This window comes from Oenanthe melanoleuca, chromosome 27 (assembly GCF_029582105.1).
Source record: "Oenanthe melanoleuca isolate GR-GAL-2019-014 chromosome 27, OMel1.0, whole genome shotgun sequence".
Taxonomy (NCBI): domain Eukaryota; kingdom Metazoa; phylum Chordata; class Aves; order Passeriformes; family Muscicapidae; genus Oenanthe; species Oenanthe melanoleuca.
Window position 1 is genome coordinate 1,259,100 of NC_079360.1, and position 274,351 is coordinate 1,533,450.

At 55.1% G+C, this 274,351-nt stretch overlaps 16 protein-coding genes and 1 long non-coding RNA gene across 37 annotated transcripts in view; 9 read left to right on the plus strand and 8 right to left on the minus strand.

Annotated features, from left to right (window-relative positions):
- The window catches only part of MYO1D (myosin ID), a 159,751-nt gene extending 117,679 nt beyond the window's left edge, over positions 1–42,072 (minus strand). Inside the window, exons 1-6 of the mRNA XM_056512053.1 lie at positions 41,853–42,072; positions 5,885–6,093; positions 4,627–4,720; positions 3,651–3,816; positions 1,913–1,966; positions 964–1,059 (exon numbers count right to left, since the gene is read on the minus strand). Of these exons, the coding sequence (XP_056368028.1) occupies positions 964–1,059; positions 1,913–1,966; positions 3,651–3,816; positions 4,627–4,720; positions 5,885–6,093; positions 41,853–41,947 (714 nt within the window). The 5' untranslated portion in view covers positions 41,948–42,072. The remainder of the gene's footprint in view (positions 1–963; positions 1,060–1,912; positions 1,967–3,650; positions 3,817–4,626; positions 4,721–5,884; positions 6,094–41,852) is intronic.
- Positions 42,073–56,618: 14,546 nt separating this feature from the next.
- Positions 56,619–69,112, minus strand: LOC130264257 (uncharacterized). Of its 4 annotated transcripts, XR_008842446.1 has the most exons (4): positions 68,748–69,020; positions 66,890–67,095; positions 59,419–59,617; positions 56,619–56,944 (listed from the first exon to the last, which is right to left on the minus strand). It is a non-coding gene; the product is annotated as an uncharacterized LOC130264257 (long non-coding RNA). The 4 variants fall into 4 exon arrangements; XR_008842444.1 differs by lacking the exon at positions 66,890–67,095 and having other exon boundaries at positions 68,850–69,112; XR_008842445.1 differs by lacking the exon at positions 66,890–67,095 and having other exon boundaries at positions 59,411–59,617; positions 68,850–69,075.
- Positions 69,113–69,258: 146 nt separating this feature from the next.
- Positions 69,259–96,374, plus strand: MAP3K14 (mitogen-activated protein kinase kinase kinase 14). Of its 3 annotated transcripts, none has more exons than XM_056512144.1 (16): positions 69,259–69,391; positions 77,137–77,415; positions 77,956–78,025; positions 80,175–80,385; positions 80,499–81,095; positions 82,070–82,207; positions 84,331–84,460; positions 85,590–85,721; positions 86,142–86,246; positions 87,347–87,510; positions 87,853–88,003; positions 88,562–88,912; positions 90,130–90,236; positions 91,513–91,657; positions 92,187–92,287; positions 93,352–96,374. In XM_056512144.1, exons 2-16 carry the CDS (start codon positions 77,157–77,159, stop codon positions 93,514–93,516), a joined length of 2,826 nt encoding a protein of 941 aa, XP_056368119.1. In that variant the 5' UTR covers positions 69,259–69,391; positions 77,137–77,156; the 3' UTR covers positions 93,517–96,374. The 3 variants fall into 3 exon arrangements, with proteins under 3 accessions (XP_056368119.1, XP_056368121.1, XP_056368118.1); XM_056512146.1 differs by having other exon boundaries at positions 69,284–69,391; positions 80,178–80,385; XM_056512143.1 differs by having other exon boundaries at positions 69,291–69,395.
- A 1,042-nt stretch (positions 96,375–97,416) lies between these two features.
- FMNL1 (formin like 1) lies at positions 97,417–114,920 on the minus strand. Of its 2 annotated transcripts, XM_056512218.1 has the most exons (27): positions 114,677–114,920; positions 109,080–109,163; positions 108,747–108,830; positions 108,585–108,658; positions 107,949–108,032; positions 107,606–107,737; positions 106,689–106,814; positions 106,337–106,445; positions 106,059–106,135; positions 105,874–105,967; positions 105,483–105,557; positions 104,842–104,952; positions 104,619–104,768; positions 104,421–104,522; positions 104,097–104,334; positions 103,587–103,901; positions 103,355–103,476; positions 102,707–102,909; positions 101,935–102,169; positions 101,772–101,840; positions 101,591–101,671; positions 100,878–101,007; positions 100,627–100,790; positions 100,306–100,407; positions 99,962–100,054; positions 99,669–99,792; positions 97,417–98,816 (listed from the first exon to the last, which is right to left on the minus strand). In XM_056512218.1, exons 1-27 carry the CDS (start codon positions 114,839–114,841, stop codon positions 98,713–98,715), a joined length of 3,447 nt encoding a protein of 1,148 aa, XP_056368193.1. In that variant the 5' UTR covers positions 114,842–114,920; the 3' UTR covers positions 97,417–98,712. The 2 variants fall into 2 exon arrangements, with proteins under 2 accessions (XP_056368193.1, XP_056368194.1); XM_056512219.1 differs by lacking the exon at positions 106,689–106,814.
- Positions 114,921–122,828: 7,908 nt separating this feature from the next.
- On the minus strand, positions 122,829–128,581 carry LOC130264180 (myosin light chain kinase, smooth muscle-like). 5 transcript variants are annotated; one of them, XM_056512203.1, is made up of 11 exons: positions 127,635–128,581; positions 126,718–126,797; positions 126,202–126,357; positions 125,758–125,848; positions 125,445–125,648; positions 124,492–124,709; positions 124,083–124,206; positions 123,853–124,005; positions 123,591–123,711; positions 123,429–123,519; positions 122,829–123,117 (listed from the first exon to the last, which is right to left on the minus strand). In XM_056512203.1, exons 3-11 carry the CDS (start codon positions 126,215–126,217, stop codon positions 123,014–123,016), a joined length of 1,122 nt encoding a protein of 373 aa, XP_056368178.1. In that variant the 5' UTR covers positions 126,218–126,357; positions 126,718–126,797; positions 127,635–128,581; the 3' UTR covers positions 122,829–123,013. The 5 variants fall into 5 exon arrangements, with proteins under 5 accessions (XP_056368178.1, XP_056368177.1, XP_056368179.1 ...); XM_056512202.1 differs by having other exon boundaries at positions 126,202–126,361; XM_056512204.1 differs by lacking the exon at positions 127,635–128,581 and adding an exon at positions 127,275–127,293 and having other exon boundaries at positions 126,202–126,361.
- Positions 128,582–137,872: 9,291 nt separating this feature from the next.
- On the minus strand, positions 137,873–139,284 carry HEXIM1 (HEXIM P-TEFb complex subunit 1). Its single transcript, XM_056512207.1, has one exon. It carries the CDS (start codon positions 139,114–139,116, stop codon positions 138,190–138,192), a length of 927 nt encoding a protein of 308 aa, XP_056368182.1. The 5' UTR covers positions 139,117–139,284; the 3' UTR covers positions 137,873–138,189.
- Positions 139,285–140,995: 1,711 nt separating this feature from the next.
- Positions 140,996–147,563, minus strand: ACBD4 (acyl-CoA binding domain containing 4). Of its 3 annotated transcripts, none has more exons than XM_056512018.1 (10): positions 147,430–147,560; positions 147,229–147,349; positions 147,067–147,151; positions 146,876–146,996; positions 144,889–144,993; positions 143,908–144,005; positions 143,186–143,336; positions 141,947–142,104; positions 141,393–141,437; positions 140,996–141,155 (listed from the first exon to the last, which is right to left on the minus strand). In XM_056512018.1, exons 1-10 carry the CDS (start codon positions 147,497–147,499, stop codon positions 141,045–141,047), a joined length of 1,065 nt encoding a protein of 354 aa, XP_056367993.1. In that variant the 5' UTR covers positions 147,500–147,560; the 3' UTR covers positions 140,996–141,044. The 3 variants fall into 3 exon arrangements, with proteins under 3 accessions (XP_056367993.1, XP_056367995.1, XP_056367994.1); XM_056512019.1 differs by having other exon boundaries at positions 141,046–141,155; positions 141,947–142,163; positions 147,430–147,563; XM_056512020.1 differs by lacking the exon at positions 147,229–147,349 and having other exon boundaries at positions 147,430–147,509.
- Positions 147,564–152,743: 5,180 nt separating this feature from the next.
- On the plus strand, positions 152,744–165,386 carry PLCD3 (phospholipase C delta 3). Of its 4 annotated transcripts, none has more exons than XM_056512014.1 (16): positions 152,744–153,334; positions 155,752–155,913; positions 156,924–157,152; positions 157,230–157,359; positions 157,777–158,002; positions 158,761–158,962; positions 159,069–159,213; positions 159,570–159,722; positions 159,798–159,953; positions 160,172–160,207; positions 160,725–160,884; positions 161,720–161,804; positions 161,884–162,032; positions 163,048–163,183; positions 164,562–164,711; positions 164,785–165,386. In XM_056512014.1, the coding sequence occupies exons 1-16, from the start codon at positions 153,232–153,234 to the stop codon at positions 165,089–165,091; spliced, it is 2,529 nt and encodes an 842-aa protein (XP_056367989.1). In that variant the 5' UTR covers positions 152,744–153,231; the 3' UTR covers positions 165,092–165,386. The 4 variants fall into 4 exon arrangements, with proteins under 4 accessions (XP_056367989.1, XP_056367990.1, XP_056367991.1 ...); XM_056512015.1 differs by having other exon boundaries at positions 153,025–153,334; positions 159,801–159,953; positions 161,688–161,804; XM_056512013.1 differs by having other exon boundaries at positions 153,158–153,334; positions 159,801–159,953.
- A 1,207-nt stretch (positions 165,387–166,593) lies between these two features.
- On the minus strand, positions 166,594–184,035 carry NMT1 (N-myristoyltransferase 1). Its single transcript, XM_056512017.1, has 12 exons — positions 183,747–184,035; positions 177,670–177,784; positions 176,300–176,444; positions 174,083–174,201; positions 173,494–173,585; positions 172,786–172,902; positions 171,882–172,052; positions 171,407–171,515; positions 170,228–170,398; positions 169,348–169,515; positions 168,461–168,598; positions 166,594–166,864 (listed from the first exon to the last, which is right to left on the minus strand). Exons 1-12 carry the CDS (start codon positions 183,974–183,976, stop codon positions 166,844–166,846), a joined length of 1,596 nt encoding a protein of 531 aa, XP_056367992.1. The 5' UTR covers positions 183,977–184,035; the 3' UTR covers positions 166,594–166,843.
- Position 184,036: 1 nt separating this feature from the next.
- Positions 184,037–193,049, plus strand: DCAKD (dephospho-CoA kinase domain containing). 4 transcript variants are annotated; one of them, XM_056512021.1, is made up of 6 exons: positions 184,037–184,268; positions 185,646–185,738; positions 187,410–187,527; positions 189,493–189,696; positions 191,502–191,589; positions 192,031–193,049. In XM_056512021.1, the coding sequence occupies exons 1-6, from the start codon at positions 184,173–184,175 to the stop codon at positions 192,314–192,316; spliced, it is 885 nt and encodes a 294-aa protein (XP_056367996.1). In that variant the 5' UTR covers positions 184,037–184,172; the 3' UTR covers positions 192,317–193,049. The 4 variants fall into 4 exon arrangements, with proteins under 4 accessions (XP_056367996.1, XP_056367998.1, XP_056367997.1 ...); XM_056512023.1 differs by lacking the exon at positions 185,646–185,738; XM_056512022.1 differs by lacking the exon at positions 185,646–185,738 and having other exon boundaries at positions 184,071–184,268; positions 191,953–193,049.
- A 6,265-nt stretch (positions 193,050–199,314) lies between these two features.
- Positions 199,315–205,831, plus strand: C1QL1 (complement C1q like 1). Its single transcript, XM_056512025.1, has 2 exons — positions 199,315–200,100; positions 205,074–205,831. The coding sequence occupies exons 1-2, from the start codon at positions 199,540–199,542 to the stop codon at positions 205,251–205,253; spliced, it is 741 nt and encodes a 246-aa protein (XP_056368000.1). The 5' UTR covers positions 199,315–199,539; the 3' UTR covers positions 205,254–205,831.
- Positions 205,832–209,736: 3,905 nt separating this feature from the next.
- On the plus strand, positions 209,737–216,884 carry KIF18B (kinesin family member 18B). Its single transcript, XM_056511748.1, is given in 16 exon segments — positions 209,737–209,897; positions 210,371–210,645; positions 211,613–211,659; positions 211,661–211,712; positions 211,715–211,767; positions 212,237–212,270; positions 212,273–212,435; positions 212,978–213,079; positions 213,849–213,855; positions 214,454–214,507; positions 214,865–215,046; positions 215,201–215,282; positions 215,407–215,488; positions 215,701–215,886; positions 215,889–215,946; positions 216,800–216,884. Coding segments are annotated over 16 exon segments (1,623 nt in total).
- On the plus strand, positions 216,199–218,451 carry FAM187A (family with sequence similarity 187 member A). The gene has a single exon (XM_056512029.1). The coding sequence runs from the start codon at positions 217,053–217,055 to the stop codon at positions 218,289–218,291; it is 1,239 nt and encodes a 412-aa protein (XP_056368004.1). The 5' UTR covers positions 216,199–217,052; the 3' UTR covers positions 218,292–218,451.
- Positions 218,452–222,268: 3,817 nt separating this feature from the next.
- Positions 222,269–226,146, plus strand: GFAP (glial fibrillary acidic protein). The gene is made up of 9 exons (XM_056512032.1): positions 222,269–222,717; positions 223,208–223,268; positions 223,643–223,738; positions 223,811–223,972; positions 224,258–224,383; positions 224,585–224,805; positions 224,985–225,028; positions 225,658–225,743; positions 226,060–226,146. Exons 1-9 carry the CDS (start codon positions 222,269–222,271, stop codon positions 226,099–226,101), a joined length of 1,287 nt encoding a protein of 428 aa, XP_056368007.1. The 3' UTR covers positions 226,102–226,146.
- Positions 226,147–228,250: 2,104 nt separating this feature from the next.
- On the minus strand, positions 228,251–232,844 carry CCDC103 (coiled-coil domain containing 103). The gene is made up of 3 exons (XM_056512031.1): positions 232,233–232,844; positions 231,326–231,458; positions 228,251–230,056 (listed from the first exon to the last, which is right to left on the minus strand). Exons 1-3 carry the CDS (start codon positions 232,403–232,405, stop codon positions 229,589–229,591), a joined length of 774 nt encoding a protein of 257 aa, XP_056368006.1. The 5' UTR covers positions 232,406–232,844; the 3' UTR covers positions 228,251–229,588.
- Positions 232,845–232,915: 71 nt separating this feature from the next.
- On the plus strand, positions 232,916–254,086 carry EFTUD2 (elongation factor Tu GTP binding domain containing 2). The gene is made up of 28 exons (XM_056512030.1): positions 232,916–233,040; positions 233,209–233,314; positions 233,919–234,084; positions 234,516–234,594; positions 236,669–236,744; positions 237,243–237,308; positions 237,557–237,592; positions 238,387–238,477; positions 239,307–239,389; positions 239,867–240,033; positions 241,014–241,138; positions 242,697–242,760; positions 243,129–243,219; positions 244,029–244,164; positions 244,441–244,568; positions 245,607–245,800; positions 245,948–246,059; positions 246,313–246,453; positions 246,900–247,001; positions 247,472–247,554; positions 249,178–249,264; positions 249,516–249,642; positions 250,091–250,178; positions 250,517–250,635; positions 250,970–251,064; positions 251,812–251,965; positions 252,881–252,988; positions 253,520–254,086. The coding sequence occupies exons 2-28, from the start codon at positions 233,210–233,212 to the stop codon at positions 253,613–253,615; spliced, it is 2,919 nt and encodes a 972-aa protein (XP_056368005.1). The 5' UTR covers positions 232,916–233,040; position 233,209; the 3' UTR covers positions 253,616–254,086.
- Positions 254,087–258,871: 4,785 nt separating this feature from the next.
- The window catches only part of GJC1 (gap junction protein gamma 1), a 25,833-nt gene continuing 10,353 nt past the window's right edge, over positions 258,872–274,351 (plus strand). The window contains exon 1 of one of the 3 annotated variants that reach the window (XM_056512210.1): positions 258,872–258,928. The gene's annotated coding sequence lies outside the window, so the exon portion shown is untranslated. Of the gene's footprint in view, positions 258,929–261,275; positions 261,382–274,351 lie in introns of those variants that run through there. The other 2 variants (XM_056512212.1, XM_056512211.1) reach the window with 2 other exon arrangements.

The window sequence follows — 274,351 nt, forward strand, 5'->3', positions numbered from 1 at the left end:
GTTCTCAGAGGCAAGACACAGTCATGAGGTTTCCCAGCTTATTCCAATGCCATCTTGTGTACTTGGACACTGAACCCTGCATTGCACACATGTATTCTGGCAGCAGGAGACACAGAAATCCACCACAGCACAATAAATTGCCCAGTGGAATTTGCTGAGAAAGAGTTCATAAAAAATCCCAGAAGAACAGGGACAATTTGTGCAGTCACAGACCCTCTGAGCAGAGGCTGTAGAGCACCAGCAGGAAATCTCTGTTCTCCACCAGTTCTCTGTTCAAGATCAGCCTCTCTCTCCCTCCCTGCAGCCTCCTGGGTTTGCTTTCAATGCACATTTTTAGAGAGAAGCATCTGGTATGGGAGAAGTCTCTGGGTTTCTGTACCAAAGTGCATCTCACAAAAGCACCTAGGAAATCAGAGAACCTTGGTCTGGACCCTGCTTCAAAGTGTAACACTAGGGACAACTCCAGATGTATCTGAAGTGCTCAACATCTTGTTGTCTAAAAAGCTTATGTTCCCTTCTTTCCTGCTAAGAGTTCCCCCTTGAGGACAAGTCAGACACAAAGACTCAGTGCTTCAGTAAGTCAAAGATCCTGCTGCAAAAAAATGAGTCCTATTGGCTTTTTGCTCCAGAAGGCAGTTTAAGGTACCCATTATGGAGCATGGAATGTCTGCCACTGGTAATGGGTCAAATATCCACACCTGCATTTATTAATAAATCATTTTATTGCTGTTTAAAAGCAGACACATGCAGCATGCAGGTATATTTGTATATTTTGTTTATCTTTCCTATGGTTCTAAGTACACTCGTGCTTTATCTTGTAGTGCCAGAAACTTCATTACAAACAGCACACCAGTGTCACCTTTCCATATTCATCACCATTGATCTCAACTTCTGCTAGCTCAGCAGTGCTTTGAGCATTTCCAGCAACACTTGCAATGTTAAGCTGCCCCTCAGAGCCCTCACCTTGAGCTGTGCCCCAGGGCAGATGTAGCTGTAGGCTGATGCATCCTTCTGGAGGTGCAGAGAACGCAGGAGCTGCTCAGAACCTCCCTGCAGGAGCTGCATGAAGAGAGTTTTAAGAAATGTTGAATGAAAAATAGAAAATCCTTCTTTTTCTATCTCTTATTCATCTGCTTGACAAGAAAGATCATGAAAATATTAATTACTGCTGCAATATCTGGAGCACAATGTGCAAGACGCAGGGGCTGCAGTGGTGCAGGGCTCTGCCATCACAAATCACTGTCCTTTAGAGTCACAACTGTATAAAAACCAGCCTGAAGCCCTCACAGACCTTTCACACCTGTGCCATGCCACAGCTGTGCCTTGGCAAGCACATTGCCTACACAGGGACTTTTCCTTCTGGAAATGACACATCTGTAGGGGAAGTGCTAACATATCATCGTGGAGTACTGAAAAAGTGGGAAAAAAAATAAAGAAACAAACCTCCCCTTCCCTCAGTGCAGAATCAAGGTTATACTAATAGGCTGACCATATCCTCCAAAGGACACACAGGGAACCACCACACAATGTGGAAGACATTAAAGAACATCCAAAAAACTAAAAAAAGTCAACGTGGTGTCATAAAACTACTTCCATATGAACTAAAGGCCTCAGGAGAAAATAGAAGGATTAGGCTTAGTGCAAATAAAACAGTGAGTCAAAGTCCAATATCCTACCATATTTGTTTAGTCAGCCTCCTTTAAAGTTTAGAAATGTGTTAATATGGGACTGGAGGATAGAAACAATCCATCTTCCCAGGCTCCCTCCCAGCCCAGACTCCCGCAGAGAACTGAAGAGTCCAAGATCACCCAAGATGCTGCAAAACACATGAGAGGGTGAAAGCCCTGAGTGCTCTGCCCAAAGTGTCTGGGAAACTGGGGACAAGCCACTGCTCCAGCAAAGGAACACAAACCTGGTAGAAGGAGTGGAAGCTTCGCTCCCCGGGCTGCTGCACGATCACACGGGACTGGGGGAACAAAGCACAGAGCTGGATGTTAGTGGGGACCTCCCTTCAGACACCACATCACCAGGACACCCCAAATCCACCCCATCTCACACTTGGGCTCTTGGGAATACCATCCCACACGTGTGACCATGGAGCTTGAGGTGAGTCAAAAGCAGCAGCTTGTGTAACTGCTGCAGGGTCCTGCTTCCACCCAGGAATGCCATGTGGGAACCACAGGGTTGCTTTCACGGAAGAGTCAAATAAAACATCACTTTAGTTTCAGAATTATTTAATCACTGGAAATGAAAACCAGGGGTCTGTGACTACAAATGAATGCTCAGGCCCTAGTGGTCACCACTCCTACACCCCCAGGACAGGCTGCCCACAGCACCCAGCTGTACAGGGGAATGCTCTGCTCTGACACAAGGGCCTTGTTTTAGGCAGCCATAGCTCCATTCCAGAATCCTCGTTCCAGACCAGAGGAAAACAGCCCAAACAAGGGTTAAATGCAGCAGACATTCAGCCAACAAGCAACGTGTCCTTATTTCATGCTACAAGTTTGAACTATGAAGAGTGATGAGGAACAAAGCTGTGCAGGGGAGGTTTAGGTTGGGTATCAGGGAAAGGTTCTTCCCTCAACCAGAGGATGCTGAGCACTGCAGAGGCTCCCCAGGGAATGGTCCCAGCCTCGAGGCTGCCAGAGCTCCGGATGCACAGGGTGGGATTGCTGGGGTGTCTGTGCAGGGCCAGGAGCTGCACTGGATGATCCTGGTGGGTCCCTTCCAATCCAAGATATTCCATGATTTGGTGTGTCCTGCTGCAAAGCCACTGTCTGTTACTGCTTGTATTTGGGCCAGAGCCTCCACTGCTTTCAAATGGAAACAAATGTAACTTGGGAGAAGTTAAGAATATGAAATTAACAATCAGGATAAATAAATCATCAGGATTTAAGTCACTGCAGCTGCAGTCCCAGCCCTGTTTTTACATCAAAGTATCCCAAGTTAAATGTTTGGGTTTGTTGTTTTGTTTTTTAAAATAAAGTGTTTATTCTGAAAATAGACTTCAGGGAAATAAGGGGATAAGTAAAAAAACACAAACAAAAAAGGGTGTTGGCAGATGCGGTCAAACACATAATCAAAGCCAGACGTGTCTCACACAGCAAGAGCTGTTAATGGCTCACGCCTGAGCTCTGCAGTTTTGCATATTCCAATGTTTTCAGACACCACTTAATGACACAAAAAAATAATTGTGCTCAGGATCACTTAGAATATATAAAAACAACGCTACCAACAGCTCACCCAAGGCTGTGGTGTTATTCCAAAATAACACTTCTCAAGCACATTTGCTCCCTCCAGCCCTGGAGATCTCCTTCTCCAGGGAGAGCTCAGTGCAGGAATTACAAAGCAGGAGCTGTGCAAATGGTAAATTGTATCCAAAATAAAAACTGAGATTAACCTTCACACACCCACACACACAAAATCCTCTGGGTAACACAGCCCTGTTGCAGGTGAGCTCTGGCAGTCATGGTGCACCAGGAGCTGCCAGGACTGCAGTCGCTTTCCTGACTCCTGAGCCCTGGATTTGTTTTTCCATGCCCTCATACCTCACCTGCTGCACGTTTGAATGGAAAACTTTCTATGGCAAAACCCAGATTGCAAAAGGAACTCCAGCAAAGGCTGTAACCCTGGAAGGGAGGGAGCCTTACCTTTTCTAGCAGGTAATTATTGATGTGCCCACCGATGGGGTCTCCCTTGAAATCAAAGTTGATGTCCATGTATTTTCCAAAGCGGCTGGAATTGTCGTTGCGGTTTGTTTTGGCATTGCCAAAGGCCTCCAACACACAGTTGGATTTCAGCAGGATGTTCTTCACTCTGCAGCAGGGATGGATGGATGGAAAAGAGAACAGGGTAAGACTTCAACACTCACACCATGGGATTTTTTTTCCCAACCATTTCTCCAGAAGAATTCAATGACAGCAGTGATGCTCTTTGATGACGATTTGGGCAGATGTGGAAGACATCAGCAATCCCACGGGAAATCAGCTGGGAGCTGTCAGCAACCAAATGCTTTCTGGTTCAAAGACCAGACCCCCACCCTGAAATCAGCACCAGAAATTCAGCTTCCATACACATTTGAGTTCTGAAACCAATTTTCTGAACTCTTTTTCAAGTCATTTTCCTGAGTTCATTCAGGGTAGGTTTAAGTCAGTTTCTGCAGAGAACCACATTCTTTGCTCCAAAACTTTTACTCCAGGACAGAGAGGGACATTTTGCAATTCAGAATCATGTGAGCCTGGAAGGTCATGGAATACACTCCATGACTCCACATGGTGTTCTAGCCCACCCAAATTTCAGGCAATTTGCCCCAGGAAAAGAGATTTAGAATCATTTAGGTTGGCAAAGACCTCTAAGATCACTGAGTCCTGTCATTAGATGGTTGATATTGGCTGGATGGTATTTCTGATGCTGTTTTGATTTTGAAAGCTTGAACTTTCAAAATAAACTTCTCAATGTGATTTTAGCAATTAATACTGCAAAATTCCCAGAGTAAAAGCAGTACCTGAAAAAGTTAAGTATAAATCACCATGTACAAGAGACCATCTGATAATGTGATGCTACACAGCACACAGAAAGAGATCCACAAGCAGGAGAATTTCCCTGTTTTTCCAGCCCAGGCCTTACCTCTCCACCTCAGCCCTCTGCCCGGGGTTGGTGATGGCTGCTATGTACTGCATTATGTATTTACTGGCCTCAGTTTTCCCAGCCCCGCTTTCACCTGGGGGCAGAAACACCACGGTGACCAAACAGATGAAAAAAAGCAAAATAAATCATTGGATAGAAGACCTCAATTCTATTTCAACAGTGCCTGGGCAGTTTGATATTTTCTTTTTCAAGCAATCTTTCTTTGCACTTGGGACGTTTTCTAAACACAGCCATAACCCTGCCTGGCTGCTGCTGCTGCTGGGCTGACTTTGAGCAATTGTGCTGTGAGATTCCACAGGTCGGGAAAAGCGCTGGCACACAGAGGATCAAAGGAATATTGTTAGAGGAGAAAGCCTGGCCTGCAGCAGCACAAGGGGCCACTGTTCAGCACCCCAGCCCGGGGCTCTCTCCTTTCAGAGATGCCCAAGCACGGGAACATCAAGAAAACCAAGTGCCAGGATCCAGCCAGGGATCACTCTGGTACCAGCCCTGCTCCCATTGCTGGAGCCACGGCCTTTCCAACAGAGCAGGGAACAAACAGTGGCCAGTCAAGGCAGCAACAGAAATCAGAAGCTCCTGAGAAGAGACAGGCTGAGTTCTGCTGATCCCAGCTCTCCTAATCCCAGGTCACTCCTGATCCCAGGCCACTCCTGATCCCAGGCCACTCCTGATCCCAGGTCACTCCTGACCCCAGCTCTCCTGATCCCAGGTCATTCCTGATCCCAGGTCACTCCTTATCCCAGCTCTCCTGATCCCAGGTCACTCCTGACCCCAGCTCTCCTGATCCCAGGCCACTCCTGATCCCAGGTCACTTCTGATCCCAGGCCACTCCTGATCCCAGGCCACTCCTGATCCCAGGCCACTCCTGATCCCAGGCCACTCCTGACCCCAGCTCTCCTGATCCCAGGTCACTCCTGATCCCAGGTCACTCCTGACCCCAGCTCTCCTGATCTCAGGTCACTCCTGATCCCAGGTCACTCTCTGGAGCAGACACAAGGCTCCTGCTCACATTATCTGTCTGCAGGCACAGATCCAGCTCCTGGCTGGCACCAGCTCTTGAATGAGATAAGAAATAATTGTGCCGGTCTCCACACACGGATTCAAATGCAAATGAGCAGCTTTAAGATTAATGAAGTTTCTTTTATAAAACGCTGTCATTAGCCAAACCATTATTCTCCTTCCGCCTGGAATTTCACACAGATCAAGTGCTCATCACCATGCAGAGCTCGCAGCCTACCTGAGATGACAATGCAGGTGTCTTTGGATCGTCTCTTCATGGCTTTGTAGGCAGCATCGGCGATAGCGAAGAGGTGGGGAGGCCTCTCATAGAGCTCCCTGCCCTTGTACTGCTCGATCATGTCCCGCCCGTAGATGTTCAGGTTCTTGTAAGGATTCATGGAAACAACCACCTCTCCGATAAAGGTGTAAATCCGGCCCTTCTCGAACCTGGAGCAGACAAAAGGCACAAATCAGACACATGAGAGGTTCAAGCTGCCCGGGCCATCGGGGGAGCTCTTCCACCCATCACCCTGTGAAAACACGACAATGAAACCCTGGCTCTGGACATTCCCGGAGCAGGGACGGCACAGCAGCAGAGACCCGAGGGTACAAGGACAACAACCCAGGGCTGGCCTGGAGTTCCACCACCTACAAAGGACATTTCTACCTCTGTTTCATTTCCACATACATGATATGGCATTTACAGCTTCTACAACTGTCAATAAGTGAACATGAGCCTGAGGAGCAAAGCTAATCTGCTTCATAAAAAGGATTTACAGGCAAATTCTTTTTCACATTCCATAGTTCTCCACGGCCCAGCTCAGGCCAGAGGAGCAGGAGCTCCAAAGCCCTCACTGAGAGGTCTGATCACACTTGGAAGTAAACAAAGCCAGAAGTCCAGGAGGGAATTGCAGCCTCTCAGCTCTAGCTGTGAGTCCGTTTTGCTGGAAGGCTTTTCGGTGTCATCACTGCTGCTACACCACAGAGGAAACATTTCTAAGAATGTGTGCAAACAATCCTAAATTACACCATTCCTATCCCTACCTGGCTCTTTGATTCTTTCTGCAAACAAGACAGAAAATAACTTGATGTTAGTTTAAAAAAAATCTTTGAATTATGAGATGCTCCCAAACAAACTCCCATTTTATTAAAAGTTACCTATGGAGAGAGCTCAGAATAATTCCAGATGAACAGCTGAGGAATTCACACAGCACTTGTTTCTCAGGAGGAGGAAGGACAACAGGTTTAGGGATGAAGACACAAACCCTGGATTTCCAGTGCCCATCCCTGTCTGCAGCTGCATTTAAACCTCGGGACATTAGATGGCACCAGAACCCCTCCACAGAGCCCGGGAGCCTCGAATCCTGATGGACTCCGGCACAAATTCCAACATTACTTTATTGAATTTATTACCACCCCCATGTGGTGACAGCCCTGACATTTTCTATTGTTCATTTGAGAATTTTCTGCAGCATCTTGGCAGCGTCAGTTTTTAGCAGGTGTAATAAAACTCAAGAAATATCATCCAGCAACCAGCATTGCACTTTCCAGAAGTGTTGGTGCCTCCCACTCCAGCTTCCTCCTGGAATACTGCACTGGGAAGACACGAGAATTGCAAAACATCCTCTTGTTCCTCCATAATTTTTAACTGAAAGTGTCCTGATAGGCATTTCCCAAAACAACAATGAGCTTAAAATGCAAACATATTTTACATTTTTTGAAATAGATGCTGTTTGAAAGGTACCAGTAATGTTTTAGAAAAGATAAAGTCAACATAATTAGCAATACCAGTACCCCTAATTTTAATTTTCTGGAAGATCCTGAACAGGTAGAAGTGCAAAGGGATTAGATACCAGGCTAGGAGCCCATGAGGGACTCTGCATACACAGAGGAGAGCTTGAAAAACCAAACCCACACAACACTGTTGGTATTAAAAAGATCAAGTCACACTAGGACATCAATATGTAATGGAAACCACAAGAACACCACAATGAGCAGAATCATTCCCACCCTCTGGAGATGGACACCTGGAAAAGGTGAGTTGCCCAATGGAGAACACTGAGCCTGCTCTCCCAAGTCCCTGCCCAGCAGTACAGAACTGCTGCTAAAGCACTGCTGATGCTGAAAACAAAGATCCAGCAGATTATGGATGAGGTTTGAAGCCCCATAAGCAGCTGCAGGGTTCATGGCCACAGAGAAGGTGAGGGGGGTTGCTTTAGCTGAGGAGAAATAAAGAAATAAAAGCCATTCCTGCTGCAGTGTCATGCCAAGCCACCATCACAGCACCCAATACTCTGACCTCTTCCTTAAGTAATGAATTATGTAAACTTGCATTGCCAGAGCCCAGTTTAAGTTTCCTCCTGTGACCCTTCATTGTCCCTGGGTGAATCATAGAACCAGGGGATGTCCTGAGTGGGAGGAGACCCCCAAGGACCATCCAGTCCCACCCCTGTTCCTGCACAGACACCCCCAAATCCCACCCTGTGCATCCCTGGCAGTGCTGTCCAAACTCTCCTGGAGCCCTGGCAGCCTCGGGGCTGGGACCATTCCCTGGGCAGTGCCAGCACCCTGTGCCTCTAAGCAGAAGCTCCAGATCTGGTGCTGCCAGCCTGGCCCTGCAGAGCTCCTGCTCCAGAGGGATTCCAGCTGGGATGCTGGCACAGGCACCAGGCTCACATCCTGCCTGCCATTCCCCACAGCTCAGCTCAGATGACAGCCCACACTGGGCCTCCAAGCCAAGTTCTAAAAGGTTTTACTGGGCTCTAGTGAGTTGTGTCTTCAGCTCTGTGGTAAAGCAGATGGAGATGATGGGGAAGAAGGATCTGTCTCCAGGCTTGACAAAAAGGCATCTCTCCAGCCTGGCTTTGGGGATAACAGAGTTGGTGAACAAGTGACACCCCCATTTACATCTCAATTCATTTATTTTTCATTTTCTTTTATTCCTAGCACCAGAGTTAAAATTGCAGAGCTGTACTGAGATGTTCCCATCAGGAGCTCCTGCTCCTTGCCCCTGGTTGCTGATAAAGCCCCTTTTCATCCCTGAGCATGGCTCAGCACAGCAGCAGGCCAAGAACAGCAGGGCCTCTTTTCCTGCAAGGCTCCAGGGGGAGAGCTGGGCTTGCCTTGCCCGTGGAGAACTCAGGAAAGCTTAAGAAAACAACCCAGAAGGGCAGTGCAAATGGGGAGCTTTGAGCCACTATTCCTCTGCAGGGCAAGGTCATAAAACAAGACCACAAATCCATTTGGTGCTTTTCACAGCCAGCACAAGCATTTTAGTGCTGAGGTGTAACACATAGAACTGGGGTTTCATTACTCATCATAGCAACAACAGTGCAATTTCTTGATTAAAAAAAATAAAGTTCCTTAATAAAAGAAACCCCAGGATCCACTCCTGGGGTAACACCTCCAGGGTCAGACCTTCTTTTGTATCTCATGAATATCTCATCAGCTCGTGTTACAACAAAACATTTCCCTGCAATAGTTCCATTTGAATAATTTCTGTATCAATGTCACAGAACCATGGAATATCCTGAGTGGGAAGGGACCCCCAAGGATGATCCAGTCTCAACCCTGTTCCTGCACAGAAACCCCCAAATTCCACCCTGTCCATCCCTGGCAGTGCTGTCCAAACTCTCCTGGAGCTCTGGCAGCCTCGGGGCTGGGACCGTTCCCTGGGCAGCCTGGGCAGTGCCCAAACCCTCTGGGGAAAGAACCTTTCCCTGATCCCATCCCAACCCCCTGACACAGCTCCAGCCATTGCCTGGGTCCTGTCCCTGGGAGCAGAGATCAGAGCTGCAGCCCCAGTGAGTCTCCCCTCAGTCCCTTCTCTCCAGTAGCTCAGCAGCCAAAAAGCAATTCACAGTATTTAATCCTTGTGGGTTATTTTGAGGAGGAACATCAACTCTTTCATGAGAAGTTTTTATTACCTCATTAAAACATCAATTGATAATGAGAAAATAAAAACCAGTGAGTCACAGAATATAAATCATTTTAAGGGAGAGAAATTCTTCTCTAGGAAAGAAGTCTACTAAGGAAAGAAAAAAGTTTTTACTTTGTTTTGTTTGCTTTTATTTTTAGGGAAAGGAGTAGAAGAAAAAAAAGGATCTTTAGGTCCAGACAAGGTATATTCACATGTATTTGCTCCTGGAAAATACACTGCAGAAATGGGAACACTGAAGCAGAAATCTCCACCACCAGAGAGCACTCACATTTAGGATTTCCCCCACCTGACAAACACTCCAGTCAAAAATAAAACTGTTCTTACCGAGGAAATGATGCAATTTCAAATGCACTCAGTACAAATAAAGAAAAGTTAGTTGACAAGACTTGGAAGCCACACTCCCAAACAACATCTGCAGGACTGCACCGTTACAGACAGACGCCCCACAGGCCACCCCCTCAGCATCCCCATCAGACAGGAATTCCTAATTAACCCCTGACACCAAGGAGCCCTTGGGGAGCCCTGCCAGCCCTGAGCACTGGGTAAACAGCTCCTCACTAACCCACTCTGCCACTCCACGTCCATCTGTCCGACATCCCAGGGACAGAGCAAAGCTGGACAAACACGGCAGGTCACGGCTCTGCTGTTCCTTTGGAGAGCTAAGTGCAGGGATTGGGATTCTGGAGCATCTGCTACTGGAAACAGCCCTTCTCTGGCCCTGAGCTGCTCTGTTCTCAGCACTGCTCACAGCCTGGCAGCACACTCTGCTTCACAGGCACACCAAAGCTTTACCCACTAGCAGGTGCTCCCTGAAGCTCCTTGGGCTTAACCCTTCCTGATGCTCCAGGTCCCCAGGATTCTGCTCAGTCAGTCACAGCACAGACACCCACTGAGATGGGCTTTCAGCTTGGCTGTGCAGCAGTGCCTTCAAGGAAAGGAAATGCTAAGGAAAAGCAAATAATTCAGGGAGTGCTGCAGCTGCCTCAGCTGTGCTAGTCAGCAGCAAACCTAGTCCCACTGAAGAATAAGAGAATCTTAAAAGAGAATCTTTTGAAACTGGTGGGTTTCAAAGTATTTTCTATTTCCATCTTATTTGTGAACTCCAAAGCACAAAGTTAAATACTGAGTATGAGTACACAGCTTTTTCTTCCTCCTCTGTGCATGGGAAGAATGATCCAGGATCTGCACACCTTTACTATGTGGAGCAGGGACAATTCCTTTCCCTGTTGTAAACACCCCACATGGTTTGGGTTACTCTCCCAAATAGGGTAACAAGCCTCAGGTTTTTTGGTTTTTTTTCCCCATGAAATATATACATTAAAAGTCCATGACTGGCGGCTTTGAGACCATTCTCTTTGCAAACCTGCATGGAGACATTTAATTAAAACTTGTGTTCGTGAAGAGATGTTCATGGACAGCCAAGGATGGGCCTTTAGGATGTGTTCACTAAGGAAGAGAATTTAAGCAGACTTCTAGCAGTGAAACCATATTTACCTGGTTTGTAACTGCAAGAATGAGTAGCCTGCACTCACCCCATGGGGAACAGCCCCATTCTCCACGTGCTTTGGGACATCAGTGGCTTTCCTAAAGCAAAGTTCACTCTGTGCTCAGATACTTGGGTATTTTCTATGTGATACCAAGTCTCTCTACTGAGAGTTCAATGCTGCTTAAAAATTTTATTTAATGTAAATCTCAAAATAAACTCAGTCGTCAAGCAGGACTTCAAGTCTTTCAGTAAATTATTCATAAACTGTCTCACAGCAAATCAGCCTCTCACAAGAACACTCAGATAAACAGGATTTGCCTTGGCAGAACTATGGCTAAAATATTCCTGCTGCTCTTGGAAAAACAGACCAAAAAACTGTCCAGTCAGTATAACCTCCCTGCACCAGGAAAACTATCCAAGTCTGTCCTGATCATGAATATGCATGTCTACAATATTCAAAATATGCATGTCTGCAAGGTTCTGGCCTGAGGGCCAGAAAAACTGCAATGAAATTCATATTGGGTGCAGGTGAGACTCCTGCTTGCAGCTGGCCTGCATGGACTCAGTGTTCAGATGCTGCCAGTTGAACAGAATAGGAAATGCCATTTGGAGCATGTTCTGCACCACTCCTTTCCTGTATGGAGGGAGCAGACAGGGCAGGGTGAGGAATACTCCATTCATCTGCAGCCTCCAGCCAGCTTGGAAATTAGGTTAAAAGAGTTCTTTGTAATGATTTTTTTTTCTAAATAAAATTAGCAAACTACAAGTGACCACTGCCACATCTTCCTCAACAAACCAAGGTTTAAGCAAATTGTCTGTAATTTGATGGGGCTGATTCAGCTCCAACTCAGCTGACCCTTGAGTCATCCACCAGCTCTGCAAACCCACTGGGTTAAGGTCAGGGCAAGGAAAATGGGAGATAGATGCTAAGCCAGCTCTAACGAACACTGAATAAAGTCTAAAACTGGGAGATGTAGGAACAGGAATATTAAAATCCCTCTCCTTTAATGTAAAGTGCTAACCTTGCACTGAAAAAATGCCAAACCACTAAACACAGGAGACACTGAACTTTCATTTCTATTTGCGTCAGCTGGCCGAGCTCTGGCTGCAGCAGGGAGCCCTGCATGCTCCTTTTCCAGCTCTGGAGCACTGCAGAAGGCAGGAGCAGACTACAGACACATAAGGAGTCAAAGGGAAGCTCTTTGAAAAGCCTCCACACAAAGCTTTGTGCTTTATTCCAACCTGCATGGGAGGAAGTCGCTGCCAGCACAGGTAGTGGGAAGCAGTTTGCTCCCTGTGTGTCAAGCAGTAAAACATCCCCAGTTTCCACGTGAAAATCTTCCTGGGACATGACAAAATCCAAGTGCAGTGACCACACTGCTGTGCTCTGGGTGAGACAGTGCCCTGAGTGCTGTCCTGAGGGGGAATTACCCTGGGATCCCAGACCTAACCAGGAAAGAGCAGAGCAGGACGGGGATAGTAGCAAACAGTGGCATTCAGGCATTCCAGGGGACAAAACTGCAAAAACACGTGCCCAAAAGGCCAAGAGCAGGGCATTGCCTGGTGGATGGAGAGACCTGCACCATGAGGAAGATCCTGCCTGATTCCTTCGCCTTGGTTCAGTGGGGTGTGAATTCTGCAGCTGTGGCTTTGTCCCAGCAGTGTCCAGGCAAGCTGATGCTTCTAAATAACCTTCTTGTGAGGGATGCTGGAAGGGCTATAAAATCCTTCAACCCAGCAGAAAGATCCAGAAACATGCAGAAAAACAAAGCCCATGACTGAGCCCCTGTTCCTTGCTCCCAACTCTCCAGTAACTCAGGAAACAACCACCACTCACAAATTACATCACCTGAAACTGCATCAGCCCCTGCACTGATGGTTTGCAGCTTTATTTTCTAAGCCATGTTCTACACACACCTGGTGTGACACTTTCCCAGCTCTGTCCACACTCTGGCTGAACTGGAGAAGGAGTGCTTGGTTTTAAATTATCTGGTTTAGGGGGCATGAAGGGGAAACCCTGACAAGTCTTCAGGTGTGGAAAGGACCAAGCTGTGGAGAAAGGGTGAGACAAGCCATTGTGGCAGGTGGAGGAAGAATGGATTTGGGTGGTGAGGAGGGCACTGCATAAAGCCCTGGACAGATTCAGCCTCCTTTGCTCCTGCTGTCCCTTGAGCCCTTGGAGTGTTGCTCAATTAACAGAACCTTGTGATAATTACACCTCTTCTCACTCCACATGCCCAAGTGCCAAGGTACAGTCCCAGGATTCCACAGGTTTTTTTGGAAATGCCTGGAGACTCCTTTAGCAGTCAGCTGCTGGGAGCTGCTGATGTTCAGCTGCTTCATTGTTCTGCTAGGGAGGAATAGTCTGATTTGTTAAGCTCGTGGCCACTGCTGATCCGTGGATGCTACTGGAGCCCCTGAATGCAGCATTGTTTGGGACAGGGCTCAGAAAACCAAAGAATCATCTTGCAGCATTAAGATACAGAAGCCATCTGCCAGCACTCCAAAAGAATGGCTCCATGCTCTGGTAATGTTACATCTCTAATAAAATTAGGTGCTTTATTTATGCAAATATAGGCCACGCAAACCAGGCAAAAATAGCAATGCAAAAGATACAAATAATGACTTGTGTTTCTGCATCATTAGGGCTTCCTCTGGAGCTGCTGCAGCATGCAGCCATGGCACCCCAAACCAAGCAGTGACAGTCTGTCTAAGTTTAGGACAAACTGGGGGGAAGCTTTTAAAGGAGCCCCCCAGAGAATAAGCTCTCTTTACAACTCCTCCCTTCCACTGGGCTCGGAAAGAATTTTACTCGGGGGGAAAAGTGGAAAAAACCTATTTATTAACAAACACAAGAAAAACACTTCCCAGCAACAGGAAAGTACAATCCTAGATGACAAAAACGTTTTTACTAGTGTGAGAGACGGTCGCTGCTGGGAAGGGCGAGAAGCTTCTTGGGCAGGCTCCGGAGGCAGTCTCTGATGCTCAGGTCCCGTCCGGAGCCGGTACAGGTCTTGGAGCTGAAGGAGAGAAGGGGAGGGGAAGGCAGCAGCCGGAGCAGCAGCAGCAGCAGCAGCAGCAGGGCAAGCCAAGCAGCACAGCCCCGGGACACCACCCCCCGGGGGGGAAGAAGGGCACCGGCGGCAGCTCCATGCAGACAGAGAGGTGTGGGAGCGGGAGAGCAGCAGACACAACACCAACCCAGGACACAGTCCTTACACAGGCCTGTGTGTTGTCTGGCTGTGACATCAGGATGTGACACTGGGCTGTGACACTGGGCAGTGACATTGGGATGGACACTGGGCTGTGAGTGACACTGGGCAGTGACATTGGGATGTGACACTGGGCAGTGACATTGGGATGTGACACTGGGCTGTGACACTGGGATGTGACACTGGGCTGTGACACTGGGCTGTGACACTGCTGCTCCAGGCACTAGTTTTGCAGCACGTGGTGGTGACTCAGCTCGTGGTTTGGCCCACAAGTTGGCCCAGCCCTCCCCATGCCAGCCAAGGGCTCTGCTGGACAAACCACTGAGTCCCCAAGCAGCAGATGAGGACATTCCACCTCCAGCTGCCCATCCTGCCCCTCAGTCAAAGATTCCCTTCTGCCACGTCTGCTGTGGGGACAATGAGGGACAGCTGCCACCTCAGCCACCCCCAGACTGCCACCCAGTCCTTTCAGACACCAACGGCCTCAGCCAGAGCTCGTGGACAAAGAACCACAAGCACTGGAGGGGAAAATTAAGTTTGCAAATCACAAAGCAAATATGCTCAACAATATGTCCATGAACTGCTCAGGCTGAAAGGACTTTTTCTTGTGCTCCCTTGACAGCATGGCTAGTCTGGAAAAGCTTCCCAGTTTGAATAGAGATTTGGCTCATGTTTGTCCTGGGGCTTTCTTTCAAGTATTTTCTGTTTTGCACTGGAAAAGCTACATGTCCCTAATGGAGATCTGAACAGAACTGCACCAAAACCCCTCTTCTCCATCTCCCAGTCTCTCCCTTCACCAAGAATAGAGCATGAGGTGCCCTGGAAGACAAACCTCAGGCTCTGTGAAGGACCAGACCATGTCAGTGTGAAAAGGCTCAGTAAACACACGAGGTTTGTTCTTCCAATTAAAGAGCAACTAATATTTCACAGAAAGTTTGGGTGGGAAACATAGGGATTTTTAATTACAACCACTGCAGTGGGTTCACTTAAATTCATGAGTGTGACTGAGCTGGCAGATTCAGTAGCAAGGTATTTCTCTCACTGAAAGTCAACTTCAAAAAGGGAAAAAGAGAAGGAACAACACAGGGAATGCTTCAAACACCCTTGTGGGTATGGAAGTGCAGGGTAGAACTGGCAAGATAAGCAAATGAATTTGCACAGGGGCCTGAAGTACCTCACTTTACATTCTTTGAATGGAAAAGCAGCTGAGCAACAGGAGAGCTGCCATTTATGCAATCATCATCCACTGCAAAAGGAGTGAATTCCTAAATGATAAGGGCTCACAGATAACCCAGGGGAACATTAGCAAGATGGAAAAGGACTTAAAAGTTTGATTAGTAAAACAGATTACTTGATTTACATGCTTCTTGGTTTATTGGTTCAAATTATCACCGGAAAGATTGGGTTCATTTACTTCCCTTACATTTGACATATTTTTTTCTGTCAAAGACAGCTCCCACTCAGAACCTGAAAGAACCTTAAAGTAATAACAACGTGAGCAGCACAAATGTCACACAAATCAGAATAAACATATAGATAAGCTGAAAAGTATATTCAATTTATCTGTCACAAGCCAAGCTGGCTTTGACCACACAATCAAAATTTTAATCTTAGACCAGTGGAATTCAGAGCCCTTTGAAATTATTTAAACCAGGATGTTCTGAAGGACAAATCAGCCCGAGGATTCAAGGCAGGCTTCTACTTCTGTGATCTATGCCAGGTAATGAGCATCAGTTAGTGACAATCTCCAGAAGTCAGATCAGTGCTGCAGTTTATCTGAAAGCTCAGGCCAGGGGCGCTGGAGACTCCAACAGCCCCTGACAGCTGGGACACACATGGGCAGCTTCAGGTGACAGCTCAACACAACTGTGATCTCAGCAAGAACAGCACAGGTTTTCCAATGAATTTTTTTTTTTTTTTTTTAAATTTTTATTTTTAAGAAATTAGTTCAATTAACAGTTCAGAGCTGACACACCCTCCTCCAAACACAGCTAGCTTCCTCTCTGCTCCCCTCCCCTGAGCAGTCAGCTGCTGAGCCCTCACAGAACAGCATGAAACGCAAAAAACCACTTGGAATCAACAAGTCTGGCAGTCACAAACTGGGAATCTCTTTACACCTTTCACAAAGGTGTAAGAGAAAATAATCTATTAGGTGGAAAACTTATTTTCTATGTTATTTTTCTTTAGGTTAAGTGGTTTGTGTTACCCTTCTCACACTCATCTGTGCTGCACAAAAAATGAATATCTCACCCATACTCCTGACATTGGAATAATCAAGATCTGCTTGAATTACCAAGAAGTATAAACACAGGAGTGGCCACTATCAGCTCCTCACAAACTTGGTGCTCAGCCTCCAGCAGGCAATAGCAAATGGGGGCAATAGCTCTACTGACAGTTTTCCAAGGACTTCTGGAAACAGTGGAGTGCTTCAGGATTCTCAGAATATTTCACTGCATCAGTGGGAAAGCACTGACATCAATACATTTAGGTGGCAATTCACAGTGGAATACACTGCCAATCATTACATATCATCACATACATCATGAAATCAGCTCATCCATGACTATCCATGAGCAGCAAAGCTGCCACCCTCACCTCAAAGAAGCCTTTGGTGAACTTAAGAAATTCTGCTTTGAATGCAAGAATTTGAACTCCCAATATACACAATTCCTATTACTTGCATTTTAGATACTGTATAAGATGTAATGCAACTGTCACTAATACATGGTTCTCTCACACATCCCAGTCCTCAAGGACTATACTATTTTCATGTTCTATTTATTTAATGTAGCCATGGCTGTAAGGTAAAGAAAGGCAGGGTTAGATGGGATATCAGGAGGAAATTCCTCTCTGTGAGGCTGGTGAGGCCCTGGCACAGGGTGCCCAGAGCAGCAGTCCCTGGATCCCTGGCAGTGTCCCAGGCCAGGCTGGACAGGGCTGGGAGCAGCTGGGACAGTGGGAGGTGTCCCTGCCATGGCAGGGGTGGCACTGGATGGGCTTTAAGGTCCCTTCCAGCCCAAACCATCCTGTGATTCCATGATGCTTTATTTTTTATATATGCATGTAAAACTAACTTTAAAGGTTTACATTTACACAAGGCTCCTCCTAACAAACACTGCCCACACTCTTCTGACTGAATGTGATGAATAAAATGGTCACTCAGACAATCCAGGCAGAAAATGCATCTATAGCTCTGGATCCAATGGATGGCCTGATGGATTTGCAGATAAAAAGAGGTTCAAGTGTTTCAGTCACGGCGCTTTCATGCAGTGCCAATAAAATTACTACAAATCCTGGTTTTGTCAAAAGGAGAGTGGAATGTTATTTATGAAATGACTCTTTTCCTCCTAAATATATTCAAGAGTGACTTACAGGAAAAGAAAGCAAGCTCAGTTATTTCCTGTTCATCTTTGTCCTTTGAGCAGGAGAACAAAGGAATTTGACACTTCATATCTACATTCATCTTAAACACCATTCTTTGGCCTTTAGCTGGGTACAGAGTGGCACTGACACTTAAGGAAATGCTCCTACATATAGAAATTCAGCAGCTTTGATAAGCTGCACAGCTCATTATGCTTATAAAGACAGCTACTATCACCTTATCTACACTTCTTTCAAAGTCCCAGGTCAGAAGAGGTAAAACCCAGCTAATTGTCCCTCCTCCTTCTCTCTCATGCAAGCAGGAATCATCTTTTGAAGGTATTTGCTTGAGGAGTGAAATGTCTGTCTCAGTCCTAAAATAATCGCAGTTCAGCAGTGGAAATGCCAACAGTTCCAGGAAATGGGCCATGCAAAAACACTCCTAAACTGTCCAGTAACCTGAGACAAGAAAAATCCTTCCCTTAGTCCAGATCTGTTGATGTAACCTCAAGCAAGACAGACCAGGGATCCAAAACAGTTTAACACCACTCGAAGAGGACTCTGGAAATATCTCATCTGGGCTGTGGCTCCTGCAGCTCTGGAGAAGAGAACAGCAGACCCTCACTAGCCAAGGCTGAAGGAACCCTGTGTGGCTTCTGCAAGCACTGAGTGGAAGCCCCAGGACACAGGGTCAGTCTGTCCAAACAGACAACCCACCTGTGCAGCAGCCAGCAAGGAGAGCTCACCTCTCCCACCCAGTGCTGCTGCACCTGTGCTAGGCCTTAAATTCTTTCTCCTTCCCTTTTTTTTTTTTTTTTTTTTTTTTTTTTTTTTTTTTTTTTTTGGTGGGGATATGGGGAAGGAGCAGAAGCAGGGAAAGAAAGAAGGCTAGGGGAGAGGAGATAACAGACACAGTGTCATTCCATCAGCTCCAGTTTGGGGGTTTACTTCCACTTTTAGTTTATTAATTCAGACTTGATTTACTGTCCTCCACAAACCACTTGTAACTGTACACCCCATTAACCATCTCCATTTCTTCTCATTTATCCTGAATTAAATACAGGGACACAAGCCTGTTTATAGCTATTATAACAAAACCTGCTTGTAACTTATGAAGTCATATCCACCTTTCCCCCACTTTTTTGACTGCATCTCCTCCCACAGCATCGGGCACCTCACGCAGCTCCCTGAGCTGTGCCTGGTGTCACACAGTTCCTGCCGTGTCCTCTCCTCACCCTCTGTGCTGATCCTGACCCTGCCATTCACAGCCCATTACTCAGCTGGAAATGAATGGCTCAGCGTTCTGGATAATTGGGTTGCATGCACTGGGATCCAGCATCTTCGGCAGGGGCACCACCTCTCCCACGGGCACTGCTGATGTTGTAAACCTTGTTTTTACAAAAGCTACCTCAGCTTTGTGATGGCTGCAGGAGGTTCCTGTTACCCCCACAACCCCAGTGTCCTCACCAGCCCCTGGGCTGGTTTCAGCACCAGAGAGATTCCAGCAGCACTGCCCAGCACCTGCAGCAGCCCTGGACAGGATTTGTTGGAGAGCTCTGCTCACAGTCCCAGAGCTCTCCACACCCACCCTGTGCTCCCAAGGGTACCTGTGTAGGCCAGGTTACATCTCTTCCATCTGAGCAGCCCTGCAGGCCAAAGCTGGTTACCAAACCACGGTCAAGTCCCTGCATTCCCAGCTGCCAGCCCTGCCCCTGGCTCACCAGCCACAAACCTTCCCTGGGGTACCTGCATCCAGGCAGCTGAACTTTTGGGATTGATTCATCAGCTGCACTGAGCAGCTTTCCACTGACTGGATAAAGAGGTTTTAACAGCAGTAACTCCTGTAACTCCTGCCCACACTGCACAAGTGGGGATCACCTCCTGCCAGATCCCTGCACTTCTTCCCCAGGGTTCCTGCTCAGGCCAAAACCTCTCTGTATGAGCCCCCTGAGCTCTGCAGCCTCTCGAGCTGGAGCTCACAGGCTGAGGAAGCAGCTCCCCACCAGGAAGCAGCACGGGCACGTTCTCCCAGCTTCACACCTGGGCTGCTGTGCCCTGCCAGGACCCAGCTGCCTCTGAATGGAGCTCACATGCACCTTTATCAGCACTGTGGTTAATCTGCAACCAGATCACCCACTCTGGGGCAGCTGAAGATTAAATGTACAGGAAATAAACCAGATATTACTACAACTAAACATTAACTCACTGCTGCTGTACTATCTTGCTTTAAGTTCATCTTTCTCAGTAAGTCAGGAAAGAAGAGTGTGCTGGCAGCCAGGTATTACTGAGAATGTAAAGCACTGTTCAGTTTCAAACAGTGTAAGGACACACACAACATAAACTGTCACCTCCATGAACCAGGGGGACTTGCAGAAATCTGGGATCCTTTTTGATCAATTATTGCCTCTTCACATACTAGTCTTTGCCCAAATGAGGGCAGGACTCATATTCCTGGTTTAACTGGGTGGGTTCAGATTGTTTTGCTCCTGAAGTCTCTCCTGTTTGAAGCCTGTTTCCAAAGAGACCTGGGAGAACAGGTACCTAAGATGCTCTGGTATGAGCAGCAAGGTGAGACTGCCCTGGCTGTGCAACATTTTTATCTCCAAAGGTGTCAGACAGTCCTTCCTTCTGTACCCAGCAGTTTCTGTAGGGAAACCCCCCAGTGCTGGGACAGCACTTCATAAAACACTCACCAGCTGCTGCTACACAAGCCAGCACAGAACACACAGCATATGGCACATGCAGAAACTGCACTGAGTGCAGGACTGCTTATTTAAACACAGCCTGCTGCTGCACTTTCCCCACAGCATCGATTGTTTGTAAATGTGCAATTACCAGGCAAAGGGCACGTGGGAGGTTTTCAGCACAGCCTCATCAGATATAAGCAGCGTATAACAAAACAAAGGGAACAGTATTTTAAAAGCTTCCAACTACAGCACCACATTGGCCCATTTCAAGCAGTGGGGCCTATTTTCAAATTACAACTTGTTGGGTAATAATTACATCAACACCACAGCAATTACAGAGGCCACGATTGTCCCAGTTTGATCAGGAACAGCAGCGTGCTCTGCAGCTCAGTGTTATTACGCAGGTCTGCAACTGGAAAAGTGACCTGGAGAAATAATCCAAAATTCACAAGGGACCAATCCCTCACAGTCAAGCTGAGAGCACTGTCAAAACATCTAACCAGAGCAGAGAACCGTTAATAAAGCAATGGTATCAACCCAGTAACCTACATTAGCAGATTGGAGCCCTTTACAAGCCATTGCTCATTGATAATAGCACTTTCATTGCTGCTTCTTCAACCCTGCATTGGTTCGTGGCCTCCCCCATATTCCTGCCTCTCCCTCGCATTCTACCCAAGCTTAATTAAAAGGAAAAAAAAAAAAAAAAAAGAGGGAAAATTATTGGAGCCAACTCTCTTCACAGCACAGCTGACAGCAATGAAGAAAGAAGTCCAGCTAGGCCATGATTTTAGGCACAGTCTGCCAGAATTTGGGCAGCTGTCTGTGCCATTGTTGCCACCATGAAGCCATGGCTTGTACCCAGCCCCGCAGAGGGAACCACCTCTGCTGGCCCTCTGAAGGCACGGGAAGGGCAGTTTGGGAGCTCCAGGACAGGTTATTTATTAGCTGTGACACAGGGCCAGCCAGCCCAGCAAGAGCCCTCTCTGGCAGCACCACTGGCTCTGGGATCAAGGTATTATTTCAGCTATTGACAGATCATTCAGGGAGGCATCCAAACAGGGCCTGTTTCAAACAGAGAGGTCTGACATGGCAGCAGGACACAAGGTGCTGGCACTCCCAGGCAGAGCTGTAATTACAGCAGTGCCTCCCTCACAGCTGGCACTCAAGAATCATAGCAAACACTAGGACGTTAAGAGCACAAGCATCCTGTATAGATCTGAAGGAAATGAAGACAATAAAAATAGCTGTAATAGCTGTAAAAATAGCTGTAATAGCAGTGACTTGTGACCACAAAACTCTCCAGCAGAAAGATGTGCATCTTTCTTCACCACAAAAAAAGTGTCAGACTGGTACCTTCAGTAAAGGGATGCGACTTTGAAAATTAACCCCTCAGCCACTTTGGCCAAAGTGGTCTGTCAGCAGCCACTGGCTGAAGTCCCTTCAGTACTTGATAAATCATTAGTAAATACACGACAAGCATTTAGACCACATAATACTAATCTGAGCTTTCCCAAGATGAGAGCTGATGCCACCTCCCAGAGTCATAAAAGCTTTAGACAGGAAAATCACCTTAAAGCAAGTTAATTCCTTCACTGCTGGTAATATTCCCTGCTTTGTCTTAGGACTGAGAAGCTTCAAACATTCACCCAGGTACTGAAGTGGAACACAGATCTTAGCTGTTAGGACAGAGGGATCCTTGAGCCAGAGCATCCCCCAGGACTGCTCCTCCATGGAGAGCCAGGGAGGAAGGTGCAGGAGCAGGAGGGGCTGTCTGAGAGGAGCAGCGAGAGCAGCACTGAGCCCCAGGACATCCCTGCTCACTGCTATGGATGTGAACGCTGGAGAACTCAGAGGAAACCACAGTTTATGCTCAACACAGTAGTGAAACATCAGAAGAACAGTGCATCTAAATAATAAAACAGCACAAGAGGAGGAAAAGGAAGTAAGTTTCCAAAACAGGATTAGACACTAAAGTGAAACTCAGAGTCGCACTGACAGGCATCGGCCAAAGCTCCTGATAAAATCAAGCTCCTGCCAAGCTCTGCTGTCCCAGAATTCCATGTTTGAGGGAGAGGGACAAAATGACCCAACAGGGACCTGCCCCCTCCAAAGCCTGAGCAGGCACCTCTCCTGTGTCCCCTGTCACTGTGCTAGGGTGTGCCTGCTCTGCCCCACACAGCTCCTCAGCCCAAGAGCTGCTGCTGCTGCTGCCTCTGAGAGCAGCCCAGTTTGGAGTATTGGTTGTGTGAACTCTTGGATTACATGCAAGGCAATTTACTATCAGAAAACAAACACTGAAAATTCTGATTCTATCTCAGCCTTCCCCTCCACAATAATATCTAATAGCTCAAGGATTCCCTAAATGGAAATGCTAATACAAGCCTTAAAGGTCATCTCAAAGGAAAGCTGAGTGTGACAGAACATGGCCTGTCGATTCCACACACGTTATTCCAGACTGCCTCAACTGATTCCATCTAGGGCAAAGGAAAAAAAACCCACGGAAAAGTGAAGTAGCTGGTTAAAGGGAATTTAAGGAGGTTCCTAACAATTCTTTTCAATATCAGGAAAACAGATTTAAAAACACCTCAGCTGTGGCTACAGTGCCAGCAGAACCAGAGCACTTGACTCTCTGCACACAGCTCTGGTCAGAGCCAGACATTCAGGGTGGCAAAGCCACCAAGGCATTCCCCAGGGGCTGCTCTGGAGTCTGCCCTGGCTGCGGCTCCTCTTGAAGCACGAGAAGAAGAGTGGCATGGGAGTTACCAGCTGCAGCCACAAAGCCCTCCAGGAAACATGAACAGAGAAGGTTTTCCTGGTTGTTTGCACTGAGGACACAGAACAGGACACAGGCACCAAGGAGCCAGAGCCTTTATGGCCACACCTCACCTGTGGCACTTGGAATGGTGCTGCCAACACAGCCCACAGCCAGCCCTACACTGTTCCCTTGCTGAAATCACTACTTTGAGGCCAAATACTTATATCTTACATAATGTGGCCACCAGCCAAACTAACAAAAGCTTTCTGAGGAAATCAACATGCCTGAAATTAGACTTCCCTTAAGATTTTAAGTAAACGGAATGAACTCTTAAGCCATGGCAGTCTCTGGGCTGTGTCAGATGTGTGCTGTGCCTTCATACACTATTAAAAACCAAGGAACAGTGTCTGCCAGCTGGTCCTCTGCACTAGGAGCTGCAGCCACCATGTGCAGCCATAAAATGTGACTTGGAAAATTATGTACAGATGGGCCTAGAAGTCTAGCATTTATAAGTTCTCTTGATACTCTGCATTTGCTATAGATAAAAGCAAATCACAATCTTTTCACAAATCTCCTTTGCTTGAATTACTCAGAAAACTACCTTAGAGTCAACATCAATTCAGCACAAGAGCAGTGACGAGCTGAAGCACAGACAGGCCAAAAGGAAATCAAACTACTAGGAAAATGGAATTACATCCTGCCAGACTAACAGCTTGTGTCTATGCAGGGAAATTGACTGTCTCAAATCCGTGCTGTTGGGTTTTTTAAAGGCAAACACCAGCTCAGGGTTTTTGGTAGTGTGCAGTTCCTGCCTGCTGATGCCTTTGCTTTAGCACAGGGTTGGAAGCAAACAATACCTGGTACCACCCCTGCTGGTAGAGAATTAGTTTAAGAATTAAGAACACCCCCATAACCACAGCCAGTGCAGGCCACAGACATCTTGAGCAATAGCAACATGATAGAAATAGCCATTTTTAGTCATACCTAACCATTGCAATCTGAAAGTTTTCTAGAGCATATAAAATTTAGGTTTAGGTTTGTACTTTCTGCTCTGAATAGAGCCTCAGTAAAATAAACAAACTTCCATTAAATTTATGGGTACACCAACAAAACTCATGTTGGCCAACAAGGAGATTAAAAACGAAAAATTCCAGCAAACTATTAGTCAAGTCAAAACTAAATTCCAATTCAAAATATAAAAAAAAATGCTGAGAATTTGAAGCTTTTGAATAAAAAATAATTCACATATTGAATGTTATAAAAATTTTCAGAGTGATCAATTATCCCTTATCATTGGCTTACCGATAATCTTTTAAAGGTGGGTTATTGTCTCACTAAATCTAAAACCCAATCTTGATCCAGGGCACTCCTAAAGAAGTCTCTCAGATGAACTCAGTTATTTATTCACCTTCAGAAAGATTATAACAAGAATATTTGAAATATTTGGTCTGGCAGGCCGGTACATGACTTCACCGTGCCCAGTCTCCAGAGGACATCCGGGATTATCTGCAGCGCCGTTCCCAAGGCTTGGAAAGGCCAAGCTGAGCACACAGCTGTGCTGTCACACGTCACTGCAGGGGACACCTCAGCCCTGCCCCGCAGGTACGGGCACTGCACTCTCTGGGGCAAGAATCAATGGCACTTGTGCTGTTCAGTGAGCATCTGAAAAATGTCACCCCATGTTCTGACCTGGGTGGGAATCATGGCACAAAGATGAGTAAAAAGGAGATTTCAGCGCAGTGGGGAAAGTTTGAGCCCAGAGAAAGTGTTAGGGCAAACAAAATGTGATCCGAGCGCTCAGAGCAACACTCCCCCCGTGGCAGCAGGGACTTTCTGAGTCTCCACCTGCCAAAAGAAACTTGCTGCCATTTAAGGTTGTTAGATGTTTCCCCGATTAATCACTGCGGCAGAGCTGTCCCGGAGCCGGTTCTCCGGCAGGACGTTACACAAGGAGGCAGCGCCGGGGAAGGGCAGCGGCGGCGGCCGCAGCTTCCAGGGGCGGAGCGGAGCTGAACCAGAGCCAGCCCTGCAGAGCCCCGCCCGCCCCGGGACTCCACCACGCAATCCAGGGAAGCCCAGCACCGCCGGGCAGGTGGGATCCCGCTAGCAACGTTTTCCTATCCAAGGAATGATTCCTGTTTCGACAGAAGGAATTTAAATTGGGAGGGATGAACCCAGTTATGTCACCCTGTTGCTGCAGCCCTGAGGGGGCACTAAAGCATTGATAACAATCTCCTTTTAGGAAGTAATATCAGGAAATATTAGGAAGTAAATCTGTAAATTGGGGAGGGGAGAAAAAGAAGCACCGTAACCAGGGCAATTTCATCCTCGGAAATGCATAGCTTGCACTTCGTTTAGATCCAAGTGTTTAACTTCACCCACAGAATCCATAAGTGGAGTCAACTGTCTTCCATTTAACCTTTCATTTATTTCAAAAGGAATTCTGTAAACTACCTGTGATACAGACGGCAAAGCAACTGCTCCTGGCTCTACAGTGTTTCAAAAGGACCAGAGGCCAGTGGACAAAGATGTCAGCAACAAAATGCTGGAGAATAGAAAAGAATGGAAAAGAGTGTCTTGAGCTTAAAAAAAAAAAAAAAAATTGCAGCTACAAATCTTTTGAACTTCTACTCCAGCTGTGTGAAGTTCATCACAGCAGTATTTGACAGCTGCCACCCCAGGACCAGCTGCAGATGCTGCTGCCGGTGAGGAGGTTTGTGCAGGAAGATCTTGCTTTGGATCTGGCATGAGGAGCTTTGCCCCCTGCCTCTGGATGCTTCAAGAGATGCTGCTCTCAGAGGAGCTGGCAGTGCCCATCAGCTGGGGACAGCCCTCTGTCCCTGACCAGCCCAGTTCTCACTCTCAGAGGAGCTGGCAGTGCCCATCAGCTGGGACAGCCCTCTGTCCCTGACCAGCCCAGTTCTCACTCTCAGAGGAGCTGGCAGTGCCCACCAGCTGGGACAGCCCTCTGTCCCTGACCAGCCCAGTTCTCACTCTCAGAGGAGGGGCAGTGCCCACCAGCTGGGGACAGCCCTCTGTCCCTGACCAGCCCAGTTCTCACTCTCAGAGGAGGGGCAGTGCCCACCAGCTGGGGACAGCCCTCTGTCCCTGACCAGCCCAGTTCTCACTCTCAGAGGAGGGGCAGTGCCCACCAGCTGGGGACAGCCCTCTGTCCCTGACCAGCCCAGTTCTCACTCTCAGAGGAGCTGGCAGTGCCCACCAGCTGGGGACAGCCCTCTGTCCCTGACCAGCCCAGTTCTCACTCTCAGAGGAGGGGCAGTGCCCACCAGCTGGGGACAGCCCTCTGTCCCTCTCGCTCTCTGAAGTATCCACACCCAGATTCCAGACTGAGAGCGTTTCCCCCGTTCTCTCAGGCCCATCCCATCAGCTCCACAGCTCCTGTGAAGTGCAGCTCCCACCAGTTCACCACCCACAACCAGCTCCTTGCTGCAGCTGAGGTTTTGCAAGGTGAAACTCCCGCTGAAATGGAGATAACCCGGCACTATCTAGGAAATTAGCGCTCATTAACCACCAGGACTCCCACAGGCTGCTGTGAGCAGGAATCCGAGGTCTACAGAAACCAGCCACGAGGCAGAGCAATAACAATCTTGCTTTCTCAAGGGTAACCTTGGGCAATTTTCACTCCCAGTTACAAAACCAAATCAGACTGGAAGACAAGAACAGCAAAACCCTGCATGGAGACACCCTCCTGCCTCCCACTGGGGTTTTGTGGCCCTTTGGTGGACAACTGGGGAAGAAAAGCAAACTAACCCATAGAAGCTCCCAGGGAAAGTTCACTGACTACTGGATAAAATATTCAGTAGCCTAAATAATACACACTGTAATGGTTTGGCTTATTTTTGCTGTAGGTGGATCTGGCAAACATGAGTCACCTTTGGAGGAAACCCCAAAGTGCTCCCCCCTACCACAGTCATATCTGCACACAGAAAAGAAGGAACTAAGTCCATAACAAAATTAAAAGAGCCACCTTCACGTTGCCACTTGTGTTGGCCAAATTTGCACAGAGTTAATTTCCAGCAGGAAAATTTTAAAGCAAATGTTGGTTAAGATCATAGGATAGTTATATGTGGAATTAGAGGAACTAAGATCCTAAAGTATCTTCACAAGTGTGACCGAACAAATGAGTTTTATAAGATCCCACAATACACTTGGTAAGAAAGCAAGTCATAGCAAGACAAGACAGTATCCACTTAATAGGAAGTGGTTTTTATTACTATTTCAACTTCATAATGCAATTCAAGGCAAAGCTAATAAGAAAAATCCAAGGTACATTTAAGAGTGGCCAGTTACACTCTGCAAGTGTGAAACCCCCGAAGCACATGAGTGAAAACACTGCAGTGGCATCCAGAAGCACCAGAAACTGATTGATCCTGAGCATAATGACAGAATGGAACAGCACAGCAAGGAGTGGCACTGGGGTAGGACTGCTGGGTGTCTGTGGCTCCCAGAGGAGCAGTGGCTGGCTGAGAGCAGGGCCCTTCAGCCTCCAAGGCTGAACCAAGAGAATCATGCTGCAAAGGAAACTTTAACACAATAAACATTAACACAGCTTGGGGAAGGGAAGCTTGTGTGGAGACCTCACACCTTTCAGTGTCTAAAGGGGCTACTAGTCTGTCAGGAACTGCAGTCACAGGACAAGGCAGGATGGGTACAAATTGAAAAAAGAGAAATTCAGGTTAGATATTAGGAAGAAATTTTTTATTTGAGGATAATGAGACACTGGAACAGGTTGCCCAGGGAGGCTGTGGATGCCCCAGCTCGAAATGGTCAAGGCCAGGCTGGGTGAGGCCTTGAGCAACCTGGTCTAGTGGGAGGTCCCTGTCCATCATGGGACTAAATGATCCCTTCCAACCCCTTAACATCCTGTGATAAAACAGATCAGAAAAGAAGGTGTCCATTGAGACTTCTCTGAGCTCTCTAATGGGACAGGTAGGAGAAGGGAAGGGACAGTGGGAATTGAATGCTGAGGAAGGTCTGTCACCCCACATCAACAGGATCTCCAGCATCACCCTGTGCCACCAGTTCCAACGCTGGAAGGCACTTGGGGATCCTAAGAAGAGAAGCAAGAGATCCTTTTTCAGCCAAATCAGTTCCCAGGCATTAACACCAGCACCTGAAAGCACCTAAGGGCAGGGACATCACTCCTGAAACCCCTCAGCTCTTGTGTGACAATACAGTTCCTGTGAAAGGTAATTCTGACATTCCCCACGCCAGAAAGATCCATCTGCTGCCATTACTTTCTCAGTGTTCATTCAAAATTTCGCTGAGACTGAAAACTATTCCACTTTTCCCATTTGAGTAAAAGATGCAATTTCAAAGTCAAAATCCTTGGGGTGAAAATTCCATGGCAGCAGAAGTTAATCCCAGACAACCCAGGGGACAGGGGCAGTAACACTGAGCAGGAAGGGAAAAACAAGCCTGAGAAATAAATTTTACCACTTGTGATTTATTCCATGATAACTGTTGTTTTTTCTTAAAATACACCCTGTTAGAGTAAAAAGAAAACAACCACCTCACCCTAATTAAGGCGTTTTCAGCTTTCATCACTGTGAAGTTGGAAATAACCATGGAATATCTGAAAGGTTTAAACATCAGAGAGCAGAACAAAATCAGAGAATGCTTGCACTTGCCAGTGCTGCTCCCTCACACTGCTCCTCCCCTGTCCTCATGGATAAATGGATGGTTTGTAGCTGATATGAGATAGGATGTTTGTTCAAGTTGCTTTCTACCCCGATGAAAAAAAAAAAGAAACTATTTGGCACTCTTAGCAGTAGAGGGTAAAAGAGTATCAAAACCCAGGTCAAAACAAAGAAATCTCTGTCTTCAGTGATAGAAACTTTCAGTTTGCAAATTCTCAGTTGCACTCCTGTACTCCGGGAACGAATCAAAGGCTCCGACTCTCCATGTGACACCCAGGGATGACCCCATGGGTGGGCACAACTGGGCAATTTTCCTACCCAGCAAATTATTTGGAATCTGGCCATCAGTACTCTCAGTTTCACGTCAAGTACCTCATTAGGACAAACATAGGCTGCCCGTTTGTCTCAAACAAGGCCAGCCAGTACATCTACATATGAAAGGTAGGAGGTGGGGATATCTTCCCCTGAAAGCTTTCCCAGATTGGTTCTGGGGCTTACCCTGCTCATCAAGACACGAGAGGATTTGGCACTTGTGAAACATCCTTTGCCACGGCACAAAGGATGGGAAGGCACTGTAGAAATTACTGTCAACACAAGATTTATGTCGCCTAACCAGGGACAGGTGAAGAAGAGCCTTCCAAAAAGGCAGCAAAGGTGTCTTGATAAAAAACCCCCAACAAATACTGATCTGCCTACTTAACTGTTGGAGCTTCCCACATCCCTTAACAACACAAACCTGACACTGACCAAGCCAGTGTTTCTGTAAGGACCTGCTCACTTATCCCTCCTGTGATTTGTGGCTTAAGTGCACATTAATAAATGGAACCCTAGCAAATTATTCCTTTCATTTGGTCAAGAATGTCTTCAGAATTCACCAAGTTTACTGCATTGAACTTCTGTTATTTTTTTCTTGGGTACAAGGACAATACGGGAAAGGCAGAAGGTTAAAATGTACGAGATAGAGTTTTGAAATATTATGTCCCAATTCTACAGTTTCCATAATTCAGCTATAAAGTTTTCAACACAACACATTTTTGTTTGTCCAGTAGAACAAGTGATCTGTCCATGTGCACTGGGCCTGCTCACTAACTTTAATTAACAGCCTCTCAGGAAAGCAGCTGAGCAGCCAATTACTCATCAGTCAGGGACAGAACTCCGGGGAGCAGACCAAGACTGACACAAGTTTTCTCCCTAAATTGAGTAGCAGTACATCTGAAGTCAATCACAGCCTGTGGTGAGAGCAGAGCCCCAAACACACAGGATCCCCTGGGAGCAGCCCTGGGAGCAGTGAACACCTTCCTGCTCCAATGGCTCATCCTGCAGGTCCCACCTTGGCTCCTCCATGAGAGCATCCAACACCCAGAAACCCAGCAGAAAAGCAGGACAGAAACAATCTGGCACTCTTCAGGTTTATGGAAGATTTGAGATTTCCTGCATGGCAGGGCATGATGCACGTGGCATCTTTCAGGAGATGGTGTCCCCCATCACTCTCTCCTGGCTTTCCCATTCCTGCCAGCTGGAGGCTGGCACTGCTCCTCAGGGCACAAGCACTCGAATCCAAACCCCACAGCAGCCATGATTCCAGCATTCCAGGTGACAGCCTGGCACCATCTCCCCCACTGCCTGCAGGAATGCAGGGACAGCACCAAAAATCAAACCAGGCAGCCAAGATATTTGGTGAAAAACAAGACTTGTTTTCACAATAAGCAACCCCCACTTTAAGTCTCCAGAAATGGAAAAACATGTTTAATAGAAAACATGTTTTCTATCGACTGATTGGGAAAATGAAGCCAAATATTCCCAATAATTTCAAAACTGCTTAGGTTTCCTTCAGTTTCCTACCAAGCCCAGCTCTCAGGGTTTCATACCAGGTTTAAAAGCATTACACTTCACACAGATCTGCTTTTCCCTGGTGTTTCCTCAGAGCAGTTTAAGTTCTGTAACCAGCTGCCAGACACTGGAGATGTCTAGCTCAGGAATGTCTGCATCCTTGAAAGCCAGGATGCAGCACGGCCCAAAAAACAAGAACAAAGACAAGATTCCCATTGTTTGTTTTGCTGGAGACACAAATGCTACATTTATCAGGAGAACAGGGGACAGGGATAGTTCTGTTTCTATCCCAGTAGTGCAGCACAGGCGTTGCTGATGTTCTCCTCACCTGGAACAGGTCAGAAACCACACAAAGCAAAGTTCCTTTCTGACTGCGACACAGCAAACTCAAAAAAGGAAACGCTGATTATCAAGCAGCACTGTCCACAAAGTCAAACATCCAACCTCGGGCTTATTTTAGAAAGGCTCCCTGGTAATTTGCCTGTGCTTTTGAAAAGCAAGGAATATGTTTTGAATTATAAGAGGTTACAGGGACATTTTTGTGGTAAATTTGGACTTTCATTTGCAAAAAAACCCCTCAGTGCTACAGAGATCCTTTCGGAAATAACATTTTTTTGTCATTGCTAAGCACTTTTCAACAAAGTTTAACAGCTACTGTTCCAAGGAGGTGTTTACACCCAGCTTTAAAAGAATCTGGGGGTTCTTCTGTCCCTGGAAGCAGGAGGAAAAGCAGTACGGTGTCCTTCTGACAGGCTGAGAAGCAAACAAGGGAGGACATTCTCTGCAGGATTCAGGGACAGCAATTTTTCTAAGCAAGTTCACTTGAAGGCTCCGGTGCTCCAGGTCTGGTGTTTTGGGATTCTTCTGGGGCCTGAAATGTATTTACAGCTCTTGGAGCCTGTTTTCATTCGCTGCCCTGGTCTTCACACCTGGGATGGAGAAGCAATAACACACAAAGAAGTTGGTATTAAGGAGCAGTGGAAGGCACCATTTCCCTCCTCAGAGGTTTATAAACTTCATATCCAGTTCCTTTATAAACAGTGCAGGGGAGGCCTTCAAAGAGCCATAGTTGAAGTTTTCTTTTGAAGATGAAATTTACTTTATCGTTCATTCTTATAAACAAAATAACCTTTTTAGCTGCAGCGTAGCAATCTGAATAACAGCAAAAGTTTTCGTGTAAACATCTCAGCGATGTGATGTGGAGAATGAAAGCTTCATTGTGCCCTTGATGGCCGTGGTGTGAAGGCTTTCACAGCCACCGGGGTTTTTACCCCTCCAAATGCCATGGAAGAGCTCTCCCCAAAGAAAGCCATGCTGTTGCTACAGTAGGAAAGGGGATTTTTTGTTTCAGTTTGTTTCTCTTTTCTATTCATGGTGAGACAGCCTTTGCTGCCATCCAGTAGCTGTTAAACGATGAGTTCTCATTCCTGCCCGGCTGATGAGCTCTCTGGGCAGGATGTGCAGTGAAGGGAATGGGGTTCATTCCTTGAAATGCTGCAGTGAAGGGAATGGGGTTCATTCCTTGAAATGCTGCAGTGAAGGGAATGGGGTTCATTCCTTGAAATGCTGCAGTGAAGCGCTGGAGTCCCCTCCAGTTCCCCTGCCGGGAGTTTGTCCTGGGCACCACAAACAAACCCCAGGGCAATGATGAAGGCACTGATGCTGTAGTGGGAGGCAGACATTGAAAGGGAGCCTTTCCTGAAAGTTTCAGCTGGTGCCACAAAGCGTAATTCATTTGAAGAGTAGCCATGCACACCTGCTCTCCATCAGAACGGGACAGAAAACCTTCTTGTTAGGGGCCTCAGTAAAAAGGGATTTGTTCCAAGGCTGTCAGAACTTCCAGTGCAACACAGCTTGAGTTGGCTTGATGTGAATAAAGATGCAGGGCAAGGGCAAAAATCCTTTGTGTCTGGAGATGGAGCTAAGCCTCCCACCCCAAACAGCACATCCAGCCCCAGCAGCACATCACACCCCACATATTGCAGAGTCCTGCCACAAATCTCCAGTTTTCATTTTCCAGGAAGATGCAATAAGCCTTCAGGCTTCCCAAGTTAAGTTACATTAACCTTAACAGGAACACACGAAGATACCCTGATCAGATAATTTTCTACCTGAACAACCTCAGGCAGGATAACATCAGGGCAGGCTCTGTCCAGAACCACGAGAAAAAGAACTGCAATGGGCTGGGATCCAGCATGGAGCCAGGAAACAACTTGAGTAGATGAACATGATAATCACTGATTGCAGCACTCCAAACCTCCTGCCATGGCACACTTTGTGTGGGCTCTGTAAATTACACACGGAAGGAGGAGGCAGTGTCTTTGCTGGAAGTTACATGGTGTTTCTTGCATGCCAAAACGAGCAACTGAGGCAAAAGCACAGGAATGCTGGTCAGAAAGTTCTAAGAAGACATGGCACAGATCAGTCCTGCAGGACTGATGGAGAGGAGATAAGCTGTGTTTGAGATGGAACAGGAGGGAAGCAAGGAGATAAGTGAAGGAGATAGAACTGAGAGCAAAAGCAATCTGTACATAACTCTGAACAAGCTCTGCGGGAAAGGAGGCTTGTCAAGGCCCGAGAGAAGGAATGAGCACAAAAATCAGTGTGAGGGGACTCTGGGCAAGACTAGGCTCTGTGTAAGGCTCAGGTTTGGGCCTGACACACCACAGGGGAATACCAACAGCTGGCTTGGGGTGCAAAGGGCTAGAAAGGACTGAGTCCATCAGTGCAGCTGGAACAAGGGAGCTGCTGTCCAGAGGAGCTCACTCACCCCAGTCCCAGGGAATTCCAGCTGATGGACAGGGCAAGGCTGGGAACATCAGCCCAAGATCAGAGACGGCACTGGGGAGCTGAAGGGACATCAACAGCAAGGGGGAAGCTAGGCAGAAGTTTCCAGCTGCACACAGAAGGTACTGAAAGAGGAGTCAACCCAGGTGAGCAGGATGACACTGCAGTTACAGAAATATGGGAAGTCAAGAGGAGAAAGGAAGGTCAGGTGGGACAACACTTCATGGAGGGACAGTGGAGTCAATGCCTGACACACCAGAGTAGAACAAGAAACATGAAAGGTTGAGAAATGACCATGACAGGTAAGCACTGCCCAGGGACACAGATCTGGTTTAAAGCCATATTTTCACCCAATGGTACATTTTTTGGGAAATAAAGCTCTGGACCAGACCAGCCCAACAGCCACACAGAAACTGTTCTCTGAAGTGTCACTGGGCAAGTGGCAGCCATAGGGCAGGTCACTGCCAACTTTTAAACCCAGAAGGGAAGGTCAGCAGCATCCCAGCAGCCAGGAAACGTGGGCTGCAAAACGCTTCAGCAGAACAGCACAGAACTGATGAACAAATAGTCCAGCACTGTTCAAGGAGAAATTTTGTAGTCTGCACAGAAAAATGCTCAGAAACTCTTGAGGGCAGAATGGAAAATACCATCACCACCACGAGTTAGAGCAAGCAGGCTGGTTATGCCCCAGTCAGTTCTGCTGCTGAGCCTGAGAGGCTGAGCACTGCAAGACCATCAGTGATGATAGGGTTGGGTCCTCTGGCTTATCATTAACAACTATTTTATTTAAAAGGTCTTTCCAAGATATCCCCCTCCTCCTACCTCAGCAGGCCCTGACAGGACAGTATCTGCTGTCCATCTGAACCACCACCCAGAGGAACTGCTCTGGGTGTTGCTGCCACACACAAAGCAGAGACCAGAAAAACCTCCTAGCCAAAGCCAGAGGTTATCTCAGGAACAGTTTAATGGCTTAGATTTGAAGAAAAAGTAGATATTTTCAAAAAAAGTTAAGTCTACCTAATGCCCCTTTTTCACTCCCAAAGACAGAACAGCCTCACAGCCAGGCTGCTCTTTCAGAACTTGAAAACTCCACAACTGAACACTTTTACATCTGGTCTAATACAGGAAAATCAGCATGTGACAGAAGCACTGGGAGCTGAGATCTCAACACATCTCACCAAAAAAAACCCTTAAAGAAACAGAAATCTTTACAAATTGTGGTTTTGCTTCAGAGAACTGGAAATGAGCATTTGTCAGTGGGGGACACACAGCTCCCCTATTTCACACTTACAGGCAAAACTATGTGCAGATATCTGTTTCTTTCTTCCCCCCCCCCACAGAATTCCTTCACTCCATAAAAAGATGCAATCATGACCCAGGGATGCAGAGAGAGATGATGTAACTCCAAATACCTTGTGAGATTTGCATCTTTAAAGGAATTTGAGTAAATATCACTAAGTTCAGGTGGTGTTAAAACCTGCTCAGTCAGAAGAAATGCAAAGAGTCAAAGAAATGCAAGGGCTTGGTGAGTGTTAGATCAGTAAAGGCACCTGGAGAGGCAGATTTTTGAACAGAAGTCAATGCAAAGGACCCTTGACTAAAGGAGGCCATGGGACTCATTGGAAGTATTAGCAAATATTTACTGTAGGAGTTTAGCAGATCTTGGAGCCAACCTTTAGCTGGTGAAACTCAGCAGGTGATGACCAATCACTTCAATTAAGATGATGCAGGTTACACAAGCCACCTTAAACATGGGGCAGTCAAAAACCAGAACAGGATTCCATTTGACAGCATCCCAAATAGATGCACTGCAACTCTGAGGAGCTTCAGGACCCACAGCACTTCATCACAATCTACAAAACTATTGCAGAGTAAGGATGAAAGCTAAAAGGCTTCTGAGGAATTCCTAAATAACCAGCTGATTTTTGTAGATATTCTTTGTGTAAACAGGAGAAAAAAAGACTAAAAAATGCAAGAACAAGCTTTTCCTATTGAGCTAATTCCCCATAGTTCTGGTTACTTCACTGATTCTGTCAGGTTTTTGTTTCACACCTTGTGATGCCATGGATGTCACTCCCCAAGTTGCTGCCCCCTACCCCAATCAAATGTTGTTACCTGTGCTCTGGCAAGGACCAGAAGCAGCTGGAGGCAGGACCAGCAGGTCTGGGGCACAGCATCAGCAGCCTCAGAGTTTGGAAGTACAAGGCACCCTGAAAGACTGATCTCATTCATAAATCTGACTTTGTATATTATTCACACCCACATGCTAAAATTATTAAACACTCCCCCACCCAGCTGCTATTTTCCCTCTAAGGAGGCTTTCATCAGGCAGGGAGAGCAGACGTGCCAAGGAAGGTCCAGTGAAACCAGATAAACTCAGCACATATGGAGGCAAAACAAACTCCAGGCTGACATCAGCTCCTTCAAAGCCTGGTTGGTGGGATTTCCAGTCAGGAATCCCAGAGCACACCTACAGCAGCTCCAGGTGTCCATGGGCTGAAGGGCCCCTGTGGAGTCAGGAAGCTGGTCTGGATTCTCCCTTTGCTACTCTGGTTGGGATTTGCTCTCTAAGTGAGATTGATGGCCTTTTCCATCTCTGAAGATTAGGCTGGCCCCAGGCCAAGCTAATAAGTCAAATTTTGATGGACTAAGGGGAATTTTCATTCCAATCATTCCAAACTGTGACACGAGATGGCTTCTGCAAGTTGAGCAACTCTGAGGAAGCCAAGAAGGGCTGATGAGACTCTGCTGCTGGCCTGAGTAGAGCAAAGAGTGTACTGCAGCACCTGGAGGCAGGTGCCCCTCTCCAGGGAGAAAGCAGCCTCTTCCCAGCAGCTCTTTAATCCAACACCACATGAACAATTCAAATATTCATGACTATTTAGAATGAGGAAATTAAAATAGCTTAAAGGCATGAAAAGCTTGTTTATGAAGCATGAATATTTCATTAGCAAAAGCACAAATGAAACCAAGCATTCACATAATATTTCCTCTGCTGGGATTAAATACAGTTTATCACCTCATGGGAAGTCAAACTTCTCCCACCACAATTTCAACCCCAAATATGAATGTTTAAGATGGTCCTCAGAAGATAAGGAAATCAGTGTAAAAACAGTGTAATACAGACAGCACCCTTCACTCCAGAACTGCAACCCTCATCAAGGGAAGAGGCGTGGTACCAAGCACGAACAAATGGGACCCACAGCTGGGCTAAGAATTGCTCCTAACGGATCATAGGGACACCCATTGCCTGAAGATGGGGACAAATCAAAGCATTTGCTCCACCCCAGAACCCCAGAACTTGTGCTTGCTTTTCCAGATCTGAAAAAAGTAAAAAAACCAACCCAGTGTGCAGATCTAGGGGCACTGAATGGCAGAACAGGACTTTGGCCTTCCAGAACTTCAAGTTCTTCCCTGGAAGTGTCCTAGGCCAGGGGCTTGAAGCAACCTGTCCCAGTGGAAGGGACATGGGAGTGGAACTGGATGAACTTTAGAGTCCCTTCCAACCCAAACTATTCTGTGATTTTAGGATTCTAAAGAATGGCCTCAACTCACTGCATCATCCAGAAAAACAACAGGAATTTTTCTGACAGAGGCCCAAAAGGTACAAGCTCCACACAACTACCTCAGGAAAACCCCTTGGAGATATCCCTCTGCAGCATTTAAAGCCCAATTCCCCATTCAGCTTGCTGCAACCTTTTTCTAGGACTCCAGCCCATGCCTCAGCCCTGCCTGCACAGCAAACACTCCCCTCAGCACCAAATACTTTCAGCACATTCTCAGGAGAACCAGATTTTCAGTATAGATTCTTGATGCCAAAACTATTGATAATCATAGCAAATATTATCTATGTTTCAAATGGACCTGCAATAAACACAGATCTAGAATTGTTGCCTTAATCTGAAAAAGCTGGGGTTTGAGAGATAGTTGAGAGACATTAGCAAAACCACTTTTATGTGTTTTTAAGTGAACACAGAACTGTGTTTTTATGAAATGCTGCTTTAGAAGGCCAGAAGTCACCACATGCACAGGGACTACGTGCACTATTGACCCACAGTTCTTTGCACCACTCCAGGTTCAGGTTGGCTGGGATGATCAGGAACTGAGTAGCAAGTGCAGCCTTCCCCAGCTGGTTTCATGCTGGAAGTACTTAAAAGAAGAGGAAAACAACCCCTAATTCATTTTGCAATCATTACACATCACCAGGTGCTCTCACTGTCTTCCTTTCACACATCCTTGAATTCTTTAATAACAGTAACACAGATCTACTGTGTTCCCAGGGGGATTTGCACATTGCTCATGAAAAATGAGCAACTCACTAGGAATCAGTAGAGGATGAGTCAGGTAGCACCTGCTCACAATGCAGATGTGGGAACACAAACACCACGAGCACACAGCTCACATCAGACCACCCCAAATGCTGCCCTGATGCTGCCCTGTGTAATTACCTTCTTTTCCCTGCATTTCCATGTAGTTTCCCACTCCCAGTGGTTCAAGGGTGCTGGGTTTGCCCCCAGCTGGGCCCCCACAGGATCCAATTGCCTGGCACAGAGAGGATGGGTCACATCTGACTGTCCTGGCACACACCTGAGACCCTGGGAAGAGTAACTGCTCTACAGTGACTCCCAAAGGCATTGCTAAGGCTGCACAACAGAAAATCCAACAACTCCCCAGTTGCATTCCACAGATCCCATTTTTAATTCTCTGAGGTTTGATCTCTTTGTCAAGACAAATGCAAGCTGTACAGAACAGTGACTGGTCTTTGCAGTGTAATACGAGAAATCACCTGATAAACCAGAACATTTCATACTTCTGAAAAATAAGTTTCCTTACAAGAAAGTAAATTAAAAATGGTAACATTTACTACTTGAAATTTTCACTGTGGTATGAAGAAAATGAGGTGGTGCAGTTTCCTGCTTCTCTTACTCAATCATTTCATCTGCACCACAATTTCTGCAAAAGCTGGGCAGCTCTGGCCAGACCAACACTCCCTTTTCACAAGTACCATCTCACTCCACCATCTCACTCCACCTGCCATGGGAGACTCATGATCATGTCAAGTCAAAAGCAGCGAAATAAAGAGTTTTACAAAGTCCAGAGCACTCTCCCATCACTTACAGCAGGTAACACTTGATTACAGATAAATACCTGCCTGCCAGTGGCAGGACCTGAGGGTTGCTAGACACAAAAAGATTCCCTATTTTAAGGAGTCCTTCAGTTAATCTGATGTCCTGGGATTGGAATTGCCAATTATTCCTGCAGCAGTACAGAGATGTGCAGGCACTCGCTGAAGGAATGATGGGCAATTGCTGACACACAAACCACTCAAAGACAGCTGTTTAATAATTCTGATTTATGAGCATCCCAGAAACAATTGTCTGTTACAGCTTTGGAGGTTACTATAAAGAAAAAAAGCTACTGAGTCCACACAGACCATTCCCATAATCCTGCTTTTCTTTTTTTTTTAAATTATTTTGATGACTAAGAATCACAACCAGACACTGGGACGAAGTGCACTCAGGACTAAGGAATTCAAGGACAGGATGACTTTTATTTACAATAAAGTGTAACACGCAGTGACTGCTGAGAGTCCAAAGAAACATTCATTAAGTAGCTGTAAGACACAGCCACAAAAAGATACTGAGACAGTGTTATCCCTGCTGAATCCCACTCACACCTACAAACAACTGGGCCTGAGCACTGGGGCTGGGAGATGAGGCAGTAAATTCACACTGCATCCACCCACCCACCCACCCAGGCACACTCTTCCAGCCCATGTCAATACCACTAAATTCAAACACTACACTAATGAAAAGTGCAGCTTCACCATTCCCCTTTTTCCCACTAGAGACATCCTTGGGGAAATATCCTTGCATGCACTGAAGCTGGTATGATTTCAATTCCACAATTCCACCCACATCTGGGCTCACTTGGGAACGAAACCCAGCACAGCCCGTCTCGGGTCAGCCAGTGACCCCAAACAAAAATAGCTCTGGTAGAAAGCTGGATTTATGGAATAGGGTGGAACCCATCCAAGTGTAAACTGAACAAACCTGCCACGGGCACCCAGTGATGGAGGAGCAGCAGCTCCTTCCCTCTGCTCTGCACAGGAGCTGCACAAAGGGGACTCTGCCATGGCACAGTGACACAACCAGCCCTGAGCAGGGTCTCACACAGTTCCCATGTCAGCACCAAGAGCCAACGGCTCTCTGCAGAGCAGTAAAATGGGAGCAGCAGGTGTTGCCTGTGCTGTAAAACACCAGCAGTGGTGCCAGGGTGGCAGCCCAGGGCCCCCACACAGCACCCAACACCCAGCAGAGCTCAGCAGCTTTACTCAAAGGCCACACTTTTAGGAATTTCACACCAGCTTTCCCAAATGTTCCAGTGCAGACACGGCACAGTGCCCCCAGGCCTAGAGGCAGGGGATGGATGACAGCACTGAGGTTAGAAAAATTAACAGTATCAGTTAGCTTTTGACAAAAGCTTGTTCTGCACACAGCACAGACACCAGGTGACCTTGAAGCTCAGGCAGAGCACACAGCCAGGTGAGAACTCGAGTGTGCACTGTTGTCAGAGGATAAGCCTGGGTTTGTGTAGGTTTGAGTGCCAGTGACCAAGGCACTGCAGTTAAACGGGGCCTCCAGGTGTGTCAGACACAGCAGGGATGTCCTGATAACACCCTCAGGCACCGTCAGCAACAGCACAGAGAAAAAAAGAAACTTAGTTCCACATTTATTGTAATGATCCAGGACTGGATCATCTTCATCTTCTCATCCCTTCATACAAAATTAGCAAAGTCTGCCCCTGCAAGGCATCTCTCAATGGATTCCTAACAGCAACCAACATGCCACATTGATTTTTAAAATATCAGTCCATTTCCAATACTTCATTTATATTTCTAGGACACATTAACCAAAGAATAAACCCCCAAGAATAACCATGACACACAAGTTTCCTGTCAATTACAAAGATACTTCATGCAAGCCCTTTCTAATACAATTACAGTGTAACAGAGTGTACAAAGAAGTAAATTTAAACTTTTAGAAGCACTGCAAAATTCATTTAAATCTGAAATCATGTTCAAAGCTCAACCATCCTCCTTATGATTTTCTCACATAATGCTCTTTCTGCCCAAACAGAAATCCAAAATATAAAAGGAAAAAAGCATAAAGTATGCTGGTTGTCCTTACACCCCACAGGATCTGAGCTCTCACCCTGCAGCATCTCAGGGCACAGGGACACCCTGTAGCTGTGTAGCACAGAAATTCCCCAGCACTCAGTGGCTGAAGCAGCCAGATGTCAAAATCTACAGATATCATCCAGAGGAGGCAACACAACTGTCTGAAAAAGCTTAATATTCTCCTTCCTCAGTAGTTTGAAGCCTGCTGAGGGAGCTTCTCCCATCTATTGCTAGAGCCACTCTCAGGTGCATCCAACAACAGCAGGGGTCTGACAAGTGACTGATTCCAGCACCCACCAGAACACAAGTGGCAGGAAGGAACAGGCAGGAAAGCCTCAGCAGAACGGGTGGGACACAGCCAACAAGTCATTTTTATCCAAAGCCTTCCCTTTGGCAATTATCAAATCCTTGCACAAGCAGGGGCATAAGAGTTTATCAGAAGGAGCTCCCATTAATGTTTTATAATGGAAAGTGAAAAGCAGCTGCAGACTTAGGGTCCCCTGGCTGTCCTCTATCAGAGCTGCCCAGGATTTAATTGTGCTTGAGAGAGAACAGGCAGGGAAATGTGGATCTTCCCAGCACCCATCACATCTCCAAGGGAAATAAAACCATAAAGATCATGAAATGTTAACACAGCAAATCCACACCAGCGAGTGGCTGCAATGCCCCCACGGGATGGAGCAACCTTGGACTTGGTGACTTTTATTGCTTTTTTTTTTTTTTTCCTCCAAAGCAACTTTGCAGAATGTCAGCATAGGTGAGAAACCTGGCAGAGGGAGTGGCACAGGGTGCCCAGAGCAGCCGTGGCTGTCCCTGGATCCCTGGCAGTGTCCCAGGCCAGGCTGGAGAGCCCTGCACCAGTGCAGGTGTCCCTGCCATGGCAGGGGTGGCACCGGGTGGGATTTAAGGTCCCTTCCCAACCCAACCCACCCTGTGTTTCTGTAACATAGGGGAAGGTCAACAACTGTTTAAAAGTAAAGTCCTTAAAGTCCCTTCAGTCCTAAAGCACTGTGTGATCCTTGAGGGAGGTGGGCACTGGGGCAGGTGACTCCGAGGGGACAGAGGGGGACTGAGAGCTCCCGCAGCCCCCCGGGTTTGGCGCACCCTGAGCACCCTCATCTTTACCCGGCTCTTCCATTGCATCGAAAAATCCACATTTCTGTGCGGGTTAGCTCGGTCAGGGAGAGGCAGCAGGCGGAGGAGGCTCAGGGGGGGCTCGGTTCCCTCAGCCCTCACACTCCATCCCAGTGTGTGAGGGAAGACCCGCCGAGCCCGGGCAGGGGGGCCGCGCCTCCCGCCCCTCACTCACCGCAGCCGGAGGTTCGCCATGAACTCGGGCATGGTGACGGCGTCCATCAGCACGAAGTCGGCTTTGCCGAACTCCAAACTCTCCTGCTCCGCCATGACGGCCACTGGGACGGCCGGGACCGGGATGGGGGCCGGGCTAGGAGCGGGATCGGGACGGGACGGGGACAGGAGCGGGACCGGGACGGGATCGCTCCCGCCGCTCGGGCGCGGGGGGTGCGGGTGTGGGGGTGTCACCTGCGGCGGGGCGGGGCCGGGCCCTGAGGCGGCCCCCGCACAGCGCCCCCTGGCGGCCGCGGCGCGCACCGCGCCCCCTGAGCCGGGCGGGCCCGGAGCGCCCCCTGGCGGCGGGAGCCGCGCGCTGCAGGCGGGGATCGCGGCACGGCCGGGGCGGGAGAGCGGGATAACCGGGAATGCGGGATAACCGGGACGGGAGAGAGGGACAACAGGGAATGCGGGATAACCGGGAATGCGGGATAACCGGGACGGGAGAGGGGGATAACAGGGAATGCGGGATAACCGGGAATGCGGGATAACCGGGACGGGAGAGAGGGATAACAGGGAATGCGGGATAACCGGGAATGCGGGATAACCGGGACGGGAGATGGGGATAACAGGGAATGCGGGATAACCGGGAATGCGGGATAACCGGGACGGGAGAGAGGGATACCAGGGATGGGAGAGAGGGATAACCGGGATGGGAGAGAGGGATAACCGGGAATGCGGGATAACAGGGAATGCGGGATAACCGGGACGGGAGAGCGGGATGGGAGAGAGGGATAACCGGGATGGGAGAGAGGGATAATCGGGATGGGAGAGAGGGATAATCGGGATGGGAGAGAGGAATAACCGAGATGGGAGAGCAGGGATAACCGGGACGGGAGAGCGGGATCCCGGGAATACGGGATCGGGATCCCCGAGATGGGGGATGTGTGCCTGGAGCAGGGGATCCCCGGGATGGAAGATGTGTGCCTTGGAGCAGGGGATCCCGGGAATACGGGATCGGGATCCCCGGGATGGGGGATGTGTGCCTGGAGCAGGGGATCCCCGGAAAGCGGGATGGGGATCTCAGGGATGAGGGATGTGTTCTCTGGAGCAGGGGATCCCCGGGAATGCGGGAGTGGGATCCCCAGGAATGCGGGATCAGGATCCCCGGGAATGCGGGATCGGGATCCCCGGGAATGCGGGATCGGGATCCCTGGAACGGGAGATGTGTTCTCTGGAGCAGGGCTGTGCTGCCTGGGGTGTGTCCCGCACCCAGAGGAGCAGGACATCCCAAACAGAGGGTGCTTTTTACCCCCTGCCAGGACAGAGGGGAGAAGACAAATCCTGCACCCAAGGGAAACCCCACACACCGTGACTCCCACCCCTGCGTGCTCCCCCAGACCCTGCTCACTCTATCTTAACCCCCACCCCAGAGCCCACCCGGCAGGGTCAGCTCCTGCCCCCAGACCCTGCTCATTCTGCTGCTTGGTGAAACCCTGGAGCCCCCTCAAATTAACACAGAATCAACCACACAAAAAGCTCCCCCAGATCCAGCATCGCTGGCGAATCACATTAATTATACTAATTAGAGCAGTGGGGCTGGAGGGGATCTGGGAGAAAATGCAGCCTCACCTAAAAGAATTTGGGATAAGGATGGCTGGTTTGAGTGTAGGAGACAGGTGCAGGTGTCAGGTGCTGTGGCCACCCCTGTCCTTGTCTCCACCCCTGTGTCCATCTCCCTCCCCAGCCCCGCAGCTGCGGGGGTCCCTCCCCTCCCGGCTGAACGCAACGATACCCTGGCTGTGGGCAGCAGGTCCCGGCTCCCTCTCTGCTCCTGGAGGAGGAGGGGACTGGAGCTGCTCTCAGGGAAGAAAGAAAGGAGGAAAAAAAAATCTAAAATGCTTTCTTTGCACTTTGCTTTTCTGGTGTGTTTAGCTTCTGGCCTGTGTGAATGTGCTGGATGCCTTTGGTGTTATTGTAAATGCCTAATTTGCCTGATGCTAATTAATGCCCCTGGTAATTTTATTTGCTCTTTTTTCCTCTTTATCTTCTTCTTCCTTCCCCACACAACCCCTACTTCTCCCCTTTATTTTGTCCTGATTTTGGAATGGAGAATTCTTGTGTAAGAAATGTCCTGTTCCCAGGGCAGAGGGTGAGTCCCCATCCTTGGAAGGATTTGAAAGTCCTGTGGATGTGGCACTTGGGGACATGGGTCAACAGTGGCCTTGGCAATGTCACGGGCAATGGTTGGACCTGATGATCTCAGGGGGCTTTTGCAATCTAAATGTTACTAAATAGGGATCTGAAGCACAAGTGACTTCCCAAAAGATTTTCTAGAGTCCAGCTTGGGGGAAGAGGGAAATCTGCTGCCCTGGGGTGAGTGGAGCACGAATTCCTTATGAATGGACAGCCCCTGGCACACCCAGGGATGGGCAGGGGCCCTTGTGCCAGACCCCCATAAAAGTCTTTATTTATTGGTTTTTCAGCACTTGCACTCTCTGTTCACAATTTCAACCTCCTCCTCCAGCCTATGAGAAACACCTGGATGTATATCCTGGGTTAAAAAACTGAAAGTGATGATTTATTCCCAGAGGGGAAGTGCCTGTTGAGGCTGCACACACCATTTGGATACCCCTCAAAAACCTGCTTTCATTTGTCACCCCAAAAGGCAGCTTTGGCAGAAGCAGGAGGATGAACCCACAAGCAGCTGGGCCTAAAAGGGCTTTTCAGGATGACTTTTTTTTCTGTTCATTTCTTCTATAATCTTCTTCAGCTCTGATGGTAATAGAAGACAGAAGCCCACTCAGGCTGAGGAAGTGGAAGGGTTAAACACAAACATATCAGTCTGTGGATCCAGAATCAACCAACAAAGACTTCTGTCCTTTGGGAGCTCTGGAGGAGCACCAGGGCTCTCAGTTTGCTGTCCTCAAGGTTGGACTTGTGCCATTCCTGTTGCCTGTGCTCAGCTTGGTGTTGGCCTTTCCAAAACCCAGATCTGAACCCAAACCAGCTCTCTCATCTGCAGGACACAGGTGTGGGATTCACAGCTCTGGCTGGAGAGTTTGTAGCACACAATCCTAAAAGCTTTTGGAAAATAAGGAGTGGAGCTGATTTGTGCAAAATGGAGGAAAATCACACTGAGGCTTGCACACACATCTCTGGGATGGAGCTTATGTCTGGGATAGGAGGATGGAAATGAGGACAAAACAGATAAACACAGAGATTTCTATGAAACATGCTCTGAGGGCTGGAGCTCCTCTGCTCTGGAGACAGCCTGGGAGAGCTGAGGGTGTTCAGCCTGCCCAGAGCAGCTGTGCCTGCCTCTGGATCCCTGGAAATGTCCAAGGCCACTTTGAACAAGGCTTGGGGCACCCTGGGACAGTGGAAGGTGTCCCTGCCCACAGCAGGGGTGGCACTGAATGGGCTTGAAGGTCCCAAACCATTCTGGGATTTTATCAGGTTGTTCTGGAATGCTTTAACTGCTCATCTGCCTGGTCTCTCTTTAAAACCACGAATTTTGCTTTCAATCTTTTATATTGATTCTTCATTTCTTCTTTCTTAGCACCCTCTGGTATTTTTACTATTTGATGAGGCAGGGCCTCTTCCTCCTTTCCACAATTCCCCTGCTGGTAAATGGCTCTGTGGGCTGCCCCAGCAGTAACTGTTTGTGAGGGAGTAACTGTCCTTCCCTCTTTTCTATTTTTTCAGAAAGGGAAGTAATAAAGAAAATTAGACAACACATCAAAATTTCCATCCCAACACACACACATTGCTTTTATGGTCCTGAGCCAAGGAGGAGGATGCTACACTGTAAACAAACTAAATATTCACTTCCCAGGCTCTCTCTAATTAAAGTGGATGCACTGTTTTCTTTTATGGAGTTTTCCAGGAAGTTTTATGAAGACTGAAATGAGACTTCCCAAGACTGCACTGTGACTGTTGTACAAATATATGAACATTTCTAGCAGGAGAACATCAACATCCCCTCTAAGGTCAGTGTGTGCAGAGCCAGACACCCAGCAGAAGAACCCAGATGAAGCAGAGTCCTTTTGCTTCTCATAAGGGGAAATTTTTCCTGAAGCTGTTCCTGAGAATCCTCTTGAGATGTTTGTCTTCCTGGGAGCAGAGGGTGGAGGAGCCTGAGGCAGCCTGAGGGATTTGGGGCTGCCTGTCCCTCAGTGGCATCCAGCAGCTTTATTTCCTCTCCAGGCAGGAGCTGCCCCATGGCAAAGCTTCACTATAAACCACTTCTATTTGCATCCAGCTCTGTGATTCCCCAGGCTGATGAGGGCTGGGAATCCAGCCAAAACAACCAGACTCAGCTGAACAGAAGGGAAACATCTTGAGATGTTCACCAGGTCTGACTGCAGCTGATTCTGCAGCTTCCTGGGTAAAAATCCATCCTCTCTCTCCTGGAGATGTGGCACTGAGCCATTGCCAGCCCAAACCAGCACAAATCAGGCTGTTCAAGAGAAAAGGGCTGCAGGGAGACCTTAAAAACCCCTTCCAGTGCCTAAGGGGGCTCCAACAAAACAGGAGAGGGACTTCAGAAAAGGGATGGTGTGCCAGGAGAGGGGCTTCCCGCTGCCAGAGGGCAGGGCTAGATGGGATATTGGGATAAATTGTTCCCTGGGAGGGTGGTGAGGCCCTGGCACAGGGTGCCCAGAGCAGCTGTGTCTGCCCCTGGATCCCTGGGAGTGTCCAGGGCCAGGTTGGATGGGGCTTGGAGCAACCTGGGACAGTGGGAGGTGTCCCTGTCCATGACAGGGGTGGCACTGGATCTTTCACCCCACACCATACTGGGATTCTGTGACAAGGGATGGAAGCCCAGCTGGCCACTGAAATCTCAGGCTCCTGCACTCTGCCTTCACAGCCCAGTGTTGAGGATTTGTTACCCTGTTACCCCAGTGCATAACAACCATTAAAACTCCTTAAAGAAACAACAAGGACGTTTATAGAGTGTGAGGATCTTTGACAACACTCACCCAGCTCCATGGTCCCTCCTCACTGTGCCCAGCATGGTTCTTCCTCCTTCCCCACCTGCCTGAGGCAGCCCAGCAGTGCTGCTCCTGCATCCAAGCAGCTGGAAAGTCACAGGGTGGGAGCAAACTCCTTCTCCAAACATCCACTCTTGGAGAGGAGGACCTGGTTCCAGGCCAAGGGCAGATTTCACCTGCCTGGAGCCACGAGACTGTTGGGAACAGAAGCAGAGCAAGCAGAGCTGGAGGGGTGCCTGGAGCAATTGCTGCTCACCCTGATGCAATGCAGGGTAAGTGCAGTTAAACCCCTCATGATGGATGTTTGTTTAATTTGTGCTCTTCCCTCCTAAAACTGACACAGCCGCTGTCCTGGCCCAGAGCTGTGTTTACCCTCAGCCAGCCCCAGTGTCTGACTAAAGCTCCCACTCTGTGATTCCTCATCATCTCCAGGCAGACACAGAGCAGTTTATTCCCTTCTTTTCCATGGCAGCCTTTTATTTATTGGAGGAGGGTTGTCCCAGCAGGGCAGGAAGTGCAGCTGCAAAGGGGAGGCTGGAGGTCAGCTCATCCCCAGCTGTCCCAGCTCTGCTCCTCTGCACCAAACCACCCAATTCTTTCACTCTTCCCTCAGAGATCACATTTTCTAGATCTCCTCTAATCCTCACTGCTAGCAAAACACAAGAGGTTTTTCAGGATGTGTTGTAAGAATGAAGGAGCAAGTTTCCATCCCAGTCCTTGGAAGTGGGGTCTGCTGTGGGATTACTGAGGAGTTCCAGACTCACCTGGCATTGTGTGAGGGTTGCCAAAGCACAGAATGGGAAGCAAAGGCAGCAAAGCAGCTCTGGAAGGACCAACCACCTTTATCCAAGCTTCAGAAACCAAGAGTGTTGCATCATATACATATCCAGCTCCATCAGAATTCCTCATCCCTGCTGAGTGACCTAAAGGATCCTGAACTTGGTGGTTTTCATGAAGTAGGTGATTTATTGGGTCTTCCTTGTCCTTTAGCTCTCTTGCTTCTGCAGATGCCTCATCAATAACACAGAGCACCTTCACCTGCAGCAGCCCCTACATTCTCTGCCCTCCCCTGGGCCAAGGGAGGAGGTGCCAGACCACACCATGGCCCTTGGATGTGATGCTGCTTATCCTGACCATAAAAAAATCAGCTCCTAATTCACCTATCAGAAAAAAGTCTTTGAAGAATAATTACAGTCTCCCTGTATTGCTTTTTTCCCCCCAGAAGTTATTCTATTCTATTCTATTCTATTCTATTCTATTCTATTCTATTCTATTCTATTCTATTCTATTCTATTCTATTCTATTCTATTCTATTCTATTCTATTCTATTCTATTCTATTCTATTCTATTCTATTCTATTCCATTCCATTCCATTCCATTCCATTCCATATTTTACTCTTCTCTATTTTCCTTCTATTTTATTCTGTTCTATTCCATCCCAGGTTAGGGCAGCTGCAATGATGTGCCATTCCAAGTGGCATGGTTAATTTAAGGGGCATGTTTCCAACTGTGTAAGATGCAGTGAAATGTTTGGGAAGATCCCTCCCAGACACCTGGGCTCCCAATGCCAAAAGAATGTCAAAAATCTACATAGGCATTTCCTTTATCTCAAAATCTTCAAAGTCCCTGGATCTAACACAAACTGGCACCCTGAGCTCAGCTGTGTGGTATCAGCAGAACTCAGTGTGCCACTCATCCATTCATCATCCAACACCGTGTTATCCAAGCAAAAGGACTCCTGAGGGCATGAACTTTCTGATCAGTTAATAAAAAATGTGTTGCTAATGTTAAAAAGCTCCCTCCCAACCACCTCAGTGCAACATCCAGAGCCTGAGGCTCTCTTGGCTGTGAGAACAGTCCCAGACAGGAGCTGAACATGGCCAAGTGCACCAGAGACTGTGAGCAACAACCTTCAGTTCCTCTGAGCTCCAGTTCCTGGGAAAACTGTCAATGGCTGTGCAGAAGAGCCAAGAAAAACCCCTAAAATCAAGGGGGGTGAGGCCTGGCACAGGTGCTCAGAGCAGCTGTGGCTGCCCCATCCCTGGAAGTGTCCAAGGCCAGGTTGGACAGGGTGTGACTGATCTGGTCTAGTGGAAAGTGTCCCTGCCCATGGCAGGGGGTGGAACTGGGCATCCTCAAGGTCTCTTCCAGCTCAGACCATGTTGGGATTCTGCTTCAGCAGAGATTCTAAAGAAACAGAACAGCCAGGACAGGTCCTGGGTATCCACTTGAGAGGTTTCCAACCAGCTTGGCAGGAAATAGTTTTGTCATGGACCCTGGAGTACAGAACCTGTCTGACTTTACTTCTGGCTACTAGAATTTATGAACAGCAAATATTTGTTGGGCTCAGGCAGAGAAGTTTTGTGGATTTAAAGTGAAGTGATTGAGGGCAGCTGCTTGAGAGGGAGCTGGGCTCAGCCTCCCCAGGTCTCTGTGTGCATGAGGCAGCCAAAGCTTGCTGAAGTAGGATAAAGCAAGGACAGTGTGACACAGAAAAGACACGAGGACGGTGAGTCTGAGCTAGAAGAACCCAAGGGCCAGAGGAAAAGAAGAGACTTTGAACTGCACGAAGTTCCTGCCAGCTCATTTCCTCTTGTCCCTCTGGATGGCAGCACAGCCCTCTGCTCCACGGGCAGCTCAGCCGGGTTTGTGTCAGCTGCAAATGCTGTGTCTCATCTCCAGGTCATTAGTGAAGAGAGATTCCCAGCAGGAAGCACAGGGGGAAGAGCAGCAGGTAAATGTTTAAGGTGGAAGGAGTCAAAAAGCAGATACTGACTTGCTGGGCTCCAAACAAAGGCAGAGCCATTGCAGTGTTTGGTGGGTGACTCCTACCCTGGCTCAGCCAGCAGCTCCTGCAGCCTCCCTGGGACTCCCACGGGTGTTTGGGGTCACGGGGTTGGGATCTGAGGAGCTGTGGTGGCAGGATGGACAGCATGGGCAGCTGACACTACAGTGTCCTGCCACCAGGGACTTCCTCCTGGTGTCCCCATCCCTGCTCACTGCCCTTGTCCTACAGGCTTGCTCTGGTCGGTGCAAGGCCACCCAGAGAGCTCAGGAAGTCACTAACTCCCTGTACAAACACACAGGAAGTTTCTCCTCAGGTTATTTCCTCCTCCTGCCCCCTTTCTCCTGGTGCCACCAGGCAGCAATGACCAGAAAAGGTTCAGACCCCACACTTTACACAGCCTCTGGTCTCCCCTTCCTACATCCTTCCATGCCCAGGGAGGCCTGGAGAGCACCAGCATGGCTGGTGGCCTTCACCCTCACTGAAAGAGTCAGGAGAGGCTTGTGCAGCCTCTTCCTTGGCACCAGCTCCCTCTGACAGGGACAGGAATCATGAACAGTGGCACCTTCTGAGGGGATGAGCTGCTAAATGTGTCCTGGCCTGACCCAGGTCCTTGGCTTGGCCACCCCACCCTGATACCAGCACAGGGGCAGGGCTGGTTCATGCTGTCCCCCCTGGCTAAGGATGGCACAAGATGGAGCTGCTCCATCAGTGAATGGGGCTGGGGTGTTACCCTGCCACAGAGAGGGGCTCAGCCCAGGGCAGGATGGGCAGTGGGATGGGGATGCCAGGGGATATGTTTGGATCCATGCTGGGAGGCAGCCAGAGGCTGTACATGAGAGCAGTGCCACCACTGTCCCTGTGGGAGCTGGATGGGAATGAAGAAAGTGCTTGAGAGGGTCACACAAATGTTCATGTAGCTCAGAAAAGAAGGTGGGATGGGATGGGATGGGATGGGATGGGATGGGATGGGATGGGATGGGATGGGATGGGATGGGATGGGATGGGATGGGATGGGATGGGATGGGATGGGATGGGATGGGATGGGACAGTTTGAAGGGACATACAGTGACCATCTTCTCCAACTGCCTGACCACTCCAGGGATGACCAGAAGTTACAGTACATTGTTAAGGGTGTTGTCCAAACACCTCTTCAACACTGACAGGTTTGGGGCATTGACCACCTGTCCAGGAAGCCCATCCCAGTGCCTGACCACCCTCTTGGCAGAGATGCTTCCCAATGTCCAGTCTAACTGTGCAACTTTGAGCCATTCCCAGGCATCCTGTCCCTGGATCCCAAGAAGAGCTCAGCACCTCCATCTCCCCATCCTCTCTTCAGGAGGCTGCACAGAGCCACAAGGTCACTCCTGAACCCCCTTCTCTCCATGTCTCCCAGCCCATCACCATCTTGGTTCTCCTCCTCTGGACACATTCCAGGGCTTTCCCATCCTTCTCAAATATTGGGACCAGAACTGCACACAGTTCCTATGTATAGGATCAAAGTGACTGTAGAAATTTGACTTAGGATGGGAAAATCAGGATCTAGAAATGGGATGAGGGATCACAGCCAGCCTGGGAGCTGGGAGCAGGTTGGAAAACCTGGAGTAAAGCTGGGATCCCACACCTGTGGTGCCACCCACGGCTCAGGAAAGACTGGAGCCCTGGCAGTTCCCATGGGGAGCAGGAGTTTGACAGAGAAGGGTTCTTCCATCTGGCAAGGAATAGGAAGAACACATGCCAGAGCCAACAGAGATGTGTGGAACTGGGAAATAGCACATTCTTTACAGGGGAGGTAATTAATTGTTGGAGCTGCTCATTAAGGCATTGGCAGGCTCAGTACTGACACTCAGAACTGGGGCTCCAGGCCTTTGCCAGAAGAGCTTTTCCTTCAAATAGGAGCAATTTCAGTGCTGTCCTGCATCACTCAATGTTTTCTTCAGAGTCAGTCCTGCCTTGGAATACTGGGTTGAAGTGTGGGCTTAGGAGCTGGTGAGTTGGAGCTGAGCATGATGGTCCTGCAGGTGTCACACCTGGGAGGGCAGGGCTCCAGTGGCAGCTTCTGGGCAAACAGGTCACTCAGGTCTTTACTCCATCTCTAAGTGCTTTAATGATAATTTAAATTTATTTATTTAAATTTGGCACAGGAGGAGCAAGTAGCACCACTGTGATCCACCCACTGATCTTGGGTGCTCTTTCTCTAAAAGGTCTCCTGCAACTGGAATAGATCTGGACCAAAAAAATAACATTCCATAAGTACAGAAGGAGAAATTTAAAGTTCAAGGTTGTGGTTGTGCCCTCAAGGAAGAACTGTGGGGGGAAGGATGGGCTCCAGGTGTCCCTGGGCTGGGTTGGTCAGGGTTTGGAGCAACCTGGTCCAGTGGAAGGGTGGGAACAGAGCTCTTGCTTAACCCCATGTGGTTGCAACCAAATCCCTACCCAGTAACAGGCTGGGAGAGCTGGGGGTGTCCAGCCTGGAAAAGAGAAGGATCCAGGAAATACTTAGAACCCCTTCCAGTGCTTAAAGGGGTTCCAATAGAGCTGGAGAAGGACCTGAAATGGAGGGACAGGACACAGGGAATGGCTTCCCACTGCCAGAGGGCAGGGATGGATGGGATATCAGGAAGGAATTGTTCCCTGGGAGGGTGGGGAGGGGCTGGCACAGGGTGCCCACAGCAGCTGGAAGTGTCCAAGTGTCAAAGGCCAAGCTGGACTTGGAGCAGCCTGGGATAGTGGAAGGAGTCCCTGCCATGGCAGGGGTGGCACTGGATGTGCTTTAAGGCCCCTTCCCACCCCAACTGCTCTGGGATCCCATGACAGGTTAGGTCTTCTCTCACCTCACTCTCCTGCTCCCACACAGGCTGAGCAGTTCCCAGTGCCACAGCAGGAACTCTTGGCCATTCAGGCCTGGATTGACCCTTGATCATACATTAGTTTCTACTGTGATCTTTCACATTTCTTACACCTGGCACCAACAAACTTTGTCTTTACACTGGCAGCCATGGTGTACTTGGAATTCACAGGTGTGGGAACAGCATCTCCCAGCTGACCCTTCACTCCTCCTTGGTAAGAAAGGTGAGAAAACCAGAATACTGGTGTTATTTGAGGGATGCAGGTGGAAGCTGTGCTGGCCCTGGCCGGGCTGTTTGCAGTTAACAGCTCCTCTGTGAGTGTGAACACCCAAGTGCCACAGGAGGTGACCTGCGCTCCCCCCGCGCCCAGCGGGTGCCAAAGGCTGCACCTCGCCAAGGGTTTACAGTAATCCTTGGCAGGGGCCCAGGGCTCCAACAAAGACATCTGCTAATCTGCAGAGAGGAGCTTTCAGGAAAGAGAAGCTTGAGGATTTCAGGGAAACTCTGCTGCCAGCCAGGTTCTGCAAGTCACAAACTCGCTGTGGTGGCTGGAGAAGCACACCTGAATCTCCCGAGACTGGGATTTGTCTCAGACTGCAGCTCCCAGTAGGTTCCCTCTCTTGGAGTAATTATTCTGCAGTGCTTGTGGCCTCTGTCCTCGTTCCTGGAGCTTCCTGGCTGTGCTGGGATCAAAAGGGATCCTTGTGAGACATCCACGTGGGACCTGAGCCGGGCCAGGAGCTCAGTGACCGAGCAGAGCTGCTCCCCCCTTCCCTCCCCGAATCACGAGGCTGAGGGAAAATGGAACAGGAATGAGGTGCTGGCGACAACCTGGCAGCAGAACAAAGCCTGATCCTGCTGCCATGGAGCTCAGCTACACTGTCTGTCCCCATCACAGCCAGGTGCCAGGTGCTGTATGGAGTCTGGGGCTCACCAAGGGGAGATTTCTCACTTTCCCTCACCTCAAGGTGCCAAACCAGGTAGGTGCAGCCCCTCTGCCCCAATTCAAACTCCATCTTTGAAATATCCATCCATATTTTTACAGCTCTGAGAGAAATAAGCCAATTTCTTAGGAAATGAGCTCAAAATCCAGGCAGATCTGAAGCTTTAAGGTGCTCAAAATTCAGACAGATTTGAAGTTTTAAGGGCTTTCCTTCTCTGAAGGGTGCAGTCTGCTTCCTGCATGGTGCCTTGGCAGTGGCATCTCCTGGGCAGAGTCCTGCTCAGACACCATGTCCTTGGAGAGAGGATAAAGCCTTTCCTGCTGAACCCTGGCTGGCTCGGCACAGCTCCTCTCCCTCTGGAGGAGGGAGGCTCCCAGTGTCAGGCTGGGAAATCACATGCTCGATGGCTTCAACATGAGGTCATTGTTTTTGGAAGAGCCCTGGGCGCTGGTTGGGTTTGCTGGTTTGTCAGGCACACACAGATGTGGGGCAGGGGTATGAGTGACCAGGACCAGCCAGGTCTCCCAAGGCACTGCTGGGTGCAAATATCCAAATGCTCATCTGCAGCATCAGTAACTCCTGCAGGAATGGCTGAGAGGGGCTGGTGGGTGCAGTGCACTGGGGGATCCCCCCGTGGGGGTCTCAGGGACCTTTGAATCCCCGCTGGGCACTTGTCCCCAAACCAGGAGCTACCATGGGGGCAGGGACAGCAGCCACAGGGAGCCTTCAGCTCCAGAAAGTTCTGCTGGGGAGTCCTTGATCTGATGCCAGTTGGTGCCAAGGTGCTTTGCCAGATGATCTTTGATCTACGCCATTAATGGATCTGATTCAAGCTGCCTCATTAATGAGCATTTTAATGTCAAAGAACATGAACTGGGCACAGCCCCCCATCCATCTCTGCCCACAGCTTCCAGGGTGTTGGATGGGTTTGTCCTCAGCTCTTGAGATGTGACACAGGGAGTCATGTCCAGGAAAGCCACCTGACATCCTTCACCTCTCTCTGGCCCAGAGCCAGAGCCATTGCAGTGTCCAGAAATTCAATATCCAGCCACCAAGAAAACCTGCAGTAGCTGAATTAATCCTGCCAGCTCCAGTGACCTGTGGTTGAGAGCTGGGGTGGACACAATCTCAGAAGCTTGGCAGATTTTCCAGCACCATCCTGCTCAAATCTTCCTTAAGGATCACAGAACCATAGAAACATTTCAGCTGGAAAAGCCCTCTAAGGCTGAGTCCAACTGTTCTCCCAGCATGGCCAAGGCCACCACTAACCCCTGTACCCATATGCCACATGCCTTTTAGGTCACTCCAGACATGGTGACTCTGCCCCTGCCCTGGGCAGGCTGTACCAAGGCTGGACAACTTTTCCATGATAAAATTTTCCCCAACATCCAGCCTGACCCTTCCCTGGCACAACTTGAGGCTGTTTCTTTTCATCCTTTCCCTGGGAGCAGAGCCTGACCCACCATCCCCCTCCCCCTGGCTGCCCCCTCCTGTCAGGGAGGTGTGCAGAGCCAGAAGATCCTCCTGAGCCTCCTCTTCTCCAGGCTGAGCTCCCCCCCAGCTCCTTCAGCTGCTCCTGGTGCTCCAGACCCTTCCCCCAGCTCTGTTCCTTTCTCTGGAATGCTTTCCTGGCAGGTGAATCCTCTACAGCTCTTTGTGAAAAATTCAAAGGTATCCCTTGGACAAGTCCTTGTGCCACATGCACAGGAATGGTCACAGCACAGGTGATTCAAGGGTCGGGGTCCCAGACCAGCTCATGGATCAAACACATCCTGGTGGGAGATGCTGCACGAAGGTGGGAAGAGGATCCATCCCAAGGGTTGCAGCTGTTTGCAGGTATTGCTGGACCCTTCACTCTTAACTGCACAAATACAGAGCTGGTCACAGAGATGCTGTTCCCAGTGCCCAGCAGCTGAGGGCACAGTCCTAAAAATGGTATCACTGGTAAAAGTGATCTTTGAATTTTTGAAAATGGCCTGTGCAGCTTTGGTGAGACAGGCAGCAAAATTCTGCATCCTGCTGAAGGAACATGGGACAATGCATGTGGCTGCAGATGACACAGCCCTGTCCAGGCTCCTCACCCAGCTGTCTAGGAGTGCTCTGGAAGGGGGGGGAGAATGAGCGTCCTGTGAGGGACAAGAGGGGATGAAAGATTCTCCTCAGATCTGTTCTTCTTAAGAAACACATTGATTTCTTATTTTTTTTTAAGAAGTGATTTTTTTAAAGTGTACTTTTACATTAGAAAAGAACTTTTTCCTTAACCTCACGGGGTGGAGCTGCTTCTATCTAACACGAGAGTGTCTGTTCTTGTGAAGGACAATTCTTTGATCTGTTAAGACATGTCTGAGCCTGGTGCACAGAGGAGAGACTCAGGTCCCCGTCTAAACTTGGCAAAGCAGCAGCTTTTCCCCGTGATGTTTCAAGAGCATCTTGGGATCCCGTTGATGAATGAGCTCTTTTTGTGTCTGGTGTTACATGAGCCAAACCGGAGAGTTCGTCTGTGAGTCAAACCAGTGACAGTGTAACACGACACGGGCGGGGAGGGCACACAACCGTGAGTTTATCCTGGGCTGCAATTCCCTGTAGTGGCAGGAGCCGTTTGTTTTAATGCAGGGATTACTGTGGGAGATGGTAAAGCTGAGATAGAGACTTCATTTTGGTCCACCCATGGAGTTAAAGTGGATTCAATGAGCCTTTCCTGCTCTTTGTGCCAGTCTGGATTTGCCTCCTTCCCCCTCCTGGCTGCTGGCACTGGTGTTTCTGTTGTTAAAAGAAATGTCCTCTAATATCAGAACATGATCGAGTCATTGCTTAACTTTTCTTAGTTAAACTCATCTAGATCATAGGATGGTATGGATTGAAGGGACCTTAAAGATCATCTTGCTCCCACTCCCTGCCATGGGCAGCAACACCTCCCACTCCTGCCTTGGGCACTTCCAGGGATGGGGCAGCCACAGCTGCTCTGGGCTCCCTGTGCCAGGGCCTCCCCACTAATTTCATCTCAATACCCCATCTACCCTGGCAGTGGGAAGCCATTCCACCTGTCCTGTCCCTCTGTCCCTTGTCCCAAGTCCCTCTCCAGCTCTCCTGGAGACTTTAAGCACTGCAAGGGGCTCTAAGGTCTCCCTGGAGCCTCGTCTTCTCCAGGCTGAACACCCCCAGCTCTCCCAGCCTGGCTCCATACTTGAATACTTCAGATTTGTAACAGTCTGAGCTGACTCTTTCTTGCATTTATTAAGTTGCCAACAATTCAGGCAACCTCCCGATGACAGATGGAAATATTTTTCTGACCAAGAACTCTCTAGGGAGGAGAGGAGTGTCCAAGCAGAAGGACATGGGTTTAGGACAGCAGAAGTCCTCTGAGAATGGGCTGGTTTAGCCCTGGAGCCAACAGCATGTTCTCTGCAGGGTGTGAATTTGTTTGTCTGGAGACCCAGCAGAGTCACTGTGGGGGTCCTTGTTGTGCTTTTCCAGCCCATTAGTGTCTTGTTGCTCTTGCTACTGGGTTCTTCTGTTCCTTGGGTGAGCAGCACAGTCTGTGAACACAAACACCTCGGTTTGCAAAGCTGGGAACACAAGGAAAGGTGTGACTTCTCCTGAGTGTGCTGTGGGAAATCAACAACTGTACTCTGGGAAAGCCCAGCTGGGCTGGGCTGGGCTGGAACTGTGGGCTGGAAATGGAATGCTGCAGCTTTAACCCCTTAGGGGTGTGGAACTGGGTGACCTTTATGATCATTTCCAAGCCAAACCATTCTGTGACTCCCTGCTTCTTCACAGGCACAGCCAGCCCTGAGCTTCCCCTGGAGAGGTCATGGAATCACCTCTCTGGTGCACACACTGCTCCCACCACAGCTCCCATCTGTGCCACCAATGGCAATGGCAGAATGTCACATGTGAGCTCCAGAGAGCAAGTGGAGGAATCTAAAGGTGCCAAAGGCTGAGACAATCACAGCAATACCTGGCAGGTATTGCCTGTGCTGAAATGTGCCTGGGCTGTGCCATGGAATTACAGACAGATTTGGGTTGGAAGGGACCTTTGCAGGTCATAGCACAGGTTTTGCATGACAGATTTTGGTAGTGAGGGGCTACAGGGGTGGCTTCTGTGTGAGAAGCTGCTGGAAGCTTCCCCCATGTCCAGCAGAGCCAATGCCAGAGGGCTCCTCATAGCCAAGGCTGAGCCCAGGAATGGTGGCAGCACCTCTGGGAAAACAGAGTTAAGAAGCAGGGAAAAATATCCACCTGCAGAATAGCAGCCAGAGAGGAGTGGGAACATCTGAGAGGAACAGCTCAGCAGACCCCCAGGTCAGAGGAGAAGCAGCAGGTGTTGCTCCAGGCTCTGGATCTGAGATTCCTCTGAAGCCCATGGTGAAAACTGTGCTGAGGCTGCTGTGCCCCTGCAGCCAGTTGAGGCCATGGGGGTGCAGAGATGCACCTGCAGCCCCTGGAGGAGCCCAGGATGGAGGAGGGGCATGTGAAGGCCATGCAGGAGCAGGGTCCTGCAGGGACCTGTAGCCCTGTGTAGAGCAGAGCCCACACTGGGGCAGTTTTCCTGGCAGGACTTGTGACCTTTGTGGGGACCCACACTGGAGCAGCCAGTTCCTGAAGCACTGACCCTGTGCAAAGGGAGCTTCACTGGAGCAGCTTGTGAAGAACTGCAGCCTGTGGGAAAGACTCACGCTGGAGAAGTTCCTGTAGGATAGAAATTCCTGTCCTGTGGGACACCTTCTACTATCCCAGGTTGCTCCAAACCCTGTCCAACCTGGCCTTGGACACTTCCAGGGATGGAGTAGCCACAGCTTCCCTGGGCACCCTGTGCCAGTGCTGCAGGAGCCCAGGTGTGGGGCAGTGGGAGCCCAGGAGTGGGACTGTGGGAGACCAGGAGTGGGACTGTGGGAGCCCCAGGAGTGGGGCACTGGGAGTCCCAGCTGTGGGGCACTGGGAGCCCAGGTGTGGGACTGTGGGAGACCAGGAGTGGGGCAGTGGGAGCCCAGGTGTGGGGCATTGGGAGCCCCAGGTGTGGGGCAGTGGGGGCCCAGGTGTGGGGCATTGGGAGCCCAGGTGTGGGGCAGTGGGAGCCCCAGGAGTGGGGCAGCGGGGGCCCAGATGTGGGGCACTGGGAGCCCCAGGAGTGGGGCAGTGGGGGCCCAGATGTGGGGCACTGGGAGCCCCAGGAGTGGGGCAGTGGGAGCCCAGGTGTGGGGCACTGGGAGCCCAGGTGTGGGACTGTGGGAGCCCAGGAGTGGGGCAGTGGGAGCCCAGGTGTGGGGCAGTGGGAGCCCAGGTGTGGGGCAGTGGCAGCCCAGGTGTGGGGCAGTGGAGGCCCAGCTGTGGGCAGGCAGTCCCAGAGGAGCAATCACAGAAGCTGGCTCCATGTTGCCTTTGTCATTTAGCTGAATTTCCTCTTTATCTCCCTGCAGATCCCACCTCCAGATGGAACCCCCATCCCACTGGATGCTTTAAAGGCTTTGTTATTTTGACCAGATTATTACATAATTTCCTTTAAAGCATCACATGCATTTTTCTGTTGGATTAATAACTAATGTCTGATGGAATTTTTAGCCTATTTCCATTTTTACACATTTTTTACAGTCTAGTTTAATTTCATTAGAAATTCCAGTCTCTGACACTTGATTTATCTTAATAAACTTCCAAAGCCAAGGTTGAGCTGGCTGCTATTGCTGGAGAACTGCTGCTTTAGGGTTCTGTGTAAAACTGACTTTGTGCCATGCCCTCCTTGCTCCATCCTGGGCTCTGGCTGACCAAGCTTCTGCTGAATTGTTCTTACCAGGATTTACTGTACAGCCTTACAGGCCCTGCATTTCTCAGCCCAGATAATGCTGCCTCTGAGCTCTCAGGCTTTTTGGTAAAGGGACATTTTTGGTATTAGGAAAGCAAAGACACTCCAGGTTTAGGTTTTGCAACCTACTATTAATTGTGGTTCTCCTGCCTTCAGCCCTGATGGCTCTGTCTCTGGATATCTCCCCAGTGACCCCACATCTTACTGTCAAACCTGGTGAAGGAAACTGTTCTTCTTTTTGGGCTCCAGAAGAAGGAACGGCTCCTGCAGATGGGATTACTTTGGACATGCTGCCCATGCTCCATGCCCAGCTCTGAGCCTCTGATGTATTTCTTTCCATCTCTCTTCACACATGACAGCAGGAATGAGGACCACACCGAGCTGGGCTCCCTCCACCGAGATCATCCTTCTCCTGGGAAGTTAAAATTAAACACAAACAAGGAGTTAAAGCTCTGAGCTTTGTGAGGGCTTTCTGTCTATGGGCAGGGGGATCACTGGGAAAGAAAGGGAGGGAGAGACAGGTGGATGGATGGATGGATGGATGGATGGATGGATGGATGGATGGATGGATGGATGATGGATGGATGGAAGATGGATGATGGATGGATGGATGGATGGATGGATGGATGGATGGATGGATGATGGATGAATGATGGATGGATGGATGGATGGATGGATGGATGGATGGATGGATGGATGGATGGAGGATGGATGATGGATGGATGGATGGATGGATGGATGGATGGATGGATGGATGGATGGATGGATGATGGATGGATGATGGATGGATGATGGATGGATGGATGGATGATGGATGGATGGATGGATGGATGGATGGATGGATGGATGATGGATGGATGGATGATGGATGGATGATGGATGGATGGATGGATGGATGATGGATGGATGGATGATAGATGGATAGATGGATGGATGGATGGATGGATGGATGGATGGAGGATGGATGGATGGATGATGGATGGATGGATGGATGTAAGACTTTAACAGCAGGAGATCAGCAGAGTGGTGGGAGAGCATGCAGAGAGCAGAGAGGGAGGTGTCACTGGACTAAGGAGCTGTGTGGGAGGCTGGGACATCAGGAGAGGGACAGGATACCCAGAGTGAGCACTGACTAAAGCTCTGGAGCTGGAATGTCTCTAGCAGGGCTGTAGTTGGGAGGAAGGGAAAAGCCTTTGCTTTTCTGTTTTAATGTTTCTCATTAGCCCTTCCCACCACAGATGAGAAACAGGAGAAAATGTGTGGGTATTTCCAACATTTTCTCATATTTCCAACCAGAGAAAATTAGTGTCTGGCATAAGAACTGTAAACAGTGCTAGTGAGGCCCCAGGTGGTGGCAGAGGTGTTCAGGCAGGGTGACAGCCTGGAGTGGGGCAGGAACCTGGGAACGGGATGTAGAAGCCAGGTAAGGAAATCTGCTCGGAAGTTACCAAGCACGGCAGTTCCACGTCCCTTCTGCAGCTCCGGGAGGGGCTCGGAGGAGGGGGGGATAGGGGAACATCAGCTGTGCCCACCTCCTGCCAAGGCAGGGGACGAGCAGCGGGCAGAACCACCTAGAGGCGCCTCACACAGGCAGCAGCGCTGGGCTCCGGCTGAGACTGAACGCCTGGGAGAGCAGAGAGCTTCTGGGCTGCTCGGCATTTCAGACGGCTCAAGTGGAGGCCAGAGGCTGGGATGAAAGGGGACATTCCAGAAGGGAGGCTGCACTGCAGCGCTGCCCCTGCTCCGGATTTCCTCTGCCCTCGCTCCGCTCCGCGGGGAGCGTGTCCTGCTGCCCACCCTGCGAGAGGGCTCGGAGCATCCCAGCCTCGCGGGAAGCTGAGCAGGGACTGCCGGAGGTGAGGGGCTGTGCGCAGGCAGGGGATCCCGCACATCTGGCAGACACGGAACTCGGGATGTTTCGCAACAAGATCCCACATTCTGGCACTCGACAGCGAGTGCAGAGCTGAAATGCCTGGAGCTGCGTGGGCTCGGTCCCACGCTGTTGGTCCATCGAGGTTAGTTCCAAAGCGCACATCTGCAGTGCTGGGAGCAGAGAGGTGCCCAGTGCCCTGCTGCTCCAGCACAGTGTGAGCAGGGGATGAGGGCTGAGCTCAGCCTGAGCAGGAAGGGAACAGCAGTGAGAGGGACGCTGGGCTCTGGTCACGGTGCCCAGGGCAGCCCCCCCGCCCTGCCCGCAGACACAGCCGGGTGTGCAGCCAGGTCACTCACGCTGCCCAAAGCCACCTCCCTCTGCCCCCGTGCTGGGGCTGGGCTCCAGGTAACACCAGCCCCGTCCCCGAGATCTGTAAACCACGGAAACCCAGGAAGGTTTGGTGGGAAGGCACCTAAAACAGCAGCCAGTCCCACCCTGCCATGGCAGGGACACCTCCCACTACCCCAGATCACTCCAAGCCCCGTCTAACCTGACCTTGGACATTTCCAGGGGTCCAGAGGCAGCCAAGCTGCTCTGGGCAACCTGGGCCAGGGCCTCAGCACCCCCACAGGGAACAATTCCTGCCCAATATCCCATCTATCCCTGCTTCCTGGCAGTGGGAGCCATTCCCTGAGTCCTGTCCCTCCATCCCTTGTCCCCAGTCCCTCTCCAGCTCTCCTGGAGCCCCTTTAGGCCCTGGAAGGGGCTCTGAGCTCTCCCTGGAGCCTTGTCCAGGCTGAACCACAGCTCTCTCAGCCTGTCATAGGACACATGTTCCAGCCCTTGGCTTCACTGTCCAGCAACAATCAGTCCCAGAATGATGACATTGTCTAAGATGCAGGAGAAGATACGATGTTCCCCTTCCTGCCCTCCCTCTGGACTGAGGAAGGAGAGAAATAGACATGAAAATGGTAATTTATTAATTATTGTATCATTATTGGTCACATGTATTCATATAAATGGTTATATTTGGACATATATATGGTCATATTATTCATATAAATGCCCATTTATTAATATATTATAATTGTCTGGAAGGTTGGATGGGGCTTGGAGCAACCTGGAATAGTGGGAGGTGTCTCTGTCTGTGACAGAGGAATGAGATGGTTTTAAGGTCCATTCCAACACAAATAATTCTGTGGTTCTCTGATTTATAGACTACTGAAGTTTGGGGAAGAGGAAACTGAAACCCAGGTAAGCCACTCAGCTTGTGTCCTCATCTTGTGGCCCCTCCTGCTGATGAAATACTCCATGGAATATAAGAACTCCACAAATACTGTGCACAGGTATCTCCAGTGATTTCCCATCCCTGATCTCTATACATCAGCAAAGTCCCTTGAGATGCTGGTCACAAAATCCTGCACACTTTTCCCTGCTAAAAGGATGGATACATAAATCCAAGTGCTAATGAGTAAAGGTTGTAGCTGGGACATTTTTTTGACAAATGGCTACAAAGAGTTGAACTAGAACCAGGGAGGAAGGTATTGCTCATTCTGGATTAAGAGTCACCAGTTAAATCAAAGAGTATTCAATCAAATAGAAGTATCAACCTCTTGGCTTCTCACAATTCATGAGCCTGATCTCTACAAACTATATATTAACAATTCCTTTTCAAAAAGCAGTATTTGAATTTTTCACTTACTGCTTAGTTATCAGAGCTGGGGCTTAAAAAGAAAACGACCACATGCCTATTGTAATATTCTGACAAAGATTTGGGGCTTATTCTCTAATATATTCCTAAATATCTGAGGTGAGTGACATCTGTTTCTGGTGCAGCCTGTGGCTTCCAGAAAGTCACAGGTTTTAGGGCGCTGAGTTTGGAAAGCCTTTAGGGAATCATCACAACCAGAGAAATCCTGTAATCTACAAGAAAAAGAACACTCAAATTTCCTTAAACTGAGCACCAATGACCCAAAATCAGAGGTTACTTTTAATAATCTCAGCTTTATCTTCCCAGTGCTCATTTCCTCTTTGATAAGGGCAGTGCTGGTGTCTCTGCATCAGCATCTGATCAAGACTCAGCTCCACACAAGTCAGTCAGAGGAGCTCTGAAATCCCCAGCTGAGAGGGAAAATGGATGTTTACTGGATGCTCCTGCCCAGAAATGAGCAGCCCCGAGGAGCTGTGGCCCTGCTCCCTGTGAGAGCCCCGCCGTGTGTTTCCTGGCGATACCCCGCAGGCAGGGCTGAAAGCAGAACTTGCTCACAAACAGCCGCGGCTGCGTCGTGTTCTGGCACAGACAACAGGAAGCTGTGCAGCAGCGTATTCCCACAGGGCCAACCTCTGATTAATTGGAACTGCTTGGCATTCAGAAGAGCTGATGAAAAACTTTGGGAAGCCATTGAGGCATTTTCACTGGCACAAGCACTTGGGAGGGATGACATCTCTGTGATGTAACTGAGATTAGAATCGGAATCAAACCCATTCTACAAAGGCCTGAATTTGTTTGTTTGCATAACCCCACCCCAGGGAGATGGAACCAGCCCATTTCCAATGCTAGGATGCATTTCTCTTAGAGAGCCATGAATTCCCAAGACATTCTCTCATTGAATCATGGAATATCCTGGGCTGGAAGGGACTCCCAAGGATCATCCAGTCCAATTCCTGCCCTGCACAGACACCCCAGCAATCCCACCCTGGGCATCCCTGGCAGTGCTGTCCAAACTCTCCTGGAGCTCTGGCAGCCTTGGGGCTGGGACCGTTCCCTGGGGAGCCTGGGCAGTGCCCAAACCCTCTGGGTGAGGGAAGAACCTTTCCCTGGTCTCCAGCCTAAACTTCCCAGACATAGCTTCACATCAACCCTTTCTGCAAAGCCTTTTAAACACTCAGGTGCCAATATCACACACTTTCAAAACCTTGGGCTCCGTTACCTGCAGAGGAGCAGCAGCAGCACTGGGTTGCTCTGATAATCGTGCTCTTGACTTGCCCTGACACACACATTGCTTGAGGTGAGGTTATGCAAGGGGATGAGATAAGATGACCCACTCATTTTAAAATCTACCCATCTAGGTGACTTCAGCTCTTTCTCAATAAGAAACATACAAACATTACAGACCTACACCCATTGAGACCTATGTATACAGAGAGAGAGAGAGAGAGAGAATATATATTTCTATAGCATATTTATAAAACATCAGCATCTCAGCACTTCAGTCAGTGCACCCTACAGAGACAGAGCCTATCGGTTCAATTTCTAGTATATATCTTTATTCTATCTATAGATCTATCTGTTTATCTATCTGTCTGTCTATCTATCTATCTATCTCTCTCATATATACACACACACACACATATATTTATAAAATCTTTAAGGTGCCATCCAAACCAAACCATTCTCTGATGAGGATGAAATTGTTCCCTGTGGGGAAACCCTGACACGAGATGCCCAGAGAAACTGAGGCTGCCCCTTGACCCCTGGAAGTGTCCAAGGCCAGGGCCTGAAACACCCAGGAATAGTGGAAGGTGTCCCTGCCCATGGCAGGAGTGGGACTGGATGGGTTTTCCATCTCACTTTGGATTTCCATCCCAGACCATTCCATGACTCTATGATATATATACACAACATGTAAAGAACAAAAGAAAAGCAGTTATCGTTTGTTTTATAAAGAAATGAAACCAAGGAACTAAGAAATTCTTCAAGGATCATAAATCAGTTGCAGAATTGGAAATTAAAACAAACTAACTTAAGTACTTCTTTGGTTGGACAGGAAAGTGCTCCAAGATCAAGTGATAAGAGTGGAATAAAGCACTAATACTCCTAAAGCAACATCTTCACTCTGTGATGTCCAAACAGCTGGAAGATGTGAGTTTTTCCAGTCTCACTGCAGTAACTCTGTGTGCAATTCCCCTCCTGCCTCCTCTCCAGCAGCCCTCAGCAGCTCACAGGCTGCAACACGAGTCTGTCCCACAAGCTCCTTACCTTGTGTTCACTCAAGGGTTAAGGCTTTTGCAAGTTACAAAGCCCGCTGTGTCTTGTGTGGGAGTAAATGTCATATCCCACTGCACAGGGTATTTATAGCACAGCACTATTTGGGAAGTGAAACTTTTGAATGGTGAAATTTTCAAGTAGTTGCTTCACGGTGAAGTTCTGAAGAACAGAACAACCAAAAGCCCGTTTGTCACTCTGGCTCGAGGTGGCTCCAAATGTCACAACAAGAGCAGTGGGGTCTGAGTGGGGCCACCTCAGGTCTGAGTGCTCCAGTGTCCACTCTGAGAGCTCCAGTGTCCACTCACAGGGAGGGTTTGTGCAGCTGGAATGTCCATCCCACGTCCCCACTGCAGGACGGAGCACTGCTCTGTCATCGTCACCACAGTACCTGGTGGAGGAGCTCTTCCCACAGATAAGGTACCCAATGTTCCCTGTGAGGGTTGCCCTCCACACAGCTTCTCCAGTGTAGCTGCCATGGCCAGACACCAAACTCCAGCACAACCTAAGGAGGGGAGACCTTGACCCAGCACACAAGGCATGGTGGCCCCTACCATGGGGGCCAAGCTCAGCAGCACCCATGAGAGCTGGACTCAGCTTCTAGGAGAGGGATTAGGACAAGACAGCATGGACTAGAGTGGCAGGGGGGCAAAGTGGTCAGAATTTTCCTCTGTTAAAATGGTGAAATGTCACTGGGATCGGTGGGATGATGCTGGAGATGAGCCAAGGCACAATGAGCTGTCTCCATCTCTGGATCCAGCCTGAAGCTGCCAAAGCCCTGCCTAGCTCGACTCCTTGTACTGTAACATGCTGCTCTTGGCTCATACACACACAATGAGCACCAAACGTGCAGTAACAGACCAGGAACTTCCAGCTGAGCTTTTCCTCACCAGTGGTTCAAGAGAGGATCACCATAATCAATCAAGGCAGGAACAAAAAGTTCCTGTGAGACCGTGGGTGCTCTCTGAGCTGTAACTGTAATCACAGAAGTAGGTCTGTGGCACCCAAAAGGAAGACACTGCATATTTTGCAGCAATTATTAATGCAGCTATTTGTGCTACCTCTCCAAACCAAATACAGATACGTCCTGTGCTGTTTCCATAAACAGGAGCACAGCTGTATTTGCATTCTCTCCATGTGTGCTGGTGCTCAGAGCTACTTGTGGGTTTGATTGTCGCAATAGAAACCGGAGCCGGCCGTAGGGAGCCCCTGGAAGCAGGACGGAGGGGCAGAGCAGAGCCAGGAGGGCAGAGCAGAGCCAGCAGGGACAGAGCAGAGCCAGCAGGGACAGAGCAGAGCCAGGAGGGCAGAGCAGAGCCGGGAGGGGCAGAGCAGAGCCAGGAGGGCAGAGCAGAGCCGGGAGGGGCAGAGCAGAGCCGGGAGGGACAGAGCAGAGCCGGGAGGGACTGAGCAGAGCCGGGAGGGCAGAGCAGAGCCGGGAGGGGCAGAGCAGAGCCGGGAGGGACAGAGCAGAGCCGGGAGGGACAGAGCAGAGCCGGGAGGGACAGAGCAGAGCCGGGAGGGACAGAGCAGAGCCGGGAGGGACAGAGCAGAGCCGGGAGGGGCAGAGCAGAGCCAGGAGGGCAGAGCAGAGCCGGGAGGGGCAGAGCAGAGCCAGGAGGGCAGAGCAGAGCCGGGAGGGGCAGAGCAGAGAACCAGGAGGGACAGAGCAGAGCCGGGAGGGGCAGAGCAGAGCCGGGAGGGACAGAGCAGAGCCGGGAGGGACAGAGCAGAGCCGGGAGGGACAGAGCAGAGCCGGGAGGGGCAGAGCAGAGCCGGCCCAGCGCTGCTCCTGCTCCGGTGGGTGGGACAGGGGGTGCTCTCACCCTGCTCCAAGCACTGCTGGGGCTGCAGAGCTGTCGGGAGCTCCGAGGGACCAGAGGGATCAGGACATGCTCCTGCTGCTCGCGGCTAAAAGGCTCGCCCATCTCTGAGCTGCACCTGTGGCTCGCTGACTGCAGCGTCATTGTTACACCAAAATTCGTTCGTGCCTTCAAGACATTCTTCACAGCTCCAAGAATGACAAACTTCTCTGCCAGTAACACCGAGACCATTGATTCATTTTGCACAACTTAACCACAAGGGAAAAGCAGTGTTCTGGATTTCAGTGTTGAACCTAGGCTTGTGACAAGCTCCACACGTGCTTTTCTCAGTCCTGTCCTCCCTCTTCACTACAGAACATAATTCCAGTGGAAAATGTGGCTTGTTCAAACCCATAACATGGGTATTAAGGTCTTTTATATTTTGTCAAAAGCTTTGTTTGCTCTTCTTTCCACTGTGATAAAAATATCAAGGTCATAAATACCCCTAAATGCAACACCACAATCACCTCAACTACTCCTGCAAAAATAACCTCAGACTTCAAAAGGCAAATTATGTCAAATGTTGTGATCAGCTATTATCACAATTCCTGCCTCACTTCAAGGTTTCTTTCAGCTTGAATTAGGAAGAAATGCTTCCCAGGGAGGGAGGGGAGGCCCTGGCACAGGTTGCTGAGAAGCAGTGGCTGCCCCTGGATCCTTGGAAGTGTCCGAGGCCAGGCTGGATGGGGCTGGGAGCAGCCTGGGATAGTGGAAGGTGTCCTTATGACAGAGGAACTTTCAGGTCCCTTCCCACCCAAACCAGTCTCTGACTCTGGAAGGATGATTCTTTACTGGGGGATGTTGGAGGTTGCATGGATCCCAGCCTTTGTGGCTCTAACATATTCTGCCCAAACATGAGGGCACCCAGAACACGAACCCAAAACTCAACTCTCTCCATATAGACAACCTACAGCTGCTCCAGGGAGGACTGAAAACCACTTTCATCTACTGGCTCTCCCTGAAGGACTGACCTGATGGCAGCAACCCCACTCCCCATATTTTCCATGCACACTTTAACCAATTCCACAAGTTCTGGAGTAACCTGAAGGAAAATCCAGTCAACTACAACACACAGGAATGACAGTGACCTACTGTGATGGGCTCTTTTAACTCAGGGTTCGTACCCAGAGTTAAACAGGAAACAGGGGACTGTTCTGCAAGATCACTGAGTGCAACCAACACTCAATTATCAACCGACACAGCAGAATCCTCCTATGAAAGAGCTCTTGGGAGTTAAAATTTCTGTCCAAATCCCTGCTCGTGTGTCACACAAGGAGTCGAAATCCAGAAAGAATAAGCATTGAAAGAAATTCTTCCCTGTGAGGGTGGGCAGGCCTAGGCACAGGGTGCCCAGAGCAGCTGTGGCTGCCCCTGGATCCCTGGCAGTGTCCCAGGCCAGGCTGGACAGGGCTTGGAATAATCTAAGACAGTGGGAGGTGTCCCTGCCATGGCAGGGGTGGCACTGGATGAGCTTTAGGGTCTCTTCCAAACAAATCCATTCCTATGGTCCTCTAAGTTCCCCAGAATCCTTTCTTGAAAGCTCTGAAACCACCTCTGAAATAATCTATTTCCCATGGCTCCCCCACCTCACTGAGTCAAGGACCGAGTCACCCACACCCACCCCTTCCTTCAGTGTCAAAGCAAAACATAACCGTACTTGGGCAAAGTATAACCCGAATAATAAAGTGTTGTTTACTGGGGAGATCAGAGTTAAGTTATCATAAACTTATACTACTCGAAAATTTCCCCACAGCAGGACTGACACCTCCCACTCCACATCGCCGGGAGCAGCGCCGACACACTCCTGCGGCCCTTCCCTTACCGGGAAAGGGCGACGGAGTCTTACACTGGGAAAAAAAAATAAAATCAGTAGAAACTCTCAGCTTCCGGAGGCAACGGCAATGTAACGGGCGCGGCTGCTTACAGAGAGAACGCGCTACTGCGGCACCGAGGTACCTCCAAGGGGGCTCCGAGGGAGCCTCAACGCGCCTCTCGCCCCCTGCTCGAAGGAACCGAGGGACCCGGCGGGGCCAGGACCGGCCAGACCCACAGCCAACATGGCGGCCGATCGTGAGGGGACCGGCGGCCGCTCCCGACCCCGCCCCCCGCGGCCAAACGCGCATGCGCAGCGCGGCAGCGCCCGGGGAACCGAGGGGCGGGGCCTGGTTGGCAGAAAGCCCCGCCCACTTCTGGGAAACCCGGCCGGCCGGGGCCGCGGCGGGGGCGGGGGCGGGACAAGCACTGCGCGGTGATTGGTCGCGGTGGGAGGGAGGGCGGGGCCATGCGGCCAAACCGGGCGGTGATTGGCTGTGCGGAGATGGGGGCGGGGCCGCAGCTGGGCGCCGCCTGTCAGTGAGCGGGAGCTGCCGAGGAGGCCTGAGGGGCCGCGCCGGGCTGTGCCGGGCGAGCAGAGCAGAACTGGACCGGGCTGGACCGGGCTAAGCCGAGCCGAGCCGTGCCGGAGCGGTAGGTGCGGGCCCGGCCACCGCCGCGGAGGCGGGATCCGGATCCGGAGTGCGGCGTTCGGTCCGGGAGCGGCGGGGTGCATCTGCCCGGTGGGGCCTGGCGGAGCTTCCGCGGCTGCCGGCGGGAGCAGCGTGTGAGGAGCCCCGGCCCAGGCGGGGGGCTCCGAGCGGCCGCCGGGTCTGCGGGCAGAGCTCTCGCCGCAGCGCTGTGTGTGTGGGTTCGCAGCGTGCGTGTCACGGCGCTGCCCGGCCCCTTCTCGAGTCCGCGGCTCCCGGTGCCCCGAGCTCCCGCTGCCCCGGGCAGCCCGGCTTTCTGATCTCCTGGTGCCGCTCCGTTCCCTGAGCTCCGCTTCCCCGGGTTCCCGTGCGGGGACTTCGCTGATCCCTTACCCTGAGCGGGGGAGAAGGAGGCAGGGATGAGCTCAGCTCATCACAGCACAACCGAGCCAGACCTTAATTCACCTGAACCACCCGGTCCTTTTCACTCTGCGCGTCTCTTTGACACAACTAAATGCCTAATTATTTTTTTTCCTTTCTTTTTTTTTTTTTTAATTTCTTTTTCTGTCAAAAGGTTAAAATGTTTCTTTGCTGATTAATAAGTTGCTGCTGTGGTTGATCTCAGATGCTTCCTGTCAGCTTTAACTGGTTACATTAGAAACATGTGTTGGGTGCTCCACGCATGTAGGACACAGCAGTCTGAAACCAGCACCTATAAACAAAGTCTGAATTTCTTTTTCGACTGGCTTTCTAAATGCTTTTATGAGTAATAACTCGCGCTTCTGTGCTGTGACATTAGTGATAAGAATAGTCGAATTGAGTGTGTCTGTAGTGAGCTGCTTTATTGCATTTTACCTCAGTTGAAATCTGTTATTGGCACGGCCACCGGATTCCTTGGGAATGAGTCACTTGCTATTAACTATTAAATTTTAACTGTATTAAGAGACTGAATCTTGTAGAGTGCTGTGAAGGAGCATAACAAACAAACATAACTGAAAACCTAAAGGGTTTGTGGGACCTGATCCAACACCACCAGAGGTAATGAACTTGAAGTTAATGAGTCTGTCCTGAGTCTTCTTTCTCTGCTAAATGGGAGGGGTAGAGCTGAGCTGTTGTAGCAGTGATGAGGTGCTGAGTTATTATTATAATTGCCAAGAGGATGGAGGCAAAGTGACCATAAATCAGCTTTCCTTCTGTGACTTTTGAACTTTGCTGGCAAGTGTCAGATATGTTGGTGGAGACAGAGGGATTGAGGTCTGGAGGACAGAAAGATTTCCAGGTTCTGAGATGAGCAGCTGGCTGGGAGTAAAAGAGCCCTGAGTTGGGAAAAGGTCTGGAGATGCTGGGAGAGGGAGATGAGGATGCATGGAGGGACCAGGAAGAGGGACAGACACTTGGGAATTGCATCTCCAGGAGACTGGGCTTTGCTGATCATGGTGTCGTGATCAGGACCCTGAAGAACATGGGCCTTGTCTTGCCTAAAGGCAGTTCTGTTCCACAGTTCATGTGGGGGTTTGTCTCATGAGGGTCTGCTCAGGCTGGACAGTTAGAAATCATCCCAATCAGTTCATATTTTGACTTTATTGTATGAAATCATCACACCTGAATTGGCAGGACCAAAGATAAATTAAGATCACGTAGACCTGCTTCTATCTATACTAAATTTAACTAAACTTTTAGGTTGGTTTGGCCTGGCATCCCAGCCTTGCTACTTCCCCATAGATTTACATGGATTTTATAAAAAAAAATATGATTGAAATGTAAAGCTGCAAAGCAGTGTAAAGTAACAGGTAGTGACAGTGTGGCTCCACCTGCTTGGGCAGAATTGATTTTCAGGTGTGTCTGTGGTGATAGGTGGAAGTTGTCCCCTGAGGTGCTTTATTGTACCATTTTGTTGTAGTTTGGGAAATAACTTCACAAGTGGGTTGTCAAAGCCTGGATGTTGTTGAGCAGTGGGATGAGAACTGTGTGAGAACAGCTGGGAAGCAAATCCTTATCAGGCTGAAGTTTGTTCTGGTTATTTCTGTTCTGCTTGTTTGCAAAGGAGTTGGGAAAAACTAGCCATTCTTAGAGTGAATGGACTTGTGGTGTTTGTAAACTCTGGGCAAGTGGTCATGTTCATATCTTTGTTCAGCAGCATGAAAAGAATTGTTCAGGGGTGAGCTGTGCTTGGACTGTCCTCGAGGAAATGAGGATAAAGGTGTGTTTGGGTGCTTTTAGAAATCTGCTGATAATTAAACCCAGTCAAATATTTCCCTGCAGATTTTATAACCAAACTATTGCAATATCTTAATGTCTGGCAACTAAAAAAAACAACTGAGGCTCATTATCCTGATGTTTACAGTAAGCAACACTAGTGGCTGAAACAGGATTTGGGAGTATTTACTATCAAACCACTTTAAAGAACATGTTTACACACACTGCCTATCGTTTGTAACATGACGTGCTCATACACAGGGCTGATAGGGCAGTGTTCAAACAGGGAGTGTGTGCTGCTTTGGGGAGAAGGTTTTTGGCTTTCCCTGGTGCTCCTCAGGTAAATCTGTGGATACCCATGAGAAGGAGCAGAGGGGGTTGTGCAGGAGCCCCTGGAATGGCTGGATGGGTCACAGTGGTTATCGAAGGGGAGGTGAAGGCTGAGAGCTCCCTGGAATAGCAACTGCTGCTCTGACTCACCAGGATTTTAATCAGTCAGGCATTCTATTTATTTTCACTTTGGAGCTCTTAGATACACAAGGGAAGTCGCTTTTTTTTTTTTTTTTTTTTTTCTCTCCTCCTTAGATATGTTCACTTAAAGCAGCATAAAGTGTGTTTTGAGGTCAGGGGGCTGTTGAGTGCTACAACTGAATTTTTTAAGTCCGTTCTGACACAAACTGAAACTTGTCCTGCTGACAGCTCTGAGCAGTTTAAATCTCCACCCCAGGCCTGGGTTGCAGTAACAGGCCTTAAACTGCCTGGGCCAAAACCGGAACTGTCTGAATTTCAGTTCCAGCTGAAACGTGGGCAGGCAGGGGAGCCATGGGTGGCATCCAGGCAGGGATGGAGGCCAGTGTGCCCAGGGTCTGAAGGGGTTGTGCAAACAATTGTGGAGTGGTTTGGGTTGGAAGGGACCTTAGAGTTCATCCAGTTTCACCCCCTGCCATGGACACAGACACCTTCCACTATCCCAGGTTGCTCTAAGCCCTATCCAACCTGGCCTTGAATCCTTCCACATTTATATCTATATACATATATATATATATATATATATATATATATATATATATATACACATATATACATATACATATATATATATATATATATATGTGTGTGTATATATATGTATATATATATATGTGTGTATGTATATATGTATATATATATATGTGTGTATGTATATATGTATATATGTATAAATAGATATATGTATGTATATATATATATATATATATGTATACATACATGCTTTTGGCCCCAAACCAGATTTTTAATGTGATCCATCCATGTAACAAGTATAATCTTATTTTTTCCTTTGGAAGAAGTTGCTCTTTGATAAGGTTTGGTGGCTTTGCACAAGGATTTTGCAGCTAATACTCTGTTCTGTTAGGTTCTTTTGGCTGCAGACTTGGCACTTTCTGCCATACTCACTGACAGCTGTTAGGACTGGAAGGTCCCCAAAAGGTGTGTGGTGTTCTTCTCAGTTGACATTCTCTGCTCTAGTGATGCAGAAATTCCTGGCTCTTCCCAGCTGTTGCTTTGTTGTGGTGGTCAGCAAAGCAACATGGCTAAAAATGCTCCTTGTGTTTGATCAAACCAGCAGCAGCTGCAAAGGCAACCTGAGTTAGTGCCCTGTGCCCAGAACTCCTCTCCATAAGGAAGTGGGAAACCTCACTGAGACAACATATTTTTTTATCTTCTTCTTCTTTCCTTTCAAACTAAATGTCAGCATGAAACTGCTGCTGAATGGGTACACTCAGGTGAGAGGAAATCTCCATTCTGTGAAGCTGATTTAGAAAGTCTTGTATATATTTTAAAGCTCTTTCCCAAGTCTTTTTTGACCAAATGTATGGGCTGGTCCACAAAGCATTAATTTAAATTCTCCCAGAAGCCATTGTCCAGGGGATTGGAGGCAGGCAGATCCCATATGATGGTGTGCTGTGGAGTGATGCAGTGCTGGAAAGGTGTTTGCATGGCTCTTGTCCAGCTCTGAGTTCTCTCACAACGATTTCATGAAACACAGAAATGCTCTTTTAAGGTCCCTGCTCCAAACATCTTCCAGTTGGGATGGAAGAGCTGAAGAGGGACTTTAGAGAAGGGGGGAGGAGGTTTTAAAGGAGCAGAAAGCACGTGGTTATCTCTTACATTAATAATGTTTGAGTATGTCATTAATTCTGAGTCCCTTCAGGTCTCAGGTGACTTTATCTGGTATTTTAGTTTCTCCCACACGTTGGCTGAGGGAGGAGTTGCCAGCAGAGCGGTGCCTTCACAGCACAACTGAGACTGTTTGGCTTTCATTCTGTAAAAACACACTTTCTGTTTTACAGCAGTGGGAACTAACATTAGTTAACCCAAGGTGAGAAAACCTTTGGTGAAGATAAGGAGCAAACAGGCTTGAAGCTGGTATCAAAAGCCCATTGTGGGTTAGGAGTGCAGTATCCACTCTTATCTCCTGCATCATTACCTGACTTCCCCTTTCTGCCTTGAAAATAACGAGCCCATCACATGTCCACAGAAGGAAGAAAGTGCAGGGTATGGAAATCCAGAATGACAGTATCTAAGTGAGCTGGCTGAGGGAGAGGAGGGTTTGAAGGCCAGAGAAGCAATTTTGGGTAGGACACAAGCTCCTGCAGCTCAGGCACATGAAGCTCCTCGTGCTGTGTCTGTACAGGAAGCTGTGCTCATCCTGGAGCACACAGACAGGCAGGGGAACTGCAGCTCCAGAGTGGCTCATGTGGGTAAATCCTGCTCTTACTGGGCTTCCTGTGGATCCTCAGGTACCCATTTGCTGCTCCCCAGGTTCCCTTTTATCTGGAGCTCCCTGAGAAGGGCTGTGGGGTGGCTCTGGCCAGACACCGAGTGCCTGTGTCTGAATTAATGGGACTCAGGAGCTCTTTGCACCTCTCTTTGCCCCCTCCACGTGCACAGAGATGAGTCAGACCTGTTCAGTACTGAATCACAGAATCACTGAGGTTGGAAAAGACCTCCAAGGTCGTTCAGTCCAACCTCCAGCCAAATCCCACCATGCCCACTGAGCTGTATCATGAAGTGCCATGTCTGCTTGGGTGTTTTTAGAGGTGTTTGGACATTTCCAGGGATGGGAACTGCCCTGAGCAGCCCATTCCAATGCCTGACCAGGCTTTCAATGAAGAAATTTTCCCAATATCCAACTTGAACCTCCCTGATACAACTTGAGGTTTCCTCTTGTCCTGTCTCGTTTCCTGGGAGCAAAGCCTGATGCTCAACTGGCTTCAGCCTCCTATCAGGGAGCTGCAGAGGGCAATAAAAGTCTCCCTGAGCCTCCTTTTCTCCAGGCAGAAGTTACACTTCAAAAACTTTTTAAAAAGTTCTCATTGCTTATTTTTAATCAAGCTTCTGCCTGCCATGCTTTCCTATACACACCATAAAAATAGTTGGCATTTGACTTTTCCAAGGACTGAAAATTGGGCAGCAGCAGTTAAAGCAGGCTGGGCATGCAGGTTCTGGTCCTGCAGAGCCCCACAGACCTGAGTCACACATTAAACTGCCCGAGCTGTGCCCGGCTCCAGCCGTTGCTCACAATTGCTGCCTCGGTCTCTTTGAGTCTGCAGTGAGGTAGAGCTTTGTTGACTTTAATCTCAGTTATGTTTCCTTGTTATTCTTTGCCATTTCAGAGGGCAACAAGGACTTGCAGTTTTGTTTCTCCCCTCTCTCTGTTCTCCTTTGACTCAGGCAAGGAGGGATTTGCAGAATTATGTACTTTTTGGCAATGGGGATTGGTTTGTGCTGAAGGACCTTGAAGGTGAGGGGAGGGCAAGGAGAGACAGAGTTAATGCAAGTCAGGAGAGAGTGAGGATAAAAATAACTCTGAACTTGTCAGTTTGGTCACTGGTGGCTGGGTTAGTCATCTGGCAGGCTCTGCTCCTGCTGCTCCAAGGGATTATTTTACAGCACTGAGAATTGACATAATTTCTGTAGAGGAGAGGGAGCAGGAGGGCCCTAATGAGTGGGATACTGTCATCAGCACTTCTTTTGCACAGCAGCTGTTCTCTGTTTAGCTGCTGAATGTGGTCATTGTTGACTTTCCTTGTAGACCTGCCAGGTTGTTAGGTGACTCACAGCACCAAGGTTCATGCACTTGGCTCCCAAATGTTTCCCCTTTTCCTCGGTGGTCCTTCAGGCATGGAGCACCCACTCATTTTATTATTTTCCTGGTTCATCTCAGTTGCCAGAAGCCTGTTGGAGTAAATGTCCTGTTGCCCCAGGCAGCCACTCAAGATGGGGAAAAAATGAAAGAAAAAAGGAAAGGAAAAGGAGAAGAAATAAAAAAGAAGAAAGATTTGTGCAGATAGAAGCTGATGAGCTTCAAGGTGTGCTCCTGTAATGGTGCTGATATCTGTTTTCCTGGCTCTGTTAAAATGTCCCTCCTTGTCCTATGCTGGGTTTGTGGTACTTATCACCTGTATACATTGTCCAAGGTTTCTGAACTTCCCTGGGTTGGTTAAGGGTGGAAATGTTCACTTTAAGGTTTTACCTTTTTGGTGTGGGAGGACTGGCACAAGGAAGGGATCTCTGCACTTAAGGGCAACAGAGCACATTCTGGTTTATAAGGAAACAACTGGTTTAACTTCTCCAGAATCCAAGGTGAGGGGATCAAAGCTGTATTCCCTCATGCTGTAGGGAACTCCTCACTCTTCCCATTGCTGATTTTCACCCCTGGGTATCCCCATCCTTTCCCTCAGTGCTTTCCTTCCATGCTGGTTTATGCTTCTCCCTTTCCATCCCCAGCTCCCTTCCACCTTCCCCAGTGCTGCCAGCTGGCCGAGGCTTGGCCTGGGCTGGGGCTTGCTTGGAGCTCCATTTGTGTTCCTGGTCAGCCCACAGCCTCTGCTGATTCCCTGCTGATTCCAGCCCCAGCACTGTCCTCTATCCAGCACCAACTTCATGGATCCTGCACTCTGTGAGAGCTCCAGTTCTGCTGGGCTTAGCAAGGATTGCAGAAGTTGTTGGTGATGTAGAGGAAGGAAGGGAGTGAGGGAGGATCTGTGGATGGGCAGGTTTGGCTGTTGAGCCTGGCTTCATTGAGGGAGAATGAGGAATGGGTTTGAGGATGACTGAGCACAGGGAAAAAGGGAATTAGCTGGTTTATGGCCATTCATGTGGTGTGAGAGCACAGTGTAATTTTCCCCAGGTGCACTCTAGGAGAACTTTGTCTTCCGTTTTCCCCTTTTTTTGGGGATGAATATTCTTCCTGTTTAGTGATATGGGAGTTCCTTCTTCTCCTTGGTTTCACTGTTTATCTTTAATTTAAGGGAATATACCAAGAATTAAATTTCTCCAAAACCCGTGTGATTGCATATTTTCAGTCATGAGAATGTTGAATATTCAGGTCCAAGTCAGAAATGGAGGACTGGCACTTCAGGGTTCATCAGCTCAGAATATGGGCAGTACCTTGATTTGAATTATTTATTAACCTGATACCTTCAGGAGCCTCTTGTTTCTCCTGAACTTGAAGCTGCTTCTGTCTGTGAAGTGTTTTGACAAGTGTTTTGTTTTTCTATTCTTGCTCAGTGTCTCTCTGAAGCTGTGAAATGGCAGTGATGGGAATTGCATGCCAAGGAGCTCCTGATCCAGCCATCAAGCACAAAAAGGAGCTCACAGCTGCTGAGGGGCTGAAGGAGACAGTGAGTGAAAAGCAGAGCAGTGTTTGTAAAGTAAAAGTAGAAGATTCAAAGAAGGTCATCTTTCACAGTCAGTGGAAAATCCTGAATGATGTAATCACCAAAGGAACAGCAAAAGAAGAAACAGAAGGAGGCTGTGCATCAATTTCTATTATTGCCCAAGCAGAATGTGAGTAGCAGGGCGGGCTGTGCTTCATTGAGAAAAAGGAATGTGTAAAGAGGGATGAGATTTCACTCCTGGCGCTCCTGGAGAGCTGAGACCACATCTATTTGTAATCCCAAGTGGGGTGGAGCTGATGACACATCCCAGACTCTATTTAGGAAGCTCATGAAATCTCCTAATAATGTGGCAGCATCCACTGAATAAAGCATAAATATCAGACCAGCATGAGGCCCATGCACCTCGACCAGATCTGTGTCCTGTGGGTCACCTGTTCTTAGCTGACTTGAGAGGTGTTTAAAAGGGGATAAAGAGGAGGAAACCAAAGTAAAGCTGTCATCTGGGAAAGAGCTGGGGGATCAGGAGATAGCTGGGAAGGCTCCTAATTGTGGGGGAGGAAGAATGTAGTGTGGGTGGTGTGAATGACTGTGCAGTGATTGTCTGCATCACTCATTTAGCACAGTGGTAGAGCTGCTTAAGTCCAGCTGTTACTAGGGGAGACTTTGCCTGGTTTAAGACAAGTGATGATCCTGTTTTTTTTTCACACAGGTGAAAACAGTCAGGAGTTCAGCCCTACTTTATCAGAGAGATCCTTTATTGCCCACAGTAAACGTTACAGGTGAGAGACCTCTTAATACAAACACTCCACTGTTGTGTCTGCTGACTTGTCCTTGTTCCAATTCATCCTGGCTCTCTGCACTTAAAATATTTTTCCAAAAGCACTCCTGTTGGATTAACTTTTCAGTCTGAGGTCTGGTAAGAATGTATTTTTCCCAAAACATCTTTCTATCAGTAAAAAAATACAAGTTTAGGCACAAACCACATGAAACACCTTGCATTGTCTTATTGTCAATGCCTGCAGATTTACTGCCCTTCTAGGCTTCTGCCTGTGTTTCTGGATGGTCAAGTTTGTATTGAAATTACTGATTTTTTTTAAGGTTCATAGGCTTGAAGTAGAAGGATCCAAAGAGAAATTTTCAGTCTTTTAAAACTGAACTATGTTGATGCTTTTGAAACTGTTACACCATCTGCTGAAAAGCTGTGTGAAACCTGGGCTGCTGCTAGAAGGAGTCCTCAGAAAAGGGAACAGCTCAATTTCTTGGAAGGATAAAAGGGGATGAGAAAATCTTTGCTTAATGACAGCATCAACAACAGAAGTTGTGAACATAGAGAAGCTGGAAGTGGTAAAAGGGACACTTGGATAAGTGGAGGCCTGGGAATTGCTTTTCTGGAGTTACCTGGGAGTGAGCTGCTTGTTCTTCATGAAAAATCTCTTCCTGTTGGGGCACATACTCGAGCTTTCTTATGCACTGGAGCCCTGTCAGGCAGCCCTGAAATGGGTGACTGGGATACAGAATTGGGTGCTGCCTGTTGCCTTCAGACACCTTGTGGGGTGTGTGGTTTGACCCTGCCCAAGGGCTTTATGATGTGGTCCCATGAACCATCTGAAGAAGTGCAGAGTGACCCATTTCTGAGGTTTTTTTTTGTGGGATCTGGGGTTTTCTGGGATGCACACCAGCTTTGTGTTCAGGCTCCAGGCACTGTGCTGATGCCATCAGCCAGAACTCTGCTTATGGCATCTTTTAGCAGTAAAACATCAGGAAAAGATGGAAAGAGTGGCTGTGCCCTGCATCAGAAAGGCAGGGGAGTGTATCAGCTGTTCCAAGACAATGGAGCAATTGCTTCATTTGGAGGTCAAAAATCCTGCTTTCTCTTAGAGCTTGATTTTAAAAATCCAACTGCAAATTCATTCCATGATTGAATCATTAAATCACAGAATGGTTTGAGTTAAAAGGAACCTTAGTGACCATCTCTTTCTGGCCCTGAGTAACTGCAGGCAAATATCCCTCTTGAGAGTTCATCTCTATGTGCAGACCCCAGCTGGAGTGTTGTGTATATCTGTGCATTCTTAGAAATCATGTTGTAGCACTAGGCTTTACAAGCCAGCACATTTTGGCTTTTCAAAGCTGTTTTATTCATGTGCACTTAGTCATCCCTGTTCTCTGTGCAAAGTTCTTTTCCTTTAAATCAGAGCAGGCATTGATATCATGAACACATTTATTAATTTTAATAATTCTTTAAACTAGACTGCATTTATACATCATCTCTGTGTTCACTAGAAATCAACCACAAACTGTCTCAGAGCAGCCTGGAGATATGCAGTGCTATTCCCTTCACTATGGTCAAAAAAGAGACATGAAAGAAAGCTGGAGAGGGACTTGGACAAAGGAGCTGGAGTGACAGGACAAGGGGGAATGGCTTCCCACTGTCAGAGGGCAGGGATAGGTAGGATACTGGGAAGGAATTATTCCTGTGAGGGTGGGGAGGCCCTGGCACTGGGTGACCAAAGCAGCTGTGGCTGCCCCTGGATCCCTGTGAGTGTTCAAGGCCAGGCTGGGCAGGGCTGGGAGCCACTTGGGGTAGTGGAAGGTGTCCCTTCCCATGGCAGGGAGTAGCAGTGGATGGTCTTTAAGTTCCCTTCCAACCCAAACCATTCTGTGGCCGTCCATTCCAGTCTTGTTCTTCCAGAATTTGGAAACCCTGGGACATTGGAATGTTTTGCTCCCCCCACACCTCACCATTTCTTTTATACAAGAGAGGTGCTGTTGTGCCCGGACCTTGAACTGACCCCTGTTAGAAGGCAAGAAGTTGTGTTTTAGTTGTCTGTTGAGCTTGCAGAGTTGCTCATTCTCTTCCTGTGGGTCAGAGGTGTGAGCTGAGCTGTGCCTCAGTGCCCAGCTCAGAGCCTGCTGTGTTCTGGTTCCCAGCAGCCGCTCGGACAGCCTCGATCACATCCCCAACAATGTGGCCCATGCCACGGAGGGCAGGATGGCACCCACCTGGAGGGGCAGGCACCGGGGCAGGGCCAGGAAGAAACGGCACAAGAAAAGAGCCAAGCTGAAAGGACAGCCTGTGGCTGCTGGCAGGAGAAGTCCAAGAACTCCAGAACAGGAGAGCTGCACCCCAATTCCTGTCCAGGTGAGAATCTTCAACCTTCCTTTTGTACTGTGCCTGCAAGCTCCTATCAGCTCTTGGTGAATTTTGGTGTCTGTATCAAGGTTCCTGCTCAGCTGTTTGGTTTTGTTTTCTAGGAGGATGAATCCCACCAAAGCACTCTTTACAGAAACAGTTTTTGGGTTCCTGAATTTAACAAGGACTTGGGCTATGATCCACTGTCTTTTGAGAAGCCTGCCCATGCCTCTTCATCCATGGGCAAAATCCATTCTCAAAGGAGCCAATACAAAACAGAACTGCACAAGCTGATCAGCCCTATTCAGTGCCTTAATCATGTTTGGAAACAGAGGGACACTGTTCCCCAGCCTGAGACTCTCCATCCTTTTCCCTACAACATCATTCCCCCCCATTTCCCACATGTGGACAATCCTCTCCATACCATGAAGCAGAAAGTTCTGGACACATACTTCCATGGTGACCTCAACTACCAAGACAGTCACTTATCTAGCCTAAACTTAGAATATAATTTCACCAAATGCATCAACCAGTCTGTGCAAACCAGTTCAGACAAGCTTTCTGTGGAAGAATATTTGGTAGATGCCTTGAAGGGGAGTGTGAGTCTTGGTGAACCACAAAATTTAGCCAGCCTGGCCAAGACATGGAGAGGAGGTGGGCTGGAGCTGAAGGAACAATTCCATGAAGAGAGTGAAAATGAAGGCGTGCTGCTCAACGAGGTGACCTGAGCCACTCTGGGGTGTGGGGGGCTGAGTTTCTCCAGGGCTTTGGGACAGGGATAATCTGCATCAACGTGCTTGCTTCTAAATCTGAATGGTTCTGGATCTGAAGCTGCCAGATAGCAGTACAGAGTTTTTTTCTGCAGCAGTTAAAGGCCTGCCTGTCTCAGACTGCTGGCTCCTGCTGTGCTCAGTCACCGGATGTGCAGCCCTGTCTCTGAGCAGTGGTTCTGTGCTTAGTCAGTCTTCAACCATGTCCTCTGCTGGAGAAAAGCCCAATCTGTTCAGCAGCTGCAATATTTATTGGCTCTGGATGAGCTGGAGTGTGACAGAAAGCAGGGCTGGGTAGAAGGGGAGGTGCTGGAGGCCAGTCTGTGCCTCTGCTGGGACCAGCAGCGTCCCCAAGCACAGGGCCTGTGCACAGAAATGCATTTGAATCCTGGGGACATGATTCACTTCTGAATTCAGTTCTCACTCAGCACTTTAAAGTCCTCCTGGAGGACTTCCCTGAGGTCAGTGTGACCCTGTCAGTGTGGTCTGTGGAGTTCAAGGTGCCCCTTACCTGCCTGAACGTGTTCACACTGAGGCACAGTCTCCATCTACTGACTGCAGAAAAGCTTTCACACAGTGTCTGCATTTAGTCACAGGAATCGGGGTTAGATGTAGGATTCAGCTTTGTGGTTATGAGAAGGGAGGAACATAGAGCTCCAAAACCACCCAAGTCCTGGTGGCCTGTTTTTACAACACTGGAGTGCACTTGTTTAGAAACAACAGAGCCCATAGAAATCAAGTAGATTGATCCTGTGTGGCTTCATCTCCAGCCTGTCCAGAAGTAATCTTGTACTGGGATTTCAAGGGAGGTGCTGTGGTATCTGTCCTTGTGCTGCTTCTGAGAATGTTGATCTCTGTCTGTGCAGCTCAACATTTAAGTGTCTCTTTCCTTGCTTCATCTTGTTTTCTGCTTGGACTTGCAGAAGCTGAAGCCAGTGGATTACGAGTACCGAGAAGAGGTTCACTGGACCAAGTGCCATGGCTCCTTGGGCATTGGCTCTTTTGGGGAAGTGTACAAGATAGAGGACAAGCAGACAGGATTTCAGTGTGCTGCCAAGAAGGTAATTGTGTGTGAGAGAAGGTGGGTCCTGGCAAGACAGCACATAGAGAGAAATCTCTTCCCAGGTTCTCTTTAGTCAGGACTAACAGCCCTGAGTAAACAGTCACATTGAAGTGCTGCTGCTGTGTCCAAGGGAAAACTTCAGGGTGGTGGTAGAGAGAGAAGCAGATGGAGGATATGTACGTGCACAGGGGCCAAGCTCAGCAGTCAGAAATAAGCTCATTTGGCTTTAAAGTGTGCTGAAAGGAATGCTGGGTGCTGAGGCAAGAGTAGAGATTTCTGAATGATTGTGAGTGACTGCAGGGGAGCAGCAGCCTCGTGGGTTGTCTGTTATCTGACTATTCTTATCTCAAACCATGTCTGCTGTAAATGGTTACATGGCAGGTATTTATTTCCCTGTTGAAAAAGGAGTAAAGTAGGAAAAACCCAAGGCAGGCAGTAGGCTCTGAAAGCAAAGCTTTCATCTTCTCAGTGTCAGCTGCAATGCTGGCACATGGTTCTGAAGTGCTGCTGTTCCAGATGTAGCAAAGGATCTGGATGTGTGTTTTTCCAGAAGCTGGCACTATAATCTATTGTTCTGCAGGATATGCTGGAGAGCCATTGTTACAGGAATTAGGAAGAGTGTGGAATATAACTTGGACCAGGACATTGATTTGTGGGCTGCTGTGAGGGTCTCAGGGATGCAGACAGAGGGATAATGCAAGGAGATGAGGAAACTGTAAACTATTTTATTTGAACTTACACTTGAATAGTTTCATCACCCCTGTGAACTGATGTTTCTCACATTACTTCACTAGAAAACTTTGTGTGGGAAGTGTTTGCCTCAAGTACAAAAATATTGTGTGCAAAAAGAACTGTAACTTGCATTTTTCAGTTTAAAACGTTCATTTTTCCCCCATGTACACAGGGCCCAGCTTGCTCTGCTCCCTGTGGAAAGATGTAAGGGGCAAGACAAGCCAGTTGTGTATTTATTTAACCATTTCATAACCATTCACTTGTCAGCTATAGAAACAAACATCACTCAAGCATGTAGAAAATTAATTCTTGTTCTACATCCTCACAGTTCAGGTGTGAAATCTTGTGGTGACACAACCAGCCTGTTTCCTGTCAGTGTGTAGCTATTTAAATTATTATCCATTTGGCAAATCCACAGTCTTGGGAGAAATAGCTGTTCCTTGTGGGGTGTATTTTCAGGAAGAAGGATGGTTGTGCTGAAAAGGGAAACATGAAAGTAGGAGAAGCTGAAGTCTTTCAAAATGTCATTTTACCCCCCTAATTACTGAAGGATAAATGATGCTTTTTTATATCAGAAATGCCTCTTCTTAGATCACACTCTGAAAACAGAGTGTTCTAACATGCAAATTGGACACTTGTCTATGCTCTATTTAATTTTCCATGAGTAGCTGTCTCCAGTTCCTGCTGCCTCCCTGTGACAGGAGGGCACCACCTCACCTTCTTTCACCAGACTTGGTGTTGGAAGCACCTGCTGTCTAAATTCTTGAGATGAAAGAAACCAACTATGGCTGGATTGCTGACAGAGAAGAAACATGATGCATCTTTTTCCCACCAGAATCTTCATGACTCATGTTTTCCTTCTGGACTTCAGCAAATTCTTGTTTTATTTAGTTTGGCTGAACTTAGTGAATACAGTTTTTCTTTAACCATTTGCAGGATGAGCACCACCTAACAAGGTGATAATGCTGATTACTGCATGTGGACATATTTTATATTCCCTCCTGCTTTGAGGGAGTTGAATTTTTGCCAAGTTTTGCACTATCCCCGGGGTTTTTCCCCCCTCTCATTCATAAAAGCAGAACATGTTCAGTTGTCAAAATTATCTTTTTACTGAGACAGAAATTACCTTTCTCCTGAAGTGTACCCATCCTCAGCTGTAATCTGGAGTTATCACAAGAGATGCCAGCTTGAAGTGAATTTTCACTTCCAGTACACATTGAGGGTTTATCATCCTGAGTGCACTCCCTTGGTCCTGGTAGGGAAGGTCACACAATTGAGCTTAGAAAAGACCTCCAAGCCCCTCTGTGGTGCTTCTGCTGTCACACAGCCCAGGGAGGGGCAGGTGTGAGGAGCAGGCCAGGATGGCTGAGTGTCTCCCTGTTGCTGCAGGTGCAGGTGGAACACTTCCGCGCCGAGGAGCTGACGACGTGCGCGGCCGTGGCGAGCCCCCGCGTGGTGCCCCTCTACGGGGCTGTCAAGGAGGGGCCCTGGGTCACCATCTTCATGAAGCTGATGGAGGGTGAGCAGGGGACAGCACTGCTGCAGTGTGTTGAGATGGGCACAACTGGCATCACTATCAGTCCTTTATTAGAAAATCTTACACACCTTTTTTTCTTGTACTTCATTCTGACAGCTCTGACTCCTTCACTCATAGGCAGCCCCACACAGCTCTGACTCCTCTCCTCTCTGCATGACTGGCTAAACCCCAACCTGTCCCTTTCCTATCTGCCTTCCTCACACATCTCCTTACCTTGTCTGTCCTTTGCTTCCTCACAGCACAGCCAGGCTCCTTCCCAAACTGCAGCAGGCTCTGGGTCTCAAGCCTCAGCTCAAACTGTGACTAGTAGCCAGCTAACCCACTCTTTTGTAACACCCAACCTCACTGGGCAGGCAAGGCTGTTTCCACTCCTCAGGAATCAGTACAGCTGTAATTCATCAGGACAGATTCCCTTCTGTACTATCCTTTCAACCTATCTCCCCACACAGCACTGTGGAAGCACCACTGGCACTGTCCAGTGCACATTGACCTCCTCTTCCTTCTGCCCCAGTATGAATCCATTAGTTCCTCAATGCATCCAGAATATTCCTGGTGTGAATTCCCCAGTGGATTGGGATGCATGTGTGTAATCCCTGTAAAGGGCTTCCTGTGGGGGGAATAATTCCCAGTCCTGTCTCACTCCACTTCAAGGTGTCTCTTTATCCCATTAAAACACCTCTGGGGCTGGTTTGTGCTTCCTGCTGATTTGCAGGACACCAATGGGGTGTATTGCCCTGGAAAAGGGGATACTGTCTAAGCAAACCTAGATAATTCCATTGCCTGGTGCTCTTTTTCTGGCCAGAACCATGGAAATCAGGCTGTGAAGAATGAGCTGGTGGTCAGTAACACCTAGAAATGCCTGTTCTGATCACAGAGCAGTTGCAAAGCAACACTGTTAAACTGACACTAAGCAAACAACATATGAACAAGGCCTGTTTTTGTGGGCAGCAAAAACTCTGGAAATAAACAAAAGGAACAGAGCCATGTGTGAAAGATAAATGCTGTCAGACCTGGAAAATCTCATTTTTTCAATGGAAATTACGAGGAATGTTAATGATGCTGGGGAGAACTTACAGATTAGCTAACATGGACTCCCTGGATTCCTTTCTAGGTGGCTCATTAGGGCAACTCATTAAACAGAGTGGCTGCCTACCAGAGGATAGAGCCCTCAGCTACCTGGGCCAGGTGTTAGAGGGTCTGGAGTATCTTCATGCTCAAAACATTCTCCATGGAGATGTCAAAGGTAGGAAGGTGTTTGAAGTACCTTGTTCTTCCCCTTTCTTAGAAGAGGCAAACTACTTGGAGATTAAATTATGGGATTACTTAAAGTAATGGGATCTGCTTACTAGATTTTCAGATCTATGTTTGAAATTAGAGTTTCCCTTGGTTCTAGACTGCTGGGAATATCATATTTGTCACCTCTTCTTGTCACCCCGTGGCTCTGCCAGGCTGCTTGCCCAGGCTGCCCCACCACTGGGCTACAAGAATCTCCAGGGCAGGTAATTGGTACTTTATAAGAGATAATTACAGTTGTGTACTTGCTTAAACCAGTGACAGGATAAATAAATCCTTTAGGCTTAAGGAACTGTAACTCTGTGTGCTTTTGAGTGTTTTTCCCCTCTCCTAATGCAGAGGAGACTAACAGAGGCCTTGTTGTTGGCAGCGGAGAACGTGCTGCTGTCAGCTGATGGCAGCAGGGCCCTGCTGTGTGACTTTGGCCACTCTGCTCACCTGCACCCCGATGGGCTGGGAAAGTGCTTGGTCACAGGTGAGCCTTTGCTGCTGCTCTTCTGAAGAACTGCCCTTCTGACTCATTCTTTCTTGTGAACATTTACATGTGGCTGATTTGCAAGCAACTGCGTTTTCCAGGCTGAGCGTTGCTCAGGATGTCTCATTTATTGGTATTACTGTGAGGCATCCCACTGACAGCCAAAATGACCTGAAATCTGGGAGGTGATGGTCCTTATCTCCCAGGCTAGAAAGGTTTTTGTAAGATTATGTCAGATGCTGCATTCAGTGTTTTGTCCATGCAATAAACCACACTGAAATATTAAAATCCTACTCTGACTTGTCAAATAACCTCACTAAGTAGTGGGGAAGAGTTCTGACCTCCCCTCAAGCAAAATTCCTTTTTTTTTTTTTTTTTTTTACAATTAAACTTGACCATGCTTCTTCATGCAGCTGTTGAAAGAGAAGGGTACATTTTCTAAAGTCAAGCTCACATTTTGCCTCCCAGATGTGGTTGAAAGGGAAGTTTAATCTCTATTCTATGTATAAAGGATGGGTCTGAGAGGGAACAGCTTCTAGGAACTCACAGTGCTGCTTTTTGGGTTAAGATGGAACCCCTTCCACTATGGAGAAAAGCTGGGAGAGCTCAGATTGTTCAGCCTGGAGAAGAGAAGGCTCAGAGGAGATCTCAGAGCCCCTTCCAGTGCCTAAAGGGATTCCAGGAGAGTTGGAGAGGGATTTGGGACAGCAGCCTGGAAGGACCGGACAAGGGGGAGTGGCTTCTCACTGGCAGGAGGAGGGATAGATGGGATACTGAGAAGTTCTTCCCTCTGAGGGTGGGGACACCCTGGCACATGTTTCCCAGAGCAGCTGTGGCTGCCCCAGGTCCCTGGCAGTGTCCCAGGCCAGGCTGGACAGGTCTGGGAGCAGCCTGGGACAGTGGGAGGTGTCCCTGCCATGGCAGGGGTGGCCCTGGATGAGATTGAAGGTCACTTCCCACCCAAACCACTCCATTCTGTGAAGCTGACAAGAGTCTCACTTGAGCTGAAAAGAGAGGGATTCTGCCTTAGGCCTCCTAGCAGTGGCACTGGCACAGTTCCCTTGGCTGCATGCAGTGAGTTTTCTCCTGGATGTGTTTAGGGAACTACGTGCCTGGCACAGAGACCCACATGGCCCCGGAGGTGGTGATGGGGAAGCGCTGTGACTCCAAGGTGGACGTGTGGAGCAGCTGCTGTATGATGCTGCACATGCTCAATGGCTGCCACCCCTGGACCCAGTATTACAACCACCCTCTCTGCCTGAAGGTGAGTGACCCAGCCTCTGGGAGCTGCCAGAGCTTGTTACTGCTGGCCAGGGAGCACTGGCCTCGGGGTGGGTGGCTGGGAGCCAGCTGGGCATCTGACAGGATGGCAGCCTTGCTCTGGGAGCTGAGCTTTCCCTGTGCCTGCTCTGCTTGGGCTGTTCTTTCATGCCCTGTTCCTGACTTGGGTGTGACTTATAGCCATTCAGCTGTAATAAAATTACTGTTCAGGTCTCATTTAATGCTTTCATTTCAGTTGGAAATGCTGTTGGGGTGGGAAGAACCTTCCTGAAATCAAATTAAGCCTCTCTGGTCTAACCTCTTTCACTTCCTGTTTGTTACACAGATCGCTAAGGAGCCGCCTCCTCTGAGGGAAATTCCACCTTCCTGCAACCCTCTCACTGCTGAGATTATTAAACTGGGGCTGGAGAAGGAGCCTCTGCACAGGGCATCTGCATCAGAGCTCAAAACCAAAACCAGTGTGGCACTGGAGGAAGGTAGAGATGTCCTGCTGTAACTGCTGTGCTGAACGTTTGTATTCCCACTGGGAGAGGTGCTGGTGCTGCTCCTTTGGGAAGCCCCAGTCTGTTTTATTGTCCTGTATATAATTTTCACAGCATTGATGCATTTTTTGGGTTGATGGCTTGTGCCTGCAGCCAAGTGTTTGTCACCAAGTAAATGATCATTTCCTGTGTGCTGTCACGTGCTCTCCTTCCTTCTCTGTGAAGGAGGTGAGCTCTCTGTGGGTTTGTTCAGGTGCATCAGCTGCACCTGGAGCCTGGTGTGCAGCACAACTGCAAGCAGAGGTTTATTGCATCCTTAGCTGTAACTCATACTTGTGGTTCAGTCTTGCCCCTGACACCATCACTGATTTATTTCAACTTAATCCTGCTGAGTTGCTCAGTAATACAGCAAGAATTTGTGCAGGTTTTATCTTTTGAACAAGCTGGGAATTTTACAGCAAATACAGTTCAAAAATTCTTACAGCAAAGGAAAACTTGTACCTCTTTCATTGCTTGATTTGATAATGTTTGTATCCTTTTTGCTTTTTGTAGTGGGAGGTGTGAGAAGCCCCTGGAAAGGTGAATACAGAGAGCCCAGACATTTCTCTTTGAGCAAAGAAAACAGTGCACAGACATCCCTGTCCCCCACAGTGAGCCCAGTTTCTGAGACTGCTTCTGACCCAAATCTGTCAGTCAAAGTTTCCTGTGCCAGCCCAGTCCTACCACCTCCATCTCTGGAGCAAACAGAGGAGGTTGAGGGAACCCACTGGAATGAAGGCAAGGAGTTACCTGAGACCTGTGATCCCCCACCTCTCTCCTCAACTCCCCTGCCCCTGAGGACCTGCAGCCACGTGGAAAGAGCCACAACCATTTCAGAGCAAGAACTTCAGCAGCTGGAAATTGGTGAGCATTGGGCTGGGGGAGGAATTCAGCTTTTTTTTTTTTTTTTTTTCTTGAGAGCAGGATAAAAATACAGCTGCTTTCTCTTGGTTTGTTGACAGTTATTTTTGGGTTTTCAGCTTGGATGTCATTTTGCTCACAGTTCCTTTCTCGTTACACAAATTGCTCAACCTTCCTCCAGACTACCAAAACTAATAGTTCTTAACCAATTAAATGTGCAATAAAGGGAGTGAACAGAATTTCCTTCCTCCTGAACAGGGGGGAACCTTCTGAGAGAGGTGCAGGAACCTCTTAGAAAACAGCCTGTTTCAGACTTGTGCTTGTTTTTACTGTGTAAACAGAATCAGAATTCCAACTTCATCTGGAATTTTAGGTTCAAACTTTTTTTTTTTTTTAATTGAGGTAAGCCAGGATAAAAATAAAGGAATGGCAGATGTCAAGCAAAGCAGTGCAGTTAAGATCAGCCTGCAACTGTTTTGTTCTGGGCATTGGAAAATCTACAGCCATCAGCCAAAGAGTTTGGTTACAACAGCAATCCAGAGTTTGAAAACCAGCAGTAAATCCTATGTGGCAATCAGTGATTTGTCCAGTCCCATTGTCCCAGTATAACTCTACTTTCACTTTTTTGTTTTTTTCCTCCAACTTTTCTAGTCTTTTTGGGTGAATTGAAAGCTTCCAGTTAGGAAGAAAGTGGTTTGAATTTTAACTGTGTCAGGAAACTGAGGAATGAGGAATTTTAGGGGTTGCTGATGGGCAGCCTCTTTCTCAAAAGGTTTTGGGTTTCAGTAGCATTGTAAGAGCTGGTTGTGTATGGGATATCTGGATATTATCAGGAATATTTGCAGTATTTGTAAGTACTTGTATCCAGATAAGGGAGTACAAACATCCAGATACTTATGAGAGCTGAATACATGAGTTTGACCTTTCCCTGATAATGTGGATGGATCTAGAGTGGCATCTCACAGGAGACATAATGTGCAAGAACTGGTAAATTTGGGGTGCTATTTTGCATGTTGTTGCACAATCCATCCCCTCTTGGCTCAGTTTCCCTGTGTCACAGTGCATGGCAGAGTTGAGTGTTGGGTTTTGCTGGCACCAGTATGAATGTTCATTAAATATTGCTGAAGAAGCTTCGGGTATTAATTGCAGAGCTGTGATTAGGGCAGGGAGGCATGGATGGAAACACAGGAAATGTCTCCCTTCTCTTCCTTTTGCTGCAGAACTGTTTCTGGACAGCCTTTCCCAGCCTTACTCTCTGGAAGAACAAGAGCAAATGCTTTCATGCCTCAGCATTGACAGCCCCTTTGTGTCAGATGCCAGTGAGAGGGTGAGTGGGGATGGATGGGGGCTGGCTGGGCCCCTTGGGAAAACTGGAAGCTGTCCAACAGAAATGTGAAATTTCTCACCTCTGCTGCTGCTTTCTGACACTCAGTTTGCTGGAGAGCACCTTGGGAAGAAAGCTTTGCTGATGCCCAGTGGGGTGGTGAGGGGTGTAGCTGTGCTTTGGTTCCCTGTGGATCCTTTCCTCCACAGGCTCTCCTGTGCTGCATCCTCACCAGAAGCTTCAAGTGTGTGGATATGGAAAATCTCAGCAGCCTCAATCCTGTCTGTGCTGCAGAAGGGAGCTGGGAAAGCAGTGATGGAAGTAGGAGCTGCACCAAGCAGCTGTGCAGGGTCTTCATGGAGGGCCATGGCCACCAGTGGGAGGTTTGGGGAAAGACCAGGAGGGTAGGACAGGCAAACAGAGACCCAAATCTTGGATATTCATTCCCAGCCTATGGATCAATATTCCATAAGCTTATTTTAACCTATTGATACTAATGTATACATAGTCCTAGTTATTTAAATACCAATTTCACTTAGATTGGTTTGCTCTCTCTGGTGTTCCTAAGGTTGGGAAATCCAGTGAGGAACACTGAATAAGCCTTGTTGGACCAGGGAAGGACAAATGCCCTTCCATCACAGTTTTCAAAGACATTGTGTCCCAGATTTGTGCATTCTGGTAAATGCAGAGTCAGTTCTGATTGGGAGCAGCTTTGTGTCCTATTTTTGTCTCTCTTCTCAGTCCTCCAGTGCCTTTTGAGGAGGACTGAGGAGTTCTGCACAGCTCAGCTGTTGACACACACAGTGTGCAGTGTGGGATCTGACTGTGCTTGGTTTTTCCCACTAACACCTACCCTATACCTTTAATTTGACTTTTGACTGGTTCAGACCACTGTGCTGATGTCAGGTTGACTGGGACAATACACACCCTTCCCAACAGTGCAGCAGCACAGGGTCTATGGTTGGTTTTGTACAGTTAATTGTTTTTCCCGTGTGTTTCTAATGCCAGTAAGTGACAAATATGTTAACTGATGCTTAATTCTCCTGTCAGTCAGTACAACCTCTCTTTTCTCATCCAGCTTTTCAGCTCATTGATTTAACTATTGAGAATATCTGATAATGTCTGCACACTGTTGCACTGCTATCCATTCCCTTTTCCATAAATGTTGACTGAGGCCTCTGGATTTCCACCTTTTTCCTCCTGACCTTATTTTAATGCTCATCTCCTGCCAGCTCATTTTCTTTCAGAGCCTTAGGCAAACTTGTGCTTACTCCTGCAGAACTCCATGAAGGCTTCTCACAGCCTGAGGGACACCATGAGCTCTGGGATCCATTCCTGGAGCAGCCAGGCAGAGGGGCAGAGCTGCAGCTGGAACAACCTGCTGAGCCGCAGCCGGCACACGGACACTCCCAGCTACTTCAACGGTGGGTTCATTTCCACCCTGCATCAGGGGCCAGCAAGCACCTTCTCACTGCCCACACTGCCTGGATATGGAGGTTTTGAGTTCCTTTTGTCCTTCTCTTGCTTTTCAGACCCTTTAAAGATGGGTTGTTAGGAGGCCCAGTCTGCCCCAGCCACAGATGGGTGGAAGGCACTGGGTCTGTACAGTCAAATGCAGGGAAGTTTCTGAGCACACAGAGCTGTGTTCCCTGCCTCATTCAGCTTCCATGTGCAAGGAATGTTTTATAACCACCAAGATCTGCCCAGAATTTTGAGGGCATATTGTGCAAATTAATACATCACTTCAGCTGCTTTCTTGCTAAATGCAGCTCTGTTCTGTGAGTCATTGCTGTCTGCAGCAAGCTCCATGCTCAGCAAAAGACCTACATAAATTAAATCCTTAATGACAAAAATTAATTTTTCCCCATGTGTGGGCCTTGTCAGTCAGTTTTGCTATGGACTGTGAGGTTCTTGTGGCTCAGCAGAAGTTAAATAATCTCTTGTGTATTCCAGGAGTGAAAATCCAGATCCAGTTGCTAAGTGGAGAAAATTTGCACATCAGGGATTTCCACAGAACAAAGGTGGGAGACATTGCCACGGGGATAAGCAGCCAGGTGAGACACAGACTGAAGTTCAGTACATCATTTGGGGAACAATTTTTCCCTACTGCAGCCTTATAACCCCTGAATGCCAGAGAGACCCAGGAGTGGTTCAGGGATCCTTAGAACCTTTAGAAGCAGAACCTCAGTGCTGCTGTTGTGAGTGTGGTACCAGAGGATGTTTTCTGAATCACAGAATCATTAAGGTTGGAAAATACCTCCAAGGTCATCAAGTCCAACCTTTGACCAAATCCTACCAGGCCCACTAAAACATATTTCCAAGTGCCACAATCTACTCCTTTTTTGAACCTTTTCAGGGATGGTGGTTCCACCACTGCCCTGGGCAGCCTGTCCCAATGCTTGTCCAATCTTGCAGTGAAGACGTTTTCCCTAATATCTAGCCTAAGCCTAGTACCAAACCTGAATTATAAGCCAGTGCCAATCATCAGAGAGTGACCACAGGGATCTAAATCTTAGAAAGCATCTGTGCTGCAGCTTATAAAATCCTTCTCCTCAATTATAAACTTTTTCCCCTCTCTCTGAAGAATCATTATATAGCTTTTTCATCATGAGCAGTAGCATCAGCTCAGGATATGAGCTATGTTTGGCTGAGGTTCTTCCAACTTGTTCTGTTGGAGATGTTGGCACACTCCTGTGAGCCTCAGGCTGCTTTGGCTATTCCTGAAAGAAACTCTGGAGTGTCTATGGGACTGTGACTCATCTGAGTGTAAAATGGGATCATGTTTAAAAGATGTTGCACCAGTCCAGAAAACGTTGCAGTGGTGCTGGTTCTCTCTAGACTCTGTTCTTGTGGACATCACAAAGCAAAATACCTGGAGGGGAGCTCAAGTGCTCAAATATGGGCAGCTCATGGCCCAGAGCTCAGGGAGGCACTTTGGCAGCAGGGTGGGCACTGCCCAGCCCAGTTCTGAGCTATTTCCTTGTGAGAGGAGCTCAGGATGTTCCTGCCAAGCAGGAGCCCCTCCCTGGGAGCTGCCCTTGCCTGGGGAAGCCATGGAGGGGTGGGCTGTTCTGGAGGAGGCTGGCAGTGCCCCTGAGGTGTGTGTTCTGCTCCCCAGATCCCCGTGCCTGCCTTCAGCCTGGTGACCAAGGAGGGGCAGCCCGTGCACTACGACATGGAGGTGCCCGACTCGGGCATCGAGCTGCAGTGCACGCTGGCGCCCGACTGCAGCCTCAGCTGGGCCTGGCGCGTCAAGCACGGCCAGCTGGAGAACAGGCCCTGAGCCCTGCTGCTCTGGAGCTTTGCCTCTGTGCACAGAAGGAATTGCAGGAGCTTCTGACCTCCCCTGCCATGGAGCAGCAAGCACAGTGGCTGGTGATGGTGCTGCAGCAGGATCGCACTCGCTGCCCTCGGACCTCACTGCTGCTGGCTGTTCTGATCCACTTCCAAGACGTGTCCTGAGCTGAGACATTCCCCAGGACAGTGGGAATTGTTTTGGGTGTGTTAGAGCTTGAGAATGGTGGGTGGAAATTCCTCGTTTTGCAGAGGAAGGAGGTTGTGCTTTTCAGGAGAGCAGGGATTGGGTGAGAACTCTTGCCCTTGCTCCGAGCTGAGGTTGGTCTTTGCTGGGCTTGCCCAGAGGAGGAGGTTGGGTGCCTTCAGTGCAGCTGGGCTTGGTTGTGCCAAGGGGAGCTGGCTGACATCCTTCCAGCTGGAGGAAAAAACATTTCTGTAGGCTCTGGGGAGCATCATCTCCACCTCAAGCCTTTTGCACGGGGAAAATTGACAGCAGTCACTGGCTGGTTCTTGGTTTCACCTCCCACCCTTCCCCGCAGTTGCTTCCTTCTTGAATCAGAAAAGAACTTTGTTCCCAGACAGAGCTTTGCTTGCAGCTCCCATCTGCAGGTCTCAGAGGAGCTGGTGCTCTCTCTGGTGTCCCTGGCAGGCAGGGCAGGAGGAGGGTACAGAATTCCTTGGTGGGAGGGTGGAGGGGTTGTTCCTCCATCCTGTTCCCACCTCTGATGTGGGATTTCAGGTCCCATCCTTGGAGGAGTAAGGGACATCAGCTCTGTCAGCTGTGACAGGGCTCAATTTTACTGCAGAATTTATAAAAATCTCCCACCCAGCTCCCAATGCAGCCCAGTGCCCCAGTTCTGTGAGCTCAGCCTGGCCTCACAGGGCTTCCCACTCCTCCCTCACTTCAGACTGGGTTCACTGAGTGGGATGAGCAGCTGGGCCTGGAATGCCTTAAGCTTTGAACTGGTTTTTTTACTGATGTGTGAATGTTTGAAACATACTGAAGTCTCACAGGTCAAGTCCAGGTGGGTGGATGTTGTTCACCCTTCCCCATCCAAGACCAGATTCTGAGGGAGGTGTGAGCTCCAAGTGTGCTTGTTCAGGGCTGCTCCAAGGCCTGGCACACCTGGAAATCACAATCCCACTGTGGCTGTGGCTGAGCAGGGGCTCTGCATCCAGCCTGGGCAGAGAAACAGCTCCCAAAAGCCAAGGTGGGCTCTGCCAGATCTGTGCTGCTCTGGGAGACACAAGGGGCAGCAGTGCTGGCAGTCTTCCCTTCCCAAGGGAAGTTCACTGAGAAAATAGCTGGGAAAAGCTGAACTCTGAGCCTCCTTTTTGAGGAGAAGCACTCCTTAAACAATGGATGGATGCTCTTTCCCTTTGGTCTCCCAGAACATGGGCTGGTTTTGCTCCACCAGACAGTGACATCCCTGATCAGAAAACTCAAGTTGTGATGTAATAAAGAAGTGGAACTCACAAAGAAAAATGAAACCTGTCACCACTCTGGGTATAGTTTTTATAGCACTTTTTGTTCTAAAGCACTTAATACATTGTCCAAAATAGGCACCTAATTATATCTACAATGCCACATTCAGAGTCTTTTTAGTAAATAATGAACACATTATGCGCATGTCTTCCAGGAGGGAGTGGGGAAAGGGGGAGGTTGGCTCAATTTCTTTCTTCAGATGCCATAAACTACTGAGAGTTTAAGCTCTGGAGCAGGAGGGATCCAAGTGCCTCTTTCAGGGCTCCCAGGAGTGCCCAAGCACAGGTTCAGTGCATGCCTGGCTCCTTTCCTGAGCTTCCTCTGAGGGGACAGGAGGAAAACTGTTGATTGTTTGTCTGAGTCTGTGGTGATGTGTCAATCCCAAAGCAGCGTGGGCTCATCCCAAAGGCTGTGCCTTGTGCCTCTGTTGCCTGGGGGATGCTCCCATGTCCTGGGATCTAGTTCCATGCCTAGGCATTGGGACTGAGCCCTGGGGCAGCAGGATTGTCTGCAGGACTCCTGGGCTCTGCATCTGCAGCATTAACCTGAACTCAGGCCACCTGCATGAGGCAGGGAACCTTCCCAGGCCCAGGATGTCCTCACAGGGCCCTTGGAGGTGTCTGTGCTCCCCAGGCCCATGGGGATGTCCATGTTCTCTGGTACCCTCACAGCAGCATTAGCCATTTGTTTTGTCCAAAGCTTTCAGTCCTGTTCTGCTGCCACCACAAGTGCCCAAGTGAGGCTGCAGGTTCCCACATCACTGCTCTCAGGGTGGGATGTGGTGTCACAGTCCCTGCCTGGGGACAGACAGCCCCACAAACCATTGGTGCCTTCCCAGTCAGCCCCTGAGCTGGGGTTCTCCTCTGGGACATCTCCAGGCTGTGCTGCCAGCCAGCCTGAGCTCTCCCTGGCTCTGTCCTGCTGCCAGGACAGTTTCCTCTTCCCTTGGCTTGTCACTTTGCTGTGACAGGCACAAACAACCTGCCTTCCAGATGAAGGCAATACTGACAGCAGAAAGCCAGGGAAGATTTGCATTACCCTCGTTCCAATTTGGCTGGAACTGTCAGTTTCATAACGAGTGTTTAGGACAGAACCCCAGCTCAGGGTGGGGAGGACAAGTAGGAGTGATAAACACAGATGGCTCTTGTCGTGCAGCTCCTTCCGGGAGTCTGGAGAAATCTCTTGTGAGGTGGAGCTGAGCATCTCTTTGGGATGGGCACTGGGGGAGGGTGCTGGAACGAGGAGCTTGCATGGAATGAATGACACTTTATAAAACTGTGATTTCTTGAAGTTAATGTTTTTGACCTGAATTTTCACAGGGAAAAAGAATAAAGCTAAAAAGATTTTGTTTGTTGTCATTGCTGGTGGTTTGATGTGTTGTCCCAGAGAACAAGATGGTGGTGCTGAATAAGACAAAGAGGAGCCTGGTCTGATTAAACTCTGCTGTATAATAATTAATCTTGGGTTTGGGGGATGCAGGAGAAGTCAGGGAGGGGGTTTGGGCACTGCCCAGGCTCCCCAGGGAATGGTCCCAGCCCCGAGGCTGCCAGAGCTCCAGGAGAGTTTGGACAGCACTGCCAGGGATGGACAGGGTGGGATTTGGGGGTGTCTGTGCAGGGCCAGGAGCTGGGCTGCATGATCCTTGGGGGTCCCTTCCAGCCCAGGATATCCTAGGGTTCTGTGACTTCTGGGGCTAAAGAAGCAGCACTAACTTTGATGGATCTAAGCCCAGGCTTTGCTGAATATCCTGACATCCCTCTCCTTCCAAGCAGACAGTCCCTTGTCCTCTGTCCCATTGTAGGGGATTTGCTGCACTGGGAGCTGCTCAGTCTTGCCTTGGGATGTACAGGGGTGAGGCAGGTGGAGCTCTGGGGATCCCCACACACCTCCCATGCTGCAGCCCCTCTGCTGCTGCTGCTGCAGGAGCTGTTTGTCTGCACAGAGCTGAACCCTTCCAGTAAAGGAGCCTGGCAGGCTGGGGGGCTGTGGCCAGGCTGGCGACTGACGGCACTTATCCTGAAACACATTTCTGTGCTGTCATGCACCCACATGTCTGTGCTGGGAACAGACCTCAGATCTGTTGTCCTCAAAAAAATGGTGGGTGGTTTATGCTAGAATTCCACACTGGTTTGTGTTGGAAGGGACCCTAAAGGTCATCTCGTTCCATCCTCTCACTTCCCACTATCCCAGGTTGCTCCCACACCCCATCCAACCTGGCCTTGGACATTTCCAGGGATGGGGTAGCCACAGACACACATCTTTCCATCCCTCCCTTCCTTCCTCCTTCCCTCTCTTCCTTCCTCCCTCTGTCCTTCCCTCACTCCATCTTTCCTTCCTTTTCTCCCTCCCTCCCTCCATGACAGCATCACCCCCCCCATACAAACCCTTCTCACACACAAGTCCTTTATCCGCTGAGACATTTTATTACCAGTTCTGCTTTAGATTAAACAGGCCTTCAGTATATAAAAATAATGTATACAAATGAGCAGTTAATGGTTTACATTCCTGGCTTAAAGGCATTTATAAGTTACACATTCATTTCCCATCCCTCCCCGGACACGGAGCCGGCGCTGAAGCAGCTTAAATACAGCAGGAGCAGCGGCTGCTCTGGCTAAAGCTGGGACGAGCGAGAAAGGACGGGAGGAAGGGCAGGAGGAGGGAGGAGCGTCCTCGCATCGGGACGAGCGGGGGCCCTTTGATGAAGTAAATGCAGCGAGGGTTAATAGCACTGCGGGGTCGGGGCTCTCAGCAGGGCAGGGCATGGCAGGGCAGGGCAGGGAGCGACAGGCGGGTCCGGTGCGGTACCGGGAGGTTCGTGCGGCTCCGCAGGGACCCCGCAGCCTTGGGATGCTGCGGGGCTGGGGGCTGCCGGCATCTCCTGCGTGTCCCTCCGCACAGAACGGGCTGACAGTCCCGGTTTTTCCCAGGGCTCCAGCCCCGGCAGTGCAGGTGGATGCTGCGGATGCAGGTGGGCGGAGGTGCCACCACCTCGCAGCAACTCGCCGCTGCTGCTGATTTCCACAGCTACGGAGCCTCCCCTGCGGCGAGGAGCAGCCCAGCGCTGCTCGCCACAGCCTCGGGGACACCCTGTGTGGGGGTGTTCCAATCCCTGCTGCCGGAGCACAGAGAAATTTGAAGGAAGACTTTTAAGGTCATGTAAAATAGCACCGCTGCCAGCCCCTGGCTCCGGGAGGTGCCCGGGTGGGAGCTGTGCCGCAGCTCCTCGCTGGCTCTGCAGCGCAGGAGAGCGCGGCTCTGGGGCTCTGCGGGGCCGGGGGAGGCGGGGGGTGTGCGGGGAGCGCTGTGCCCCTGCTGACACCCCCTCCCCTCCCGCAGCGGCAATCAAAGGCACCAGCAGGCTCAGGAGCGCAGGGCTGGCCCCGCAGGGATGCCAGGGAGGGAGCAGCGCCGGGGTAGGGATGGGACAGCCCCTCTTTTCCTTCCAGGACAAGGTGAGGCCCGTTCTGTGCTTCCTCCTCCCTGTCCCCCAGCCCTGCCAGCCTGGGGAGAGGAGCTCAGGGACGGGGCCAAGCAAGCGCCGGGGGTGCGGGTGCCCGGCCCAGGCAGGCACTGCGGAGCTGGCGCGTTAAGCGGCTGGAGCAGCTCGGAGCCCCGGGCTGGGGGACCGACACCCTGCGGGCCCACCCGCGCCGGGAGGACGGTCCTGCCCCGCCGCAGCCGCAGGGACGGCGCCGGTCACAGCGCGATGTCCGGCGTCGCCTGCAGGCTCTGCCCCGCCGCCCGCTTCTTGGCGCTGCCGCGGGCCTTGTCCCCCCGCCGGTACGGGTTGTTCCGCAGATCTGCACCGGGGCAAGCGGGGCCCGCATCAGCTTCACTGCCCGCCCAGGACGGCCCGGTCTGCCACCCACCACATTAACATCGAATGGGTTGGATTGGAGGTTCCGTAAAGCCCACCCAGTGCCACCCCTGCTAGGGGCAGGGACTCCTTCCACGGTCCCAGGCTGCTCCAAGCTGGTGCAGCCACAGCTTCTCTGGCCAGGATTCACCCTCACACGAATTAATTTTTTTCAGAACCTTCAACCTAAAACTCTCCTCTGTTCCTTTAAAACTCTTGGCCCTTTTCCTGTCTCTCAGTCTCTCAGGGTATGAGGACACTCAGGGAGCCAAGGCAGGAGCAGCAGCTGTGAACTCTCAGCCTGTGGGACCGCGGCCGCCGCTCTCGGAGCCCAGCACAGCACCGGGGCTGATCCCCGGGGTTCAGCTTGGGGCAAATCCGGCCACACACCGGGCGGGGAGGGGGGAAGCCCGGCAGCCCCCGCCCACCTGCGCCGGCCCCGCTGCCCCACGTTACCTACAGAGGACTCTCCTCGTTGAAGCTCACGTCGCAGAAGAGCCGGGACGAGCGTTTGCCCGTCCGGGCCGTGAAAGGAACAGTTTTGAGAGCTGAGCAGAGTTGTCCAGAGACAGCAAGGAGAAGCAGGAGGAGAGAGGAGGAAGAAGCAGAAGAGGAGGAAGAGATATGAGACAGGGGAGGGAGCACTCGGCAGCTTTGCCATGTGGGATGTGAAGGTGCTTGCAGGTCCCTGTGATGGGGCTTGGTGACCCTCCAGCTGCTGTGACAGCCCCAGAAGCCCCAGCCCTGGGTCTGTGATGTGGGGACACCTGGCTGCTCACCTGAAATCATCTCTCACCTGAAATTATATCCTCGATGGCCCCATCTTTGCCTTCGTAGATGAGCGGCTCCTTCACCATCTGCCTCTTCTTCAGCTCAGCAATCATGTCCATCTGCTGCCTCCTGGCCTTCTGCACAGGCAGCTGGGAGGGGACAGGGCTCTTGAGTGGCCTGATCACAGCCCAGAGGAGATGGGGTACCCTCACCTTCACCTCCCACCCAGCTCCCCTCCCCAGGACCTGTTTAGTCCTTCACCACTCAGCCACTCAGGGCTGGGACCCCACCAGGACACAGATGGGGGGGCACCTTCACCTCGGGCTGCTGCTCGCTGCCAGGGGAGCTGGATTCCGCCTCTTTGGCTGCAGCCTCTTGTTTCTTCCACAGCTCGATGTCCTGCTCTGCTTGCTTGGGAGAGGGGCAGGAAGGGTGTGCTGAGCCAGAAGTGTCCAGGACTGCAGCCCTCTTCCTTCCTCCCCTCACAGCCCCCAGCTCACCCCAACCCAGTTCCAAAATCTCTGACCACCCCAAAGGGTCATTCCTGAGTCCCACGAGCCCCAGCCTTGCCTGTGACTTCCACTGATTGCTCCAAAGTGGGGTCAGGTGCCCCAAATCTCCTCCCAGCCCTCAGAAACAGAGAACTTCACACCCCCTCCTACCTTGTAGGCTTTGATGAAGCGCATGAACATGGGGAAGAAGGTGGTGGGGGGACTGGTCTTGGGGTTCTCCCCGAAATATTCCACAGCTGACTCATACGCTTCCTGTGGGCAGAGACACCTGATGCAGGGGCTGGGGCTGGGCAGTGGTGCCCATCACCCACCACCTCCTTCCAGCCTCTCCCACCTCCCCTTCCTGCCCCATATCCCTCCTGCCAGTCCCACTGGAGCCACATGCCAAGCAGGAGCGTCTCCCATGGGTCAGAGGTGTGAGCAGAGGGCACCCCAGGGTGTCCATAGCAGGGGACCCACCCCAGCACCCACCTTGGCGGTTTTGCTGTCAGCCTGCAGCTTCTCCATCACCTCTGAGTTGACCTTGAGGAAGTCCTTGAGCACGGGGCTGTCGTCCTGCCTCATGAACTCCCTGCGGGTCAGCTCCATGCCCTGCTGCAGGCTCCGCACGTCTTGCAGGACTCCATCCAGGGACACTGCAGGAGGTGAGCAGGGCAGGCTCAGGGCAGGCTCCAAGTGCCAGGGGCTGCCTGGATGCCCAGCCCAGGGCCCGTGGGCACTACCTGTGCCTGCCTTGTCGAGGAAGTGCAGCTCGGTGTGGAAGCCGGTGAGCTCCGGGTACTTCTCCATGATCACCCGCACCAGGTAATGCAGCAGCGTCTGCTTGCGGTCTGTGGACTTCATCTCCAGGAGCTGGGCAGGGCAGAGTCAGCCCTGACCCGCAGCCACCACCCCTCACCCTGCCTCAGGTGGTCCTTTATTTGTGTGCCTGGGTCTGTATCCATCCCTCCATCCCCCAGCCACGTCTGCATCCCTCCATTCCCATGGCTGATTCCCATCTTTCTCCATCCCCATTGCTGGGTCTGCGTCGCTCTGTCCCTGCAGCAGGTTCTCCATTCCCACATTCCCATGTGTGACCTTCCTCCCTCTATCCCTGCAGCTGGTTCCCACTTTCCTTCATCCCATCTTCCTTCACCGAGGTCCTTGAATCCTCTAACCTCTCCATATCAGGTCTCCATCCTCCTGACCCCATTTCTGTGTATCTCCATCCCTTTGCCTCCTCCCCTTGCCTCCCCAACTGAATAGACAATCTCTTCATCCCTCTGTCACCACAGCAAACCTCATGTCCCTCCATCCCTACTGCTGGTTCTGGCATCCCTCTATCCCCACAGCAGGCTCCTGCACCCTCCTGTCTCTGCAGCTGCTCCTTGTGTCCCTCTGTCCCCCGCTGGTCCCTGGCAGTGGCAGTGCCCCGATCACCCCACGCCGACCCTACCGCATCAAGGCTCTGCAGCCGGAAGCCGTAGGCAGCTCCACGCTTGCTGCTGTTCATGTAGTTCCCGAAGGCCAGGACGATCTGCAGGGACACCACGGCTTGGGGACACGGGGCCAGGAGGGCACACTGCCCACAGACACTGCGTGCACCCATCGGGGCCACCTCCTCCCGAAGCCCTCACCTCCAGGATGTGGCGCAGTTTGCTGGAGGACTTGAGGGACATGGAGGCGGCGATGATGGCGTTGAGTTGCTGCGAGGGAGGGAGGGAGGGAGGGAGAGAAGGGGGTGAGCGCCGCGGCCGGAGCCGCCCCCGCCCGTCCCCGCCCGCCCGCGCCCCCGCACACCGGCATCAGCAGCTGCGCCGTGTCCCCGAAGCTGCCCAGGAAGATCATGACGTTCATGCGCTCGGCCAGCCGCGGGATCTTGCTGAAGCGCATCATGAACTGGTCCTCGTCCGACAGCTCCTCTGGCGGCTGCTGGTCCCGCTCGAACTTCCCGATCAGGGTGCGCTCGTACTCGGTGGGCAGGAAGCGCAGCAGCAGCTCCAGGAAGTCGAGGCTCAGGGCTTGCTGGTCGTACCTGCGGGGAGGGGACACTCCTGCCACCGTCAGGCCCTGCCACAGCTCCCGAAATCCCCCCTGTAACCCCCGGCTGGTTCCATCATCCCCCCACTCCCACAGGAGGTCCTTCATCCCTCCATCCCCACAGCTGGTTCCTGCATCACTCCATCTTTCTATATCTGGACCCTGCATCTCTCTCTCTCTCTCCATATGGATCCCTCCATCTCTCTGTCTTTGGTCCCCACATCCCTTCTTTTCATATCTGCTTCCTGCATCCCTCCATCCCCACAGCTGGTCTCTGTATCCGTGTCTCTGTGTCTGACCCCCACAGCCTCATACCTCATTCCTGCATTTCTCCATCCCCACACCTGGTACCTGCATCCTTCCACCTCTCCACATCTGATCCCTCCACCGTCCCTCTCTCTGTATCTGATCCTTCCACCCTCCATCTCCCCACCTCTAATCCCTCCACCCTCCATCTCTCCGTATCTTGTCCCAGCCCTGGGTCCTGCTGGCTGTGGCCTGAGCCCGCCCTCGCCCGGCCCAGGGCACTCACGTCTCGATGGCCGTGCAGATGTCCTGCACGCTGCGGCCGCCCTTGCGCAGGGTGATGGCCAAGTTCTTGGCCCGGTTGGACTCCATGAGGGTCACCTTGCTGGGGGCCTTCTGCGTGGCCTTGGCCTTGAGGGCACTGATGTCCAGGGCTGGGCCCTGGGCCTTGGTCTTGAACTGCTCCTCAAAGTCACTCATGTCCAGCTCCTGTGGGGACACAGGGCTGTGGGCACGGCGGGGAGGTGGCATGGGACATCTGGGGTGAGGATGGGGCCAGAGGAGCAGGATAAGGGCGAGGAGGGAGGATCAATGAAGCAAGGGGATGAGGATGGAACAAGGGGACAAGTACAGGGACAGGCAAGAGGACAGGGAGGGGTCAGGAAGGAGTGAGGGGACCAGAGGATGGAGATGAGGAAGAAGAAAAAGACAGGCTGTGAGGATGTGGATGGAGCAAAGGGACAAGGCCAGGGTGAGAGGAGACGCACGCCTGATCCCATGTCCCTCTCCATGGTGCTAAGGAGTTTTCCTGACCTCCCGTTCCTGCCGCAGCCCTGTGACACCGCGGGTGGCTGCAGGGTGGGCACGAGGTACCTCAGCCCGGCCTGGGGTCCCGAGCCCCCCGGCTGTGCCCACCCCCGGTCCCTGTGCTCACCTGCAGCACCTTCTCGTCGTTGAGCTCGGTGAAGACGGTGCCGTCGATCTGGCTCGGCTTCAGGGCCACCCAGTTGAAAACAGGCATGCGGAACTTGGTCTGGATCGGCTTCTTCACCTTCACTGCAGGGTCACGGGGGGATGGGGGGACACGTCACAGGGTGGGGGGTCCCAAATTCCCCCAGGGGGTTCCCTCCCAGGGAACATCCCCACCATCCCTGGGCCACACTCACCTGAACCGTTGGCAGTGGGGGGGGCACCCGGCCCGGCTGGGGGCTCCCCACCGAGGGGTGGGGGTGGTGGAGGGGGGGGCACGGGGCCCTCCGGCCCCCCCGGGAGCGGTGGGGGGGGTGGTGGCACTGGGGCACCCGGGAGGGGGGGAGCCGGGGGGGGAGCGGTGCCTGCGGGCAGAGGGGGTGCAGGGGGCGGGGGAGGGATGGGCTCAGCCCCCGGCAGAGGTGGGGGCGGTGGGGGGGGTGGGGGGGGTGGGGGCGGGAGGGCAGCAGGTGCTGGTGGGGGAGGTGGGGCTGGAGCCAGAGCCGGAGCATCTGCAAGGGAAAGAAGAGGTGGGTGAGATGGTGACACAGCAGGGCACGGTGCCACCGCCACGCTCCCTCTGCCTCGCATTTCCCCGAGTCCCCAGGCACATTCCCACGCCCCCGCCTCAGTCTCTGTGCCCCCCTCGCTGCCAACCCCCCTCGGTGCCAGGCGTCCCCGCCGGGAAGGGGACATCCCCTCGGTACCTGTGCAGGTGGCGCTGGTGGCGCTGGTGGCGGTGGCCTCTCCAGAAACCACGGGGGCTGCGGGGGTTTCTATGACAACGGGGACAATTTCGATGGCGACGTCTCCGTCGGGCCCACGCAGGATCTGCACCAGCCCCTTCTCCTCGAGCTCCGCCAGCCGCCGCTCCAGCGCCAGCCGGTAGCACTCCTGGGGCTGGGGGGACGGCGGGCTGGGCGGCCGCGGGGGGCTCAGCTGCTCCTGGGGAGGGGACAGCCCCGCCAGGTCACCGCTGTCCCCTGCGCCCTCTGAGCCCCGACCTCAGCCCCAGCCTCCCCTCAGCTCACCCGCAGCGCCTCCAGCTCCCGCCGTGCCTGGCTCAGCTGCTTCTCCAGCTCCGCTATCTTGGCCATGGAGTCGTTCTCTGCATCCTGCAGCTTCTCCGTCAGCTGTGGGGGACGAGGCGCCGCCGCTCAGCCCCATCCCCATCCTCATCCCTCCCTCGGCGCTTGCGTCAGCGCTCTGCCCACGCGCCCCCGGCCCACCTGGCTGACGTGCTCCTGCAGCTCCTCCATGTGCTCCAGCACCGCCGTCTTGGTCTCCGAGTCCTCCAGCATGGCCCCCACGTCGAAGACGTTGTCCAGGTAGGCTTGGATCTGCACCTGCAGCTTGTCGCTCTCGGTGAGGCGCAGAGTCTGCCGAGGCACAGCCGGGGTCACGGCCGGCGCCGGCAGCACCCCCGGCACCCCCAGCCTCGGCATCACCCACCTCCAGGTACTGGTCCAGCCCCAGGTGGGTGAACTCGTACTGCAGGAACACGCGGAAGTTCATGTTCTCCACCGAGTGCACCACGATGTTGATGAACTGCATGCAGGCCACCTGCGGGGACACGGCTCAGCAGCACGGCCAGGGCACAGCACGGGGCCAGCGTGGCCCTTGGGGATGCTGTCCCAGGGGCTGCATGGGGGGTTGGTGGCCCTCGGGGACATGGTGCCCCTGGGGAGTGCATGGTGGTTTACACAGTCCTGGGGACATGGTGGCTGGGGAACAGCACAGTGGCCTTGGAGACATGATGGCCTGTGGCTTGGATGACATGATGGTTCAGTGGCTTAGAAGCCCTTGGGGACACAATGCCACAGGCACAGTGTAGTGGCTTAGAAGCCCTTGGGGACAGCAGAACAGCCTCGCAGCCCTTGGGACATGCCACCCCCAGGACAGCATGGTGGCTCAGCAACCCCTGAGGTGGCCTGGGGAGAGTTTTGGTGGCTCAGTGGCCCTTCGGACATGATGCCATAGGGACAGTGTGGTGGCTTAGGAGCTCTTGGGATGTAATGGCCTGGGGACAGTGCAGCAGCCTTGATGACATGACACCCTGGGGACAGCAGAGCATGGGCCCAGCAGCCTCTCACCATGAAGTCAATGTTGCTGTCCTCATTTCGGAAATACTCCATCAGCTTCTCGAAGCGGTTCTTCTCCCCACAGACCTGGGGGGAGCAGAGGGCTGAAGGTCAGGAAGGAGGACATGGCCAGGGGACACCCAGGAGAGTGGCAGGACAGAAGGTATCTATTGGTGACACCATCTCAACCCTGACCAGTGCTGCCAGGCACTCAGCCAGCTGGGACATGGCCCTGGGGACACATGGTGGCATGGGGACATCAAACCCAGCGAGTGGAACATCCCTAAACGACCCAGAGATTTGAGGGTGGTGCAGGGCTCTGCCACACACAAGGAAACTGAGGCACAAACGCAGCTGAGCACAGATGTTCCTGTGGGGACTGGGTGTCCCTGCTGGGACTCACCTCCTTGAAGTTGTCGAAGGCAGCCAGGATGATGTCGTGGCCACCTCGGACCAGGCAGACAGCGGCCAGCAGCTCCAGCACCAGAGCCTTGGTCCTGCAGAGACGTGGTGTGAGGGGGCTGGGGCCGTGGGGCGGGCAGGGGGACAAGGGACAGCCCTTGCTGGGCAGGACAGGGCAGGGCAGACCTGGCACTCTTGTTGTTGAGGCTCAGGGTGATCTCGTTGACGCAGGCTGGGTGGTTCATCACCAGGCTGAAGCCAGACTTAGGGGGGGAAAGGAACATTAATGGGGTCCTGGAGACACTCCAGGACCGTGGCACAGCCCCGTGCCACGTCCCCAGCAGCAGGAGGTGACATCTCAGAGCCGGGGGATGCAGACCCGGTCCCACCCCGAGGCTGCCGCCGCAGGGGCGGGGGATGCCGGGGAGCCCCGGGCGGTCCGGGCGGATGCCGCCCACTCCCACCTGGTAGTTCATGATGGCGCGGAGGCACATGATGCACACATGGACATCGTCCTTCTGGCTCACGAGCCGCGAGTTGCGCAGCGTCTTCCTGCTGTGCGAGGGGTTCAGCCTGGGCGGGGAGAGCGCGGCTGAGCGGGGCCCGGGGCAGCGGCGGGCGCAGCGTAAAGCGGGGAGGGGACAGCGCAAGGGGGTGGCAGCGGGGGCGGGGGACACCGGGGCACCCGGGCGGCTGCACCCCACGGGAGAAATCCTCGTGTCCGAGCCAATCTAGAAGCCCTGGGACTGGGCGGTGATGTGGGGTGGGATGGGCTTGGGGGCCCCTTCGTGCACACGGGCGCTCTCGGAGGCTCACCGGGGCGGGCAGGAGCTGCCGGGTGACCTGGGGGCACTGTCCCCATCGCTGCCCGGGGCACCGCAGGGGACGCTGGGGTGGACGTGGCGGAGGAGGGTGTGGATGTGCTGGTTCGAGAGGCAGCAGCTGGAGGCGCGTTAGAGCCTGCAGGACAGGAGGGAGAAACGGGGCTCCCGCGCCGCCCCGGGGACACCCGGGCTCGGGGACAAGGGGCGGGACCCCGTGCGGGTGCCACGTCCCTCCTGACCTGTCCCTGGGGCTGGGACACCCCGGCTCCTCCAGAGCTGCTGGCGGGCGGCGAGGGGCCCCGCGCTCCCCGGGTGCTCCTGGGGTGTCCCTGGGACTTCCCCGCCCACCGGGGATGCCCCGCAGGCCCTGCCCCAAAACCGGTGCCCAGCAGCGGGTCCCGTGCGGTGTCCCCGTCCCGCCAGCGCCCCGTCACCTACCGTCAGCGCGTCCCCGGCAGCGTGCAAGAGAAGAGCGGGGTTAGACGGGGCTGCGGGCGAGCGGCACCAAGCGAGAGCCACCAGCCACCAGGACCGGCTTGGGGGGACACAGGCCCGTCCCTCCGCCCCGGGTTTAAACCAGGGGGCGGCGATTTGCTCCCCCAGAATCTCCAACACTCCCAATTTTTGTGTATTCCTGGGGTTTAACCGGAGCACCCCAGCACGGCGGCAGTGCCGGCTGGGGACAGGGATCCAGCCCAGCGCCAGGCAGGGCTCAGCCCTGGGGACACACAAGGGGATGTGGCTTTGTCCCCACCCTCAAACCAGCAACGGGCACCCATTTCTAGGGCCGGGCCTGCGTGTCCCTGCCAAGTCCCTCTCCAAGCGCGGCGCGGCCGGGGGTGCAGCGAGGCGAGAGCGGGGACACGGCACAGGACAGGGGGACACTTCGGGGTCAGGACCACACGTTACCTTACAGTGAGAGGCCGCGGTTTGGAGGAGCCCTGCGTGGGGGACGAGGAGGTGCTTTTGTTCAGATCCTCCAGCGAGCGCTCCTTGCCCTTGTCAGAGCCGGGGCTGTTCTCTGCGCTCTCCATGTCATACCTGGTGGCCCGTGGGGACACGGGGACGGGTGAGACGTGGCACCCCAATACGGCGGATGCCCCTCAGGGATGTTGGGGACGTTCTGCTCAGCCTGAGCTGTGGAGCATCGCCCTGATGACCAGGGAAGGCACCCCCCTCCCTCCCCCAGCCCTGCCGAGCCCCAGGGGAGGCTGATCCCAGCCCTGGGGACAGGACACCCGGTGGGACGTACGCGACAGAGCACTGGGCAAAGGCGAGGTACTCCAGCAGCACGTCCAGCCCCTTGTTCTCCTCGTTGAGGAACTCCTGGACCCAGCTGGAGGGTGCAGAGGGTTAGTGGGCTGTGCCAACCCCCACATCCTCTCTCTCTCTGCCCCCAGACACTCAGCAGAGTCACCCGCTGGTCAAAGGTCCCCAGCAAGGGTGGCACATGCTGGGGACATGAGGTGGCACCATGAGCTGGCATTTCTCTGAGGCCAGGTGAGTGCTACCTGATACACGGGGGACACAGCCCAAGAGCTGTGCTGTCATCACTGCCACTGCTGCCACCACTGCTGCCACCACTGCCACGACAGCACAGCCTGGCCCTGGGGACCGTGGGCACCCGCCACCCCACAGGGGGTCAGGACAGCCAGGGTCAGGGTAGGGTCCCTGCTGGCACTCAGGGGTTGCCAGAGCCAAAATGGGATTCAAACCCACAGCACCCCCAGCTGCCTCAGCACCCTCAGCCTCCCAGAGCCCTCCTAAGGGGGCAGGATGAGGCCACAGCCTCCACATCCTGCTGTCACCCTCCAGCCAGGACCAGCAGCACGTCCATCCCCATTCAGAGACAGGGCAGCAGCTGGGTGACAATGCCACCCCCACCCACCCGATGTAGTTGGTCCTCAGGGAGATCTCCAGCTCTCGCAGCACCTGCGTCGACTCCTGCACTCTCCTCTTGAACTGTGGGACGGGGACAGCCATTGGCACCGCCCCTGTGCCCAGCCTGGCATGGGCACCAGGGGACAGGGGTGCAACAGGGACCCCTCACCTTCCTGCTGACACCACCCGTGTCCAAGTAGCTCTTCAGCTTCTGGATGTAGGCAGATGGAGGGTTCTTCACCTGGAAACGCTCCTAGAGCCCCAGAGAGAGGCTGAAACTGGGCCACTGCAGTGGCACAGGGACATGCCACTGTCCCCACAGCAACCACAGCGTCCCTGCCCCACCCCAGCTGCACCAATGCTTAATGAGGTTAATAAGGTGCTGTGTCAGTAACGAGATGGGTGTCAGTGCCTGGTGCAGCCAGATTGATGCCCAAACCATTCCACAAGTGACACTTGGGGACAGGGATGGCACTGGGGACGCTGTGAGCTTGGACCTCACCTGATCACAGATCAGCTCCCACTTCTTCTCGTTGTCATACTGGTTAAGCAGCTTCATCTTGTCCGGGGGCAGGTTCATGGAATTCTGTGGGTGAAGGGTGTCAGTGCTGGGGTTCACCCCAAAAACACCCCTGGGATGTAGCACCCCCTGGTCAGCCAGCACGGGGTGTCCTTGCACAGCAATGGGACATGCGGACACCCTGGGACATGGGGACACCAGTGGGAGGATGAGGATGTTGGTGGAAGGATGGGCACTGGTGGGACAATGGGGACATTGGTGGAACAATGGGGACAGTGGTGGGAGGCTGGAATCATGGTGGAAAAATGAGAACAGCATTCTCAGGATGGGGACACTGGTGGGATGATGGGGACAACAGTGGGAAGTTGGGACCACTGTTCCCAGGAAAGGAGCATCCCTTGTACCCATCAGTGATGTCCCCACCTGAGGGTCCCCAAGGGGAGGGCAGGGGGTCTTGGTGGGGGATGGGAGGAAGAACTGGACACATCCATCCATGTGATCATGTGCCCAGCCTCAGCCAGCCCAGTCACAGCAGGGCCACACAGGGTGAGGGATGGGGACAGTCCTGGTGACACAGCTGAGGGACCCAGGAGCCCAGTTCGTGCTTGAGGGGTCACCCCAAGTGCCCAGCACAGATGTGTGATGAGCCCATGTGGGGAAATCAGTGTTTATTGAGACAATGATGTCAGGCCCTCCGTGCCACCGTTGCACAGCCCCAGCCCCCACGGCCACCACAGGACGTGACGTGGCTTCCGCTCAGGCACAGAAATCTCCTGCCATGAGCTGCTCCTGCCTCTGCTGAGGGACACCCTGGGGTGACCTTCATGGGACACCCACCACGGCCTGGGCCAGGCTGCAGCTCAGCTTGGCCCACAGGTGAATTATTTTGCTCAAAGACAAGATTTTTCATGCTTCAGAGAGCACCTGCAGGCTGGCACAATGGCACATGGAGCAATGCACAGCCCCAAGCCACTCTGAGTCCCAGTCTTGGGGTTCCTGAGGAGGAGGATGGGGACGTGGAGTGCATGACATGCTGGAACAACCACATCCTTGGAGGAAGGCATCTCCCAGGGCTTTGGTTGCTCACAGAAGAGCAGGTCCAAGGGGAGAGGTGCCACTGTGGTGAGCAGGAACAGAAACCTCTCCACCACCTCCAGGGAGGACCTGTCAGGCTGCTTTCACAGGAAGCCAAAACCAGGAGCTGTGGGTGGGGAGGAGCTGGGTTTGGCTGGGGCCAGCCAGCACAGAGAGCTGGGCAGGGGGTACAGTCGGGCTGCAGGGTCAGAAATGGCCTCATTGTGAAGCCACTGGAGCTGCTGGGTGAGTTCTGGGATGGGCAAGGTGACAGCAGCACCTGGCTGTCCCCATTTCTGGTCCCCAGCTGTCATCCTTGAGATGATTGAGGCTCAGACCAAGGGACAGCTCTGTGCCAAGAGGGCCCAAGACCCAGACACCCCACCCGGGGCTCTGTCACACTGTGGCACCCTCTGGGGGACACACGGACCAGCTTTAAGCCATCCCACGTGGGGCCAGCACAAAGCAGGACCCTGCACTGTGGGTGGGACAGGAGCCAGCACAGGGTGGGGCAGGGGGACAGGGCTGTCCCTGCGCAGGTGGCTCTGCCCGAGCCCCGGTCCCTCCCTTGCGGGCAGGATGTGGCACAGGTCGGGTACAAACTGGGTGGTGGCTGCGGCACGGGTGGGCTCGTGGTGCCGGGGAGGAAGCGACTGCGCGGAGGAGCCTCGGCACAAAGAAACCGGCTCGCATTTCCTGCCGGGAGGGGGGACCGCTGCTGGGGGAGGTGGGGCAGGGCGGAGGTGGGGGGCAGAGCAGCACCCAAGCACCCCACAGCACTCAGAGGAAGGACTTGGTCCTCCTCCTCCTCACCTTTGGGGACAAGGATGGAGGAGCCACAGCGACTCGCCCCCAGCAGCCACAAGCCACCTGCCGCCATCCAGCAGCCAGCACCCTCATCCCTGCCCGCCCGGGGCTTCCCAGCCCGCCACGTCACTGAGTGGTGCCACCAAATGTCCCCCAACAGCCCTGCTGTGACACGAAGGGTCCCAGAGCCTGCAGAGCCGTCCCAGCCGTGCCCAGCACTGGGGTGAGGACCCAGCGCCAGCTCTGGGCTGAGCCGGGTTTTGCCCCACACTGAAACCAAGGCCGGGGAGCTGAAGCAGCACCATCATCATTTTCCGGTACAAAACAACCTTTTCCTGTCATGGCTGGCAAGGACGGAGCTATTTTGGGTGTCAGACACCTCTTTTTGTTCCACACGTGAACGGGCAGCTCCGAGCAGAGCCGAGGAGAGCCGAGCAGAGCCGAGCTCTGCACCAAAGCTGGCTCGGAATGTTCCGGCATCCTGCAGGGAAGAGTTTGTGCTGCAAACCCCGGCAGGCTGGGCGGGAGCCGGGCTGAGCCCCGGCAGTGCCGTTTCTGGGGCACGGGAGATGTGCACCCACAGATGGAGAACCCTGGCAGCACGTGGGACTGGGATGGGACAATATCCCAGACAGACACCAGGCACAAAATCCTGCCCCAGGGAAGGGGACAGGAAGGGAACTGCCCCAGATGGTGGCCTAGGGGCTCCAACATCTCCAGGTGCCCCTGATGGACCATGCTCCATCCCATGGCCACAGAGCACCCCTCAGGTGGCTGGGACGTGCCCAGTCCTGCAGTGCCAGTTGTCCCATGGTGTTCCCTCCAATGCCCCCAGGTGACACTGAACTTGTTCTGCCTCTTCCCAGGGCTCCGTGCAGGGCACAGAGCAGGACCAGGCCCACCCAGGGCTCCCTGACCTCCCTCATGCGGCAAACTGGGCTGGGGGATGCTGCCAGCACCAGTTCATCCCATCAGGGACTCCCTGGATCCAGCCAGACCCAAAGCCACCAAGTGCCAGGCAGGGATGGGCAGTGGAGGAGCAGGATGTCCCCAGGATGTCCGGGGGGTGTGGGAGCAGGCCGGGGTGCTGCTGCCTGTGGCTCCAGCTCTATTTTAAGAACAAGCAGAAGCTGCTGTAGCTCAGCTGAGGGAGAGGAGCCCGATCCTGCTGGAGTGCCCCCATCCCTGCTGGGTGCCTGCCTGCCTGCCCACCCTGCACTGGGGTGTCCTCCTGGCTCACCCAGGGCTGGATCCAGCAGCACAGGGGGCTCCTGCACCACGACACTCTCCAGGCCCTGCTCCAGCAGCTCGTGGCTCACAGGAACTGCCCAGCCAGGACACAGGTCCCCATAGGGAACCCGACTGCAGCCCTGCACCCTCAGCCAGCCTCAGCACCCTGCTGGAGCCAGCCTGGAGATGGATCCCACAGGAAGCTGAGGACCAGTTCTGTTTCCTGGTTGAGCTGAAGCTGACACTGTGGCCAGGGCTCGCTGGTGACCCATCCTGCTGCTGGGGCCAACAGCACATCTGCAAACATCTGTAAACATCTGCAACGGTGACGTTGGCCTTGCACTCCCCAGGGCCTGGGAGAAAAGGCAGCAAAGCCCAGACCAGGCAAAGCTCCTGGCTGGAGCAGCCCCTGCCCCAGACAGCCACTGTTTGATTTTGACTCCACCACACCTCAACTCACAATCCCATTTATATATTCTCAATTAATGCCTCTTGACATGCAAAGGGGGGGAAATCCTGATTGTTCCAGCAGGAATTCCCGAGCATCCCTATCCCAGCAGCAGAGATGTTCTTCCTGTGCTCCATTCCAAAAATCCACCTCATCATATCCCAAACCACTTGGCACAGTACAACCCTCCCATTGCTCTGCCAAAGTGACATCTGCCACAGTGCCCCAGCTGGGAAGAAGCCAATTTTTGAGAATAAAGTTTTGGGAAACTAAATTCCCATCTCTTGGCACAGAATGGGTGTATCTGTCCCCTTCCTGGCAGCAATTTGGATCCCCTAGGCTCCTCCCTGGACTTTTCTGCCAAGGCTTTGCCCCACCAGCTCTCCCAATTTGGGATGTCCAGCCCAAAACTGATTTGCACTGAGCTCTCATGGCATCACTGTAACCATGGCAACATGTGAGTTCTGGATCGTGTCCCACCAGGAGATTCCCAGCTCATCCCCACCTGCTCCATCACTGAGACCAGGAGGTAGAAAAGTTGAAGCCAGAGTCAGGGAGCACGTTTGTGGTGGGTGAGGGCAGAGGGACCCCATGTCCCCATCCCCCCGGGCTCTGCTGCCCCCATAGCCACGAGAATGGGGAAGGGACTGCGGAAAGAGGAAGCGGGAGTGGGACAGCTGCTTTCACAAGACACTTCCCGTCGGGGCACATCCAGCCCCTCGGCTGCCCCTGCTCCTAGAAAAGGGCTCTGCCTCGGCATCAAGGCAGAGAAGGAGGTGCTGAGGGCCCGGAGCAGCACTTGCCCCTTTTCTGCCCATTTTTTGGTTTAGGATTTCCAACCTCCTAGGCCCAGCCTGGCTGAAAGTGCTGCTTCCTGGGGCCTCGCAGCAGAAACACCCCGAGGTCTCTTCCTGCCACCGCTGCTGTGACAACTGGAGCCATCACAGGCACCAGCACCCACCCAGCCACCTGCCACCTGTGTGTCCCATGGCAAACCCCCTCCCTGGCTGTCCCACGGGGGTCCTGCCAGGCAGAGCCCCTCACCATCACCCCTGCAACTGCAGTGGCTCCAGCTGCCGTGCTCACCCCCAATAATCCCATCAGCTCCACGGGATAATAAAGCTCCCAGGTAATTTGTGCTCGGGGCTGGGATGGGGGATCCCGCCGAGCAGATCGCGGCAGATCCAAGCGAGCCGCTCCCGCCGTGCCGGCAGCGCGGGATCGGCAAAACGGCTCCATCCCCCCAGGGGGCTCGGGGGATTAAAGCAGCATTAAAGCTCTTTTTTCTCGGAGCGTTTTTGAGGGGGGCATGGCTAGGGGCTGGAGCGGGGGGACCCGGCCCTCCCGGCGCGAAGGTCACAGCCGAACACCCGCTCAAGGACGGAGGGAGCGAGGGAGCCGCTCTCTCCAGGAGCTGCCATCCATCCATCCATCCATCCATCCATCCATCCATCCATCCATCCATCCATCCATCCATCCATCCCACGGGAACGCGGCTCCGGCATCGCGGGAGGCCGGCAGCGGTGCCGGGGCTTCCCCGGCTCCGGGCAGCAGCGGCAGGAGGAGGAGGAGGAGGAGGAGGAGGAGAGCGAAGCATCGCCATCCGCAGCACCGGCTGCCTGCGGCGGCTCCGGCCCTGCGCCGATCCCGCCATGGCGGAGCTGCCCGAGCTCCGGGACTCGGGGTCACCCCCAGAATTTGGGAGGTGGATCCCTCCAAGGTGAGAGCGATGAGGGGAGCGGAGCGCCTGGGGGTCATCCCAGGGCAGGGCTGAGCGTCCCGGGGAAACGAGGTGAGAGCGGGGCAGTCATCATCATTAATTGGAATATCAATTAAATAACAAATCGAATAATTAACAGAACGATGAAATAGTAACAATACGATCATCACAGCGGTGATAACGGCGCTAACGCTGCTGCTGACGCTGCTGCCTGTAGGGATGCCGAGAGACCCCCGGCGGGTCCGGGCCCCCCTCAGCGGCTCCCCCTGACCCCCCCCGCTGCCGCCCGTCCCCGCTCACCAGGACGCGGCCGAATCGCTCCTCCAGCTCGGCGGCGCCGGGCATGGGCTGCCGGGGGGGCGGCGGGGCCGCGGCGGCGGCGGGGGGCGGCCCGGGCTGCGGGCGGTGGTCGCGGGGCTCCCGCGGGGCCGCGCCCCCCTCCAGCCCCCCGGCCGCGTTGCCCATGGCGGGCGCTGCGGGGCGGCCCCGGCTCAGGCGCCGCTCGGAGCTCGCCCGTGGCCGCCGCTCGCCGCCCTCCGCAACTTGTGCGGCCGCGCCGCGCTCCGAGCGCTCCGAGCGCGCCCCACGCTCCGCCCGCCCCGCCCGGCCCCCGCCCCGGCCAGAGGCGGCCCCGGCACCTGCCGGGCTGCGGCGGGGGGGGAGCGGCGCTGCCCCGCGGGGCTTACTGCAGCCCGTTTGTTGTATTTTAATTTAATTTAATTTAATTTTTATTTTATTTTATTTTATTTTATTTTATTTTATTTTATTTTATTTTATTTTATTATATTTTATTTTATTTTATTTTATTTTATTTTATTTTATTTATTATTTTATTTTATTTTAATTTTATTTTATTTTAATTTAATTTAATTTATACTTACTTTTATATTTTTATTAATTTTATTTTTTTTAATTTTTTTATTTTTTAAACTTTATTCTAGATTTACTTTTATATTCTAGATTTACTTTTATATTTATTTCATATTTTTATTTTTTATTTTTTAACTTTATTCTAGACTTACTTTTATATCTATTTTATATTTTTATTTTATATTTTTAACTTTCCTCTAGAAATAGTTTTATATTTATTTTATATTTTTATTTTATTTTTTAATTTTTAAACTTTATTCTAGATTTACTTTTATATTGTATTTACTTCATATTTTTATTTTATTTTATTTAATTTTCATTTAGTTTTATTTTATTTTATTTTATTTTACTTTATTTTACTTTTTTTATTTTATTTTCGACTTACTTTTATATTTTTGAGTATTTTTTATTTTTTATTCTTTTTTTTATTTTAAATTCTTAAACTTTATTCTAGAAGTACTTTTATATTTATTTCATATTTTTATTTTATTTTTTAATTTTTAAACTTTATTCTAGATTTACTTTTATATTGTATTTATTTCATATTTTTATTTTATTTTATTTAATTTTCATTTAGTTTTACTTTTTTAATATTGTCCTTAATTTTTTAATTTAATTTATTTTTAAAATTATTGTTCTTTTTTGTTTTGTTATTTTACTTTATTTTATTTTCACTCCTTTTTTCCCTTTATTTTAACCTGCCTTATTTATTTCATTTAAGTTTAAAATTTACTTTAATTCTATTTATTTAATCAATTTTTGCTTTATTTTTTATGTTCTATGTATGTATCATTTAATTACATTTTGTTTAACTATTTTATTTCAGTCTTATTTCATTCTATTATTTATTTAATTTTAAAATTTCCACTTATTTATTTATTTATTGATATTTTTTTATTCAGGCTTTTTATTTGACTTTCCTTTTATCTTACAGCAATTTATTACTATTTTACATCATTAATTTTTATTTAACTTTATATTTTTATTATATTTAATGTATTTCTTATTTTATTTACTCTTTGATTTCTTGCTTTTTATTTATTTTATGTTAATTAAATTTTAAATTTAAATTTTAAATTTTCCTTAAATTTTTTCTTCCTTTTATTTATTTATTTATTTATTTATTTATTTATTTATTTATTTATTTATTTATTTATTTAAAATGTCCTTCTGTTCCATCACTCATTTATTTACAGCCGGCACAGGAGGGGGCAGAGCCCGAGTAAACCCATCACAGCCCGGGCAGGGCAGGGTGGGGACACACGGGGAGGGGACAAATGCCACCATTGGGAAGTTCCTGTTGTGCCACAGGTCAGGGGACAGGGGACAGAGCTGGGCTGGCACCCACAGTGTCCCCCAGCTGTCCCAGAGGGGTCACAGCACCTGTGCCAACAGCAGAGCACCCTGGGCACAGGGATGGGGATGTGGCACTGGATTCACTCCTGGGCACAGGGATGGGCATGTGGCACTGGATTTACCCCTGGGCACAGGGATGTGGCACTGGACTCACCCTTGGGCACAGGGATGGGGATGTGGCACTGGATTCACCCCTGGGCACAGGGATGTGGCACTGGACTCACCCCTGGGCACAGGGATGGGGATGTGGCACTGCACTCACCCCTGGGGATGGGGATGTGGCACTGGATTCTCCCCTGGGCACAGGGATGGGGATGTGGCATCAGATTCACCCCTGGGCACAGGGATGGCCATGTGGCACTGGACTCACCCCTGGGCACAGGGATGTGGCACTGCACTCACCCCTGGGCACAGAGATGGGGATGTGGCACTGCACTCACCCCTGGGCACAGGAATGGGCATGTGGCACTGCACTCACCCCTGGGCACAGGGATGTGGCACTGGATTCACTCCTGGGCACAGGGATGGGGATGTGGCACTGCACTCACCCCTGGGCACAGGGATAGGGATGTGGCATCAGATTCACCCCTGGGCACAGGGATGTGGCACTGGATTCACCCCTGGGCACAGGGATGTGGCACTGCACTCACCCCTGGGCACAGGGATGGGGATGTGGCACTGGATTCACCCCTGGGCACAGGGATGTGGCACTGCACTCACCCCTGGGCACAGGGATGGCGATGTGGCACTGCACTCACCCCTGGGCACAGGGATGTGGCACTGCACTCACCCCTGGGCACAGAGATGGGGATGTGGCACTGCACTCACCCCTGGGCACAGGGATGGGCATGTGGCACTGCACTCACCCCTGGGCACGGGTTGTGGCCCATCCCGATCCTGCTGTGGCCACAGATCCTGCCCGGAGCCCTGCCAGGACCGCAGGGCACCGCACACATCAGCCCTGCTGAGATTCAGTGAGGTTTGGTGACAGACACTGAGACTGGGTGAGATCTGGTGAGATTCACCAAAGTTTGGTGAGATGCAGTGCTATTTAGGGAGGTTCACCAAGGCTGGGTAACACTCAGTGCGACTCACTGACTTCTGGTGAAATTTGCTAAAACCTAAGAGATTTGAGCAGAGAGGTGCTGAGGGATGGGGATGGATCCAGAGGCCGCCCCCGGACTCCTGGGTCCAGTCCAGCCCCAGGATCTTCCCCCCAGCCCCAGGAACCCCCTCTCCAGCCCCAGGACCCCCTGCCCGGCCCCAGCACCCCCTGTCCAGCCCCAGCACCCCCTGTTCAGCCCCAGGACCCCCTGTCCGGCCCCAGCACCCCCTGTCCAGCCCCAGCACCCCCTGTTCAGCCCCAGGACCCCCTGTCCAGCCCCAGCACCCCCTCCCCAGCCCCAGCACCCCCTCCCCAGCCCCAGGCTCCTGTGGCACCTCCAGCCCAGCAGGGCCCACCAGGTGTCACCCACAGCACCACAGGGACCTGGGGAACGTGCCAGGCCTGTTCTGCCAACCTCCCCCACCCTCTGCAAACCCCAAATTCCAGGCAGGGGACACACAAGGACAGCAGGCACCAATTCCCTTGGAGTGATGTTGTGTCCATCCCATTGTCCCTCAGGATTTGGGAGCTGGGACAGGACCCATGGACAGCTCAGCAGCCTCAAAATTGGGGTCACTCATATTTGGGGTTGTTTTGATATTCCATGGCTCAATTTTTCTGTCAAAATCTCTTTCATTAAATATTTCAGTTTCTCATTAAATATTTCACATTTCATTTCCGGACTCAGGTTTTTAAGGGAAGGCACTGCAGTCCCCTGTGGGCACAGGGGTCCTGATGCTGTCCCAGAGGTGTGTCCAGGGGAGATTATTGTCCCCTGGACCATGTGTGGGACAGGGCACAGTGGGGACTCTGGGACCTCCATGAGCATCTTGCTGCACGCCAGGATCATGGAATCATGGAATGGTTTGGTTTGAAATGGGCCGGAGCAGGGACATCTTTCCACCAGACCAGGCTGCTCCAAGCCCTGTCCTTGGACACTTCCAGGGCCTTGGGTTTGGGAGGAAACCCCAGAGCTGTCGGAGCATCCCGGCAGCGCCTGCCTGACCTCGGCTGGAGATGAGTGCGAGGAGCTGGGCTGAGCTCTGGAGCCCCAGCAGGGGCAGGGCCAGGCCAACAGTTCCATCTCCTGGCCGCGGGCAGGGCTGCGAGGGCGGGGGGAGGCGGGTGTGACACACCCCTGGCTGGGGAGCTGCTCCATCAGGGGCTGGGATTCTGCTGATCCCCACGGGCACGGAGCCCAGCTGCAAACAGGGAGCCCGGGCTGGAATTTGGGCTGCTGCAGGTGACAGGGCAGTCCTTGCACAGGTGACAGCAGGAGGGTGAGCTGGGGAGCATCCACCCTCATCCCAGCCCCAGGCACGGGGATGTCTGGAGATGGGAAACCCCCCAGACCGCCCTGGCTGGTGGGGGGCTCCTCTGCTCTCCTGGGTGCTGCACCTTGGGGTGATGGTTCTTGAGCTCCTGTTACCCCCAAGAGCCTCCTGACCCCCAGAACCCGGCTGGGACCTTTGGGAAGTGAGGAACCCACCGGGTGAGCTCTGCTGGGAGTTCAGTGCATCCCAGCTCAGGTGTTCCCTCAGCACACACAGCTTCTCCCTGCATGGAGCCACCCTCACCTCTGCCCTGTCCCTGTGCCCCTTGCACCACATCCTTGTCACCACCCTGTCCTCATACTCCTGTATCTTCTCTCCTTTCATGTTTGGTACATTGTTTACCTGACAACTCCAATTAGCCCAGGCTGGTCACTTCCCGTGATAAAAATCCTTTAAAAACCATTCCACAAACAGCCATCTTCAGTGTGTGCCCAGGGCTACATTTTTTATATTAAGAGTGATTTCAGATGCTTAAGTTTGTTTTCTTAATTAATTTCAATTCCCTGGAAAACACAAGCAGGAATGGATTTTTTTTCCTGAATTTGCAGGTCAAGAAGAAAAAACCAAAGAGACACCAAACTATTTCTTGATGTTAGAGCTACCCAGGCAATATTCCCTCATCCAAACAAGCATTCCCGGGTTTAGACTGTGCAACCCGAGGTTATCTGATCCCCTGGCACTGAAGGATAAAGCTCCAGAAACTTGAGAGTATTTGGGCAGCTGACCCCACCTGTGTTCCTCAAAGAGCTGGGCCTGGGGGCACCTGAAATACCTGAGATAAGATACCTGAGATAAGGTAGGAACCACTTCTCTAGACTCCCCAGGGGACACCACTCATCCTTTCTGCCCCCATGGAGGATTCCTGAGGATCTGAGGACATTCTCTGGGGTTGTGTGGCTGAAGTGAAGGTCAGCCCAAGAATCTGTCTTGATGAAAGGACAAGATCTTAATTCCTTTGCCTCTGAGATCCTGAGATTAGAATTCTATTTTCAGCACTGCTGAATTTCTCAGTGGCTGTAATGAGTTCTAGGTATAATTCACTCTCCATTCCTCCCTGAATTGCAGAGTTTAGTGTGTTAAGCCATGGCAAGCAGCAGAAGGAGAAGGAACACATGTTTTCTGTCAGTAAATGAGCTGTTTCTGTAGGTAAATCAGATTTTTACAGTATAAATATAGGTTAAGAGAGAAAAAAAGTTGATGTCTGGAGTCCTGGAACTTGGACTTTCAGGGCCACGAGGAGTTTGGAAAACAGAAGATAAACATTGCTCCCAACCAGAAATATTTTGGTCATGTCACATGGTAAATAGCTCATCAGGGGGATTGATTATGTGCAACTGGGTGTTTGCTTATCATCTGCAGCTTGAGCAGATTCAGCACTGCTCCCAAGGGATGGGGCTGGAATCTGTGTAATGAGGAAAACATGGAATAGAGAAAGAGTAAAAACTGGGGTGTGATGTGAGGAAAGGGGTTCCTCAGCCTCCCTCTGCTGCTCTGGGCTGGGAAATGCTGCAGGCAGAATATGGAATATTTTTGTTTGTTTATTTGTTTCTAAGGAGTTTCTTCTTCAACTAGAAGCAGGGAATCCAGGGCTCTTGCTGAAAACAGGGGAGGAAGAGGAAGCAGGTGAGCTCTGTCAGGATCCCTGTCACAGCTGCTGGATCCTGCAAGGAATCAGAGTCCCTCAGGTTGGAAAAGCCTCTGAGGTCAAGGCCACTGCTGACCCATGTCCCCAAGTGCCACATCCACGGGGCTTTTAAAGCCCTCCACTGCCCTGGGCAGCTGTGCCAGGGCTGGACAGCCCTTTGGGGGAAGGAATTTTCCCTAATCTCCAATCTAATCCTCCTCTGGCACAACCTGAGGCATTTCCTTGTCCTGTCCCTGTTCCTGGAGCACAGCCTGCCTCCCCTGGCTGTCCCCTCCTGTCAGGGAGTTGTGCAGAGCCTGAAGGTCCCTCCTGAGCCTCCTTTTCTCCTGGCTGAGCCCTTTTCAGCTCCTTCAGCTGTTCCTGGTGCTCCAGACCCTTCCCAGCTCCGTTCCTTTCTCTGCTTTCCCTGGCACTGAACCCTCTGCAGTTCTTGGAGGAAAACCCCTGAGCCTCCTTTTCTCCAGGGAACATTGGGGATTCCCAAAAGGGCTCCCCCTTCTCCAGCAGCAGATCCATACACAAGTTTACAAACAGAGTTCTGTCTTAAATTTCATCCTCCATTTCCAACAAGAGATAAGGCCACCAAGCCCCAGGCAGGGCTTGTGACAATCTGCCACCCCCAGAGCTCTCCTGCTTCCCGTGGTCAGATGGAGCCAGCAGCCATGGACACTGTAAACAGTATAAACAGGAACAGGCTTTTGCCACAAAAACTAGAGCCAGGCTGGGCACTGATAAAGCCCTGGCAGCTGGGAGTCTGTCTCACAGCAGGGGACAGGGAGGTGACACATCCCTCCCCATCAGCCACAGAGCCCCCAGCCAAGGGGTGCAGCCACTGGGGCTGCTCTGCCATCTCTGGGGGCTGCAGGATGCCAAATCCTGCTCTGGATCCTCCTTCTGTGATGGCCACCAGCTTGCAGAGGGCTCAGCAAACAGTCCAGAACAGATTTGTCTGCCCCAGCAGCAGCTCCCAGGGTTGGTGTCCCGTGAGTGGCTCCAGGCAGAGCTCTCAGACATGGCCCCACATGGAGTGGGTGGATTCAGTTCTGTTTAAGAAAAATAACAATTTCCTCCTTGCCCCTGCTCCAGGAAGAGGAGGAGGAAGGGTTGAAGCTGTGCATTATTTGGCACAGCTGGACCCTGGTGCTGGGCAGGGGTCTGGGCTGCTCCAACCAGAGCACCTCCAGCAGGTGCTGGAGGACAGCAGCCCCCAGCCCACATCCAGCAGGTTTTATTCAGGGTTTTCATGGAATCACACAATGGTTAATGCTGGAAGGAGCCTCTGGAGGGCACCTGATCCACATCTCTGCTCCAGCAGGATCAGCCTAGACAGATTTTGACTATCTGCAAGGATGAAGAGCACACAACCTCCCTGGGCAGCCTGAGACAGTGCTCCACCAGCAGTAAGAAGTGTTTTCCTGAGGTTCAGATGGTGTTTCAGGTGGTGCCCAGGGACTTTGGGCACTGCTGAGAGGAGCCTGGTTTCACCCTCCCTTCAGGTCTGGCTGTGAGGTGATCAGACACCCCTGAGCCCTCTCTTCCCTAAGCAATCCCAGCTCTCCCAGCCATTCCTTGCAGGTGAAGGACTCCAGTTTTTCTCTCATTCTTCATCAACCTGTGCCCTGTGTGCCCACACAGCACAGTCCTGCAGGAGTGGAGTCACTGAATTTGGGAATGATCCCTCCCTCCCCCTGCAGCCCAGAGTCCCATTCACCACCTTTTACCAAGGGCACACTGATGGTTCACGGTCACTCCAGTGCCCAGCAAGAGCCCCCACTCAATCTCTGTCCCAGCACAGCCTGGTGCTGGTTGTTCTTCCCCCAGGCTCCCAAACACAAGTTCTGCCTCCTCAGGCCAAGGCTGGAGGCCCCACAGCAGTTTCCAGCCTTACCAGTGCCAGAGTTGGCCCAGAAATGGAGAGACCAGAGGCCTCAAGGCTCATCCTGGCCCCTGTGAGCTCAGGACATACTCCTAGCACCACCCATGGCTGCTGTGCCCAGGGCCAGCTTCACTCCTGGAGAGGACAAGGCTGGAGGCCCTGGTGGGCACAAGCCTGACCCCAGCTCCCAAAGGGTGGGCACAGCTTGAGAAGCTCTTTCCTGCCTCTCCCAGTGAGTTTGGGGGAAACAGAACCAGGACAGGGAGTGCAGAGATTGTCAGTGCTTTATTGGGGGCAGGTGCCTGCATTCCTTGCAGGGACAGCAGCACAGGGACACCATGGGACCCCAGAGCTCACCCACAGGGGTCTGGGTCTGCCCCAGGCTGGCCAGGTCACTGTGGGAGCTGCTGGAGGCACCATCCCCCTCTCCAGGTGGTCCAGGATGGGGCTGTCACTGCCCTGAGGCTGCAGTGCTCCCACCATCCTCCTCCTCCTCCTGCTCTGGCAGCAGCTCCAAGGGCTCAGGACCTTGCTGGGGCTGTTCCTTCTCCAGGCCTGCAGGAGATGGAAGAGGGAATGGTGAGGGGCTGGCTGGATCCAGCCTCTCCCCTGTGCTGGAGGCACCCCTGGGATCAGCTCTGGGTCACACAGAGCAGGATGAACCTGTCCAAGCTGCACCACAGACTGCCCCAGAGGGACGAGGAGCCCTGGAGCAGAATGCCACTCTGGGGCCAAGCCTGGGTGTTTAGTGACACCCAGGGAGGGGCAAAAAGAGGAGAAGGCTGCCCAGGAGGACAAGGTGGAGATGGCAAAGCAGAGAGAATGGGCTGGGGGGGTGTTGGGAACGGTGGCTCAGGGGCCATCACCTTCCTCATCCTGAGCCTCGGCTGCCTTCCCCTCCAGGCTCTGGGACAGCAGGGTCAGCCTCTTGAGGGCCAGCAGGGCTTTCCCTGTTTTCTGGGGGAAGAGAAAGGGCACTGAGCCCCTCGGCCAGAGCCGCCCCACGCCCCCACCATCCCAGCAGGTACCTGCCACTTGCGCCGTGCCAGGAACTGCCGGATCCCGTCCTTGGGCAGCGCCCGGGGGCTGCGGGGCCGCGGCTGCTGCAGCCAGGGGTGCAGCAGAGCCCCTGCACTGGGGAGCCGCCGGCTGCAGCACACAGCGGGTCACAGGGGGCTGCTCCACCCTCAGACCCTCAGCTGGAGCATCCTCCACCAAACAGGCAGGGCTGTCCCCTGCCCACCCCCTCAGCAGAACCCAGCTGAGCAGCACAGCCACCCCCAGCCCTACCGGGGGTCCTTCTGCAGCAGCTGCCTGATGAAGTCCTTGGCTTGCTGGGAGATCTCTGAGAAGGTCTCCTCCTCAAAGTCCCACTGGGCAGCTGTGACATTGCTCAGTGTCTCCATGTCAGTGTCCCCCTGGAAGGGCGACTCCCCACTCAGCCTGAAGAGGTGACCCAGGGCATCAGTGACAGCTCAGCCCCCTCCAGCCCAGCCTGCCCCGCCCAGGAGGGCACTCACAGGATGTAGCAGATGACACCAACACTCCACATGTCTGTGGAGAAGCTCACGGGCTCAAAGGCGACCACTTCTGGAGCCATGAATTCAGGGGTGCCGTGCAGCACCTTCACAGGGGTGCCTGGAGCTGCAGAGAGGATGCAGAAGGCCAGTTGGGATCTCCCTGGGACAGGTGTCTGGGACACACCAACACACCCCAGGGGAGCTGCCACCCTCCTTGGTGCCCTCCTAGAGCATCTCTGTGTGCCAAACACCCACAGGTTCCTCAGCAGCAGGCCTGGGGACACAGAGCTTTCCCCAGAGCATCGTGTGCCTATCAGGCTGGGCCCTGGTTTGGTGTCCCAGGGGCCAGATCCTGGCCCTGAGACAGTGACAGCCCTGCCCTGGGCATGCAGGAGCCCCTCCTGCTCACCCAGCCTCCGTGCCAAGCCAAAGTCGATGATCTTGATCCAGTGGCTGCTGGGGCTGACACAGACGATGTTCTCGGGTTTGAGGTCGAGGTGGACGATGGCCTGGCCGTGCATGAACTGCAGCCCCTCCAGGATCTGCTGCACATACTGGGCACTGCTGGGCTCTGTGTGCTCGAAGTCGTCGTCCACAATGCGCTCAAAGAGCTCCCCACCTGCCACACTGGGGACAAGGAGCTGCTGGGGACCTTTTGGAGCCTTACAGCCCCAGGAAGGGAACCAGAGAGCCCAGACCCAGACTCTGGGAGCATCTCTGCACCCTCATCTCCAGGAGCTGCAGGCTCCCCATCCATCCCACACCAGAACCCACAGTACAGGGACCCCTCCCCACCTGCCACGCTGGGGACAAGGAGCTGCTGGGGACCTTTTGGAGCCTTACAGCCCCAGGAAGGGAACCAGAGAGCCCAGACCCAGACTCTGGGAGCATCTCTGCACCCTCATCTCCAGGAGCTGCAGGCTCCCCATCCATCCCACACCAGAACCCACAGTACAGGGACCCCTCCCCACCTGCCACGCTGGGGACAAGGAGCTGCTGGGGACCTTTTGGAGCCTTACAGCCCCAGGAAGGGAACCAGAGAGCCCAGACCCAGACTCTGGGAGCATCTCTGCACCCTCATCTCCAGGAGCTGCAGGCTCCCCATCCATCCCACACCAGAACCCACAGCACAGGGACCCCTCCCCACCTGCCATGCTGGGGGCAATAAGGATCTGGGGACCCCTTTGGGATGTACCAGCCCAGAGAAGGGGAAGCCCCATCAGACAGCCCAGACTCAGCACTCTGGGAGGATCTCCCCACTCATACCTCCAGAGCCACCACACACCCACAGCACAGGGACCCCTCCCCACATTCAGTGCCCCCTTGGCACTGCCCCAGCCCCCCAAACCTGCCCCCACTCACTACTCCATCACCATCACCAGCTCGCTGGGGCCCTGGAAGGCGTCGAGGCACTGCACGAGGCGGGGGTGGTGCAGGAGGTTCATCAGCTGCACCTCGGCCCGAGCCGCCTGCTTCTCCTTCGCTGTGCGCGTCCGGAAATATTTCCCAGCCCGGATTTTGCTGGTGGCCTTTTCCTGCAGCCTGTACACTGTCCCGAATTTCCCCCTGGCACAGAGGGAGGATGAGGGATGGAGGAGCCACCAGCACCCCACTGCAGCCCACCAGGACAGCCACGGGCCATCCCCAGGGATGGGGACACGGGACCCCCACTTACTCCCCCAGCTTCTCCAGCTGTGTGTACAGATCTGAAACCTTGTCCTGGCTGTTGATGACCACATCACGGTGTTCAAAGGCCTCCTCAGCTCCTGGGGATGGATTAAGGTGGGCCATGCAGGCATTCCCCATGCTTTGGGGACAAGGGCCTGTCTTCTCCTCTAGTGCTAATTTCCGTGTCCCCTCCTGCTCCATCTGGGACCAACCACCCTCCACACAGTGTGGGTGACACCTGGGGAGAACATGGGGACAGGAGCTCCTGGGGCAGCCCAGCACCCTGCAAGTTAGGTTTGGGATGAAAGGTGCTTTAGGATCAAGAATCCAAGAGAAGGGGGCCAGGGTGGGATGGAGATTGGTGCTGATAGGGGGGATGGATGGACAGGGGTCACACCATTGCTGGGGTCCACTGTGCCTCCCTGGGGACAGGCCCAAGGCTCTGCTGTACCTCCTGCCTGGGACATGGTGGTGCCACTGGCTCCTCACAGGGTGCTGGCACAGTCAGGACAGGTGCTGGACGTGTCCCCCAGGCTCTGGCAGCCCCGAGCTGGGACAGGCAGTGGCTGAGTCTCTGCTCCAGCTGCTCCCTGGGGTTCTGCACCTTCTGCCTGCCACAGGAGACCCCTGGCATTGCTCCACCAGCACCCACACTCCCCATCCCCCTCAAGGGGTCCCTCCTGATTGACCCAAAGGGACCAAGCCAGATTTTAAAGCAAGGCCCCATTTTGGATGGGGACAACTCCTCCCCAGGAGCCCCTCAGGCTCCAAGCCAATGTTTTTCCCATGCGCTGTCTTACATCAGCCAGAAAATCCCCAGGAAAACCACACTTGTAGGGCAAAGGAGCTGTTTCCTTACACGTCCCCTCCATGCTCTGTCCCCAGAAAGGTTAGGAGGACAGACAGTGACACCCAAGGGTGTCAGGCAACAGCACCCAAACCCCAACCCGAGAGGCACAGCACTGACCTGTTGCTGCTCAGTCCCTCCTGTCCCAGGTCACCTGCGGGTGCCTGACCTTCCCCAGTCACTGCAGAGCCGCTGGGGAGCTGGGGAGGCAGGGAAGGGGTGATGCTGGAGGTCGAGGACAGCTGGGACCACACATATGGGGATGTCTCGGGGCACAGCCAGGAGCGCTCCTGGGTCCCACTCCAATGCTGGGAACAGCCCTGATTCTCCCCTCCCTTTCCTTCCCAGCACTGCGCTTCCGGACTTGGGGGATAAACAACCCCCACCACTCTGGGCTGTCCCCAGATCATGCCCCAACACCCTGTTTGGCACCATGCAGGGCCACAGGTTTGCAACACAGAGCTAATACAGAGGAACCCCAGAGTAGGGGTTGGCTGCAGAGCTGACACACCTCAGCACACAACAGAAACCTCCTCCCTCTCAGCCCCTATGCAGAACCTGGGGCCTCTCACGGGTTAAATCCAGAGCCCTGGCCAACCCCCGCCTCCCTCCCAGCCCATGGGTGGGTTCCTGCAGAGGGGCTGAGCACCCACACCTGCCCCCCCGTCCTGCTCCACCTGCAGCCAATATCCCAGCGGAGCCATCGCTCTGCCCAACACAAGCCCCGGGCTTCGGCTTCAGGGAAGAGGGGGTGAAGGTGAACGGGGAGTTGCAAAACTCCTCGGGGCCTCCAAAGCGGGTGATTTGGAGAAAAAATGTGTTTCCCGGCTTTTATCCCCCAAAAGCAGGAGCGTGCAGCTGCTCTGGAGCCTGGTGCCGCCCTTGGCCCAGATTTAAAATGGGAAGAACGCCGAGATTTCCTCCCGGAGCTGACTCCAGACCTGGGGATCAGGCAGTAGCACCGCACAGGGACCCGGAATCCCCGGGGAGCCCGGTGGCACAGCAGCCGGGGCAGAGGGCTTGTCCCCTGGGGTTACCTGCTGTCCGGAGCCAGGTCTCGGGGAGATTTGGGGCCGTGCCAGCGCCGCCAGACGCGTCCCAGTGCCGCTCCCAGGCTCGGCACAAAGTCCACGGCCTCTGGCAGGGAGTAGGGGACAAATGTCCCCAGGGCAGTGGCGGGGTCACCACGGCCTCGCCGTGGCTGTGTCACCGCGCCCTTGCCTGGGGCAGGGGTCCCCCCCGGCTCCCGGGGCTCGGGGATGCGCGGATGCTCCGGGCTCGGCGGTGCCGCCAGCGCTCGGCTCGACCCCGCTGGGATATCGACTGCCGGGGACAGGGGAGGACACGGGGCGGCCTGGCTGGGGTCAGGCGATGGAGCATGGCTGGATGCACGGCCGCGGACAGCGGCACTGCGGCTCCGAGCGCTCGGCCCCGCTCCGGGCGGGCGGCGCTGGCAGCTCCCGGCACACGGAGAGAGGAGGGAGAGAGGAGACAGCTCAGGAATGCGAGGGATCCCGGCAGCCACTTGATGTCAGTGTTGGCCCGATTCTAGTCCCGATGACAGCGGGAAAAGGAGCAGAAAAAGGCCAGGAAGGGACAAAGATTCGGGTCTGGGGGATCTGCGGAGGGCTGGCAGCACCCACGTCCCTGCGCGGTGTGCCGGGACCGAGCGCTCGGCTGGAGGGTGAATCCCTCGGGAGCCGCATTCCTGTGGACAGAGCATCACATCCATAGGACATCAACAGCAGGAAAAGCTGCTGCTGGTGCAGGGATCGACGAACGGATCAATCCACCCTTTGGGACTGTCTCGTTACCGACAGCACTTCATTTACCGGCCGCTGACCCGGCCCTGTCCTGCACCTTTGCTTTCGGGTTTGGGAAGGTGGCCCATCCAAAATATCCAGTGGTGCCTTACCCACCATGGACACCCCCTCCTCATGCCTTATAAAATTAATTCATTAATCTAATTCATTAATCATTAGTAGTCGCACTCAGGCAGCCATGTGTTCCTGTTCTGGGAATCCAGTTGTCCCCACTTGCCCAGGGGATCCTCTAGCATGGCCGGGATGGGATTCCCAGCTGGCTCCCCCAGTCCCAAACCCTCTGGTGCTGCCCATGGGGCACCACCCCGTGGTTCACCCCAACCACCCGTGCAGCCCCCTCCCCTCCCACTCTGGGCTGAGTCAGGACCCTCCGTGCAGATTCAGCTGCCTCTGCTTTTTTGTAGGTCCTACAATAAACGGTGTCACCGCAGGGCTCAGCTGCAGACCTCGGTGCTGAGTGACTGCACGAGGGGGACGGGGTCATGTCAGTGGGTCCTGGGTGTCCGTCTGTCCCTGAACCCCTGTGCCTGAGGGAAGGGCTCGATGATCTCAGGGGGACACAGTCCCTGCTCACTGTTATCCCAGGGGCCACGGCCCCTGTTCCCATCACCCAGGGGGGACACGGTCCCTGCTCCCCATTTCCCTGGGAAGGAAGTCTCAGCACATGTGCCAGCCATGTGTGGGGACACAGGTGACATGGGAACACGGAGAGCAGTGAGGGAGGCACAGGGGCACACGGAGAACATGGGGGCACATGAAGGACGTGAGGACAGGGGACACCATGGACATGGGGACACAGGAGGGTAATCAGAGGCCTTGGGGGTCCGTGAAGGGGACCCAGGGAAAGCAGCAGACACTGGGGATGGGAGGGACACGGGAGCCACAAGGGCCCACAGGGCCCAAAGAGGTCATGGAGCAGATGGGGGGATGCAGAAGACATGCGGGGGACAGGGGACATCGGAGGAACGCGGGGGACAGAGAGGACGGGGGGCACGGGGGGATCCCAGAGCCAGAGGGACACCAGCGGTGAGGGCACCAGGGACACCACGGATGGAGGCACACGGAAGCACGGGGGACCTGGGACAGTCTGGGGACACCTGGGGACATGGGGGACATGGGAGGGGCGGGAGGGGACACCCGGGGGACATGGGGGGGACACGGGGGGCGGGGCCAACAGCCGGGGCGCCCCTCGTGGGCGGGGCCACGGGGGGCGGGGCCGTTCGGAGCGAGGCTTCCGGGTTAGGCGGGGCCTGCAGCTCGGTGGGCGGGACCATATCCTAATTTGGGATGGTGGGCGGGGCCGGGCACGCGGGGCTGGCTCTGGCGCCCCACAGCGCTCGCGGCCGGGAACTGGGACTGGGAGCACTGGGAGCACTGGGAGCACTGGGGCTGGGAGCACTGGGACTGGGAGCACTGGGGCTGGGAGCACTGGGAGCACTGGAAGATGGATGCTGGGAGCACTGGAAGCACTGGGAGATGGGTGTAGAGAGCTGGGTGCGCTGGGAACTCGGCACTGGGAGCGCTGGAAGATGGATGCTGGGAGCACTGGAAGCACTGGGAGATGGGTGTGGAGAGCTGGGTGTGCTGGAAGATGCATACTGGGAGCACTGGGAGCATTGGGAGATGGGTGGAGAGAGGTGGGAGCTGGAAGCAGTGGCTGATGCGTGCTGGGATCAGTGAGATCCAGGACGTGGGGAGTTGGGGTGCTGGGATGCTGGGACATGGGATGCTGGGACATGGGATGAATGCGGGATACCAGGAGCTGGAGGTCTGGGATATGGGTGCTGGGAGCTCAGTGCTGGGAGCTGGGTGTAGGGCACTGGGAGGTGGGAGTTGGGATGGTGGGAACTGGGTCCTGGGTGCTGGGGTCAAACCCAATTCTGCAGGATCAGGGTTGTACAAATATCCATTGCCCCAGAATTATTCCTGAGAGTGTGGAAAGGGTTGTGGCAGCCTGGCTTTGGAATGCCACGAGGGGTGGGAGGACCCAGAGGTGGCAGTCAGGGCTGGTGGTGCTCAGCCAGGCAGGGTGTGGAGGAGCTAAAATATGGCTGGAAAAAACCCAAACACAGGGAAAATAAATCAGTCTGGATCTATAAACCACAGTATCTCTGGCACCAGCTCGGCAATCAGCCTGTCCCTGTGTGGGGTTGGCTGATCCAGCTCCTCCTGGCAGCCTCGGGACCTTGGACTTGTTCCTGCAGCCCTGGGAAGGTGCAGCAAGTCAGGGACAGGACTGATGTGCTCCCACGGCCAGAAGTGCCCTGGGGAGTGGGATTGCCTCTGGACCCTGACAACAACCCCACGGGTGACAAGGAATGGCCCATGGGACCCCAGAGAGCCTCGTGTGGCTAAAGGCACCGTGGAGCAGTGACGTGGGGGCTGGAGCTGGGCTCAGAGATAAGTCCAACGCCCGGAGGGGTTGGGGTTATCAGCACCCCAGGCTGCTCCTGGCTCCCACAAAGCCTTCTGTGCTCCCCTTGGGCTCTGCTTGGGGTAGCAGCAGGCAGGGAAGGGCAGGGGCAGGCAGGGAAGAACAGGGACAGGCAGGGAAGGGTAAGGAAAGGCAGGGAAGGGCAGGGGCAGGCAGGGAAGGGCAGGGACAGGCAGGGAAGGGCAGGGGCAGGCAGGGAAGGACAGGGACAGGCAGGGAAGGGCAGGGACAGGCAAGGAAGGGCAGGGACAGGCAGGGACAGGCAGGGAAGGGCAGGGACAGGCAGGGAAGGGCAGGGACAGGCAGGGAAGAGCAGGGACAGGCAGGGAAGGGCAGGGACAGGCAGGGAAGGGCAGGGACAGGCAGGGAAGGACAGGGACAGGCAGGGAAGGACAGGGACAGGCAGGGAAGGATAGGGACAGACAGGGAAGAACAGGGACAGGCAGGGAAGGATAGGGACAGGCAGGGAAGGGCAGGGACAGGCAGGGGATCCCACGACTGAGGAGGCTATCATCAGGCTCTGTCCCTCTGACAGCACAAAATCCCAGGAAATGGGACATGCTGAGAGTCAAATCCCACCTGCACTAGCTGGGAACTGATGTGGCCTTGAGTGCTGATATCACAGCTCCTGGTACAGAAATCTCCAAAATATGGGTGTTTTCTAGCTGGTAGGGATGGGTCAGCACAGGGAGACCATCTGACAGCTCAGGGGGTGCCAGGAACAACCCCCAAGTCCCAGGATCATCCCAGAGCACTTGGCTCTGCCTCCCTGCTGTCTCCTGGGAAGATCCCAACAGACTGGGGTGGGGAACAGGCACAAACCCTCTGGAGGGGCTGTGCCAGGGCCAATGTCCCCATCCTGGGCCTGTGGGGACAGGAACAGCCCCAGGAGCTGGGGGCACCTGGTCCCATGCCAGGGTGATGCCTGGCCCTTCCTGGGATGTAGTACCAACGTCACCAAGCTCTGCAAAAAGGGTTCTGTCATACTGGGACAGTCCAGGGGAAAGTAGATTTGTCCCCTTCCTTTTCTCCCCACCAAATTCTCAAGATTTGGCCCATTTTACACTCCCCATCCCCTTTCCCAATAAGGAACATATCCAACACCAACCCTCTGGCTGGAAAACATTTGGCACAATTAACCCCCACTCACTGAAGTCACAAAACGGGGAGAATTTATGATTGGGGATTTACTAGCCCAGAAAAAAAAACCCCACAAAAACAACAGAACGCAAAACACCCAAACAAACAGAAAACGAAACAAACAAACAAAACCCCCCCCCAAAAAAAACAAAAAAAAACCAAAAAACAAAACTCCAGCCACAACCAAAAAAAAAAAAAAAAAAACCAACAAACCTCTTTTGTCTTTTCATAACATCAGAACTTAATTCCAAATGCTTCAAGTGGCTGCTCAGGCTCATTCCCTGAACTGTTCTTCCCAAACAGGGACAGGGACTGGGCCCAGCCTGCTCCAGAAAATGAGAGTTTAAGATGACCTGCTTTGAAGGGAGAGACTTTTTAGGTTTGTAGTGAGGGGTTTTTTGTTTTTGTTGGGGTTTTTTTGTTTGTTTGTTTTTAATTTGCAAGTAATATTGCTTATTTTTGACTTTTATATGTCCTGATTCCTCAAAGACACATTATTCCTTTAAAATTCCTGCTGACTGAACCTGCTGCCCACACCCCTCAGGGCTCAGCCAGCAAGGAGTGTTACCAGTGGGGGAAAATCCCTGTGAAACCCTTGGGAAAGCTCATGGACTTTGCCCTTTGGGTCACTCCTCTCCTTGAGATCTGAGATGGAGCCCAGATAACCTTGGGAGGAGCCCTCGGCAGAGCTGGAACTGGGCAGACGGGTGATTTGGGGACAGAACTGTCACCTGCTGGGCACACTGAGCTCCCACCGTGCTGAGGGGACACGTGTCTGCTAATTGTGATCTATCCAATTGTGATCTAACTAACTGGGATCTCTCTAATTGTGATCTCTCTAACTGTGATCTTTGTGTGCCCGCTGTGATCTGATCCGTGTCTGCTGCTGCCCCGGAACGGTTCTAGAGAAGGACAGAGGCATTAGCGAGTTAAATGCAAAGACGGCTGAAGTGACAGCCTGGCTAAAGCCAGGACCCGCATCTGGGGCTGAACACCCCACTTTGAAGCCGAGCACCCCCTTGGCGCTGGGGTCACCCCCTCGATCCAGGCCCGTCCCTGGAGCGTCCCCCGCCCCCGCACAGGCCGCCTGAGCAAGGTCTCGGCCGCCGGGCCGAGCAGCCCTCAGGGCCGGCTTTCGGTGTCGCCATCCCGGCCAAAACCCTCCTCCCGGAGCCCCACGCGCCCCGCCCGCCCCGCCGAGGGGCTCCGGGGACTCTGGGGCTCGCTAGGACCCCCCGCTCACATGAGGGCCTGCGGAGGCCTCGGTGCGGGCCCGGCCCGCTTCCCCGCCCACCGCCGTGACACAGCGCCCGCCACGCGCGGCCGCGGGGGCTCCTGGGGCGGTGAGTCCGCAACCGCCCCGGCCCCACTGCCGCAAAGCGTAGATGGACTACAACTCCCACAATGCCTCGCGGCGGATGCACGCACCGCCTGTTCCTCCGAGCTTGGCGTTTCTACTGGCTCCGCGGAGCCGTCACGCAGCGGCACGGCGGGCTCTGATTGGCGGCAGGGCTGCGGAGCCGGGACGGCGGCTATGGCGGCCGCGCGGGTGGAGCGGGAGCGGCGCCGCCGTCGCCATTTTGTGTGTGAGGGGCCGGGCCGGGCCCACTCCCGTCGCAGAGCCGCCCGCGGTTCTGTCCCGCGAGTGGAGCGTGGGGCCGCCCCGCCTGCACTAATGGGGGGGCGCCACCGGCCGCTGCCCCGGCCGCGCTCCGGGAGCGGAGCTCAGCGCTGCCAGGCGCCTCACGGAGCTGCGCGGCCTCCCCGCGGCCTGAGCCGGCCCGGAGGGCTCCGGCTGCACCTGCGTTACTGGGCGGGGGCTGGGGCTGGTTTTCTATCAAAATTAGCGTTAAACGATATTTTAACGTTTCTCGACAGCCGCAGCCCAATTTCGAGCGGGGCCGACCCCCCTGAGGAGCACAGAGGGGACGAACAGCGCAGTTTTTATGGAAACGGGCTGGGAAGCACATCTGGATCTGCCGGGGTCCCGTCCCGCACCTCCCTCATACACCGCGTTTTGGGTGGGGGGAAACAATCCTTAGCATTGGATCCTTTGTTTGACACGTTTCAGCCGAAGCCCGCGGGGCTCCCGGAGGGATCCTGGGATCCAGTGGATCTCAGCTAACATGGCCTCCCCGCCGGGAAGCTCGGAGACTCAAAAACAAAAGCGTTTGGCTGCTGCCAGGGCCCCGGGGGAACTTCCCGGGCGGTAACAAACCCCGGGCTCGGAGGGAGCAATGCCCCTGCGGGACTGGGGAAGCACCTGCGGCGTTGCTTTCCCCGTGCAATGTCAAAGCCCGTCTGTTTCAAAACTAAAAATGGCATTTTTTTGGAAGCACTCAGCGCTAGGGAGGGGTTGAGCTGGCGCAGCCTCCCCATGGCTCCTTCGTGGAACTCAGTTCCCAGCCCCGTTCTTGCCTCGGCAAGGGCCGATAACACCAGCTCATCCCCTGGTATTTGTGGGGCTGGGTTTAGGTTTAAAACAGGGAGATTTGGGAGGCTTCTGCTCTAAGTGCGGATTGTGTTGTCAGACGTGGGTCAGCCAGTTAAAACCAGATTATTTTACATTTAGGCACTTGGTAGGGTGTTTTTTTTTTTTTAAATTACATTTGTTGTTATGACTGTGGATGTTGCTTTAGCAGGTCCTGAATTCCAAAGCTTCATATGGAGAGGTGATGGCTGCCCCAGCCCTTGAAGTATTCAAGGCCAGGTTGGACACATCTTGGAGCAGCCTGGGACAGTGGAAGATGTCCCTGTCCGTGGCAGTGAAGTGGAACTGGTCTTTTAAGGTTCCTGAAACCAAATCCATTCTGTGATTCCATGACATTTTTATATCCCAGCTGTATTTCCAGAGCTGGGAGGTTTATTGTGTGTGTCTTCTAATGTTTGTGACAACTGAAAATGCAATTTCAAGCTGATTTTGTCAAAGTAATGAGGGTCATACTTGGTGTGAGCTGTGAGCTTTGCACCTGCCCAGGTGTTCCAGGGTTTGTGGGGAGCAGAAGGGGAGCAATCCCAAGGGGCTGGAGCTGCCAGCCAGGGTTTGCTGTGTTGCAGATGCACCAAGAGCTGCAAGTTTTTGGTGATGGCCCCACCAGATGCAGATTCTCCTCTTTCACCAAAATGCCACTTGTGTGACCCAGAGTCACAGCTTTGTGAACATATCCTGGAAGGCGAAGCCAGCAAAGGGGAGTGCAGTTAGTGCAGGTGAAGTGGTGGCAGGGCACAGTGGGGCTGCCAGAGCCGTGTCCCTGGATAGAACCCTGGCATGGGATCAAGCCTGGAGTGCCATGGAAGGAGCACTGGGAGCAACTCCAAGGGGCTGCTGTGTCACAGGGCAGGATTTGGAGCTCACCTCATGCCAAGGTTGTGGCATTAACAGACACTTCTTTCTTGGATTTGCAGTGTTTCCAGGGAACTGCTCTGGCCCTGCATTGCTTCTGTCCAAGGGGAAAGGCCATTCCCACACCTGGCATGGAGCAGTCTCTTCTTTTTTGTGTTGGTGCTGTAATTTCTGCTTCTCACCAGGACAGAATTTCAGCCCTTCCCATTGGAGGGGGGGAGCTGGGAAAGCCCTTTGCCAGAGGGTCTCCCAATGCTCTGTTTCCAAGTGCCCCAAATCCAGTGTTGGTGCTGCCCTCCTACAGCCATGGAGCCCTGGGGAGGTGATTCCTGCCTGGCTTAGTGGCATCCCTGTCTAGGGACTCATGGAATGGTTTGGGTGGGAAGAGACCCTAAAGCTCATCTCATTCCACCCCCTGCCATGGCAGCAACACCAGGTGCTCGTGCTCCAGGTTGCTCCAAGCCCCATCCACCCTGGCCTTGGACACTTCAGGGATCCAGGGACAGCCACAGCTGCTCTGGGAACCTGTGCCAGGGCCTCACCACCATGGCAGAGGTTGGCACTGGATGGCCTTTAAGGTCACATCCAACCCAAACCATTCCATGACTGCAATCTCTGGGTTCCAAGCCGAGCTGTGCCAGGCTGATCCCTGCTGCTGTGAGCTCTGTGCTCACACAGGTGAGCTCCAGTCAGCTCCTCTGCTCCTGACCAGCTCCTGAGCTTGTGGGAGGGCTTGGGATGGGGAGCTCTCCCCCTGGCCAGTGAGGAGCATGGACAAGATCCCTGTCCATTACTGATCCACTCAGAGGTTTCAAAGGTACCCGAATGTCACTGGTCTGTGCAGGAGATTTGGGCACAGGAGCTGCAATGAGCCCTTGGGATCAGGATAACCTGGTTCCTAGGGAAAGTTGTTAAAACTGCAAGGAATAAATCAGGAGAAGTTGGTGGGGGCAGAGCAGGGTTGGAGAGTTGATCATTATGGTCCTTTTAGTTGGTTTGTTTGGTTGGGGTTTTTTTTAAGTTATATTTTTTAAAGCATTTGCAGAGAAAATATTTATTCCAGAGACTTGAACCTGACGGGTGTGGGGTAAGTGGATGAGAGCAAAACCTGGCTGAGAATATCACTTTGGATCAAGGTTTTCCCACGAACCAGGCGCCAGGAGCTGCATTTCACAGCTAGGACCATGAAGGACCCCCATGGGTGCCATCGGACACGCGTCCTGCCCGGGAGAAAACGCCTCTTGCGGGAATCACGGAGAGGGAATCTGTCGGCAGGGAAATGAACGGCGGGGGAGCAGCGGCCGGAGGAGGACGCGGGGCTCGGCCCCATCCCGGCCCGCAGGATCCCGCAGGATCATCCCCCCCTCCCCCGGCGCTGCGGTGATGTCATGGCACAGGGAAGGAGCCGCTGGCTCCCGGGCTCTTGAGCAAGTGGCCCTGGCTCGTTTCCTTCCCCCCGCCGGTGCCCCAGAGCGGAGGGGGTGGGGGGACGACGATGACAAAATCGGTGCGATCCCCCTCCAGCGGCTCGCTCGGCCGCTTTAACCCCCGATTTTACACCGCGCTGGTAACGTCCCTGTCCTCGCCCCCATCCCCCTGAACTCTGCTCCCCGGTAAAGGCTGAGATCCCCCGTGGAGCGGCAGGGGTGGGGTTAAACCTGGTGGGACATCTCCAGCCCCTCGGCGCTGCCGCTTTACCCCCGATCCGGTCCCACCGCACCTGTCCTGGGGCAGCCCTGTCCCCCCTGCCCTCCCCCGAGCCCCCTGGATTGTGTGAAAGGCCCGTTCCCCCATTGCTGCGGGCAGCTGCCCAGGCCCATCGCGGCTCCCTGCCTCAATCCCAGCTGTACCTCGCCAGGTACAGCTTTCATCACCTCCAATCCCGACTCGTGCCTGCACCTCGGCCCCCGCCAGAGCAGCCTCCAACCCTCCCTGCTTCACCCCTTCGTGGAACTGTTTGCCCCCCAAAAAGCGCCAGCGTTCGGAGCTTTTCCTGCTTTTCCCTCCTCCTCCCCCTCTCAGGTGCAGCAGGAGGGAGGTTGAGCCATCGCCTTTCCCTGCTCCCTCGTCAGCCATTTCAGAGGCCAAGTGCTGACTACCAAAACTTTTCCTTGGGCTGCTCCAAAACTTTAAGGATTTTCCTCTCACTTGTAGCTTGAAGTAGATTTTTAAGGCAGTTTTCTGCCCAGATTTCAGTTAATGACCTGGATTCCTACAGAGCTGCAGGGAAACAAGAGTGAAGTTTAAGTGAGCCTTAGGCAAACACAGACTTGAGGCTACTCCTACCTCAGTTGAGGTCCCCTCTGTATCTATCATACACCATTTTACCCCCTCTCCAGGTACTTTTAACTATTTCAGCTCATTAAGCAGAATTAAAATTGAAAACAAATGGGGAAAAATAATAACAAAAGGGTTAAACGGGGAATTACAACTAAGTTTAATCAAACAACAGTTATAACACGATGAAAATAATCCAGGATGTATTCCCTGGTGGAATGCCATTCTGATTATTTTCGAGAAATCACACCAAAACTATTACAGTTACAAGTAATTAAATTTATTAGACCTCTATATTTTTATAGTCAGTTTTGGCCAATTTACAGCTTTCCTGGGGATTTTCTTTTTTTTCTTTTTTTTTTTTTTTGGTTTAGACACAAAAAAAATAAAACCATAAACCAGGTATCACCAAAACATCAACCCCCCCTCACCCCGTCACAGCCACCTAAAAAAGGGGGAGCCCTCGGCCCCTCCAGCTGCATTTAGCCCATAAAAAGGGTCCGCGGCGACTCTGTACAAGGACCGAATGTTCCACCCAGCACTGTAAAAACCCCCCCGCGCCCCCCTGTCCAGTGTCACTCCCCCGGCTTGCAGGGGCCCTTTTCCTGCCGGGGCAGCTCCTGCTCCCGCAGCAGCCGCAGGTTCTCGGCTCGCAGCCTGTCCACCTCCCGCTCCAGCGCCTGCACCCGCGCCGGGTCCGCCGCCTCCCCCCCGGCTTTTTTGCTCTCCATCCTCAGCCGGTTGTTCTCCTCCTCCATGCGCGACAGGCACTTCTCCAGCTCCAGGTACTCCTTCACCAGCTCCTGCTTGCTCATGTTCTGCAGGCTCTCCACATGGTACCGCTCGTACGTCTCCGAGAAGTCCCTCTGCAGAAACTCGCTGCCGTCCCCCCCCATCCCGTCGCTGCCCCCGTCCTCATCCGCCGCGTCGTCCAGGAAATCCTCCTCGCTCGTGTCGTCCGACTTGGCGGCCGCTCGCCGCGGGTACAGCCCGGTTTTCAGGTCGGGCTCCTCCTGGTCATGGTCCTCCATGAGGAACTGCGTGGTGTTGTAGGGAGCCACCGGCTGCCCCTTGGCGAACATCTCCGCCCGCAGCCGGGAGGCGCGGAGGCTCTGCCGCTCGTCGAACTGCTGCTTCTCCTCCCAGCTCAGCTTCGAGTACGGCTTCCAACGCCGCTTCTTCTTCGACGGCCGCCGACGGTGCTTCTTCTTCACCGGCCACTCCTCGGTGCGTCCCACGGCCCGGTACCGCGGGCCCAGGCCGGGACGCCCCGCTCCACCCGCCGGCGGCCGCCCCTCGGCGCCGCCCGCCGCCGCCTCCGCCCCGGGGGGCGGCAGCCGCCCGGCATCGCCGTCCTCCGCCGGCGCCTCTCCGCGCTCGGGCTGCGGCTCGGGCTCAGCCTGCGGCTCGGGCTCAGCCTGAGGCTCCGGCCGCGCCTCGGAGCGAAGCTCCGATTCGCACTGGGGCTCCGGCCCCGGCTCAGCGGGCGCCGCGTCGGCCATAGCGCTGCGCTCGGCTACGCTCGCTGACGGGCGCTACCGGCGCCGCATGGGACCGGCCCCGCTCAGTCCGACCGAGACATGGCCCGGGGGAGGTTTAACGCCGCCGGGCCCGCCTCCCCGCGCGCACTGCACGCGCCGCCGCCGCCGCTCCCGCCGCAATCCCACCCCACGCCCCAACCCGCGCCCGCCGCCGCCCGCTCCCGACTGCCTCTCCTCGGCCGCCGCCGTCCGCTTTATACCCGCGCGCGCCCCGCCCCTCCCCGCGCAGGCGCCCTGTGCGCCCCGCCCCGCCGCGCGTCGGGCCCCGCCCCCGCCGCGCGCCCCGCGCTGCCGCCACGGCCCCGCGCGCGCGGGCGGTGCCGCCTCGCGACCAATCGGCGGGCGCGGGGGGCGGGCCCGCCCGGCGGGACACGCCCCTGGTCGTTGCAGGAACTGGCCGCCATTGGTCCGGACGGGCGTCAGTCGTGCTCGGCGCCACCAATCGCGAGGGGGCGAGGGCGGGACCGGGCCGTACCACGCGGCGGGGGAGTCGCCGAACGCGGGGCCGCGCGCGCCCTGCGACCTTCAGGCCCGCGCCGAGGGCAGCTCGCGCGCTCCCCCCCCGCGCCGGGGCTGTGGCACGGTCCGAAAAGAGTCCCCGCGCGGCGGAGGCGCCGCCGGCAGTGCTGCGGCCCCGGGACCGGGGGGGTTTCACACGGCCGGGCCGGGCCGGGCTGGGCTGGGCCGGGCAGGGCCAGGAGGGGCCGGGAGGAGCTCCGAGAACGCGCCGGCCCGGGGTGAAGGGGGCGGGCGGAAGGATCCCGGCGCCGTGCGAATGCGGTGGTGCTGCAGTTGGCGGAGGGAGATGTAAACAAACCGAAGCGGAAAGAAGTCCTTTCTTAAAGGCGCCGCGTGCCTTTTTTCAGGGGCGGTGCGGAGCTGCGCTCCCGAAGCCCGGGGGGTGCGGGGGGAGGGGTGCGGGGGGATGGGAATGGGGAGGCCCCGGGCCTTGTGCTGGTCCCAGTACTGATTCCATTCCTGGTCCTGCCACCCCCGCCCACGGTGGCGATGTCCCCCTCGGGCCCCACTTTCGTGAACGGGGGGGCCCCGCGGCCTTGGGGCGGCTGGCGGGGTTCGGGGGGCCCCGCTGAGGGACACACGACATGGGGACACACACGGGGACACCCGGCTGGGGGAGCCATGGACGGGCCGGGGGGCGGCTCTGGGGGTGCTGTGGGGCTCCGTGTCTGAGGGGGGAACAGCACAGGGGGGCCCCCGTGGGCCCCACGCCCGGAGCCTCAGGGGCGGGCGGGGCACAGCCCGCTGGACGGGGGGGTCTGTGTCACCAGCGGGGGAACCTGCCCTGCCCAGCCCCCACACCGCCGCAGGGCCGCCGGGGACCCCGGGATGGCACCAGGGAGGGGCCGGGGGTCCCGCCGCGGGTCCGGAACGGGCCCGGTGACAGGGGAGGGTGGGCATGGAGCCAGGCACAGGCTGCCTGCACCGGGCAAGGCTGCCACGGCCGCCGTGCCCCTCCAGCCACGGGTGGGGACAGTGGCCGGGCCGGAGCGCTCCGCTGCAGTCCCCTCCCCTCGCAGGGCACAGGCAGCGGGGCTGAACCCAAAAGGCAACTTTAATTGAGGCAGGTTCGGTGCTGTCCCAGCGCCCCGGCGGTGGCCGGGGACGGGCCCGTGGCTGGTCCCGGTCCGTCTGTGCGTGGCGTTGGCGGGGCGGCTGCCCGGGGTCCGTGGGGGCGATGCCAGCCCCGCTCCCGGTGCCGCTCCCGGTGCCGGTGCTGCCCTGAGTGCCGGTGCCGGTGCCCGGGGGTGCCCCCGGCCCGCAGCCCCGTGGCTGCTGAGGCGATGCCCGCGTGGCTCCGTGGCGCTTCCCCGGCTCGTGCGAAGCGGGATGGCGAAGGAGGGGTGGCGGTGGCAGCGGCGACGGCGTGGTCACCTCTTCCTGCCCTGCCAGTGGCGCAGCAGCCACTGGGTGACGAAGGGCCAGGTGGCCAGGAAGAGCAGCGTTCGCGGGGACACGGTCAGGTGCCACGGAGACATCGCCTGGCCAGCGGACAGAGGTGTCACCGAACATGCCCTCAGCCCTCTGCTGAAAGGAGCCACTGCCACTGCTCGGTGGTCCTGGTCACTCGTGCCATGTCCCCGCGGATGTCACCTGCTCCCCAGCCGAGGGTCCCTTCTCTGACCTCCCCCAGCTGTGTCCCCGGGCCCCGGTGGGCTGCTGGGCGGGCAGGGGGACAGCAGGGCCACCCCACAGCACTTCCTCCATCCCCAACTCACCTGTGGAGCAAGTGCTGGGCCCTGGTCTGTCCCTGCCGCATCCTTCTGCAAGACAGGAGAGGATTTGGGGTGCAGGTGGGGCTGGCATCCCTCTTCCAGCCCCTGTGACCTTGTGAGAGGGAGGGAATGGCCTGGCGAGTCCATGCAGGGCTCCTGCGAGGGATCCAGATAGTGCAGCTGGGCCAGGACCCCAGGGGCAGCAGGAATGAGGGGAGCAGGGGGAATGAGGGGAGCAGTGGGAGTGAGTGGAACAGTGGGAATGAGGGGAGTAGTGGGAATAACGAGAGCAGTGGGAATGAGGGGGCAATGGGAATGAGGAGAGCAGTGGGAATGAGGGGGCAATGGGAATGAGGGGGGCAGTGGGAATGAGGGGTCAGTGGGAATGAGAGAGCAGTGGGAACGAGGGAGGCAATGGCAGCGAGGGGCACCAGCTCCCTGCCCGCACTGTGGGCCAGGTCCGGGCGGCACCAGCACCGTGGGCAGCCCCCACCTGTCCAGCCTGTCCCGGGGCCGGAGCTGGGCGCTGCTGTCCCCGCAGCCCTGCCCCGCCGTACCTGGGCATTGCCGAGCGTCTCCAGGCGGCTGAGCCGCTCCCGCACCCGCCGCAGCTCCTCCTGCAGCGCCCGCACCGCGCTGGCCACGTGCGCCTCCAGCCCCGGGGCCAGCGCCAGCTCGGGGGTGCTGCCGGGGGCCCCCCCTGCCAGCCGGACACCTGCGGGCACAGGGACGGGCACACACGGCCGGGCAGGCTCCAGGAGCCCGGCGCTGGCGCTGCCCATCCCGTGTCACCCACGGCTGAGCAGTGACTCCCACAAGCACCGCAGCTGCTCCCAGCCCAGCCCAGCCCAGCAGCCCCAGCTGCACCCAGGCTGTCCCCAGGGCCCTGCACCACCGTGTCCCCCCAGTGCCGTGGTGGTGGCAGTGGGTGGCCAGCCCACCCATGGGGTGGGTGCTGTGGTGTGTGTGGGTCACCTTGTGACACCTGCTGAAGGTGCCACCACTGGGCAGGACACCCAGGGCCTGGGTAACTCCTCCCTGCCCTATCCCAACCCCAGCAAAGGCCCCAGCCAGCCCAGAAAACAGCTGGATAATGCAGGCTGTGAGCGGGACACAGGCAGGGACTCACTGCCAGCCCTCAGGGACAGCCCAGCCCGGCCTGATCGGCCTCGGGACACGCTCACTGCCAAGGTCAGGCAGCCCGGAAGGAAACAGTAACAGGGGAAAGGGCTGTGCCAATGGTACCAGTCCCATGGATGAGGGTGGCAATGCCACCTCAGGGCAGCCCAGTATGTCTGGGGACAGCACAGAGGGTGGCAGGAGGCTCCTCCCTGCAGGGGCACAGCTCGAGGCCTGGTGGTCCCCAGCAGCAGTGCTGGGTGGCACCAGGTGAGTGGCACTGCTGTCCCCAAGGCCTCCAGGGCTCAGGGTCCAGCTTCACCCCCTGCCCTGCGGGGCAGAGCTCAGCCCTGGCACCCCCACATCCAAAGGCACCGCTGATGGGGTTGGACCAGGAGCAGGAGCTGGGCATGGGGAGCCAGGGACCAGCAGCATTCCCTGCCTGCCAAATTTGTACCACTGCAAGAAATGGGCAAAGGAAGGGCTGTGTCCTGCAGGGGTAAAGCCACTGAACTGCTTGGGGACCAGCTCTTATGATTTCCTTCAGCTACTAATGATGTGGGGTGCTGGAGCCAAACTCAGTCCCCCGGGGGTAGTGGCAGCCCCCAGCCCCATCCCCAGCCCATGGGAGGTGGGGCAGCAGCAGCAAAGGGCACAGGGACAGGCTCTGCACCCACCTCTCTCGGAGCCCAGGGCTGTGAGGTCGGTGCTGCTGCTCCCCTCGGCTCTTCTGCCTTCGCCCCGCTCGCCCTGCCCAGCACTGTGGGGCACTGGGGGCTCAGCCCCAGCCTGGGCCCCATTTGGGGTGAGCCCCTGCCCCTGCCCAGCCTGTGAGATGGGAGAAAAGGGCCCTGAGACTCCTGCTCCCCTCCCCAGGGCAGGGAGGGGGATGCCAGGGCAGCAGTGCAGTCCTTCTCTGCCTTGTGGTGGCATTTTTGGGGGTGGAGGGTGCGTGGGACTGAGTGAAGTTGAATCCCAGTGGTAACACCAGCCAGCACCTGGCTTGAGAGGTGACACCTGAGGGGAGTGAGGTGCCCAGACTTGAGGGGGCAAAAGAGGGGGAGCTTCCTCCCTCATTCCACCAGATCTGCCAGGCCTCACCATGGCACCCCAAGTGCCAAATGTGGCCCGTGGCAGCAGGGAGCAGGGAGAAGGTCAGGGGAACAATCCAGGTGGTGACACCCATGCAGAGCTGCTGGTCCTGCCCAGCCCCAACAGCCCCCAGTGCCCCATCAGAGCTGCACCACAGGAATGGGGGGAGGCTCCCCAGCATCCCCCCTGTGACAGGGACCAGGCTCCAGGAGGGTGTCCCTGCAGGTTTGTGAGGCTCCCAGGCTGGTGGTGCTGTGCAGTGCAGGCAGGGCAGGGATGGCAAAGCCTCCAGCATTTCCTCCGTTACCTTCTCAGGCTCCATCTGCTCCAGGGTGTCACAGAACGTGTCCCCCTCAGTGTCACTTGTCACCTGGCTCCCCTCGGGGGCAGGAGCCAGCCCAGCCCCTGGAAGGGAAGCACAGGGCTGAGCCCTGGGCAGGGCAGGGTGCCCAGCCGTGTCTGGAGGGCAGCAGGTGAAGCAAGGGATGTGCAGGAGAGGGAAACTGAGGCACTGTGGGGGCAGAAGCAGCTCTGTTAACATGGCCCAGGTCGTGGCCATGAATCCAAGGACTGAATTCCCCCTTCAGCCGCCCATGGTGTCCCACTGGCACAATGCCCACGGCCCTGGGGCAGCAGTGGCACAGGCAGGGAAACTGCCCAGTTCCCTGGGCACTGCCAGCCCCAGCACTGGAGGCTGGCATGGCTGGGACACTGGCACTCGCTCTGTGACCATATTTGCTCCTGGGGGAAGGCTAGAGCCACAGAGGGAGGAGGAACCTCCTGCAGCACCCTGCCCACCCCAGGGCACAGCCAGGGGCCCCTCGAGGGAGGCACAGGGTGGGACCTGCAAAAGGGGCTGTGAGAGAAAAGCCAGAGCTGAGGCATCCCCAGGGAGGGCCAGGGCTTAGCACTGTGAATCCCAATGCCAAGGAAGCAGCAAACGTGGCTTGAGCCGAGGGAGAACATCCTCTCATGGATCACAGACCTCCCAGGGTGATATTTTTCCCAGTCCATGGGGCAGCAGCCTCCCCTTGTCCCTGCACTTTAGCAGAGTCAGGGCCCTCTGCACAGGCAGGAGTGAGGCAGAGCCAACCCCACGTGTGCAGGGTTACCCCAGTGAGAGCTGGGCCCATGAACAGCCCAATGTGACATGAGCAGGGCCTGGAACACTGGCAGGGCTGGAGCAGAGGGGCCTGGAGCCAACAGCTGTGTGGGTGGAAGGAGCCCCAGCCCCAGTGCCTGCTCCACGGGGTCCCTGCCAGGTGCTGGCCACACCAGGGACACCAACCTGGCCCGTCCTGCTGCTCCCCAGGCACGCTGTCTCTGGGGCTCTCCAGAGCTGGGCTGCTCGCTGGCACATCCTGGCTGGGGCCATCTGGCCTCCCCTGGCTCTCTGCAGAGGGGAGAGGCAGAGCAGGGTCACTTTGTGGGGTCACAGCCGTGCTGTCCTTGCAGTGCTGGCTCCCTGTGGCTGGGCTGCCCTGCCAGCACAGCTGGGGACACGCAGATGCCAGGGACCAGCCAGGGACCAGCAGCCTCTGGAGGTGCCAGCAGCTGGCAGGGAAGGAGAGGAGCCAGCTTTGTTTGCTGACAGCCCAGGAATTCATGTGAACTCATGTGGGTTTATTCTGTGCAGACCACCTTGCTCACCCAGGGGTGGCTGGGGTGTCCCTGTCCCCGAGCCCCTGTGGCAGCAGGCAGAGGGATCAGCACTGGTGAGTGACAGTGATAGTCCTGTCCCCTGGCAGTGCCCAGGGCCCACGGCACAGCCATGGTAACAAAGAGTCCAAAGCAAGAAGAGCCTCGTGTGGGCAGCAGCACCCTGAGGAGCTCTGACCCCAGCCCCTCAGCACCCCGTGGAGCCCACAGGGTTAATCCCAGCCAGATTTCCAGGGACTTTGCTCCCTGCTCCTGGGCAGGCAGGTGTGTGGCAATGCTGCCCTGCTGCTCCTTGCCTGCACCTCTGCTGTGCCCAGCCTGCCTTCAGCATCCCAGGACACCCCTGGGGGGACAAGGCTGCACCCCACACAGGGGCAGTGCCAGGGCTGCCCTGCTCTGGGATCCCCCCATTCCCAAATCCTCCTCAGGGTGTGCTGTGACCCACAGCCATGTTCACAAAGCTCTGGTGAAAGTGCACTGCAGACCTGTAGGGACCTGGACACTTTATAATGTGCTGTATTTGTAAATAAACAAAACCAAAGCTGCCCAGACTCCCAGCTCTGTGCCCAAAAGCCACCAGAGGCACCTGCCACACTCCACACTCTGAAATCCACTTTCTGCTCTGGTTAAGAGCAACCAAAGCTGCAATTGCAGTATCTGAAGGCAGGTTTGGGAACCTTTAACACAAATGACTCAACACCTTCAGGAGCTCAGTGCTTTGCACCTCAGTCAGTTCCAGCCACCTTGGGCTCCTTCACCCTGCAGGCACCGCCAGGTTTAGATTTCAGTGACAGTGTCACCTGTAAGGGACACTCCCAAGTGAATTATGACCAGTTTAGACACAACTTTTAAACTTCAGAGAAAAACTAAGCCTGCCTTTTAAAGGTTTTTAGCATCAAAATGGAGAACAAAGAACCTGGGTACCACAGGAAGGAGTGGCTGCCCTGGGGCCAGGCCTTACAGACACCAAGTTTTGGCGTCCCTGCTGGAATCAGGGGGTGGCAGGCACAGGAGAGATGCTTCGGGGGTGAGTCTGTTGGCCAGGGCTCTCCCAAAGCACTGACAGGTCACACACCCGCTGTGAACAAGCCCTGGAGCCCCTGCGCTGCTGAGCCCATGGCTGGTGGTGCCTTTGTGCTCCCCAGGCAGACACAGGCAGGGAGCCCAGCACGGCGGGTGGGACAGGTCCCAGCCCCTCCCGGCACCAGGCGGCAGGGGAAGGGCTGGGAAGGATCCCCTCTAGCACAAACCGGTCCAAATAACCCCATTTCTCAAGCTCTGTTTCTCCACATCCCCTCCAAGCGGGATCTGGCCGCCTGTGCAGATGTTTACAGCAGCCGAGCCGGAGCCAAGGGGAAGCAGAGCCTCGCCGGGAGCTGATCCCTGCCCCGCTGCACACACGGACCGCGGCCAAGGGCCACAGGGAGCCAAAGCTCCAACACTCGCCTCCAAGTTTTGCGCAGAAAAACCCAGAACGTGCCACACAAAGGGACAGCGGGCAGCCCCGGCAGGGTCGGGGGATGCGGAGGGTCCATCCCGAGCCCGGGGACGGAGCGGAGCCGCAAGAGGGACAGCGCCGAGGGCAGGATGCGCCGGGCACGGCCGGCACAACTCACCCCCTCTGCGCCTGAAGAAGGACTCGGGGGGCCGCGGCATGTCGTGGATCACCTCGTAGAGCGGCTCGAAGTAGCGGAACATCTCCTCGGTGCTCTCGTCCATGGGCACGGTGTCGATGACCTGCGGAGGGCCGCGGCTGGACACGGGCACGGCGCGGCGCCCGGCCCGGCCCCGCCGCCCGCCCCGTTACCTTCTGGGCCACCTTCTTCATCTCCGCCACGTACGCGGCCATCGCCTCCTCCTTGGACATCCTGCCCAGGCTGTGCCAGGCGTCCCTGCGGGGCCGGCGGGTGAGCGGGGCCGGGGAACCGACCCGAGCCCGAACCGAGCGGGACCGGGACCCCGCTCTTACCACTTGTAGCGGCCGATGGGGTCCCAGAAGCCGGGCCGCGGGCCCTGGCAGCACCCCGCCGTCGCCTGCTTGTAGTAACTGTAGAAGCGCAGCATCTCCTCGTAGGAGGGTCGGTACGCACCTGCGGGACGCGGTCAGCGGAGCCGCCGGCGCCGCGGCTGCCCGGCCCCGGTCCCGGCCCCGGCCCCGGCCCGTACTCACCGCTCCGCGGCAGCCCCTGGATCACCTGCACGGCGGCGCGGAACTGCGCCCCGCAGCCCGGCTCCTCCATGGCGGGACCGGCCCGCACCAACCCCGGCCCGGCGCGGTCCCTCTCCGTGCGGGGACAGCGCGGGGCCAATCAGCGCCCGGCTTCCATCGGCCACTCTGCGCTGCGTCCAATCAGCGCCCAGCTTTCATCGGCCCCTCCGAGCCGCGCCCAATCAGCGAGCGGCTCCCGGAACGCGCCCCGCCCTCCCCTGAGCTCCCCGAGCTGAGCGCGGCGCGAGCGCCCCCTGCCGGCCGGACAGTGCAGAGCGCGGCGTGAGGGGCGGGGAGCGCCGCCTGGCGGGAGCGGGGGGAACTGCAGCGCTGGGACAGGGACAGGGACAGCGACAGGGACAGGGACAGGGACAGGGGGACAGGGACAGGGGGACAGGGACAGGGACAGAGGGACAGGGACAGGGACAGGGACAGAGGGACAGGGACAGGGACAGAGGGACAGGGACAGAGGGACAGGGACAGGGACAGGGACAGGGACAGGGGACAGGGACAGGGACAGGGACAGAGGGACAGGGACAGGGACAGGGGACAGGGGACAGGGGACAGGGACAGGGACAGGGACAGGGACAGAGGGACAGGGACAGGGACAGGGACAAAGGGGACAGAGGGACAGGGACAGGGACAGGGACAGGGACAGGGACAGGGGGACAGAGGGACAGGGACAGGGACAGGGACAGGGACAGGGACAGGGGGACAAAGGGGACAGAGGGACAGGCACAGGGACGGGGACGGGGACGGGGACAGGGACAGGGACGGGGAGGGGGACAGGGACAGGGACAGTGGGACAGGGGCAGCAGTATAGAGACAGTGGGACAATGGGACAGGGACAGCAGGACAAAGACAGGGACAGTGGGACAGGCACTGTGGGACAGTGGGACAGGGACAGAGGGACAGGGACAGCAGGACAGTGGGACAGTGCACAGAGATAGTGAGCCAGGACAATGGGAGTGCACAGGGACAGTGGGACAATGTGAGGCAGGACAGGGACAGTGCACAGGGCAGTGAAACAGGACATGGGGACAGAGAAACTGTGACCAGGATAGGTGCACCCAGACAGCCCATCAGGACAGTGCCTGGGACACTGCAGCAGGACAGGCACAGGACAGTGAGACACTGTCTGAGGACACCCACAGGATGTGGTGATGCTCCAGCAGAGAGGCCATGCCCCAGGCCAGGGCCCAGGTGTGGAGCACTGGGACACAGCCCAGGACAGTGCTTTGGGACAGTTCTCTGGTGCACCAGGGCAGTGTAAGAGGACAGAGCTCTGTGACACTGCCCCAGGCACAGGGACCCTGTTTAGAGTGCCAGAAGGTTTCAGCCACCTGGGCTGTGCAGCAGGACAAGGCAGGAAGGAAGTGCCAGAGCACAGGGATGCTCTGGGACACCAGCACAGGGTGCCCAGAGCAGCACTGGCCGCCCCTGGATCCCTGGCAGTGTCCCAGGCCAGGTGGAAATTTGGGCTTGGAGCACCCTGGGACAGTGGAAGGTGTCCCTGTCACGGCAGGGGTGGCACTGGATGTGTTTTAGGTCCCTTCCAACCCAAACCACTCTGGGATTGTGTGATAATCATCCAGTATTCTGGGGTCACACACGGGGACACTGGGGCCATGCACTGTGACACTGCACCAGGCATGGGGACAATGCAATGGAGCCAAAGGTCCCAGGGGAATTGACCAGGAGAGTGGGACACTGCACTGAGAGAGTTGGATACTGCACTGGGACACTGCACTGGGGATCTGGAATATGGCACTGGGAGAGTGTCACTGGGATCTGGAATATGGCACTGGGACAGTGTCACTGGGATCTGGAATATGGCACTGGGACACTGCACTGGGGATTTGGAATATGGCACTGGGACACTGCACTGGGGATCTGGAATATGGCACTGGGACACTGCACTGGGGATATGGAATATGGCACTGGGACAGTGTCACTGGGATCTGGAATATGGCACTGGGACACTGCACTGGGGATATGGAATATGGCACTGGGACAGTGTCACTGGGATCTGGAATATGGCACTGGGAGAGTGTCACTGGGATCTGGAATATGGCACTGGGACACTGCACTGGGGATATGGAATATGGCACTGGGACAATGTCACTGGGATCTGGAATATGGCACTGGGACACTGCACTGGGGATATGGAATATGGCACTGGGACAATGTCACTGGGATCTGGAATATGGCACTGGGACACTGCACTGGGGATATGGAATATGGCACTGGGACACTGCACTGGGGATCTGGAATATGGCACTGGGACAGTGTCACTGGGGATCTGGAATATGGCACTGGGACAGTGTCACTGGGATCTGGAATATGGCACTGGGACAGTGTCACTGGGATTTGGAATATGGCACTGGGACAGTGTCACTGGGATCTGGAATATGGTACTGGGACACTGCACTGGGGCATGGGGCAGGAGCAGGGTCCCATCGCACAGGGGACAGCTGGGTCAGGCAGAGCAATTGTTAATTATTACCCAACTTCATCCACTGCTCTTTTATTCACTGTATACTTTTATCCACTGTTAATTATTATCCAACTTAATTAATTATGATAGTAAGGAAGGGGCAGAATGTGGGGTCTCGGAGCCCCCCAAGGTGAAGCTCCCTCCTCCTCTGCTCCAAGGGCTTTCCTTGAAGGCAGGGAGCTGTGGGGACGTGGGGACATGTGTGACCTGGCAGAACAAGGTGCCATGGCCAGGGGGAGAGCAGCTTTCAGTATCCCTGTGCTGGCTTCATCCTTGCCTCACACTCCGGTTTTCCAAACTTAATCCCACCTCCAAATCCAAAATCCAAATCCTAACCCCCGCCAACCCTTCTAAATCTCATCCACATCGCCTGGGGAAACATTTCCTTTGCCGACTGAAGACAAATAAATAAAACGAAATAAATAAAAAATATATTAAATAAAAGCAGCAAAGCCTTTAAAACCTGCGGCCATTTCCAAGCTCTGACTCAGGATTCCTGCTCGGAACAGCGGCAGGGCAGAGCCAGCCCCGGATCCCGGGCGCTGATTCACGGCACACGTGCTGTGCTATAAGCGGCCGGGAATGCGAGCTGCAGCTTTCCATGGGATCCCGTCCAACCCGCTGGCGGGCGGGAGAAAATAGCAACGCCGCGGGAGAGGAGGAGCCGCACAGGGATTTGTTGGTGCTGCGGATTTTGCAGCCAGAGGTGTTTATCCTGCTCATCCCACAGCACCGAGGCATCTGTTACTGAATTCCTGGGAATGCAGTTGCAATGGGAGGAAGAGAACTTGGAGCAGAGCCCTGATATGTGAGTTGCAAGTGCATTTTTGGGGTGACTCTGGTGTCACTCCTTCCCCAAAGTATTCAGGAAGAGCTTTGTCCCCCACAAATCCAGGGACTGCAGAGATGTGTCCCCAGCTGTCCAGACGTTGCAGAAGTTGCCCAGGTCTTGAACTGCAGCACTAAAATACTGTCCCTGCTCAGATGCTGTCCAGATGTTTCCCTGCATGCACAGACGTTTCTCTGGAATAACCAGAAATTGTTCCAGGAGTGCCCATTAGTTCCTCTGGGTGCCCAGATGTTGCTCAGGATACACAAGACACCCAGATGTTGCCATGGATGCTCCAATGTTCTCTCTCAGTATATTCCAATATCCCTCAAGGTACCCAGATGCTGCCCTAGGTGTCCAGATGTCACCCCAGGGCACTCAGGTATCACTCAAGGTGCCCAGATGTTGCCCAGATGTTGCTCCAGTCTGCCCTGCTCTCACCCCTGCAGACCTGCCACTGGGGAAAGTCACCTCCTCTTCCTGCCCTGTAGCTCCTGGTCCCCACAGCCCAGCCAGGCCTGGGATGGCCTCCCTGCTCCCCTGGACACTCTGGATTTTTGGAAGAAGGCTGCAGTCACCCATCCCTGCCTGCCCCACCCACCCTCAGTAGTGGCTGTGGGAAAACAGCAACCAGGGGCAGAGCAAGAGGAAATGACCTCAAGGTGTGCCAGGGGAGGCTCAGGTTGGACATCAGGAGGAATTTCCCCACGGAAAGGGTGCTCAGGCCTTGGCAGGGGCTGCCCAGGGAGGTTTGGAGTGCCCATCCCTGGAACAGCTGGAGCTGGCACTCAGTCTCTGGGCTGGTGACAAGGTGGGGGTCGGGCACAGCCTGGACTCGATGATCCCGGGGGTCTTTCCCACCCTAAACGATTCTGGGGTCTGTGTGTACGGGGCTGCACACACACACACACACAGACACACAGACACACACAGACACACACAGACACACACAGACACACAGACACAGACACACACAGACACACAGACACACAGACACACACATACAGACACACACACACACACACACAGACACACAGACACACACACACACAGAGACACACAAAGACACACAGAGACACACACACACACACACACAGACACACACACACACACAGACACACACACAGACACAGACACACACAGACACACAGACACACACACACAGACACACACACAGACACACACACAGACACAGACACACACAGACACACACACAGACACACACACACACAGACACACACACACAGACACACACACACAGACACACACACAGACACAGACACACACACACACACACACACACACAGACACACAGACACACACACAGACACACACACACACAGACAGACACACACACAGACACACACAGACACACACACAGAGACACACACACACACAGAGACACACACAAACACACAGACACACAGACACACACACACACAGACACAGACACACACACAGACACACAGACACACACACAGACACACACACAGACACACACACACACACACACACACACAGACACACACACACACAGACACACACACACACACACACAGACACACAGACACACACACACACACAGACACACACACACACACACACAGACACACACACAGACACACACAGACACACACACACACAGATACACACACACACTCGGGGAGGGGGGCTCTGGGTCTGGCACTTCCCAGCTCGTGCTGCTGCCCCTCCCTGGCTGTCCCACCAGCGGGGACGGTCACCTGCAGGTCCCAGCACCCGCCTGGTGCCACCCAGCCCATGAGCTGGGGACAGGGCACGGCAGGACCGGTTCCCCCAGGTGTGGTGACAAAGGGGGTGCCCTGGGGCCCCACTGAACGTGGCCCCCGGGCAGAGCGGAGTTCCCTGTTGTGACCAGCGTGTCCCTTGGGCCGCTCCCCGCTGCAGGCGGACCCGGGGGCGCTGGGGACTCCGGCTCTGTCCCGGGACAGGACGGGCCGGCCCTTGGCACAGAGCGGGACCCGCTGCACAGAACAAACAGCTGGGTGCCCTCGGGACCCCGGCCCGTTCTCGGTGCCGAAGCAGCCCCGGTGCAGAACGAGCCCGGTGCGGTCCCACCCCGGGCCGGCACAAATGGTTAAACAGCTCCGGGCTGCGGTGGCTCCTCCCGCTCCCTCCCCGCGGCCGCCCCGGTCACGGCCCCGCCGCCCAGCCCGGTCCGGCCCCAGCCCCGAGCTCCGCCACCGCCCAGCCCGGTTCCACCGGCCGGGGGCACCGGGAGCACCGGGAGCAGCACAACTGCCCGGGGCACCGGGGGCACCGGGAACACCGGGAGCACCGGGAGCAGCACAACTGCCCGGGGCACCGGGGGCACCGGGAGCAGCACAACTGCCCGGGGCACCGGGGGCACCAAAAGCACCGGGAGCACCGGCGGAAGGGGTACCGGGGGTCCCGCGTCATGATCTGCGGCAGGAAGGCGCGTCCCGCCGCCGAGCAGCTCCGCGCCCCGTCTGACGGTGCCGGTGGCTCCCGCCGGCCCGGGAGAGCCCTGAAGAAAATGGGTGAGTTCGGGGAGAATCGGGCAGAAACTCCGTCTGGGCTGTGCCAGAGGGGTCCGGGAGGGATCGCCGTGGCTGGGAGGGTCCCCGAAACGGGTGGGGAGCCGAATAGGTGCCCATGGCACAGTGGGGGCCCCCATGGCTGAGATGGGTCCCAGGGACAGAAGAGTCCCCGTGGTAGGAGGGTCCCCGAGGTGTATGGGCTCCCCCACACAGGGAAGGGTCCCCTGGGATGGGAGGGGTCCCCAAGGCCACCCCAAAATAGCTGCATTGCCCCAGCCGTGTTGGGACAGCGGGTTAGGGTTTGGCCACACCACAGGTGACAGAAGCCCCCTTGCTCAGGGTATTTATTGTCCCCAGGGCTCAGGTCCCACTCCCTGGGACCCGCCCCAACACCCTGCCTCAGTTTCCCCACCCAGGGGTGCTGCCCATGGCACAGTGGGCACACGGGGTCCAGGCAGGGGCAGGGGGTGCCTGGCAAGGTCAAGGTGTGTCCCGGGGAGGGGCCGGGCTGGTCTGGAGTGGGAGCAGTGGGAAGGGCCAGGTCTGGACGGGGCCGTGTGCCTGGAGCTGCTGCAGCTCCGTGTGTCCATGTCTGTGTGTCTGTGTGTCCTTGTGTCCATCTGTCCCTGTACCTCTATGTCCACACACCCATGTGTCCACCTGTCCCTGCATCCCCTGTCTGTCCATGCATCCCCTTGGCTGAGTCTTGGAGCACCCACCCCTGTGTCTGACTGTCTGTGCATCCTGATGCTTGTGCATCCTCGTGCCCATGTGTCTGTGTGTCCTGGCAGCAGTGCATCCTGCACCTGTCCCCATGCACTGCTGCCCCAGGTCTCCATGCATCAGTGTGTCAGTGCATCCCTGCGGCTCCATGTGTCCTTGCATCCATGTGTGCCTGTATCCATGCATCCCTGCACCTGTGCATGCATCTACCTGAATATCTGTGTGTTTGTCCTTGCATCCATGTGTGCCTGTATCCATGCATCCCTGCACCTGTGCATGCATCTACCTGAATATCTGTGTGTTTGTCCTTGCATCAGAGGAGCCATGTATCCACACATCCTGCATCTCTGTATCCCTGCCTCTATCCATGCATGCAGGTGTTCCTGTGCATCCACACACCTGTGCCCATGGATCTGACATTCCATGTGCCCATGGCCTGTACCCATGTGTCCATGCATCCCTGCATCCCCTATGCTCGTGCAGCCATGAGTCCATGCCTGCCCTCCACCCTGCACCTTGGGCAGGATGTGACCATGCAGCAGGTGCTGGTGGCTTTATCCCCAAGGCCATGGCTGGCTCAGGATGTCCCTGGGAGTCCCAAAACTACCCTTACCCAGCCCAGGAGTGGAATCTCCATCCAGAGCAGGACATGGCCACTGGGGACATTAGGAATGGCTGCCAAAACAAAAAAGGGAGGAAATAAGCACTCCGTGAATAGATGGAAAAGTCCTGGCTGAGGCGTGGGCCCACAATTCCCCTGAGTCCACCCCGTCATTGTTCCCAGCCTGAGCTCTGCTGCTGGCACTGTCCTGGCACTCTTCATGCAGGATCCAGGCAGCTTTGCTGGGATTTAGCAGCTGGGCTGTGTCACTGCTGTGTCCTGTCCCCTCTGAACAGACACTGTGCTCCAAAGGGGCCCAAGGGCAGTGGCTTGCCCTGTCTGTCCTCTCCTGCTTGTCCTGTCCCCTTGCAACCCATTCCTGTCCTATCCTGTCTGTCCCACCACATCCCATCCTGCCCTGTCTTCCCTGTCCTATGGTGTTCTATCCCATCCCATCCCATCCCATCCCATCCCATCCCATCCCATCCCATCCCATCCCATCCCATCCCATCCCATCCCATCCCATCCCATCCCATCCCATCCCAACCTGTTTGTTCCACCCTATCCCATCTACTCTGTCCCATTCCACCTGCTCCATGTTGTCCCTGCCTGCCATGTCCCATCCTGTCCTGTCATGTTTGTCCTGTCCCATCCAGTTCATTCTGCCCCAAGCCTTTGTGTCCAATCCTGCTTGTCCCATCTTGTCCCATCTTGTCTCATTTGCATTGTCACACTGAGTCATTCATGTCCCACCCCATCAGCCTCTCCCCTCCACCTGTCCTGTCCCATCTCTCCATCCTGTTCCATGCCATGCTGCTGTCCCATTGTGTCTGGCCCATCCCATCCCATCCCATCCCATCCCATCCCATCCCATCCCATCCCATCCCATCCCATCCCATCCCATCCCATCCCATCCCATCCCATCCCATCCCATCCCATCCCATCCCACAGGTCTGTCCTGTCCCGTTTGTCCCATGCCATCCCATGGGATGCAGATGTGCACACAGATGTGCACCAACCCCCACTCCCAGCCCATCCCCCGGCTCACCCTTAGAGCCCCCAGACCCCCGGTAGCCCAGGGCTGTCCCCGCAGGGCTGACAGAGGATGAGGATGTCCAGCGGATGCTCCGGGGGTCGCTGCTGCGGAAGGTGAAGGCCAAGGGGGGCGGCAGGGAGCGGCTGTTCCGCCTGCAGGAGGACGGGGTCACCGTCTGCTTCGAGGGACGCTTCGGGCGCGCCCGCTCCCCGCGGAGCTGTGAGTGCTGGGCTGTCCCTGGGGCCACCGAGCCACATCCTGCACTGCCACGAGCTGCAGGGAGGGGCAGGAGCCGCCAGTGCCCCAGCTCCACCCCTAGACCCCCACCAGGGACCCATAACCAAACTCAGACCCCCACCTGGGACCCCGATCCCAATCCACAGCCTTGAACCTGGACTCCCACACAGAATCCAGACACCATGTGAGACCCAGACCCTAGTCCAGGACCCCCACCTGGGACCCAGACCCTAATCCAGGACCTAGACCCCACCCAGGACCCAGATCCATTCCCAGCATGCAGAGCTCCACTTGGATCCCCACCTTGGACCCCAAACACAACCCAGCTCCCAAACCCCCTCCCAAGACCCAGAACCCAGACCCCACCTGAGTTCCAGAGCCCAGCCCAGGACCCAAATCCCACAGTGAGAGCCAGACCCAATCCTGGGACATGGAACTCCGCAATCCAGACCCACCCAGACCTCCACCTGTGACCCAGATCCCTGCCTGGATCCCCACCCAGGACCCAGACCCCAATCCACAACCCAGACTCCCGCCCAGAACCCAGACTCCAATCCAGGACCTGCACCCCGAGCCTGGGATCCAGACCCTCACCCGAGATACAAATCCAACCCAGAATATGGACCCCCACCCAATGCCTGAACTCCAGCCCTCTTCACGCAGTGGCTCCCAGAGCCTCCAACACTTCCCAGTGCCTCCCAGTACACCCCACGCGGAGCTGTAAGAGCCCCCACCCTGCCCCATCCCCCTGGGCTCAGCACAAGGTCCTGTCGCCATCCCAGGCAGACTCTGTCCCCCTCCCCGGCGTCACCCTTCTCTTCCCACCCTCTCATCCCCCGCCTGTCCCCGTCCCCAGCGCCGCAGGGACAGCGGCACGGCTCCTGTCTCGCCGGGGATTAGCGGGCTGAGCCGGAGCCCAGCCGTGTCCCGGGGTGTCCCGCAGGGTGCTGGGGGTGGGTGACCATCGCCCCCCTCCCCTTTTGTCCCCGCAGTCTCGGTGGCGCACATCGAGGCCGTGCGCCAGGGTCGCCAGTCGGAGGGGCTGCGCAAGCACGGAGCCGCCTTCCCCGAGCGCCACTGCTTCACCCTCGCCTTCAAGGGCCGCCGCAAGAACCTCGACCTGGCCGCCCGCGGCGAGGAGGACGCCCGGCACTGGGTGCAGGGGCTCGCCAAGCTGATGGGGAGGCTGCAGGCCATGAGCCAGATGGAGAAGCTCGACCAGTATCCTTCGGGGGAGTTCTGGGGGCTTGGGGACAGGGTGGGGATGGCTGCGGGGTGGTTTCCTTACCTCGGTGCAGCTGGATCCATGGGGTCCTGCAGCGGGCAGACAGGAACAGGGACAACAAGATGTCCTTCCGGGAGGTGAAGAGCATGCTGAGGATGCTCAACATCGACATGGACGATGTCTACGCCTCCAAGCTCTTCAAGGTACCCGTGCTGCGTTGCTGGCTCCTTCTCTGCCTTCCTCCAAACTCCTGACATCAAAGCCACCCACTGCCACCAGTTGGGTGCCACCAGAAGCACGTGGGGGAGAGGGGTGAGGTGGGGTGAGCTGTCCCAGCCGCTGTTCTGTGTGTCCCCAGGGTGGGACATTTCTCCCCTAGCTGTCCCTCTGAGTATCTCCCAAGGTCCCTTTTCACCTAGGGAAACTGAGGCACAGAGCTCTGCTCCATCCCAGAGGGGAGGCCAGAGGGCTCTGGATGGGAAAACAGAGGGGACAGATCTGAGCCCCCCAAGCTCATCCCACACACACTGCCAGCTCAGGGGACAGCAGAGCACGGCAGGGGAGGCTGTAGCCGTGCCCACAGGGAGGGGACAGTCCCTGAGCTGGGCTGGTCCCACCAGGAGTGTGACCACTCGGGCAACGAGCGGCTGGAGGGCCGGGAGCTGGAGGAGTTCTGCCGGCGGCTGCTGCGGCGGCCGGAGCTGGAAGAGCTCTTCGGGCGCTACTCGGGCGAGGACCGGGTGCTGTCGGCCGAGGAGCTGCAGGATTTCCTGCGGGATCAGGGCGAGGACTCCAGCCTGCGCCAGGCCCGCGCCATCATCCGCACCTATGAGCTCAACGAGAAGGGTAGGGCTGAGGGGGGTGATGGTGGGCACTGCCGTGGGTGTGGGGACGGGGCTCTGGCTGGTGCCATCGCCCCAAAAACGGGTATGGGCTCCTCCAAGGTTTCTATTGCTGTGCTGGTGTCCATCCCCAGGGTCAGCCATCCAACACATGGCCTGGCTGGTACCTGGAGGATGTGACGCTGTGGGGACAGGGGATGTGAAGGTGGGGATGGACAGCAGGTGCACTTCCAATCTCGTGCCAGCTCTGGTGAATGTGACACTGCTGAGGGACTTCAGTCTTCCTCATGGCAGGTGCAGGGTGAACACAGCACTAGGAGGACAGGGGACATCATGGTGTTTATGAAGGACCTCCATGTCACAACAGTACCCTTAAGGTAGATGTGGCACTAGGAGGATGAGGGACATCAGATGGGAGATGGAACACAAAGGGGACCTCCCCTGGGTGCCACAGTGCCAGGTCTGGGGTGACATGGCAGTGGGAGGACAGAGGGCATCAGGATGGGAGCAGGGAACCTCTATGCCTTATAGGTGTCACCATGCCACAGCCAGAGTGAATCTGGCACCAGCAGGGTGAGTGACATCAGGATGGAGATGGGACACTCGAGGGAAGGAGGGAAGTTACAGGTCCCCTGGGTGCCACCGTGCCAGGTCAGGGATGAACATGGCACCGCTGGGACCTCCAAGTGGGGAAAGTCCCCAGGATGCCACCCTGCCAGCACCATGCCAGCCCTCTGTGACACCTGCCACCGTGTCCCGCAGCCAAGCAGCAGGACCTGATGATGCTGGATGGCTTCATGATGTACCTGCTGTCAGCTGCCGGTGACATCTTCAACCAGGAGCACACCAAGGTGCACCAGGACATGAGCCAGCCCCTGAGCCACTACTTCATCTCCTCCTCCCACAACACCTACCTGACCCGCAACCAGATCGGCGGCAGCAGCAGCACCGAAGCCTATGTCAGGTGTGTGCCCCGCCCCAGGAGCCCCGGAGCTGCCGTGCCTCGGGGGGACAGGCACACATCAGGGACACATCAGGGACACGTGCGGTGCCCGTGTGGTTGGTGGCAGGGCGCTGAGGGCAGGGTGCCGCTGTGTGGAGCTGGACTGCTGGGAGGGCTCGGACGGGGAGCCTGTCGTGTACCACGGCCACACGCTCACCTCCAAAATCCTCTTCCGTGACGTCATCGAGAGCATCCGCGACTCCGCCTTCGAGGTGAGGGGGGCCGGGAGCCCTGGGGGGTGCTGAGTGCTGGGTGTGGGGTGCTGGGTGCCGGGTATGGGGTGCTGGGTGCTAGGTGAGGGATGTGAGGTGCTGGGTATAGGGTGCTGGGTGCTGGGTGCTGGGTGCCAGGTGTGGGATGCTGGGTGCCAAGTGCTGGGTATGGGGTGCTGAGTGCTGGGTGTAGGGTGCTGAGTGCCTGGTGTGGGGTTCTTGGCGCTGAGTGCCAGGTGCTGGGTGCTGGCTGTGGGGTGCTGGGTGCCAGGTATGGGGTGCTGGGTGCTGCATGCCCAGTGCCAAGTGCCCGTGCCCGGTGCCAGGTGCTGAGCTCTGCCCATCCCCATGCCCAGAAATCCCCCTACCCCGTCATCCTGTCGCTGGAGAACCACTGTGGGCTGGAGCAGCAGGCCACCATGGCCCGGCACATGAAGGCCATCCTGGGGGACAGGCTGCTGACACAGCCCCTGCAGGGGCAGGACCCTCAGCATCTCCCCTCACCAGAGGTAAGGCCACCTGCCTGCCCGCTGCAGTGTCCCCGTGTCCCCTCCGAGCCCTGAGCTCCGACCTGCCTCCTGTAGCAGCTGAAAGAAAAGATCCTGGTGAAGGGCAAGAAGCTGCCAGAGCTGTGGCAGGAGCCCCGGGGTGTCACCTCCCTTCTGGACCCCGAGGAGGAGGAAGAGGAAGAGGAGGAAGATGAAGAGGAGGAGAAGGTGCAGGAGAGGAGCCCCCGGCGGGTAAGAGACTTGCCCAGGGATGTGGTTCTGGGGGACCACAGCATCCTGTTGGTGCCAGGGAATCACAGCATCCTGGTGGTCCTGATGGGAACCACAGTGTCCTGGTGGTCCTGATGGGTCAGAGCATCCTGGTGGTGCCAGGGAACCACCCAGGTGTCCCAGCTGAGCACTGCCAGCCCTGCCATCCCCCTCTGCAACCCTGCTCTCTCCCCTTGCAGTCGCTGCAGTCTCTCCAGGAGATCAAACCTCTGCAGGTGGGTCATGGGCTGGAGCTGGGGGGGCTGGCAGGGTGGGTGCTGTGGGGATAGTGAGTGGCTGTCACTGCCTGGAAAAGGGGAATGAGCCTGGGGACCCCTCAGCTGTGCTTCCCTCTTCCTGATGGGCTGGGTGGTCTGTTTCTGGGGTTTGGTGCTTTGATTTCTCTGTCACCCCAAGTTCTCCATCACATCCAGGGTGACCTGTTGGGTTCTGCATCACTCTGGGGTCTCTGTCACCTCAAGGATTCCGTTATCTTGGGCTGTCCATTCCCTCCATGACTTCAGGTTCTCAGCCTGTTTGGGTTCCCCATCAGCCCCTGGTCCGTCACTCCATTGCCTCAGGTTCTGCACCACCTTGGGGTCTCCACTGCATCAGGGTCCCCACTGCTTTGAGGGTCTCCATGGCTTGGGGGTCTCAGCACTCAGCACCAGCAGGGGAGGGGGGCTGTAGACCTTGGGCTGGCAGGTGGCTACCGGGGCCAGGTTGTCCCTGACACCAGGGTGGCTCCTGCAGGCCAAGGACGCGGCGCAGGTGTCCCCAGAGCTGTCGGCCCTGGTGCTGTACTGCCAGGCTGTCCCCTTCCCCGGGCTAGCCCAGGCCCTGCGCCACCCCCAGCCCTGCCACATGTCCTCCTTCAGCGAGAGGAAGGCACGGAAACTCATCAGGGAGGCAGGTGAGGGCCACCAGGTGGGGACAGGCATGGGGACAGGGATGGGGACAGGGTGGGTCCATACTCCTGAGCACTGGGTTGCAGGATGGGCTGGGAAGGATGGTTTCTGTCTCTAGGGTGGCTCCATGGGGGGTGATCAGGGTCACACTGGCCTCACCCAGGCTGCCCTGAATGGGTGAGACTGGGGTCTGCTGGCAGGGCCTGGGGCAAGAGGCCAGGGCTGGGGTCACACCATCAGGATCAAGGTCTGGGATCAGGGTTTAGGATGTGGCATCTAAGTCCAGGGCCTGGGGCTGGCAATAAGGTCTGGGACAGAGTCCAGGGACTGAGGTGTGGGGTCAAGGGCAGGGGCTGAGGATCAGTGTCAGAATCTGAGGTTGGGGCCTGAGATTAAGATCTGAGTCAGTGTTCAGGGTCTGGGGTCCAGGATTGGTGTCTGGGGCCAATGTCTGGAGTCAAGGATTAGGATCTGGGTCAGGGCATATGCTTGGGGGTTTTGGTTTGGAGTCTGAGGTTCAGGGATCAGGGTCAAGATCTGGGGTCAGGTTCAGGGTTCCATGGTCAAGGTCCAGAGTCAGGGGTCTAAAGTCAAAGTGTGGGGTCAAGATCAGGATCCAGGGTCAGAGGTTTGGGGTCAGGGGTCCAAGGTCAGTGTCCAGGGTTGGGGTCTGAACCCCAGGGTCTGGTTTCAGGGCCTGGCTCACGTTTCAGGCCCAGCTGGGCGGGCTCTGTCCGTGTCCCTGGGTCCCTCACCTGCTGTTGGGACCCTCGAGGCTGCAGTGTCCCCCTGAGCCGTGTCCCCCCAGGCCCGGCGCTGATCCGGTACAACACCCGCCAGCTCAGCCGCGTGTACCCGCTGGGGCTCAAGATGAACTCCGCCAACTACAACCCCCAGGAGATGTGGAACGCTGGCTGCCAGCTGGGTGAGACCCCCAGCCCCCAGCCCCGGCACCCGCCCCTGGAGCCGTGCCCCACCCTGACACCTGTCCTGTGTCCCCGCAGTGGCGCTGAACTTCCAGACGCCGGGGCTGGAGATGGACCTGAACGCGGGGCGGTTCCTGCCCAACGGGGGCTGCGGATACGTGCTGAAACCGCCCTGCCTGCGCAGCCCCCCCGGCGACGGGCCCCGGCGCCTGGCGCTGCACGTCAGGGTGAGGACACCCATCCTTGTCCCAGAACCACCTGGTGCCACCCCCGTCCCTGCTGGGTCACACCCGACACCAGTGCCTGGCCGGGTGCCATCTGCAACTTTTCACTGGTGACACCAACCCTGCTCCCAGCCAGGTGCCACCTAACCTCTTCTGGGTGACACCAACCCCATGTCCAGCCCAGTGCCACCCATATCCCCTCAGAGTGATGCCAATCCCATGTCCAGCCCAGTGCCACCCATATCCCCTCAGAGTGATGCCAATCCCATCTCCAGCCCAGTGCCACCCATATCCCCTCAGAGTGATGCCAACCCCGTGTCCAGCCCAGTGCCACCCATATCCCGTCAGGGTGATGCCAATCCCATCTCCAGCCCAGTGCCACCCATATCCCCTCAGAGTGATGCCAATCCCATGTCCAGCCCAGTGCCACCCATATCCCCTCAGGGTGATGCCAATCCCATCTCCAGCCCAGTGCCACCCATATCCCCTCAGAGTGATGCCAACCCCATGTCCAGCCCGGTGTCACTCACACACCTTCTCCTGGGTGCCACCAACCTCTCTTTTGCAGGTGACCTGCCCTTACAGCTGTTTGGGTACCACCCATGTCTCTCCCATACCCCCTCTGGTATCAGCCATGTCCCTTCTCTGAGATGGCATCAGCCACCTCCCTGCTCCCCACCCCGTCCCCGGTCCCAGCCAAGTGCCACTCACTCCTGGGGACCCAGCCATATGCCATATTCTCCTGGGTGGTACCAACCACCTCCCTCCTCTTACCCCATCCCCACTCCTGGCTGGGCGCTATCTGCTTCTTTCTGGGGACACCAACCCTGTCCCCAAATCCAGCTGGTGTCAGCCACTGGGTGGCATCAGCCACCTCCCTCCTCTTCACCGTGTCCCCAGCCCCAGCCAAGTGCCACCCATGTCCCTTCTCCTGGGGGCAGCAGCCCTTTCCCCACCTCCACGTTCCCTGGGCCCCTGGTGGTCCCTGTGCCCCGCTCCCCAGCTCCCTGTGCCACAGGTGATCACAGCACAGCAGCTGCCCAAGCTGAACAGGGACAAGGGCAGCTCCATCGTGGATCCCTTCGTGCGCGTGGAGATCCACGGGATCCCGGCCGACTGCGCCAAGCAGCAAACCCACCACAAGCTCAACAACGGTGAGTGTGGCACCTGGGCACCCCCAGGGACATCCCTGGGCTCCTGGAGCCATGGGGACACTCCAGGGCACCCCAACCCCCAGGAACAATTCCCTAGTACCTCTATTACCCCCTGAATCCCCGGAATGCCCCGGGACAGCCTGTTCTCCAGGGCCCCTTGGAGCACCCTGATCCCTGCAGACACCCTAGGGAACCTTGATCCAGGGACACCTTGATGCCAGGGGCACCCTGATCCCTGTGAGAGACAGTGCCTTGGGTACCACACTCCAGCACTCACTGCCAGTTGAACCAGAGCCCAGGACGTCCCAGTCTCCTCTGTGCACCACAATGACCCCTCCCCAGCACAGCCAGATCCCCACTAGCAGCTAGGTCCATCATGTCCCAGTTCTTCCCAGTGCTGCTCCCTTATGGCCTCCAGTACACCCAGCCCAAGCCCAGTGTGATGCCCATTCTCCCCAGTATCCACAGCCCCAGTATGACCCCCATTCCCCCAGTATACCCCACCACAGCCCCAGTGTTACCCCCATTCTCCCAGTATGGTCCAGCCCAGCTCCAATATAACCTTCATTCATCCAGTATATCCCATGAGAGTCCCAGTATGATCCCATTCCTCCAGTATACTCCACCACAGTCACTGTACAACCCCCATTCTCCCAGTATAGCCTAGTCCAGTACCAGTATGTCCCCCTTTTCTCCAGTATATCACATCATGGCTCAAACACACTTATAGCCCCAGTATGATCCCCATTCCCCAGTATACTTCACCACAGCCCCAGTATGACCCCCATTCCCCCAGTATGACCCCCATTCCCCCAGTATGACCCCTATTCCCCAGTATACCCCACCACAGCCCCAATGACCCCCATTCCCCAGTATACTCCACCACAGCCCCAGTATGACCCCCATTCCCCCAGTATGACCCCCATTCCCCAGTATATCCCACCACAGCCCCAGTCTGACCCCCATTCCCCCAGTATGACCCCCATTCCCCAGTATATCCCACCACAGCCCCAGTCTGACCCCTATTGCCCCAGTATGACCCCCATTCCCCCAGTATACTCCACCACAGCCCCAGTATGACCCCCATTCCCCAGTATATCCCACCACTGCCCCAGTATGACCCCCATTCCCCCAGTATGACCCCCATTCCCCAGTATATCCCACCACAGCCCCAGTCTGACCCCCTTTTCCCAGTACCCCCCATTGTGGCCCCAGCATCACCCCCACTCCCCCAGCCTGCCCCAGTGCCCCCATTCCCCAGGGCAGTACGGCAGCTGAGGCGGGGCAGGGCGGTGCACGGGGGTCCTGCCGGTCCCTGCGGGGCACTGGGTGGCCCTGGTGGCCGCGGTGGCCACACCCATCCCTGCCGGTGCCGCAGGATTCAACCCGCGCTGGGAGGAGACGCTGCGGTTCCAGGTGCGGGTGCCCGAGCTGGCGCTGGTGCGGTTCGTGGTGGAGGACTACGACAGCACCTCCTGCAACGACTTCGTGGGGCAGTTCACGCTGCCCCTGCCCAGCATGCGCCAAGGTGGGTGCGGTGCCACCCGCTGCCCGCGGCATGGGGACAGCCCCGGCACCCGCTGAGCCCCGTCTGTCCCCAGGGTACCGCCACATCCGCCTGCTCTCCCGGGACGGGGCGGCCCTGTCCCCCGCCACGCTCTTCGTGCACGTTCGCTGCAAGAGCCTGTGAGTGTCCTCAGGAGGGACAGGCGTCCGTGTGTCCCCGAGGTGCCCGTGGGAGGGACACGTGTCTCCGTGTGGGGGACAACAGGCTCCTCCGTGGGTGGACACCCTGTGAGGGGACAGTCTGAGGACACTGCTCGCCTCTCTGTGGTGACAGCAGGGCTGGGAGGACCCAAAGGGGTCCCTGTTCCCCAGTGCCACCCAACCTGCTCCTCCCCTCCTTGAGGGGACAGAGATGCTGTGACAACCTCCCCAGCAACAGCCCAGCACAGCCCCACAGGGGTGACACGGGTGACAGCAGCCACCAAATCTCACCAGTCCTGGCCACGCTTGATCCCAGCCTCTCTCTCGGGGTGCAAGGATGGTGCCATCACCCTGGAGTCCCTGAGGGGACCTGCCACCACACACTCCAGTGTGCCCAGGTGGGGACACATCCCCAACCTCTGCTCTGGCACAAGCGACAGTCAGAGATTGACACCCCCGGATCAAGCCAGTCGAATAAAGGTTTTATTTTAACAGAGCCTGTCCCAGTGTCCCTGTCACCCCCCGGGGCCCACTGTGGGTGGATCAGGGCTGAGCCCACCCCCAAATCAGCGGTGCCCTGGGGAGCTGCCAAGCACCCATGGAAGCTGGGGGGGATTCATTGAAGCAGCCTCAAACCTGCCAGGGGGCTGGGGGGGGTCCCATGGGGTGTCCCCCACCCACACCCAGCCTCCCCTAGCCCAGGACAGCAGGGACACAGGAGGGGACACAGAGGTACTTGCATAGGTGACACAGGACCCCGAGCAGGGGGGACTTGATGGCACTACCAGGGGGATGTGATGGGCTCCTGGCTCCCACTGAGGCCCCACAGGTCCAGGCTGGGATGGGCACAGGCTCTCAGGGCCCGTGGTGCCACAGGGTGTGACAGGGACACGCAGGGACAGGGAGGCATGAGAGTGCATAGACGGGGTCTTGGCCTTGGTGTGCAGCTTTGGAAACCTTTGGCTGGGCAGGCAGGAGCAGCTCGGAGCTCTGGGTGGACAAGGTTCATGGCATGGCAGGGGGCTGTCCAGGCACTCCCTTCCCAGATCTCGATGGGATGAAGGCTTTCCATGGAAACATTTCCTTTCTCTCGGCGGATCCCACAGCACGAGGGAGCTGTGCTGGAGGCACCGGGGGCTGGGGAGGCTGCACCCCGGGGTGGTGCCAATGGCAGGTGTCCATATTCCCACGCTTCCAGAGAAAAGCAGCTGAGCAGAGACTGCAGGCATGGCAGTGAGCATCCCCCGGTGCCCGTGGGGGAGGCTGAGGGAAGGAGCCCCAGCAGTCTGAGCAGAGCAGGCTGCGCTGGACACGCTCTGGAGCTGAATCCCCCTGGATCTTCGGGCGTTGCCCCTCTGTTCAGCGTCAAGCAGGAAGGGTGGAGTCTCCGTGGCCGGGCAGGAGGTGGGACAAGGCAGCACTTGCACAAATAGCCCTTTGAAAGGAATCTCGCCGTGCTCCCGAGCCCGCGGGGAGGGGCCCTGCTGAACGGAGTCAGGAGCAAACCGGGGGCAAGAGCCGAGCAGGGCAGAGCCTGATGCACCCTCGGGGCAGGCAGGAGGGTTTGGCCAGCAGCCACCACGTTGCCACAGCATCAGCCTCAGCTGTCCCCACGGAGGAAAGTCCCAGTCCAGCAGCTCACTGGTGACCTTCAGCAGCCAAATGCAACTCATGGCAGTTGGGAACAGGAAAGATTTAAAATATATATAATATATACTTTTATTATTCACCCGTTAAATCCATTATATGCCAATCATGATCTAGTTTCAGCAGTTACATTCCCTCGATCATGTCTCTATGAGATGCAGTTAAATCAAACAAGGAGACAGCTGATGGCAGCGGGGGCGGTGGCTCCAGGCCCCCTCTCCTGGCGTGGGTCTGGCTTTGGCAGAAAGGATGAGGGCAGCACCTCCACAGGCCTGGCTCCTCCACGCTCTCCTGGCAAGGGCTCCCTTACTGCAGCACCAATCCAACCTGGGAGCAATGGAAATAGGGGTCAGGACGTGTCCTCTGCTCCGTGCCCAGCTCTGCGTGACACAGCGGGGAGGGCTCGGTGTTGTCTCTGTGGGTTTCCCCAGTGCCTCTGGGATCCTTGAGAGCAGCAAAGCCCTGGGTTTGTGGCTGAATGGGCACATGGGCCCTGCCCAGCTCTGATCTGGGAGGTGACCAATGTTTGGGGTGTGACAAACTCCTTCAGGTTAGGAGACAGCCTTGATTCATGAGCCAAGGATGTTTCCCAGCTCATGATGAGTAGAGGGGTGGAACACCTCTCCTACCAGTTGGGGTTGTTCAGCCTGGAGAAGGCTGCAGGGAGGCCTTAGAGCCCCTTTCAGTGCCAAAAGGGGCTCCAAGAAGGACTTTGGACAAGGGGAAATGGCTTCCCACTGCCTGAAAGTGTCTAAAGCCAGGTCACACTCCAGGATAGTGGAAGGTGTCCCTGCCTGTGACAGGGGTGGAACAAGGTACTCCTTTAAGGTCCCTTCCAACCCAAACCATTCCATGGTTCTGTCACTGAGAGAAGCTGCTTCCCAAGAGCCTGGTCCCTGGACATGCCCCTCTGGCACTGCAGGGGACTCTGCAGGATGTGCTGGTGGCCAGTCATGGCTCTGACCCAGTGGATCTGAGGCAGCCCCTCTAGAGGAAACATTCCCAGCATCAGGCTCCCCAACCTCCCAGCTCTCCCAGCAAAAGAAGGGATTGCTGACACCTCCTGGAGTTTCCTAGGAGGCTCAGTAGGCAAATGAGGCTGGTTTAGGGCACAGGGCTTGTGCCCAGAGACAGACCTGGCTTCACACCAGGGAACCAAAGCCCTGTGACTGCCAACAATGCATTAATTAGCTTTTAAGAGATTAATTAGCTGTGATGTAGCTGGGCAGATTCTGGTTCTCAAGCCCCATGCTCTGCAAGGTAGCTGTGGACTGGACAGGTGCTAAATCACATCTCTGGTGTGGAGGGACAGCAGCAATCAGGTGCCTCAGAATGGCCCAGGGCAGGCAGATGGGACTGCAGCACAGCTCTGGGAGCAGCTCAGTGGGGAACAGCTGCTGGCCCTGGGGACAAATGACATCCTGGGATCCTGTGGCTCAGCCCCCTGCATGTGATGGCAGAGCTCCTGTGTCACAGCTCCTGCTCCAGCCTGTCCTCTCAAACAGCAGAGTGGCCATTCCTCCCACCCCAGCAGGACACACTGACACCCCGGGCTGTGCAGTGACACCTGGGTCCTGTGTGGGACCACAGGACACTGTCACAACCCCTGGTGTCACATCTGGCACCCTTCAGCCCTCTCTGTCTCCTGTGTGCTTGGCCTCCTTCCTCTGAGGGAAGAGGTTGGTCAGAGGGGAAGGACTGAACCTGCACTAGTCCAGGAAAAAAATTAGCTTTGGAAGATGAGTGTGGAAGGATTTTCCCCAGGGACACTCTCTGTGCAGGCATGGGAGATGGCACAGGGATTCACCCATCACCCTGTGTGACACTGCAAGGACACCAGCTGGGCTGCAATGCTGAGGTGTGGCTGACAGCAAACCCATGTCCCCAGGGCTTTGGGATGAGACCCCTCCCCACAGCACTGACCTTCTCTGGTGCCATGCTGGGACACTTCCAATTGTACAGGTAATACTGCAGGTTCCCATCCCCGATCCCAAACTTCAGCTTCTCCAGGAAGGTTTTGTTTTCCATAAGATCCAGTGCATTGAAGACATCAAATCCTTTCTGCACAGGGAGACACGAAGCCATCAGTTCCTGCTTTTGTGCTGGGGAGTTCCTCCCACTTGTGAGCAGCCTGGCCCCCTTTCCTGCCCTACTTTGAATCCCAGAAAAAGGGGCTCCAAGAGGGGCTTTGGACAAGGGCCTGGAGTGACAGGACAAGGGGAAATGGCTTCTGCCTGCAAGTGTCTAAGGCCAGGTTGCACTCCAGGATAGTGGAAGGTGTCCCTGCCTGTGATAGCGGTGGAATAAGGTACTCTTTTAAGGTGCCTTCCAACCCAAACCATTCCATGACTCTGTCACTTGGGAGAAGCTGCTTCCCAAGAGCTTGGTCCCTGGACATGCCCCTCTGGCACTGCAGGGGACTCTGCAGGATGTGCTGGTGGCCAGTCATGGCTCTGACCCAGTGGATCTGAGGCAGCCCCACTAGAGGAAACATTTCCAGCATCCAGCTCTCCCACCACCAGCTCTCTCAGCCTTGGTGTCCTCACCCTCAATCCCACTGCTACAGGACTGCTTGCTGTAGGACATGAGTAACACCTGAGCTCAGCTCACAAGCTGCAAGGTTCGAGGTACCCCTGCATCCCTCTCCTGGTGGCAGATCCTTTCGGATTTGGATTTCTATAGTCCTGGGAACAAGCCCTTCCCACAAACCCAAGGGTGGCCAGGCTGCACTGCTGCCCAGTGAGTTTCCTGCTGAGCTGCTGTGAGCTGCCCAGGGCCAGGACAGTGCCAGCCCATCCCTGCTCCCTCACCGACTTGGCGAGGATGAGCGCGTCACTCATGAGGTCGATGAGAGGCGTCTTGGTGTGAACGTTGTAGAAGGAATAAGCAGCTTTCAGGCTCTTGTGAGTCGGGTGGTTCATGATGGTGGAGGGCAGCGTGTAAAAGCTCAGGAAGTCTGTCACCTCTCCTGGGGCACTCTGGAAGGCACAGAAGTGACATCACAACATGTCAGGCTGGGATAAAGCCTGACCAGAGCCTCAGAGGGGCTCTCCCAGTTGGAGACTCCAGGGCACCATCCTCCAACAAATTCCCATCCCAGAGGGGCATGGAGCTCCTCCCTGATTGTGGAGACCCTAAAAGTCAAACATTTACCCTTAAGAAAAGTCTTTTTAATTAATAAAGAAAGGGAGAGTTGTGGAGACCCTAAAAGGCATTCCCTAGCTAGGGAAACACAAGAGGCTTCTCTCACAGCAAGCCTTGTTCTGCCAAGCCAATGTATCCCTGCTCTGTTCCCTGGGCTGGCCCCGTGTCTCCTCCCTGTCCCTCAGTCTTTTGGTCACTCTCACCCTGTTTCCCATTGGTTCCCATGCCCTAACCTCACCTTTGTCCCGCACCCACATCCCCTGGTAATTGGTCTCTGATGTTCCCCCCACCCAAAGCCCGAGGTACTTGAACCCAGACCCTCAGCATGAAGTGACCCCTTTCTGCCTTTGCCTTTCCCTCTGACCCTGGACTGTCCATGCATGTGGCTGAAATAAACATCCCTGTGAAACCCTGGCAAAGGCCCTTTCTGCTTCTTTACCTGTAAACACCTTAACAGCCACCCAGACCACACCACCTGATCACTCCCACAGCTCCAGGTGAGATAAAAGCCCAGGAAAACACCTCCCACCCTGCTCCTGCCCTCACCTCTACCACGAAGGTGTCGATGATGTTCTCCTGAGGTACAAACCAGTGCTCCACCTCCTCTCTGCTCATCACGGGGGTCAGGTGGAACTGCTTCAGGTACTCGGTCAAGAGCTTGTGCACAGCAGGGATGTCCTTGTGCTCCATGGGCCGCAAGCCGGGAGTCTTGGGAGTCTGCAGAAAGTGGGACAAGTTGTTTTGTTGCTTGCACAGTGGTTTTCATCACTCAAGGGCTCTCCAACGAGCAGCACAGAGACACTCTGCTTAGATCAGCCCATTTCCAGCCCCCAGCCCTGCGTGCCCAGCAAAGATGGACGTGATCGGCCGTGACACCGCTGGCAAAGGTCACAGAGAGCACAGCATGTCCCAGATCCCCAAGTGCCAGGTCAGGTCAGGTCCCACTGGAAATGGTCCCCTACCCACTAACAACACAAACTCTGCTTCCCTCCAGGTTCCTGTTCCCACTCACAGCAGGCACAGGGAGGCATGTCCCAGGCTCTACAAGATGTTATTCCCAGTTGGCCTCAATTACTAATCTAGGGCTGGGATGGCTCAGCAAGCCCAGATCTGCTCTGGGGCTGAGTTTCTGTGCAAAAACCAGTAGCTCCAGCCCAGCAACTGCTGTCTGTGTGGCTGTGGGAGGCAGGAGCTGGGAGCTGCCCAGCATGAAAGCAGCACTTTCCACCCCAAAGGGGCAGCTCTGGCTGACAGAAAGGAGCCAACAAGGTCGGGGAAGGTGGTGGCAATTATAATGCAGTTTGTTTCTTTCTCTTCCATCTCCAGCTGGGGTACTTCCCCAGCAGGACAACTGCAGTGCCAGAACTGATCAGTGTGACTGAAGAATGAGGGACTAACCCGATCCAAGGTCACACTGAGGCTGTGTTTGGACAGATGAAGGCTGTCACATCTGCCTGCTTGTTTTACCAGGACGACAAGACTATGACTCACCAGCAAACAAAAGCTCACAGGGTCCTCTAACTGCAAGAACTTGCCCTTAAAATGCAGGTACCCAGGCAAAAATACATAAAGATTAAATAAAGCACAACTGCTTGACAGAGTCATTTACTACATGGAACAAACCCTGGGTCTCCAGGCAGAGGACTTGACCTCAACCAGGACATCTGTGCCTCTCCCCTTGCCCAGAGGAGCAGCTCCTGAGCTCTGCTCCTGGCTCACACCCACCTCGGGCAGGCGGTAAAGCTTCGTGGTCCGTTGCATAGTCATGTTCCTGCTCAGGTGGGAGAACTTGACCTCGATGAGCTTCCGAGGATTCAGGGAGCGGTGCCAATACCTGTGGAAACACACTGGCAGTGGCACACTCGCTCTGGGACAGTGGGACAGGCGCTCTGGGGCAGCTGCAGGGGCACAAGGTTCCTGTGGCTGCCACGAGGGTAAGTGAGAACATCAGGCCAGCAGCTCCCCACAGAGAGAAACGAGGTTCTGAAGTACTTGTGCTGCCAAAGCCCCCCCTCCTGTGTTACATGAGCAGCTTTAGCAAAGCCACTGCACTTAATCCTGGAAGGACAGTGTGGGAGGAGAAACCTGGGCTGGGATGACTCTGCTGTCCTGGGGAATCCCACACACTCTACTGGCCACAGAGGAGACCACGGGAAGGGAAGGTCTGCAGATAGAAATTTTGGGACAGATAGACACTCACCTACAAGTCCCCACAGGCTTTGGCAGCACCACTCCTGCAGTGTAAACAGCCTGGAAGATTCCCTCTAGATGCACCCTCCGTGTGATCTCACGGATCAGAACCGGAGCCACCCGTTTGGAGCGCAGCTTTTTGTGGACACACAGGAAGTTTATCTCCACCATCTTCTTCTCTCTTGGGGAAGAAACAATGCAGAGCATGAGGCTTGACTGTCCTGACCTGGGAGGATCAGACCAACGTCCTAGGCAATCTACCTCCAAGCCCCTTCAAGGGAAAGAGGAGTCAACACCTCAGGGAAGGGGCAGGGACTGGGTTTGGAGAACCCTCCCTCAAGCTGTTACCCAGGGACTCCCAGGGAAAATGGTCTCAATCTGTGTCAGGGGAGGGTCAGGTTGCATAGTGAGGAAAGGTTCTTGCCCCAGAGGGTGGCTGGGCACTGCCCAGGGAATGGTCACAGCCCCAAGGCTTTCAGAGGTCCAGGAGAGTTTGGACAATGCTCTCAGGCACAGAGTGGATTGTTGGGCGCCCCTGTGCAGGGCTAGGACCTGGACTGGATGATCCTTGGAGATCTCTTCCAGCTCAGGATATTCTATGGATTCTACATTCTAGAATTCTACATTTCTATCTAGCCCTGGATGATTATTGTAAGCCAGACCTCTAAGTTAACCTACCTTGTTGAGGAAAACAGTCTTCTCAGTGGTTAACTACAAGATGTCCCTGCCCAGATCCTCCCTGTCAACCCTTAAATATCCCCCATCCTCCCTTCCAAGCAGCAAAACACCTCCAAAGCTGAAGGGCGCAGTTCTGGCTGTGGGCTGGGAAGGACAATGTAGCCAGACCCCCTCAACTCTCCCACAGAGCCCCATGTGTCAGCCAGGGGCAGGATGAGAAATGCAGCAGCACTCACGTGTCATAGATGTGGATGGTGGCTGGAATGGCGCTGATGAATCCCACCAGCTTCTTGCTGGAGACCACTCGGACCCCACAGTGCCACTGGGGCAGCCAGCCCGGGGGACGCAGTGCCCTGGGGAGGGGACACGCCTCAGCACTCACCTCCCACCCAAGGTCCCTGCTGTACCTGCTCCTGCTGGCCACCCTGCCCTGGACACCCTGAGCCATGCTTGCTGGCAAGAGGATGAAAGAGTGACAGTGATGGGACAAGGACTGTTGGGATCCAGAGCAATTTCTGCACCCCATGGCCTGTCCTCACGAGGGACACAGGAGGAAATCTCTGTTCCTCAATTCAGGAATACCCTGGGGAAAGAGCAGCTCTGCTGCAACAGGACTCCAAGGGTAATTGCTGGCAACTGCCTTCATCCCACAGCTCCAGGGCACTGAGGAATGCCTCAGCTACTGGGGTTTTCACAAACACTTGAGGGATCAAACCAAAGAGGAAAGAAGTCCATTTTTAAGCCCCTGTATCTGGAAGGAGCCAGAGGCAAGCAGGGCTGGGTGACAGCCCCTCTCACCGTGTCCCTGGGACACTGCACACAGTGACAGATGGGGAAGGGACACCTCAGGAAGAAGGATAAGCAAAGGCAGCTGCAGCCCTGTCACCGAGATCAGGCCTGTCAGCATCCCACAGCCCCTGCTCTGCCCTCCTGGTGCCACTCACCACAGCAGGAACTCGGGCGAGTAATCGAACCGGAACATGTTGTCATCGTCCTCCACGTAGTTCTCGTTGAGCAGTGTGTAGAGCTCCTTCAGCTGCAGCAGCACAGAGCACACAGGTTAAGGAGGTTTCTCAGCCATCAGCTGCCCCCAGGACCCTGAACACTTCATGTGTGGCACACAGGGCACTGTGTGCACCATGTCCCTGCTCCTGGCACATCCCCCTGCACTGGGGTCCTGGACCAGTGCCACACAGAGCAGGGGGAGCAGCAGGACACAGGTAAACCCTGTGTGATCTCCCAGGGAGGTGGGTCATGCTCTAAAGAGCCTTCCTACAGGAGAACTCCAGGCTTCAGGCAACCTTATATCCCCTTGAAAAAGACAGGCTGCCCAACCTGGGATAGGTAAAAGGGAACTGCAGTGGGTGGAGTCATCCCCCCATCCAAGCCCAAGGAGATGGTGTGACAGAGCCAGAGAGTCACCTGCTGTGCTGAAGGACACGTTTCCATCCCCAAAACCATCTCCAACAGCCCAAGCACTGAACTGCCAACCAAGACACTCCAACACGCTCGTGCTGAGCTGCCTGTACTCACCACACCTCTATCCCCCAGGTCCAGGGCATCCCAGGTGAAGCCCTGGGGCAGGGTGTAGGGCTCCTGGCGGATATTGTCCTTGTCTGGCTCCACGGGGCCATGGGTGTTCACCACTTCTCCTGTAAGGCAGAGCAAGGAGCCATGAAGAAGTTCTCTGCTGTGTGAGGCCAAGCCTCCACAACACCTCAATTTGGTGTCCAACGTGCCTCATGTCCCCCAGCCCTGCAGTGGCAGACAGGGATTGGCACTTCACCCAGCCAGTTCAGGACATGACAATGGGCAGAGAAACAAAACTCCTTCCAGGGCAATGCTGGAGCCCATCAGGTGACCAAACACAGCCACAGCTACATCCTCCAGCTCCACATGTGATGCCTGATCCTTCCCCATCCCAACACTCGATGGTGATCTCCTGCCAGCTCTGGCCACTGCCACTTGGCAAGTGTCAGAGTTTCCTGCCCACTGTGCCTGAAGAAGAGCTGCAGTGAACAACACAACTTTTGTTGTAAAACCACTGACTCCTCAAGGCCCTGATTCAGCCAGGAGATGTCAGCTCGAGCTCTGGCTTTCTTGGGGATGTCAGTCCAGCAGCCTCACTTCAGTGCTGCCAAGAAAAGTTAAGTTGTGCTAATTAGGAATTCCCTTAAAAAGGCATTGAGAAGGTTTCCAAGCAATGGGGAGGTGATGAAAGCCCAGAGGAAAAACCTCCCCCATCACACCCACCCCAGGCAGCTTCCAGAAACACTCACCCCTGGCCGCCCTCTCTGTTTTGAGCAGGTGTTGAACTGTTTTGAGATCTGGCCCCAAAAATCCCACAGCACTTCTGTTATCCTGCCCTAAATAGTCCTGTGTCCATAATGCTGTGTGCCAGAGCATGCCAGGACCAGGAGTGCTGGGACATGGAGAGTGGCCAGCAGCCAGGCACTGCCACCACCGTGGTGTTGAGAGGAACGAGCTGCTTTGTGCCTCCCACTCCCCAGGAGACACCTTCCACCCTTTCCCCAGGGTTTTCCCAAGCAGAGATGATGTTTCCCATGTCAGACATCCTTGGAAAAAAGAGCAAATTCAAGACCAGGCTCTGCTGTCTCACGTGACCACGTGCCATCTCACTGTGATTTTCCCAACTTAAAGCTGAGATTGCTGGTCCCAGGGAAGTTTTTGAGACCCAAAAAGGCCTCAGAGTGGTGTGGACAACATGGAATGGGAATCAAACACTGCATCTGCAGCAAAAGGGACACAAACCCAAGGGAAATACTGAAGAGCAGAAAATTTGAAGCCATGACAAGTTTTGGATAAATCTATCAACTGTGGCTTGGACTCAGTCTCTAGTTCCCCTGAGCTCTGAGGGAGGCAGATGAGGAGAGACTCAAGTAAAGTTATCCCAGGCACCCCAATCAGGAATGAGTGCCTTCCAGGCAGGCAGCTCTCCTGGCACATCTGCTCTGAGAGCTCCTGCCATGGTGTCAGTGGCAGATCACTGCCACAGGCTGTCAGGAGCAAGAGGAAGGGCTGGAGCAAGGACCAGAGCTGGGAAGCACCACTGGGATGTTCACAGGGGGATGAGGGGACCAAGAGATGAAGCTCCCCATCCTTAATGCTCATGGCAGCCTGAGTTGGAGATCCTCTGGTGTTTGTGCATTCCCTCTCCTGGCTCAGCTGCAGCTCCTGCCCATGCCAGAGAGGAATGTGAGCCCAGCAGACCAAGGATGTGGCAGCTCAGCACTGCACCTGCCTCCCAGAGCTGCTCCCAGCACATCCAGCCCCAACTCACCCCAAGTTCCCTTCCCCACCAAGGATCCCTGTCTGGAAAGCTCCAGCCTCCAGGAAAGGGAGAGCTGGATAGCTCCAAGTTCATAGGATGTGGCAACACCACACATGAAACTTGGGTAGAGAGGGCTGGGGAGACCCAGCTGCAGGGCTAAGGGCTGGATTAAGGGATGTACAAATGCAGGATGCATCAGGCCAGATGTCTGAAGTGGTTCCTTGTCCCTCTGTATCACCTGAAGCCCTTGCACAGCTCTCCAGGCCCTCCCCATCCATTTAGCCCATGTTGCTAAATGATGGAGAAGTGGTTTTGGTGCCTTTGAAGCCCTGGCCAGGCAGGGACTCACTTGGTTGCCACAGATCAGCATCTCCAGGCTTCTCTGAGGGCTTCTGGAGCAGCCTGGGGACCACAAGGCCTCCCCCAGGGCCCACAGGACATCAGGGGGCTGCACATACCTAACTTGGGCACTGGCTGTGTGTCCCAGAACTGGTAGCTCCTCTTGCTGGCTTCCTCCATGGTTTTGGCAGGGCCCTGACCCACAGAGAAGAGTTCAATGGCTTTTTGAATCTCCTGGATCCTCTCAGCAGGTAAAGAGTTCACCTGAGGGCAAAAGAGGAGGGTGGAAAGACAAAATGAGTAAGCTGAGCCACCAGATCTGTATGTGGGCTCTCATTAGGGGAACCTGGAGCTGATCCTGTTGTGGGGTGCTGCCAGGAAAGGGAGAGCAGGCAGGAACCTCCCTTCCCATCCTCCATCCTGACAGAATGGATGAACCCTTTCACCAACCACTCACCTAGATCTGGTTTCTAGGTACTCCTAGGACAAAGGGGATGGAAGAATTTTCTGAAAATGCTTTAAGCTTCAGTTAAGTGGGTGCTGTGAGCCCCAGGAGCAAACCTTCCCACCTGACATCCTGCAGAGACAGATGGATCAACCCACACCCAGCACTCAGGATTCCTTCAGTGGCTTTTCTCTCTCATTGTTCAGCCTCCTCCCTCTAAGCTGGGTCTGTATCCACAAACTGCAGCTTCCAGAGGAGTCCCTAAACACCAGGGACTGGGACAAGGCAGAGAGGTTGAGTCAAGATGAAAGACACTTTCATCCTCCTCTTCCTCAGGGTGGGTGGCTCTGCACTGAATTCCCAACCCCAGCTCCTCTCTGATCCCTGAGGAATTTAGTTTGAAAAATGCAAAGCCCCAGTTTAAAGCTCCGCACAGCCAGATGGACAAAATATTCAAAATATTTGGAGGGGAACTGGGCATCAGACAGAAAAGAGCCTGTGCTGAAGTGTGTCCAGAATCAGAGAGGACAAGAGGGCCGGGAGGGTCAAACTCTGTGCGTCCCATGCTGCTTCAAGAATCACTGGCTGCTGGAGAGGATCAGGCAAAGCCCAGAGGGATAAGACAGACCCTGCTCTCTCCAGCTGCTGTTCCTGTGATCATCAAGCAAAAAATCAACACCAGCAGATGTCACCGCCGTGCTGCTGCAGGCAGGGCTTGGAGCTGGCAGGTGGCAGCTCCTGCCTGTGACAGGCAGCTGGTGTCTGGGAAGAATAACTTGGAGGCGCCAGTCTGACCCTGGAGCTGGCTGGGATATCCAGCCAAGGACTGCATTATCCCCAGAGTGCTCTGCAAACACCTTCTGCACCAACAGGAACTCCCACACATGGAGCCAGGCTGGGAAACCACTCTAAATATGAAGTTTCTTTAGCAACCAAGCGCCTAAAACCAGGGCTGGGAACTCTTTCCTTGGCTAAGAAACACTGGAGAGGTTTGGGGGGCTGGCTGTTGTGGGGGGGCCAGGATTGAGGGAAGGGGTTGGTCACCTTCACTGGCTGGTCCTGAGCCTGGTCGGGTTGGTCTCCTCCTCCTTTCTCTTTCTTCCGTTTGGGTTTCTTTTTCTTCTTTTTGGCTCCGCTGTCATTTGCTGGACTCAGGCCCCTGGGGAACACAAGAAACATCACTGGAGCCTTGGGGTTTTCTTTTGGGAGGGCATTTGTTTGGTCTCTGAGGCACTCTAAAGAAAATGCAGGCTGCCTGCTGAGTCCAAGTCTCCAGGAAGGGGAATACTCCGTGCACGGAGGGAGCAGCCAAGCGCCCACCCCAGGGCACAGAACTCCCTGTGAGCTCCCAAAAAGGGACCAGCACCAACATCTCCACCCCACAGGTCTGCTGGGCAGTGGGGACTGTGCCCTGCCCTGCAGGTGACCACATCCCCACTGTCACATCACCCACTCTGCCACTTGTGGCAATCCATCCTGTGGAGTGGTGGGATGCCCAGCTTTGGCTTTTTCCTCTTCTCCAAGCACAAGGACAGATGTGGCAGCAGCAAACACTGGTTCAGCCCCAGGGATAAGGCCCCACAGCCAGTTCAGGCACCACAGAGTGGTCACTGGCCAAGGACACTGTGCCAAATGTCACCTCACCTGCAGAGGTGATGCTCTAGGGAGAATGAGGCTGTTTATTGGAAAATTATTGTATTGTTATGCTGGAGCTGGAAAATTGAGAGTGAGGAGCAAATCTGTAGGAGTGCAGGGTGGGAAGTGCCTATACCAGGGCACAGCTCCTCCTTCCACGGATGCAGGCAGCCCTGGGCATCCAGATCTTGAGCATCCCTAAACAGCCGCTGGTGTGAAACCCCTCAGTGAGCCTGGCCTTTGTTCCAGCAGCATCCTGATGCCAAAACACAGGAGAGGTGCCTGCTCCCAGCATGGCAGATGGGATCTCGTGATGATGATCTTGTGATCCTGCATGGGGTGACCTGACACAGGACAGGCTACAAGACAGGGGGAGCTGGGAGCTGGCTATAGCCTCTGAGACAATCATGGTTCAGGGGGAAATTCAATCCTGGAGAGGCTGGAGCAGGTCTGAGTGGAGGGATGAGAGGGGAAAAGGAGGAGGACAGGGCCAGGAGAGCTTTACCAGCTGACAGCACATGAGGAGTCTCCTGCAAAGAAAGCTGGGGGGCAGAGGGTGCCAGCACATGGCTCAGCTCTGTCCTGCCCCTCAGTGCTGCCCAACGGGGTCAGGATACATTAGTACTCTACAACAGAGCTGTGCCCTTCCTTGCACCCAAAACAACTCTCACAGCAGGGACAACCCCACAGATCTGACCTGCCCAGAGCCACCAGCCTGGAGTCTCCCCACAAAAGCACTGCTCATTTCTGGAGCAGTTTAATGTCTTTACCAAACACAAGATAGTGATGAAGAGGGTGGAGCAGGAAAAAAAGAAGAAACGTGCTGGAAAATATGTTGGAGCAGCATCCAACTATTTATTTCAGCAAGGCCAGAACAAGAAGGAGCTGGGAGGAGAATAGAGCTTGAAGAAATGCAAGTGGAAAGTGTCCCTGACCAAGGAAGGGGGGTGGAACTGGATGATCTTCAAGGTCCCTTCCAACCCCAGCACTCTATGCAATCCCTGGGCTGAGCAGTAAGAAGGTTATGAAACTAGGGAAAAGTGGATGGGGAAATATTTTTTGAGGGATGAAGCTGTGAGATGCCTGTGGATGTAGAAAACCAACATGATGGGCTGCATTGGCCTGGGGAGCAGAGAGGGATGGTTTGCAGGACATGGAGCTGCTGAGCTGGGGAAGCTTTTCCTCTGGATAAAACCTGAACAGTTGCAGAGACTGCAGACAGCACATGCCAGGGAAAAGGATTCCCAGCTATCAGCAGGAACACTAGGAGATGGGAAGCATTCCTGGCATGGGAACAAGCAGTGGCTCAGGGTGAGCTGCTCCACAAAAGGGGGTGAAGAGAAGGCCCCCTGCTCTTCACCAGAACAGAATGAAGGGGAGCAGGAGCAAAGCCACAGCTCTGACAGCCAGCAGCTCCAAGGAGCACAGGGATGGTTCAGCACAGTGCTGCTGAACCATCCCTGTGGGGAATCTCACCTTCCCTCCCACTGCCAGGAAAGGGCTTTGCCTCCACTCAGGAGATGCTGCTTGGACATGACAGCAGCAGCAATCCCAGCACAGCGCTGCTGACACCACTATTGATTTTAGTGACAAATGCGTGATGGCTTTTTTAACTCTCTGGGGAGGAGCACGGGCAGATCCTGGCCACACTGAACTCCTGGGATGAGCAAAACCACCTTGGAGCTGCAATAAACACATCCAAACTGCTTCCTATAAATTTGAACACCACAAACTGACAGCACCAGAAGAGTTTTTGAGTGCACCCCAAGGGCTGACACTGGAAGTTGCCCCTTCCAAAGGGGACGGACAAGTGTTCCCAGCTCACCTGCACATTGGGATGCTGCAGGTGTCAGTTGTGACAGACAAAATGCTCCCCTCATACTCTGCTGGCATCACTTTGCTTCATAAATCAGAGCTGCCAACTCCCAGCTTGGTGCTAATGAGCTCAGCCCAACCACGCCGGGCTCGCAGGTGAAAGTGCTGAGAAAATTCCTCCCTGATTTATGAGCAAAGCTGTCGTGACCTGGAAGAAATCAGGGTAGCAGAAGGTGGGATGAGATTTTGCATTCCAGGTGGCATGGCCTGGGGAAGGGCCCTGCTCCAGCCAGGAGATGAAAACCAACCTGGCAGAGAAGTCACCAGCATATAGGAAAATGCTGGAAAACCTGAAGGTCCCACTCACTACACCCAGAGAAACAACAATTACAGGTATTTTCTATTTTAAATCTATTTAGGAAAGCAAATGTCTTCTTTCTCCAGAGTAGCTGCACCCTCCAGATACTTCCCAAATTAATGATAATGCCCCACCACTGTGCTGGGACAAGCCACCACCATCCAAAATCTCAGCTACTGCAGTTGGCATGACCCACAAAGCCAAGAGGGCTGGAGCAGTTTTACCCCCAGGAAGGGTGAGCTGCCCAGCCCAGCTCAATTCCAGCAGCTCACAGCCTTCCCAGCTGCACTTAAGGCCTTTTTCCTCCCATATCACTTTACATTCTGAGGTGCATTGAGAGATGAAGTAGCTGGACAAAGGCACCTTGGTTGCACTGTGCAAAACATCTCCCAGTTCCCTGGGGGATTACCATGGTCTCTTTTCTGGCTAAGGAAAACATTTTCCCCTTCTCCTGGGAAAGGCATCCCCACCATAGCTCTCCAATCCCTCCTTTCCTGTTACCACGTGGCTCCTTGAGTTGAAGGCAAAGGCTCCAGCACCAACCACTGCCCAGAAAACAACCCCCATAACCCGAGTATCTTGAAAATAGATTTTGGGAAGCACTTGAAGACAGCAGCCAGGCTTGTTCAGGGTGAGACCTGCTCAGAATGACTGTGCTCCACCAGCTCAGCCCCTCAGAGGCAGGAAAACACCAGACTCACCCAGTAACAAACTGGTGTTCAGCACCCACATATGGGTGTTCCCACTGTATTCCCAAAGCTGAGGGAGGAAGCACAAGGGGAACAACTCCAGCTGTGGGCAGCTCCCTCAGCCTGGTGGAGGCTGAAAGTGTCAGATGAGAAGGAGTAGATCCCTGCTCTGTATTTAGGTGCTGGAAAATCCTTCTGCCATCCCAGGGGCTAATCAGGCATGGTGCTTAGGCTGTAATCTCTGTAATCTCGTTAGGGGCTGTGGCAGGGAGGAAGGGAGGATCTCCAGATGGCAGAGCTCAGCTCCCAGAGCCCAGCATGCCACCACTGTGCTCCCTACACCTACAACAATCTCACATGCTGGAGTCAATGCTTGTCCCAGGAAACCCTTCCCATGGTTAAGTGCAGGCAGGGATTGCCAAACACAGAGCTACCCCTCTGGAAAAGCCCCTCTGACCCCTCACATCCCACCCAGAGACAATCCAGCTGTGCCACAGGGTGCTCCCAAACTCTTCCTGCCTGGAACAGCTTCCCTGGATGGCTTTGACAACAACAGAACCGTTTCACAGGACTGGGACACTCCAATCTTTGCTGTCACCACTGCTCATGCTGCCTGTGAGGTGACAAATGCCACCAGGCTGAGCCCATGCAACACTCCTGCCTTTCCAGAACTAGGGAATGAATCCTCCACAGCCACCAGGGACATAGCAGAAGCTCTCTCCACACAAAGGGAAATAAGAAAAATAACAAAGTGGGATTATTTTCTTTGGAAAATCAGCTTGGATAGCCACAGCAGAGAGCAGTGCAGCCACTTCCCAGTGCTGACACAGGACTGAGGCTGAGGAAACTCAATTCCTCTTTCCTGTCCTTAAAAGGAAAGCATACTACTTTCACTAAGCATACTTTTGTGTTTTAAACCTCAGTGCCCAGATCAGTGACTCCCAGCACAAACTGGCACAGGCAGGGCTCCGAGTGGGGCTCTGCAAACCCTGGCAGCTCAAAGCCCTTCCCCTGCCCTGTTTTTGGGGACAGTGTCACTGGGGTGACAGGAAACACTCCCACACCCAGTGTAATGGGATGGTATGGAATCAACAGAATTAATGACTGTGCAGCCAGTAAGAAAACAAACCATCCTCCTTCCCATCACTTGGTCTCTCCCTGCTGGGTCCTTGGTGGGTTTTGGGGGTACAGCAGATTTGCCAGAGAGCTCCAAAGCCTCCCTGCCTCACGCTCTTTACAGCTGCACCCACCAGCCACGCTTTTGGTGTTATTTCCCAAGATATCCAAACTATTTCCTACTGAATACTCCCCAGGCTGCTTGTGGTATTCCAGCTCCTCGAGGTGGCCAGTGATGCCCATGGCAGGAGCCAAGGAGGGCTCCAGAGCACACCTTTTCCTGGCAATGGGCAGGAGAACAGCGGTGATTGAGCACCGTGTCTCCTCCGCTCAGCTCTGGCTTCCACAAACCTAATCATGTCAGAGGGAAAGAAAATAAAAATCTCCCCAAGCACAGCTAAACCGATTAAACTGAGACACGGTGCCACACCCGGGAGGCAAATGAAATATAAATGGGCAGCTGTGCTGTCATAAAAAAAGCCTCTGTGATATTTCTTGTGTGACCTTTTATTCGCTTTGGTTCCTGGGCAGGCTATACTGCCGATGGAAAGCTGCTGATGGAGGGAGAAGGGCTCTCCAAGCACATGGTCTCTGCTCTGCCAGGCCAGGAAAGCAGCACGAGGTGAGCAGGAAGAGCTCAGTGAGGTTCAGGTGCAGCAAGAACAAAGTGCAAAACCGCCGGAAATCTCTGAAAAGCCACACATTGAGGTTCCCATTCCCAGCAGGAACGAGGACGAAGCCTGTCCCGCAAATGCCAGGCATTGTGAGGCAGTTCTGCACCGTATTAATTAAGGCAGTGAGTAATGAAGGTGCTACGCTAAGTATTCCAGCTCTTCCCTACTGAGATAAGGACCTGCCTCGCTGCCTGTGCTCGCTCCCTGCCTTGTTGTTGTTATTCCACCATTCCATACCCCTGGAGGCTGCTGAGCTCCTCCAACCACGAGACAATGTAGGCAGAGCTTTGCAAAACCCTGGGCTGTGTTTAGGATAACGACAGGATGAGTGTGCAGAAGCCCAGGATTATTCCAGGGCACGGGGATGCCACACGCTCCGGAAAGCAGGATCAGGCACCCAACCACGCTGGGTGTCACCGCGGGATAGAGATGCCACGAATGGGCTGAGGCTTGTGCGGGAGGGCAAAGGGAATGTGGGGAGACACACCCTAACGCAAGGCCAAGAGAAGCTGCTAACTGGGCTTCTTTCTGCCCGAAAAAGGCACTCGCGGCCCCGTCCCGACCGCCCCACAACCACCGCAGCCGTCACCCATCCACGCCGCGGCCGCGCCCGACCCTGCTGGGCTTCGGACACGCTCCCGCAGCGGGCGTGAATGGGCGCCAGCGGCGCCGCCCCCCGCCAGACTGACCGGCGCCTCGACCAATCACTGCCCGCGATGCTGCCCAGCGACCAATCAGCGCACCGGAGGGGCGGGGGGCCTCTCACTTCCCGGCCGCTCCTCGCCTCAATGGGCCCGGCCGCTGCCGTGGCACGCGGTCCCGGCCGCTGCTCACCCCCGGTTGGAGCCATGCTCCGCCTCGTTCTCGCAGTCACTGCAATGCTCGTGGTCGTTCTCCTCCGCCGCCGGCCGCGGAGGCCTCGCCGGTGGCCGCCTCACTGCTGTTTCACTGTCGTCCGCCATCTTGAACGGGGCCTCCGCGCGTGCCGCACCCCCGCAACAAAGCGCGCCGCGATTGGGCGGCGAGCCGCGAGGCATGCCGGGAGTGGTAGTCTGCGTGGGCATGCGGGGGCCGAGCAGCTCCAGGGGCGGGAACTACAATTCCCGTCAGTCTTTGGGGGCGCCGGTGGCGGGAGGTCTCCCTCACAGCGGGCAGCCGCGTGGGTGCCCCGCTGGGCGGAGAGCCGCGGCCGGTCCCCCGCTGAGGCCGCCGTGCTCGCGTCTCCGCCCGCTTCCTGCTTGAGGGGTGGGGTCGAGTCTAATGAGAGCGGCGCTGATTGGCTTGGAGAGACGCCCCCTCTTGCCGCCAGCCAATAGGCGCGCGGGACACTGCGGCGGGTGTGAAGCCGGGCAGAGGGTGAGTTATGAGGGCGGCGGGGGCCATGGTGACCCCGGTGCCTCAGGGTGCTCCTGGCGGTGGCTCTTTCCCCGCTGATTAACGTTATATTTGGTGGCTCTTCCCTTTAACTGCAGCCTCCTCCAGCCAGACCAAACACCAGCTCTTAGCCCCAGCCAGAGACGAGGATGGGCTCAAGAGGAGGGCTGGGTGTAGGATGGTCCGGCTTCATCCGCAATCCCTGTCCTTGCCGGATGGATGCATTGAGGCTGGCAGCTTGTGCTTTGCTCAAAACCCGCAGGAGTTGGGACACGGGAATTTTTAGGCACTTAATTCCTTGAAAAACATTTCTTCAGTGCCCTGGGTGCATCCTCCCATTTCTCACTGCAGGAGCAGCTCACCGAGTTTTCCAGCCTGACCAGCCTCTGTGGCTCGTGTTTGCTTTTCCCCATGTCTGATTTAGCTGGAACAGGTCAAATATATCCCTAAAAATGGTATATTTGGGGAAAAACTGGTTCTGGCTCCTGCTGGTAACATCTGCAGGAGCGGGCTGGCCTCTCCCCTTGTGTGCAGTTCAAACTCGAGCTTGTTAAATATTGATGCCTGAGATCTGTGCAGGCCCTTGGACAGCACAAGTGTTCAGCTCCCTGGCTGGCCCTGGATTCAAAGATAACCCTTCCAAGGGCTGCTTTCCCCTGCAGTAATTCCTGTGGTGGAGGCATGCGACAGAGGGACAGAAATAGCAGGGTTTTGGGAGCAAATCCCAGCTGAGGCTGGAGGCCAGAACGCTGGGGTTACTGCAGTTAAAGCCCTGTGTTTACAAGGCAGGGCTGTTTTTGGCTGTTTTGTATTTTTACAAAACAGGCACATGGAGCCTCCACTGCCATGATCCAGATCCTCCTGGTGCAGTGTTGCTCCTCACGGGCTGCAGCAGGATTTTAGGAGGGCAGGATTTTAACCTGCTGGGATAAATAAACAGCCCCTCTGTCACTCCAAATCCCCTGTAACACCAGAGAGGCTCCCCATGGGTTCCATGTCCTGCTTGGGACATGCATCAGCTTCCCCAATCATTGCTGTTGGCTGTTATTATTTTGACCCTCTCTGATTCCTGTTGGATCCCTCCTTGTTGCTGCTGGAGCTCTCCATCTGTTGTCCTGGTGTCTGGAATAGGGAAGGAGCACGTGGTGCTGCTGCAGGCTGGGTCCAGCTCGGTGGAGCTGCTGCCTGAGCTGCCAGCAGGGGCTGCTGCTTCTGCTCCAGCTCTGCTGCTTCCCTCTGCTGAGCTGCCTCCAGCTGCCACAGGACTTGCCCACCCCCTTCCTCCCCCCAAACTGTGGGTTTGGGTCCTGTTTGTAGGACTGAATTATGACTAAAGTGTCTCTTTTTGTTGTTTTCTAGCCAAAGGGTCTCAGTGCTGTGTTTTCACCCATCCTCAGCCCCGTGTTCCCACCTGCTGTCTTTGGGTGCCACTCGTGGGGGACAGTGTGGGCAGTAGGTACCTGGTTCCTTTATGTGCAGAGGTTTGGGGGGGCTGGTGATGTCTGAAGGGAGGGGGGAGACCAGAGTCAGGTTAGGCAGAGTGATGGTGACTGAGATTGTTGGGGTTGGGCTACCAGGAGGGAGCAGGATCTGGGTGAGGGGAAGTCAAAGGGTGACTACCAGGAGCCTGTGGCTCCTGGCCAAGGGTGATGGAGTCAATTCCTTCTCAGATGCAACAGCCACAGGCTGGGCTGTGGGAGGTTCAGCCCCTCACCCATGGTGTCACCTGGATGAGGTGACAGCAAAGTCAGAGCTGCTGTCCTTGGGGATTTGCACAACTTGGCTGCACAAAGGCCTGGACACTGTGGGCTGGGGCTGCAGGAGGGACACTGCAGTCTGTATGCAGCCTGCTGAGTTTTTGGGATGCAGATACTCACAGTAGTCTCCTCAGCTTTCCAGAGCTGCCTCTGTGTGCCTGAACATTTTGGTTTTGAGAGCACACAAGCAGGAATTAGAAGATTGCAGGGTCTGTGCAGGAGCTGTGGGAGCAGCAGTACCAACCCCCTCCCTGCCTTGAGGCCAAGGGCAAGCATGGATCTGTGCTTAGGGCCATGTTTGGCTGCTCACAGACACCAGTTTGCTGCTCAGAACTGGGATTTCCCTGTCCTTAGAACTGCCAGGGGTGTTGGAATGGGATTTCCTGAGTGCCTTGTGGGCTCTGGGTGTCAGAGGTGGCTGAGCTCCAATACCCAGCTGCAGGGATTGAGCAGGGCTCTCTCCTCAGGCTTTGTGTGCCCCAGTCCTGGCTGAGATACTGTCTGAATTCTGCCCTTTTTCTGAAGAAAAACTGGTCCTGGGTCAGCCTCCTCAAACCAGCTAGAAACTTCCTGATTTCTTTGAGCGAGTCCAGAGGAGACCACAGAGATGCTTCAAGGGCTGGAGCCCCCCTGCTCTGGAGCCAGGCTGGGAGAGCTGGGGGTGTTCACCTGGAGAAGAGAAGGATCCAGGGAGACCTCAGAGCCCCTTCCAGGGCCTAAAGGGGCTCCAAGAGGGACTTTGGACACTGGCCTGGAGTGACAGGACAAGGGGAAATGTCTTCCCACTACTAGATGGGATACTGGGAAGGAATTCCTCCCTGTGAGGGTGCTGAGGACCTGGCCCAGGCTGCCCAGAGAAGCTGTGGCTGCCCCATCCCTAAAAGTGTTACAGGCCAGACAGGGCTTGGAGCACCTTGGGATAGTGGAAGGTGTCCCTGCCCATACCAGGAGGTGGAGTTGGATGGGCTTTAAGATCTCCTCCAATCCAAAAAATTTGTGGTTTCATGACTCAGGGTGCTGTGGATGTGAGCTGGTTTGATGAGTGGAGATGCTAAAGGAGAATGAGTTGCTGGAGCTGCAGATAAACCAGCTGCAGGAACTTAGGGCTGGCTCAAGTGGCACATTCAGAATTAGGAGGGATCCAGAGAAGTCTTGTTTAATCCAACACTGTCCTCCTGCCTGTGGAACAGGGATACCCAGATCAGAGGGTGCCAAAATCCTGCTGATGTCTCAATGACACCCTGAGAAAGCAAGAAAATGAGCTTTGAATGAAGTTGCCTGTTAGGGACTAAATATTTGATGTGCTCAGCATGAACAAAATGGCCTTGTTCTGGCACATTTTCCAGCTCTTCTCATTCCCTTGCAGAGCACGATGTTCCTGGTGGGACTCTCGGGTGGGATCGCATCGGGGAAGAGCACGGTGGTGGCCGTGCTGCGGGAGCTGGGCTGTGCCGTCATCGATGCCGATGTCATTGCCAGGCAGGGTGAGTTTTCCAGAGCTGCTCCTGCTCCCCGAGGTTCCCCTGACAACCGGGATCGCTGCCGGCAAGCGCTGACGGCAGAGGGTGCTCTGGGTACATCGGAGAAGGGTTTCCCCCTCCTGCTTCCCAGTCCGCGGGGCTGCCCTGGGCGGGGATTTGAACTAGGATATATTTTTAATAAAGAAAAAATAAGATGGTGACCTAATAAACACCGTGAGGAGATTGTGCTCTGAGTTTCCACCCCCTGGCATGTGATGCTTCCCAGCTTTGAAAGCCAACTCTGGGCAAAAGTAAATGTGGTTTCCTGTAAAGTGGGATCCCCTGGCTAGTCCAATATGCCCCCTGAGCCCCAGGACACCCATCCTGTCACTCAGATATGTTGGTGGCCGAGAGAGAATGTCCCTCTATGCTGGATGTCGTTTTCCTGGTGATACTGAGAGATCAGACCACAAAATTTATGTGCTAAAAAAAAAAAAAAGAGAGGCTCCAGAGATCCCAGGTCTGTGCTCCTGCACTGCACACCTGCCTCTTGCTGCTCTCAAAATATGCTGCTTGGGCTGGAGAAAAGACCCAAAATCACAGATCTGTTGACTCAGTAAGAACCACAGCAAACCTTGTTTTCCCTGATTACATGTAAGATGTTAATCCCTTCACCACACCAGGATAACAAGGAGAGCAGAGGTTGCCTAGTGGCTGCCTCATCCCTGGAAGTGTCCAAGGCCAGGCTGGACAGGGCTTGGAGCAGCCTGGGATAGTGGAAGGTGTCCCTGCCCATGGCAGGGGGTGGCACTGGATGAGCTTTTCCCCCAAACCAGTCTGGGATTCTGAGGGCTGTGGATCCTGCATGCAGCAGGTTTGGGGTCTGCTGCTGAGCCATGGTGCAATGGTGTCATTTGGAAGTGCCTGAGCTTTTCTGTTTGGTGAAGAACTTACTGTGTAGCCACTCAAAGCTGTGATGCTTTAACATTTTATTGCACTGTAATTCCCCTGGAGGTGCAGGAAATTTGCTGGAGGTGCTAAAAGCCCTCGGAGACGGTAGGAAAACATTACAGATACTCTGTGAAAGTTTTCTGCCAATCACTTTATTTTGCACCAATTCCTTTTTTATATGTGTTTGTTTACTATATGGATTTCACCCGTCCTGAAACTGCCTCCATGTGATATTCCATGGGAGAAAAGAATTGGTCTTAAAGACTTTTATGAGGTTGGCCTGAGGTTGCAACCTGTGGCAATGTTCCTGGATTTGGGAGAGATGATTATCTGCGGTCTGTCCTTCACTGTGGTTACCCTCAGCTGGAGCTTAATTATGGTTTTATTGCTTCATCCCTTTTGTTGGTGATTTTTTTTTTTTTTGGTGGCTTTAAAGTTATATACTCCTGTAACGTCAGAGCCTCTGCAAGGGCTGATTGGGGATTCAGATTTTAGAAGATTTTTTGTGTTCATTTTTCTGAAGAATTTAGTGACTGATGTGAAAGACAGTAAAAAAAAAAAACCACCTCAGCAGCACCCAGAGCCAAGTTGCAGCAGTGAGTATCCACATAGTGCTGAAGTTTTCAGCTGGTCCTGCTCCCTTTAGGATCTCCCTGCTCGATCCCTGCTGGGAATGGCTCAGCCCAGCTCCTGCCCCAGCCCTGGCGTGTGGCCATCCCTGTGTCCTCCTGCCCACCCTGCTGACCTGTCAGGATGAGCAGCAGCACGTGCCAGGAGGGTCGTGGTGCTGAATTAATGACTGCAGGACTTTGATCTCCCAGGTGTCAGCCCTCAAAGGGACCTTGGGCTGGCAAGGCTGTTCTGGCAGGAGCTGCTGGGCTGTGCAGATGTGGTGCCAGGACAGATGTGCTGGAGGCAGATGTGCTGCCACGGGAGCACCAGCTCTGTTAGTTAATGAGCAAACCCCATCTGAGAGTGATTGCTGATGCAAACACTGCTGCAAAACCAGCTCTCACCCCAGCTGTTTGATGTTCTCAGTGGTGCAGCCCCACTCCAAGGCCCATCAGCAGATCCTGCAGCACTTTGGCACCGAGATCCTCCTGGAGAACGGCGAGATAAACCGTGAGGCTCTCGGAAACATTATCTTCTCTCAGCCTGAGAAACGGCGGCTGCTGAACTCCATCACCCACCCTGAGATCATGAAGGAGATGCTGAAGCAGGTCCTGAAGTACTTTGTACTCGGTAAGAGGCCATGTCCAGCCTGCCAGGATTCCTGCTTTGGCAGGAGCCACCCCTGCTCTCTCTGCCTTGGGTTTGAATGTGGGGAGAGGGACAGGAATGACAGAGAAAAGGAAGGGACATTGAGTGACAGCCTTTGTGTTCTGCCTTTGGTGGCCTTTGGTGTCAGTGTTTGGAGGATTTATTCCTGATTCACTCCTGCCTTTCACTGCTGCCCTTCACCGCTTTCCTCTGCGGTTTAAAGTGTATCTGTAGGGCCTCAGAGCAGCTTTGTGAGATTACCCACTGGATACTGTCACATTCCCGAAATGGCCAAATATCCCTCCCTGCCCCCAGCCTGCTCCAGCTTCAGTGCAAGTGTGGAGCCCTTTGAGTGTCGATAAGGTGAGGAATGGGCTGACAGCTGTGGTTTCCAAAGTCCCGCCTTCCCCCTGATAATGGAACAAATGCAGCTGTCAGGCTGGGCTGGGGAAATGCCAGATAAGATCACCAGCTGTTCCAGAGGTCTCCATGTAGACAGACAGATGCTTTAATAGAGTCAGTCTGGATTCGTGGTGCTTATCAGAGCTGAGCCCTGTGAGAGCTGAACAGGCCAGGGCACCACGGGGCCAAGCTCTGCTGCAGGGTGAGGAGGAGGAAGCACAAAGGAAGCAACAGGCAGGAATGCCAGGAGCCAGAGATGGAGTCTTGAACTTGAGGCTGCGGGCTCAGGAGGCGGATGCTGTCCTGGCCCTCGGCGAGAGCGCTGTGTGGCTTCAGCAGGCTGCTTTGTCCTCATTAGTCAGGATTTAATGATTTGGGATAGCTGGATGTTGTCTCTGAGGATCGCTGTGTAAGGAAAGCTCTGATCGATCAAATCAGAGGGCAGCCAGAAACCTCTCAGGGCGGAGATGCTGGTGGAATGGTGGCTCCTTGGATGATGATGTCTTTGTCAAGACTTTACTTGCTCTGGGCAGCGTGGTTTTAGAGGGGTTATAAAGAGGGAACACCAACAAAACATGAGGTGTCCCCATGACTGGGGCCACCAGTGAAGTGAAGTCCTGACTTAGAGCTTTCCCCTCCCCTTAACCTTTTCCCCCAGACTCAGCAGGGCATCTCCCACCTCCCCAAACACTGGCCAAGGGCCTGGGAGAACCAGGGGGACAGTGACTGACTGTGACAAGCTCTGCTCTCTGTGGTGACAGAGGTTTTAAACCAAACTCAGCAACCTTTGGTGAGGGTTCAGCCCTTAGGCTGTGCCTGGAGGCTCCCTCGTGTTTCAGTGTCACAGCTGCAGGAGATCTGCAGGGATTTCCTTACTCCCCTTGGAAAAATGGAGCTGTTTAGCCAAAGCTTTTCATAAAGGGAGGAAAACTGAGCTGGGAAATGTTGGCTCAGATGGCTGCAGCCTGGTGAAGTCTTGGACAAGAGAAGGAGTGGAGAGCAGATCCTGCTGTGGGCACTGCTTCCCGGGAGAGGCCAGCACAGCACACGGCTGCTGCTCTTGCCAGTCAGGCACTGCTGCTCTCATTTCAGCTCCTTGTTTCAGCTCCTCATTATATTTCTGCAGTTTCACCTTTGGTCTGGAGCAGCCAGGTTAGGGTTGTTTTTTTATTTTTTTCCTCTGGAAACTTGGACTGGAACCATTTCCTCTCTGTGAGAGGGAGGAGGGCCAGGAGGCTCTGCTCTGCTCTGCTCTGCTCAGCTGTGGAGCTGTAGAGCTCCTGCTTGCTTTGTTTTTCTTGGCCGTGGCGTGTGAGCAGCATGAGGGATTTGGGAATGGGGGTTAACACTGTTCCCTTTTTTGGGGAATGCTGCCATTTCCACAGGCTACCACTACGTGATCCTTGACATCCCTCTGCTCTTCGAGACCCGTGGATTGACCAAGTTTATGAAATACACAGTGCTAGTTTATTGGTAAGTGCTCTGGGAACCATGAGGACAGGGGCTATGCCCCCTCCCTCAGAGGGCACTGTGTACCTCCACTCTGCTGAAGTTTTAGCTTCAGCTCTGGTGCAAAGCCCATTGAGAGAAGCGACACCTCCCTCCATAGTGCATGAGGGCCTTCCTGAGCTTTCTGGAACGTGGCACCATCACAGAAGGGAATTCACTGCATTTGGACCTTCCACAACCCATGCTCTGGCAGGGCAGGATTTGGGGCACTGTTACAGGCTGTGTGAATGCTTAGGACAGCCCAGGCAGTGGTGGCTCTGCTATCCTAGTGCAGGCTGGCTGTATGAAATGACAGGAGGGACCTCTCTCATTCCCATTTTATCCCAGTGATTCCCCCTGGTGCCCGAGGCAGGCAGATCCCCCGTTCCCTCCCAGCCCCGCTCAGCCCCGTGCTCCGCCCGGCAGTGACCCCCCGACGCAGCTGGCGCGGCTGATGAAGAGGAACGGGCTGGGCGTGGCCGAGGCCGAAGCTCGGATCAGCTCGCAGCTGCCCCTGGACGAGAAGCGCAAGTGGGCGACGCATGTCATCGACAACTGCGGGGACCGGGAGAGCACCCGGCGGCAGGTGCTGCGCCTGCACACCCACCTGGAGGATTCCCTGCACTTCCTCTGGGCGCGGCTGGCCGTGGGCACGGCTGTGGCCGGGCTCGGAGGGCTGCTGTTCCTCCTCATCCGGCATTTCATCTCTTAATTCACCTTTTCTCTTAGTCAGGGAAGGGGCCTGAATTTCCCTCTTTGAAAAGGGCAGTGAAAGGCCACCTCTGTTAATGAGCTTTGCCAGCTGAATGCAGACAGCGGTATGAGGCGTCTCCTTGCACACTTCCCAAGGTGAACACAGCCAGAGGTATTTTCAGGCACATTCTCCCTGCTTAGGTTCTCACCCACCAGCTGTGCCTGTGGGATGAGGCCCTTGTCCCATTGTGGGTCTCTATTGTGAGTCTTCAGTGACACGAGGCACTTTAATCAGGTACAATCTCACTTTAATGTCTTCCAGGACAATCTCCTCCCTAGGGCTGGGTGCCTTCTCAGGCAGCATTATTGCCTCCAGTGTCCCCTGGGTGATTCCTCATAGCTCAGCCCTCCTAATCCAAATTTAGACTTGGAATTTCCCCTCTTTCATGATGATTTAATGGAAATTTGTTAAATCAGCGACGGGGAAGACAGCACCTCGTTCACATGGATCAGGTGTTCAGATGTCTGCTCCTTCCCCCTGCCCTCTCTTTCTGTGGCCATCACTTGTGGGTCACCCTTGGCTTTGGATCCAAGGCTCTGATCCACCCTGTAGCAGGCTGGGCTCTACCTCGTTCAAGCTCATTTCCTGCTGTTTGAGCTTCCTTCGGCGGCAGTTTCCCGGTGGGAGAGCCGAGCCTGGGCGAGGCGGGTGCTGGGTCTTCACTTTTGTTTTAATAAAACACTGAACAGCAGCTGCTCCGCATCCCGCGGCTGCTCCCGCGGCTCCTCCCAGCTTGTTCCTATGCCGGGGCACGGCTGCACTCTGTAAAGTTCAGCACACGCAGGAAGAGCTGCCGGCCGCTCCTGCTTTTCCCAGTAAACATCCCTGAGCTGCTCCAGGAGCTGCTCGGAGCAGCAGCCCTTCCACGACCTTCCCGGGGGGGCTGTGGCTCCGTGTTGGCTCTGGGCACCCCACGGGGTGGGTCTGCCTTGCTGGGATGTGATCCTGGACCTGCTGTGGTTCCCTCTGGGGTACCCCTATCACCACTGGTTGCGGGAGACTCCTTGTCCCCACACTTTGTGAAAGGTGGGTGCTGCCAGCCCCTGCACATGATGATCCCAGCATGCTCCCACCCTCCTGCCTGGGCTTGGTCCTGTGAGGCAGTGTCCTGCGTATCCCCTGTGCCATCCTTTAGGCACGGGGACCTTCCCAGGGTGTCCCCAGCCAGCACGTGCTCTTTTTTGGGGCCAGGTACTCTTCCACCCCCGTCCTGAGTCCCAGTCTGCACCTGCATGGGTGAAGTCCCGCCCGGAGAGAGAGCCGGTGGTCCCTGTGCAGCCCCAGGGAGCATCCCCGAGCTGGAGCGCCCTCCTGGCTACCCCGATTCTCCCAGCTGTGCTGGGGGAGCCGTACTCGAGCGCTGACCCTTCGTGCTCTAAACGCTCCGTAATTGCGCAGTGCCGCTGGAACCCTCGCAGCCAGCCATAAATCACGGCTGGAGCGGGATTTCTCGGCCGAGATAAGCGCCAGCTCCGTCTCCCTCCCGCCCGCCTCCGCGATAAATGGGGCCGGGGGTGGAAGGAGGGAGCGAGACGGGGCCGTAATCGCATTTGGCGCTTCGCTCCCGCCCGGCTGACGTTCGGCCGCCGCTAACGAGTTTAGCGGGGCCGAGGGAGCGAGCGGATCCAGGGGCATGGTGAGGCACAGGGCTGCTGGCACGGCCGGGGGAGCCTGGTGTGGGGCCCTGGGCTAAGCTGAGCACTGAGCCCCTGCGTGGGGTGTTAGCCCAGGCGCTGGCACCCACGGGGGAAAGGCTCTGGAGCCTGTCTATGGAGTTGTGTCCATGGAAGCTGTGCAGTGCCCATCCGTGGGAGCTGCCCCAGCACCACCAATCCCACTCCTGCCCATCCCACCCCCCAGCCACACCCCGTCGGGGACAAGCCCATGGCCACCTGTGGCCGTGGCAGTGGCCGTGTGGCCGAGCCTCAGCCGTCCCTGCCGGTGACAGATGGCTCAGCTCCCTGGGCTGGGTGGTATCGGCGATCAGTGGCCATGGAGGGGCCTGGAGGACACCCTGGCTGAGCCCCTGCGCTCGTGGCACAGGTGCTGCCCCCTGAGCAGGCTCCACATGGGCTCCCGAGGCCCGTGGGTGCTGATGGAGGATCGCGGGTGCTGCAGCACGGCACAGCCCCGGCCCCAGCTCGCCGCACGTCCCGCCATCGATCGCGGAGCAGCCGCCACCGCCACCGCGGGCCCGCGCCCACCGGGGCGGCTCGAGCAGAACCGGCCCCGCGCCGCGAAGCCAAATATTTGACTGTGCAAATTGGCGGCCGGATCGATTCTGCTGCGGCTGGAGGGGCTCGTGACAGACGGACACTCCTCCTGCTGCACCCCCTGCTCCTGCACCCCCGTACGAACCGGAGCAGCCCTGCAGGGAGCACGTCCTTCCCCAGTGCACCCCCTTCCTGGGGCACCCGCTCTCTGTAGCGCCCCTTCCTCAGAGCATCCCCTTCCCCAGGTACCCCGTTCCTGAAACCTCCCTTTCTTGGAGCTCCATCCCTGGAGCAGCCCCTCCACAGTGCACCCCCTCCCTGGGGTAACCCCTTCCTCAGAGCACCCCTTCCTGGTGTACCCCATTCCTGGAGCGCACGCACCATGGGACACCCGCTGGGGCAGGGGGTGGGGACAGATGTCCCCCCCCGAGGCTGCAGAGGCGATGTCCCTCCGTGAGGCATGTCCCCAGGTGTGAGCTGGGTGGGCACCTCAATACCCACAAGGGGAACAGGCCGGGGGGGCCGAGTGTGGTGTCACTACATGGCACTGGTGTCACCAGTGTCACTACATGGCATCTGTTGTCACAGGTGTCACTATCACTGCATGGCCCCGGGGGTGTGGCACAGTGTCCGTGCTACTGCACACCTCCCTGGGGTGTCACACAGTGTCACCATGGCTGCACAGCCCCACTCGTGTCACACGGAGCTGCTGCGCAGCCCTGCGGTGTTGCACAGCTCCACTGTTGCTCCCTGGAGTGTCACATGGTGTCACTGTCACCGCGCAGTGCACAGGGTGTCACTGTCACTGTGGGGCCGCCGGGTGCCACGCAGTGTCACTGCAGCTCCCGTGGATTGTCACACAGAGTCACCATCAGTGCCTGGTGCTGGGGCTGTCACACAATGCTATGTCACTGCGTGGCCCACGGGGTGTCACCCACTGTCACCGTCACTGCCGGCCCACAGCGTATCACCCAGTGTCACTGTCACTGCATGGCCCACGGGGTGTCACCCACTGTCACCGTCACTGCACAGCCTGGGGTGCCACACACCGTCACCGTGCGGGACACTCCCCAGCGGCACCCCCTGCACCCACTTGTCACCGCGCACCTTCTCCGTGTCACACCCCGTCCCCACCGGCCGTGGGGCACCCCGCGACAGCACAGCCGGTCCCAGCAGCCCAAACCGCGGCTACTCCCAGCCCATGTCCCCCTGGCCCCGGGGACACGTCCCCGAGCCCGTCCCCTCCGCCAGCCGTGCGGCCGTCACCTCGCAGCACTCACCGCTGGCGCTAATTAACTGCCGGTGTTGGCAGCCCTTAATTGCCGCGCGGTGGGAGGGTGACGGGCCCCGCCGTGTCCGTAATGAGAGAGAGGCAGCGTGACGGGGACAGGGACAGGGACTGTGCCACCCACACCCTGCCCTCCCCCTGCCTGCGGCCGGGCTCCCCCGGGCCGGGCAGAGGACAGTGCCTGCCGCTGGGCTGGGACACGCCAGGATGTTGCTGGCCCCGGGGCTAGGGCTGAGCTGGCCAGCGAGCCAGCCCCTGGGTTAGCTGTCCAGACAAGCAGAGACCTGGACAGGCAACCTGACTGGTGATCTACTAGCCAGCCAGCCAACCAGCCATCTAGCCAATGACCCAGACAGGCAATCAACTGGCCAACTGGCCAGCCAGGCAACCAGCCCACCAGCCAGCCAGCCCACCCCCAGCCAACCGGCTGGGTGTCCAACCAGCCCGCTCACTGCCAGTGAGCCAGTTGGCCACCAACCACCCAGCTCACCAACCAGACATCCAGTTGTCCTTTAAGGCCACCAGACAGTTGTCCCACCCTGCCCACAGCTGTATGTCCCCCGCCCACGTCCCCTTCCAGAGCCCATACTGAGGACACAGTTGGAATTCGGGGGACAGCATCCAAATTCATCGGCACAATGTCCCTTCCCCCTGGCCAAGTGTGGTCCTGTGGGCAGTGTCTGCTACAATGCCAGGAGGGGAAACTGAGGCACGGCACAGTGTCAGCCCCACGAGCCCCCTGCCCTGGCCCGGCCACCCTCGCCCTTCCTCAAATCCTCCTCCACGAGTTCCACAGCGAGCGGGAGGTGGGGGAGCACAGCCACCCCCCGACCAAACCTGCGGCCCTGGAGCATTGATTGTCCCCCTCCCGCTGCCGGCGTCCCCAGCACGGCCCAGCCGCCCCCGCCCGCGCTGCCAAAGCAAACAGCCGAGGGCTCGGCCGGCATCGATTCTGCGGGAGCTGCTGTTTGCTTAACCTTTGCAGAGGAGCGGCGGGCTTCGAGCGGAGCCGCAGCCACCGCCACCGCCGCAGCCACCGCCGCACAGCTGCAGCCACCGCTGCCACTGCTGTCACCAAAACCGCTGCAGCCACCGTCACAACCACTGCTGCCACCAAAACCACTGCTGCCACTGCTGCCGCCACAACCGCTGCAGCTACTGCTGTCACCAAAACTGCTGCAGCCACTGCTGCCACTGCTGTGTTGCCACAACCGCTGCAGCCACCACCACAACTGCTGCAACCACTGCTGCCACTGCTGTCACCAAAACCGCTGCTGCCACTGCTGCCACCACAGCCACTGCAGCCACCGCCACAACCACTGCAGCCACCACTGCCACTGCTGTCACCACAACCGCTGCAGCCACTGCTGCCACTGCAGCTGCCCCTACTGTCACCAAAACCGCTGCAGCCACCGCTGCCACCCCAGCCACTACTGCCACCACCATGACTGCAGCCACCACTGCAACCACTGCAGCTGTGACAGCCACTCTTGTCACCACTGCAGCCACCACTGCCACCACAGCCACTGCAGCCATCACCACTACCATTGGAGCCACTGTTGTCACTGGAATCACTGCTGCCATCGCTGCCATCACAACCACCACAACCACGGCAGCCACTGCTGCTGCCACCTCCCACCTTTATCCCTTTCCCAACTCCTGCACTCCCAAACGTGGCCCTTTGGAGCTTTGTGCCCAGGTGGGTGGAGCTGGTTTGAGGGGCTGCACTGCACCCCCTCCCCATGCAGGGCTTGGGGACAGGGACAGGGAGTGCCTCAGGGACTCCAGCCAGTGTCACCTGGGGTGTTGTACCCCCCATACAGTGCTGCTGTCCCACAGCAGTGTTGAGGCTGTCCTGGCTCTGCACTGGCTGTAGGACCACAGTGTGGGGACATGGTGGCCGAGGGTGGTGACCTTGCCATGGGGACAAGTGGCCCAGAGCAATGCAGTGGCCTGTGGTGGTGGCTATGCCAAGGGGACACAGTGTCCTGTGGCAACAAGGTGACCTGGGGCTGTGTCCCCACCATGAGGATGCAGTAGCCAGGACCAGGGATGTCCCCTTACCCTCCAGGTGACATGATGCAACCAGCGTGGGCCTGCCCTCCCTCAGTGTCCCTGCCATGGCCCCGTCCCCACGCAAAGCCCCCTGCCCACCCGGGCCATCCCTGTGCTGATGGTGACTCACGCAGCCCGTGACCTCGTGAGGCGTATTTTTAGGCGCTTGTTAAAACAGAAAGATAATGAGGAATAGGGGGCTGTGGAGGGGGGGGTGACAAAAATGACAGAGAAAAGAACCAGGGAAACAGCTGGTGACATAATGGTGACAACTCTGAGGGGGGAATACGGTGCTGGCAGCACCCCCACCCCAAAATACTGTCCCCCTCCCCAGCCTTGTAAAGCCCCCAGGAATAATTGCCTCCTTAAAGGCAGCTAATTGATTTATGCTCGCTGATTAAAGCCTCTGCGGGAGCCGGGGGACATGCGGGGGCGATCGATGGCTGTCAAACGTCCCCTTGGTCCCCCTTCTGTTGGGGCGGGGGTGGGGCTTGTCCCCCGCGTGTCCCCTGGGGTTTGGGGCCATTGCACAGGCATGAAGAGGATGAGGGGATGTACCCCAGGGTGTTTTTTGTGGGTAGGGAGATGATGACCCTATGGACCTCACAGGTGCCACCGAGGTTGATGCCACCTCGGTGTTGTCACCCGGGGCCACAACGGCTGTGGCGGCACTGGGAGTGGCCCCAGGCTGCTCTACTCCCGTGTGTCCGTGTCCCCCTCCCCCGTCCCCGCGTCCTTCGCTCACCCCCGGCGCTGGCGGCGCCTGTCACTTGCCATCGCGTCCCGCTGTCCCCGCCGAGGCTGACGGAGATGGCAGGCGGCGGAGCGGGCGCAGCCGCGTGTCCCCATGTCATGAGCCCGCCGGTGCTCGGCCCGCGGGGCGGCTCTAGCGCAGCCCGGCCGTGCCCGCGGTGCCACCTGCGGCTGCCCCGTTGTCACTGTGACCTGTGCGACCAGCGGTGACTTCCCATCCCACGGACCCACGGCTGACCGCGATGAGTGCTTGGCCACGGGGGTGTCACCCGGGCTGTCCCAAAGTGTGGTCCCTCGTGGGAGGGGAAACTGAGGCAGGGAGTAGGGGCGAGCCCTGGGGACCATCTCCCGTGGGTGTTCTTCTGTGGGGACACAGGTGACGGGTTCCAGGGGTGTCCCCAGCTCCACGGGGACGCTCGGAGTGCTCGGGGTCTGGCGTGGGGACAGGGGCCGGGTCACCGAGGGATCCCGCGCGCTTGGAGCAGGGGGCTCAGGGGGGCCGATCCCACCTCCCTGCCTCAGTTTCCCTCCCTCGGAGACGGAGGGTGGGGCGGGGGCGTTCTCGTGGGCGTGGCCAGCACCGGCGGAGGCGTGTCCGGGTTGGGTGGGCGTGTCCAATGGGCGTGTCCGGCGGCGGGGTGGGCGTGTCCGGCGGGGTGGGCGTGGCCCGTGCGGCGCGGGGCGCACCGGAGCCAGTGGAGCGCAGCGGAGCCGCCGCCGCCACCAGCCCGAGCCCCCCCGCCGCCGCCGCCGCCGCCGCCCTGCTCCCCCCCGCCGGCACCATTCCCTCCCCCGGGCGCCAGCGCGCCCCGGCCGGGCGGCGGCTCAGCCTGGGCCGGAAAACTTTGCTGGCGGCCGCGGCGGGGGTGGTGATGGTGCTGGTGCTGGTGGTGCTCATCCCGGTGCTGGTGAGCTCCGCCGGTACCGACGGCCGGTACGAGATGCTGGGCACCTGCCGGATGGTCTGCGAGCCCTACGGCCCCGCCGCCCCCCCGCAACCGGCCGAGCGCGGCCCCCTCCCGCCGCCCTCTACCCTGGTGCAAGGTCCTCAAGGCAAACCGGGGAGACCGGGAAAACCGGGACCGCCGGGACCACCCGGAGAACCGGGGCCGCCGGGGCCGGTGGGGGCCAGGGGTGAAGCAGGAAGACCGGGACCCCCGGGATTACCGGGACCGGGAGCGACGGGCGCGGTGAGCGCGGCCACCTACAGCACGGTGCCGCGGGTCGCCTTCTACGCCGGCCTCAAGAACCCCCACGAGGGCTACGAGGTCCTCAAGTTCGACGACGTGGTCACCAACCTGGGCAACAGCTACGACGCCGCCTCGGGCAAGTTCACCTGCGCCATCCCCGGCACCTACTTCTTCACCTACCACGTCCTCATGCGCGGCGGCGACGGCACCAGCATGTGGGCCGACCTCTGCAAGAACGGGCAGGTAAGGGCTGCCCATCCCGCCTCCCTCTGCGGGAACGGGAGCTCTGCTGTTCCCAAGCACGGGAGAAGGGCTGTGGGTGCTTTCTCGGGGTGGCCCGTCCTTTTCCTGGCCTCAGCGATGCACCCTCTGGGTGTTCTATCCTTCTCCTGGCCCCAGGAATGCACCTCCAGGTTGCCACATCCTCTTTGTGCTGATGATGGACCGCGGGTGCTTCCCCAGGGGCCCCGTCCTTTTCCCGGCCCCAGCGATGCACTCCCTGGGTGCTCCATCCTTCTCCTGGCCCTGGGGATGCACCCCCAGGGTGCCACATCCCTCTCCCAGTGCTGATGGCGGGCTCTGGGTGCTTCTCCAGGGGCCCCATCCTTTTCCCATCCGCAGAGATGCATCCCCAGGGTGTCACATCCTTCTCCCAGTGGCAATGATGGGCTCTGGGTTCATCCCTGGTGTGCCACATCCTTCTCCCAGACACTGGCGTGCACCCCTGGAGTGCTTTATCCTTCTCCCAGTGGTGAAGGTGGGCTCTGTGTGCACCCTCAGAACGCCCTGTCCTTTTCCTATCACCAGACATGTACCCTCAGGATGCTCTGTCCCTCTCTCTGTGACAATGATGGGATTTGGGGCATTTCCAGGGTGCCACATCCCTCTCCTGGGCACGGAGGTGTAACCCCAGGGTGCCCTGTTCTCCTCTCAGTGACATGATGGACGCTGGGTGCACCCCCGAGGGGCTCTGTCCTGCTCTCATCTCTGGAGCTGCATCCTCAGCGTTGCCCATCCTTCTCTCAGTGCTGGAGATGCTCCCCCAGGATGCTCCATCCTTCTCTCCGTGGCAGTGATGGGCTCTGGATGCGGCCCCGGGGTGCTCCCCGCCCTGAAGGAGCACCCCAGGGGTGCCTTGTCCTTCTCCCAGGGACACTGCAGGGCTCCGGGTGCACCCCTGGGGTGTCCCATCCTCCTCCTCCTCCCATTCGCAGGCGCTGCCCTGTGTGCGCTGTCCCTCTCCCAGTGCTGAGGGCAGTCACCATCCACCCTGACCTGTCCCCAGGGGTTCCCTCAGCTCTTTCCTTGGCCACAGAGATGTTCCTTGGGGTGCCTTGGGGTGCTTTGTGGTGTCTTGGGGCACCGCCACAGCGTCCCCGGGTGCCCCCTGCCCCCCCCCCCCCGGCCGTGCCATTGTCCCCGATGAGGTCCCTGGGGGGACAGGGCTCCTCCGCAGGGACAGTGGCCTCGAGGGGGGCAGTGCCTGCCCCGCTGTTGGGGGGCTGCCCCCGCAGCCCGGAGCCAGCTCTGCTGCTGCTGCTGGGTCAGGACGGGCTGCGTGGGGACACCGCGGGAGCACACACCCCGGGGGTGGCTGCGTCCTTCCCCCTCCCCGCTCCCGCATCTCCCCGACCCCATCCCGCTGGAACCCCCAATGCCAGGACTCAGCCTCGCCATCCACACGCTTTTCTGGTGCCCCTTTTTCACGCCGTGTCCCCCTCCCGACCACGACTCGAGGGACAAGCCGTGGCTGTGACCCGCGGGATGTCACCGAGCTCAATTCCCCTGGATGTCACCGCAGCGACATTCCCGCGGGATCCGTCCACTCTGCCCCGCTTCCCATCCTTGTCTCGGGCATCACAACCCGCGGTGCATCCATGTCCTGAGGATGCAAGATTTAACCCAAAGCTGAGTTATCACCCCAGGAACAGCCGGGGTGTGAGGCAGGGAGTGGGAGCCTTGTCGCGGCCGCCGCGTTTCACCCCTCGGCTCCGAGCCCTTCCGAGCGGGAGCACAGCAGGAGCCGCTCGGCAGATTTTCTCCATCCAAACTGATCGGATTTCCTTTCATTTAGATTGTTTTTGTCCTCCCCCGCTCTCTAGCCCTAAATTTTGGGGGGTTCCAACACTACTGGCTCTTTCTCCTAAGCAGCATCCGTGTAACTCCGGACTGAGCACCCCAAAAACTCACCTCAACCCTTTTGCCTCCCTCAAAATATTTTTGTGGACCACCCAAACCCTCCTACCCCGCCAGCTCTGCGGGGCATCGACATTCCTGGATGAATTTCTATAAGCTATGGAGCCCCTTGTCAAAAGGAGCTATGCTCGGGTGGGCGATGCAACTTAATTAACTGCTTGTTAATTACTATCAAGGCATCGCCGCATCGATATCTATAAAGAAGATTCCCCCCCCCCCGCCCCAATGCCCCAAATAATTTAAAAATGGGATTATTTAAGGGATTGCTGCCAAGAATCCCTGGTCCCTGGCAAGGTGTGGGGATCCCAGCAGATAAAGGTGGATCCTGGCATCTTCAGAGAGAGTCAGAACTTGGGGGGCCCCCTCTGACCCCCAAAATCCCCTGGGTGCTGCCGGTTTGGGGACTGCACATCACCGTTGGGTCGGGGCTGGAGTTAATGAGAGCCAGGGGAGCTGCTGCTGGTGGTTAATTAGCATTAATTATTATTTGTATTAGCGGGTAGCTGAGGCGAGGGCAGCGGGAGGGGGGAGGTGGACGGACAGAGGGACGGGCGGATTGATTGATTGATTGATTGATTGATGGATGGATGGACGGACGGACGGACGGACGGACAGGGCTGGTACCGGGTGGTTTTGGGGTCCCCATGCTGTAGGAGAACCACGCACAGCTCAGGGAGAGTCACAGCCCCGAGGGACTGTTGGGGACAGTCCCCAAGGGTACACAAGGACCTGCTGGGGGTCCTGGGGGCACCGCTGCCCCCAGGGGGGTCGGGGGGCATCTGCTGATGCAGCCAAGGGCCCTGGGGGGCAGCTGCTGCTGTGCCCAGGGAGGTCTGAGGGTGGGCACCCACGGCTGCATCTGTGCCCGAGGGTCCTGGGGAACACCCGCCGCTGCACCCCCCTGTTTGGGGGTCTCGAGAGGCGGCTGCTGCCGCGCCTCGGGGGTGCTGGGCCGTGGTGGCACGTGGGGCACGGGGTGTCCCCCAGGCCCCAAGTGCCACTGCACATGGCAGCACCCCACTGTCCCCTGCCCGCCTGAAAGCTCGTGCGTGCAGCCACCTTGGGGACCACTCTAGGCTGTCCCCAGAACCGAGGACACCCCAGTATTGTCACTGGGGTCAGGGAGAGCAGCTGCAGCAGAGTCCAGGCTGGGGCCATGGCTCCCACCTCCCGGCTGTGCCATGGGGAAACTGAGGCACAGAACGGGACAGGGGGTGAGGCCATCGCGGGGGGCCGTGGTGCAGCCCCCCCCTCCTGTGCCTCTGCGGTGCCGGGAGCGGCTCAGCCCGGGCCCAGCGCTGCCATTTATCTTCCCTGGTTAGCGAGGGCTGGCGGGCGCGCGGTGACGAGGCGGCTCCCTAACGAGGGAAGACGGATGGCACCGGGCAGCTCCAGCTGTGGGGGGGGGACCATGGTGGGAGCCCGGAGCCGAATGGCTTTTCCTGGTTCTCCTTCCTCACGGCTTCTTCCTTCACTCCTCTTCCTCAGCAAAACCCCGGAGAGGCAGCGTCCCCTGGAGATAGGGGCGCTGGGATGACTGGGATTCAGGGTCCCCCAGCGGGAATGGGGACCTTCGCGGTGGCAGGGTAGACACAGGGTGACTTTTAACAGGGTGAGTGTTGCTGGTGGCATGAGGGACAGGGTTGCGTGGGCGCCAGCAAGTCCTACGGGATCACCAGCCTGGCTGTCAGTAGGTTCCAGAGTTAACAGCATCTGACCCCAGCACCGCAGGCTGCCGGTGGGCTCGGGGAGGTGCAGTGGGGAGGAGTGGTCCCCTGGGACCCTGTCTTGGGGACAAAGGACAGGACTGCACGGGGACAGCCGTCCTTCTGCCACCGCTCCGGGACACCGCAGCCGCTCGCCGCTGCCTGCCCGCCCGGCGCGAGCCAATTAAGAGCCGATTCTCGTCGGTTGTAATTAGCGGCACCTTCTCCCGGCGCAGCGCTTCTGCATTTCACTTGGGATTTCACCAGCCGCCTTGTCACTGTCACCCAGCGCCGCGATCTCCCCGCGAGGCGCCGGCGGAGATTTGATTACCCAAAGAATTGTGCAGCGGCAGCGGGCTCCAGCCGCGGAACCGCTTCTGCAGGCGGTGACGGCTCCTCTGGCTCTGCCGGCACCCAGGAAACCTTTATCGGGGGAGCATCCTGCCCCCCAGTGGGTGCGGGTCCATGTGACGAAGGATCTGAGTTCAGCCCTCGCCACACGCTGACGGTCCCTGTGCAGCTCCTGGCAAGCGCTGCGGGATGAGCTGGGTTCAGTGGTTTGGTTTGGTTTGGTTTGGTTTGGTTTGGTTTGGTTTGGTTTGGTTTGGTTTGGTTTGGTTTGGTTTGGTTTGGTTTGGTTTGGTTTGGTTTGGGGCTGGGCTGGGAGATGGGGTCCTGTGTCCCAGGCATTGTCCTGTATCCAAACCCAGAGACGAGGTCCTGTGTCTGAGCTGGGGTCCTGCATCCAAGCCTGGATCTTGGGTGCCATGACGATGCTGTGGTCCCATATCCGAGCTGGGAGCTGGGGTCCTGTGACTGAGACATGGTCCCACATGGGGCTCTGGAGCTGCGGTCCTGTGTCTGAGCCGTGGTCCTGTATCCAAATCCGGAGTCAGACCTATGTGAGAGCCATAGTCCCACGTCTGAATGTGGAGCTGCGGTCCCTTGTTGGAGCCATAGTGCCATGATCCTGTATCCAAACCTGGATTTGGGGTGTCAGAGCTGTGGTCCCGTGCCAGAATGGGGTCCTGTGTCTGGGCTGTAGTCCTGCGTCTGACTCCAGACCCGCAGTCACACGTCGGTGCCACGGTCCCCACCCAAACCCAGAGCCGCGGTCCCGTGTCTGTGCCCGCCGGGGCATGGAGAGGCTCTGGGCTGCTCCCAGGAGCCGCCTCCCCCCGGGACCCTCTCACCCGTGGTGGGGGATCCAGGGCACGCCACCCTACAGCGGGGCGGGGGGATCGGGTGTGTGTGAGTCGGGACCCGCCGTGTCCCGTGGGATCCTGAGCGGCTCCTGCGGTGTCCCCTGGGCAGGTCCGGGCCAGCGCCATCGCGCAGGACGCCGACCAGAACTACGACTACGCCAGCAACAGCGTCATCCTGCACCTGGACGCGGGGGACGAGGTCTTCATCAAGCTGGACGGGGGCAAAGCCCACGGCGGCAACAACAACAAGTACAGCACCTTCTCCGGCTTCATCATCTACTCGGACTGAGCCCGGAGCCGCGGCACCGCCCCCGGCCCTCCCCGCGCCCCCCCAGCCCCTCGGCACCGCCCGGCACCCCCGCAGTGCCCCCCCAGCCCTTCGGCACCCCCGCAGTGCCCCCCAGCCCCTCGGCACCGCCTGGCACCCCCGCAGTGCCCCCCAGCCCCTCGACATCCCCGGGCCGTGCTTTGGTTCCCTGCTGCCCCCAGCTCCCCCCTCTCCTGCCCGGCCCCTCGGCTCCCCCCGCCACCGTCCAGCTCACGGGTTCCCCTCCCCACGCTCCCGGCTGCCTTCGGTGCCCGGACCCCCGTTTTCCCTGCGCTCACACCAAGGCTGCCATTCGAGGGCTCGGGGCTGCGGAGGGTTGGGGGTGGCAAGAGGCTGGGGGTGCCCCCCGCGCTGCCCCACGGCGCCCCTATCCCCGGCTGTGCCCCCCTTGTCCCGCCCCGGGGCGCTGCCGGGGGTCTCGGGGGTCCGACTGTACAGTGTCCGCACGGCCCCGGGCCGGGGGGCTGTGCTGGGGCGGGGGCGCCGCCGTCCTGCCCCCCCGCCGGGGTGACAACATGGTAAAGCAGAGCTGTGATCTCTCCCCGTTTGCTGTGTGTGTCCCCAGTGTCCCCCACCCTGGGGACGAGGTCTGTCTGCCACCCCGACCCCGCTTGGTTTATCTAATCAGCCCCTCCGCGAGAGGCTCCCTGTCCCTCCCCCACTTCAGCGGGGCCGTTCGGGGCTCCATCATTACCACGGCCCTGTCCCCAGGGTGTCCCCCGAGTAACACAGCATTGCCACTGTGAGGGGAGGGACACGGCCAGGCCGCACTGAGGCACTGGGACCCCAGGGCACACGCGGTGTCACCGCTGCCTCGGCACGGGCAGGACATGGTCCCATTAGAGGTGACAGCGGGTGCCCGGGGCCAGCGGCCGCCTCCGGAGCGGCTATGGTGGGATCAGAGGGTGGGAGCCCTGGGGACACGGAGTGCCTGTGGGGACAGGACGGGGCTGGGTGTCCTGCTGGCTCTATGTGTCTGTCTAGGTGTGTGTGTGTCCCCAAGAATGTGTGCTCATGTCCCCAGAAGAGTGTGTGTCCCCAGGTATGTGTCTGTGTCGTGTGTGTGTGTGTTCAAGGCGTGTGTGTGTTTGTTTCAAGTGTGTTCCAGGTGTGCATGTATGTGTTTCAGGTGTGTGTGTGTGTGTGTGTGTGTGTGTGTGTGTGTTCCAGATGTGTGTGTGTGTGTGTGTGTGTGTGTGTGTGTGTGTGTGTGTATGTTCCAGGTATGTGTGTGTGTGTTCCAGGTGTGTGTGTGTGTGTGTGTGTGTGTGTGTATGTTCTAGGTATGTGTGTGAGTGTTCCAGGTGTGTGTGTGTGCGCGTGTTCAGGTGTGTAGGTGTGTTCCAGGTGTGTGTTTGTGTGTGTGTGTGTGTGTGTTCCAGTTGTGTGTGTGTGTGTGTGTGTGTGTGTGTTCCAGTTGTGTGTGTGTGTGCGGACGTGTTCAGGTGTGTGTGAGTCTTCCAGGGGGGTGTGTGTGTTCCAGTTGTGTGTGTGTGCGTGTGTGTATGTTCCTGTTGTGTGTGTGTGTGTGTGTGTGTGTGTGTGTGTGTGTGTGTTCCAGGTGTGTGTATGTATGTTCCAGGTGTGCTCCCTCCCCCAGCTCTGTGTGTGTATCCCAAACCTCGGCAGGTCCGGGCGCTGTTCTCCAGCACCGATCCCAGCTGGAGGCGGCCGGCGGGACCGGGCTGGATCCCAGCCCCGAGCAGAAGGTCCCCTAGAACGGTGCCGAAGCTCCTTTCGGGGACTCTCCCGGACCCCCGGGACATTCCGAGTCCCCCCGGGACCCCCCGGGACCTTCCAGCCCCCTCGGGATCTCCCCAGCCCCGCCGCCCGCCGGGCGCTGAGCTGCCGCTGCTGGCCCGGGAGCCGCCGGCAGGGGGCGCAGCGGCAGCGAGACTGCAGCTCCCATGGCGCATCGCGCGGGGCTCGGGACTACAACCCCCATGAGGCACCGCGCGGAGAGCAGCCAACGGGACCAATCAGGGAGCGGGGAGGCGCCTCGCGGGCAGTTTAAAGGCGGCGTAGCTGCGGGACCCGGCCTGGAGCGGAGCGAGCCGGGCCGTGGCCGTGAGGGCGCGGAGTGGGTGCAGTGCTCTGTGCGAGGGGTTTTAGGGACCCAGATGAGGTGCAGGCACAGTGAGGAGGCCGTGGCTTAAGAGGTCAGGTCGTGAGGGGCTGAGCGGGCAGGAAGAGGACGGTGTTACCGCCGTGGCGTGAATAGTTCCAGGAGCGGTTTGGAGCCGAGGCGCCTCTCCCTGATCCCCTTCCCGAGGAGGCTCCGTGAGCACCGGCAGCGTTCCCGAGGAGCAGCTCCTTGCCCGGGTTTGTGGCCCAGCGGCTCCTTGCCCGGGTTTGTGGCCCGGCTCCTTGCTCTCCTTGCCCGGGTTTGTGGCCCAGCGGCCCGGCCGGACACACGGCAGCGCGGGGTGGAAGCGGCACAGGGGAGATCCTGCCGTGGAAGTGCCTCAGAAAGGAATCCCTGCGCACCAAACGCAGTGTCCAGCACACGATTCAGCCCGGGCTGTAAAGTTTCCCGCTGCATGCTGGACTCGGGGCTCGCTGTGTCCCGCCGAGCCCGGCTCAGACCCTGCCCGGACCCGCAGCAGGGGCAGGCACAGCCCGCACTCGACCCACTGCAGTAACTGCACCAGAATGCTGAACAATGGAGAGACTCAAACCCACTCTTAGAATTGATGTGGAATTTGCTCAGGACATTTTAACTCTTTCCCTTTGTTTCCTCCCTGCTGCAAGGATCCCAGGTGAGCTCATCCAGCATCAGCAGTTGCATGTCTGGAGAAGGAAGGTGGGCTGGGTCCCATACAGGTCAGACTTCAGTTTCCATACAGGAAACTTTTCTGGTCATCCATCCCAGCGCCCCTCTGGCAGTCACATTTGTACTCCTCCAGACTGGCACTGCTGGGACTGAAGTCCCTTCACAGCAGCAGCTCCAGAGATTCCTCAAAAGGAATTTCTCCCTTGATTTTAATGGGGCATTTGTGGTAATACACTCAAAGGGAAAAGTTTCAAGGGATTTAACACTGCCCTGACACGCAGTATTATTGCAGGTACCAAACAGAACAAAATTAAGGTCAACAGAGTTGCCTTAGGCCAGAAAGGATTATCAATATAAAATCACAGAAAAATACCTATTGACATGCTGGGTCAGTCACCTGGTGCTGGCAGTTGGATGTTTGGAGAAGGTGACCTGAGGTCCTATCTGGGTCAGAAACTATTCAGGAAATTTCTTTTCATCCATCCTGGAGGTGCCCTGGCAGCTGCACGCCCACCCAAGACTGGCACTGGTGGGGCCAAGGCTGTCAGCAGTGCCCTGAGCCCCCTGTTGGCTTCCCACACCCTATCCCACAGTTGCTCCTGGTTTCCTCTCCAGCTCAGCCCCAGGGCTCCCAGAGTGCAGTCCCAGGCTCTGGTTCCTTTAAGGAATTTCTTTGTGCTGCAGCAGCTCAACAACAGCTTGAGATAGAGCCTCTATGGAGAGATCCCAACAAACCTCCCAGGCTTCCATCCCCTCCCAGTCTGTGCACCTGACTGTGGGGTTTTCCTGCTGAGCCACCATCTCCTGCTGTGTGCAAGTCCCTGGTTACCTGCAGGGCCCTGACCCTTGGGGTCAGTGCCAGGTCCTGCCACTTGCCAGGGCCTCTGCCATTTCCCACACAGAGCTCACTCACCCTGCAGCTCCCGGGGCAGCTGCCCCCCAAGCTCTCTGCACTAAATGTGCTTCTCAACACGAGGGACACTCATTTACACACCCAAACTGCAACAGAGCAACATCCCCAGACACCCTCATCACAGCTGCACCCGCAGGCTGGAGCTTTGTCCCCTTTACAAATCCAGCACAGCAGCCACGGTCCCACGGGACATCCTCATCCCTGAACTGGAGGGACACAGGGCTGCTGGCTGGGTGCAGCCAGAGGGTTGTGGGCAGTGCCCCATGTCCTGGGGGAGGCTGGTGACCAGGAGTGTCCCTGAGGGCTCTGCAGTGGCACCGGGGCTCTGTGAGCCCTTCCTCACTGGCACCCACAGGGGCTCAGCATGTTCACAAAGGTGACACCAAGCTGCGGTGGCATCCAGGGGGACCTGGACAAGCTCGAGAAGTGGGACCAAGAGAACAGATGGAGTTCAATAAAGCCAAGAGCAAGGGGCTGCTTGGGACCATCCCAGGCACCAGCACAGAGTGGGAGAAGAGCTGAGAGCTGCCCTGCAGAGAAGGACTTGGGGGTTCCACTGGAGGAAAAGCCGCACCTGAGCCAACAGCGAGCACTGGCCGCACCAAACCCCAAACGCATCCTGGGCTGCAGCAGAAGAGGAGGGGCCAGAGGGGAGCGAGAGAGGGGATGCTGCCCCTCCGCTCTGGGGAGCTGTAACGAGACACCTTTTAGGGTCCCGTCCAACCCAGACCTCTCAGTGACCCTGTGGTTCCACGATCATGAGTCCTCGGGGGCTCCGTGGGTCCCGGCGCAGCTCCAGCGGCACCAGCGACCCCGTTCCGGGGCTGCCGAGCACCGGCGGGTCCTGGCAGGTGCCGGCGGGTCTCGCTCCGGTCCGAGCCCATTCTCGGTGCCCGGGGCTGTGCCTCGTCCCCGCTGGGTCAGCTCTGCTGTGCCGGAGGGGCAGAATGGGGGCACGGGGGTCTGGAGGGGAGGGGGCCGGGCTGTGGGAGGGGGTTCTGAGTGCACCGAAGGAGTGATAGTGCCGTGAGAGGCGGGGAGGCTGAGTGGGCTCGAAGGGAGGTGTTGGGACCCTTGGGGAGGCTTGGAGCTGTCTCAAAGGGATTCAGGGTTTTTGGAGAGGCTGTGGGGGTCCAGGGGAGCAGTAGGAGCATGAAGGGGTTTGTAGGGCCGTTCGGGATCCGAGGAGACCCGAAGGAGGGCCACGGTTTTGGGAGAGGCTGTGGGAGCCTGAAGGGGGCTCATGGGGGGCTCCAAAGGGGCACACGGAGGGTGGGCACAGACCCCGAGGAGGGGGAGGGGGGCTCTGAGACCTCACCCAGCCCGGGCATTTCTCTCCCCCACTGCATCCTCCAGCTGAACCTGCTCCCCCCCAGACCAATGAGGACCCAGATCAGTGGATCGGGAGCCGTGTCCCCCAGCAGCCCCATGCCCCAGCCCCAGGAGGGCTCCGTGGTGCCGCACAGGAGGGAGCTGCCCCCCCGTCCTGCAGGTCCTGAACCAGCACGGGGTGCTGCTCAGCCCCGAGGAGCCCCGTGGCACCGGCTGCAGCCGCAGGAACCTCAGATTTGTATTCGACCACGTTTTTGAGGAGGCCACGCAGGAGGAGGAGTTCCAGCACACCACACTCCCTCTGCTGAAGCCCTCCCCTGAGTCCTGGCACACAGGTCTGGTCCTTGCAGGAGCTCCCGCCCGATCCGCTCCAGGCTGGCTGGGCTCACAAGAGCCCTGAGTTTAATTTGGAATCCCTCATGCATCTTTGGGAACGGGGTGACACAACAGCAACCCAAAACCAACAGCCTGAAGCTGGTTGGTTCCAGCAGTGCTCGGCACTCTGGGAGATGGGGTGCAGAGGATGGATCTGGGCTTTGGGGTGGGGGTGAGGCTGGGCAGGAGCTGTCCAGGCACTTTGAGGAACAAGGATCACTTGCTCTTTTCTGTCCCGGGCCAGGAAGGATGGGAAGAAATGCGGTGGATGCACAGGGAAAGAGCCCCTTGGCTTTGCCATCCCTCCCCAGGCTGAAGGGCTCTGTAGAGCCGGGTCTGGCAGGTCCTGGGTGGCTCCCACAGCCCTCGCTGCTGCTGCAGCCCCGATCCAGCTGTTCCCAGCTGTTGGCAGCCATTGGATGTCACGGGCACATTCTGGGGAGGAGCCCAGCACTGCCCAGGCTCACCCTGCTCGGACCAGGGGATGCTGCTCCAGCTCCAGCTGGTTTTTGGCAGCCACTGAAGGGCTGCCCCTCTCCCCAGGCCCCAGCACTGAGTGCTGCCTTCGGCAGGAGGGCTGAGCTCCAGATCAGAGCGTCCCGTCCTGATGTGGAGGCTCCAAAGGAGGTGCTGGAAGATGGGGTGAAAGAGAGGAAGCAGAAATGCCTCGTGAGGAGAGGGTTGGAGGTGACCTGAGCATGGGAGCAGTGCTCGTCTGGAGACTCCTTCTGTCCCTGCTGCATTAGACAGGCTGGGAGAAACCAGGGAGAAAAATTGCCATAAGGAAGAGTGGGGAAAGTTATAAGTTTTGCTTCTTGTCTTATCTGTGTGGGAAACTTTTCTGCTCTCCTCTCCAGCCAGGATCCCCACCTTCTGCTGCACCAGGTGAGTTATGATCATTTCAGCACCCACCCCTTCTCCCTCCAGTGTTTGCCTACAGTGCTTCAGGAACTGGGAAAACCCACACCAAGGTGAGGCTGCAAGACCAGTCCCAGCATTGTGCACCTGGCCATGGTGGAGCTGTACAGGAGCTCAAAGCCATGAAGGACCAGAGCTGTGAGGTCCTCATCTCCCACCAGCAGGTTTCTCTGGCCCAGCATGTCCCCTCCTGCCTCAGGGTCCCTAGGGGAGAGATTTGGGGTTGATCCAGAGCCTGTAGTGCCACACTCAGGGTACCTGCAGTGTCCCCTGCTGTGCCTGGGCTTTGCAGGGCAGCCAGGCTGGGAGCAGGATCACCCACCCAGTGGAGTGAACTGGAGCTGCTGGTTTCTGCCAGCTGGAGCAGGGGGCTTTTCTCTCCCTTGCAGTGCTCCACAGAGCAGTGAGAGCTTCCTGGCTGGAAGGGCTGGAGAGGAGTGAGGTCAGGGGAACTGCCCAGCAAAGCTCTGGAAGCTGTTCCTGCCTTCTGAGCCCCATCAGCTGCTCCCAGTGGAATGTGGTGGGATCAGAGGGAACTCCCAGATCTGCCAGGTCCTGCAGGGGTACCCAGCTTTTCTCTCAGCTCCCTCCCAGAGAATCAATCTTCAGCCTGACCTCAATTTCCTGCTCCAGGTGTACAAATAGCACATCTATGACCTGCTGGAGCCCTGGGCCTGCTGAACATCTGGGAGCAGCCTCAGAAAGCAGCCGTGGCACAGGGTCTCTCCATCCACCAGGTCTGGCAGAAGGACACAAAGGCTGGGACAGACTTGTCTACAGCAGTGCTGAGAGAGGCTGGGAGTCCTGGGGACACAGGGGTGGAGGTCCCAGTGTCAGGTCGGTGTCAAGGGGTGTCAGGTCGTGTTGTAGGGAGGCTGTGGGAGCCTGAAGGGGGTTCAGGCTCACAGGGGATCTAAGGGGGCACTGGCCAGGGCTGGCACAGGGAGGGAGTAGGAAGCAGAGCCCAGGGGGAGTGTCTGAGGCCTCTCCCAGCCTGGGGATCTCTCTCCCACACTGCACCCTCCAGCTGAACCAACCCCCCACCTCAAGGAGTTCATGAGGACCCAGACCACTGGAACTGGAGCCGTGTCCTCCTGCAGCTCTGTGACCCCATCCCAAGCAGCTGCAGGAATGGGGAGACACAACAGCAACCCCAAAACACACAGCCTGAAAGTGTCTGTGCCTGCCCTGGTGCTGGGAGTGGCTGGGAGTGCAGGGGACAGGGGCTGTGGGTCCCAGTGCCTCCTGGCTGCTGGCTGGGAGCAGACGTGGCTCGAGCTGCTCGGGCCCCAGAGCTGCCGGGGGTCTCGGCCCGGGCTGTCCTGCTGCTGTGCCCAGCTGCTGATCCAGCCCTGCCCCTCTCCCCCAGCCCAGGGCACCAGAGCAGCTCCTGCACACGCTGCCCAAGGGCAATAGAGACCGGGCCCAGGGTCACACCAAGGCCAAGGGCCACCTCCTCCACTCCCCCATCTCCAGGTGAGGGCTGCTGGCTCTGGGATCGTTCTGTGCTGCTGGAAACGGGGCTGGAGACCTGTGCCACGAGCAACATCCCAGGGCTGTCCCCCTGAGCACTGAGATGGGAATTTTGCTCCCTGGGGCTCTGTCCATGGGCTCTCTGGTTTCTCAGTGCAGAGCTGCCAGTGGATTTCAGTTCCAGCCAGGCCCTTGCCCGAATTCTCAGGGCTGTCACGGCTGCCTGGGCAGATGGAGGCTCTGGCTGTCACTGCAGCCTGAGCCTGGTGCCTCGCCCCTTGCTGCTTGCAGGGGAGCAGCCCAGGTGTCTGGAAGCTTTTCCAGTCCTCTGAGGACCTGACCAGCCATACCCCTCTCTGTCATTGAGTATGGGAGATGCTGATTGTTCCCATAGCTGTCCCTTCCTGCCAGATCCCTTCCCTGGCTCTGCTCCTTGTGTCATCACCAGGTGTTTGGCTCGTCCTCACCGCATGCCAGGTTCCTCTGCTCCTCCTGCCTCATCTCCCCACAGGATTCACTGGCTCTTCCCCTAAAACACAGAGCCCTGTCCCCCAGAGAAGCTGTGTGCACCACAGTCTCAGCTCCCTCTGTCCTCACAGATCCAGGTCAATCAGTGGGACCCCACTGGCAGCCTCGCTGGGGACCCGTGTGTGATCAAACTGAGCTTGGGAGCGAGCCTGGGACACCCCCAGCTGGGGAGAGGGGCTGTAGGAGGGCAGCAGCATCAGCAGTTCGCTGCTGGCCTCTAAAGTGTCATCTGTGTGCTGGCCAGAGCCAAGGTGAGGCTGCTCCTGGCCAGGCCTGGCTGGACTCAGCTCACCAGGACGGGTCTGGGATGGTGTCCCCAGGGCCTGGAGCTGAGCAGAACCCCCGTGTCCCGGGACAGGGAGTCAGAATCCAAGCTGACACCCGTCAGTCAGTCAGGGTGTTGGCACAGTCCCATTCAATGGTGGCTGCATCCTCCTGCAGTGGCAGATGTGGTTCAGCTGGAGCAGTGCTCCTGGAGAAGGTGCAGTTTCCTCTGAAGCTCCAGGGATGATGTGCAAAGGTCTGGCTTTCCTCTGGAATCCAGTGGAAAGAAGGCTCCTTGGTGTCCCAAATCTCAGTTTTTATCTGGGTAGGAAAGGCTTGGCTCCTCCCCTGGCTGGAGCATCTCCCAGTGGGATGATGGAATTTTATCAGTCATGCCCTGGGACTCACTGGCCATGAACAGGAGATATCTCCTGGAGGGAGGATGGGCTGTGGGAAGATAAAGATGATTGCCCAGCTGGTTTAAAGATGGCCCATTAGCAGATAATGTGTGCCAGGAGATCAGGGTCACTGCCCCGGCTTCAGCAGATGGTGACAGAATCCCCATTGAGCCACGTTCCTTTCCAGGACAGCAAACTGAGCCGTGAGCCCCGCCGGCCCCCACACCTGCAGCGAGCTCCGGTGAGCGGCGGGCGGGTCCTGCCGGGGCTCGGGAGCTGCTGGCTGGGGCAGGAGGGGGTGGGGTGGGTGCACTAGTGGGTGCATTAGTGGGTGCACTAGTGGGTGCTTCCCGGATCCCGCAGGAATCTCCCAGCCCGGGGGTGCTGCTGCGGGCAGGAGCTGCCGATGGAGCTTCAGCAGTGTGTGCCGCTCTGCTGCTAAAGCTGCTCAGCCCTGGCCCCGCAGGGCTTTTGCCCATGGCAGCAGGTCTCTGAGCACACATCGTGTCCCCTGGAGCCTGGAGGAGGCTGAGGAGCTGCTCCAGCCCTGGAGATGGGTTTGTGCTGCCCCATTGCGTTAATCACTGCCTCATCCCAGTCCCTGCAGGCACACTGGGATGTCTCCCTGCTCGATCTGCAGCTCCGGGCCAGGACACCAATCCCCCTCCAGCAGGACCTTTTTGGGCACCAGGACCAGAACTGGGTGTCCTCATATCCTCCCAATGTCCCACTGTCTCTTCTTGGGCAGACTGGGTTGTCCATGGATGGATGTGGAACCAGGTCTGTGTTTGGAGATCCTGGGCTGTCCCTGAGTCCCTTGTCACCCACAGGTGCACACACACCTCGCAGCTCAGGCTCTCCAGGAAGGGATTTACAGCTTGGGAATGTCCCATCTTCCAAGTTTGACTCTATTATCCCAAAATTCCACTCACAGCCTCTGCCTTGACGAAATGACTGTGAAGACAAAGGAAGTGGAGGTCCTGGCACTGGAGGAGTCCCTAGGGCCGGAGGAGGCTGTGAGGATGGAGAGAGCTGGAAACTAGGGCTGGAGTTTCTCCCGTCTCCGTTACTCCTCCCTGATTGCCGTGCCCGAGCCGGCCTGGATGGAGCCTCTCAGCCGGCTCTGAGCAGGGCTGAGCTCTTCCTCCTCATCCTCGGTGCCACGGCGCGATCCCGGGAGCGGAGCTGGGGTTTGCACACCCCGTGTGCCGGCACAGCGCCGGTATTGCCGGGGCAGCGGCTGTGGGACCAGCCCGGCGCTGTGCCGGCTCTTTCCTCGGGGTTGGATGCGCTGTGATGGAACAGCCGCTGCCAAAGGGCTGCTGGGCGGGCAGGTCTGCACTGAGCTGGGGGGCACAGGGGGTGCTCCGGGGACTGGGGGTGCTCCCGAGCTGCAGACAGGGAGGTGACTCTGTTTCTTCGCTGCTCTTTTAGCCGAGGCGCCTGTCACCATGCCAGACCCCAGCATTTACTCGGAATGCTCCCAGGAGCTCTCTCCGTGCTCCACTCCCAGGCCGACATCTCCCGGGCAGGTTAAGAGGATGCTCGAGTCGAGCAGCGATTCCCAATCAGAAAATTCCCGCAGTTCCCGATCACGGAGGAAGCGCCAGCGGAGTCATGGAAGGCAGCAGAGACTCCCCGGGCAGCGCAGAGCCCGCTGTGTCCCCGGGACACCCCTGGGTCACCCCCAGCCGCCGGGCAGCCCTCCCGCACCCACTCTAGCTCCTCTCCCAGCGTTCCATCTCCAAACGCCTGCAGTTCCTCTCTCCCCCGTTGTTCCTGCAGCCCCACGATCATCCATCCCTCTGCCCCGCGGTGGGCATGGCCATGGCCACAGCTGCGTTTGTGTCCCCTCTGTTGGCTCAGTCCTGTTTGGGTGTTTGCAGGTTATGGGTGGCTTTAGGAAATAACTTACTGTGTTTTTAATGAATTGTTCTGTTCCAAATCCGAGGGCCAGCAGGTGACTGTTCTCTCCTGCCTCTGCCTCGTGTGAGGAGCCTGGAAAAGGCTCTTGCTCTGGGGCTGGGCTCCAACCTCCTTCTCCATCATCCCAGGGCCCGTGGGTGCCTCTGCACCCTTTGCTGAGGGGGCCTGGGCCCTCTGCTGAGTGTCCCAGAGTGCAGGTCAGGGCTGTGGGGGACACATGGCCATGGCCATCCATGACAACATCCCAGTCAGGTAAGCTGTCCCACTGTGTCTCTGGCATTGCAGTGGGATTACGGCCCTGCCACTGCACATTTCTAGCTCTTGTTTCTTCCCCAAGCTGTGACTGTGTCCAGACATTTCAGAGGAGATCAAGAAACTGTGTGGGGTGTGAGAGGTCTCACACACAGCACTGATGGGGTTTGCCCTGCAATTCTCATCTTGAGCCAAGGAACATCAGGCTCTGTGGGCTGGCCTGGTCTCCTCCCCAGGGGGAAGCAATGGCACAAACATTGCCACATTGGAACTCACCCCCAAGCCTGTCCATTTAAAGCCCCTCTCATCAGATTGGCCAGCCCACAGCTGAAGGTTCTCTTGCCCTGTCTAACAGGGACCAGCCATTAAAGCACAACCCACTGCCCAAAAGCCAACACCTTCTCACCGGCACCAGCTATGAAGATGCTGATCTGCACTAGACATCCTCTCCAATTCCCATCCAGCTCAAACTACGATGAGATGTTGGGGATTCCACTGGTCCCAGCACAGCTCCATTGTTGCCAGGCACAGGGTGACAACAGTCCAGAGCTGCTGGGGACAGGTGAGTTCCAGAGTGGGTGACAGAGGCTGGGCTGTTTCAGGGCAGGATGAGGCTGCTGGGAGCCACCATACTCCTCTCCCTGGTGGATGCTGTCCAGGCCTACGCCATTGAGAAGAAAGGGGACGTGTTCAAGAAGATGGCGTGTCCTGCCTTCCTGGTGTTCGAGAACGTTGCCTACATGGCAGACATGACCTTTGAGCTGCCCTGCAGGTGCAAGCCCGAGGAGACCTCCTCTGTTGTCTGGTACTTCCAGAAGAACCTGCACGGCCACGAAACCACGGTGCTGACAGACTTCAACGGCACCGTGATCGTGGACTCGAGCCACATCCGCACGGGCAGCGAGCTCCTGAAGCGCTTCAGCATCCGCATGTTCAGCCTGATCGTGTTCCGAGCCCAGGTCAGGGACTCGGGGCATTACCTGTGTGGCACCAAGGAAGGGCTCTTCTTCTACGGCTACGACGTGGACGTGCAGCCCAGCAGGCACATCACGGTGGCTTTTCTGGACAACAACGAGCACGTCCAAGAGGATTATACAAGGGAGGGATTCACCCTCTTCACCACCTTCTGGGACTGGACCCGCTGTGACCGCTGCGGGGTGCGGGGCGAGCAGCGGCGCATCGGGCTGTGCTACGTGCAGAGCGCCCAGCTGAAGCCCCGCTACCGCACGGCGCTGCCCAACGTCACCTCCTGCGGCTCCAGGGCTGTGCCCGCACGCTTCCCCAGCCTCCTCCGCCTCCGCAGCCCCGAGGTGGCCGTCAGGAGCTGCCTGGCCTCGTGCCCGGAGAAGGAAGCGCCCGAGGAGGGCGTGCAGTCCATCTCCAACATCATCTTCAAGGTGGGCAAGAAGCCCCAGCTGCCCAATGTGCCCATCCAGTACCACAGGCAGCCCCCCAAAACCGACCTGGTCATCTCGTGCCCGGGCGCGCGGCCGGAGCACGCCGTGGCCTGGGACAAGGGCTCCGCCCGCCTCTACCGCTCCCACTACCTGCTGGGGGTCAGGAAGCACATGAGGCTCTTCATCGACCACGGCAACCACCTGCACCTGCAGCGAGTGCGCAGGGGGGACAAAGCCACCTACTACTGCTGGCGGCAGGGCGAGCTGGTGGCCGGCTTCCACCTCACCGTCACCTACGAGCCCCGGCGCCAGCGCAGCCCCACGGACCCCGAGTCAATCTTCGTCATGAGGACTGTGGGTATCTGCTTTGCCATCATCATCGGCATCTTCTTCCTCATCCACCTGTCCCGCTACAGCTATCTGCTGCTCGGGAAACCTGCCAAGTTATAGCAGCTCCCCCACAGGACACTCGGACACCTCGGGTCACCCTCACATAGCAAATTTCCAATTTCCACTTTCATGTATTTTGATTTCAACATTTTTTCCATGTTAGTTTTCGACTTTTTTGAAGGGAAAATAATTTTTTTTTTCAAATTAATCTTCAGAGCTCTCTCTGCTTTTGAGGTGTTTTTTACTCACCCAACTCAGCACAGAATTGGGGGTCAATATTTGTGCCTGACAGTTATCTTACACATCCCCCAAAGGTGGTGGCATCTCTGCAGAGTTTCAGCAGGAGCAGGATGTGCCCTCCAGGCTCATCTCCTGTTTGAGGATGTGACTTGAGGATTTCAGCATTCCCAAGGGAAATCCTGCTGTGCAGGAGGGCACTGTGGGTCCCAGTGATGCTCTGGTGTTTGAATATGTCAGTGATGCTGAGCCAAACACCTGGTGATGACATGAGAAGCAAAGTCAGGGAGGAAGGCAGGAAGAGACAGAGCAATGGAAACAATCTGCATCTCCTACACTCAGGGAGGGGGCAGGGTACAGCTGGTTGGGTCCTTGAAGGGCAACAAACCCACCCAAAGCCCCAGCATGAGCTGGGGTGGGCTCACACACAGAGGCAGCTCCAGGACTGACTCTCCCTGGGGACTTTGTCACCAACCTCAGCCCCCAGGCAGCCTGACAGTGTCCCCAGGGCTGTGGGTGCCAAGCCCAGGGCTGGTGCAGGCTGGGGGGAACACAGCCACCAAGACTCACCCAGCAGCACTGCTCCGTGCCTTTCCCTCTGAATCCCCAAAATCACCCAGTAGGACCCAATGTGCTTCCCCCACTGCCCTGTAATCCCCTCGCCCCTCCAGGAGCAGCCCCTGCAGGGACAGAGGTACTGGAAGCTGAGGACTGATGCTGTATCCTCACCAGCCGTGGTTTGCTTGTTGGGAGGCAGAGCTGGCAGCAGGAAGGGCAGATTTCCAGCACAGCTCAGGGATTTGTGCAGGCAGGAATCCAGGACCCACCAACGAGCCCAGCTGGGAGCTGGCTGGAAAAGCTTCCAGACACCTGGGCTGCTCCCCTGCAAGCAGCAAGGGGCGAGGCACCAGGCTCAGGCTGCAGTGACAGCCAGAGCCTCCATCTGCCCAGGCAGCCGTGACAGCCCTGAGAATTCGGGCAAGGGCCTGGCTGGAATTGAAATCCACTGGCAGCTCTGCACTGAGAAACCAGAGAGCCCATGGACAGAGCCCCAGGGAGCAAAATTCCCATCTCAGTGCTCAGGGGGACAGCCCTGGGATGTTGCTCCTGGCACAGGTCTCCAGCCCCGTTTCCAGCAGCACAGAACAATCCCAGAGCCAGCAGCCCTCACCTGGAGATGGGGGAGTGGAGGAGGTGGCCCTTGGCCTTGGTGTGACCCTGGGCCCGGTCTCTATTGCCCTTGGCCAGCGTGTGCAGGAGCTGCTCTGGTGCCCTGGGCTGGGGGAGAGGGGCAGGGCTGGATCAGCAGCTGGGCACAGCAGCAGGACAGCCCGGGCCGAGACCCCCGGCAGCTCTGGGGCCCGAGCAGCTCGAGCCACGTCTGCTCCCAGCCAGCAGCCAGGAGGCACTGGGACCCACAGCCCCTGTCCCCTGCACTCCCAGCCACTCCCAGCACCAGGGCAGGCACAGACACTTTCAGGCTGTGTGTTTTGGGGTTGCTGTTGTGTCTCCCCATTCCTGCAGCTGCTTGGGATGGGGTCACAGAGCTGCAGGAGGACACGGCTCCAGTTCCAGTGGTCTGGGTCCTCATGAACTCCTTGAGGTGGGGGGTTGGTTCAGCTGGAGGGTGCAGTGTGGGAGAGAGATCCCCAGGCTGGGAGAGGCCTCAGACACTCCCCCTGGGCTCTGCTTCCTACTCCCTCCCTGTGCCAGCCCTGGCCAGTGCCCCCTTAGACCCCCTGTGAGCCTGAACCCCCTTCAGGCTCCTACAGCCTCCCTACAACACGACCTGACATCCCCTAAAACCACAGCTTCCCCAATTATTCTGCAGCCCCTTGTGACTCCCAAAGCCCCTCTCACAGTTCCCCTTCGGGCTTGCTCTGGGGTTGGGCTCCATTGTGGTTTCTCCCCTTCTCTGTCGTCCCAGGGTCCTGTGAGTGCCTCTGCACCCTCTTCTGGGCCTGGGGAGGTCTGGGGACCCTATTCAGTGTCCCAAAGTGCAGGTGAGGGGTGGGGAAGCCTCCTGCCCTCCTGGGGCCTGACACTCTGTATAGTGATGAGGAAAAGGTTTTGTTCTGTGTCTCCCCCCTGCTCCAATCCCATCACCCATCCCGTGTGACGCCCCCACTCTGGGACACAGACCCCCAAGCACCCAACCCAGGGACCAGTGTTCCCAGCACCCCTGTGATCCACTTCCCTGCCGTGCCAGGGAACATCTGGCACATCTGGCTCCCTGCACCAGGGCTGGGATCGGGACAGGTCCGTGTGTGCTGCTGTCCCATGGGGCCGGGGTCTCCTCCTGGCTCCTTCCCTGCCCGGCAGCAGCCCAGCTCACCTTTGTCTCCTTGAGCCTGGAAGCTGCCAATTAAAACTCCCAGTTCGTTTGTCTCATTAAGGGGGGCCGGGGAAGAGGAGGAGGGGGAGCCCAGCTCTGCCTCCTGCCGCTGCCGGGCTTTGATCCCGCTGCGTGGGAGCCGGGAGAGAATCAATCCCTGGGGAGCAGGGGGACCACACAGGACCCCAAAGCTCCCCAGCCCCTCTGTGTCCCCCCTCCACCCCGCTGTGCACCCCGGGGAGGGAGGCTCCCTGTCACTAGAGCTGTCACACAGCACGAGTCTCCAGGGATGCCATTGCTGTCTGGGGACACAAGAGCCACTGGGGATGTGTAGGTGTCCCAAACCTGGAATTTCTGTGGGCACAACTGGTGACACAAGCACAGGACAGCCGGGGGAACGCGGGGCTGGCTGGAGACAGGGAGCTGCGGGGGATTGGAGAAGGATGTGGGAGCTGTCCCAGTCCCACCAGTCTCACCAGTACGGTCCCTGCTGGCTCTGGGTCTCCCCAGACTGCACCCACAGGGACACAGCCGTTGTCACAGCCGTTGTCACAGCCCTCCCCACTGGCCACTTTTGGTGGCCCAGTGATGGTGGCCGCGGTCCAGGGGAGTGTCCCAGTCCCAGGGCAGGCAGGAGCCTTTCCCGGCCATCGGCTGCCATCTGCTGCCAGCGGCGGGGCCAGTCCCCATCCCTGCTGCCGTCCCTGTCCCTGTCCCTGTCCCTGTCCCTGTCCCTGTCCCTGTCCCTGCAGCAGAGTCCCAGGAACCCCCCTCTCCCCCAGCTTCACCCCGGCTGCCCCCACGTATCGCTCATGTCCCCATGTCCCCAGAACGCCCCCATCCCCTCCCCGGGCCATCCATGCCCCAGTTTGCTCCATGATGCTGTGACTGGGAGGGACGGGGCCCCGTGGCCGCCCCTGGATCCGGTCCCCCGCATTCCCGGCAGCGCCGTGCCCTGGCACCAAGGTCCCTCCCGGCCGTGCCACGGCTCTGGCTCCGCACAAAGCCCCTTTCAGCAGCCGCGGAAAGCCCCTGGCAGCCAGTCCTGGCCCCTGCCATGTGCCACCAGGGGCAAAAGGCCCCCAAACTCTGCGTGTGTGCCCAGTGACGTGGCCGTGTGGGATGAACACCTGAGCACCCGCCCGGATTTGGGACGGGGACCGAGGCTCCAGGGCCACCAGGCAGCGCTTCCACAGACCACAGTCGGGTTGGGAAAGACTTCGGAGGCTCCGGTCACTGAGCAGCCGGTCCTCATTAGCAGCACCCCACGGCAGCGAGGGGTGCCCGCGGCACCGCTGTGTCTGTCCGCAGTGCCCGCGGGGGGACAGGGGCTGTGCTGCGGTGCCAGGGCCGGGTGCCAGGGCACAGCCACCCCTCCTGGCGCCGTGCCGGCCCCTGGCTCCTGCCCGGGGCTCCCGGGCTCCATAAAAACCCTGGGCCGGGCACACGGCGCCCGCCGCCCGCCATGGACAGTCGGAGCCCGTCCTGCGGCCGCCGCTCCGGCCGCTCCGTGCCCGGGTACCGGGTGCTCCCCGGCAGCCCCCCGGGCCGGCCCCGGGCATCCCGCAGCCCCCGGCGGAGCCCCCGCCCGGGCTCGGCCGCGGTGGATTTCTCGCTGGCCACGGCGCTCAACTCGGAGTTCAGGGAGACGCGGACCAACGAGAAGGTGGAGATGATGGAGCTCAACGACCGCTTCGCCAGCTACATCGAGAAGGTGCGGCAGCTGCAGCAGCAGAACAAGGTGCTGGCGCTGGAGCTGAGCCAGGCGCGGGGCCAGGAGCCCTCGCACACCGACATCTACCGGGAGGAGCTGCGGGAGCTGCGGCGCCGCCTGGAGCACTTGGCCACCGCCAAGGCTCGCCTGGAGAGGGACAGGGACAACCTGGCCCAGGACCTCGGCAGCCTCCAGCAGAAGTAAGGCACTGTCCAGCTTGGGGTAGCCTGGGGACCAGAGCGGCCCACTGGGAATGGGTGTCAGGGTGACTAGCAGGACCAGGGTGGCCGCTGGAAACACAAGGGGCAGCAGGGACCAGCATGGACACCAGGATAGTGATCAGGAACTTTGTGGGGATGGGAACCGTGGTGGTGACAAGGAGCAGGGTGACCCCTGGGATGAGAAAGGAGTCCAGGGTGTACCCAGGGGTCAGAGACAGGAGCAGGAGCTCCTGTAACAGGGTAGCCCTGGGCACCAGGGACTGGTGTGCACCAGGACTGTGATGGGAAATGGGTGACCCCTGGGAACAGTGTGGGATGGTGTGGGGGTGTGTGGGGTGGGCACAAGAGCTGACCTGGGTTTGGGGCCTGCTGGTGCTGTGTGGCTGTGTTGGCCCAGGGGGTGTGTCTGTGGGCTGAGGGTGACCAGCAATGGTGCTGGACATGTAACTGTGCCCCTGCTCTGGCACAGGCTGCAGGACGAGGTGACCCTGAGGCTGGAGGCTGAGAGCAACCTGGCTGCCTACAGGCAGGTGAGGGCACGGGCCAGATCCCAGCTGGGCTTCCCTTGGGAATGGGCAGGGATGGGGTAGGGATGGGCAAGGATGTAGCAGGGACAGGAAGGGATGGGCAGGAGCAGGAACTGAGGGACTGGGATGTGTTACAATGGGCAGGTAGGGAACAGGAATGGAGCAGGGATGAGTGGGAAGGGCAGGGATGGATAGATATGGAGCATGGATGGGCAGGAATGGCAGGAGCAGGCAGTGAGGGACTGGAAATGCTGTGAGGGGCAAAGACAGGCAGGGCTGGATGGGAGTGGGGGGGAATGGACATGACCAGGCAGCTCAGGACAGAGGAGACTGGGTGGCCAGTTGGGACAGTCCCTGCTGTCCCCCCACGGTGACAGGACGTGGACAATGCTGCCTTGGCTCGCCTGGACCTGGAGCGGCGCGTGGGGACCCTGCAGGATGAGATCAGCTTCCTCCACAAGGTCCACGAGGAGGTAACCCCGCTCTGGGGCTGGGTCCCGGGGTTCAGGGGGCTGCCCTGACCCCCTGTCCCCCCGTCCCCACAGGAGCTGCGGGAGCTGCAGGAGCAGCTGGCCCGGCGGCGGGTGCAGGTCGAGGCGGACGCGAGCAAGCCGGACCTGGCGGCCGCCCTGCGCCACATCCGCAGCCAGTACGAGGCCATGGCCACCAGCAACGCCCGGGAGTCCGAGGAGTGGTACAAGTCCAAGGTGCAGTGGGAGCTGGTCACCCACAGAGGGATGGCCTGGCTGTCCCCTCCCGGGGTGTCACCCTCTCGGGGCTGGGGCTGGTCTCGGGGTTGGGCGGTCCTCGGTGATGTGCCGGGTTCGGGATCTCTGCTCTCCCCTCTTGTGCCAGGGTTGTTTCTCCTTGCCACGTGTTCCTGGGGCCATGTCCCTGCTGTGGAGCAGAGCAGGGCTGTGCTCCCACACTGTGCCACCAGAACACGTCCCTGCCCTGTGCTCCCATCCCACGGGACACGTCCCCTGCCCCAGTTTGCAGACCTGACGGACGCGGCCGCCCGGCACGCCGAGGCCCTGAGGGCGGCCAGGCACGAGGCCAGCGAGTACCGGCGGCAGCTGCAGGCGCTCACCTGCGACCTGGAGGCTCTGCGGGGCTCGGTAGGTGACAGCCATGGGCTGCAAGGGCAGGGACACGGCCTCGGGGAGCTGCCAGCATCAGGGGGTGCCCTGGCAGGACCACCCCCAATGCCAGGGGAATTGCTGGTCCCCAAGGGTGGGAGATGGATGGGCACTGGGGAGAGCCCCCAGTGCTGGGAGCAGGTGGCCATGGAGGGTGTCACAGCCCCCCTGGCCCCCCAGAATGAGTCCCTGCAGAGGCAGCTGCGGGAGCTGGAGCAGCGCTGTGCCCTGGAGACGGCCGGCTACCAGGACACGGTGCTGCAGCGGGAGGAGGAGATGCTCAGCCTCAAGGAGCAGATGGCCCAGCACCTGCAGGACTACCAGGAGCTGCTCAGCGTCAAGCTGGCCCTCGACATGGAGATCAGCACGTACCGCAAGCTGCTGGAGGGCGAGGAGAGCAGGTGACAGCTCTGTCCTGCCCCTCACCCCAGCCCAGCCAAGCCCAAGTCCTCGTGGTCCCTCTGGGGTGTCTGGCTGGGTTGGGGACCATCCTCCAGCCCTGCTGCCACAGCCCCAGGCAGGAGGAGCTGGGGGGCAGCAGGACCTCGTGCTCTTCCCTACGGTCCTGTTGTCCCTGCAGGATCACCATCCCTGCGCAGAGCTTCTCCAAGCTGCAGATCCGAGGTGAGGCTGGGCCCCACCCGTGGGCACAGGGACTGGGATGGTGGCACAGACTGGGGGCTCTGTGGCAGGAGAAGCCACCTTTGCCATCCCTGTCTCATTCAGAGGAATCAGGAGGTTTTTCCCTGAATCTCAGGGAACCAGGACTCCTGGTGCTCCCAGGGTGGGGGAGGAGGATGCCATGGCCATATCCCCAGGGCTGAACATGTCCCCAAGGCCAATGATGTCCCCAACACTGATCACATCATCATATCCTCAACGACAACCACATCCCCAAGGCCAACTGTGTTCCTCAGTCACAACTGTGTCCCCAAGGACAACCCTGTCCCCAAGCTCAATCACATCCCAAAGTCATCCATGTCCCCATGGTCGACAACATCTCCAAGGCCAGAAATGTCCCCAGCTGTCCCTGCAGCTCAACTACGTCCCCAGGATGCATCAGATCCCACAGCCTGCCACATCCCAAAGCCAACCCTGCCCATGAGGCTGGTTGTGTCCCCGGGGGTGCTGTCTCTCATGGTTCAGGGGTTTCCAGCCCAATCCATTTTCTTTGGGCTTCTCCTCCTGAGTGTGGCTGGAAGGGCCATACCCTGGGCAGAGTGTCACTGCCTTGTCCTGCCTGTGGCCCCCAGAGACCAGCCTGGACACCAAATCTGTGACAGAAGCCCATGTGAAGAGGAGCATCGTGGTCAAAACCGTGGAGACCCGAGATGGAGAGGTGGGAAATCCTCATTTGTGTCACCCAGGCTCCATCCCTACCTCCCCACAGGGTGTCCCCAAGGGACTTGCACATGGGGCCACCATCCCTGAGCCCCATAAACAGCCCAGGCAGGGAGCCAGTGATCCCGGAGAGTGTGGCACGATCTGCCCTGGGTCATGGTGGAGCTGAGGCTGGCAGCTCATAGCAAAAACTGTCCTGTCCCTGTCCCTGCTCTTGTCCCTGTCCTTGTTCCCAAGCTCGTCCAGAGCCCAGGCAGGCTCAGCCGGTGGCAGAACCCGATCCCGGGCTCACAGTCCCCCTGCTGCCCCTCCAGGTGCCGAAGGAGTCCAAGCAGGAGCACCAGGAGGGGCCGTAGGGCGGGGGAGCCGCAGCAGCCGCAGCTCCGCGGTCCCGCCGGGCGGGCACGGGGCACGGGAGGAGCGGGGGCGCCTGGGGGGCATCCCCCGTGCCCCCCCCCCCCCGCCTCTCCCAGTGCCCCCGTGCCCAGGGACCGTCAGGGGCATCCATCAGGGGCTGGCAGCCAGCGGAGCGCCCGTCGCACCGGGCAGCGCCCGGGCATCCCGGGATCCGAGCTCCCCAACGGGATGCGGCCGCATTCCCACATTCCCGGGGTGCCGGGGGTTTGGGGGCCCCTCCTGCCTCATCCTGGGTCTCCAGGGACAGAGGCTGTCCTGTGCACCGATCAGACAGCACGATGGTGCCCAGAGCATCTCCCTGCATCCACTCTCTGCTCTGGGAGACCCCCCAGTGCACCCAGACCCTGAGCACCCGCGGGTGGGGGGATGCAGGGTGCGAGGTACCGGCTGGAGAGGGACATTCCCCTGTCACCAAGCGCTGGGTGAGCTCAGCTGGGAGGCAGGGGCGGGAGGATGGAGAGTGGGGGTGGAGGAAGAGGATGATGGAGAGGCAGGGGTGGAGGAAGAGGATGATGGAGAGCAGGGGTGGAGGAAGAGGATGATGGAGAGCAGGGGTGGAGGAAGGGGATGATGGAGAGGCAGGGATGGAGGAAGGGGATGATGGAGAGCAGGGATGGAGGAAGGGGATGATGGAGAGGCAGGGATGGAGGAAGGGGAGCTCATGGGATGGTGTCAGGGAGTGACAGGGTCAGGAGGGGTTCCCGAGGGTGCTGGGGTGCCCGGGGTGGGTTTTGGGGCTGCACAGTGGCCTCAAGGGCTTCTCCTGGCACAGAGCCATGGGGCTGTCCAGATGCCACTGGGTGACTGTGACCAAGGTGTCCCCAACACTGGCAGGAAAAAACAGATCTGAGGGGCTGATGGTGAGGGGTGACCCCTGTCCCTACGGCAGGGGAATCTCATGCAGGTGAAAATGGAGAAGAGAGGGGTGCAGAGGAGGAGAAGGAAGGTGTTGGGGACCTGTGAGGGTCTCACAGCACAAGGTTCTGACCTGAGCAGGACCTGCCTGGTGCCACCTGACATAGGAACAATGACCCAGCAGCACTTCCCGTGCCCTGCCAGCCTTGGGGATGGGCACACAGCTGCCCTTGACTGCCATCCCCTTGTCCCCTCTGTGGTGGTGTCCAGGGTGGGAATGCAGGGGATGCTGCAGGGCTGGGACAGCACGAGCAGCCTCCCTTGCTCCTGAATGAATGCACTAATGACTAACTGAATGAATGCACTAACGAGCTGCAGCTCGGGATGAGAATAAAGCCAATGAGCACGTGGCTGTGCCTGCATCCACCTCTCTGCAGCCAGAGCAGTGGGATTTTGGGATCATCTGGGGACCTCTGGGAGCCCAAACCAATCCTAATGTTGCAGGGGGATGTGCTCAGGGCTGAGCCCCAGGGCACAGCTACACTCCACAGGGCACTGAACAGAGGGCAGGGGTGCAGGGATAACACCCACTGCCAGCAGTGGGGTGGGAGAAATCCCCTTCCCAGGAGGGAATCAGGGATCTGCTGCGGGTTCTTCACCCTCAAACCCAGCTCCTTCCCCACCCAATCCCAGGCTGCAGCTCTTGGGAAGCTCCCAGCTCTCAGCTGTTGGGGCTGAGGGTGGGTTGGGGATCCTGGACATCATTGACATGGTTAAGGGCCAGAGCATTGCTGGACCCTCAGTGCCCTCCTGGACAGAGAGATTTTTGTTGAAATCCTCAAGCCACATCCTCAGAAAAAGGAGATGAGCCTGGAGGACACATCCTGCTCAATGCTGAGGATTAAGTGTCCACTGAAACCCCACAGAGATGTCACAATCTCTGGGGGATGTTTGAGATGATTTTGTCAGACACAAACATTGACTCCCAACTGTGCTGAGCTAAAAGCACCCCAAAAGTAGCCATTTCTGAAGAAAATCACCAGATCAATTTGAAAAATATTTTTTTCCTTCACAATTTTAAACAAAACAAAAGTTAAAAGGTAAGGATTTGCTCCAGCTGAGGAGCTCAAAAGGAACACTGAGGGTTTGGGACACACAGTACTCACCATGGAAAACAAGGCAAACAAGGGTGAGAAAAGCAAGTATTAATTGGATTAAAATAGTTTGGTGGATGTTTTTAGCAGCCTCTTAGAAAAACAGCTGTAATAAATCATTGGTGCAGATCAAGAACTCTACAGAGTTTGGCCAGAACATCTTGCACCAGCTCCAAGTATTCTTTTGAAAAGGACTTTATTGAGCTTTAACCCCCACTGCCAAGCAGTCAGAGCCAGGAACAAATCCTGGCAGTGTGAAATCCCACCTGGAGCAAACCCTCAAATCCTGCCTGTCCCTACTGAGCTGTGCCAAAACAGGGAGTTTCCCACATCAGTCCTTGCTGTCCCACTCCTGCCCGAGGGGAGGGGGAACAGGGACTTGGCAGTGCTTGACTGTTAATGGCCAAAACATGGGGAATTTCCAAAGGGAGGATGGTCCAGGGTGTCTGAGTGCCCATGGGGATGATGTTCCAGCCTGGATGGGCTCTTGAGTGCCTGCCAGCAGTGACCCATGGCTAAGGATGATGATGATGATGCCCATGTTTGCTCCCAGTGGACCCTGTCTGGATGCCCAGGTGGGTGAGGATGAACATGGTGATGATGATGATAATGATGAAGTTCATGTTTATTCCCCACAGACCCCACCTGACCCCTCAGCTCCACTCTTTGCAGCTCAGGTCACACCATGAACTGGCTGACCTGGAAAGGCTCCCAGTGGGTTTCACAGCCCCATCCTCTGTCACCATTCACACAATCTCTGCTCACTGCATTTCTCCTGAGTCTTCCCACCAAACCCCAGGGATTTTGCCTTTCTCAAGAGGTGGGGATTCAGCAGGCTGCTTCCAGCCCTGACATCCTCACCCTGAGCCTTGGCACTACTCAAGCAGCGTGCTGTTCCCACCAGAGCTGGGGCTGTTCTGGCATCAAAACCCTCCATCCTGATCTTGGATAACTCCAAGATGTTCTTTTGTTGAAGTCTCCAGCCCTCAGCCATCCTCAGGTGTGCAAAGGCAGGAGGAATGGCCCCACAGCAGAGTGCAGGGACACATATGTCCCCTCAAGTGGCACCACAAAGCCCAATATTCCCATGCCAGGCCTGAGAATGAACCTGGACCCTCCACCAGGTGCCTGGTGGTTTCTCCAGGGCAGATGGGAGTATGTGGCTCCAGCTGCTGGGATGACAGCCATTTGTTTGGGTTTCTCCTTCAAAACTACCACTCAATGTTTTCTTCCCTCGGTTTTCTCCTTATCCAAGAGACTTTCCCATACCCTGTGAGGACACCCTGCTCAGAGATCACAGCACCACAGCTTGGGAGCTAAACTTTATTTGTGCCATGGGTGATGGAAAAGTCAAGCTTTGACTTTTTTCTGAGCCTCTTTTGCCCTGTTCCTGCTGCATCCTGGTGCTCCTGCTCCCTCAGCTGACCTGGTAACACTTCATCAGCTCCACCACCATCCTCTCCTCCTCAGTTTCCTTTTCCAAGTGGGTCTCCATGGCATGGGTTTCCCTGCCTGCCTCACAGCTGGCTGGGCTGCCAGGCTGGCCAGCAGCCTGACAATCCCTGCTCTGCAGCTTCCTGAACAAATCCTGGCTGCTCTCCTTCTCTGCCTGGCTCAGGAGAGCCACGTTCAGCCCGAAGCGCCCGGTGCCCGCCAGGCTCTGCAGGACCTGCAGGATGGCTCTTCTGTCTCCAGGACAGATGTGCTCTGCCAAAACTGTCAGGAATTCCCCCAGGAGGCCAAAGCCCACATCAGCCTGGAAGATCCTGCCCAAGGCCTCCCCTCCAAGCTCCAGCAAAAACTGGTATTTCTCTGTCCCACTTTGGAAGCATCTGCGCCAATCTCTGTGAAATTCCGCAGCGGTCCTGGGCAGCTGCTCCAGCTCCTGAAGGACAAAGGAGACACTCAGATCCTTTTGTTTTGTTCCCACTTGAAGACTTTGATCCCCTCACTCTGATCAGCCCATGGACCACTGAGATGTTTTTACCAGGGGCTTTGGCAGCACGAGGAGCTGCTGAGGGGGAAAAGGGGAAGACAAGGAAATGCCAGGTGCCTTTAACCCTGAGAAACAGGGAACTGCAGGGGGAAAAGGGAAGTGTGGAGCTGTGACACCCAGTGTGAACACAGATGGTTGTGGAGTGACCCCAACCCCAACCAGAGTCAGACTCTCTGCCCAGCCTGGATGCACCAGCACTGCCTGGGAAGGGATCTCAAGGAGATCAGGGCAGGGAACACTCTGAGCACTGAGAGGAAAAACCAGGGAGTGGCAGAGGAAAGGTGGGAGATGCAAACCCCAGAAAATGTGCTGGCACCAGCTGGCATTGGTGGGTCTGTGGCAGAGCAGAGGCTGAAAGCTGAGCTCCAAGTGGCATTCCCAGGTAAAGGAAATCCCATTTTATACCAGCTCTAATTAACTGCTGAGCCCATCCCCACTGGGGCACCGACACACAGGCAGAAGGAAGAGGCAAATGTGCAGCTTTTCTACAGCCAAGGAACAAAGCAAAGTGACATCTTATAATAAGCACAGGTCAATGAAATCCAGCATCATAAACAATCCTTGGGATTGTTTATAAGGCAATCCATGAAATTGCCTCATCGTGGGAAACATCCATGGGAACATCCAGTAACCAGGACACTGCAGGGTGGACAGAGCCCATGGCAGGGGCAGGACTGAGGGACTCCAATCACAAATGACCTGGACAGAAAATGTCCTGTCCCTTTTTCCCACCAGTGAGGGACTCAGTGAGCTCGTCAGGCTCAGTCAGGATTAACCCATCCCAGCCCAGGGAACCTCTGCAGCCAGAGGCTGCTCCAGGCAGGATCCTGGTGCACAGTCCTGACTGCTGGGAGCTGGGAGCTACTCCCAGCCAGTGGGGCAGCTCCCACAGACTGTTCCTGGCCACCATGGGGGGCACAGGGAGCTCTGGGTCCAGGCTGGGCAGCCAGGCCTCCATTCCCACAGGGATGGAGCAGACTGTTCTTGAAGGGGCCCAGCTTGACCCCAAGCTGATCCAAGCCCTGATATTCCAGGGGCCTGGGAGTGCTGGCTTGCACCCAGGGTGAGCCCTGAGCAACTCTTGCATTCCAATTAACACCCAGATGAGTTCTGAGCCATTTCCATCTGTGGATGAGGCCCCTGCAGCCTCTCCCTCACCTGTGGGATCTCCACAGTGCGGGTGGGTGCTGCCTTGGCTGGGGCTGCACAGGGATTCCACAGCACATTCCTCCTCTGTCCCAGCCTGTCCTTCTTCTCCAGAGGCTTCAAGTGTGAGGCCAGCACAATCTCCCTAAAGGGAACAGGGATAGGAGGGACACATGGCAAGAGAAAACACTGAGCCAGTTTCTGATTTTGGACTGGATGGATCACCCAGAGGTGCTGGCCCCACCAATACAAGGATAAACCAGCTTAAAATCCCCCGGGGATCCCATCACAGGGACTGGCAAGATATCTGGGGGAGAACCCACTTGAAAGTGTTTTCCTGCCCCTCAGGGAGCAGGTGGCATGGGGGAATGAGACAGCTGTGAATCCATGAATGGAACTTGACCTGGTCCCAGAAAGCCTCCCAAGTGTGGTCAGAGTCCTGGAGCTACCTCTGGATCCTCAATGCCAATGGACAAGGAGCCCCAGATGGTTCCACAGGGAATCCAGGAGTTGGGAGTGTCTAACACTGCCCAGCAGAGCAGCCCTGGCACCCCAACCTGCTCACAAGCCCTGGACAAAGCAGCGAGAGGCCAGGGAGCAGGAACAGGCTGGGAAGGGCACAAGGGACACTGTCACTCTCTGCTTCTGCATTCCCAGCATGGCCTGGGGGTCCGGCGAGAGACCGGCCACGGCGCAGGGACAGATCTCAGCCTGAGGAGTTTTGGGACAGATCTCAGCCACGGGCGAGTGTCCGTGCCCGCGGGCTCTGTCCGAGGGGCTGCTCCGGGCATCCCGAGGCTGCTGCCCCTCGAGTCCCTCAAGAGCATCAGCTCCGAGCTCAGACCCCGAGGGGTCCCCGAGCCCCCAGACGAGTTCCCGGCCCCGCCGGGCCCCTCGGGCCGGTCCCCGAGCCCCGGACCTGAACTGGCCGTAGTCGGGGACGCCCTGGCGCAGCGCCCGCAGCTTGGCCTCGCCCTCCCGCTGCCGCCGCTCGTCCTCCGCCAGCGCCGCCCGCAGCTCCCGCTGCAGCGCCGGGAGAGCTCCGGCCGGATCCATCCCCGGATCCATGGCCGGGTCCATCCCCGGATCCATCCCCGGATCCACCCCCGGATCCACCCCCGGGCACCGCCGCCACCTGCGGGCACAGGGACCGCTCCTGTCCTGACAGCCCTGCCTGCGATGACTTCGCGGACCCACTTCTGTCACAACAGCGCTGCCAGGACTGACCCGACAACCCCGATCTTATCGTGACAGTCCTGAGCTGCGGTCCCCCACTGTGACAGCCTAAAGGCCGCGCACGTGGGTGGCAGCTGGGAACCTCTCCCCTATCGCGATACCCAGGCCCTGACACACCGCCTGCCCCGGGACCCCTTGCTCTGTTTCGACAGCCCCGCGGGCTGACAAACACTTGGCCCCACGGCCGCTCTCTCTATCGCGACAGTCCGGCCCACGCCGCTGGAGCGCCGGGGCCGCGGAAGGTCCCCGGGGCTGACCCGGCCGCGCCTGACAGAACCGGCCCCGCCGCCCCGCTCGGCCCGCGGCCCCCGGGACCCTCCGGAACCGGAACCGGCTCCGACCCGGCCCGGACCCACCCGGCGCTTCTCCGGTGGGCGCGGCGCTGGCGGCGGGCGCGGGGCGCTCTGTCGCGACAGGCGGCGAGGGCAGCCCGGGGGCCTTCGGGAGCGGCGGCGCCGGAGAGAGCAGCGGCGGGAGCGGAGCCGGGGCAGGTGAGGGAGAGGGAGAGCGGGGCCGGGGCCGTGCTGGGCCGGGACTGGGGTTGGGTCTGGGTCTGGGTCTGGGGCAGGGCCGGGCCCCCGGGTGCCACGGGCCCTGAGCGGGTTCGGTCAGTGGCCCCCGGTCTCTGTGCCCCCACCGACCCTCTTCCCGCTCCCCAGCATGGACACCGACCTGTACGACGAGTTTGGGAACTACATCGGGCCCGAGTTGGACTCGGACGATGACGACGACGAGCTGGGCCGAGAGTCCAAAGACCTGGACGAGGTGAGTGCGGAGGAGGGGCAGCGACCCCCGGGGCGGGCGGGGCTCGTCCTGCCCCGGCCCTGAGCGGGGACGGGCCCGCGGCTGCTGCTGCCCCGTGCGGGGCCTGGGGACACTGAGCAGTGCCGGGCTCTGGATGCCGAGGGTCGGAGTGGGCCTGGTGTTTAAAGAATTTACAAAACCTGTTCCTGGGGTAAGGAGAGAGTTCTTGCTGGACTCGCGGTGGGAGCTGGGAGCTGGTTTCGGTGTCAGTCCCGTGGAGGGCCCGTGCCCCTTCGGGAGCCCCTCAGGAGGGAGCTGAGCTGCCCCAGGAGGCGGATCCTCGCCGGGGGAGGCAGAGCAAGACCCACGGACACGGGGGGCAGACGGGCTGCTGTTGTGTTACCCGGGTGTGGTTCTTGCATTGTGCTGTGTGTGGGTCGCTGCACATCCAGGGGCTGTTCCTGGCCCAGGTGCTGTGGGAAGAGCTGCACTGCTCCTCCAGCAGCTGCTCCCAGAGCACCTCTCTGGGTGCTGGGGCTGCACTGGGGGTCCCTTGCTTGGGGGTGACCCCAGGCTTGTCCCCTCGGGGGGCTCCACAGCAGCTGAGGGTGAGCCTTGGTTGCAGCTGGAGGATGATGACGATGATGATGACATGGGGGAGCACGATGAGGAGCACCCCGGGATGGAGGTGGTGCTGCACGAGGACAAGAAGTACTACCCCACAGCAGAGGAGGTGTATGGGCCTGAGGTGGAGACCATCGTGCAGGAGGAGGACACACAGCCACTCACTGGTGAGTGGGGAGGGAGGAGGAGGATCTCAATGGATCTTTGGAAAAGGGAAATAATATTCCCTTCTGTCCTGCCCCCTTTGGAGTCCCCTCATAACCTCAGGAACTCTGCCTAGTGTGTGCAGATTTGGGTACTTGTGATTTTTTTCAAATCCAAACAAACATATCTTTGGAAGAACAGGAAACAGTAGAGCCAAGAAGGCTATTTAAAGGAAAAGTAAATGCATTTAAGTGATTGATTCCTATATTCTGGAATGGTTTGGCTGGAAGGGCCCTGCAGTGACTGTCTCCTGCAGCTTGGACAAACAGCTGAGAGAATCTGTCAGCCTGAAAACTGAGGGCTTGTTGGCAAAGCAGCAATTCCAGGGGGCCATTCCTGACCCTGCTGGTTCAGGGGCTCTGGGAACAGTTTGTTGTTCTTTCTCTTGTTTTAGAGCCCATTATTAAACCTGTGAAAACCAAGAAGTTCTCCCTGATGGAGCAGACGCTGCCAGTCACTGTCTACGAGATGGAGTGAGTGTGGGGCTGGGGGAGGCAGATTTGGGGGCTCTGGCTTGGTGTCTTACTGACTCCAGCACAGACCTGAGAGCAGCCAATTCCCAGATTCTGAACCCAAAACAAGAAGAAGTGCATGACCATTTCACAGACATTCTCCCTCCCCACCAGCAGCACAGGGTAGGGTTGAACTCCAAAGGGGAATCTCACCTCAGGGACTGAGATCAAGCTCCACAGCAACAGCTGGTGGCTCAGGAAATGTTCTTGGAATGGTTTGGGTTGCAAGAGACCTTAAAACCTGCCCAGTCCCATCCTTTCTATGAGCAGGGACACCTTCCACTATCCCAGGGTGCTCCAAGGCCTTGGACACTGCCAGGGGTGGAGCAGCCACAGCTTCTGTGGCCAACCTGTTAAATATCCACATGGTGAATGTGTAGCACACATAATATTGGGACATTCTGGGTTGATCCCAGTCTCAGATTAGGTCCCATCTATTGCAGTTTCCATAGGGAATTTTTGTGCTGCTGGGTGAGTGCCAAGTGCTGTGCAGTCAGCAGCTGTGCTGGGTGGGTCTATTGGTTGTGTCCCAAAGCAGCTTCTTGGACACCAGGGCTGGGAGAAAACCTCCTGGGAAAAATCCAAATGCATTTCAAATTGGAGATGTAATATCTCAAATGAGTTTTCTGTGGAATAAGAACCATGCTTTGCTTTTTCTGGTAGAAGTCTGATGTTGGAGCAGTGTTTGCATTGTGGTGGGCAGAGGGTCTGTGTCCCTGTATGTGCAATGTCTGTGTGTTGTCTCTCTTTGGGATGAGCAGATGGAGCTATGGGAGTCTCCTGGGGCTCATCTCTCCACTCACCACTTTGTGGCCTGTCAGGGCTTTTCCCAGTTTTAAATGTTCATCTCCAGGTGTGGGTGCCAGCACTGCTGTGGCTGAGCAGCAATTCCCTGGTGCTGGGCAGTGCCTCTGCCTGGCACCAGCACCTCGTGTTTTCCAGGGGGGACAGCTTGTTCCTGGAGCTGCTGTTCACTCAGGGTCCCTCAGCTGCCCAGGGCTGTGCTTGGTGCCTGGGGGGTTCAGCAGAGCTGGAGCAGAGCCCAGGAGCTGCTGGGGCTGGTTTTTCTCAGCCCTTGTTCTGGCTCAGTCCCTGACCTGGGCTCTGCATTATCCACCACTTCCCTGATCCCTGTATGCTCTGCTCATTCCATTTGGAATTAATTCATTTTACTCCTATTTGTTGATACAAATGGTTAGGATGGGCCAATTCCTTGTGGGCTGTAGCCAGAAACCTACAAGCATGCTATTGATTTCCCATTTAGCCTTATTTTCAGACCAATTAGGAAGGTTTTAATCGGGGTTAGTATTGATTGCTGTATTTTTTAGCTCTTAATCAAAACGTTTTACATTTTCACTGTTGCATCAGTGAAAATTTAATCTGTTTAAAAAGGAAGTTATTTGACAGCACTTATTCTCTGCAGGCCTCTGGCAGAGGCTCCATGTTTTATAGCCTCCCATTATTTTTTAGGGGTGGTAATTTAGGATCTCAATTATCTTTTGGCCAGCATCCATCCAGAAGTGACCAGCTCATCATTACCCAGCTCAGCTGCTGATTTGAAATAGACTTAATTCCTTGAGTCTCTGGAATGTCACTGTTTTAAGACTTGAAAATCAGAATTAATTGTCTGTGGAGCCCCTGGCTGCTTTCAAAGCTCCATGGGGTGCTTGTTATCCAGCACCACGATTTACCTACCTGCCTTGGTTTGAGTGCGAGTGCTTCATCTTCTGAGTACATGGATGTGATTTTTGATCCAGCACTGACTAGAAGAGAAGAAAAATATTCAATAATATTCCATTGCTGGCAGCTTTACCAGCTCCATGTCCTCCCACCCACTGCCATCTGGCTGGGACTCCAACTCTCTTGTCCTCCCCATCTGGAAAGTGGGATTCTTCCTCCGCAGGGCATTGGCAGAATAAAAGTTTGGCAAGGATTCAGGGGGCACCTTGGATAGAAAATGTAGCTAAAAAGCAGCACCTGCTTTTCTTAAACACAGCAGAAGCCTCCAACAGCCTTTTGTGTTTTGTTGCTGCAGTTTCCTGGCAGATCTGATGGACAACTCGGAGCTGATCCGGAATGTGACTCTGTGTGGGCACCTGCACCATGGCAAGGTACTGTGAGTATCCAGGAGGAGTGGTGGTGACCTGTCTGGTTGCTTTGCCAGCCCGCCTGGCCCCTGCTTCTCTGCAGCAGCACCTCCTGCTCATGCACTTATTTGTAGAATTCAAGGATGGGTTGGGTTGGAAGGACCTCAAAGCCCATCCAGTCCCACACCTGTCACAGGCAGGGACACCTTCCACTATCCCAAGGTGTTTCAAGTCCAGCCTGGCCTTGGACATTCCCAGGGACCCAAGGGCAGCCACAGCTTCTCTGAGCAGCCACCCTCACAGGGAGGAATTCCTTCCCAATATCCCATCTAGCTCTGCTTTCCTCCAGCCTGAGGCCATTCCCCCTTGTCATGGCACTACGTTTCCCTGTGAAATTTGTAGATATTTGTGTAGGTTAAATTTGTAGGTTTTACAATAACCTGCTCAGCGTGCTCTGTGCTGCTGCTGGAGGGATGGGGTTGTGTTGTGTCTATCTGAAGGGATATCTCTGCTCTTTTCCAGACGTGTTTTGTTGACTGCCTGATAGAACAGACACACCCGGAGATCCGGAAGCGCTACGATCAGGATGTGAGTGAGCTGCTGGGAATTCCTGCCCTGGAGAGCAGGGGGTGGCTTTACACCCTCCAGGAGGGCGACAGTGCATGGGGACAAGGTGGTTCAGAGACTGGAATGTAGGATTGGGGTGCCAGAGTTCAGTCCTAGTTCTCCTCCTGTCCCTTACTTGTTACCTTAGTGATGTGTCAGGTACTGTATCCCGCTTCAAACTGAATATCTGATACCAAAATGTGAGACTGATTTTTGTTTTGCCTTTGCAGCTCTGCTACACAGATATATTGTTCACAGAGCAGGAGGTGAGTGGTCTTGTAGTGATTTTATCCAGTTGTCTCATGCTTTACTCACGGTTGTTGTAGGCAGTTTCCTTGTCCATTTTAGTGTCTTTCTGTGCCTTCCACATTTTGGTTATTTTCTTTCTCAATAAAACAATCTGCTCCTCTTGTTTGCCTCAGGAAGATTCCTGATCTAACTTCCTTCCCTCATCTCAAATCATGTATGATTTTATAAGCTGTGTAATGTTAAATCAACAGCAGAGTCACCCCTGTCTGGGGGTAATTCTCACTTTTCTTTGAGAGAAAAAGGAGGAAGGGGTTTGCAGCAGTGGTAAAATCTTACTTCAAAATAAATACATTTTTTCTTGATTTCCTTAGCTCTGATTCCATGTGGTTGGGCATGAGTTGGAATGTTATTTTGTCTCATGACCAGAACAATCCTTTGAAGCATTTTTGTTTTCTCCTGTCACTGTTCTACTTTATACTCTATGTGATCAAATCTCGTGCTTTGAGGTGTAACTTGGTGGCAGCAGAGGGTGAAAGCACAAACAAACACCCACATTTTGTCTTAGGTATTGCCTGTAGTACCTTCTCAGCTGAAATCAGGTGTGGAGGGTGCAGTAGTGGCTCACCAGTCTGACCAGTACAGATGGGAGAGCTGGGCTGGGTACTTTGGTGATCTGAGGTTATTACTCTCTTCCAGGATGAATGTTTAATTCTTTCCATCTTTCTGATTTTTCCTTGATCTTCTGCATCTGTATGTGGTGATCCTTTTGTGTATTTCTCTTTACCTGTAATCCTGTTTTCCTGTGTTTCAGAGGGGGGTGGGGATCAAGAGCACCCCAGTGACGATTGTTCTCCCCGACACCAAAGGGAAATCTTTCCTCTTCAACATCATTGACACTCCAGGTGATTCTGCAGTGCTGAAAATCCTACTGTGGGAAGCATTTACCTTTGTTTTGTACTTTTTATAGCTGATTCCAGCCTAGTCCTGAGCCTTCAGCTGGGTTCATTCCTGCAGTACTGACCCATAATCACCCAGGATGGTTTGGGGTGAAGGGACCTTAAAGTCCATCTAGTTCCAACCCCCTGCCATGGGCTGGGACAAGTCAGGCTCATGTTTTTGATTAGCTGGCCTGATTGGGGGCTGGTGAGACTAAAGAGGTGTTTCACTCAAGTAGCACAGGTAGAGTTTCCTTTCCCAGGTATTGCCATGTGCAGGGGGACCCTGCTTTGCTTAAATGTTGTTGCCCCCCAGTGAGACTCAGCAAATTCCTCAGGCCTCTGACAGGCTGTTGTGGATCACAGATCAACTTGGAAGAAACTTTAGGGAAGAAGGTCTTGGGACACATCTGCTGAGCTACAGCTCAGGATGAGAGAGGTTAGAGCAGAGGAGGAGGCTTGAGGGGGGAGGCATCTGTTGTCTTTGAGAAGAAATCTCCCTCCTTTTCCCCAAGTACTTGCACAGAGCTGTGAGAAAAACAGTCCCAAGTGTGAGGAAGAGTGCCTGTTAAACAAGTTGTGTGCATTCTCCAAAGTCATCATTAGAGCTGAGGCTGAATCCCCATGGGCAGCTCTGGCAGCTGCTCCCAGGTCCCCGTCTGAGGAGGAACCATCTCCATTCTGCCTCTCAGCAACAGAGCAATCTGCAGAGCCCCACAGCTTCCCAGCCTGTGTGCTGCTGCTGCACCAGGGCTCACTGTGCTGCTCACTGCCCCCCTTTGTGTGCCTTTTGAAGGTCATGTGAATTTTTCTGACGAGGTGACAGCCGGCCTTCGCATCTCGGATGGCGTCGTGCTCTTCATCGACGCGGCCGAGGGGGTGAGTGCCACCTTCCCTGGGGCCTACACCCCTCCCTCTGGAGTAGTCTGTGCTCCTGCCTTAGCAAGAAGGCCTGGGTGGGTTCAGCTTTCTGGGGTGAAGGGTTTTTGGAGGACAGTTTGGGAAACCAGGGTGTTTTCCATCTGAACAGGCAGCCAAGCCTCTGGCTGCTGTGCCCAGCCTGCTGTGATGCTGTGGCCTGTAGACTGATTGTCTGACTTGTGTACATCTCCATCCTCATGATACCTAAAACTGAGCAGGTTATTTATGTCAGAGATGTCCACAGGGTTGGATTCAAGGAATTTGGTTGAGTTAGCACCTATTTCTGGATTTCAGGAGGATTAGCTGATTGCTGGTTGCTGAGCTTGGGCTTTTCTCCAGCCTGGCAGCAGAGTGAGGGTCACTGGCTGGCTCTCATGCCCCAGCTGGCATTTTGTGGAGGCTTTCCTGGGGCTCTGAGCTCGCTGCTCCCTGCAGGTGATGCTGAACACGGAGAGGCTGATCAAGCACGCGGTGCAGGAGAGGCTGGCAGTGACTGTGTGCATCAACAAGATTGACAGACTCATCCTGGAGTTGAAACTGCCCCCCACAGACGCTTATTACAAACTCAGACACATTGTAGACGAAGTTAATGGTCTGATCAGGTGAGGGTGCTTGTGGTGATGCATTCCTAGAGCTTGCTGTCCCTGTCCCATGGCTCTCTGTGAGCCCTGCATGTGCCTGAAAAATCATCAGTTTGTCTCTTGATGTGTTGGGTTATAGAAAATGGGCCAGGAAGATCATCTCAGCTCATACATTGAGTTAAGCAGGATTGGCTCTTCCTGGCAAACTCCAGGAGATTTTATTTTCCCTGCCCCATTTCATTTTTCCTCCATTAAAAAGTAGAGAAAGTGGACATATGACCAGAGCAGGGAATTTGTGCTCCCAAATGTCTCAAATGAAATTATCCCGGTTGTATCTCAAATTGGAGGTTGACATGTCTCAAAGCTCTTAAATACTTGCTACAAAACTAAAAGAGGATTTACTGTCCCAACTCCTAAACAGGATTATGATACTGACAGTCCATTCTCCTTGCCAGTCCTGCTCAGGAAGGGAGGGACATCTCAGTAGCCATGCATTGTTTCTGTGGGTTCTTCTGCATCCAGCATTCTGCATACAGCATTCAGTCCTTCAAGTGTGTGTGGATTTGCACAAGCTCTGCTCAGTGTGTGCTGGCATCAGGCAGCTGGGAGCAGGGTAATTCACCCTGCCTAGCATGGCTGTGAACTCATTGAACCTGTTTGGATTAAATTATATCCCTGTGTTATCTTTTCCCTTACTTGGTTGACCAACTTGGCTGCTTATTTAGGGGAAGAAAAATTATCCCAGATAAGAAATCTGAAGCATTTTTGCTGGTAACTTTTTAGTTCCAGGATCTTTAAATCTTTGCATTAATGCTTTGAAGTTTATAGGCAGAAAATGTTCCTGACCCTGAGATTCTGATGGCAAGCAAGCTGGAGACTGTTTAAAGATGCTTTTTGGCAATGCAGACTCCTTGCCTGTCATTACTGTAGGGTGTGGGAAGTGGGTTGAAGTGTCTTCTTTGGTTCATAACATTGATTTGGTTTTATTTTTCTCCTCTCAGCATGTATTCCACCGACGAGAACCTCGTGCTGTCTCCCCTTCTGGGGAACGTGTGCTTCTCCAGCTCTCAGTACAGCATCTGCTTCACACTGGGGTCTTTTGCAAAGATTTATGCAGACACATATGGTGAGGATTAGCCAGAAACCTGGTGCACTTCAACATCTCATTTCCCAACCTTTCTTGTGGAGGTTTTCTAAGCTGTTCAGCTTCCCCTGCACATGGCCAGTGTTTGTGTTCTGGAATTGCTGAGAGTTGAGTCGTGCTGCAGAGCTGAGCCTTGGGGGTTAAAAAGCAGAAACACAGTTTTAGCAAGATATTTTCTCCTGATAAATGTTTCTTGAGTCAGAAGCCAAGAATTTCTTCATACCCTATGCAGAAATAACAAGCAGTTGAAGGCAGGTGTGTGTGTGTGTTGTGCTTTGCCTCCTTGTCAGCAGCTCAGGAGTGAAGCAGTTAAGCTCTTCCTGCCTTTTCCCAAAAGTCCAAGACTCAGCTGCAGCTGGGCACAAGCTTTGCCCACAAGGTTTTGCACTCTTGCCCTCTTTCTTTTTTAAGAAACTGTCTTTTTCTGGCTTGGATTTAATTTTCTGCTCCCCAGGTGCCCACTCAAGGCAATCTGCCGTGTGTAGCAGTGGGCTCTGTGCTGGCATTAGCAGCTGCACAGCCCAGGTTTTTGAAGTCTCCCACTGGGGAATTTGGGGCTCTGTAGGAGCTGAGAGCAGGGGAAGAAGAGGCTGTAAAGCAGCTGGGCCAGCTCTTGCAGAGAAGTTGGCCTGAGGGAGGATGAAATTGTAGAGGTCAGGGACTGATGGTGTCAGGACTGTCACGTGTCCTGAGAGTTTGGAGCAATAAATGAGCTCTCAGTGTCACAGCATTAACTCAGAGTTTCTGGGGTGAGACCCCTCTTTGGGGGGCTCAGGACAGCACAGTTGGCAGGAGATGCCAACCAGGTGGGGAAGGCAGGAGCTGAATAGGTGCTTGGAGTTGGGAATAGTGGATTCTGATCACCAGGAATTGTATGTGCAGCCACCACATGTCAGCTAAGATGAATTAGAGCAGTATCAGTGTCCAGACTACAGCCACCAAGAAATTCCTTGTGCTCACACATCTGCCCACAGCAAACTCTGGTTTGGAACCTGCTATAGGTTCTCACCCTGTTCTGGTTTTTGTAAATTCACTGTGACAGCCACTGGACCTTCAGCACTGGGTGTTTGGCTGTGTGCTCCCTGAGAAGGGAGCCTGGAGATGTTCAGCAGGGCAGAAAACAGTGCTGCAGAGCCTGCAGGGCCGAGGGGTGGAGGCCCCATCCAGCACCTTGGCACTGCAGCAGCTGTCACAGCATTCCCCTTTGGAAGTGCAGCAGATGTGGCTGGGCTCCTGCAGCACTCCTCAGCCCTGACCCAGTGGGTAGCAGAGAGCTGAGTGTTCCTGGGAAGCCAGGCTGTGAACTGCAGTGTCCCTGGGCTGCTGGGGACATCCCCAGTGGACTCTTCCTGCTCATCTCTGCTCTCCCCAGGACAGTGCTTAATCTTTCACTCAGAATTGGGACGAGACATTCACTCATCAGCATCAGTTCATTAAACTGAATCCTCAGGCTTGTTTTAAAAGCTGAAAAATAAAAATTTATAAGCTAAGAGAAAAGCAGTGATATCTGAGGGACTTTTTAATTTGCTTTTTCCTTTAGGAGACATCAATTACCAGGAGTTTGCGAAGCGGCTTTGGGGCGACATCTACTTCAATCCGAAGACGTAAGAACCCTGTTTAAATGTCTTAATGTTGCCTTTTTTCCTGGGTTTTTCCCTCCTTTCCCTGTAAAATGTGGACTAGATGACCACCCAAGGTCACTCCTGATCCTGTGATCCTGTGTTGGAGTTGTATCTGGGAAGGGTTGAGTCAGGCCTCCTGCCTAATGTGAATCCACGTGGTCCTCCTGAATCCCACAAGCAGGAGCAGAGAGGCTCCTCTGGCCTTCATTTGGAGTAAGCCTTATCCCATGTGTCTCTGACAACTTCCCAGGGGATTGGGAGGGAGAAGAGGAGAAGCTGGGAGGAGCAGAGGCTGTGTAGGGTGCTGACAGGCTGCAGTTCCTGCTCCTCACCTCTCTGCTCTCCAACAGCCGCAAGTTCACCAAAAAGGCCCCGACGAGCAGCTCCCAGCGCAGCTTCGTGGAGTTCATTCTGGAGCCCCTGTACAAGATCTTGGCTCAGGTCTGTGAGGGTCATTCTCCCTCCCACAGCTCCAGGCAGGAGCAGCTGGGGCTGGGCACTGGGTGGTGGCTGGGGGTCTGGTCCTGTCCTGTTCTGCAGCAGGATCTGCACAGGGTGGGCTTGGGGCTGCAGAACAATTGTTATTTCTTGTGATTCCAGCGCTGTATTTGCACTGAATAGAACAGTCCTTACTCTTCCTTGTGTGCTCTGATAGCAGCCAAGGGACAGTGCTGAGACTTGGAGCAAAGACTTGGAGCACAAGTCAGATGAGGAGATGTTGAGGGGGGCTCAGCCTGGAGAAAAGGAGGCTCAGGGGGTGCCTTCTTTCTTTCTACAACTCCCTGACAGGAGGGGGCATCTGGAGGGGGTTGGGCTCTGCTCTCAGGGAACAGGGACAGGACAAGGGGAAATGGCATCAGGTTGTACAGGGGGAGGTTTAGATTGGAGATTAGGAAAAAATTCTTCCCCCAAAGGGAAGGACTGATTGTTCAGTCCTGGCACAGCTGCCCAGGGCAGTGGTGGAGTCACCATGCCTGGATGGACTTAAAAGCCATGTAAGTGTGGCACCTGGGGACATGATTTAGTGGTGGCCTTTGCAGTGCTCGGGGAATGGTTGGACTCAGTGATTTTAGAGAGCTTTTCCAGCCTTAATGATTCCACAATTCTGTGATTTGACCCATCTTGTGTGAGCTCTAAAGCAGTGCAGGTCCAGAGCCCTGCAGGTGGTGGTTGGTGTATGAAGCTGCACTAGGCAGTTACTGACTGGGACCCCCACAGTGAACCTGAGAGTGGGACTTGTTGTCTTGCAGGTGGTGGGGGATGTGGACACGACCCTGCCCAGGACTCTGGATGAACTTGGCATCCACCTGACCAAAGAGGAATTGAAACTGAACATCCGGCCCCTCCTGCGGCTCGTCTGCAAGAAGTTCTTTGGGGAGTTCACAGGTACAGGCTGTTTGTCTTCCCCTCCACAACCCTCCCTCTATCCCCTCTCCTCACACCAAGAGTTGAGGGTTATATTTTGGCCAAGGAGTGCTATCTTGCACAGATCCTGCTCAGTTTCCCAAATCTAAACCATGACACCACTTGCCCACAGGACAGCCTGAGACACTGCTCACCTCTCCCCTGCTGCTGTGGGTGTTGCAGTCTCCATGGCTTTGCCTTGTGTTTATGGAGTCCATTTCTGGTTGACCCTGTCCTCACCGAGTGTTCCTGTTCCAGGCTTTGTGGACATGTGTGTGCAGCACATTCCCTCCCCAAAAGTGGGGGCCAAGACAAAAATTGAGCACACCTACACCGGCGGCGTCGACTCCGACCTGGGGGAGGCCATGAGCGAGTGCGACCCTGACGTAAGGAAGCTCCTGTGTTTGCTCTGGGTGTGCAGAACCAAGGCCAGCAGGCTCTGCTGCCCCTGCCCTGCCAGGGCAGCTGCCTCCCAGCCAGCTATCTGCACAGATTTGACTTGCAGCACTCTGAAACCTCTCATCCGATGCTGGAACAAATCTCTTCACTCCAAGGAGCTTCAGCTGCCTGCCAGGGCAGCCCTGGAGAGAGGGAATTGTTTCACAGTGTTCAGAGAAGAACAGGACTAGGTCAGGACTCCAGAGCATGTGGGAGCTGCAGAGTGGTTTTATGTCCTTTTGCAGTCTTTTTGTTCCTTTTGCTTGAAGTTTGTTTCTCTCTCCAAACTCTAAAACACTGCATGGTGCTGATAAAAATAACCCTGTGTTAGTTAGTCAGCACCTTTCCTCTCCCAGCCCTGCAAACCCTTCCTCCTCCAACAGCTTGCACTGAGCTGTCATTCGGAGTTGTCTGGAGCCACCAACGCCAGCAGCTGAGTGAGAAATTTGCCTGTGACTTTTGCTCTGATGTCTGCAGAGAAAATTAATCTTTTTTTTAATGAGTTGTGATCATCCATATAAAACTCCACAGTGGTGACTGTCACCACATCACCAGTGTGGAGTGACCATGTGGAAGGTCCAGTGACCTTTGGAACCTTTGATCTTGGGGGGCTCAGGTGCTCTGCCCTGAGCAGGTTTGCAGGCCAGCAGGTGACATTTTTCCTCATGACTTTGTCCCAGCCACCATTTGCTGCTCTACAAGAGTAAGGACAGGAGCTCCAGAGCAGTCCACCAACAGTAATTCCAGGGCTTTCCATACAAGGCAAGGAGATGTAAAGCTTAAAGTGGCAGGAACTGAATCACTTGGCAAATCAAAACAATTATTTCTGAATTCCAGCCCATTAATCCCTTTTATCCACAAATCATGGAATATTCTGAGTTGGAAGAGATCCACAAGGATCATCAAATTCCAGTCCTGCCAGGTCTGTGTCTATTCCTTGACTATGTTTTGAAAGAAGCTCATTTCTGTCTCTCTGTCACGGGAAGGGTCCCTTGATGTGTCACACAACCAAGATGTACAGCACTGATGATGGTGTCCAGTTCCACGCCTTTGGCAGGGTGCTCAGTGGCACCATCCATGCTGGGCAGCCTGTGAAGGTCCTTGGGGAGAACTACACCCTGGAAGATGAGGAGGATTCCCAGATCTGCACCGTGGGACGCCTCTGGATCTCGGTTGCAAGGTACAGAAAGCTCTGGCAATGTGTTCATTGGGAGAGAAGTCACCTGGAGTCAGGGGAGGGACTGGGAGGGAGGGAGAGCTGCCAGAGAGAGGGAGGAGGGAGGTGCTGGAAGGTCTGAGGCTGCAGTAGTGCTCTCCTGCCTTTCAGGTATCACATTGAGGTGAACAGGGTTCCTGCTGGTAACTGGGTGCTGATTGAGGGCGTGGACCAGCCCATAGTGAAGACAGCGACTGTGACAGAGCCTCGGGGCAATGAGGAGGTACTGAGCCTGGCTGGCACTGCTCAGCCTTCCAGGGAGGCAGGCTGGTGGGGTACAGCCCAAAAGCTCCCCTGGTTGGTGGGGTAAAGAATCCCTCTTTAGGGATTGTTTACCCTCTCTAGCTGAGGCTAAAAAATCTGACATGGTGCCAGGGCACAAGAGCTGCTGAGGGAAAGAGCAGAGCTTTCCATGCTGTGTCTCACCCTGAGGATGTGCAGGGATGCAGTTTCAGCTCTTTGTCCTCTGTTTCCAGGCTCAGATCTTCCGTCCCTTGAAGTTCAACACCACATCTGTTATCAAAATAGCTGTGGAGCCAGTGAACCCCTCAGAGCTCCCCAAAATGTTGGACGGTCTCCGCAAAGTCAACAAGAGCTACCCCTCACTTACAACCAAGGTACTGCTGGGGGCAGTTGGGTTAGATGATTTCCTGAGGTCCCTTCCAGCTTTAACTCCTCTGTGATTCTGTGTGTGTGGCTGTTTCCAGCCAATGCTGGGGGCACCCTCTGGGCTGATCTTCAAAGTAATCAGGTTTGTTACCGTAGGTTGTTATGTTTATAGTGGCTCTTTCCATGCTATTTCAGTTGGTCTCATAAATTATGTAGAAATAGCAGAAAAGTGTAAATCCAGCAGAAAAATACACACCCTGCTGTGCCAGGGAAGCAGCTTTCTGCAGAGCCTAGCAGCAGTTCCTCCTGGGAAAGGCTGTGGGAGCTTTCCTTGGGCTGTTCTGACTCTAACAAGTGTCTTTAAGGCTGATCCTTCCTCAGGCTTGAGTAGGAGCCTGGAAGGCAGGAGCTGTGAGCAGGGGGCTGCCAGCTGAATCCCTCTGTTGTGTTCCAGGTGGAAGAGTCTGGGGAGCACGTGATCCTGGGCACAGGAGAGCTGTACCTGGACTGTGTGATGCACGATCTGCGCAAGATGTATTCCGAGATCGACATCAAGGTGAGGCAGTGAGGGAGGCATTTTCCTGCTGGAAACCCTGCACAGGGTTTTGGTCCCCTCTCTCAGAAGGATGAGAAAAAGAGCCTACCTGAACATATACCATGGATTTTGTCACGTTCCTGTGAGGGTGTAAAAGGGCCTCTTACAGCCTGACTCACACTGGTGGGACTGAGACACTGCACATTGGCTTGGAGAGGAGTTTTCCATATTCCATTTCCATATTCCAGCCTTCCCCTGTACTTCAGCCATTGCCTGGCTAGCATCAAATAAATAATTGAGCAGAATTTTTCATACCTGGGATTGGATTTAAGTTTTCCTGTCTCATTTGAACACCTCAGTGCTTCATACACAACTCTGATTAAAACACTACCAGTTGAACCAGTTTTTGCTTGTAGGTGTTCAGAAGTTTCAAAGAGTCTTTTTACAAACAAAAAAGTACTGGAAACCTTACAAACCCTTTGTTCTTTTAGGTGGCTGATCCAGTGGTGACATTCTGTGAGACAGTAGTGGAAACATCTTCCCTGAAGTGCTTTGCTGAGACACCCAACAAGAAGTAAGGGCTCTGGGTGAGCTGGGCGTGGGAGGGGGCACAGGGAGGGTCCATCCCATCCTAGGGGGCTGTTCCCACTGGCTGTTGGCCACCAAGTGGCACATGCCTGAGTGAGCAATGTCCCACTAACCTGAGCTCCTCAGGAACACACCAGAGTCCCAGGGATGGTCCTTTGCTGTATAGGAGCTCTGAGAATGGAGGAAATAAAGACAGATCCACATCCTCCCTTTTCCCTAAGGGAAAAGCAGTTCTTGGTGGTGTTCTAGGATCCTGGAGCAGGTGCCAAAGGGCCCAGTGCTGCCTTCAGTAACTCCCTCAATAATTCCATGAGCAAGAGTTAGGTTTTCTCTCATCCATATGTAATCTTGGATTTGTTCTTCCTGGTGATGCCCTAGAGCCTTGCAGCTGCTCACATCTCCCTCCTCCAGCACCTCACAGTGCTTGTGATTGGAGGAGGGAGGCCTGGGAGGGAACACGAGGGAGATCTTTGTGTGCAGGATGTTCCCATACCTGAATTTTCAGAGAAACCATGATCTGCTGAAGTTGGCTCCCTTGTGTCCCCCTGTGATTTTTGATTCTTCTTCCTTTCTTTATTCTGAGACAATCTCACCATGTTTGGCTGCCTTATTTCTGCGATCAGAGAGGTTCCAGTCTTCACAGGATCACAGGATGTTTTGGGTTGGAAGAAACCTTAAAGACCATCCAGTTCCAAGCCCTCCTGTGGGCAGGGGCAGCTTCCAACAACCAGGTTGTTCCCAGTCTTAGTCAGGCTTTGACCTTCTGGGCACATGGAATGACCTGTGCTGGGGGTGGGTTTCAGGCATTGGGGCATTCTCTGAGGCAGCATCTGGTGTGTCAGACACAGTTCCTAGAGACACTTTGGGCTCCTTCCTGCAGCCTTGGACAGGGCCTGGACATGGGACAGGAGGGCTGGAGCCACCCTGTCCCTCAGCTGTTTCCTTCTGGGGCTGCACAGGCTTTGGGGAGCAGTAGCTGAGCACTTGGGCTGTGTTCACAAGGACACAGGAGCAGCAGTGGGTGCAGGTGACTTCATCAATTCAACTGCATCCAAGCTGGGTGCATCAGAGAATCACAGACTCATGGATTTATTAAGGTTGGAAAATACCCTAAATGAAGTCCAGCTGTCAACCCAATGCCACCCTCATATTTACCACTAAACCATGTCTACAGGTGCCACATCCACATGTTCTTTTAATAGTTCCAGGGATGATGACTTCACCACTGTACTGGGCAGATGTGCCAGGCCTTTACAACCTTTTCTGTGTAGAATTTTTCCCTAATATCTCACCTAAACCTCCTCTGGCTCAATTTGAGGCCACTTCTCTCATCCTGTCCCTGTTCCTTGGGAGCAGAGTCTGACCCCCACCCTGGCTGCACCCTCCTGTCAGGGAGTTATGGGGAGACAGAAGGTCCCCCCTGAGCCTCCTTTCCTCCAGGCTGATTCCCCCAGCTGCTCCTGGTGCTCCAGACCTTTCCCCAGCTCTTTTCCCTTCCCTGGACACATCCCAGCCCCTCCATGTCTTTCTTGCAGTGCAGGGCTGCCAGTCCCTATGGTCTTTACTCCCATTTGCATCACTGTAGCTGATGGTGCCTGTCTCTCCTCAGGAACAAGATCACAATGATTGCTGAGCCCCTGGAGAAGGGACTGGCAGAGGACATTGAGAACGAAGTGGTGCAGATAACCTGGAACAGGTATGAGTGATCTGGGAGTGCAGGAGTCCAGCTGGAAGTAAATAACTGGGGAAAAAGGGAGTGCTGGGATCTGCAGGGTGCACAGTATCAGGCAGCAGCCTTTGGGCAGGGATCCTGGTTTGCTTTTCCTGCCAGCCAGTCTGTGAGCATCTCTGGCTGAGACTGTGCCTGAAGGGAACAGGGTTGTAAATACATCGTGAGTGCAGGTCAGACTCTTGTTTCATAAAGCTTCTTCCCTTTCTCTCTATCAGAAAGAAGCTGGGTGAATTCTTCCAGACCAAATATGACTGGGACTTGCTGGCTGCCCGTTCCATCTGGGCCTTTGGGCCAGATGCCACTGGCCCAAACATCCTGGTAGATGACACACTGCCCTCAGAGGTGAGGAGTGAAGGCCACTCTTCAGTGAAATCTGTCCTGTGGTGCCAGGAGGTGCCCACTCCTCCCAGAATTTTCAGCAAGGCCCTGGTGCCTTTGAGGTGCTCACTGTTTGCCACAGCTCAGACCTGCTGCACTTTCCCCACCATGATCCCATGCTGGTTTCCAGGTCACCTGTTATTTTGCAGGTGTTGCTGTTTAGGCCAATGTCTTCAGCTTGCCAACATTTGCAGCTAATGGCTTTGCCTTTCAGGATCCACCAAAATGTGGACTCAATTCATAGTGCTCTGAAAATTACATAGTGCTGATGCTGTTGAGCTGTGAGAGGGAGAGGTGGGCATGGGGGGACCCTGCTGCTCTTTTGGAAACTGGCTTTTAAACACTAGGTGTTACTGGCTGTGATGAGGTGTGGTCTCTGAAGCTGTCTGTCTGTCTGTCTGTCTGTCTCTAGGTGGACAAGTCTCTGCTGGGCTCAGTGAAGGACAGCATCGTGCAGGGCTTCCAGTGGGGGACCAGGGAAGGGCCCCTCTGTGATGAATGTAAGTGGGACCTGTGGGGAAATTGAGATGATGAGAGTGGTTAAATTCTTCCATCTCTCAGCATTCAGGTGTCCCAGGCTAGGCTGGGCTTGGAGCAGCCTGGTCTAGTGGAAGGTGTCCCTGCCCATGGCAAGGAGTTGGACTAGATCAGCTTTGAGGCTCCTTCCAGCCCGAATCACTCCATGATTCTGTGATCTGCAGGCTTCTGATGTGGTCATGCATTCCCTGCTGGAATTAAATTTAGGAGAGCTGCTGGTGGCTCTGGGCATCTGGGGACATGTTTGGTGCTGGCAGAGGACGTCCCCCGGGGTGACTGGCTGTCATTTCTCCCTTGGCAGTGATCCGCAATGTGAAGTTCAAGATCCTGGACGCGGTGATTGCTCAGGAGCCCTTGCACCGGGGCGGGGGGCAGATCATCCCCACGGCCCGCAGGGTGGTCTACTCTGCCTTCCTCATGGTGAGGTTTGCCCCAGGGGGCACAGGCTCATTCACCCAGCAATGTCTGCAGGCCCCTGTGGGCTGGCACACCATCCTGCAGGCCTGTGTTCCAGCCTGGATGGAAACTGCTGTGCATCTGCTTGCTCTCCCCTTCCTGCTCCTGCTGGGCTTGCTGGGAAGGGTGGGTATGGGAGGGGGAGGTGTGTGACTCATGCTCACAGGGAGAAAAGGTCCTTTCAGTGTTTGTGATGTTGGTTTGGGCAGCCATGGGGCAGATCAGGGTTTGACCAGAGAACTTGAGCTGTGCTGGTGCTGCAGGAGGCTCAGTGGCTCATGTCCCTGTCCCCTCACAGGCCACCCCTCGCCTGATGGAGCCCTACTACTTTGTGGAGGTCCAGGCTCCTGCTGACTGCGTGTCTGCCGTGTACACGGTGCTGGCCCGCCGCAGGTGAGCTGCTCCTGCTGCCAGCACTGGGCTGTGCAGAGCAGCAGTGCTGGGGTCTGGGCTGCTGGAGAGTTCCACAGCCCTGGCACTGCTGCAGAGGGTGAAGTCTGAATGAAGTGACAGTTGGAAGCTTCCTGACTGATCCTGGCCCCCAGCAGTGTGGGAGGGATGTTCAGGGTCACACACAGCCTTTGGGTTGTGCCTGGTTCTTCCTGAGTGTCAGACAGGAGAATGTACAAAGCACTGTGCTCAGCCCTGGGGACAGGAGGGACTTGGACCTTCTTCAGTGGCTCCAGACAAGGCCAGGAAGATGTTCAGGGGGCTGGAGCCACTTCCTGTGAAAATGGGTTGGAGATCTGGGATGGTTCAACCTGGAGAAGAGAAGGCTCCAGGGAAACCTTAGGGTCCTTCTAATGCCTGAAGGGGCTCCAAGAGAGCTGGACAAGGGCCTGGAGTGCCAAGACAAGGGGGAGTGGCTTCCCACTGCTAAGAACAGGGTTAGATGGGGTATTGGGAAGAAATTTTTTGGTTGTGAGGGTGGGCAGGCCCTGGCACAGGGTGCCCAGAGCAGCTGTGGCTGCCCCTGGATCCCTGGAAGGCCAGGTTGGGCAGGAGCAACCTGGGATGGTGGAAGGTGTCCCTGCCCATGCTAGAGGAGGTGGAACTGTGTGGGGTTCTAGGTCCCTTCCCACCAGAGCAGTCCATATTTCTGGCACACTTAGGAAGGCTGATCCTTTGACACATTTGCAGAGGCCACGTGACACAGGATGCTCCAATTCCAGGCTCTCCCCTCTACACCATCAAAGCCTTCATCCCAGCCATTGATTCCTTTGGGTTTGAGACAGACTTGAGGACCCACACACAGGGACAAGCCTTCTCTCTTTCTGTGTTCCACCACTGGCAGGTGAGTCCATGCCTTGGAGAGATGGGCAAGAGGGACAGGTAGGATCAGGCACCAGGTAGGTGCTCTCAGTGCCACAGCTCCAACAGAGCAGGAAAGCTCTGGAGAACATCCTCAGAGGATTTTGGGAAGGCTTTGTGCACCAGCTGTTCCATCTCTGCCAGGGCTTCCTTCTAAGTCCCATCACTCCCAGCCCTAGTGAGGAAGCCCTGGAAGCTGCTGCTGGCTGAGTGTCTAGGTCCTGCAGTGCCTGGGGAGAGAACATTCCCCCTGGAAGGAGGGAAACTGTTTGGGTTCACTTCATGCTCTGCAGCCTGGGCAGCAGAAGTCTTAGAGTGGGGCTTGGACTCACTGATCTGCCATAGGAAGTTTGATCTCTGGCACACTTCAGCTTTGCCTCTCAGAGGTGGTGGTTTAAACCTGTAGGAAACAAAGTTTGGGACAAAATACTGTTCTCTGGCCACTTCTGTGTCTGGGGCAGATCAGGTCCTGTGGGAGCCACAGCTGTGAGGTGCACAGTGGTTTGAGGTACAGCTTTATGAGAGCAGCAGCTGCAGTCTGAGCCCTGGCCTGTAAAGGATGTGTCAAAGCCCAAGGCTCAGCTCTGACACAATAAGTGTGCTTGGTTTGTGGAGGGCTTGTGCTGACCAGGACTTGCATGGGTTGTTGTGTTAGGAGGTGTTCAGTACTTGCAGTACTCCCTGAGGAAGGGACATGTTCTTGGCTCGGATTTCCAGCACTGTGTTACTGACTTCTCACAGGCATGATCACCAGCAGTGACATGAGTTTGTGTGCCAGGAGAGCAGAAGGGGTGGTGGGGTGTCTGTGGGACCCAGGGATGTTTCCTGTTGCAGTTGGGGTCTCCAGGAGGTTGCACCAGCCCCAGCATCACGCTCACATCCTGGTGCTGTGTTTCAGATTGTGCCTGGTGACCCCTTGGACAAGAGCATCGTCATCCGGCCGCTGGAGCCGCAGCCAGCCCCACACCTGGCCAGGGAGTTCATGATCAAGACCAGGCGTAGGAAGGTACATCTGGGACAAATCCCTGTACTGTCCCTCTGTCCCAGCAGCTGAGCTGGGACAGTGTTGTCCCTTGGGGTGCCACAACCCCTCTGTGTTCCCAGAGTGATCTGATGTCCTTTGTGCCCCAGGACTTCCCCCATGCTGCCTGTCAGAGCAGGTCAGTCCCATCAGTGACTCCAGCCCAAAACAGGATCCTGGGGCCTCTGCTGAGCCCTGCTCCCTCCCCTGCCCCTCTGACCCCTCAGTGGCCTGGTGTAGCCCCCTTGTCCAGCAGAAACAGCAGGAACTGGTTTCTATGCTGATTAAGTGAGCTGAGGGGCTGCAGAGGGAGCAGAGACAGTCAAGCTCCCCTGTGGGGAGCAGTGAGCTGGTAGATGTGCTCAGCAGCAGGAGCCACTTGTGTGCAGGTTCCTGAGGGGTGTTAAATGCCTTCAGGCATCTGAAATTTGTCTTACTGTGGGACACAAGGTCTCTTCAGTGGGTTCTCTGGGCAGTGGCTGTGGAGAGTAACCCTGGCTTTGTGTTACCCTGCAGGGCCTGAGTGAGGACGTGAGCATCAGCAAGTTCTTCGATGACCCCATGTTGCTGGAGCTGGCCAAGCAAGATGTCGTTCTCAACTACCCCATGTGAACCTGCTGCCCTGGCATGGGGGCTGAGCCAAGCCCTGGCCAGCACCTGCTGGTCCTTCCCCATCCCTGCTTGCCCAGCCCTTGCTCCTGGAGGCTCAGGGCAGGCAGGGAGCTGCTCCTCAGTCACTTCCATGGCTGTAGAAGTCTCTATGGACCAATTGTGGGCATTCTCCATATGGGGAGCAGCCCACACCCAGAACCCTGATCCATTTTGAGTTACTAGTCTCCAGCTGCTATTGCCTCCAGCAAGGTTTTCCCTTTGGATAGGCTCTTCCAGCACACAGAGCTGAGCAGTGTCAATATGGATTCCTGAGGACTGGGCCTCAACTGTGTCAAGCATTTCAGGCAGCTGAGAAAGGGGGAATGCTGGGGGGTCAGTGCTTTACCAGCCTCCCCAGGTGGAGAGATGAGTGTGGCTTTGACCTTTTTGTACCCCTTTTTTGAACCCTTGTAAACGTTTAGTACAAACTTCCAGGCTGGGTTTAGTCTGATTGTGCCCAGACATGGCAGTATTGGGGGAGGCTCTGCTTTCCCAGTGTTTCCAGTACACACTGACAGGATTTCTCCCATCCTCAGCCCCAGTTCCCCCTTGTCAGCACTGTACCACTCCCAAGGACTCCCTGTCTCCCAGCTATCCCACTCCTGCCTGTGGTAGTGAATGGACCAGCAAGCCTAGGCCTATTTTTTTTTCCTTTCTCGCTCAGTCTTTCCAAGTTTTCAGGGATTTTGTCAGCTGCTCATCCTCTAAGAGGTTTTTGGTGTTCCCTCTCCACTCCCCTGCTCTGTCTCTCTCTCTGAACTCTGCCCCAGTTCTGTCCCAAGTCTGTGCTGTGGAACCAGGCTGATTTACATCTCCTGGGGACATTCCTGCCCTCCCTGTCCCCTGGCTGCCCCCAGCCTGAGCTGGCCTGGCCCTGCCCTGATGCTGCTGTGCCAAGTTTGGCTCTGGCAGACTTGTTCATCCCAGTGGGACTCCTGGGAACCTGTCCCAGAGCATCCCTGTGCTTGGAGGGGCTTGGGATGGCCCTGGGGCATCAGCACAGGGGGAGCAGAGGGTAAAGCCAAGGACAGCTTCCTCCTCTGCTCCCAAAACCTGCCAGCTGCTGGTGGAAACTGGGAGGCACTGGGCTGACAGAACCATGGGATAGGAAGCAGTCATGAGAAAGCACATCCATCCAGCCCATCAGGTGCTGGCTCTCTGTGGAAACTGGATGTTGTGGGGGATAATTCAGGCCAGGGGAGCATCAAAACCAGGGAGGGGAAGGATTTCCTGTCAGCCACATCCGTATCACCCCCCCGGGTGTGGTGCTGCCCCACCCCATGGCCCAGCAGGAAGGGAAATGCACCATGCTGGGCTCCAGCCCTATCAGCAGGCTCAGCTTTTCCAGGGATGCAGTCCTGGGGCTCCAGCCCTATCAGCAGGCTCAGCTTTTCCAGGGATGCAGTCCTGGGGCTCCAGCTCTGTCACCAGGCTCAGCTTTTCCAGAGATGCAGTCCTGGGGCTCCAGCCCTATCAGCAGGCTCAGCTTTTCCAGGGATGCAGTCCTGGGGCTCCAGCCCTATCAGCAGGCTCAGCTTTTCCAGGGATGCAGTCCTGGGGCTCCAGCTCTGTCACCAGGCTCAGCTTTTCCAGGGATGCAGTCCTGGGGCCCCAGCTCTGTCCCCAGGCTCAGCTTTTCCAGGGATGCAGTCCTGGGGCTCCAGCTCTGTCACCAGGCTCAGCTTTTCCAGAGATGCAGTCCTGGGGCTCCAGCCCTATCAGCAGGCTCAGCTTTTCCAGGGATGCAGTCCTGGGGCCCCAGCTCTGTCCCCAGGCTCAGCCTTTCCTGCCGGGCAGTTCCAGGAGAGTCTCCCTCACCTCCTACATCTGCCCTGGCACTGTGGCCTCACTGATGGCATGTTCCCCGTGTCCTGGGGGAAACTGGGGCTCAATCCTGGCTTGATGCAAGCAGAATGCAACCCTGGCACCCACTGGGCCCCCAGGGACCAGGCCTGGAGCAAACCCCGGGGCTGCAGCAGGATCCGTGTCCGGAGCCTGGCGGAGCTCGGTGCTGCACTGCACGTCCCGGGGCTCGGGGATGGCCCCTGGCTCCGGAGCCGAGCGCTCGGCTGCTCTGGGCGGGTTCATCGTAGGAAGAAGCCATCCATCATCCCAGCCCCGTGCTCTCCGGGGCTGGATACCGGGGCCGGGCGGGGTCCTGGGCACGCCCGCGGGTGGGCATCGCTGCCAGTCGCACCTGCCTTCGGAGAGCAGAGCCCGGGGATCCCTGCAATGCCCAGAAGATCGCCCCGGCTGCGGGCATGGCCCCGGCCGTCACCCCGGAGAGGCCGTGGGAAGGAGCCGGTTCTCACGCAGGCTCTTCCCAGCAGCTGGAAAACGCTGACCCGCAGCGGGGCTGAGAGCCGCAAACCTGAGCTGGGGATTTTCCAGGAAACTGCTCTGCCCTGGGAGCGGGGGCTCTGCGGCCAGCCCCTGACCCCAGCCCGTGACCCCAGGCCCTGCTACGTGGCTGGAAATTCCCCACACAAAGGGATCTGTGCGGGTGCGGGATGCCCCGAGGGATGTGCCTGCCCGGCCGTGGCACAGGTAAACGTGGGGACCAAGTTATGCCATCTGTGACATGAGGTGGTCAGGGCTCAGCTCTGGGACATACCCCGGGGGTGTCATCAGCAATTACTGACCCTGTGTTGACGACCCCCCCCAGTTGTCCCCATCCCCAGGGATTTGGGAGATTCCCACAGAACATGGCACCTTGAGCAGCCATCTCCTCGTGGGATGAGCCCCCATCCTGTCTCCATCCTGCTCCCAGCGACCCTGACTGGAGTCCTGCTTGTCCTGTCCTCATGCCTGTGTTGCTCCCAGTGCCTCCACCCTGGTCCTGGTGTCCCATTCCCACTGTCCCCACCTGCTCCCCGTGTCCCTGTGCCTGTCCTGCTCCTGATTCCTCATCCCACTCTGCTTTGGTCTCCCTGTCTCCATCCTACCCCAGTCCCTGTTCTGCTTCTCAGTGTTCTTGTCCCCACCTTGTTTATGCTCTCTCCATTTCCTTCTTGCTCCTATTGTCCCCATCACCCATTCTGCTCACAGTGCCTCCATAATTTTCCTACTCCCCATGTCCCAATCCCTGGTCCCAGTGTCCTTGTTCCCTTCTTGGTCCCATTGCCCTCATCCTGTCCCTGTTGTTCATCCTGTTTCCACTGTCCCCATCATAGTCCTGCTGCCTGTGTCCCTGACCTCATCCTGCTTGCAGTGCCTGTGTCCCTGTCCTGCTTCTGATTTCCTCATCCCACCCTTCTCCTGTCCCTACACTGCTCCCAGCATCCCTGGTTTCCACTCTGCTCCTGATGTCCCTATCCCCATCCTGCTCCTGTGTACGTGCCCTGCTGCCCACGTCTCTGTTCCCACCCTGCTCATCTTGTCCCTCCCTGACAATGCCCTTGTCCCTGTCCCAGACCTCCACTCTGCTCTTGGTGTCCCTTGTCCCCACCCTGTCCCTGCCCTGTGCTCCGTGTCCCTGTCCCTACCATGTTCCTGATGCCCTCATTCCCATTCTGCTCCAGATGCCCCCATCCCCACACCTGTCCCAGTGTCCCCATCCTGCTCCTGTTCCCACTTTCCCATTCTTGTCCTGCCCCCCATGTGCCTGTATTCATCCTGCTCCCTGTTCCTTGTCCCTGGCTGGCTTCTGATTCCCCATCTCAGCCTGCTCCCAATGTCTCTGGTCCCCTGATGCTTTCATCTTCATCCTGCTCCGGGTGTCCCTGTTCACAGCCCTGCTCCCAGTGCCTCCATTCTTGTCCTGCTCTCCATGTCTCTGTCCCTATCCTGCTTCCCGTGTCCTCCTCATGCCCTTTCTGCTCCTGATGTCCCCATCCCACCCTGCCCCAGTCTGTGTCCAGCTCCCTACGTCCCTGTCCTCATCCTGTTTCCCCATCTTGCTCCCAGTGTCCCCATCACCCATTTTACTCCCAGTGCCTCCATATTTGTCCCACTATGTCCCCATTCCCCTCTCAGCATCTTTGTCCCCTTCTTGTTTCCACTGCCTCCATCCTGCTCCTGGTGTCCACCCACAGCCCTGTTCCCACTGTCCCCATCACTGTCCTGCTCCTTGTGTCCTCGTCCCTGTCCTGCTCCCAGTGCCCCCATTCCACCTTGTTTTGGTCTCCACATCCCTGCCCTGCCCCAGGCCCTGTCCAGCTCCCTATATCCCTGTCCTCATCCTACTCTTGCTATCCCCATCCCCATCTTGCTGTGTGTCCCCATTCTACTCTGCTCCTGTCCCTATTCTGCTCCCAATGTCCCTGTCTCACCCTGTTTGTGGTGTCCTTGTCCACAGCCCTGCTCCAGCGTGCCTCCCTATTCTTGTCCTGCTCCCCATGTTCTGTCCTGCTAAGTGTCCTTGTCCCTATGCCCTGCTGCGTCCCCACCCTGACCCCAGCGCTGTCCTTGTCCCCGTGTCCCCACCCTGACCCCAGTGCAGTGTCCTTGTCTCTGTGTCCCCACCCTGACCCCAGTCCCGTGTCCTTGTCCCTGTGTCCCCACCCTGACCCCAGTGCAGTGTCCTTGTCCCTGTGTCCCCACCCTGACCCGTCTCGTGTCTTTGTTCTCACCCTGACCCCAGTGCAGTGTCCTTGTTCCCAACCTGACCCCAGTGCCGTCTCCTTGTCTCTGTGTCCCCACCCTGACCCCAGTCCCGTGTCCTTGTCCCCATCCCCTGCTGTGTCCCTGACCAAAGTCCCGTATCCCTGTTCCCGTGTCCCGGTCCCGTGTCCCTGTTCCCATGTTCCGGTCCCGCTCCCGGTCCCTTGTCCCTGTTTCCGTGTCTCTGTTCCCGGTCCCAGTCCCGTGTCCCTGTCCCCGTGTCCCCGTTCCCGTGTTCCGGTCCCGGTCCCGCTCCGTTCGCTCCCGCCCGCCCGGTCCCTCGGTCCCGCTCCGTTCGCTCCCGCCCGCCCGGTCCCTCGGTCCCGTGTCCCAGTCCCGTGTCCCTGTCCCGGTCCCTGTTCCCGTGTCCCGTGTCCCTGTCCCTGTTCCCGTTCCCGGTCCCGGTCCCGCTCCGTTCGCTCCCGCCCGCCCGGTCCCTCGGTCCCGTGTCCCAGTCTCGTGTCCCTGTCCCTGTTCCCGTGTCCCTGTCCCTGTCCCTGTCCCTGTCCCTGCTCCCGGTCCCGGTCCCGCTCCGTTCGCTCCCGCCCGCCCGGTCCCTCGGTCCCGCCCGCCCCGGCCCGCGCGCGCTGAGGGGGCTCCGCGCATGCGCCCCGCGCCCCCCGCCCGGGCTCGGCGGCCGAGGGGCCCCGGCGCCGCCACGGGCCGGACCCGGTGAGTGGGGGCTGAGGGCGCGGCGGGACCGGGCCGGGCCGGGCGGGGGCCTGAGGGCACCGAGCGGCGCCCCCGAGGGGCCGGAGCCGCTGGGGACGGCGGGAGGCTGGGGGGACCGAGCGGCCGTTCCGGGGGCACCGGGAGGCGGGAGCCCGGGCCCCGGGGGGACTGAGCCGCGGCGGGCTGAGGGAGGCGGGAGCCCGGCGGGACCGAGCCGGGCGCTCCGGGGCGATCCGGAGGCGCCGGGATGAGCCGGGCGCACTCCGACGGGAGGGGCCGGTGTCACCCCCCGAGTCCCCGCGTCCTCCCCGTTCCCCGCTGCCCCCGCGCTCCGGGACGGGCCTCTCCGGGCTGTTCAACCCGAGGGAAGGGCTGCCTGAAGGGCTTTCCCCGGCGGGCGCCGGGGGCCGGCCCGCGGCTGCACCTCGGTGATGAGCGGAGCGCTGCCCGCGCCGCCGAGCGCGGGAACGGAGCGATCGCACCGCAGACGCCACCTGTGTCACCTCCGTGCCCAGCCTGCCCTCCCGTGTCATCGCCGTGCCCACCTATCCTCCCGTGTCACCCCCGTGCTCACCTGTCCTCCCGTGTCACCCCCGTGCCCACCTCCCCTCTGGTGTCACCTCCGTGTCACCCCCGTGCCCACCTGTCCTCCCGTGTCACCCCCGTGCTCACCTCCCCTCCGTGTCACACCCGTGTCACCCCCTTGCCCATCTGTCCTCCTGTGTCACCCCCGTGCTCACCTCCCCTCCGTGTCACACCCGTGTCACCCCCGTGCCCATCTGTCCTCCTGTGTCACCCCCGTGCCCACCTCCCGTCCCGTGTCACCCCCATGCTCACCTCCTCTCCGTGTCACACCCGTGTCACTCCCGTGCCCATCTGTCCTCCTGTGTCACCCCCGTGCTCACCTCCCCTCCGTGTCACACCCGTGTCACTCCCGTGCCCATCTCCCCTCTGTGTCACCCCCGTGCCCATCTCCCGTGTCACTCCCGTGCCCATCTTCCCTCTGTGTCACTCCCGTGCCCATCTCCTCTCCGTGTCCACCCCCGTGCCAATCTCCCCTCCGTGTCCACCCCCGTGCCAATCTCCCCTCCCGTGTCACTCCCGTGCCCATCTGTCCTCCCGTGTCACCCCCGTGCCCCTCCCGGCTCCGGGCAGGACGGGGCTCACAGATCCCCCAGTGTTGGCTGCTGCAGCTCCAGCACAGACCCTGAAGCAGCAGCTCCTGCTCAGAATTCCTTGCCCGGATAAACCTGAAGGTTCATAACGCCGAGCCAGCCCTGCCTGGAGCTGAGGGGCCGCAGCCGTGCGATTGGCATTGCTGGAGGGAACACCTCTGCAGCTCCAGCAGTGTGTGCACACAGCTCTCAGGCACGTTCGTGGTGGGATTGCTGGGGGTGTCCTGTGCAGAGCCCTCGTTGGGCTTGATGACCTTGTGTGTCCCTTCTCACTGAGGACATTCCGTGATTCTCTGTGCTTGACTCAGATTCGGAGCACGATGAGAAGAATCCTGCTCTTTTATCAGGTGAAAGTTTTGGTGTCCGTTGGGCCTTTCACCCAGCGTCATAAAATTTCACAAGAATGACATTTGTGCAGCTATTTTTACTGGCCTTTTAAAGCCAATTCTCATTTCTGTTAGTAGGAATTAGTCCTGACACTTTCTGGTCGGTGTGACCTTCCTTCCCAGTGAAGTGCTGATTTTGTTCCACCGTCAAATTAATTGCAAATAGGAGATAGTTGATAGGGATTAATTAGGGCATGGATGTGCTGTATGGATTCTGGAGCAACAGTTGGTACCACCGGGTTCTAATTTTTCATTGGGTGTTTGGTTGGTATTTGGAAATGAGGGAGAGAGCAAAATCCTTCTGTCTGACAGACCGTTGATTTTTGTTATTATTTCCATGTCTCCTGCGTGCTCGAAGTCAAGGATAATTGGTTAAGAAAAACCCCAAACTGTCCCTTCCTGTTAGAAATCTATGTCCCGGGGATGTTCAATGAACCAGCTGTCAGTGCAGTTACCAAACCCTCCCTTCTCCAGGTCATTTAAGGGAAAAAGTTGTTTTCTGTCAAGACTCTTGTTTAGGAAAATGCAAGGTGCCCTTCTCGGTATTTTTGGTGCTTTCCAAGTCTGTTCCGAAGTTGTGCTTGTGCTTTAATGAGAGAGCAGGTCAGCTGGGCGCTGGGAAGGGGATAGGTACCGAGTTTAAAAGGGAATGTGAGCCTTGTGCTGTTTGACTGCGAGGGCAGGTCCTGGGTCTGCAGCAGTGCTTGCGTTGACTCGGGCACTTCCGCAGCTCCGGGAGCTGTGCGGTCACTGCTGGCTCGGGGGGGGTGGGCTGGGCTGTCACACGTTCCGGTGTCTGGCGAGTGCACCGGGAGCTGCAGCGAGGGGCTGCTCCGCAGTGGCACCGAGGTGCCCGGGGCTCTGCCCTGCCTGCGGGCCTGGAGGCGGCCAGGTAAGAGCTGCGGGCTGGGCTGGGCTGGGCTGGGCGTGGGGTCTGCCCTGGGAGCCTTTCTCTGCCTTCTTCCAAGAGAACAGCCCTTTGCAGGGTATTTCTCCAGAATCAGGAACTTATCTAACATTTCCAAATTGAAATGCCGGCGCATGGGACAGTGCAGGAGCACGGTGACACATCCCTTTGGAGGTTTCACATCACTTGAAACTTGTTTTACAAGAGCGTCTATGTTTTTTGAACTCTGTTGGAAACACGACCAGCTGCTCCTTGGGGTTTGTCACCCAGCACCTCTTGTCCTTTTGAAATGGTTTAGTTTAGTTCGAGTGATGAAAAGTTATTAAAAATATTTTGCTAACAAACTGTCCTTACCAAAGGGTTTAACTGCCTTAGTGCTTTTTGACTAGATTTTGTTTGTCCTACCGTTGATGGAGGGGACTATTGAGTTATTGCTAATCAAAACATTCCCTTTTACAAATGTGTTACCTTAATTTATACAACAATATTACAATTTTGGAGTTTTTTTAAAAGCAACTCACAGGTCTGAATGCAAGATTCTAGACAAGGAATTGTCATGAAATATCTCTTTTCTGGATGTGTTCTATCCTTAATCCTTCTTTAAGGACTATTTTTGCCCCTCACTTCAAAGCAAACACCTAACTCATCACAGATAACGTGCAAGTGATGCAAATACTGGTAAATAGCTGGAAAATTTGGGACAAGGACTGAGAGCACAGTGCTTGCTTTGAGGAAGGCAGAGAGGAGCCCCAAGACAATTGGGAATGTGCAGAAGATGAGGAATTCCAGGGGTCCAAGCCCTCGGTAGGAGGAAAGTTAAAACTCAGATGTTGGGCAAATTGAGACCAATTTAAAGAATTTAGCAAATATTTTGGTACACCCCAGAGAGTTTTAATTATAGGCATAGTTTTTCTAAAGAATTCTGTGGTTCTAAAGGTAATTGGTGTGGAAATTATATTGTTTAAGTGAAACTTCATCTTTAAAAGTCTTCTCTGGGCTTGGATGGTTCTAGAGTTTACAAGGAAAAAATTTTATAATCTGTGGAATCTAATCACTGATGGAGAGTTTGTGATGAATTTTAATACCTAAATTTCTTCTTAATTTGCTGACTGCCAGCAACTTCTGTGAGTCAAAAAAATCCCCAAACTTTCCTTACCCACCACTTTTGCCAAGGAAAGGATGAGATGCAGTGCCTGAGGTGCACCTAGGTGTGATCCAGGCACTTAGGACCAACAGAGCAGCCTAGTTAGGATTTGGATAAAGCAGAAAGTGCCTTCCTTGGGTGTGTTAAGGACTGGGTCAGTGAAAATCCAGTGCCTTGGTGTTTCTCTGGGGACGTGGAGCCGGGGAAAGCGGAGCCCAGGGCTCGGCGGTGCCGCTGCCGCCCGTTCCTGTCCCGGAGCGGGCAGTGCTGGGGAGATTTCCATGGAGCTGCTGCAGCACCGCCAGTGTCAGCCCACACCTGCTTGCTGGGGGCATTGGGGTGGTTTGTGCTCACTGGCACCTGCAAGGGGCTGCTGGCTGAGGGAAGAAGTGGTGGAATCAGGAGTTGGACTGGGGTGATCCTTGTGGGTGTTTTCCAGCTCAGGATATTCTGTGATTCTCAGAAACCAGGCTGCAGCCTCACCGCCAGCCTGGAGCTGGGGGCAGAGGGGGCTGATCTTGTGGCTCTTTCCTTACACCACTTAAGAGTTTCAGAATTTTTTTTAAACATGGGAATCACAAGGAGTGTTGCCTTGTACGAGGTGCCTGTTTCGTGCCTCACGCTTCCTGCTGGGACGTTCAGGGTTCTCTGAACCCCAGTGGAACTCGGACGAGGGTAGCGATCATTAAACACTTGGAGTTAAACCCTGTGGATAATGGTCCCCTTTGTTGTCGCTCCCGGGGGATGGGCGCTGCTGCCTCATTAGGGGGAAGGTGATCCTTTGCTCCCACCCTGCTTCCAGCCTTTGTGTTCTGTGCTGCCACTCCACAGGGTTGACTTGTGCTCCAGATTTATGTATTTTTAATCTGCTCAATAGGAAGCAAATTATTGCCATTAAAAAAGTTCCATTCCTATTCCCTGATTTTTATGGTAGCTCTGCTTTGTCCCTGCTGACCTGTGCAGGGAAGCACATTCCTGCCCAGCAGGATGGGAGATTCCCTGAGTTACAGATGGTCCCTGGACCCTGCTGCCAGCCCCTCACCTCTGGGTGCCCTGCTTTGGAACAGAGTGAGGGTTTTATTGCAGGAGCCCCTGGCATTTATCAGTGTTTCCAGCTGCTCTCCACACTTCCCCCGAGCAGCAGGAGTGCAATTCCACTGTCCCGTGTTTGTGCCATGGAATAACAGGCTGTGCTTTTTATTGACTCAAGTGAGGGTTAATAATGGTCAAATTGTATTAAACCACATTTCATTTGCTGAGTTCAGTATTGCTCAATACCTAAATCTTGCTCTTGAAAAAACCCATGTTTTTCAAATGTCAAAATCACCAAATTTCCCATTCACTGCCCATTCTTGGTCCTGGTTTTGGGAGGCTCGTTGCTTTCCATTAAAAGCTACAAAAAGGAACTTATCTTCAAAATGCTTCTTGGAGGGAAAAGGGCAATGTTAGCATTTCCTTTTCTGACCTCCTCATACCATAAATATGAATTGTTATCGCTGCTCGGGTAGTGACACACAGTTCTTCCCATATTCAGGACTGTCTGCAAGATCTGGTTGGGGTTTTAAAAAAATTGACTTTGTTCTGGTGTAAAATGAAGATTTAAGGTGAAAGTTCCTAGATGTGGTGTGGGATAATTGACATACACAATGTGTGGCTGGGCAGTTGTGATCTTACTGGTGATTCCTGGTGAAGGAAATACTGAGAATGCCAAATACTGGAGCAAAAAGGAATTCCTTTTACCTCTGCAAACACAGAGAACTTGGTTTCATACCTCAGTACTGCCCAGTAATTCCTCAATGATTCTGGTTCAAGGAAGAACATGATTCTGTTTCGAAGCAGAACCCAGGGCTTTAAGCAATAACACAAGTTACAAGGTTTTCTAACTATAAATAAAAATCTATATTTGGAAAAAACAAATAGTGTATTTATGGACAAAACTGTATTAAAGGAAGTGTGATGGAAAAATTGAGTCAGATGAGCTGATGTATGAGGCATTTCCCTCTGGAGTCATTGGGCTGAAAAATGTTTTATATGCCTAAACTTGAACAGATGCTTCAGCACACACACACAGAGTCCTCCCCCGGTTCTATTAGCAGTTCTGCTCATACCACTGTGATTAATTCCCAGACCAGCCTAGTTTAGGCTCTTTTCCGGGGGCTTGGGGGTATTTCAAGATCATCCAGGTACTTAAGCCATGCCTAGCTGTAAATAAGTGAGCAGCCCGGATTATTAGCGGGATTTGTTTCAAGCTTTGCATTAGGCATGTGCTTAAATGACTCACTGAGCTGGGATTTACATTTTTACATGAGAGTGAAGGATTTCTCTCTTACCTTGCCTAGATGGAAATCGGTGGAGTCAGCCAGCTTTTTGCCTAAACAAGTCCATGAAACCAGCTTTGGGCTCTCACAGTTATTAGTTCCAGCTTTTTAGTTACAAATTTGTCAGAAAACGAGTCTGAGTGTGCATGCCTGACCTCGATTGAGATACTGAGGAGGATTGAGGGAAGGAGGGAGGGAGGGAGGCATCCATATGGATGACCAGCAGATTGTGCCTCGCGTCCTTTCCATGCGAATGTCGCGGTCGGTGGCGCTGGGGGAGGCTGACAGCTGCACTGGGTGGTTTTCCATCGAGCCCCTGCTCTGGTGCCCTGTTAATCTGCTGTCCTGGGGTGCAGTGTGTGCACAATGCTCAGCATTCCCTCCTCTGAACAAACATCCCCAAAGCCTTCCCCAAAAAGTGCCACGTCTTGGGGATGCTGCTGTCCACTCTGCTTTTCTGAGTGGACATTTCTGCATTCTGAAGGAAAGTAGAAAAATGACTTCTGGGTCTAAACGTGGGTCTGGCTGTGGTGTGCCTCGGGAATGCAGCTCCTGCAGGATGAGGGATGATGCTGGTGGCAGCAGGGGATGGAGCTGCTGCCCGCGGTGACATCCCGGCATGAGTGGTGCAGCCCTGCCAGACTCAGAACGAGCCATTGCCTGTGAAGTTCTGTATCTCTCTCTTGCTTAAAATAGTCAAGAGCCTGGAAGGGTGATTGTATGTCTTGTGTGTGCCCATGTTCCCCTGAGGGGGAGTTTTGACTCCTTGTTAACTCCTGGAAGCCTGGCTCTGCTGTGGGTTCAGGGACAGCGATGACAGCCGGTGCTGCAGAGTGCTGAGGTTAGAGCTGTGTCTGTGGGCAGGCAAGGGGGTGGCTGTAGGTTGTGCTCATGGGGCTGGCCTAGGTGTCAGTACCTTTTTTAATGGCATAAAATTAAAATAGTTAAATTCCTAATGTGTCCTGCTGGTGTGCTGCCCTTCATGCAGCATGTCATCCTGAAAATCTAAAAATCTTCTGATTCTCGTGGTAAACACTGAAGTAGTTGAGAAATGACTAAATTTTACTTGTAGCAGATTTATTCACAGGAGTTACTCAGCTGCTGCTCAGATATGGAGTTAAACTATTTTGAAATGAGAAGAATTTTCATGGTGCAAACTGTGATTCCTGAGATATTATAAAGCAAAATAAAATTGAAGTGTTTGGGAGGAAGCACACGGCGATCTTCCACGGAGCCATATGGAAATTATCTTTATTCCTTGGTTCGTGTGTAGTCTTTGCTCCTTCTGGAGCTGCCTTGGAGCCTTCTCCTCAGTGCCATCCCCAGCTTGGTTTGTATTCCTTGCCTGCTCTTGCTCTCTTTGCAATCTGTGACCAGGCTGTATTGATCGGGTGTCTGCAGAATGCGATTCCCTGCAGGGTTGTGCTGGAGAGCCGTGGACAGAAATAAATCATCTCTGCCCTTCAGGTGTTCTGATTGCCTGGGATCGTCTGGCACATACAGAATTCCAGGGGGCTGGAACTGAGCAGTGATTAACAGCCCCATGTATCAATTCTGTTCCCTTTGCCATCTGCTGGTGCCTCTCTTTCAGCTGCTTCGTGGAGGGGCTTTTTCCCCAACCCCTGGAGCCACTTGCTGCTGGCTCCTTTGGAGCAGCCATGTGGATCAGATGGAATCTTGCCTGCTCCAGAGTCCTGTTTGTGACCTGCCCCATGTGGGGCTGCAGCAGAGCATGGGAGAAGCTCTGGGCTCTCTCAGCATGTGACTGCTTTGTGCCTAGACTCACCCTTGCCTGAGGCACTGCTCTGCCTTTCAGTTTTTGAGGGGTTTTCCTTCTCCAGGCTGCTACAGGTGTCACAGCTCCCTGCCTGTTTCCTCCCTCAGCCTTCTTGCATTTTTTTACTGTCCTTCCCCCACCAGCCACTCCATACCTCTTCTCCAAGCTCCTTCTGTTCTCTGTTTCCATGACAGGAGCTGGCCAGAGTGAGCAGAGCCACACTCCATGGGTGAGCCATGGGTGAGCCATGGGCACTCAGGGGACAGGGCAGCATGTCCTGGGTGTGCCTCTGACTCTGAAATGCTGTTTTGGGGCTGTGCTGAGCAGTGCCAGAGCATTTACAAGCAGCCTGACAGCCCCAAGATCTCCTGCTTGCTGAGGCCATCTCAGGGCATATCTATTTTTAGGTGAAATTGAGATTTATTTGTTTTATTCAATGTATGCATCACTTTATCCATGTGGAATTCCATCTGCCATTTTATTTCCAGGTTGCATAGACTCATATGGTCCCTGTGCTGTTCTTCATGGTTGCTTATCCACCTCCCCTTGAATATTTCCATCAGGATCCTGGGTCACATCCAGGCAGTGTCCCAGTCTGGCACAGGTCCCAGCCTCTCCCTGTGACCCCTGCTCTGACTTCCCTCCTTGCAGGAAATGACTGTTTACTCCTATTCCCTTGTCTCCCACCCAGTTGTCTCTCCATACAGGGACAGTCCTTTTGCAGCCCCTTTTGGGGTCCCTACAGGAAGCCTCAGATGAGAGAGACTCGCAGAGGTTAAGACCCAGAAGATCTGGAGCCCTCTGTGGGGCTGGAAGTGCCTCTCCAGAAGCCACACTGACTTTTCCCCTGGTTCATTGTATTTGTACAGATAATCAATGCCCACTAATTTGGCTCTGTGTCCTTAGTCCTGTGTGAATGTTGGGTTTGGAGAACTACACTTTTCCAGGATTTTCTTCACAACCCCTGTTTTGCAGAGCTGACATGGCAGTTACTTCCCTGTCCCAAGACAATTTTAGGAATGGCTGTAGTCAGGCTGGGGTCCATCTCCCTGCTCCCTTAATCCATCCAGCCCTCCCTGCTGGGACTCCTCAGTTTGGCTCTTTGCTCTGTAACCTTCCCCCAGTCCCTGCAGTGGGAACCAGTTTCCCAGTGAGTCTCTGGGGAAAGGGCTGGCAAAGAGCCTGGAGCTGTTCCTGGTGCTGTGAGTTGTGTGTAAAGGAGTCACATCATTTTCCCTGGATGGGTTTTTCATCCCTTTTAGTGACATTGAAGCTGAGCCTGTTTCTGATGGTGGGTTTCTGCATGGTCAAGATGCAGGTGGGACTCTGAAGTGGGAATGGTCTGAGGGTTGGAACAGCTTTGCTCTGGAGATGGGCTGGGAGACCTGGGGGTGTTCAGCTGGAGAGCAGAATGCTCTGAGGAGACTTCACTGGAGCCTTTCAGCTTATAAAGGGGCTTAGAAATAAAACGGGGATTTTTTACCAGTGACAGGACAAGGGACAACGCTTCTAAACGGAGAGATGGCAGGGTTAGATGGGACATAAAAATGAAATATTTTACCATGATAGGGATGAGGCCCTGGCACAGGTTGCCCAGAGCAGCTGTGGCTGCCCTGGATCCCTGGAAGTGTCCAAGGCCAGGTTGGAGCAGCCTGGGATAGTGGAAGGTGTCCCTGCCCGTGGCAGGAGGAGGAACAAGATGGGCTTTAAGTCCCTTCCAACACAAACCAGTCTGTGACTGTGCTTGGCAGTGTGGGTGCCATTGCCTTAGTGGTTCCTTATCAGGAGTGATCTTATCTGCAGCTAATTGCCCTTTGTGAGAGTGAACGAGCTGTGATACAGCAGCTGCTCAATTACCCTTTGTCTAAGAGTGGTTTTGCTGGGCTCTCTTGGGAAGTGGCCCAGCCCTTGTGCATTCCCTCCATGCCAAGTAGAGGTGGTCTGCTGGCTCCTGGTTGGAGCTTGAGGAGAGCACTACAGAGCAAGCATGAAGTTCACTCAGTGACTAACAAGATGGCACCAGCCTCCTAAAATCTTGGAAGCAGGAAGCTGGGAGAAGCTTGGCACTGTCACCCTGACCGCAGCTGTGGCTGCAGTGTCTCAGCGGGGTGTTCCTGCCTCCAGCAGCCCCACAGCCCAGTACACACCATCCCTGGTCCCCTTGCTGCTCCCCTGGCAAGTCTCATGCCTGGCTTAGCACTGGGGAGGCTGATCTGCCTTCAATTTGCTGCTAATTGTCCCAATCGGTGTCGATAATAAGTCAGATAAAATCCTTGGCCATGGGAAGCAGTCAGGTGGAAAAACTGACCCGTCTGCCACTGTGTGCTTGGTGCAGCGTGCCTGTCACTGGGAAAAGAGCTCCTGGCCTCCTTTCATGAAGCAGGAGTTATTTCCAGCTGTTCTCAGGGGGAAAAGCCCCAGTTGGTGTGTGTGTTTCCCAGCTGGAGTGATGGAGCATAGGGAGTTCAGTGCTTCAGGTCTCTTCCCAAGGGAGTCTCAAAGCATTCAGGTCTTTCAGAAAAGGACAGTTTTATGTTTCTTACTTCATTACAGGAATTTTTTTCAACAAATAAGTCAGTGAATCTATGTGCATATTTATATTCTAAATTTTATCTTTGGCAAAATAAAACTGTTAAGACTCCTGTTGAACTCAAGCTGGAGTAACATTTTAATGCCAGTATGGCAATCTGCTGCCTTACTCTGCTCCTTGTCTCAGAATAAACTGTGTAAAACCAACTTTATTGAAACAAAACTTCAGCTGTTTCTGTGGTTTATCAGCACTTGGGAGAAGTTGAAGCAGCAGTAGAGTGAGTGAGGTGCTGGCTTGTTGTGACCTGTTCCCTGGCAAGGTGCTGTCCTTGGCTGTCCATCCCAACACCATCCCCATGGACTGTTGTGCCATTTGGCACAGCTGGCTGCTGTCCTGCTCAGCTTGCTGCTCTCCACCTGGGGAGATGCAGGGTTGGGTGAAGTCACAGGGGGCTGCAAGGCTCTCTGCTCCTCTGTGTCCCAGCACAGGAACAATCCAGGCCCAGTTGAGCAGAGGTGTTCCAAGTACTGGGTGGCCTGAAAGCACCAGCATGGCAGGCAGGGTCTGGAGTGGTGAGGTTTGGTTTGGAGTGCCTCCTCTGCCTCTGAACATGCTTCCCTCTCTGCAGAGCTGCAGTTGTAGAAAACGTGATGTGGATTTGGTGGAGCTGTAGGTTGAGGCAGTGGCTCCCACTAGACCAGCTAGAGCTGGGGAATCAAACTCTTTTTTTTGAATGTGGGTCACAGAGAAGCAGCTGCTGTGCTGCAGGATGGGTGACTGGGGACGTTGTGGCAGACTGTGTCGGGGTGTGTGGTATCTGTTTCATGTACAAGCTGTTCATGGTAGTTTTTGAGGCTTATCTATGAAGCAAACACTGTTGTAGTTTCTCTTGACTGTCATAAGATGGTGGTGGGAGCATTAGGTGTTTGTCCCCACCCGACTGCCTCCCGCTCAGCCAGTGAGAGCCTTTGATTCTGATCTACAGGAGCCGACAGAATTGCTCTCTTTTGGCTTCTCTCTCCTTTCCTGAAATGGCCGTGAGAGTGATATTTGGGTCAGCTGCTCCCAGTGTGTCATTTTCTTCTGACACTCATCCCTCTGAGCACAGAGGAGGAGCCCCAGGGAAGTGCTGTGGAGCTGCTGGCTGCACTGGAATTGGGTGTAGTTAAAGGGGTGCTGTGGTTATTGGAATTGCTGATCACATCGGGGCAGGGCAATCTCTCTGATGCCTGACTGGATGGGATTGAGGATGGCCTTCCCCAGAGAGCTGGAGAGATGCAGGTAAGCACATGGATGCTGCAGCCTGGCCAGAGGCAGGGCCTGTCCCTCAGTGCTGCTGGGGATGCAGTGCCCAGAGGGTCTGTGTGCTCTTCCCTTGGGACCCTTGTGGGTCTGCCTGGGAACAGGATTGTTCCTTCTTGTCTCAGTGCAGTGCTTGGGGCCGTGGTCTGAGGTTTTGGGTGGGCCCAGGTGCTGCTGTTCCCTGGGTGTCCCAGGTGGCTTTGCATAGTCTGGGCTCTGCTAAACCCTGGGTGCAGCACTGAGGGGCAGTGCTGGTGCTGGGCCTGCCCACACAGGCAGAGTTTGCAGCAGGACACTGCCTTTCCCTTTTCCCTTTTCCCTTTCCCTTTTTCCCTTTCCCTTTCTTTTTTCCCTTTCCCTTTCCCTTGTCCCTTTTCCCCTTTCCCTTTTCCCTTTTCCCTTTTCCCTTTTCCCTTGTCCCTTTCCCTTTCCCCTTTCCCTCTTTCCCTTCTTTCCCTTTCCCTTTCCCTTTCTCTTATCCCCTTTCCCTTTCCCTTTCCCCCTTTCCCTTTCCCCCTTTCCCTTTCCCTTTCCCTTTCCCCCTTTCCCTTTCCCTTTCCCTTTCCTTTTCCTTTCCCTTTTCTTTCCCTCCTTCCTTCTTTTCTTTCTTTTCTTTCCCTCTCCTGTTCCTAGACTGGTGAGTGTGTCCTGAGAGTGCTGGATCCCTGGGATTCATTGGCAGGTGTGTTGAGGAACCCCAGCCCTGATCCATCACACTCCCACTTGAATTGCTGCTGGCCACTCAGGACCTGCCTTTTGTCATTCTCCCCACTGCAATTTTTCCATCTTTACCCTTCCATTTGCCATATTTGTTAAAATAACTGCTGGGAACACAGTTCCCTATAGGCAGCAGCACAATATTTTTAATATTTTAATAATGTATTGTGTTGTATCATGGCAGTATGAGCAGCACTGTGAGGTAGCTGTCCTGCACTGGCAGGGGGAGGATCTCAGGTCACAGTTTCACTTGCTTGTTTGGCTCAAGTCCCTGCAACTTGTCCCCTCTCTGTTATGTTCATTTTTACAAAAAAATTGCTAAATTGCTTTGCTCCTGTTGTTGTTGCCCAGACTGTTCTCCATGGTCCCCAGGGAGTGGTGACATAAAATTGATACACAGAGAAATCCACTAAAACATAAGAGAAGCTTTTTTTACCGTGTGCATGGTCAGATGTAGGATCACACTGCCCAATCTGACTTTTCAGTGCTCCTGTCTCTGGAGGTGTTTAATAGGATCAGGCTGCCCAGGGAGTGAGTGGTGTCTCCAGCCTCACAGGTATTTACAGCCTGGCTGGACATGGCCCTTCCAACCTGCTCTGCTTGACCCTGCTTTGGGATGTGGTGGTGTAAACTACCAGTTATCAGAACACTGCACATTTCTGAAAGTGATGCTTTGGTACAAGGGAACTTAGGGTTTAAGCACCTTCAGAAGTGCCTGGAGTCAAGCTCTGTCATGTACAATTGGGCTGGCACAGCCTCAGACCAGTTTTGTTTGGTCCCATGTTTTGTCAGGAGGTAGCACATGCTGTGTCTGAGCCCTGAGCTGAGGAGCAGTGGTGCCTGATCAGATGGATGCCTGCTCCAGGAGCTGCTCCTGGGAAGGAGAGCTCTGCTGTTTGAGATGAGTGCTGGCTGTGTGATCACCTCATGGAAAAGCCTGCAGGATCCCCGTGGCAGGGAGAATGGGAGCTGGCAGCTCACACTCAGGAGTTCTGTGCACCTGAGGCCATGTTCACCCAGTCTGATGGTCATTTCAGCTGGTAGGAACAGTCCTTCTCAAGGATGCCCTCTGGATCTTTGGATTTTAAGGGTATCAGTCCACAGCCCTGTTGTCTGCAGATAGCCTGGGCTGGCAATCCAGGAGCTCAGAACTTGGTTAAACACTTGGTCTTGATCTCAGAACAGCAGTGTTGAGTGTTTTCTCTTGTATGGCTTGAACTTCAGATTCAAATTCTTAAAAAAAAATAAAAAAATTGTCTTCTACTTATGCTGTAATTCCTTGTTTTCAACATCCAACTGAATCACACGGGGAGAGCTTTCCTGTGCTTCTCTACATGGAGGAGCAAGAGCAGGCAGGGCCTGCTGGTCGTGCTGGACTTGCCAGTGCTGCAGGAGTCCAGTTCTTACTGGAGCTGCTCAAACATCCAGGCTCAGGGGGGTTAAACTGGTGCAGCAGAGCTGTGAGATGTGGGAGGCTGGAGGAGAGGGGAGAGGGGGAGTGCTGGTGGAGTAAACACTGGGATGGTTCTGAGCTCCAGTAGCTCTTCCTTGCTGGGTAATTCCTCATGTGCCAGCAGGCTGGGGAGGAGGGGATTTGTTCTGCTGCAGGCTCCAGTCCCTGCACTGTGCTGGCTCCCCAGGGTTTGGTGTGGCTGAGGCAGCACACAAGTCTCTGGCCACTTTTTTCCTCCTTGATCACATTTCACATCACCACTGTTCTAAATATATATTGTGGTATTGGCTTTTCCCAAATATTGGGGTGGATACTATATGTGTGGTGTTGAAATGTTTTTTAAGATATACTTTTCTTTAGGGGTAACATAGGCTGATAAAGTGTCTTTGTAGTGAGTGAACTGCCTTGGTTGGATAACACCCAGTGAAGACACCTACTGCTGATATACCAGTTACCAGCCATCTGTAAAAATTAAAAACCACAGCCCAAAGTAAGAGAAATAAATTAAAACCAGAGACAAGAAACACACGTGCTCTGAAAAGGTGAACTCAGGTGTGGCCATGCAAAACAGTTCCTAGAATATGGGAAATAGTTTATAAAAAAGTTTAAAAATGTATGATAGGTGCAAATGTAGGATAGATGAATATGCAACAGGCTGATGAATTTAAGGGGTGTCTCTGAATGCCAAGCACCCAGCCATTATAACCTTTTACTTTATTGTTTATCTCTTATTGTCTTTGATTAAACCTTTTAAAATCTACCAGGAAAGTGAACCTGGTTTTTCACAACCACACTCCTGCCTCCTGATCCGTGGCCTGTGCAGGCTGGCTGTGAGGAGCAGCCTCAAGCAGTGCCAAACTGGGAGCTCATTCTCACAGTCTGGGAGCTGAAACCCCTCGTTCCATCCTTCAGAGGGGGTGCTGAGAGCTGAGCCTGTGTGAAGGGATTCAGGGTGGCACAGACCCCACAACAGGCCTCCAAAACTCCTGAGGTGACAGACACTGCACAGCCCAGGCTCCATTTTCCATGAGGCTGCTGCTCTGAGATGAGCTCAGGCTCAGCCTGGCCTGTCCTGGTGCTGCCTGGGCTCCTCCAAGCCAGGCTCTGCCCATTTGGGGTGCCTGCCCCTCTCCAGCAGCACTCTTGCTGTAGGTGCAGGAAAAGCTGCTTTGGGCCAGCACAAAACACGCTGTGATTTCATTTGAATTTTGTCACTGCGGGGGAGTGTTGCTAAAATTGTCACTTGGCTTCCCATGTTAGCAGTACCTGGAGGGCACGCCGGGGCGAGCGGGGGCTCGTGTCTGAGCTGCAAATTCCAGTTTCTCTGGAAGCTCAGGGCTCGGGTGGGTACATGTTGATTTTCACAAAGATACGTACTTGACATCTTTATTTTTTTGACAGCGCAAGAATCTTATTATATCCCTACCTCTTACCCATATTTGCCTGTTCTATTTATAGCCCACAGAGGATCTGTGGTCTCATAATTCAGTGTGGGGTTTTTAAGACTCGGGGGATTGGTCTGGGAATCAGCAGAGCCTTGTTAGCATGCCTGGGATTGGAAGGCACCATTCAGAAATGGTTTCCAAATTGACATTGACATTGTGGCTTTTTCCAAACCATTCTCTGCTGTTGCCACGTGAACCCTGCCAGATGACAGGATTTATTTGAAAGAGCACTGTGTGCTCTCCAGAAAGTCCCAGCCTTTTCTTCCCAA

Coding starts and splice junctions, on each gene's coding strand:
- MAP3K14 (XM_056512144.1), top strand. CDS start 77,157: ATGGCAGTGATGGGAATTGCATGCCAAGGAGCTCCTGATCCAGCCATC. Junction 88,004..88,561: donor CAGTGTGGCACTGGAGGAAG/GTAGAGATGTCC, acceptor TGCTTTTTGTAG/TGGGAGGTGTGAGAAGCCCC. Junction 91,658..92,186: donor CACTCCCAGCTACTTCAACG/GTGGGTTCATTT, acceptor TGTGTATTCCAG/GAGTGAAAATCCAGATCCAG.
- FMNL1 (XM_056512218.1), bottom strand. CDS start 114,841: ATGGGCAACGCGGCCGGGGGGCTGGAGGGGGGCGCGGCCCCGCGGGAG. Junction 108,659..108,746: donor CGGGTGGTGTCAGCAGGAAG/GTGAGGGGTCCC, acceptor CCCGTCCCACAG/TTCAAGAGGAGAGTGCAGGA. Junction 99,793..99,961: donor GCAGCGAGCAGCAGCCCGAG/GTGAAGGTGCCC, acceptor GTCCCCTCCCAG/CTGCCTGTGCAGAAGGCCAG.
- LOC130264180 (XM_056512203.1), bottom strand. Junction 124,710..125,444: donor CTGGTGATGGTGATGGAGTA/GTGAGTGGGGGC, acceptor CCTTGTCCCCAG/TGTGGCAGGTGGGGAGCTCT. Junction 123,118..123,428: donor CGAGGCTCAGGATGAGGAAG/GTGATGGCCCCT, acceptor CATCTCCTGCAG/GCCTGGAGAAGGAACAGCCC.
- HEXIM1 (XM_056512207.1), bottom strand. CDS start 139,116: ATGGCCGACGCGGCGCCCGCTGAGCCGGGGCCGGAGCCCCAGTGCGAA.
- ACBD4 (XM_056512018.1), bottom strand. CDS start 147,499: ATGGAGGAGCCGGGCTGCGGGGCGCAGTTCCGCGCCGCCGTGCAGGTG. Junction 147,152..147,228: donor CCCATCGGCCGCTACAAGTG/GTAAGAGCGGGG, acceptor CCGGCCCCGCAG/GGACGCCTGGCACAGCCTGG. Junction 141,438..141,946: donor AGACGCTCGGCAATGCCCAG/GTACGGCGGGGC, acceptor CCTGTCTTGCAG/AAGGATGCGGCAGGGACAGA.
- PLCD3 (XM_056512014.1), top strand. CDS start 153,232: ATGATCTGCGGCAGGAAGGCGCGTCCCGCCGCCGAGCAGCTCCGCGCC. Junction 155,914..156,923: donor CGCCCGCTCCCCGCGGAGCT/GTGAGTGCTGGG, acceptor TTGTCCCCGCAG/TCTCGGTGGCGCACATCGAG. Junction 160,885..161,719: donor GAAACTCATCAGGGAGGCAG/GTGAGGGCCACC, acceptor AACACCCGCCAG/CTCAGCCGCGTGTACCCGCT.
- NMT1 (XM_056512017.1), bottom strand. CDS start 183,976: ATGCCCACGCAGACTACCACTCCCGGCATGCCTCGCGGCTCGCCGCCC. Junction 177,785..183,746: donor GAGCATGGCTCCAACCGGGG/GTGAGCAGCGGC, acceptor TGTGTTCCCCAG/GGGCCTGAGTCCAGCAAATG. Junction 176,445..177,669: donor CTCAGGACCAGCCAGTGAAG/GTGACCAACCCC, acceptor TTTTGCCCTCAG/GTGAACTCTTTACCTGCTGA.
- DCAKD (XM_056512021.1), top strand. CDS start 184,173: ATGAGAGCGGCGCTGATTGGCTTGGAGAGACGCCCCCTCTTGCCGCCA. Junction 184,269..185,645: donor GGTGTGAAGCCGGGCAGAGG/GTGAGTTATGAG, acceptor GTTGTTTTCTAG/CCAAAGGGTCTCAGTGCTGT. Junction 191,590..192,030: donor TACACAGTGCTAGTTTATTG/GTAAGTGCTCTG, acceptor TCCGCCCGGCAG/TGACCCCCCGACGCAGCTGG.
- C1QL1 (XM_056512025.1), top strand. CDS start 199,540: ATGGTGCTGGTGCTGGTGGTGCTCATCCCGGTGCTGGTGAGCTCCGCC. Junction 200,101..205,073: donor ACCTCTGCAAGAACGGGCAG/GTAAGGGCTGCC, acceptor TCCCCTGGGCAG/GTCCGGGCCAGCGCCATCGC.
- FAM187A (XM_056512029.1), top strand. CDS start 217,053: ATGAGGCTGCTGGGAGCCACCATACTCCTCTCCCTGGTGGATGCTGTC.
- GFAP (XM_056512032.1), top strand. CDS start 222,269: ATGGACAGTCGGAGCCCGTCCTGCGGCCGCCGCTCCGGCCGCTCCGTG. Junction 222,718..223,207: donor CTCGGCAGCCTCCAGCAGAA/GTAAGGCACTGT, acceptor GCTCTGGCACAG/GCTGCAGGACGAGGTGACCC. Junction 225,744..226,059: donor TGGAGACCCGAGATGGAGAG/GTGGGAAATCCT, acceptor CTGCCCCTCCAG/GTGCCGAAGGAGTCCAAGCA.
- CCDC103 (XM_056512031.1), bottom strand. CDS start 232,405: ATGGATCCGGGGATGGACCCGGCCATGGATCCGGGGATGGATCCGGCC. Junction 231,459..232,232: donor CCCGACTACGGCCAGTTCAG/GTCCGGGGCTCG, acceptor TGTTCCCTTTAG/GGAGATTGTGCTGGCCTCAC. Junction 230,057..231,325: donor GCACTGTGGAGATCCCACAG/GTGAGGGAGAGG, acceptor TTTGTCCTTCAG/GAGCTGGAGCAGCTGCCCAG.
- EFTUD2 (XM_056512030.1), top strand. CDS start 233,210: ATGGACACCGACCTGTACGACGAGTTTGGGAACTACATCGGGCCCGAG. Junction 234,085..234,515: donor GGACACACAGCCACTCACTG/GTGAGTGGGGAG, acceptor CTCTTGTTTTAG/AGCCCATTATTAAACCTGTG. Junction 251,966..252,880: donor CTGTGTTCCACCACTGGCAG/GTGAGTCCATGC, acceptor GCTGTGTTTCAG/ATTGTGCCTGGTGACCCCTT.